Below are 287,620 nucleotides of genomic sequence, written 5' to 3'. Positions count from 1 at the left end.
AGTCCCTAAATCTCCTTAGCTCCAGTATCTTCTCTTCCTTTGTAGAATTGGATAACAGTGGCATCTGATGTGCAGATGAAGTAGGATAACGTAGGAGGAGTACCTAGCTAGCCACAGAGCCTAACACACACATTAGCCACAACAAAGGGCAGTCATGTGATTTCTACAGATGTCGTGGGCTCCCTCTGGGATCTCTGGCTAAGACCCTGAGTGATACCAGATTTCTTAGACCTCATTGAACCTCCACCCATGCTTGAAGGTCAAAGGTTGGGAGAAGTCACAATATGAGTTGTCCAGAGTAGCGCTCATAGTCTGGGAAGGTAGCTGCATGTGTGCAGAGCTGAACTGCAGTCAGAGTCACCAGTGCCAGGAGCACAGGACTGGGTGTGGAGGCCACTGTGGCCACACTACAGGTCCTTCTGGGGCTACAGGTCAGTGCTTGCCTCTTCTTGGTACCTAGCATGGGCCATCCCAGGCTAATTTTTGAAAGAGAGAGCCAGCACAGCCATATGCCTTGGTGTCGGAAGCATATCGCCTTCAGCAAGGATCAGGTTTGGTTGGACTCAGACCATGCTGGCTCCTTACCACTGACTGTGTTGCTGGGTCAGCCTCCCTGGGGTTTTCTTGAGACTCATTGTGCTCCCCTGTAGTCTGAGGACTAAGGACAGTCCCCTAGTAGATGGGGCTGTGAAACCGATCATGTATCAGGTTGTTTACTCAAAATTGAAACTCTGTTAAGACCTCTAGTGTACAGAAACTTACAAGACACAGACCCATGTTGACACTTACAGAGCCACAGGCTTGCCCTGACGGTCATACAAGCAATGACCAATCATTACTGGGGAAAGGAGACTCTCAGACCATCAGCGCTGTCTGCAGGCTGTCTGCAGCTGCCTTTGAGTCACCCACACTCCCCTATGTAACCCCCGTAAACTCACAGCCAGCCTTGATTGGAATCATTTCTTTGGTGCCCTATCTGGGGTGAGTAGACATTTGTTCATGTCTCCCCAGGAAAAGTCACACAACACAGGCACACCGAACAGGAATGGCACCATGAAGGTGACCCAGAAAGTGGTGGTGACTATGGGAGCCTGCTCTTCCCAAGACAGACTGTGAGCTCCCGGAGGCTTGTGTTGGGGTCTCACCCTCTTGCCTACCCCGAATGGGTTCGGATACTCAAGAGGGGCTTTTCTATGTCCAACGGCCAAACAACTGAATCCTCTTCTAAGCCTGAGGGAGGGCAGGAGTTGCCATTTGGTTCTTCCACATGGGTGAACTCATCCGTCATGAGTCACTAGTAACTGGATGCCCAGTCTCTGTGCACTGTCCAACTTGTGATCTCATTTACTCTCCCAACCCCCGCCCCCTTGCCAATTTCACGTCCTGTGAGAAGACATGGAGAAATGGGGATTGGTCTCCCCAGTTTCTAGGTGTGAGAGTTGAGCTTGAGAGAGAGTACATGACTTATCTAAGATAGCCTAAAGTTCACAGTGGTTGGGAGTCCTTCTTTTCAGCTCAGTCCAGTGGTTCTGGAGAAAGCCATACAGGTACCATGGAGACATGGGAGCAGTCAGGGGAGGCAGAGGGACTCCACAGATGGATGCCAGGGCCAGGAGTCAGCTAACAGTGGGACAACTGGTTCCCCCAGGGTATTCTGTCAGAGCACTGGTTGCCCATAACATGTCACAGAGGGGTAGACTTGAGGCAAAGATTGCTTTACAGAGTTCTGGGGAACTGTAGGCAGCACATGGGAGGTATGTATGTACTGATATGCCTCGTGAGCATGGAGAATGGTCAGCAGCTATGCAAGAGGCTATCTGGAATGAACGCCCTGAGGAGAATTTGACTTGATGTGAAAAGAGAGTGAATAGTACCCAAGTCATCACCCTGGTCTTTATCTGAGCCGATGGCTGATGACCCAGAGCTGTTGAGAATGAGTCCCCATAGCTGGAGATCCTTGAGGCAGGTCACATGTCTTTATATCTACTAGCCTACTCAAGGACATTTAACAGGCAGAAAAGATTACAGCCAGTTTTACTGTCCGTGCTAGGGGAGGGCATAAGTGTCTGGTTTGATGGATTGCTGGGGCTAGCTGGACTGCTGCTTACTAATGGAGAGCTATCAGAGAATAGCGGACCTACCTACACACCCAGGGAACAATCCCTACCCAGAGCAAGGATTGTAGCAGGGTCTGACCATTCTGATCACAGGACTCCAGAGACCGTGTAGCTCTAATCCATGAGGGTTAGAAGAGGAAACTCCCAGAAGCAAGTGACTACTTTCCACCAACAAGGATGATGGAGACCTACAGTCTGATGGGGGAGGCTCCAGTTCCAACTTTGCTGGGTGACCTCGGGCAAGTTATTAGCTTCCCAGATCTCTGTCCTCCACTGTTACCTGGAGATGTTTATTGCCTTTCTTGTCTCTTTGGCATCACACTGACAGAACAGTTAAGGAAGAAGGGGGTTAATTTAGTCCACGGTTTGTGGGTCCATCCACTGTGTAAGGAAGTCATAGGGTGAGCAGTATGAAGTGGCCACGTCTGTAGCCAGGAAGCAGACACAGACAAATGCCTGGAGTTCAGCTCACTTTTTTCTCTCCTGTCAGTCAAGGACCCCAGTGCATGGGATGACGTCTACCACACTGAGGGTGGGTCTTCCCACCTACACCTTTCTGGAATGCTCTTACAGACATGCTCAGAGATTCATTTCTTTGATGACCCCCAATCCAAACGAGCTGACAACGAAGCGGCAGTGCCCTGCTGGGAAACCCAGTACTGGGTCTGCTTCTATTAGAGCCCCAGGGCACACGGAGGCTTGCGCTCATCTGAGTCATCCTTGCCACTAGACTGTAATGGAACTTACTGGAAAGCAGGAGCCTGCCTGTCTAGTTCACCTCACCACGTCTGTCACACAGTAGGTGCTCAGAAAATAGATGATGGAGAAAGGACATCTTGAGACTTGTTGCTAATGATGGTCATTGCATCAGGCCAGCAGACCTGGGCTCTACGGCGTCTCTGCCATTGGCTTGAGGGATTTGGCAAGTTACACCAGCAGTTTAGGCCATAACGTTTCTTACTTGTTCAGTTAACGTGTTGGACTAGACAAACTTTCTGGTTCCTTTATGGCTCTGAAGCTAGGGGTGGGGCCCGAGGGACCGTGCCCCCATCCATACCTGGATCCACTTGACAATGGAGTTGCCTCCCAGCCCTGCCCTTGTCCTGGGTATTTTCTACTAGGATTGGACCAGGGTCCTTTGTGAAGCCTGAAGGGACTCTGGCTCTGGCAGCCTCACCCTTCTCCCCATCCCCTCTGCCTTGCTAAAAACCATCAGACTGCATTCCTAGAGCTACCACCAAGGTCTCTTCCCTTGTTTGGCCACTTCCTCCTCCTGACACTGACCAAGGCCCAGCTATCCAAGAATTGAAATCCAGCAATTGAAAGCCCCCTTTGGCTTCCCGAATCCACATGCCCAATTAAAATTAAACACCTCATCCTTACACAAGGTTTTCCCTAATACTTTTATAAACCACCATTTTTCTATGTGACACATCTGTCTCCCCTCTATCCAGAGGCAGTCCTTTGTCCCCCTTCAGGACAAATACCTCTTCCCCCTCTCCCTTTTCCCTTTCTCTTCTCCTTTCTCCTCTGTCTCCCGTCTTTGTCCCTTATCCCTGACTTCTGTCCCTTAGGGGCAAAAAGCTCCTTAGTGCTGAGAACTTGGTCTTGGGGGTCCTTTTCCTGTAAATGCTGTTTTGAGCCTTTCCGGACTCCCCACCCCATCTTCAGCACTCCTTGTAGGCAGCAGATGAGATGGTCACCCCCTCTGTGGGCAAATCCTCCCCCTCCTTCTTAGCAGTTTGGGACAAGTCTCATGTTCCCACCTCCAGAGCTGCAGTGGCCCCTTCACCATGGGTCGGGGAGGGCAGAGTGACATGTTTGCTGACAGACTGGTGGCCAGCGTGCAGAGGGGAGCAGGCCAGCAGCCGCAAAGGTGCAGTCTGTGCCAGGTGGGCCTTGCCAGCCTGAGCTATTTTTAGAAGCTATGTTTGCAAATTTCGTGTTAATAGTGTCTCTGTCCAAGCTCTGGCTCTCTGGGCTGAGGGAGGGAGAAAGCCTTGAGAAGTCCTCCCTCTGGCTGCCTCCTCCTCCTCCTCCTCTTCTTCTTCTTGTCCTCCTCCTCACAGGTGGCTGGGATCAGAGCCCTCTCCAGGCTTCCATCTGCAGACACTGGGCCAGTGGGGGTGGGATGGGGAGGATGGAGGGGAGGGCAAAGGCTCACGGCTCAAGTGAGGGTGAGAGGTGGCAGGAACCAGGCATAGACATCTCTGTTGTTGCCCAACTGCACTGATACAGATTGTCATTTTCTTCATCCCTGGTTTCCTCAGTGAGCCGGGGCCTCCTAGCAGTCTCCTTTATTCTCTGAAGACTCCCAGTGTATCCCAGAGCCTCTTGCCAGGCCTGTGGCAGAGCAGGCTAAGCCCTGGCGCAAGGCAGAGTGAATCTGCCTGCGCCAGCTTTATGAAGGAGGATGGACCGTGGTGGGAGGGTGGGCTGGAAAGCCTTTATAGCCCCACCCGGGGGCTCCTTATCTGCCATGAAGGACAGACATTGAGCCTGTCAATACCCCAGGATAGCTATTCCAAAGGGAAGGTGGGGGGCGGGGGGGACCAGCTGGGAAATCGTAGTCTGCTCGGAGCTGAGGGCTAACCAGTAAATCGAAGCCAGGCCAAAGTGGGAAGTAGAGCTCAACAGGGCAAGATGGAAGGCTGAGGGTAAGAAGAGACCTCAGGCTCTCTCTACGTCAGGGAATGATCCCTGCAGCCAGTGCATCTTTCCAACCACTGAGTTTCCCAACTTTTCCTGGTTTCCACCCATCCACGCAAACCTGCACCACGAAGGCGCACCCATATTTCCCCTCACCCAACCTAACAGTTGAGTGCCTCCCCACCAGAGCAGTTGCCACTGGTGTGCAGCCAGGAGCCCCAAAGACTGGGCTGGAAGGAGCCTGAGGGCTCCGGGGAATTCTGTCTAGTCCTCTGCTGGAACACCCACCCTGGGGAGCTCGTTCTAATGGACAGCTTGTTGGGAGGTGAGCCGGAAACGCCTCCTTGCTGAAACCCACCTTCCTGTTGCCAGCTGGCCCTTCCTAGCTCTCCCTCTTTGGAGAGGCAGCTTCCGGCGGCTTTAAGAGTCTGGGTTCCAGCCCTGGCTCTTTCACTTAGAACTCTGTGACCTTGGGTGAGGTGCTCACCCTCTCTGGACTTCATCGGTAGAGTGAGAAGAGCTTTAGCTTGGGCCTGGAACTCAGTAAACTTCAAAGATAGCACTGCCATGTTTTTATCGTTCCCGGTGAATGGAGGGGGAAACTGAGGCCGGGAGCGCACAGCTCCTGCTCCGGGCTGGGGCTTGCTGGGAGCAGGCAGGGAGGACAGCCATGGCCTCAGGGGCCCTCGCCAGGCTCCTCTGGGCCGCTGAGCTTTACGAGCAAAAACAAACACGTCCCACAAGCCTGGCCTGTGCCGCCAGGTCAAAGCCGGCTTTGTGCCCGCCCCGCCGCCCCCGCGGCCCAGGCGATTTTAATTAGCGTCTGGGTCCACGCCGGAGTCACGAATCAAAGCCCGCGTTCTTCTGCGCCCGCGCCCCGACCCCCCGCCCCCTGTCCCGGGCTCTGTGCACCCTGCTGGCAGCCGCAGGCAGTGGAGGTGTTTCGAGTTCGAGTCTTGCCTCTAGAGCAAGTGGTCCATAGCTGAGCCTCAACTTTTCCCGTTACTCAGTACAACCAGCCAGCCCTGAAGTGTGACTTGTGTAGGAAGATAAGAGAAAGGGCTGACAGGTGAACTGGTGTAAGTGCTGAAGACCCTTAGGGCAGAGGCTGCATCTTGGGAGGATAAGGAGGTGCTGTTGGACACTGCCAGAGCAGCTAGGCAGTGGGAAAAGGGAAATAGTCAGTGCTTGGCCACCAGGTGGGGAAGGTGCATGGGCAGCCATGGCCCCAGAGCAAGAAAGTCCATGGCCCCAAAGCTTTGGGGAGTCCTTCTGCTGTGCCTGGTTATGGGAGTTGGGAGGGTTGCCAGTGAGTTTTGAAGCACTCTGAGAAGGCAGCCACCATAGGAAGAAAACAAACTGTGTGCAGGCTAAAGGACAGAATACCCGGCACGTGGTAACTGCCTTTTTTTTTTTTTTTTTTTTTTGGTTCTTTTTTTTTTTGAGCTGGGGACCGAACCCAGGGCCTTGCGCTTCCCTAGGCAAGCGCTCTACCACTGAGCTAAATCCCCAACCCCGTGGTAACTGCCTTTTGCTGGGATCCCCGGACTCAGAGGTTGAGCTGAAGCCTCGGGTGAAGGTAAAGTCTTAGAAGATGTTTCCAAGATGAAGTAGTAACGTGTGGAGGGGAGGAGAGGTAAGAAGGGGAGGTGAGGGCGGGGATCGTTCAAGCCAAGTCCCACAAAGAGGAGCTGGGCTCAGTCTTGCAGAGAAGCTCTGGAGAAGGGGCTGGTGACTCCTCAGCTGCTGACACCAGTGCGAAGGAGCTGGAATGTTGGTGCCACACACCCTCATCCACTGGCTAAGGGTGGTCGGTGCCAGACGTGTGTGTGTGTGTGTGTGTGTGTGTGTGCGTGTGTGCATTCTCTGGTTTCCTAACTTGGGAGATCACCTGGGAGTAGAAACCAGTGCCTATGACAATGACAAGGGATGGGAGGTGTCTCAGTTGTACCCCATAGTATCAGGAGCTCCCGGAAAGGAGTAGCACCCTCCCCCCATCAAAGATCACAGGAAACTAGGAAGCCTGGATCCTTTTGTCAGAGAATGGAATCTGGTTGCAGACAGTGTGGTTCACATTTATTCTCAGAGGGACCATTTGCTACAGCGGGGGACATCAGCATTTGGGTGGAATGTGGACAGGTCTCATTCGCCTTCACTGCATAACAGATTACACCCCCCACCACTGCTTTTTAATGCTTCCAAATTTTGTTTGCTAGGAGCTGGGGCCAACAAATGTGTCCTCTGTGCCCACCGTGCCTGGGCCTGACAGTCAAATACTTGGGCTATCGCTTCTGGTAGTTAAACTGATTGATGTTCAGCTGGGCTTGGCAACCGGAATGTCTAGAGACGCCTCTCCAAGTGGCTTGGCTTCCTCACAGTGTGACAGCCTGCCACGGAGTCATTGGAACTAAGTGGCTCAGAGCTCCAAAAGCATGCATCTTGGTAACAAGGCAGTGTCTCTGTGGCCTTTTCTGGCCAGAAGTCACCTGCCTAATTTCTGCTTCATTCTGTTGATACAGGTGACGTCTCCCAGGTTTGAAGGGAAGGGTAAGGACTGTGTGACCTGATGTGGTTGTAAGCGTCTATAAATGTCCTAAGCTGTCCCAGGATGCAGGCTGGGGTGGTCCTACCCATGAGCAAGAGCTAAACATGAAGAAAAAGGGATCTAGGCCTGGTGATTCACGGATGTAATCTCAGCACTTGGGACAAGGGAGGAGGATTACGAGTTCAAGGCCAACGTGGGTATCACCCCCTCCAAACAATGAAAATAAAGAAACGAAACAGAAGGGAGGGGGAAGAAAAGCCAGAGAACAAGGGCTGTTTTTTTCCTGTGCTACCAAGGAGTTCACAGAAGCCAGAAAATTTTGTATTTGGAGTTGGTCTTCAGGGTCATTCTAAAGATAGTTGTTAAAGACGGAAGGTAAGACATGTGCGGTCGTTCGTCAGTTTGACTCTCAAGTTTTAAATATTCGAGACGTACAGACTCTGTTTGCATTGCTGCCTGGGCCCCATGAGTGTTAGGTCCTAGGAGTGAATGTGGTAGTGACGGTGAGTGTGGCTGTGGTCCTAACAACAAGGACTCAACAGACATTTACTGAGCACCTATGTGTCCCTTCGAGTCCCTTCCACTGCCACTCATCACGTTGCCCTCTTTGATCACTGTGCATTGAATGCCTCCTGTGGGGCACTGCTGGGTGGTAGATCTTTACTATGAAGAAGAATATGTTTTATTGTGAAGAACATACAATTTCTAGGCAACAAGAAGGGCCAAGGAGGCTGTCTTAGTTAATATTCTATTGCTGTGAAGAGACAATGACCAAGGCGACATTCATAAAAGAAAGCATTTAACTGGGGGCTTTCTTAACGTTTCAGAGGGTTAATCCATGAACATCATGGCAGGTTACATGGTAGCAGGCAAGAATGGGGCAGAGAGGGCATGGGGAGAGAGAGAGAGAGAGAGGGGAGAGAGAGAGAGAGAGAGAGAGAGAGAGAGAAACAACCAGACTTGACATGGGCTTCAAAGCCCATTCCCAGTGACACATTTCTTCAAACAAGGCCACACCTCCCAATCCTTCCCAAAAAGGTTCTACTAACTGGGAACCAAGCACTCAAGCCTATCAATCTATGGGGCCATTCTCATTCAAACCACCACATTCCACTCCCTGGTCCTGCTGCTGGGAGAACAAGCAAGGGGGATGGTGTTGAAGACATAGCAGGAGGCACCAAGAAGGGTCAGAACACAGAGGGCTTTAGTGTTGCCCAAGGGTGGTGGGAAGTCCCGGAGGACAGCTTTAATGGGGAGAGCCTGATAGAATGATGGTTTGGAAAGGCCACCTGGGCTGATAGGTAGAAGTTTCTAGCAGGGCGAAGAGGGAAGGGAAAAGCTGGTGGCAGGAAGCTGTGAGCAGGTTGTAACAACCTGAACCTTCTAGTCACAGCCTCTGAGTGGGTTCATTGCCCTTTGACCTTAGGTATGTTGCATGATTTGCACCAGAGTGGGGTAAAGGGAAAGTAAAAGCAGATACCATGTGGTCATTACATCAGCCCACAGGTCCAGGACCCCAGTTAATTCTAGAAAGCTTCTCTGCACAGTGAAGGGCATATGCATAGAGACCCACACTGGCCCAGTCCCTGCCAGCCTTAGCCACTGGATAGCAGTTCCCACTCTTTTTGCAAACATGACTCTGAGGAGGAAGAAGTCAAGCAGGGGTGCCTTCCAGGGACTAGGGTGAGGAGAGGTGGGTTTCTAAGCCAGTCCTAGAGAGAGATGCCATTGTGCCCAGTGTGGCCCCAGGCCTTCCCTTACGCCTGCGGCAGCTCCAAACCTCAGACCACCTTTCAATTCTCAGAAACACTGCCATTTCCCAGAGCCCTGCATCCCTGGAGGGATGGATAGAGGTGGTGTCACAGCTGCAGGAGGAAGGGAAGAGGAAGTGGCCCCAAGAAACTTGGAGGCATCACAGTAAATGAGCCAGGTCTGGACTAGAAGGCTGCCTGCCGGGATGGGCCAGTGGAATAGGGCTCTAAGCTCAGGTCTGTGGGGGCGGGGTGGGAGGCAGCGCTGTGAGGTCCCTTAGACCCAGGCTGGAATCAGCTCTTCTTTTCATTCCCTGGATTTTCGTTTCCTCATCCATGTGGCATGCGTAGGAATCTCTACCTCACCGGGGTCTTCCGGGAAGCAGATGAGAGGACAAATCTGAACATGCTAGCATGGTGGAGTGGGTGTTGCTGACCTCCAGGCAGCAGGTGATTCCTGAGGCCCCTGCTACTCTCCCGCATCTCTTCTTTATTGCCAGATTTATTAAACCTTTTCCTCACTTCCCAGATGCCACCTCAGGTCCCTTCAACCCAGCTTCTGCCTCTCGACTAACACTAATGGTCCCCACAGAGGGCTCTTTCCGGACCCACTACTCAACTCTTTGGTGGTGAGTGTCTGGCCTTCCGTCTGGCCTCCCCAGCAAGATGCTCCAGCCTTTGTCTAGGTCTCCCTTCTCTTTTCATTCTACAATCTTTCCCAGGCCGTGGTCCCTCCCCTCCTGGCTTTGGTCACCATCTAGAAGCCAACAGCTCCCACCTTCTGTCTCTAACCCAACCTTCTGGTAACCCATGATATACCCAGAGTATGTGGCTATTTCCTCAGGTGCCAGGTGTGTGTGTGTGTGTGTGTGTGTGTGTGTGTGTGTGTGTGTGTTCTTGACGCCATCTAATGACGTTGCTCACGCTCACTCTCCCTCAACTTTACACCTAGTCAGTCTGTCTTGCCTTCCCCATGACCTCCCTAAACAGTTCTTCTCTGACTTCTGCCTAGCTCTGCCAGGCCACTCTTCTCTAGCAGGTAGAGGTGGCTCTTGGAGTCACAGATTGTCTCTTGGGGTAAAGCCAGTGTCTCTCAGCTGAGGGGCGGCTTCACCTCCATCTGCTCACTGCCCAGCCCTGTCCAGCACTGGGGAAGGATGGTGCTTCTCGTCCTTTGCTTCTCTGATCTTCTGGGTTTTCTGTTTCTCCATTCTTACCCACCCCCCTCTCTGGTTCCATTCACTATCTCTGCCCTGTCCTCCGAGCCTGTGTAAGTGTCCTCGGTTGGGATCAGGGGGCTATGCTCCATGAAGTCCCGCCTTCACCTCCTTCATCATTAGATGTCACAATGCCACCACTTTATCCTTATTGATGTCCCCCAACCCCCAGACTTGGGAAGGGCATTGTCGGCCCCTCATTCTCTTTCTGGTCTAGTGTAAAGCTTACCCCAGAGTGGCTGAGAAAATGTGTAACATCATGGAGCAGCTTGGTGCTGTACAAAATGAGTATTTGCTCAAATAGGAAGGCCTGGACTAAAGCCAGGAGGGTTTGATGTACAAAATGTGCCCCTCTCTCCGGGTTGGGGGAGCAGGCTTCAGGCACACATTGTAGGCTTTAGATGTGACTATTAAATAAGCCAGGAAAGCAGCTTGTCCTGCCAGATCAAAAAGAGTACACCAGGGACTGGGGACAAGGGACGAGGGGAGCATTGGGAACACTTTGGTGAAGAGACATTCCATATAGCTGGGAAGCTGGTCAGAGCACACCCTATGAATGGCTGGGCCTGTAGGTTCCTGAGTTTCTTAGAATGCACCTCCAGAGTTGCCAGGTTAAGTCTCTGTGGTAAGGAAGCTAGCCAAAATGATGCCTTTCCACAAGAAGGGGGCAGGTAGGAGCTACGAGGTGACAGGGAGGCCACAGACATGTTTTCTAACTGAGCCTGCCCCCCCACCCCTACAGCTGGCAAAGGGAGCTTCAGGACCATGACTCCTAGTAAAGGTGGCATTGGCTGCTTAGATCTCCAGACTTCAGAAGCAGTATAGTGGAAATCATTAGATCCCCAGCCTTCAGTATAGTGGAAATCATTAGATCCCCAGCCTTCAGTATAGTGGAAACCATTAGATCCCCAGTCTTCAGTATAGTGGAAACCATTAGATCCCCAGCCTTCAGTATAGTGGAAACCATTAGATCCCCAGCCTTCAGTATAGTGGAAACCATTAGATCCCCAGCCTTCAGTATAGTGGAAACCACGGCTGTAGAGACAACAGGGTGGATTCTCTAGGCGGCTGCACACCCCCTGACAGCAGGCCTCTGTCCTCGATCTCTTCACTGCTTCTTCTCTGTCCCCGATTGAAGGAGTGGAGAGCTGGGACTGTGGATGGCTAAGCCTGGCTATCCTGAGAGTTTCACCAGAGTGGCAGAGTCCCCAGATTCAGGTCCTGCCTGGCTATTCATCACTGTAAGGCTCTGAGAAAGACTGTCTTACTCGAGCTTCTGGGGCCTCTCCAGAGTGGGGGTAAATCCTACATTGTTTGACGTAAGTGAAGTCACGGGCCATAAACCATATTGGACATTGCAAGCACTTACACACGTGGGCAGGATAAATGGTGGATTTGTCTTTCACTGTAATGGCTAGGCCTTCTCAGACAACGGGCCAACTTGGCAATCTGACTACAGTCTTGGATCCCTTGGAGGTGAGGCTGTTCGTGTGGCAGCAAGAATGGGGGAAGGAGCGCTAGCTAGCCCGGAGCCAGAGCCTTGGCTTCCAGTCCTAGCCAGTCACTAACCCCCTCTGTGCCTTCGGGCACATTACTGCTCCAGCTCTTCCCTAGGCTCAGATTCCCTAAAGTGGGGATGGCTGGCCTTAGGGAGGCCCTAGGCCCTGGGGAAAGTGCATTGAGATTGCGGTCACTACTATTTGGCAAACTAAGTTACTTCTTCTTCTTCGGCTCAGTGCAAGGAAGCCACTGGAGGGGAGGGGGTTGCTACCCATAAAATCATCCTATTTCAGGGGCTCAGGGCAGATGGCTTAGGGTGCTGGGAGACAGGCCTGGGAGGAGGCTGCAAGAGCTACCCCTCGCTCTAATGAAAAGCAGCTGTGAGGAATCAGACCCCTCTGTACCCCTTCTGAATCCACTTCTACCCATATACATTCAGGACAAAGGTATCTGCCTAGAAGGGTCCCTGAAACAGGATGTGAAGTCGACAGGCAGGGCTGGGCTGAGGGGAGGGGGTAATGCGACGTCTTTATTAATATATAATAATAAAACCAATAGAACTCATATCTGCAACTGTTTAGGTCCTTGCTATAATGTCCTGGTCACTTTGTCTGGGCTGGCTGTAACTTTCAGCTCTGGAGTCTGGGCTAGGAAGACGGTCCAGTAACCTGCATAGAGGGAGGAAGAGACAAGTGGTGTGTATGGCCATGCATTTCACAAGCATGTGTGCAACAGTGGTGGGGCCTGGGCCTTTTAAACGCTTGAGTCAGGGAGACTGTATGGGCCAGGGTTTAGGACCCGCGGGTGGAGAGCTGAGGTCCCTATCTTATAGGTATGAGACTTAGCCTTCAGACACCCTGTATTTAGGGGTTAGGTTTCCTGACTTCTGTGGGTAATGTTTCATCTGTCAACTGACCTGCCATCCCCACAAAAACATCCAGGTCCATCTTCATAGAGTAATAAAGAATGAATGAGAAGGCTATGACAGTGGCTAGAAGGGCCTCATTGGGAATGGGCAGTATAGAGCAGTAGGTTTCACCATTCCTAATGCTGTGACCCTTTAATACAGCTCCTCACGTTCTGGTAACCCCAACTATAAAGTTATTTCATTGCCTCTTCCTAACTGTAATTTTGCCACTGTTATGAATCGTAATGTGAATATCTGATACATGACCCCTTTGGGGTCACAACCCCCAGGTTGAGAACTGCTGGTCTAGAGACATGGAAGCACCAGGGCCTGGGAGCTCAGACCTGAGCCTTCTGGGCCGAGACAAAGCCAGCTGCTCAGTCTCACCTTCTCTTTCTCACTTAGGGATTGAGAAATCTCTGGCCCAGACACCCACTGGATTCCTGTGCTGGGAACTGACGTCTGCAGCGGACACCCCCCACCCCCAGACACCAGCAGCCTGGGAACTCCCCAAGAGCTCCTGCTTTGTCTCTGCCCCTACCCCAGCCCCAGTCCTAGCTCAGGGTCCCACCTTCATGGGTGCCGGTGAGCAGCCGGAAGTGCTGAGCCTCTTTCTGGAAATCTTGCTTCCTGACTCTCTTGATCTGAACCAAGTGGTAGATTCCTGCAGGAAGACACAGCATGAGCTGCCCCCAATCTGAGGAGACTCGAAGCAAATGTGGAATAAACCTCTAGGGCTCCAGTCTGTTCTTCTACCCCGTGGCCCCTCCTCAGTCCGTTCACCAGAACCCTGGCCCCTCTTAACCGTAATCCTAATGGTGACCATTTGAAATGCTCTGGCTTCTCTGACCACCGGTCACCTCCACGGTAAGTAAAACCTGTTCTTTTAGTTTCCTTCCTCTGCTGCTGCTTCTGTCACCAGAGCCATCCTTATATCTGCCCTGAAACAGGGAAGGAGGGGGGGGAGGGAAGGAGGAGGAGGAGGGAGGGAGGGGGAGGGGAAGGAGGAAGGGAAAGAAAGGAGGGTGGGAAGGAGGGAGGGGGAATCAAGGAGGGAAGGGGAGGGAGGGAGAGGAGGAAGGAAGGAGGAAGAAAGGAAGGAGGGTGGGGATGGAAGGAGGGAGGGGGAAGGGGAAGGAGGAGGAAAGGAAGAGGAGGAAGGAGGAAGGAGGATGGATGGAGAAAGGAAGGAGAGGGTGGTGGAAGGGGGAGGAGGAGGAAGGAGGGTGGGAGGAGGAGGAAGGAGGGAGGAGATAAAGGAAAATAAAGAGAGAAAGGCTGACCCATGTAGACCATTCGAGCTTTTCTCTAGCACAAGGCATATGATAAAAATCCAGAGCCATGTTTATTCAGACGTCCGAGAACACGGAGCACCATGTCTTGAGTAGGACCCATCCCTAGCTAATACTTGAGGCCCGGGGAGGAAACCAAACCTTTGCAGATGCCAGTGCTTCTGTCCTTGCTTTCTGTGGACAGCCAGCGAGTGGCCCGCCCACTCGGCCTTAGTGGGAAGGCTGCCCGACCCAGCCTGAAGGTGACCACAGCCTCCTCTCCACAGGGCCGATCACACTAGGTTCTGGTTATTATTTTACCCTTTTTTTAAACCGTGTGTGTGTTCACATATGTGATGTGAATATGGAAGACAGGATAGACAGCCAACCTTGGGCACCATCTTCACTAAGGTTGCCTTTTCCTTTGGGATGGGGTCTTTCATTGGCCTGGGGCCCACCACGCAGGCTAGGCTGGCTGGGATCCTCTTGTCTCCCCTTCCCCAGTGCTGTGGTTTCGAGCATGTGCCACTACACCCAGCCTTTTTACATGCCTTCTGGGGGCCTCAGCTCAGGTTCTCAGGCTCTGAGGCAAGCACTTTGCCAACTGGGCTATCTTTCTAGCCCAGTCACACCCATTCCTATGGTGCCGTCATCACGACTTTGCCTAATTCTCTCTCAGACTTGGAACTCTGGAGATCTTAACTCCCTGAGTTCTGAGAATGAAACATGTACGATAAGTGATTCCCTGGGTAGAAGGATGGGTGAGTGGATATATGCTTTATGTATGTATGTATGTATGTATGAATGTATGTATTTATGAATATATGTATGTATATAATGTATATATTAATGGGAGTATGGATGGTTAGATGGATAAATGGGTGTGGGGTGGATGGGTAGATGGGTAGATGGGTGTAGGAGTAAGTGGATGGGTGGATGGATGGATGGATGGATAGATGGGTGTGTTGATGAATTGACAGGTAGATGGATGGGTGGAAAGATGGGTGTAAGGGTGGATGGATGGATAAGTTTAGTGTTGGCTGGCTGGGTAGGTGGGTGGGTAGCTGAGTAGATAAATACATATATGCACCTAGTCTAGAGGAATGGGGTATTAATTGAATCTTCTGATATTTTTACTGTGTGGGAAGCTGCCCTTGGCACCATCCATGGCACTGGGGCCCTAAGCACATGCTCTGTGAGATGTCACTAGCTGTTATGCACTGCAGCCTCTGGCCAGAGAGAACAGTTGCAGCCAGCAAGGCCTCAGCCAGGCCATCACTCCCTTGAGGAACACCAAGAACCTGACCTGCATCCAGGGATCAGAATGAGGCCCCACGAAGGGGAACAGAGAACATGGATTCGGGGACTGAGTTTCAGGAACCGGGAAATAGCTCTGTTTTGGAGTTTAGGTGCCAAGAACCAGTATACAGCTTCAAAGGCCAGGCGCCACATTGGAGTGCCAAGAAATAATGTCTATGAGATGGGGACAGGCCTTCCTGCACAGGCCTGCCACTGCATGACCCCCAGTACATGGGAAAAGGGGTGACGTTGGGAGGAAGTCACACACACACACACACACACACACACACACACACACACACACACACCCTGGGTCTATGATGCATAATGAAGAAGAAGGATGCTCTTTGGCCTGGGGGTCTTGAGTGTGCCTCTTGCCCTTTTGAAAGGCTGTGTCAAGTGTGAGCACAGCTGGGCCCTGTGACCCCCTAGGCAGAGCTGGCCCTGGTGAGTGAGTTCCAGGCAACAGGCCAGTCCAGCTCAGTAAAGCCAAACTTCTCTGGACCAAGCTGTTCTGGGCTGAGAGGGAGGCACCTGTGTGGGACTTGGGCAGGGGCTAGGACCCATCAGGAGATAGAAACTCCAGAGTCCCACAGGCTCTTAACCCTGAGTCCATTATGCTCAGACGCTGCTGTGCTGATCCCAGATGGAGTGCCCTTGCTAGTACAGGTTCAGTGTTCACCCCTCTGAGGGAAGAGACTGCAAGTGGAAGCCCTGATGATGAGCCCAGGGAGTGACAGTGTGGGGCAGTGAAGGAGTCAGTGATCATTTAGGTGACTCAGGGGCAGCAGATGGGGAGCACTGTTAGGGATAGGGCAGTAGGAACTGTCATGGTGGAGTTGACGGTCCCCCTCATTTCTTTTATGCTGGATCCAGAGACAATGAGATAGAAAATAAGTCTCCTTCTCAGTGTGTCATCCTGGCCCTTCTTGGTCTTTCCCAGATGCCTCCCTAAGCCCTCAGGCAAGTCATGCTATCTCCTAAATGGAGCCGGCACTTCTTCGTAGCCCAAGCTGGTCTCAAATTCTCATGTATCTGAAAATGACCTTGAACGTCTGGCTTCACTTCTGGGATTGCAGGTTTGTGCCACTGTGCCTGGTTTATCCTGTGCTGGGAGTTGAACTCGGGGCCTCCCGTGTACAAGGTGAGCACTCTAGCTACTAAGCCCCTCAAAAATGGGGTCCGAGTACATACCATGAAGTTTCCTGTGAGGATTAAGTGGGAGTACTCTGCACACAGTGCCCTTTGTGTGCAGCTCACAGGGCACAGGGCCGATGCTGCTCTACCCCCTGCAAAGCCCCCGTGGCGTCTCCAAGGCCCTCCAGCTTCCCTCACTTGCAGAGGTCTACTCTTTAGGAAGCCTTCTCGGACCAGCTCAGCTCCCCACAAGCACCTGCTGCATACGGGTCAGCAAGCACGTGTCCTCCAAGATGGCGGCTCACTGCTGCCCCAGCACCTGCTAGGGTGTGGAGTGTGGGTGGTCTGAGAGCTGGAGCCAGCACCAGCCCCGGGAAACAGGATGATCTCAGATTCAGAGCAATGGCGAGAGCTCCTGCTTCTGCCTCTCCTGCTCTGCGGCTCTGCACCTCCCTCCGAGGTAGAGCAATAGAAGCCCACCTCTCCACCATTCTAACCAGCCAGAGTGGTAGGTGGGATTCAGGTATTTTTGCCACATTCCATAGGTCAGGGATTATCCCAGAGCACCTTTGCCCAATTCATAGAAGGGAACACTGAGGTCCAGAGAGGTTAAGTGATTGCCCAGGGTCACACGAATGAAAAGAGCCAAGTAGCAGAGGTGAGTTTGAATCTAGGTCTGCCTGGTTCCATAGCCTCTGCTGTCACTCAGAATAAAACTGTTCCCTTGAACAGGGCATCCCACCAGAGTCAGAGCCATCATTCCCCACACCCTAAATCTTCTTTTCTCCAGGCTTCGGATCATGGCTCAATGCTTTGATCTTATCAGTAGCGTCTATGATTTTAGGGTCGGCTCCTCAAAGGGTGCAGTGACCCTCCATGGCCAGGAGAGGGAGCATTCAGGGGCCTTGGCGAGCTTATCAGAGCTATCACAAGTCACAGAGGAATGGGAATGGAATCAGGGGTTCTTACTCCTGGAAGGAGGCTGAGGCATCTGACCAGCATAACCTCCTTAAGGCCCCTAAGGGTTCTGAGGGCAGGAAGTACCAGAGGCACATGAGGCTGGGAGCGGGAGCTGGCCACTCACCTTTCACCAGCCTCCAGATGTACATCTCTACCTGGTCAGAGGCTTCGTGCTCCAGGACAAAGCGGTGTAGGCTGTCTGGGCTTGGAGATACCAATGTGTACACATGGAACTGGCCTGGTACCTTGGGACACCGGGTGGAAATGACCTCACTGTGCTCGTCATCTGCCTCATCCTCTAAAAGACAGGGGGAAAAATTGTTTGTGATGTGTTCAATGGACATTGGCTAGTCTCAAAAGATCCAGGGTTCTAATGCTTTATGGCTGCATAGAATGCAAATAACCGTTTGATTTTAGGTCTATAAGAGCCTCTGAGGACACCACCATCATGATAGCTGGTTCCATGTACTCTGGCATTTTCTGTGCATGAGCTCCTAGCATAGAAAACGTGTAACCCCCACGTCCTGTGGCTAAGCGTAAGCACTCCAGGCCCCGGAGCACCCCCGCCCCCAGGACAGTGTCTTCCCTGCCCCCCAGCCTCCCTCCTACCTGGGCAGGTCTTGCAGCACTTCCCAGCCACTTTCTTGGGTTGACTGCAGGGATATTGGGTGGGGCAGGTCACACGGTGGCAGTCTTGGTAGCCATCCATACAAGTGCACAGGATGCAGGGCATGGGGCCGAAGGAGAGCACAGTAGGGTGCCACACCTCCCCGTGGGAGTATGTCTTCCCATTGTGTGTGCAAGCTGCAACACGGAGAGCAGAGAGGGAGAGTGGGTCAGTGCCTCGGGTCTGGCCAGCGTCTCTAGCTTCACATGTAGCATAGGCCCGGAGTGAACACCGGCTACGCGGCGAGCAAAGTGCAGGCTAAGGGATAGAAGCTGCACCAACTCTGACATCGCTCCCGGAACCTAAGCTTTGCTGAAGATGGGAAACCCTCCCCTGGCCTAAGAAATTCTTCTGGCGGCGAGGAGAGTGCTGGCCTGGCAACCAAGCCTGGCCTTTCCTGTCAGGAAAACCAAGGACCACTGTTAACACTGGTGGTGTGAACTCTCGTAGGCCCTCTTCCCCCTCCCTGCCTTACTACAGCCCAGGATTTGAGATTCTGTAGCCCTGTGGCTCTTCCTTCTCTGCCAGTCTGGGAGTCCTGCTGTGTGAACCCTGTTCTCCCTTCCACAGTCATCCCCGCTGTCACCTGCAGAGCAGCTCTGCCTGCCTCTCCTTTCATTTGAGTCCTGTCCTCAGTCCTGTCTCATGATAACGTATTCATAGGTCTCCTCAACTGTTCAAGGAGCCCTTTGGGGCAGAGACTGGGGAAGGCTCTATCCTGTCTCCCCCACTTCTCAATAAAGACTTAATAGATGCTCAGGAAAATATTACTCAGGAGACAGAGGCAGGAGGAGACGAATTTCAAGGACAGCCTGAGCTACATAGTGAGACACACCCACCCTCACCCCTACAAAACAGGACTGGTTCTTTCCCTGATTCGGTCTGTGGGCTCCTCATTGTCCTCCTCTGTCACATAGGAGTTAGGGTGCATGACGGTCAGGGGTGCACTCGATTTTGTTTGTTTTCGAGTTTAAAAATTCATGGCCAGATTGAGATTGGTGAACCAGAGTGGGAAGTTTAGGAGGTAGGGGCTCTCGCCCCATCAGCGCATGGGAGGAGGGTCCTGTTCCCACCTTTCTTATGTTTCTCCTTCAAGATAATCTTGATAGTAGTGCCGCCCATCCCTATTGCCTGGAAGTGGCGAGGGATGAAGCCCAGAGGGGAGCTGAGGCTGGTAGGGGCTGGCGTACTGGGGCCTCTCCTCTTTCCATCATCTGAGCATGGATCCTGGGAATGTCTCTGCAAACAGCAAGCGGGATGTGGAGCTGTCTGAGTGGGACAGGCCACAGCTGGAGCCACAGACCAGGCTGCATTGAGAAGCCTGCTAATGGAGACTAAGAAGACTTCTGAGAGAGGGGGGGTGGGGCACAGGCTCCACACAGAACCTTCTGGGTGAGGTCTAAGATATTCTCAGACTAATCAATGAAAACACTGACAAGGACTTGGCAAGCCAGCCTCCGCCAGGGCTTTCTCAGACCTTGGGGCTGCTGTGAGTAGGCAGAGCAAGGTGGGACCAGGAATAGAGAAATCTCGTTGCGTAGGAAAAGTTAGGTGGTGAGACAACAGAATGAGCCTCTGAAGATCCCAGAAAGTTCCCGAATTCTACAGTGTAGGAAAACAAAAAACTCTACAGTCCACTTAGAGACACAGCGTTCTTAAAAGAGGCCCCCTTCCGCAATGGCTGGAATGCAAGATCCTTGTCCCCAGGTACTAGTCTCCACCCTCTGCCCCTCCAGAGCAGCTCTAGGAGGGCTGAGTCAGTGAAGTGTGGGAGGGGATGGCAGCCTATGGTGCAGGAGCTCTGCAGCTCAGTTTGGGGACTGGGCGGCTCCAGGCCACAGAAGGGGAATGACAGGGCTGGGGACAAGGAGAGGAGCCTGCTTGTCCTTTTCCTAGATGTCCACGAGCCACTTACACCATCCCTTCTAAAGTTTCCCACTCCACACAGTCTCTGAGGTAATCCTTTCATGACCAGAGACGAAGCCTGTGGAATAGAAAGTTCCCAGGCCCCAGCACAGACTTGGGCACACAGGAAGTGCCTGTGAAGCACTGGTCAAGTGGAGTTGGGGTTAAGAAGTTCTTGAAGGACTGATGTAACACCCAACTGGTACATGACCAAGTTATTCAGTTAGTCAGGAAGGACCTGTTCCGGGCCTGTCACTAGCCTGTGACCACACACTGCCTTCTAGGGACAGGTAGGAAGGAGAGATCAAACAGCTCAAGTTTATGGGCCTTCTGAGAAATCAGCCTGACAAAGGCAAATGCCCTGACTGAGGAGAAAAGGTCAGGAGCCCAGCTTTGGGTGTCCCAGGCTCCTGGATCCCAGGATGAAAGAACGGAGGAAATTTTCACATTGTAACGCGACCCTGAGGAGCGATAGGGCAGTTGAGTCAGGATATGGTTCGTACTCCTGTCTCCCCCCTCAGGTTACAGAGAGCTAGGAAGGCTAGGTCCTCTGAATTCTAGACAATATTGACAGGAACCAAACAGAAGTCGGGGAGCAGAAAGACAGATTCCTGGCAAAAAACCTGCACCCCAGAACTAAGGCACAGAAGCTGGACCAACCCACAGGCCATTCCCCAGGAACTTAGTCTGATGACACTCACAGGCTCTGGAAAGAACAATGTCAGGGACTCCCAGAAGGGAAACGGGGGAATTTGGGGCCTACACTGCCCATGTGTTCCCTTCTGGCCTATCAGCCATAGCAGAAACCATGATAAAAGGGAAGGAGGGAGGGGGAAGGAGGGAGGGAGGGAGGAGGGAGGCTGCAGTTATGGAGGCACCAGTGCAGCTGACCCAGAGTCAGTTTCTCAGGCCTTGGAGACAGCACGGGCAGAGGGATGGGATCAGGAATAGATAAAGTGCAATGCTTAAGAAAGGTGAGTGCTGGAGTCATGCAGACTTTCCACCTAGGGGAGCAGCCTCTCTCCTGCCATGCCTGCAGGGCTGTGTGCACACTCACCTCTCCGTGCTGCAACTGTGTCAAGTTTTCTTCAGTGGAACTCTCCGTTGTCCTGTCTGAAAACTCAAAAGGAAACCGGGTCAGTCTCAGAGCCATGGTCCCGAAGCCTCTGCCTGTACCTCTGTCCCTTCCACAGGCCTAATGCCACCTCTGTAGCCCCAGCCCACATGCTACCTTAGGAGAGCTTGTGCCTCTCTATACAGCCTGTCTTTGTCTTTATTGGGTTGTCAAAAATCTCCACTACCAGGATGCCTCTTCAGCTCCCCAACACTGACTTTCTGGTCACTCCATGGACTGAACTGTTCAGTTAGATCAGAGCATCTTATTTAGTCTACTTAGGTCACCCCTCTGGGACGCTGGTCATGAGAGAGAGAGAGAGAGAGAGAGAGAGAGAGAGAGAGAGAGAGAGAGAGAGAGAGAGTCAGAGAGAGTCAGAGAGAGAGACAGAGAGACAGACAGAGAGAGACAGAGAACCCTGCAGCTTCTTAAAGCTTAGCCCCATTCTCTTTCCCAAGCCCTTGCTTCACTATACCATCTGCTTGTCTTGAATGCTCCTGTTCCAGAGACCCAGGAGAGTAGATTGGGCACCTGTTAGAGCCTTGAGACCAGCCTCTGCTTACTCCGGTGCAGATGTCAAGAGGAGTAATGAGGACTAAACAGAAGTACACTTTCCCAAACCCCAACATTCGAGGCTCCCCAAGAAGCTCTCATCGGCTTCCCCGGTCCATGCAGACAGTCCAGTTGTATACCTCTGCTCAAGCCCAGCCTGCTCTTCAGCAGCAGGAGGTGTGCTAGCCTCAGTTTACCCAAAAAATCTGTCCTGGAAGTCCAATCCTGTGTCCTATGCTGCCATGAGGAAGACTGGAGACACCAGGTCTCAGCCCATGCTCAGCCCCTTCCGGGTGCTACTTTGTTCCTTTTAGCCTTATTGGATTGTGGGGACAGCACCCGGTCACTAAGGCTCTGCAGCAGTACCCCCTCTGCTCCCAGCACCCTCAGCTTCACCCTAGAAGTACCTCCTATCCATGTTCCCTGACAGGCCCCTCTCCTCAGGCTGCTCCCAGAGCTGCCTGTCACCCACACTACAAGAGTAAGCAGCATTAATGAGAGTTATTGATGTGAGCCTTGGCCAGAGACTACACTTTTCCCTCTTCTTCTCTCACCCCCATCACTTTGCCTCACATGTGCTTCCTGGTATTGCAGTAGCAGATGTGGTCCAGCACAGCATCTGCCATGGGTCCTGCTTTCTGGGACATCCACGCCAAGGTACCACATCCCTGTGGAAGGAAGTGTCTACTACATGCTGGCTGTCCCTAGGCTCTTCCTGGAAGTCCATAAAAGGGGTACTATGCAACCCTGCCAGCCTTTGGGAAGACTCAGAGTTGTAATTACATTCCATTGCTGTGATAAAACACCCTCACTAAAAACAATTTAGGGAAGGAAAGGATTTATTTCAGCTTACAAATATAGTCTATCATTGAGGGAAGTCAATATAGTAACTCGAGTGGGAACTTGAAGTAGAAACCATGAAGAATAGTGCTTGACAGATAGCTTGATTTAGGTAGGTCAGGACCACTGCCTAGGGAATGGTGCTGCCCAAAGTGGGCTGGCCATCCTACATCAATTAATAATCAAGACAATTCCTCATAGACAAGCCCACAAGTCAGTTTGATCTAGGCAATTCCTCAGTTAAGGCTTTCCTCTCAAATGACTCTAGGCTGTGTCAAGTTGACACAGTTCACTATGACACTCACCTTTGCATGTCTGACAGCAGGAATCAGGCAGAGGGAGTGTGCTGGGGCAGCTGGGTTCAGGGCAGGTCATGAGACCGCAGTAAGTGTGGCCCTCCTGAAAGACAGAACACAGCAAATTCGAAATGAGCTCTGTTGAAGATCAGCCTTGGGGGCCCAGCAGAGCCTCTTACCCTGGGGACAAATAGCCTTGAGGCCTCCCCTAATGTAGAGGACGGAGAGAGTGGCATGGGGTTCCTGCACAGGACAAGTCAACCTGGGGTGGTGGTGGGCGTCCCCTTGACCTCCTATTCCCATCCAAGCCCTGAAATGGACTTCACCTCCAATTTCCCCTCAGGCTTCCCATCAACTTGTGAGATGAGCTTCAAGATAAGGGGAGTCCTGGGAGCGTGGGGGGAACTGTGCCATCCAGTCACAGAGACAGTCAGGGTAGATGGGACCAGGGCTCAGGCTTCAGGTTTTCTCTACAGAAATCACTTTCTCCTGGGCCTGCATCAGGGACTTCAAATGAGAAGGGACTACGTGGGTGGCTCCTAGGCTTATACTGAAAACCATTGGCCGCCAACTTCAAGGCCCGCTCTGGTAGTGAGACTGTAGGATGCAGGACTCTCTGGGAGGCAGTAGACTGGCACCTTTAGAGAGGACGTCTCTCCTAAGTTTCATATACTGTGAAAGGCAGGGAGCACAATCACCTCGGAGTGTGAAACTCGGCTGCAAGGCCCCATGCTCCAGCAGGAAAAGAGGCAGCTTGGACTCCTCTCCTTGTTTTTCCCTATGAGTCCGAGATGTAAGGACCCCGTGGGCTTCCAGAGGGGAGGTCAGAACCGAAGCCAGGGCCATAAACAGGGATGAGATGAGAAAAGGAGAGCGGGAAATCCAGGCTAGTGAGCGGCTGCTTGGTCGAGCACATGCCTCTCGTAGTCTACAACGTTGCTCCGCTAGATTCACAGTCATGGGGCCATCTTTGGTCAATGGCCGTAGGGGAAAGACCTCATCCAGTTCAAATGGAGCTCAGAGCGAGTGGTTAAGTAGCTTGGCATAGCTACAGAGCCAAAATCCCAACCCAGACCTCCATGACTCCTGAAGCCTGTGTTCTTTTCCCAGTAGGCTGCCTTCCATGAAGGCGTGTGTGTGTCGGAGATGGGCAGTGGACAGGGGATATTCTAATGGTTCCTTTGCCCGTCCTTTCTGGATTTCAGGCTTTCCTTTTTATCATCTCATTCAGAGAGGTTTGGCAAGAGGGAGTGAGGAGTTAGGAAAGCTAAGCCGGAGGGTAAGAGGAACAGCTGAGAGACTGACGGGAAGAGATCTACAGGAAGACTCTCAAGCAAGACGAGAAGACTCTCTAAATCATGCCTGTTTTGACTTTGCTCTGTCCGTCAATCACACATCTGTCCCTAAGCCTTACTCTGACCTCAGGCACAAGGAGTCTAAGTACTTCAGACTTAGACCCCATGTGCTACTGCCAGGCCCTTCCTGTCTGTGGTCCCAGGACTGATGGCTGCTTCATTCATTCCTTCTGAAGCAACCACTCACCCTCTGCATGCCAGGCCCTGAGCATGAACAGAGAAGGCACAGAAACAACACAGGCACATTCCCTCCCCTCAAAGGAGTACGGCGTCCACTGGGGGGAGTAGAGATGAGCTACTCTTATTATTGGGGGGCCAAGTGTGAAAACCTGGAGAAAGGTCACCTCACCAAGCTAGGGGCAGGACACTGGGTCCTGGGTGTTCGCTTCCCTCCAACCTCTCTTATCCTTAGGTAGTGGCCCACCCCCATCCCTCTTTGTAAGACAGACACTGGCTTGGGCCACAGAGACTGAAGAGGGCCTTACAATACAGCTACACAGGACACACTGGTTGGACAGGCGGGCGGGGAACAGCTCCTGGGCACTGAAGATCTCTCCGTGTTGGTATGTGGTCTCATTGAGCTGGCACGACTTCAGGGGAACCCGGAGGCCGGAGGGGACACGAGGATCTACAGGTGGGAGAGCAGGATGAAGGAAAAAAATGAAATTTCCATGGATATAAGATTTTTGCCAGAAGTAGGAAGGCCACTTTTCACTTTTCTGAAGATTTTGTGCTTTGTTTGTCTCTCTGTCTCTCTCCTTAACACTTAAACTAAAGTCTGACTTTGGCCTTCCCCAACATTTCCTATATAAACTAGCCAAGAGGTCTCACTGATACCAACATCTGAGCACACGCCTTTTCCCACTGCAGCCTGGCCACCCCTCGGTGTCGGAGGCCCATGGGTGTTCATGGGTCTCTGTGTCAGGCTTGGCCTCTCCACCAACAGGAGCAACCGAAGAGGTAGAGAAATGAGGCACAGCAAAGACACCACACACCCATACGGGGGCCGTCCTGAGTCGCTTGCCTTTGCTCTCCCCTCCTTCTGGATAGCGGGAGGGACTGGGGCCCAGATGTGCAGTCAGCAGGCCAAGCCAGTTCCCACCTCCTTCTGCCAGTTTCTCTGTTTCCTTCCTTCCTTCCTTCCTTCCTTCCTTCCTTTCTTCCTTCCTTCCTTTCTTCCTTCCTTCCTTTCTTCCTTCCTTCCTTCCTTCCTTCCTTCCTTCTAAACTTTAAATTTTTTGTATTACACGGGGGAAAGGGGTACTAGCTGTGGTAGTTGGGTGGAGGCCAAAGGACAATCCTCTTGGTCAGTTTTTTCCTCCTACTTGATGGGTCCCAGGGATTGTCATCCTAAAGGTTAAGTCCCCGACCTGCTGAGACATCTTGCCCACCCAGTTTCTACTTCACCTGCCCTTTCCCTCCTGTTTTATCAATTTTTGGAGCCAGAAGTTTGCTGCTACCTTTGCCTGCTCAGGGGTCCAGAAAGTGTCCACTGAATGTCTGTTTGTTCCCACATATCTAATGGGCAGGACTGCTCTTCTTCAGGAGGCTTTTCTCAGCCAGGGGCTTAGAGCAAGAGTAAGCCGGACAGCAGGGAGCTCAGTGCCAGGGTGGGGAAGAAAGCTACTTACCCACACACCTGGGACAGCACTGTTGCGGCTCCATCACAGGCTGTGAGCAGTGGAGGGGTGGGCATCGGAGGCGGTAACAATTCACGTGGCCATTCTGAAAGAAATACAGGGTCAGGCCTCATTCCCTAGAACCACTGCCTCCCATCTGCAGGGGTCTCTTGCCAGCCTCCACCCCAACTGCAGAATCCTCCTTTGTCTTAAGCCTATGTATAATAGCGTTTAAAAAAATACCCAAAACCTCAGGTGAGCCCCATGCCTACCCTGTCTACTAAGCAGATCTCACTTAGCCTACTCATCTGCACCCTTCAGCCATGGGAGGACTGACTTGTTGTGGGTTTGCTCAGATCTTTTGGCCCCTTTGTGGGTATGAGAAATGGAAGTAAAAGCTCTGAGCTATCTTGGCGATGATCTTGGTGCTCTGCCCAGGCTATTTTTAACTCTATGACTCTTTTCTTATAGCACTAACCCAGAGCCTCTGTTCAAAGGAGGGCTATAATACAAGAGAACAGTGACCAGGACATGACTAAAAGTCTGGTGTGGAAAAGACTTGGGGCTTCATCACCCTTCTCCTGCAAGGTTCTGTGGAACCCTGGATGGAGCCTCTGGGGTTGGCACCAGAGAAAAAGGCAGCTCAAGTTCTTTCACATCTTCAAGTCTAGCAGGTGAGAGAGAATCAAAGGAACACGTATAGCAAGAGATGGACAGAGTCGGAAAAAGAGAGGGTCCCCGCTCCTTCCAGAGCATCTCCCAGCCCTTCCTCAACCTCCCCACCCCTTGCTCTTGTCCCTGGGTCACACTTATTGTGCTGTTCCTTTAATCTGTCTCCCCTGTTCAAGCGTGGATTCCAAAGCAATGGTTGTCACAACCCCTGACTCCAAGCAAGCAACCACTAAAATCTAAGGTGCGAGGCTGGTGGGAGAAGAGAGTGCCAGGGTCAGAAATGGAGGCTCTCAAGTGAGCAGAGCCAGCACTGTTTAAACCCTAATGTTAATCAAGCTGGCTCCAGCCCTCTTGCATGTAGAGAAGACTTCTCCCAGAAGCAGCCCTTCACACCGAGGAAGACCCCAGACTGTCCGAATCCCTGCTTCCCAAGGTGGTCCTAGAGAGTGCTAAGGACCGGTCAGTGGGAAGGGGTGTGCTCAGAGCCACAGATGTGGTTTGTGCTTCAACAGTGACCTCCTAGAGATCCCACATCTGTGGAGCTCAATCAATCCTAAGGGAGTGAACAGAGGCCCTTGGAGAAGCAAGGTAGACTTTGAGGGACGTATGGTCTAAAGATCTTCAACCTTTCTCTTGGCTCTTGCTGAAGTGGAGCAGAAGGCAGCTTGGGCATGACAGGCATGGGGCAGGGTTCTTTGTGGCCAGAGGGAACATCATTGTAAGGTCAGACCCATCGTTTTTGGAGTGGCTGTGTAAATATAGATGACCTCACTTCTGTTCCCAACATTAGCATCTATATTGGGAGCAAAGACTGTTCCTGAGGCTGCCTGAGGTCACACAGCAGCTAAACACCATGACCAGGGGCATTGCCTTTGTGGGATGTTGGGACAGTTTTGTGCTCATATTGAGCTCAGACACACAACCAGGAGTGAGTCTTTTGTTTCCAGAAGCCTGAATCCTAGTGGCTGGAGATGAGCCATAGGGCAGTTAGAAGCCAGGTGTCATGGTTACAGTCATGACCAAACCAGAGGATGTGATTAGAAGACACATTTGGAGACTGTAATGGAAGCCCTCCCAAAGGAGGTCACAGTCACATTGTGAACCAGGAAGTTGTCATTCCTGATTTGAGAGAAGACTGTTTTAATGGAGGAATAGATAAGAATGTTTCAAATGTTGGAGGTTCAGACATCAGGCTGGTGTGGCTGCATCGAGGGCATGGAGTTGGAAGATTAAGGGGGGTGGGGGAGGTTGGATTATAAAGAACTACCTGTGGGCTGGGCTACAAGAGTGCTTGCCTAGCACGTGAAGCCCTGGGTTCAATTCCTAGCACTGCAGAAAGTCGGCATTGGGACACATGCCTGGGACCCTAGCAGTGTTGAAGTATGGGCGGAAGGATCAGACATTCAAGATTATCTTCAGATGCATCTGAGGTTAGATAGGTTACATGAGACCCTATCCAAATGGGGGAGGGGGAAGTAATAGATGATTTTAAGAAAAACCATAGGACTGCATTTAGGGAAGATCATTCTAGCTGCTTTGTAGAGAATGGATGTTGAGAGGGACTGCAGCGAGACCTGTTGGCGGGCCACAGGTGAGAGGTGAAGGTGGCTTAGATGGTGAAGATGGGCCATGGTGGGGAGAGGCGAGCGCTCAGGCTGCACTGTGGAGATATGGGCACTAGTCCTTTGGGCCAAGGAAGAGAAGCTACGTGTGTGAACTCTGGGGAAGGAGACGTGGATAGGCTCCACAGAACTTGGCCTTCGTCAACTGGACCATGTGACATGTCTGGAATTTTCTGTTATGGTTTCCTTTCTGTTTTCTGGCTATATTTCATAAAGCTTTTAAAAAGTGACTTATTGGCTTCAGATGTGCTAAGGATAAAAAAAGGGGGGGGGGAAAGGCAGCTGGAGCCTCGGGGAGGGGGTCGCATCCCTGTGTGTCTGAGTTCTACCTAAAGCTAACATTATGGGAACAATGGGGAGAGAGAAGGAAAGACGGGGGTAGGAGCGGACCCAGGGGAGATGAGGGCTGTGTCACTTGCTCCCCACTCAAGTCTCCTCAGGGCTCTTCCCTGCCCTTGGTGGTTCTCTCTTAACCATGGAGGCTCTTACAGCGTCTGCCTCTTGGTCTGTGAGGAAAAGAAGGTGCCGAGGGCCTGAGGGCCAGAAGCCCCTAGCATCTCCCAGAAAATGAGCTCAAGATCTCCTGACAGGGACCTGTTGTCTGGGTGTCCCCTCCGGCTCGCTCCTGTTCTCCCATCCTCGCACTTCCTTGGAGAATTCTGGGTTGCAAGGTCTCCTTTATCCCACCCAACCAATTATGCCAGGCCCAGGGAAGAGCTGGGATGGTGATAGTTTGGATGTTTGGACACCGAAGGTCCCGGGGCGAAGCTGTGGAGACTCTGTGGTCCCTCAGGAGATGGGATTTTTGTGGGGAGTCCATAGGTCACTGGGGTGTGCCCATGAAGAGAATGGTGGGACTTGGGCTTCTTCCTCGTTCTTTGGCTTCTTGGCCATGAGGTGAGCAGTAAGGCCGATTGACCTTAGCTAGAATGTCTAGGACAGTGAGATGGAGCCAGCGGTTCCTGTTTATATAATTATACATTTATGTTTTGCTGTGGTGAAGGGAAGCCGACCGGTACAGTCGGGGCAGGAGGAGGTAGAGGTAAGAACAAAGGCACGGTCTCTGCCCCGTGGTTCAGCCTTTGACTAGATGTGAACCTTGTTCTTAGAGGCCCCATCAGAAGGTGCACATGACTGTGAACAGTGGTTAGGAGAAAGAGGCACGGGTGTCCATGCAGGAAGAGCTACTTCTAGGCGGAGGTCATTCACTGCTTTAGGCAAAAGCCTTGGAGAAGGAATATGTGGACCCGCCGAGTTGGAGGAATGTCTGTTGAGGAAGGGTGAGGAGGAAGGCTGGCAGGAATTCCCTGGAAAGGAAGGAGCGTGAAGTCACAGAACCTAGACTGGGCAGAGACAGACAGCAAGGCTGGCATCGACACAAGCTAGACCGGAGACCAGCTCCTCAACCCTCCCATTCACTGAGCCACAGCTGCCTCTGACAACACCGTTATAGAATGGTAATTCTGGATCCCCCTATCCTCTGTCTTCCAGATATACCTGATAAAGGTGGCCCAGTGGCCAGCAGGACCTACCTCAGAGCAGGTACAGCGCACACAGTATATCGTGCCTTGAGGTTCCAAGTACGGGTGCCAGCTCTGGCCAGGGGTATATATCTTTTCACCGAAAAGGCAGACCTTGCCTGGGCCTGGCAAGCCAATGAGGGGTGTTAGTCTCAGGAGGTTCCAATTCAAAGCCCTGCCTCATCCCTCTTCCCAGAAGACCTGAGTTTGCATCTCAGCTGGAACACATGCTTGCTATGAGCCATGTTGCTGCCCCTCTCTGAGCCTTGGCAGTTTACAGGGCTGTGAGGGGCTTGAACAATGAAATGTTTTCAGATCGATATTCTGTGCTACAAATGGTAGTTCTTATGCATAGGTGGATGACATGAGGTCTAGAAAGGACAAATTGCATGCTAAGGCCACACAGCAGTTAGCATACCAAGCAGGGAGAGAGCCTGGGTCTCCTCCCTCTCAATGCGTTGCTCCTCTGCCTCATACTCACAGTCATTTTCTTTCCTTTGTCCCATTTGTCTTTCTCCTCTCACTCTGCCTCCTACACACACACACACACACACACACACACACACACACACACACACACACACATACACACACACACACACACATACACACATATACACACATACACACATATACACACATACACACACACACATATACACACATACACACATACACACACATACACACACATATACACACATACACACACATAACACACACACACACACGTACACACACATACACACACATATACACACACATACACACACATATACATACACACATACATATACACACACATACACACATACACATACGCACAGACATACACACACATACACACACATACATATACACACACATACAGACATACACACACATACACACACACACACACACATACACACATACACACACACATACACACACACGCACACACACACACACACACCTACACACACACACACACACACACACACACACACACACACACACACACACACACACACACACACACACACACACACACACATACACACACACACACACACACACACACACACACACACACACACACACACATACACACATTCACACACATACACACATATACACACACATACGCACACACACAGCACCCGACTTTCATGTATCATTAAAAGTGACTTTCATGAGCTGAGGAGATTGTTTAGTGGGCAAAAAGCTTGCTACACAAATAACAGGACTGGTGTTCAAATCCTCAGCACCCATGCGGAAGGACCCAAAGGTGTACTCTTCCTGGAATTTTAGTGCTGAGAGGTGAAGGCAGGGGATCCCTGGAGAAACCTGGCTGGCTAGACTAGCTGAAGCCTCACTAGACGAGCCCAATCAGCAATTACTGGATTCAAGTAACAGACCCTGACTCAATATGAGGTGGGGAGCAGTCCAGAAAGACACCTAATGTCAACCTCTGGCCTCCACATCCATGCATACACGTGGGTGAACATTTGTACACATACACATGCACACATGAACATCTCTCTCTCTCTCTCTCTCTCTCTCTCTCTCTCTCTCTCACACACACACACACACACACACACGCACACACACATCACCTTATTTATACTTCTCAGATTGTCATGTTAACGGACTTTTTAGTTGTCTCTGTAACCGTTGTGGTGCAGGTATGTGGGTTATTTCTCAGAATGACTGAGACACTAGCTTGTGTTTGAGGTGGCTTTCCTACTCCCCGGCTCTCCTAAAGCCTCCGCCCCCTTTCATTTCTAACCAATCACTGTCCTCCTTGCTAGTCCAGGATCAGGTTTCCCATTTCAATATGGCTACCTGGGTTCGCTATGCCTCTTGCCCTGTCAATTGCTTGAGCTCTTGTTTTCAGAAGGAATGGGGGTAGAGGACACCCAGCCGGAGCTAAGTGCCTCCATATTGAAACAGGGACAAGGGGACTGGCAGTTATTCTCTCTGCTGAGTGTTTTACATACATTACTAAACGCGAGCTGGTGGAGTAGCTCAGCTGGAAGAGCGCTGGCCTCGTGCACACAAAAGCTTAGGTTTGATCTTCAGCATCACATAAATCAGGGTCATCCTCAACTACATATTGGTTTGGGGCCAACTTGGGGCACACGAGACCCTGTGTGATAAAAGAGTTAATGCTTTCCCAAATATTGTGTGAGAATTAATTGCTGCAATTACAGGCCACTGGCGGAGACAGCTGACGCTATTAGTCGAACGAACGTTCTGTGTTGCTTCTCAGCACCAAGCACAGAGGCCCCGCCCCTTGGACGCGGCTGAATGCCAAGGAGAGGAAAACACTCTGAAACATGGGCTAGGTAATTCATCCCACAGTGCTCTGTGATGTCACGGTTACATGAAACTGTGAGAAAGCAAAGGCTTGCCCACGCTCTAGCCAGTGATTTGAATCCACAACCCCAGGGTTCAAGAAGAGCCCAACACCATGATACCCTCTAACACAAACTCCAGGCCTATGGTCTCCACTTCCTTCTCTCTCTGCTCCAGCAGCCACCATACTCTGTTCTTGGCTTTTCCTTCTAGCTTGCTACTGTTCTACAATGCAGAAGTTGCCTTTGGAACCTCTCACCTAATTTCTGGTAGAGCATCTTAGAAACAGGGGTTCGGAATCATGTTCTCTTAGGCCTTCGGGGCTCACACTAAGGGCTATCCTCCTAGCTAAGGAAAGCTTGTATGGGAACTCTCATACGAAAGCCAGGGTGGGCTGAAGAGGGCCCCCTGACACACACCTCCATGGTGGTGGATTCCTAGGCCATTTCTATTCCTTAGGAAGTTGCTTTGAAAGAGGAACAGTACAGGTCTTCCTCTGACTTCTCACACAGCTCCCGCTCAGCCCTCTTGGCCTCTTGGTACAAAGCTTTGGGATCATTGTTATGGTGCCATCGCCTGGGCTTTAGTAGGCCATGGAGGACTTTAAGAACACACAGGTAGCTTTTTCCCTACCTGCTTCTCACCAACCCTCTGTGGACAGTGGCACCAAACAGCAGGTCCTATCCCCCAGGAGCCAGCAGTGCCTGGCTGGCCCGGCTTACCCGTATCAAATGAGCTGTGTTTATCTCTCAGCCTCCTCTGGCAGAGGGTGGAACACAGGCCCAGCTGGGGTGCTGGCTAGAGCCAGTACAACTCTCCAAGGAGTGAATAATGTCTTTCTTCCTCAGTCCCCTCCCCCCACAAGGGAGGAGTGATTGCAACACCGTGACCACCTTAGGTCTCAGTCAGTTGCTGAAGAAACTGTGTCCTACCTTCCTCGGGGCGGTCCTAAAGTCTTGGGCTTCTGTGCCAGTTGGCATGCCTTCCTTTCTCTGACTGTTCAGAGTATGAGGACAGGAGCCACTCAGTCAGGGCTCCTCCCTGCCACCAACATGTCTGGCAGAAGCTGGGTCTGTGGGGGGCCTGGCAGGAGGCCTTTGGTGGCCACATACTCCACCCTACCATGCCCTCTAAGGTGCCTGGAGCGCTCTCTTCCTTTAGGGAGGTGAGTGCCCAAGGCCATGTGAAACCAGGAGGGGAAGAGACTGCCAAGCACAGCCGTCCTGGTTCCAGTGACCCTGGCAGGAGCACGAGCTCCCATACAAGGCTGTTGGAAGGAGTGCTCACTCCTGAAGCTGCCAACACACAGGGTGATGTCCAGAAACATCTCACCTTCTCTGAGCCTCAGTTTCCCTATTTAGAAGATACTCAGGGGCAGGTTCTGGTCTCCAGAGTTTTTCTGCATAGTCTACAAAATCATGATTTCAAGTTCTAAAGTTCTAGGTTTCTAAGATTCAGTATTGGGAATTGCATGTTTGTAAAAGGCTACATTTCATTACATTATGAAGCTTCTAATCAGCTTGCTTGATGCTGTGGTCATGAAGTGGGTGGATTATTTCACAAGTCTTTGAGATTCTGATGGCTACATCCATCCCAGGCTCTCGGGCACGCCAAGGTATTTTAGGATGAAGGTCTGGGAGCTACTGGGGCCAATCCTGAGTGCCACAGAGAAGGAGGCAGTGTGCTCTTCTCATCTCCCTCCCTTGTCTTCCATGACCTTCTGTTTCCTCTCTCAGCCCTAGCCCAGGCTTCTCTCACCCACCATTCTCTTCCCACCCACCTGTGCCCAGCTCTAGCTGTCTATGCATCTATGTGTCTATCTATGTATCTATGTGTCTATGTATCTATGCATCTATGTGCCTATGTGTCTATGTATCTATGCATCTATGTATCTGTGTATGATGTATGTATTTATGTATCTATGGATATATGTATCTATGTGCCTATGTATCTATATATCTATTTATGTATATATGTATGTATCTATGTATTTATCTATGCATCTATGTATCTATCTACATATGTATACATGTATGTATATATGTATGTATGTATGTATGTATGTATCTATCTATCTATCTATCTATCTATCTATCTATCTATCTATCAATAAGCATTTTTGTCTTATTTTTAGGAACTTCTGTAGTCCCAGTGGCCAGGGCTTAACTCATAGACTTACTTTTACTTGAAGCCTAAGTTGAATAAAGCTGCTTAGGCATCTCATGACCAATTCCACATCTGTTTAGTGGGACTTGTAGTATACAGGGTCGGGGTTAATCTAGAATTAAGTCAGCTTCTATACACACCATGCTTAGTGTCTGACACAGATTACAATATATGTTCATTTAAGTAGTGTCTAAGACCAGACTGACAAAAACCAGAACTGAGTGCTGGCTCTACATTTCCTCAACAGTCTATTTCTCATGGTATTTACTTTGAGAGTTCTCAGGCCTCCTCCAGCATCTCCTAGCTATGGATGTCATAATCCCCAGAGGTCATATCTCCAAAGTGTCCCAAGTTCACAGAGCCCGTAGCTTCTAGCATCATTCACAAGCCAGTCCCATCTCCCTTAATATCACCAGTATCTATCTATCTATCTATCTATCTATCTATCTATCTATCTATCTATCTATCTATCTATCTGTACCTCAGCTTGGGATGGGGAGTGGCAGAGCTGAGAGTGCCTCAGAAGATTGGGCAGAGACTGGGAAGGCAGGAGCAAGTGAAGGAGGCCTGGTTGGGGAAGGAGGGCCAGGAGTCAAGAGGACAAAGGCCAGCTGTAAAAAGCATTAATTGAGTTGCAGGCTTGATCAAGTCTGCATTTTAAAAGTGTCACTGTGGGAGATGAAAGCTGATTGGAGGGTCAGTAGGCAAGGGGTTAGGGAAGCGCTATGGCTCCCACGCTGGAGAGTTAGTACCACAGCAAATCTAGGGCCCGACCTAAAGGGAAGGAATATTAATAAGCAAAGGCCCAGATTGAAGAAGCATGCTTATAGGTTTCATGGGCACACCATATGGCAGTCGGGGTGAGATATGGGTGGAGAGTCGAGAGGAGCAATCAAGGAGAGGATGGCACTGGTTTGGGTGCCTGTGATGTTGGGTGGCTCAAAACCACCTGAGTGCAGGCACAGCAGCCTGTGCTCTTGGCAACACAAAAGTTAGCAGAGTGACAGAAAGTGACCACAGTGGTTGCAGTTCCTGGGCAGGGACCAGAAAATGACATATCAGTGATGATAGGGCACTTGGCACCACATGCTGTGAGCGTCATTATCATTAAGCAACAGGGAAGAAACTCCCTGCCATTCACTGATCTGTGGAGTTTCTGCAGCTCAAGTCTTACACCCAGTCACGGGCCTGGAGCCTGATTCACAAAGAAGACAAACAGATGTGGAACATAGTGTGATACATTCTGTGTGTGCGTGTACGTGTTCATGTGTGTGTGTGTGTGTGTGTGTGTGTGTGTGTGTGTGTGTGTGTGTGTGTGTGTGTGTGACAGAGAGAGAGAGAGGACAGAGACACCAGGTAGGATCTTGGAAGTGTTAACAAGGAGCAGGAAAGGAGTGGGTTGACAGGCATCCAGAGTTACCTGCAAAGGCACAGAGACCACAGAGACTATGGCTAGGACAGAGAGGACCCTGAGAGGGGGTTGGAGGTCACCCACATCCATAGGCCACACCTAGGCTCCTTACTTACTTTGACAGACTGGACACGTTTGGTGTTAGTTTATCTGGTCTCAATTCAGGGTGGCCATATTTGCCAGACAGACCGCAGATAGTCCCTGGTCACCTCCAGGCTGTCCCTGAGCTGGCTTCAAGATACGCTTTCAACCACTACTGTTTGTGGTGACACTGTTTTCAGCCTCTCACTCGTCACACTTCATGGTCTTCTCACTGATGTCTCCTCCACCTGGAGTACACTGCCAGTGTTGGACCGGGCCCTCCCCCGACTCTCCCAAGATGGTTTACATGCCACCGTTTCCACAAAGCCACTCCAGCCCTGTAGGACCCTGGCTTCACCTTCAGGACCGAGTTAAGCTTGGTCACAACGCTGTCAGAATTCATAAGAACTAGAAGCACTTGTCGAGTGGATTTGCCTTCTATATCAGACGATGCGAGAAGGAACAGATGTTGAACCTCTGCCTGGTGCAGAGCCTTCGAGAGTTAGTGCTTTGTGGGTGACCCAGGGGATGGATGGATGGAGTTAACGGAAAGAGAGAGTGCAGGGACAGCAGAAGAGCCAAGTATGGTCTTTAATCCTGGAAACCTCTCTTCTTCATAACAACAAACACAACATTACTGCATGGGAGGAGAACAAGGCCCTTTCAACAGGTATAACTTGCCACATGACACGAATTAACCTTTGACCTCCCCTTCCAGCTCTTGGCCACTGACTCCCAAACCACCTGCCAAACCAAAGAACACAGTGTACACAGAGGTTGGGAGCCTGGGGCTGCTGAGGGCACAGATGATTCCCTGATCTTTATGAGGAGATCTCAAGTGTCCCCTCCTGGTGCATCCCACGGTCTGACCCAGTGGGGCAAGGTCAAAGGTAAGGAGGATGCCTAAGGGCTCTTCCAGTAGCAACCAGGAAAGACAACCAGAAAGCAGCTTTGGGGGAGCTGGAGGAGGCCATGGAAACATAGCAGGAGGTTTAGAGAGAGGAGAGCAAGGTCTGGAATCATCGTAAGAGCTCAGAAAAGCTGAGTGAGCTGGACAGCCCAGGAATGTGGGCATTCAGATCCCACTTTTACCCAGACAACCATACTTTATTTACACAGACAAATTCACTCCCCTCAAAGACATAAGCTTTGCCCTGGGTTCTGGCTTCCCTTGAGGGTCACCTCTTAATGGTACAAGAAATGCCTTAGTGGCTAAATTGTGTAAAAGGGATACACTTTGAATAGATATCTCTTCTGCTGGACAGACAGACACTGAGAAGCATAGAAGGACTTCCAAGGACACTCATTGAGCCAGAAAGGGCATCCCTACTACCTTTCCAAGAGAGCTGTCTGCATTCTATTTTTGCTTGACTATGCACACTTAGATCCATAGAATCCTAGAAAGTTAGGAACTCAGACTATGTCCAGTCCCTTCACTCTAGAGAAAGTGAGCCCCAGTGAGGGAGGAGTCAGGACTTGCCAGAGATCCCTGCCCTGTGTCCGCATAGACTCCACAACCATTCTATAGCTCAGAAGAGGATTCTTACAGAGCTGCCTGTCCAAGTAACAGGGACAGAAGAAATGGCTTTAACCTGCAAGAAAACAGCCTGGGCTGAGACACAATGAACTCCTGAAGACAAGATTGAGCAACAGGTTCGGGTCGTACCCAGAGTTGTGCCTGATCTTTGCGCCGCATCTCCTAGGGACATCTCTCTCCTATCAGTCCTCCTCTTTGGGAGTTCAAGATATTCTAGGTCCTTTCTCTGAGCCGGCGCCATGGCCCGCGGCTCAGGGAACTTGAGAGGCCAGCCCTGAACAGGTGCAACAGCTGGAGCCACTGCGCAGCTGTCTTGGGGCTTGCAGCTTGGAGCCAGTGAGTGAGGCAGAGACCTCTACTGGTGGGAGCAGGGAGGTGCAGAACCTTGTGGCTAGAGACCCAAGGTGAACTTCAAGCCTTGCCTTACCTGCTCTCCACGCAGTTAAGCACAGTTGGGCAGATGGGCAGACATGTGACTAAGCTGGACGGCAGGGCAGGATTCTATATTGGTATAAGCATCTCAGGACACGTGTTTCACTACACACCCGTCCCCCCCCAGGCACTTTTTCATAGGTACTGGTCATCTACTCCCCACGGGGCAGAATACTTACACTCTTCCCAACTCCCACTTCCCAAGTCAGGTGGACTGGGATTGAAGGCAAGGACGTCTTGGTCTTAGAGATGGTCAATGCTACCATGGTCCTCAAACATCACCTGTTTAAGGGCAAGTATCTCGCCTTATAGGTGGCAAATAGAGGCCTGGGGTTACATTTGGAATCAGAGAAAGAGCAAGGGCTGGGTCCCTGACATTCCGATGGCCTGTTTGCCTTTGGAAGCACAACATCCTGTAGGAATTTCTCTCTTGTCCAGGCCTGCTGCTGGGGTCTGAGATTCTATCACTAGAGAACCGAAGCTCCAATTCCCACAAGACACAAACCCTCGAGGGTTGATGTCTTACTTGGCGATTAACCCTCTCCGGGAAGTGGCATTAGATAAAAAGGAGAGAAGAGAACCCTGAAGCATGTTAGGCAGTCTATAAGGACACAGTGCAGAGAGGAACAAGAACTAGAGAAGGCCCTGGAGATAAATAAGGGGATGGGGCCACTCCTGGTCACAGAGGGGTGACCAAGGTTGAACCACACAGATGTGACTCCACCTGGAACTGGGATCAGCACCAGTCGGAAACAAGGCCAGAGCCTCCAGCCTCAGGTGGAGTTGGAGGTCAGTCAGCGGTGAGTGTCAGACAGTTAGGGCTCAGTATGGCTTCAGCGAGACTCAGTATGGATCTGCGGGTGGAAGTAGAGCCAGAGAGAGAATAAATAGCCCTTGCTTAGCAGCCCTGGGCTTCACTAAGGCGTATGCCAAAACCCATACTCACCGGCCCTAGACATACTTCAGGGTGTTGGCTGCCTTGGGCCTGAGAACACCCACTGTTGGCACCATTTGTAAAAGCACTTTGGATGTCACCAGGAAGACGTCTTACACAACACAGGCTTGAGATCTCTCTTACCTTAAGACAAGACTTTTCATACAAGATCTTAAAAATAGGACACCGCAGGACACTTGCAAAATCCTCACACCAATAGCACCAACCGTCATTAGGCTCAGAGATACAGGATGTGTCCCAATTTGCACAGCCAACAAATGACAGATCTGGGGTTAGGATCTAGGTCTCTGTTCCTTTCTTTGTGGCCTTGTAGTAGACCCTCCTTCAGATTAACTGGGAAAGCGGGCAATCCAATGGGTAGACATAGAAGAGAAAGCTTTTCCAGCTTTGACAACACCAGGATCTTAATGCTCCTCCCAGAATGCCAGGTCACCTCACCTTAGTGACAGTCATTTTCTTGAGTGGCTGGAGCTCTGTATTTAAGGGGGAGATAGCCTACTGCAGAACCTGGTGACAGATACAGACTAGAAGGCTCTTGGAGGCACAGAGGAGGGGAGGTCAGAAGGGGATAGGTCACCAGGCAGAATTTTCTGGAAGAGGTGACTGAATTGCTGAAGGTCTAGTGGCCATGGGGGGCTCAGAAGGGGACTTTGAGTACCTCTGAGACATCCTCAGAGTGGCTCACCCAGGGCAGTGATATTGGGAAGGAAGCTGCAGGGCCAGGGCCAAGACCAGGCCAGGCAGGTCAGCCCTCTGAGACTAAGTCTCTTTCAGTGGACTTAGACTAGGAGGAAACCCTCAGGGCTTAAGGAAGGAGAGGGGTATTTACTGAATATTTGCTAGGCATTTGAAAGCATCGATTCCTTTAGTCCTTGCCCACATCCTTAGACCTTGGTTAGTAGCTCTCTTTTGACGATGGAGAAACCGAGGCTCACTGAAGTTTGAAAAGTGACACAGGTGTAAGAGGCAGAGTCAGGACTCGAACCCAACTCTGAACTCCCTCTCCGTGAAGTTGTCTCACACCACCGGCGGGCTAGGGGATTTCAGACAGACATGCAACATTTCCATCCCGAGAAGAAACAGGACAGAGCCTAACCTCACTAGCTCCACAAAGCCACTAGCCAGGCAGAAGCAGAGCTGGCAGGTGGTGCCAAGCTGAGAAAACGGAAGGTTGCCAGCGAGGAGGTGAGTACCTGGGGTCTTCAATTGAGACTAAGCAACTGTGGCCTGGAGCAAACTACTGTCCTCGTTGACCTCTGTTTCTTTATTGGGGGATTCAGAAGAAGTTACCAGCTTAAGGGGGGCAGTTGGGAAATAGGAGCTGTGGTCTTACATAACCTACTGTTTGAAGTGGAAATTCTGGGGGAGGGAAAGGGGGCTTAGACTGCAGACACACTTCGATGAAGCCACCTTGAAACACCCTTATACAAACTGCACTGCCTTCTCCCTGTTACTTAATACTCATAACGGTTTTAAGAGGCTCATATTTTATAGATTAGAAAAGAGACAGTGAGGTGCCCTCCATGTCTGACCCACCAGCTGGTATACAGTGAGGCTGGGAAGGTGAAGAACCTCGTTTATTTCACCATGCCCCGATGCCTTCTAGTCTCACAGCCCCACATCGGGGTGTCTTCAGACTCTGTTAGGCAGGACTTGGAATTAGACTCTGGGCTTTGGATGGCTTACGAGCTTTGGGCAACTTTCTTCTCTTTGCCCTGACGACTTTACTCAGCTGTTGAACGTGATGGTGACACCTCACTGGAGTGTTGTGAGTATCAAAAACAATAATGGACGTTACTTTGTTCATCTTTCTGCCCAGGAGCTCTTCCACACAACAGTCTTTCTGTCTTTCACACTCTTTGCTGTCTTTCTGCCTTTCACACACCAGGCTGCTGGGAACAAGGTCCCTTCCCACAATGCACACTGCCTTGCCCCAGCAGTCCCCCAGAATGGAATTTTGCCAAGCCCTTCTCCCCCAAGACTCACCAGCCCACACTGTTTGTGGAGCAACATCTACCCCTGCTATGCAGGTGCTGCCTGGATAAATGCACACGTTAAGGGGTCCCCAGGTCCTAACATCTTCCAGCAAAGTACATCCCACTGGTTCGCATCCCTCCCCTGCCGGTCCAGACTTTGCCTGGTTTCTACTTACGGGCTCGGGCTTGCGAGTCCAACGGGAGCCAGAACATCACGAGTCCCAGCAAAGAGGGGATGATCCTCACCCTGGGAACCATCCTTCCTTGTCCCAAGGTCAGACACCCCGGGGTGAGCCGGGAGAAAGTGAGGTAAGAAGGACACAAGTAAGTCCCCAAGACCAAGTAGGACCGCTGCCCGAGGAGTCCGATAAGCAAAGATGAAGAAGAGTCAAAGGCAGGAGAGAGCTAAGGTGGGATGAGAGGACGGTAGGAAGGAGGGAGAGAGAGAGAGAGAGAGAGAGAGAGAGAGAGAGAGAGAGAGAGAGAGAGAGAGAGAGAGAGAGAGAGAGAGAGAGAGAGAGAAGAGAACGGCAGAAGAGAAAAGCGATGGCAGAAAGAGAGAAGGTGCTAGCTAGAGGACCAGGGTCTGCGGGACGCCGTCACCCGGGCACAGTGTCCCGGTGGCGCTGGCTGGCGGCGGCGAGGCGGCGCGGGGTCCGGCGCGGGTCTGGAACGCGAAGGAGCGACAGGACCCTCGGTGGTGGCGCGGGGGAGGCTGAGCGCTGCCGCTGTGCACGCCTCGGGCGCCAGACGCCGCGCTCGGGCGCATTTGTACTTTGCCGCGGGAAGCCTGCAGCCCCGGGCCGGCCTAATGCTGGCGCCTCCTCTGAGGCACCGCGAGCTCGTGGATTGGCCACTCGAGAAACAAGCCCATTTCCCCCCCTCCCCTCTAGTGCAGGGCTGGGAACCTTCGCTCCAGGCGAGGCGCCGCCGAGTGGAGACAAGGGGGCTGGGGAGGGGGAAGGGGCCACACGCGCCCCGGGTTTTAACCCCTGGCTCCCCGCGGTACCCAGCCTGCAAAGGAACCGGACCCAGTTAGATTTCAGACGGAAGTGAATGGGGTTAGTGTTGAGTGGGGAAGGTCATAGCAAGGGTCTGGGAATCTCAGGATTTGGTATTTGGTGGGGAGCGCAGAGACGCTTGCCATTTTGAATAGTTTGTGGGTTTGGATATAGCGCCTAGGAGAGAGGTTTTCTCTCCAGCACTAACATGATCTCAGTTACGTTTAAGATCTTCAATATCGTCCTGCAAATTTTGCAAAGGATCAAATAAGATTAGGAACATCAAAGCATTTCAACTTTGGAGGAAAGTCATTTCAGGTACATGGAGTCTCCCATTGGCAGGTGGTGGTCCCAGGCACCATCCAAGCTGAGAGCCAGCTTTGCTATGGATTCACTTCTGCTGCCACTTACCAAGCAGCCCAGGATGAAGTCTGCACAGGTGAGGCCCCACCACTCTGCATGTGCAGTGACAGCCAGTGTCAGGGCCTTGTCTTTTCATCAGAAGGTGAACACGCTGATCCAGGACCCCAGCAGCTCAGACAGGCTTCCTGCTCCAGACCTCATGTTGAATGAGCTTCTTCCCCTGAACTAATAGGACCCCAAGAAAAGAACCAGCTCTGTCCACCCCAGAGCACCCAGGCTCTGCAATGAAAGGGCAGACTCAAGATCCTGGCTCCATCCACAGCTCGTTGGGCCACTGTGGGTAAATACAGCCATCCTGGCTTTGGACATTGATTCCTGCGCATCTCTTGGACATCTACTAGAGTCTCAGACCAGGACAGGGGTCAGAAAGGGGAAGAGATGGCGGGCCACACCCGACTCTGGTAGAGGGTCTGATCTCCAGATTCTGTACTGGCAGGGCTAAGGCTAGGCTCCTCGCCCCAACTGAGCACTAGGAAGAACTAGTGACCAAGAAAGCCCCTACTCAGGGCTCAACTGTCCTCCAGGCCTCCCTCTGGGATACAGTGTTCGTCAAGAAGTGATCTTCCCTTTCTCTGTCTCTGCTAATGGGTGCTCTGTGCCGTTGTGATGTGTTAGGTTGCCAAAGGTGGGCTCCTTGGGTTCTCCTAAGCCCTGCTCACTCTACTTCCCTGAAGGGTCTCTGCCAGCTCAGCTTTCCTCAGAGCTCAGGCATCTTCAGTCCCTTTCCCACAGCCTGTCTTCAGGTCTCCTGTTCCTGGTCAACCGTTCTGATGTATTTTCCTCACATTCTTTACAAGGATTGTGCTGATCATTTCAACGACAAAGCAAATGTCTCCTCTCCCTCCTTGCACCTATTCTGGCCACCTTGTAACTCGAAGGATAAAGATGGGTAATGTTCAGCACTGACTTCAAGACTGCGTGTTTGACTCCTGTCACTGTCACCCACCCTACACCCACCCTACCCCCTATACCCTGCACCCACCCACCCCACACTCACCCTACCCACCCCTACATCTTTACCAACCACTACCCTCCCCCAAAGTGCCCATGCATTTCAAGCCTCTGTATAGTTGTACACATTTTCCTCCTTCTAGAAGATCAGTTTCCTTCTGTTTCTAAATCTTAGGACATGAGCAAAGTAGGACAGCATTTTCTCATCTCCATGCCTGTCTTGCCAAGTTGCACCAAGTGGCTTCAGTAACCCTCCTGCCTCAGCTTCCTCGTGCCTTGAAAAATAAGTTTGTACTCTTGTGCTGGAACTTCTGACCTTGAGCTGCTTGTTCATTTTTTGCTGTGTGTCTTTTGTGTGTACACACCTGTATTTGGTGTACATGCTCCTGTATTTGCTTGTAATGACCAGATGAGGGCAGTCATTGTCTTGCTAGAACACTCTCCACCTTATCTGAGACTATCTCTACCAGAAAGAATCTCGTACTCATCCCAAAGCCAGCTAGCCACCCCCAGGGATTCTCCTCTCACCTCCCACAACAGACAGCACTGGAGTTACAGGTTTGAAGAGACACATGAAATATTTTTATGTGAGTGCAGGGGATTTGAACTCAGGTTCTTATGTTTGTCCAACAAGCGCTCTTACCCATGAAGCCATGCCCCTAGCTCCCCATGATTTTAACTTACAGTCTTCCTACCCCTCCCTCTAAGTGCTGTGGCTGTAGGGACATGCTGCCACACTCAGCTGCAGAGTGGGCAGGCCTACTGCGTGCCAGAGAAGCACATGGCTTAGCTACACCCCCTCTGGGACGTCACCGAGTCTCCCAGGCAAAGATTATTTTGTTAAGGGTTGGGGATCAAACTTAGGGCTTGCCACATGCTAGGCCAGGGCTCTGGTGAGCTCTCTATCTTCATGTGGAGTGTGAATGTTTATTTGTGTCTTCACCCCGCACTGTGAGAAAGATGCCCTTTTTACTTCTATATCTAATTTTGAGTATTGTGTGAATGTTTGATACACAATGACACCGAATAAACATGGCTGGTGTTTGGGCAAGCACACAAATGAGTTCAAAAGGCTTCACTCTCTCATCTGAAGGCACGAGGCACCCGTTGCCCTCAGCCTTAATCGCTGAGAAGCACAAGTGTCCAGTGCTAGAGTTCTTGCCAAGCCCATGCAAGGCCATGGGTTTGACCTCAGCACGCCTTACTATAGTCTACTTGAAGAGGTCTCTCCAATCCCTAAAAATGCTGATGCTTTCACAGTCTCCAGTATCTTAACTGTGAGCTCCTGTGAATATCAAAGCCATAGCAAATAATCCAAGCCAACACAGAAAACAGCAAATCTTGAAGCTCCGAAGATCACCATCTGGACTCTTCTGAGCTCTGTGGAGCAAAGTAATTGTTTGAGGAATACTTTTGTTTTTTTTAGTGTCCTATGACTTTAATATGATAATATAAACTTACAACATGTAATCAGGAATATTATATCAACTGGTGCTGTGTTACAAGATAAAGGAGCAGGAGAAAGAAAACCACAAATATCGACTTCACATGTTTACCAATTCTTAATAGCAGGCAGGACACAAACATCGCTGTCACTTACAATTCCATTCCTGTAACTGGTCACGTGGCCTTAGCAGATAAATGGTGTGGTGTCTGGTTGGTCCACCCAGAGAATGATGCTACATCAGGAGCTCGGCGTTGGTCTCTGATGCTGGCAGATTTGACACTCAGAAGCAGCCATGGTCACATATGCCTCAGTAAATGGAACTCCATGTTGTTAAGCCCATGCATAACTCCCTTTCTGCCACCATGGCTGTTTGTTCCTGGGCCCATTGGGCAGTGGCAGGAGTGGCTAGAAAAGGAAACAGAATGGGCCAGCCCATCCATTTGACTCTTAAACTCTTCCTCTTCTGAAGTCATCTTTTGAAAAACATTTCCATGGAACACAATTATCTTCATATCCTTCTATCATTTGAAGAGATCTATTCTCACTCTTTCCCCAAATGTCTTTCTCATCAATTTTTCAAACATGTTCCTTCTACGTCCCTGGTCATATTACCAATCCAGTGGTTACAGCCCACAGATGAGTGAAAACTCATATATATGTCCACACTGCCAAATCTGTCTACTGTGAAGACTTTTCTCCAGTGTCCTTCATGGTTGTTCTGGGAAGGGTCAGTAATGTGCAGCTACCACTTCTGGGTGATATTTACGTGGTGTACTGAACTGCCAGTAACTGGGTATAGTGGTACTCATGTTTAATCCCAGCTCTTGGGAGACAGAGGCAAGTGGATCTCTGTGAGTTCAAGGTCAACTTGATCTACAGAGTGAGTTCCAGCCATGGTTACATAGTGAGATCCTGTCTGGGAAAGACAGAAAATAAATAAATAAGCTAGGTTCTTGTCTTTTCTTCTTCAGTCACCTGATCATAGGGCATACTTTACAGGATCATAGGTGGATGCTTGGGAACAAAAAATGTAACAGGAGTAGGAACCATAGGCATTTGGGAAACGTTGGGTGACATTTTTGTGCCCTCTGAACCCTCACCCGTCAGGCCTCCATTTGCCTGTGTTGCACTCAGCATTATCTTCCAAGCGTCCACCATAACTCATTAAGCTGTGAGCATTAATTATTTTTCAGCCCAAAGTTCCAAGATCCTTCCACGATCCTCCCCAAAGCAAAATGGCCAATTCCAGCACAGCAATACCTCGCTTACGTGTTACTAAAATTACTCCTTTCCCAAGGGTAGAGACTGTCTCATTCCCCTCCCCAAGGTCTGGATGACAAACCAAGGTATGATTCACCGAAGGTCACCCAGGGAAACTGGTGGGTTAATTAGGCCTACTTACAGAACAGTGGGGAGGGGTTGTGGGCAGGAACACAGATGACCTTAAAGTAGTCACTCAAATCAGTATGCAGCCAGGATGATGGCTTCCTCTTGGTTGCACAGATGAAAACCCTCTCCTTCTCCTTCCCCATCCACAGCCTCTAGCTCTTTCCAGAAGACCACACACAATTAGGGCAGAATCGCATAACACTGGTTGGCAGAGGGGACCGGATACTCAGGAGAAGTTCCTATGACCCTCCCTGACCATGCCTATGATGCTCAGATGTGATGATCTTCGGCAGAAGCCTTGATGGTGACAGTTCGGCTCAGAGGATAGTCAGCCCTGTACAGTGCCTTGAACCTGCTCCCCTCCTCTGACTTTTACCTTTTTCCCCTGACATCTTCTTCCACATAGGTTCCTGGGCCTGGGAGGGAGGGACATAAATTTCTGACCAGTTTCTAACTCTGGTAAAGAACCAAACCCTTGGGTCCTCTGTGGTAGTTTGAATGAAAATAGCCCCCGTAGGCTCATATGTTTGACTACTGAGTCCCTAGTTAGTGGAACTCTTTGGAAAAGACTAGGAGGTATGGCCTTGTGGGAGGAGGTATCTCCCTGGGGCATGCTTCGAGGTTACAAAAGATCTGTACCATTCCCAGTGTCCCTTCTTTGCCTTCCACTATGGGTCAGGATGTGAGCTCTCAGCTACTGTTCCAGCCGCCTACCCACCATACCTTTTCTCCACCATCACAGACTCTAACTTTTGAAACCATAAGCCCAATGAAATGCTTTTTAAATAAGTTACTTTGGTCATAGTGCTTTGTCATAATAATAGAAAAGTAATTAAGACACTATTGTCATGCCTCCCTCTCTGGAACATGGGTGGGGACATCTCTTAATACAAAACGCAAGTGAGAAAAGGGACAAAAAGGCGGCAGGGAACAGGAAAATGTCCAAACAGACAGCTGGCAGTAATAACTTTGCAAGCACCAATGTGGGGAAGCACCTTGGCTCTTACAGCCTTTAGCCAAGCACTAGCAGCTGCTTCCCCACGGGAGCTGATGACTTCCCTGGGCACAGGTTTTGCTCTCCCCCGCTGTGCCTGTGACTTAGTGAGCTCCTGGGTCAGAGAGGCTCTGGGTTGGGGCTGTGGCTGTATCTCCAGCTATTGTCTCTCCACCCACCATACCTGGCTGCTTGGGCGAGGCCGTGGCTGGACAAACTATCTTCATCTGTAGTCTGTCTTTCTGCAGGAATGAAAGGTACCCAGCTTAGTCAATGGGATAACAGCCCGCCAAGGGACACGCTCCATTCACCTGTAACGTTTTATCATAGGTGCCTTCTGCGAGCTGATCCTCAGGCCGTGGTGCCTTGCAGAAGCTCATTAGCACAGAGTTTGGCTTCGGTCAATTGTTTTTCCTTAGGAACTCAGACTCAATGCAAATCTTGCCACATTTACCTTCAAGTAACCCAGACAGACCCTTCCCTCAGTCTTGGCCGCCTCTCTTCAGCATGGGAGTTGCTCCGTCACCTTGTAGACACAGTTTACATGTCCGTCAAGGTCCTGCAGATCCATCGAAGATTTTTCTATTTTGTAAAGACCCTGCCTCACCAAAGAGCTCCACAAACCATCGTAGCGCCATCTTGTCTTGAGGCCCTTACTGCATCCATCTCTTCCTTCAACCGTTGGCAAACGGAAGCGAGGCATCACACATTGATTCTCCTCATCCCTAGCTGCCCGTCGTGCCTGTCTCTCCTCTATGGTCCTCTATGGTCCTCCACTCCCTGATATCCACAGTGACTTCCTCTGATGATGACCAAATATCCCCAGTGGTTTGAGTGGGCCACTCCATCAGGGGCGGACTCCCTGTGCACCGCCTCTGACTGCTTAACCTTTGTCTCAAGTCAAGACGCATGTACACCGCTTCGTTTCTCTGTTTCCACGCTCCACATTCCACAGCTTCACAAGCCAGACTGTGAGCATCTTTCATTGTTTATTTAAAAGGCTTCCCTGTCTCCAGAAACCCCAGTACTGAATATTTCTTTATTACCATGGTCTTGTCCACTGGACCATTGTTATGGCCTCAGATTGGGTTCTGGACCATGGATTTTCTGTATCAAAGGTCAGACTTACTGGGTATCACTCTCTCCCTTTTTTTGCTACTTGACTCCACCCATGGGTCCCAGGTTTTGGAGTTCCGGAAGGGCTTTTGAATAAGACTATATTTGGGTTTTTCTTTACTCTTTGACCTCCCAGCTGTGAGAAGCATGCTACTGCCCCTCATACCCATAAGCCCTACGGGGACAGATGACAGTGTCCCTCTGTAACCGCTCTCAGACTTCAACTGCCTGGTCTGTCATGCTTAGCAGAAGCAACCATTGCTCTTCACAGACTCATCCTTGGTTTGTTATATCCTGACAGCTAACCCAAGTATTCCTGAAATCCCCTCTCAAGGGTAGACATTGTTTAGAGCTCACAGCCCCCACAAGGTCCCAGGGACCAACCAATGTACAATCCCATCACAGTTCACCCAGGGGAAGTGATGAATGCACTTACTTACAGAGCAACAGTGTGTGGTTATCAACAAGAGCGTAGGAGACATAAAGTAGCCATGCTAGAAGGTCTGTACCCAGCAGCGTTAATGGCCTCCCATAGCTACCTAGAGGGTGCCTCTCCCTCATCCTTCCCCACCTAAGTCTCTAGACTGTCTGCTAAGACCACATGCACTCAGGGTAGAATGGTATACAAGGAATTGGGAGGGATGACTAGATACTAAGGAGCAGGCCCCTTGGCTTTTTAATTAAATTTTCTTTTTCGTTTTGAGACAAGTTCTTTCTGTACAGCCCCGGTTATCCCGGAACTCACTCTGTAGAACAGGCTGGACTTGAACTCACAGAGATCTGCCTGCCCGTACCTCCTGAGTGCTGGGAATAAAGGTGTCTATCACTATGCTCAGCTCTGTCCCCTCTTTCTATGAGGCTCCTGAAGGTAGCGATGGTTTGGCTCAGAGGATAATGTACAAACAGATGCCTTTCCAACACGGCACTGTTTTGTGTTCTGCCTGCTTCCTGTTGCTATGGTAAGCATCAGGACCAAAAGCAACTTGGGGAAGAAAAAAAAAGTTTCACCTTCAGTTTACAATCTATCGTCAAGGTAAGCCAGGGGAAACCCTGGAGGTAGGAACGGAAGCAGAAGCATGGAGAAGTGCTGGCCACGGGCTCCTTCCCCTTAGCCTGCTCACTTCCTGAACAACCTGTCTGGGGGTGCACTGCCCACAGTGTGGTGTTCTCTCCCATAGCAATCATTAGTCCAGGGAATGTCCCCACAGACTTGCCCAAGGCCAATGTAGAGGAGGCTACCCCTCCATTGAGGCTCCCTCTTCCCAGGTGTCTCCAGTTCACGAAAGATTGAGAAAACCCAACCAGCACTCACTGCTTCTTCTGAGATGACATTCACGGACCCACCTTGTTTGACTCGTAAGGTCACAGATTTAGCCAGGCATGGCAACTCACACCCTTAACCCCAGCACTTGGGAGGTAGAGGCAGGTGGATCTCAGAGTTTGGAGACAGGCTGGTCTTCAGAGTGAGTTCTAGGACAGCCAGGGCTAAATAGTAGAGAGCTGTGTCTCAAACGAACCACAAACAAACACAAGATTATGTATTTACCAGAGTCAAAGTCACCAATGCCCTTTCCGTCATACACCATTTACTGACTGCCCTACTGGGTGCCAGCTCTGTGCAGGCAATGCGTGAGGCGCTGGGGACACCATGGAGAGCGAGAGAGACACCGCTGCTTCAGGTCTGACTTCTCGCTGGAGTGTGTTGATGGTCTCTGAGTTAGTGTCTTTCTCTCACACGTGCTTCTGTCTCCTGCATTACATTGCCTACCACACTCGGTCACGGAATTGTGCCACCTTCTTTACAGCAAGTTCCTTCGGGACACAAATCAGTGTTTAACTCATTTCTTCCCTGGTCCTCAGCACATAGTTTTACCCACATTTGCAACCGAATGTAGGTTTGCTGGCTAGATTGCTTCAAACAGTCTGTTAGGATCCAGTTGCCTGATTTTGAGTCTCACTAACTGCAGCCCAGGCTGGCCTGGAAATCACTGTGCAGCCCAGGCTGGCCTTGAACTTGTACTCTTCCTTAGCTTCTCATGGACCTTAGATCCAGGAGGAGCTCACTATGTAGACTGGAAGTCAGACACCTGTTTGCTTTTGTCTCCTCTATTTTGGGTATAATAATGTTTGATTTTGAAATTATTGTCTTTAAACTAACTTACTAACTTGAGTGTCATCCTAGAGAGTTGTTGGATGAGTTTAGGATTAGGACAGAGCTTCCGACAATTGCCGAGAAGACCCTGGACTTACCGCTATGTTTATACTTACTTTTGCAATGTAGTATTTCCAGCACTGGTCATTAGGAAATCAAAAGATTGGCCAATTCCTAATGACTTGGAAGAGACTTCACAGTTTATAGTGTCAAATATTCAGACAAGATCTAATGGTTTCTCTAAAAGCAACTAAGCACATTCATTGACTAGCACGCCAACGTTTAAGAGGTCTTCCTTGTTCTGGTCATGTGTTACTTGTGGCCAAAAGGTCTCTTCCTGGCCTAGAGATTGCTGAACAGGATAGAACTAGCAACTAGATCTCAGGGATTAGAGCACCTCGCCCACTCAGTTCTGAGGGCAGCGTGCTTCTAAGAGAACTCACCCCAAGGGAGTTGGCAAGAGAGAGCTACGTGACAGACACTGCACCATTCTGGCCAACGTGTAAGTTCCAGTTTTTGGGATAGAGGCATGGATAGGGGCATGGTTCTGGCCTTTTTCTCCTTTTTAAATCTATTTCCATTGTCTTTTGCTCAAGGTGTGTCCTCAAACTAAGTTGAGAACTGTGGTGTTTAGAAGAAAGAGACCTCAAAAAACCATGTGGCTGAGCTCAGGGGTAATGGGGGAGGAGAGACTAATAGGAACTGGCTCTCAGGGGCTGGAGAAAATCAAAACAGAAAAAGAAAAGAAGGTTGGAATCCACTGGTGTGGTTCACCCTCCTCTCCTTCCTTCCCTTCATCATCATCTTCATCTTCTTTGCCTTTATCAATGTTTTCCAATCCTCCTCCTCTATTTTTATATTACAGTCATCACCATCACCACCACCATCATCACCACCATCATCATCACCATCACACACACACACACACACACACACACACACACACACACACACACACACACACACTTTAATCATCCATATCAGGAACCAAGGGGTCTGCTGGCCAATAATTACCTTTGATGACCTCTCTTAATTTGTCTGCACGCACATAGCAAGGCCAGTCACGCAGGTAAAGAAGCCCCACGGTTCCTCATCTGCCTCCTCCTGCTGGCCTTATTCTCTGTGGTACTTGAGTGTTTTGTCAAATCCTTTCCAGAGTTCCATTTGATTTCAGTGGCCTTTGAAGATAGCTCATAGCTCTCACCTAGATGAAATTCTTCAGAGAGAACCTTATTTTCCAAAGTAAAGATTTTCATCAAAAAAAAAAAAAAAAAATCCACTCTGTAACCCGATTACATGCCTTCAAATTCTGTCACTTCAAGTCTGGTCAGATAATGTGGCACCTCTCATATTCCTCCCTAAGCAGTGCAGACACTTGTGGTTGACAAAGGTTACCCTGGAATTTGGGACTTTGGTGATAATTCTGACCTATTCTGAGGGGAAAATGGTTGGTGGAGGGCGTCTCCTGTAGTCCAGATTGGCCTTGAACTTCCTCCATAGCTGAGGCTGTCCTTGAACTTCTAACCCTGACTTCTCCTCCTCCTGCTTCCATCCTGCCTCGTTTGTGTGGCAATGAAGAAGGAGCTCAGGGCACCACGAAGGACAGGCACGCACTCTATTAACCAAGTCACACTCCAGCCCAGGCTACCTCCGTTTTAAACATACTTATGTAATTATAAGTTCATGTAATTTAATTTTGTTAGTAACTGTTTAATAACAAGCTTGCCAAATGTCTATTTTACTGTGGGCTTTCTTCGTCTGCCTCTAAGTATAGTCTGCCCTCTGTGTCTATGGGATTAACAGTCACAGACCGAACCAGCTGAGGTTCTGTTATTAAAGGTGACTTTACTGAATGCAGGCAGGCCTCTTGTCCTTATTTCTAAGGGGGACGGCACAACAATTATTTATAAAGTACTTTTACTGTAGTGGGCGTGAGTAGTCTCGAGGTGATTTAAGTGTGGAAACAGAAGGACACGCGTTGGTTGTTTGCAGATCCTATGTCGGTTTATATAAGGGACCCAAACAGATGCTGCAGGGACCTGGAATCAGTGGCGCTGGATAGTGAGAGACAACCACTGATTACTGCCTTTTCTTGATTATTTCTCTAAGAGGGCAGGGAAGGAATTGACACTTTAAAGTCAGAACCAATTCACAAACTATGGAAGGCAAAAGCCTCCTTACTGGGGTCGTCAGCATTAACGGGTAAAGTGCACAATGCCTGCCTACAAACACCCCTTAGTTACTTAGTCGTTACTCATCGATGCGACAAATATTTATTTAAACCCAATGAAGATCACTACTTAAAAAAAGATTTATTTATTGTTATTTTAAGTGCATGAGTGCTTTGCCTGCATATGTCACTACATCTGTGCCTGGTGGCTGAGGCCAGGGGAGGCTGCTGGAGCTACCAGAATGGAACTGGAGTCCCCGACAGTTGTGAGTGACAGTGGGTGCTGGGAACTGAACCTGGGTCCTCTTCAAGAGCAGCTGGTGCTCTTAACTGCTAAGCCTCAAATCGCCATCTTAATAAAGTTTGTGGTCTGCCGTACACAACCTCAGAGTCTTTCCCCCCAGGATTAAAATGATGATTTTGAGTCTCTTAATATGTTTATTGTCTTGCCACAACTGTTAAAGGATCAAAGGAGGTCTCAATGGTCAAAGCACATGTAAGAGACAGGTCGCCTACATGCCAGAGGCATGTCACCTACATACCAGAGGCATGTTAACTACATGCCAGTTGCCTTTCTTGCCTGACTCTCAGTCAGTGCCTCCAAGGTCTCCTGGTGCCTTCCACTGATTGACGGCTTGCCTATGGAGTCACTCCGGTTTACCAAGCAGCCCAGGATGAAGGCCCCACCACTCTGCATGTGCCAGTGACAGCCAGTGTCAGGGCCTTGTCTTTTCATCAGAAGGTGAACACGCTGATCCAGGACCCCAGCAGCTCAGACAGGCTTCCTGCTCCAGACCTCATGTTGAATGAGCTTCTTCCCCTGAACTAATAGGACCCTAAGAAAAGAACCAGCTCTGTCCACCCCAGAGCACCCAGGCTCTGCAATGAAAGGGCAGACTCAAGATCCTGGCTCCATCCACAGCTCGTTGGGCCACTGTGGGTAAATACAGCCATCCTGGCTTTGGACATTGATTCCTGCGCATCTCTTGGACATCTACTAGAGTCTCAGACCAGGACAGGGGTCAGAAAGGGGAAGAGATGGTGGGCCACACCCGACTCTGGTAGAGGGTCTGATCTCCATGTTTAGATAGTGACCCGCAAAGTTTAAGGCTGCTCTAAGATTCCCCTGTGCTGTCAACTCTACCGCAGTGAGCGGTGGGTGGAACCAGTGACCAAGAAGCAGAACGTCTCAGGGGCTCTCAGGAACAGGACAGCCACCATCTGCCTACCCCTCGGGCTTAACATCTCTCCTCCAGTTCTAAGGTATTGTTCCTTTGCTCCAAGCATACAGTGTCTTAATAATGGTAGATTTTTTTTCCTTTATTTGCTCTTTCAAAAAATGTGCTATGCCTGTAGATGGATGTCTCCAGTGTAAGCTCACGACATTCTGCTTCCCGGAAAGGTCTTTGCCATCTCAGCTTTCCTCTCCGTCCTTATCCTCAGAGCTCAGGCATCTTCCATTTCTACTCAGACTCTCCCACAGCCTGTCCTCTGGTCCCCTGGCCCTAGTCTGGGCCCCTCAGATGTATTTTCCTCACATTTTCTGAAAGAGCTGTGATCATTTTGAAGACAAACCAGATGTCATCACCTCCCTCCTCAGACCCATCATGTCCATCCTGTCACCCACAGGATGTCATGACGCACATTTACCTCCTGCCATTAGCACCCACCACACATTCTTACAAGGTGGCCATGCATTTTCATAATTCTGTATCTGTGTATACACATTTTCTATCTGCTTGTAAATCTTGGCCCTCGAACATAGTAGGCCAGAACTTTCTGAGTGAGGTTCAGACTTACTCTTGTTTTGCCAAATTGTCCTAGCTGGCTTCAGTGAGCCTCCTGCCTCAAACTCCTAGGACTATAGGTATGTACCTCCATGCTGGAATTTGCTATGGCCTAAGCTTCTGTCGTCTTTTTAGGGGACTGTGTGTGTGTGTGTGTGTGTGTGTGTGTGTGTGTGTGTGTGTGTGTGTGTGTGTGTGTGTGTGTGTGTGTGTGGATGGTGTGTTTGCATGCATGAGTGCTGTTTATAACTTTTATACTGGTGCACATGGTCCTAGACATGGTTGTTGAGTCAGGGGAGGTCGCTAGGTGTACTGCTTTATCATTCTCCACTATTTTATCGTCGTCATCATCACCACAGTCATCGTCGTCGTCGTTGTCATCATCATCATCATCATCATCATCATCATTTATTCAACCTGGGAGCCAGGTTTGCAGCTGGAGTCACAGACAGCCATGAGCCTACCATGTGGGTGCTGGGAACCAAACCTGTGTCTGTCCTCAACAAGAACTTCAAGTGCTCTTAACAGTTGAGCCATCTCTCTCGACTCCAACTTATAAGGTAGGTGGCTGGGGATTTGAACTCATGTCTTCATGCTTGCACAGCAAGGGTTCTCACCCACAAAGCCATCTCTCTGGTTCATTATGATCTTAAACTTTTACCCCTCAGTTGCAAGGGTTGCAGTGATTCAAGCCTTTTGGGAAATGGACATAGGGCCTCCTGCATGCTAGGTAGTTCTAAGCCCCATCCCTCTTCTTTTTTATTTAGGCCTTCCCCCATTCTCCCAGGGAAAGTGTTGGGGTTTTTGTTTTCCTATTTATAATTGGTGGTGCTGTGGACCAAACCTCAGTCCTGGCACATGCTAAGTTAGGACATAGTGGACTTCCCATCTTTGCGAGGGGTGTAAAAATATCCCTGTACTGTGAGGAAAACTCCTTTTTTTTTTTTTTTTTTTTTTTTTTTTTTTTGGAGCTGGGGACCAACAGAGCCTTGTGCTTCCTAGGTAGCGCTCTACCACTGAGCTAAATCCCCAACCCCGGAAAACTCCTTTTTCTACTTCTATTTTGTAGCACTTACCCAAACCTCTGATACACAAAGGAATCAAATATGGCGGCAGGAGCAAGGATAGGAGTGATCGATTCACAAGACATTTCCCTTCATACAATGCTTGCAGCACTCACTGGCCTCAGCCCTAACCTCTCAGGAGCAGAAGTGTTCAATGCAAGGGTGTTCTCCAAGAATGTGCAAGGCCTGGGTTGGACCTCTGCGCTCACTACAAAATCTGCAACAGAAAGAAACAAGAGAAATAGACACAGGGAAAAAACTCAGGTGCTCCTTCAGGGAGACTGCTGAAGATGGCTGTCCCTGTATCATTTCACTTCCTCTTCTACAAGGAAGTGTGAAAGGCCGCGGAGACAGTACAGTCAGCGATGGACTTGTGCAAACATAAAAAGCAGCCATGGCTCGAAAAACAAAACAAAACCCATAAAACAGCCTAGGCACGGCAGTCGGCATGAGTGCCTCAGCTCTGAGACGCAGATAGAGGTGGACCCCTGGAGCTCACTGGCCTCTCTGCGCAGTCCATAGTGAGTCCAGTCTCAGTAAGCAAGGTGGAGAGCAGCCTCCAGCACACTCAAACACCATCTGAATGTTCCTTCTCCATGGTTACAGTAGGTATTGGTAACTTTGAGTGGATTCATGCAAAATTAGAAAGTGATGTGTTTAAGTATTTATCATCCCTGTCCTACTTTTTAAAATTTTAACTTCTGACTATTTGTTTGTTCTTTTGAGACATGGTCCCCAGTAGCTCAGGCTGGCTTTGAACTCCTATGGAGCTGAGGATGGTCTTCAACTCCTAATCTTCCTGAGTCTATGCCTTGAGTGCTGGGATTACAGGGGTGTACCTCCAAGGCTTTGCAGTCATCTGATGCTGGTGACAAAGCCCAAGGCTCCATGTGCCGTAAGCAAGCATTCCACTAACCGAGTCACATCCCTTGCCCTGCGATCTCTATTTTAAATACGGCCTATCTCATATTTTATCAAGCTTCTGCAACCATTCTGGGAATGACTATTTGGTGACCAGTTGAGAACTATCTAGAAGTGTAACCCTTGCTCCAGTATGTACCATCATTTCTTCATGTCCACGGGCTTAGCGTCTGCAGCTAGAACTGACTCAGGTGTGCGCTATTCAGGAAGAGGCTCATCTGGTGTGCAGACTTCCTGCTGTCTTATCGTCGTTCCTAGACACTACTGTGTAGCAACTATTGTCATGGTGAGAGCAGCCTAGAGGTGAGGTAGAGCACATGTGTTGGCTCTGTGCAGATACATTTTTCCCAAGGGGCTTGTGTGCTCACAGATTTTGGTATCCACCAGGGTCCTGGACCTATTGTCTCCTTAAAAGGGGCGAACTCCTCATTTTGACTCAGAAGTCAGAACCATTTAGGAACAAAGGGAGGACAATCTTACGTTAGGGTGCTCAGAGTTAGTGTGTGAAGAGAACATTGCCCACCTATTGCTACTCTGGGTCCAGTCACTTGTGTATGTAACAAATGTTTATTTTAAAGACAATATTAAGACAGACATAGTGGTGCATGCTAGTAATACCAGTGGCTGGGGAAGTTGAGGTAGGCAGATCATAAGTTTGAGACTAGCTTGGCTACACAGTGAGACGATGCCACTGGTATTTTAGGATGTGCTCATCTGGATCTCCAGATAGCATGTTCACACTATCTGGAACCTTTGCAGAGTGGATGAATGAACCCTTAACATATCAAGTTGTTACTTATGCATTGTGAACACTCAATATCTCTTTTCTTTTGTTTACTTATATTTATTATTTATTTTGAGACAGGGTTTCTCTGTATAACAAAATCCTGGCTGTCCTGGAACTCACTCTATAGACCAGACTGGCCTTAAATTCACAGAGATCTGCACACCTCTTTAATGCCGAGTGCTGGGATTAAAGATGTGCACCACCAAACCTGGCTATTACACTGAATTTCTTAAAGCAGAATACACTGTATTTTATGTGTCCATATAGATCTCGCTTAGCCTCTCATGCCCGTTATGAGCCTTCTCTTATCAGGGCAGTCTGTATACAGTGAGACTGGGGGACTGGAGAGGTGACCAAGCTGCCAACAGTGCATATGGCTCCTGCACAGGACCTGACTTCAGTTGCCAGCATTCAAATTAGATTGTTCACAACTGCCTGTAACTCCAGCTCCAAACAACTAGATAACACACATATACATAGACACATAGACACAAACACAGACACACACAGACATACACATGCACACAGACACAGACACAAACACAGAAAGACACACAGATACACACACAGATACACACACACTTATACATAGACACACAGACACAGACATACACACACAGATACAGACACACACACCCATACATACACACACACACAGAGATACACACACAGACACACACACAGACACACACAGATACACACACACAGACACACACAGATACACACACACAGACACAGACACACACACACAGACAGACACAGATACATACACACAGACACAGACACACACACACAGACAGACACACACACAGGTACACCCACACAGACACACACACACACACACACACATACACAGACAGACAGACACACACACATGCACACACACACATACACACACAGACAGACACATACACACATACACAGACATACACAGACATACACACAGACACACAGACACACACACACATAGACACACACAGATACACACAGACACACAGACAGACACATACACAGACATACACAGACACACACACACACACAGACAGACACATACACAGACAGACACATACACAGACATACACAGACACACACACACACACAGACAGACACATACACAGACAGACACATACACACACAGACACATACACACACAGACAGACTCATACACATAGACACACAGACACAGACATACACACACACACACACACACACACACACACACACACGCATGCACAATGGACTGGAGATGCCGAGTACTTGCCTAGTATGCACAAAACCCTGAGTTTGATCCCCAGTGTATCATAAATCAAGTGTTGTGACACATGTATGAAATGCCATCATTGAAAGAAGTAGAGGATCAGACATTCAGGTTTATCCCTGGCTACACTGAGAGCTCAAAGCCAGCATGGGCTCTATTAATCATAAAACACAACACAACAAAAAAGAACCCTCACAGGGGAAGCTGAATAGGAACAATATTTACAGTGGATTTCATGGAATGAAATCACCCTTCATCTGGGTCCTAAGCTCTGCCACCCCAGAGGCCTCCTGTGCTACTGGCAGCCCTGCTCATCCTGCAGTCTGATTAAACAAGGGGCACGGGGAGTGGGCCTTCGGTTCTGGCCTCCTCCACACTCAGGGATGTTAGGAAAGCAGGGTGTTCACAGACTCCTGTTGGTGGTTACTTGAAGAAGTAGGTAGGGGACTAAAGGTGGTGCCGGGTGCTGCTGTGTAACGTGAGTCCGATGGTAGCCTGCACTATGTCCATCTGACTGTGGGAGTCCTTACAGTCATCGTCTAGAGGGGTAACTCAAAAAGTCCTAGTGTTCCTGGTGCATCCAGTCCAGTCCAGCCTCGTCATGACTTTGAGAGTGGCCCCTGCCTATCCTTGGACTTCCTTTCTCCTCTGTGCTCAGGCGCCTGGCCTTTTTCTGTCCCTGGGACACATCCCACTCCCAGCCTTCATCTTTGCCTGGTGATTTTCCTGCTTGGAATGATTCCCCTCAGCCTTTCCCCAGGGCAGACTTTACATGTGTCAGGCGTCACCTCTTCAATGGCCTTCCAGGTCCACCTATCCACAGGGTCTGCTACGACTGCCTTCTTTGATTTTCTGCTTCCTTTTTTTGAGTCAGGTTCTCACTTGCTAGGTGGTAGAGGATGATTTTGAGCTCTGCTCCCCCCTTTCCACCTCCAGAATGCTGGGATTATAGGCCACCAACCTGGAATACAGTGCTGGGATTGAGTCCCTGGCTTCTTCAGGCATAGTGAAAAAAGACTACCATCTAAGCTACATGCTGAGCTCTCTGAGTCACTTCTGAGAGTGTGTGTGTGTGTGTGTGTGTGTGTGTGTGTGTGTGTGTGCCTGAGTGTGTGTGTGCCTGAGAGTGTGTGCCTGTGTGTGTGCATGAGTGTGTGTGTGTGTGTGTGTGTGTATGTACCTGTGTGGTTATGTGAGTGTATATATGTGTATGATAGAGTGCATGTGCCTGTGTGTACATGAATGTATGTATGTAAGAGAGTGTGTGTTTCTCTGTGTGTGAATGTGTGTGTGTGTATGTATGTATGTGTGTGTGTGTGTGTGTGTGTGTGTGTGTGTGCCTGAATGCTGGGATGTACATGTTTGTGTGTGTTAACCTGTGTGGGCATATGAGTGTGTGTGCCTTTGTGCACATGAATGTGTGTGCCTGTGTGTATGTGTGCATGTGTGTGTGTGTATGTGTGTGTGTGCCTGAGAGTGTGTGTGCCTGTGTGGGTGCATGAGTGTGTGTGTGTGTGTGTGTGTGTGTGTACCTGTGTGGTTATGTGAGTGTATATATGTGTATGATAGAGTGCATGTGCCTGTGTGTACATGAATGTATGTATGTAAGAGAGTGTGTGTTTCTCTGAGTGTGAATGTGTGTATGTGTATGTATGTACGTGTGTGTGTGTGTGTGTGTGTGTGCCTGAATGCTGGGATGTACATGTTTGTGTGTGTTAACCTGTGTGGGCATATGAGTGTGTGTGCCTTTGTGCACATGAATGTGTGTGCCTGTGTGTATATGTGCATGTGTGTAAGTGCATGTGCCTGTGTGTACATGAGTGTGTGTGTGTGTGAGAGAGAGAGTGTGTGTGTGCCTCTGTGTGTGTATATTAACCTGTTTGGGCATATGAGTGTGTGTGCCTGTGCGTGTATGAGTGTGTGTGGTGAGTGTGTGTGGTGAGTGTGTGTGAGTGTGTGTGTGGGTGATAGCATGAGTGTGAAAGTATGAGTGAGTGCATATGCCTGTGTGTGCACATGAGTGCATGTGTGAATGTGGAGGATGGATGTTTGTGTCTGTTGTCTTCCATCATTTTCCACCATGTGTATTGAGACAGGGTTTCTTACTGAACCTAGAACTCACTATTTGGTGTAACCTGGCCAGCCAGCTTGCTCTGGGAGTTACTGTCTTTGTGTGATGTGGTGGTGTTATGGGGGGCTGTCACACTGACTTTTACATGGGTGAACTTTCCCCACATGGCCACCACCCCAGCCTGGCATCTTTTATTCACCATAATTCTTTTTGAAGAAATATTTTTTTATAATTCTATACAATATATTTTAATCATATTTACCCCAACTCCTAACTTCTCCCAGATCCACCCCTACCTCCCACCCCTCCCAGCTTTATGTTCTCTTCTATAATTTAATAATTCTACTCCAGCTTGTGCTGCCCACCATTTGAGTATGGCGCCATCCACTGCAATATGGCCTCCTACCAGAAGCTACACCCTTTAAAAAACTGACTTCCGACCTTTGATGCCACCAAGTGTTTTTAGCTCCTCAGTTGGGCTCATGAACCCTTTCCCACTCCGTGCTAAGCTGCTGGCTGTGCTGACATTGGGGGACAGCCACAGCGGCTGAGTTCATGAGTGCCCTGGTCTTGTGTTCAGAAGACACTGTTTCTCTCTGGTCCTCCCTTTCCTCTTCTGCCCACCCCCATTCCGTGATAGTCCTTGAGCATCGGGGAGAGGGCATGATGCAGATGTCCCCATTATAGCTGAACATTCCACAGCTATTTATCTGCATAACAAACACTAAACACAGGCACACACACACACACACACACACACACACACACACACACAAGTGAATCAGATGTAGGATGTAGCTTAGGTGCTAGTCTTCTTTGTGTTTCTGTGATCAACACCGTCCACCACACAAAAGAAACTTCTCTAATGATGTCTGAGAGTCTTGCTAGTCTATGGATCGAGAGCTATGATTTTAAAGGGAGGGCAGTTTGATACCAAGTCCAAAATAATAGTAGCAGCTGACCTAAGTCTTCTACACGGTCTGTTTCCATCATGTAGTGAGAATTGTGGTTTCTTCAAAAATCCTGTTCTGTTATGCGGCTGCCATTGTTTTAATCTCAGGTGTGGGGTATGGGGCTGCTTCAGTTTGTCACAGCCTTTAACCTAGATTGTCTCGTGCTCTGGGGAGGGGTGAGCCCCGAGAGGGTCTGTGATGGCTGCTGCTCCCCCTGCTGCTCCCCATGGCAGTGTGTGTGTTTGCTGTTGCTGGATTGCGGGACTGCTGGACATCCTGATAGTGAAGACCGGACTCACAGTAGCTTATAGAGGTCTACGCCCCCTTTCCCCTCTAACCTTCTTTCTCTCCTACCTAGTGTTGGGGGTTGGAAGGGATTAGGGTGGAATAAAGGTTAGAAGGGAGTTAGAGAACCCAATATAAGAACCCAATAAAGAAATAAAACAAATACACCAATACTCCCATGATCTTGGACACTCTAGGATGAGCTGGACCTTAGGGGTATGTGGGGGTGGGGGTTGAATGAAATGGGGGGGGACCGTATAATCTTGGGTTTTATTGTTTTCTTAATAAAACAAAGGATAAATCCAAGGCCCCTTTCCGGCTGCCCATACTCTGATCAATGGCCTCACATTCTTCCGTGTTCTTCCGTGTTCTTCCGTGTTCTTCCGTGTTCTTCCGTGTTCTTCCGTGTTCTTCTGTGTACATGTAGACAGCACTGACCAGACCTGTAAGCCAGTGGTTTTCAAAGTTTCTGGCTGTGCAACCCTTTACATAGGTCTCTGTGCTGTGGTGACCCTCAACTATGAAAATATTTTGTTGCTGTGTCATAACCGTAATTATGAATCGTAATGCAAATATCTGATATGCGGTATATCTGTTACAGGTTAAGAACCGCTGTGTTAGGTGGACGAAGGAAGATATGAAGTTGGTATGGGGTTGGGGCTAAGGGAGTCTGGGAGGAGTTGGAGGGAGAGTGGGGGGTTGGCAGGATCAAAATAAATTGTACACATGTATGAAATTCTCAAAGAATGGATTTTTTTTTTAAAGATAAAGCGTTCGTCTGACCATCCAGCTGCCTCTCTCGTATCTTCTCCCAGGCTTCGTAACAGCCAGGCCTCCTTAGGTTGGTGGGTGTTCTCCCTCACCTCATCCTCAGGACAATCTTTTTTGTAGTTTTAGTGTAGAAAGTTGGCTTGGCCTGCCCACCCCTACGCCACTGCTTCCAGTCATGAAACCATGTTCCCTGCCTGCAGGCTGTCCAGGCCCTTCCCAAACCGTGTCGCTTGCACTGGGTGGGGTCGCTACTTGTCAATCGTGCCGAGAGAACAGCTCAGTGAGTTCAGGAATCTCCAATTACTCCTCATGTTTGAGGAGGCACTAGGACGAGAAAAGTGGGTTACAGGAGAAAGAGTGGGGGCTAGGATACGCATCGGCAGGATCTGATTCACACGGGCCCCGAAGCTTAGACTCGAGGCTCCAAATTCTAGAAATCTGGTTGTGCAATATAGCCACTGGTACCTGTGCCACTGCTTACTTTATTTGAGACAGGGTTTCTGTGTAGCCTTGGTTATCCTAGGGCTGGCTGGGTAGGCCAGGCTGACCTCCAACTCGTAGGGAGCTGCGTGCCTCAGCCTCCTGCGTGCTCCGACCGAGGGCGAGTGCCATCCTGCCCCGCTACTTTTATTTTTTCAGGTTTTAGTTTTGCTTATGTGTATGTGTGTGTGCCAGCATATGTGTGTCCTGTTTGTGTGTGCAGTGACCTCAGAGACCAGGAGAGGGGATTGGATCCCAGAAGCTAGAGTTAAGGTGTCTGTGAGCTGCCTGATGTAGGTGCCAGAAATAGAACCCCAGTCCTCTGGAAGAGCAGCAAGTGCCCTTAGCCACTGAGCCATCTCTCCAGTCCCCTCCCCACTTCTGCTAACCTTTATTGTTATCAACAGCAGCCCGGAACCTGTTGTGCTTAAAATTCCTTGAATAAATGAGTGAACAGCAGCAACTTTACAGCTGAGGGAAGAGTCCTCTCTCCTCCTTCCTTTTCCCCTCCTTCCCTCCTCCTTCCTTTTCCCCTCCTCTCCCTCCCCCTCCTTTCTTTTCTCCTCCCTCCCCTTTTCTCTTCTCCTCCCTCCTTCCTTTTCCCTCCCTCCTCCTTCCCCTTTCCCTCTTTTCCTCCTTCCCCCTCCCCCCCTCCTCCTCCTCTCTTCTCCTCTTTCCCCCTCCCTCCTTTTCTCCCTTTCTCCCTCCCTCCTTCCCTCTTCCTTCCTTTACCTTTCATCCTTCTGTCTTCTCTATCCTCTCCTCCTCCTCCTCCTCCTCCCTTCAGGATCTCATTGGCATTGACCTCACTCTGTGCCTAGGCTGTCCCTGAATTTGCAATCCTCCTTCCTCTACCTCCTGAGTCCTGAGATTACAGGACTGTGTCTCCCGCTGACCCCAGCTCCATTTTTACTCCTTCTCCACCCTAATCCAGCTTCTGATCCACGTGTGGCAGCTCCTCAGAATCTGTCTTTTTCACCCTGCACAGGGAATTTTGTCCCTCCAAGTGTTGGCTTCCTCTACGGTCCCTTCCTCTTGGAGTTCCTTTTTTCTTTGATGAGTTCAGACCCTTCCTTTGGATCCAGTTCCGTGCCCACCTAGTGGAGGCTTCCTTCTCGGGCGCGGTTAAGCGCTCTCCTGGATTAGTTGCATGTCTGTCTTTCTTCGCTGACACCGAGCCCCATGAGGGCGCGGGGGGGGGGCGGGATGGTGCATTTTCATCTCTGTGCACCCAGCAAGAATGGCTGGACCTACTGCACCCCACTGCAGTTTCCTGCTTGGTGAAAGCCTCCAAATTGCATACAGCACAGGCGATCAGGAAGACAGCAGTGTAGGTGTTGGTCAAAACACGCTCCCCGGCCTCTTGTTTTTTAACTTAATTCGGAAACCAGTCTTTGTGTAGAAAACATGAAAGAAGTGTTAGCTAGGAATGACGGTACTGTGAGTTAGAGACCAGGTGGTCCACATAGTGAGTTCCATGCTGGCAAGGGCTGTGTGGTGAGACGCTGCCTCAACTGAGAAAGAACATGGGTAGAACTGGAGTTGTCAGAAACATTGGTTTCTAGTTCAAACGATTCACTAAAAAGCGTTGACCAAGTTGGTCCCCTCTTTGAACCTTAGTTTTCTTCTTTATTAACAAAGGGGTTTAGTTAGAAACCTCTGTTGATTTCAAAGGCTGAGTGACTTTGGCTCCCGGAGAAATTGTTTGGAAGTGCAGGCTCTGTTTGCCCCCTGGTGGTCACTTAGTGACATCACAGTCCTGGGAGATCGGAAAACTAGCTGGCTGGTCCCACACATGGGAGAGTGGAGCTGAGACTAGGAACCAAATTGTGAACAAAGAACCGTCGTCCAGTGACCATTCTGGAATAGATAAAGTAATTTTATCACTGGTCGCTCTGCTCTTTGCTCTAGGCCCTTAGCTGCACCCATCATGCATCAGTTTCTTCCCAAACTAGAGACATTTTCTTCGGAGGCAAATTCTTCATTCTGTTCAGTATTACTCTCTTACCCACTCATTTAGGACAAAGTATGGCTTCACTGCGTCTTACACTTGTCCTTGTGGTTGCTAGGAGGCAGGCGCAGTGAGGATTAAGCAGATTGGAGCTATAGTATGGCTAGTCCTAGCAGAGAGAAGTCTGTCTGTAAATGGCTTACTGTGGAATGGGGTTGGGTAAAGCCATTTGCTCATTTTTCTCTTACATTTTCTATCATAAACACGGTATAGATTTAAAGCCACCTCTGCCCCCTTAAAACTACATATAATATAAAAATTTTCACTCATCGAAGAAATTCTGTAATAAATCAAGCTTTTGTGGTATATAGCCCCAGCACTCTGAGACTGGAGAGAGGAGGATTGGTGTAGCTCCACGCCAGTCTGGACTACAGTGTGAGAATTTATTTTTACAAATGAGGGTTGCAGAGGGGAGCAGGGGAGGGAAATTATTGCTTGGAATTTCTAGCCAGAGTCTAGGGGACGGAAGAGCAGAGAAGACTCAGTCAGGGAGGAAAACTGTGGGGGTGGGCAATGCGAAGGAGGTAGAGTGAGTGGGCCCCGAGGCATATGTGAGTAAGTGGATTTATAGTATATAAGTAGGGAATCCAGAGAGAACTTTTTTGGGACAGGACTTCTCTGTGGAACAGCTTTGGCTGTCCTAGAACTCAAACTGCAGGTCAGGCTGGCCTCAAACTCAAAGATCCAACTGCCTCTGCCTCCCTAGTGCTGGGACTAAAGGCACATGTCACCATGCCTGACCAGAGATAACGTCTCACCACCAACATGCTTGTTTCTTAATAGATTTTTTCCTTATGCATTGTACTTTGAAACTCACTGAATGGTAATGGTGTTAACTATTGGATGTTATTCCATGAAATTGATTTCATAACATCTAGGATGCGTCAAACCTTGTACCCGAAGCTGTTCTGTGTCATGGATCCCCGGCTTTCCATCTTGTGGCTGAATTCTCCACATGTATCAGTGCTTTCTCTAGCGACCTCTCAGCTCCATATGGGTAGGGAGAAGACACTGTTTTTACTTCACATTCATAACTATAGGTTTGAGAATTATTCCTATATAATTCATGTGCAATGCTCCTTTAGTTCAAATATTAGGTCCTTTGATTGTTCCCAAAGATCTTGAGTGTCTGTCTCTGTAAAACAGACACAAACATGCCCATTGTGCAGGCTGACAGGATGAAATGAGATCGGCCTTCACTGCTTAATGCGGTGCCTGCCACGTAGCGGCTGCTCTGTGAATTCTAGTTTTATTTTTTAAACCTCTTTTTCTTTTTAATTTTCATTTAAAAATTTTTATGGTTGTGTGTGTGTTTTGTCTGCGTGTTTATCTGTGTACTACAAGTGAGCCTGGTGGTCAGAAGAGGAACTTGCTGTCAGAAACTGGAATTGCAGGCATTTTGTGAGCTGCCCATGTCGGTGCTGGGAATTGAACCTAGGTCTGGAAGAACAGCCAGTGCTCTTAACCACTAAGCCATCTCTCCTGCTCCATTAAGACAACCTTTTAGTTTTACATTTTTGGGGTAGGGAGAGGTAGAGAGGTAAAGGGGGAGGGAGGAAGTGGAGGTCCCTGGGCATACCAGGCTTGCCTGTGAGGATCACACAACTTGGAGTCAGCTTTCTTCTACTACTTGAGGCTCGAGGGTTGATCTCAGTGCCTCAGCCTTGCTGGACCTATTTCATTTCCCCCAATTTTCCAGGATCATTTCTGGCCCTATATTCTTTCTTCCCACATTGAATTGCTTAGCCTGAACACCACCCTTAACCTTCCATCTCTCTCTCTCTCTCTCTCTCTCTCTCTCTCTCTCTCTCTCTCTCTCTCTCACACACACACACACACACACACACACACACACACAGCTGAGCTTTGCCACATTCACTTTTGCACCTCAGCTCTTTCCTTCGTCCCTCCTGTCGACTGGGTGAACTCACTTTCAGAGCAGAATTCAAAGGGGTCTCCTGTGAGACCTTCCCTAGGACTCCACCTATGCTTTCTGCTTCCATGGGACTGTGAGTGTGTGTGTCTGTGTGTGTGTGTGTGTGTGTGTGTGTGTGTGTGTGTGCGTGCGCTCACCATACTGCCTCTGCCACAATTCATTTGTTATAATTACGGGTGAATAATTTTGCCTACTAGATTGTAACCTTGAAGGAGCAGAAATACGGGGCTGGGGATTTAGCTCAGTGGTAGAGCGCTTACCTTGAAGCGCAAGGCCCTGGGTTCGGTCCCCAGCTCCAAAAAAAAAAAAAAAAGAACCGAAGGAGCAGAAATTGAGAGAGGTTTGCTCTGGAGTGGGTGAAGAATTTTTAAGATTGGTTTAGGGCAATTTGGAGCTGTACCAGTTGAGGCACCATGGCGCCCAGGCAGTCCTCAGCCTGGATAAGCATGCATGGCTGAAGCACGCACGGGACTCCATTCTTGCTGTAGCTAGCATCCTGTCTTAAGGTGAGTCTATGGGTCCCACTTTCCTGGTAGTCAGTGTAGCCAGTGGAGGATGAGACCAAAGAGCATGGCCTACTCTCAGTATCCTGCTGGGGGCAGAGCCTTGGCCCTGGGTCCTGCACCGAACCCCAGCCTCTTAGGTTCAGCCGGCCAACAGATGAATGAAAGAGATAATAGAGTAAGGGTGAAGAGCAGAAAAAGATTTACCCAACGTGGCCCCAGTGGGAAGGAGGAACACGGGGTCAGATGGACCACACCCCCCTCCTCTAGCCAAATCCATCTTCTGGGTCTTGACTTGGTGCCTAGCTTTAAATACAGTGTGAGAGGCATAGAGCTGAGCAGTCCTGGCCTCAGCCTGGTCCTGTCCTTCCTCAATGCCTCGGCTGTATTTCCTTCAAGGTGGTCAGACAAGTCGTCAGTATTGCATGAAGTCTCTTTCTGAGAGGCAAGTTTCTCCTCTGCCTAGTACCCTTTCTAGTCTTTTCCTTCTCCCAGTATAAGATTTGCAGGGAGATCCCAGTCCCGTGGGTCTATTATTCCAATAGTTCGATATCTAAAGGGAGGGGCACGATCGTCTCTTTGGAGAATCTGTAATCCTGCCAGGGTAGTTACACCATTTGGGCTTTTTCTGTTCTAGACCATTGGCCTAATCTCGTATCATTTCATAATCTGTGAAGCATCCTTAACGACCAGTCTCAGACAACGCCTCAAAACAACAAGAACTGCAGCACAGTTGACAGGAACTGAGAATGGTTTAAAGAAAACTTGAGTCAACTGAAGGCCAGCCAGCTGGTACCACAGGAGCAATCCAGTGTGGCCGCCCCTCCCCCAGTCCTCACGCAACAGCCCTTGCTATTGGATACCCGCTGTTTTTGTTGCTATGAATAATTCTAGATCTGTCACTCACAGAAGATGTAGAGTTCTGGGAGAAGTGGGAAGGGAGTGTGCAGCCCACGACCTATGACCTGGCTTCTCCAGGCAGGGAGGAGGTAGACACTTCCCTATGTCAGCTTCCCTCCTCTCACCAGAGGTCCATAGAATGAGGGGTTTCTTAGCAGGAAGGAGGTTCAGACGGTGATGGCAAATGAGATATAACAAAATGTCTGCTAGGCTTCGGTCCTCCTCTCCCCTCAGACCAATGTTCCTTCCTGGTTGCTCTGTTTTGCCGGCTTGTCAACCATGATCACAGTCTCTGGTTTTACACTTGAAACTTCAGAACCATCTTCTTCTCTTCACAGATCTGCCGCCCCCCCCCCTCCTCCGCCCCTCACCCCCGTCACCATTACTGGGTTGGAAAGATTACCTTGGCAACAGCATAGAGGAGAGAAAAAACTGGAAACGGGGAATTCGGTCTTCTGAACTCGAGAGATAGAAGAGACCATTGAAGGTGTGCATTGTAACAGTCTCCCTTGCAATCTAGGGTTAGATTCTTATAGCATTAAAAGCGAGCATCACATAGATCCTGGTATCCTTTATCCCAGCTTTTGGCATCAGTACATCTGGGGCAAGTCCTTGGCTGTCATGTGTCCATGTGCATATACTTGCGTGGTGTGTCCCAGGTTGGGAACTGCTGAATCCTAGTCCATTTATTTTAAAGCCAAGGAGACTGGGGGCAGGAAGAAGGAATCGAGCCAATGTCAAGGACCAGGAACAAGATCAGATCTGGCATCTGGTCAAGTGATACTCAGATCACTTACTTTTTCTTTGTGGAAAAGAAAATTTTCTGTTTCTCTTTGTGTCCAAGAAAGCAAGCTACATTCTTCAAGGCTTGCAGTGAACAGGCCCATCGGACTGAAGTCCTACTGAGTGAACAGCGCACAAGAAGCAACTGTTTCTAGTGGTGGCTGCTCTCTAAGCTTTACCATGCTGTGACGAGACACCATGACTAAAAGCAGTTTTGAGAGGAAAGGGTTTATGTGGTTTATATACCCTGAATTACTATCCATTGAGGAAGCTAAGTCAGGAACTCAAACTGGGCGGGAACCCAGAAGCAGGAGCTTATGCAGATGCCATGAGGAGGGCTGCTTGCTGGCTTGCTCTTCATGGCCTGCTCAGCCTGCTGTCTTATAGAACCCAGGACCACCATGTCAGGGTCATACTAATAGTGGGCCAGGCTCTCCCCTTCAAGCATGGATTGAGAAAATACTTTACAGACTTGCCTAGAGCTTTATCTTACGGAAGCGTTTTCTCAACGGAGGCTCGCTCCTCTCAGATGACTCTAGCTTGTGTCAGGCTGGCATAAAACTAGCTAGCACGCTCTTTGGACCACAAGTCTTCCTTGTCAGAATCAGGTCAAATGTCCCTGGGTAGGAAATGGGGAAGTACCACGGATAAAGGACAGCCTAGCCAAGACCACACATCTGTGTCAGGCAGTATTCTGGCTGTCTGGGCCTTAGTCCGGGCCTCTGACTCTCTGGACATGATATTTACTCACTGACCCTTTGTCAGTTGCTGACTGTCCTTTAACTACCAGGTTCTCATCCTGAGACTCCATTGCTCCCCCACCCCACCCCATCCACCCAAGTCCCTGGCTTCTGATTTGGATTAATCACTCTGCTTTGAATAGTTTACCACAGACTGTGGACACTCTCATGGTAACCTGGAGCTTCTAGGTCCTTTCTATATCAAGTGGCTTAAAAATAATGTCTTTACAAAGCCTCTACTTTTCCATCTTGGTCCAAATGTACCTTGAAGTAAAAGAAGAGAGAGAGAGAGAGAGAGAGAGAGAGAGAGAGAGAGAGAGAGAGAGAGAGAGAGAGAAAGGCAAGTCTGATATCTATTGTAGTAGAGCCATCTTTCCATCAGGGGGAGCCATTCTTTTTCCTAAATCTTCTGTATCCAGAAAGGGAAATCACAACAAAGTCTGAACACCTCTCCCTGGCTTAAACAGGAATGATGTGGTCAGAGCTGGCCGGTAGGAATGAACTCTAAGAACCACGAAACAAAGCTTATAGGAAGTGGGGCTGTGCGATGGTTGGTCAGTTTGCAGAAGTCACTGCTGCCAGCTAGGGGAGCGATGATGAGAAATAAATCATGCAGTGGGCCTATAGAAAGAGATGGGTGGGAACAAGCTGGAAATAGAGCCTTTTTTTGGCCAGAAAATGACAAGACTATAAGTTAAAGATGCCTGGGCTGGGAGCTTGTGGACCTGTGGAGATGGTTCTGTGAATAGAATGTGGGAAGTGAGAAGGGCTGTTTTGAAAGGAAGGAGGCATTAGGTTTGTGAACGGAGGATGCAGATATCCAAGGATGTTTCTGTAATGATAAATTTAGTAACTCTGAACGGTAAATATTAGTGTGGGCTTTCATGAGGAAGAAAGAGGAGACCAGGGAATCATATAGACTGAGAAGAAAAAAGGCACGAGTTTACAAGAGTATCTACATTTCAGTAATAAACACGGAAGTAATCTGAGGAGCAGGGTGTGTGTGTGTGTAAGTGGGAAATAAAATATGTTTTTGCCCCAGTCAAGGAAAGAGACTTTGTAAAGGGATGTGGAGAGAGAGAGGATGAGATGAGGGCTGGGTTATTTCAACAATCACTCAAGACTTTTGGTCATGGTAGGCCTCATTTTAATCACAACAAGCTGTCCCAAGGAGTAAGCCCTTACCAAATGAAGTACTTCGACAAGTTTCTGGATAGCTCACATTTATAGCTCACATTTGTAGCTCACTTTACAAAGCTCAGGGTCGCTCAGAATTTCCAAATAAATTCTTTCAGTTTGCAGTCTCTCTGGATTCAGGGCTAGAAACTGCGAAGACTGGAGGGCGGGCTGAAGACCGGATATATAAAGAATAGTCATTAAATATTAATGAGCAGTCTCCTCCTGCTAAGCTAGAGGCTCTAGGAGAAATATCCCCAGGCCTACTAGTTCCCCGCCCCCTCATGAATATGCAGATAGCTGTCCGCCGCGCACTGCCCCGCCCTCTACTCCTCTCCCAGCGCAACGGACTCTCCCTTCAAACGGGAAACAAGATGGCGGCGGCAGGTCCGAGCACTCGGGCTTCTTCCGCGGCGGCCGCGGCAGCTCTGAGTCGGCGGGGCCGGCGGGGCCGCTGTGACGAGATGGCGGCAGCGAAAGCCGGGGCTCCGGGCCCGGCCTCTAGCCCCGCGTTGTTAGTGTTGCGGCCAGCGCCACGGCCGGAGGAGTCGGGCTGCACTGGGTGCCTGGAGACCCCGGGGGAAGTGGCGGCCCTGCCGTGCAGCCACTCGCGGTGCCGAGGCTGCGCCTCTCGCGCGGCCGGCCCGGGCTGCCGTCGCTGCGGTCCCCGCGGCTCTCGGGCTGGGCCCGCCGTCGGGCCCGCGACGACGGCCAGGCCGCCGCGGAGCTGATGGGCGAGCGCGCCCGTCGCGGACAGCCGGAGCGCTGCCGCCCGCGCCGGGACGGGGGGCGCGTCTGCCTCGGGGCCCAGGCCGGAGCCGGAGCCGCGGAGCCAGGTGGAGCCTCCCCTCGCCCCTGTGGGGTCCAGCCAGGCCCAGCCACCGGGTCTGGCCTGGTGAGCGGGGTGGAGGGTCCCGGGCCCTACTGGAGCGGGTGTGGAGAGTTCTCCTGGGGTCGCGACCGGGTTCTGCCCTGGCACAGAATGTGTTAGTGGATGTTGAACTTTGGAGCGAACTGCGGGCGTGTTGAATTTGGAGGGGCAGTGAGGGGACCCCACGCCTTGCGTAAGTCAGAAGTTTGGAAGGAAACAATTCTTGGAACAAGTTAGGGGCATGTTGAAGTTGGTGCGTGGAGGGGGAGGGGCCCTAGAGGATCCCAGAAGCGCTTGTTTGAGTGTTGGGCGAAGAGCTTGGGGTCGCATTCTAGGAAGGATGTGTCTTCCAGAGCTGGAGAGGATGAGGTGTGGGGTATCCCAGGCTCAGGGGGAGTTTTGCAGACTTGAGAGGAGAGTGGGTTTTGAGGATGAGCTCGCGTGTGTAGTTCTGCTCATGCAATCATGAAAAAAAAATGCATGCTTAGCGCATAGCTTTGCACATAGTGAGGATGAGATAAATGCCGTCTACATTGGTGATAATACTAATACGTCATCAGTAGTGCTTGATGGAAAAGCTGGGTGGGATTTAAGTTTTGGAGACGAAGATTGGTTGTCTGGGAGCTGTTTTCTGTCTTTCTATGTAAGTTTCGTCTATGATGCTGGCAATTTAAAGGTCTGTTGTGGGATTCTTGGCCTGAACTCTTTTTTCTTTCTCACCATTGGCAGCCCATCACTTGTTGGTGCTGAAGTCTAAGATGAATTCCGTTTGTAACACGAACCAAAACCTTGGCTTCTTTAGTGCACACCTAGGCAATGTACCTACAGCTGAGATTTTCAAGAACCGTAAATCAGGAAAAGCCATTATTTGCTAGCTCTTTTATGTTAGGAATTCTGCCTTACGTTGTTTTTAGCAGAAGGAAGGCATTGCTTTGTGTGTATGAAAGTGGAGTTCCTAGAAACTACAGGGTTCAGAATGCATCTGTTTTTGGTTCAGGCAGAGACACCTGCCAAAGACACCTTGCCTTTCAGTCTAAGGGCTGAGATGGTCTGCATTTTACTTTTTGTGTTTCTTGTTATTCCTTCTGAAAACATTGGTTGTACCTTTTTTAAAAAAATTTTTTTTTTTCTTTTGAGTACACTGTTGCTGTTTTCAGACTCACCAGAAGAGGGCATCAGATCTCATTACTGATAGTTGTAAGCCACCATGTGGTTGCTGGGAATTGAACTCAGGACCTCTGGAAGAGCAGGTAGTAGTACTCTTAACCCCTGAGCCATTTCTCCAACCGTTGGGTGTACCTTTATTTCTCTTTTATAGATGAGACTGAGGCCCAAAGAGGTTAAATAACTTGTCTAATGATGAAAGTATAATTCCATCTAGTTTTCTCAATTTAGCTTGCTTTAATTTCTGAGATTATAAATATAAGCAATTTCTTTGTTCTCCCTACTAACTACATTGACTATGTGGTCAAATAGAATAGCAGTTTCTCTTTCTATATTGAAGCTGTTGCAAAACATCCATTTTAAAATTTGAAGTATGAAAGAATGTATTGCTTATTGATTTGTGTAAACTCTTTCCCATTAAAGAACTTTGTTTTCATAAAGGATAGGCTATCAGTGATTAAGGACATTTACCCAAAATGAGAGTCCATAGGATTTGTTAAGATCTATAGTATCTTTCAGTTATTTGTGGGTCATAATGAAAAGGGTTTTTCCTAAATTTTCTTTTTGGATCATTGATATATGCAATCATATGTTTATCCAGATAAATAATTTTAGAAGAATAGAAAATAACACTGAATCAGTCATTATGAAGCAAACTTGGAATCTCAGTATTTGGGAAGTAGACTCAGGAGGGTCAGAAGTTCAAGGTCATTGGCTAGGTGCGAAGCCATTTAGTGTGGGCAGTGGCAGACGTACCACCATTTCACCCCCAAATCTGACAGTTCTTTCAGAGTTCACTGATCCTGAATACTGTTTGGATATATAGGGAAATAAGAAGAAAACTGAAGCTGGGCCTGGTCCCGCACACTCTTAGTCCCGGCAGTCAGGAGGCAGGGGCAGTTGGAGCTCTGAGTTTTAGGCCAACCTGGACTACAGAGTGAGTTCCAGGACAGCCAGGACCACACAGAGAACCATGTCTCAGAAATAAATAAATAAATAAATAAATAAATAAATAAATAAATAAATAAATAAAAGAAAGAAAGAAAGAAAAAGAAAGAAATTGCTGAATAGGGCTGAGAAACTATCTTTTAGCTTTGGTGGGTATTTACTGAAGTTTACACTATATTTTAATTAAAACTTTAACAACTAGGGTGGGACAGCAAGATGTCTCCAGCAGTGCCAAGCTTGAAAGCTTGAGTTCAATTCCAGGACTCACATAATGAAGGGGAGAACTGACTCTGAAAAGTTGTCCTATGACCTTCACATGTGTGTAGTGGCATGTGCACATACCTCCCAAAATAAAAAGTAAGAATGTAGTAAATTTTGTCAAGTGTGTTAGGGCAAGCCTATAATCCCACTGTTTGGGAGGTAGAGACTAGAGAATAAATTCAAGATCCTTGAGTACATAATAAAATCCAGGCCAGTCTGGGCTACAGGAGGCTCTGCCCCAACAGAACAAAACCAAACTCAAAACCTTGTATCACTCATGAGTTGAGGAAACTGGGAGAAATATTGGTGAACGTGCTTTCTTCTCATTTCCAGGGTCACCAGTGTTTTGTTTTCACTTTCACTATTTGTGCAGCTGCATGAAATCCATATCAAAATTAAAATACATATTCCGCCATGCTATACACACTGTATGGGGTGTGTGTGTGTGTGTGTGTGTGTGTGTGTGTGTGTGTGCGCACGTGTGTTACACGGACACCCAGAGGACAGAGCAATGTCAGATACCTTCCTCTCAGTGGTTCCCAGGCTTCCTAGTATTTCTACTCTTTAATAAATTTCCTTGTGGAGTGGTGCTTCCCAACCATAAAACTATTTCTGTTGCTACTTCATAATTGTATTTTGCTACTGTTATGAATTGTAAATATTTGTGTTTTCTGATGGTCTTAGGTGAAAATGTTGTTCACACTCACAGGTTGAGAACTACTGCTTTATGCCTCACTGCCTTGAGACGAGGTCTCTGACAGAACTGGAAGCTCTTCATTTTGTTAGGTTGGCCAGCAAGTTGTCACAATCCCCCAGTCTGTTCCTCACTGCTGAAGTGACAGACACTTCAGTGTAACTGTGTCTGGCTTCTTATTTAGGGATTTGAACTCAGGTCATCCTTGCACATCTCTCTTACCCACTGAACCATCATCTCCCTAGCCTTTACATTTTTCTTTTTCTGTTTAATAATACATGCATAAGAGTACAGAAAATGTCTTTAGCATTTTTATAATTGTATGGAATTTTGTTAAATGGATATAACATTTAGCCATCTATTTGTGAAAGTTTAAGTGGAATCTTTTGTTATTATATTTTTTCAAGCTTAAAAAAATATGTGTGCGTGCATGTGTGACAGAGGAGGGTGTCAGATTTCCTGAAATTGGTGTCATAGATTTTTGGGAACTGCACTTGATCTTAGCCAAAAGGCCGAGCAGCGATGATTTTTGGGAACTGATAGGTGAGTACAAAAACTGAACCTGGGTCCTCTGGAAGAGTAGCCAGTGCTCTTAAGCACTGAGCCATCTCTCCGGACCCATACTTTTTAAAAAGTTGTGTTGTAACTGTGCCTTTCCATGGAGAAACATGGAAACATGTTCACGGAAACATGAAGAACAGCTTGAACAGATTTCAAAGGGTTGCTAAAGAGAAGAGGTTAAGGACCATTTCATTCTGGGTATGAAGTGGAGGCAAGAACTGGTAGTTACAGGCTGCAGTGAGGTAGTAGATGAACAAAAGCTAAAAGAGGGATTGTGTAAAAAGAGAAAGCGCAGACTCTGGACAGGGAAAGGTCCATGTTGTCGTTTTTGGTTTTTGCTAAGATCTGACATTAGAGTCCAGCCAGCCTGAGCTGGTCTGCTTGTTCCTGAGTGCTGAGTTTGCAGGTGTGAGCTACTGTCCTGGTCAGAACGGTTATTAATGGAGGAGGCTGAAATATTTGCATTGTGATTTCATGATAGAAACTACAGCAGCAGGAGGTCATTTGTAGGAACCCTAGCAAGTGTATCCCTAGCAAGTGGTGGGTTCTTACAGTCCAGTTAGGCCAGCTACTGAAGGAAGGGCTGGCCTGCTTTGTGAGACTGGAAATGTGATTGTCTCAGGCGCATTGCTGTTGAAGTGAGAGTCTTTCTTTTGCTTGCTTGCTTATTTATTTGAGGCTAGGCTATGTTCTGTTGCAGAGGCTGCTTTTGAACTCCTGCAGTCAAGTGGTCCTCCCACTTCCTCCTCCTGCATATACTCTGCAGCTGCTTATTTTGTTTTTCTGGTTTGAGACAGGACCTTGCTGTGGAGCCCTGGCAGGCAGTAAACGGTAGGGTCTTCCAACTGTGGGATTGAAGCATGTGCCACAGTGCACAATTTATTTTTTAAAAAAAATTTCAAAATACAATGTTTCTTTTAGGATTGTCTATGAAAAAAAGTATAGTTTGTGCTTGTTGAAAATGTTGGTTGTGTTTTTGACATTTCTGTTGCTTGAAATCTATTTAATTTGAGATAGGGTATCACTGTATATCCCAGGCTGGTCTCAAACTTACAGCAACCCCCTCAGCCTTCTTAGTGCTTAGGCATGGACCACTCCACCTGGTTTATTAGTTTTGTTGATCTGTGAAGCCCTGTGTGTGAAGGCTACAGCAGTAATCATGCCAAGACTGGCTCCAAGCTGAACTTCACATGTTTTGAGGCTGTGCGTGTTCTTGTCTGTGTGAATGTACTAAGTTTTGGTATTGTCTTGAACAGTGTGGCAGGGTTTATAATGAACAACTACATTTTGTTAAGCATTTCACATACCAGCGAACAAAATATAAAGCTTTTTCTCATGCGATTTATATTCTAAATATAAAGGCATTCTAATATATTGATTTTAAAAATATTTACTACACAGGTATGAATAGTTTTAGAACTATACATAGTAATTATATTTAAGACATATTGAAAATTATTAAAGAATTTTGATTTAAAGCCAAAAGAGCTTCTAAATTATACTGCCTTTGATCTTGAAAATGGAACGTTTTAGCTTTTAGGATAATTCTTTTTTCTTCTACTATAGGTAATGATTAAAGTAATAAGCTAGACAAAGGCTGATAACAATTTTAAGTTGGCAGACTTGTGCTTTCTTTTTTTTGTCTTAAAATCGAGTTTCAAAATGTAGTAGATACAAAGGTTTGTACTATCTCATTTATCCTTCCTTTTTATCCGAGTCTCCCCACACAAACATCCCTGTTCATATTTCCTGTTCATTTATGATTAACACATATTTTAAACATTTATTTTCTGTGAAAGCAAATAGTTCTGGTCTATTGCTCAGTTGTCAGACAACATCTGCTAAGTGTGTTGCCTAAATTACTTTTAGGACTGGTGCGTAATGAAATTATGTGATTGTATAAAAGGACTTCTCTGTTCTGTAAGGACTTGTTTCAGGATAATGAAGTGACTCATCCCTTTCTCCTTAATGACAAAATGAGCGTGTCCTTTTGTGTTGCACTAAGGCAGATAACATGTGTTTCGTGCTTGCTTATATGTTTTACAAAACTCATGTTGAAGTTACCTCACCATCTATTTACCATGGAAATGAATTACCACTGAAGGAATTTCCCAGCTCTTGGAATTCAAACTGAACAGCGGGAATGCAGGTGGTATCTGCTTCCTTCCTCTCTTACTTCTGCTCCCTGACATCCAGTTAATTTAGAAGAGTTGTCCACCTTGAGTTCATTTATGTGTGACTTTACTTGAGAATATGATAATCCATTTAGTCACATTTTATTTGATTAATGAATATTTGGTTCCTATTAGTTAGGACACAGTGTCCAGAAGAAGGTGGAAGGTCAGGGACAGACTTGTTGGGCAGTGGTGGACTTTGGATGCCCTGTCAAAGGGTGAGGATGCACCAATGAGTCCAAAGAGGAGCCCATGTTTGACTTCACTTTCTGATGGGGTTCTGTTGTGCATGTGTTGGAAACCCCAGTTGTCTTTGAAATATGGCGGTTCCCATACCTGTACATAACCAGACAAATGGCGAATACAGAACAGACTTCATACATTCCCGAGGTTGCTGGGAGACAGTAGTCAACAGACATGGAGCTATAAACTGTTAAGCCCTTGTGCCCATGCTGCTTACCTTGTAGTAGGCTCAAGGGACCCAGTGAAGCCTGAGTGAGTGAGGAGGTTCTGGGTTGAGCTTAGCCATGTGCATGAGGCAAAGACGGCGGCATAGCTCAGGTTCTTCAGGGGCTATAGTCCCTGTGAAAGGATCGGCAAACAAACAAACAAACTACCCTATGTCACATAGATCAAAAAAATCTTGTCTTGATTTGCCTGGGCTTTTTGCAAAGTGGAAATTAAAAAAAAAAAAAGTTTCCAAACAAAACAAAACAAAACAAAACAAAAAAACCCAAAACAACAAAGCACAGGCTATGTAGCCCACATCACGTTTAAGATGTAAACGGTTTTGGTTCAGATAACCTTATGGTAAGAAGTTAATATTAAAAAGATATCTTCAAGCTAGCGAACTATGCACATCAGATGGAGACGCTAAAGCAAGACTTTCAGGAACACTCCTACCCCAGATGGCTGAGGGTTCTTCCTGAAGGAAGAAACCCAGCTGTGGGTAAGCTCAGTGGAAAATGACAGTATGAGCCAGCAGGGTTCTGCTAAAAGAGTCCACACACAGGAAATGAGGACTGAAGTGTAGAGTGTCAGTTCATAGGATAATTAAAATAGAGTAGCTCAAAATCGACACCTCAATGAATGGTTATGGTTCAGGACTAAACTATTCCAGAAAGGAACATCTTTTATATAAAATAAAGGTCTCCAGAATTAAACACCTCAAATGAGTGAACAAGGCAGGAGATAATTTGTAGAACTAACTGTCATGGAACCATCTAGTCAGTGAGGTTGGGGCTCGGTAAGGCAAACCGTGGTTTAAAGTAGCCCAGTATGTGAGGAAACTCCTCAGATGTGCCAGAATGAAGAAAACAGGAAGGAAAGGGAACTGATGAGATTGATCAGGAGGCTCCAAGTGTTAACCCAGGGGAAAAGCAAAGAGAATGACGACGTGTAGAGTATGAAGATGAGATGACTTGAGATGATTTGAGGATTGGTTAAAAACCCAGAATCTTTTAAGATTCATGAAGTCCAGCAAGAGTTGAAAACACGGGGATTAGGGGGGTAAAAAAAGAATTGAAAGCACGCAGGATTTAGCTCAGTGGTAGAGCGCTTGCGTTCTGGGTTCAGTCCCCAGCTCCGGGAAAAAAAAAAAGCACGCAGGGACCCCCATAATTTAACACATTGTGGTGAAACTGCAGAACACAGAAGACACTCCCTCTATCCCACCCCCTTGCTGAGGCTTGAACCCAGTTTCTAAATAACAAAACCAAGTGGCCCAGGAAAGTTAGAAAAATAAAAGCAGGTCAAATCCAAAGGAGGTACAAGATAGGAAAGAGTGGAGACGTTCGCATCAGAGGTACTGGTCTTACCTGCAAGACTGAAGGAGCAACTTTTCCAGTAGTGCATATCTATCTGCCTTAGGGGAACTCACAGGCAAGCATGCTCACATGGTTCATCTCCAACTGCAGAACTGAAAAAAGTGAACAGTTCCCTAGAGAGAAATATAAATTATGGGTCATTTCTGTAACCATTACTACAATGGATGAACAGTCCTTATGTATCATGTGAATACATCTTGTAAACATCTTGTAGTGGGAAGTTACAAGGCTCTAGCCAATGCCGTTTATACAAATAAAAGGTGCACAAAGATGGGCTTATTTGAATGGGCAAAGAACTGCGGGGTGAGAGGGAAAGTCAGCGATACCAAATACTCTTTCTGGCAGTTGGGTAGTGAGAGTCAACAGAGGGCTTAGGAACACAGGCGAGTTCACCTCTGTAGAAGAGGAGCAAAGCAGGTTTTAATCAGGACTCACACTGCCTTTGGAGAGTCCCCATTGGGATTTTTGGTAGAACTTGAGAGCCTAATTGACAGACCATGTTCCCCTGTTGCTGCATACTGCAGGGATGACAAGCTGTGCACTGGTTTCTGGTGGCTGGTAGAAAGGAGTTAATGGTTAAGGAAGGCCGGGGCCAGACCTACCTAGTGAATTAACACTGAGTGCTCATGTGCCAAGAATTGTTCTGAATGTTCCCATAGACATAATTCCTACTTAAACCTCCCTCCCTCCCTGTCTTTCTTCCCCACCCCCCATTCGTGTGTGCTCATGCACGTGTGTGCACTTGTGTTCATAGAGGCTAGAGGACGCCTCAGGTGTCATGCCTTGGAATCTACACAGCTGGGGTCTCTTGTTTTATTGATTACCATAGGTTGACTGGCCAGAAATCTCCAGGAATTATCCTGTCTCCACCTCCCCAGCGCTGGTATTACAATGCATGCCAACTTTCAACATGGGTTCTGGGGCTCACAAACACAGGCCCTCATGCTTGCATGACCAGCGCCCACTTTTGTTCATTTTAGTGCTAGATATGGAAGATGATCCCGAAATTGTTAAGCTGTTGTACTAGGTGATTATTGGCATCTTAACATGAATAGTTATTTCTTTTCTCCCTCAGAATAACATCTTGTAGTTTGTGAGTAATATATATATATATAAATATGTTTATTTCCTGTACTAGATTTTTGTGTTTCAGTTTTCTGGTTCATAAAGAGTAAATGTCACAAGCTGTACTGGGTTGCTTTAAGATTTAGGTAGGAATTATGTATAAAAGCATTTAGTATAGTGCTCAACGTGTAAGCACTCATCAACGTCAGTTTACTAGGTTCCTGACTCTGGATCGAACTGCCTTGGGCCCATGTGGTATAGCTTAATCCTCTGAGTGCTGTAGCCTGCTTTAAATTCTGCCCTGGCTCTCCCTTTATTGCTTCTTTGACGTTGGTAGAGGTGCTAGCTTTTTGGAGTATTCGCTTCCCTCTGTGTAAATGGATACAGTACTGGCAGCAGCCCCTGGGGAGTACTGCAAGGGTTAAATGAGATACTCAATATAATGTTTAGCAGTGATATTTAAACAGTAAAGCCACTTTGAAAGAGGAATAGAATACTTCATGTTTTATGGGATTCCTGGTGTGAATGAGTGGGTCTCTATATCTTTATCTGTTTCTTGTGCCTTTTCTTGGGCTCTTTTTATTCTCTTTGTGTATTTTGTCCTAGTCTAGTGTGTTAGGTGTTAGTTTTTGTTTTATCTTTTTATATTTTATGTTCTTATTATACCTTAGAAGCCTGTTTATTTTCTAGTGAGAGATGTGGGGGGGGGGTAATAGAGGGAGGAGAAACCATAATCAGGATATATAAGGGAAAAAAATCTATTTTCAAGGCGGAAGAGGAACAGAATAGATATTAGCATAGTGAGTGACTTATTTCTGATGTACAAATGAATTTGTCATGATTTGAGGAATGAGGTAAAATGTTTCTTACAGTGGATTGTGCTTTTAAAAGTTTGAAAGTTACTGGCTAGCAGTCCAGTAACAGAAGTCAGTAATGTAAGCTACTTCTTAGAATCTTTTTATTTCTAATAGATACCTACCATAAAACTCTGTGGGCGTGCGTGCGTGCGTGCGTGCGTGCGTGCGTGCGTGTGTGTGTGTGTGTGTGTGAGTCTGGTGCACAGAGTTCTTCACATTTGCTAGGGGAAATGATTAGGTTTTGCAGTTTATATGAAGATTTGGGTGACTAGATCTGACCTAACATGCTGAGATGGGAATGAGGTGTGGGCGTGGCCTGATGTCTTGTGGTGCTGCACTACCTGGCACTAGTAGATTCTTAAGCATTTCCTGGATGAATGGGATAACTGTCTTTATTAGAGCCTAAATTTGGAATTTCTCTACGTTAATACCAACCTGATAGAGTCATAGACTGAGATTTTTATGCTTTGTTGAATTCCTTTTTCTTAAGCAATCATAAGACTTTTTTTTGTTTATCCACATTAATAACTTGGTTATAATGTTTAGGTTGATGTAAGATGCTAATTGAGTCCTTAAAGCTACCGGTGAAAGGAGAGCGAAAGAAATTCTGCAAACGTACCCTCAGGCCACAGTTCTCTATTTCAGCTTAGTGGGCATGCAGTATCTTATGTGTTTATACTTTTACTGAGATCAGAAGGATGGTAAAATACATATATGATTAGTTATATCTTCTACTCACTACCAAAGTGTAACTTTTTTTTGCCACTGAAAAGTATTCGGGAAGAAAGCTAGTATTGAAAAGTAGTGGGTCTGGGTTGGGGATTTAGCTCAGTGGTAGAGCGCTTGCCTAGGAAGCGCAAGGCCCTGGGTTCGGTCCCCAGCTCCGGAAAAAAAAAAAAAAGAAAAGAAAAAAAAAAGAAAAGTAGTGGGTCTGAGTGAATTCTGGCTCAAAGCCCTGTTGTAGCTGAGGCTCCGGGCAGGCTTCTTATTTCTGCACTTACATTTCATTTGTAAATTTGAATAGTGGTTACACTGGAATGTGTGTGGATCAGATGACATGGCACATGTTAGGTGCATAGAGCAAGCAAGCGCCTAATGTTAGCTTCTATTCATTGTTTGTTAATATAGTCATTGATTATTGTGTCAAGCACACAGCTAGTTACTAGGAACACACAATTAGTAAATCACGAGCTCCTGTGGAGGAAGTTGGGAAACTTGTTATGACAGTCAGTGTGCAGAGTGGATCTGTAGAGCAAATCCTAGCTATGGAGACACTTAGGAGTCATTTGCATTCAGTACAGGGGAACCGAACACTGAAGGGCGGGTGAAGAAAGTGCTGGCTGTGTGCTGCCGCCCTTGCATTTCAGAGATAAGCAAGCGTAGTTAATGAGGATGCATGTTTGTCAGACTTTTCTACTTGCTGTTCTAGTCAGCACTAACTGTCCAGTTGACACAGACTAGAATTATCTGAGGGGAAAACATTGATTGTGGAATTGCCCAGATCAGATTGGTGTGTGGGCATTTTGTGGGGGCTCAGCTCACTGTGGATGGCACGGTCCCTGGCAGCTGCTTCTGGGCTGTGTTAGAAAGATAGCCCAGCCTGAGCCTGGGACTGAGCCCGGGAGTGAGCTTGCAGAGGTCCTCATGACTTCTGTTCCAAGTTCTGACCCTGACTTCCCTCAGATACAGACTGTGACCTGGAAACATCAGCCAAACAACTGCTTCCCCTGAGTTGATTTGGCCAGGTGTTTTGTCACAGCAGCAGCAGCAGGGAAACTGGAGCTTGTGTCAGTATGGTATGGCGTGGGTGTGCATTTGATCACGGGTGTGTGGAATCTCAGAGTCTGGATGGAGTACATTACAATTTTACTTGCATTTACCCTGTAGTGTGTGAAATTTAGTAACTCTGCACCTCTTGTCCTTGTGATTCTCTCACAGTGCCGATGTTCTGACAGAAGTAAGTTGGCTTGTTGAGAGAGATGAGGGAAGAATTAGCATGTCTGGAATTCACTTTGCCTATGCTAAGGCTTTGTGCTGCGCTTAGTGGGGACTTCCCACCATGTGTAAGGCATCAGACTGTGTGAGGATGTGCTTGAGAGCACAGCGTATTAAAAAGAGGAATGCTGAGGGAGCACTGGTCTTTCGCACTTAATAAGTGTGTTTCATTCTGCTTTGAAAGAATAAATTCTAAGAAGCTTTAGGGATGGTGAAGAGACGTGAAGGCCAAGGACAGCATTTGCTGGTTGTTCATTCCAGTCTTTCCCGTGGAAGCAGATCCTGTAAAGACACAGTGAGCTACTCTACCCAGATTTGTGTTTCAGTGAAGCTCTATTTTGATTTTAGAGATCCTCAGTTCTTAGACAAGTGTAGATTTCTTTTTGCATGGTGGATTATGTCCATGTTTTGAACTGTTCTGTATTTGTACTGTTTCACCGTCCTTGGGTAATGTAGAGGCCTGTTGGGGACTTTTTAAAGCATTTGCTACAGTAGTTGAATGAAAACAGCCACAGAAACAAAATCAACCACAGCAACAAAAGATCCCATAGAATGGCCTGAACTGAGAACTAAAAGCAAGATTGCAGAAATCAGTACCTGTGGGGATAAGAACTTAAGAAGCTTTCCTCGTAAGAGATGTGAGTCAAGTCACTAATAATGTGCTATGTTTGCATGTTATGGTGGAGGGGAGACATTGATGGTCCAGAGACTTTGAGTAGAGAAAACTGATGTGGAAGTATATATTCTCATTAGATAATTCAACAAATGCTTTCGAAGGCACTGAATGACAATTGGTGTATTAGTTAAGGTTTCTATCACTATGAAGAGACACCATGACCACAGCAATTCTTATAAAGGACAACACTTAATTGGAGCTGGCTTAAAATTTCAGAGGTGTAGTCCATTATTAACATGGTGGGAAGATGGCAGTGCACAGGCAGACATAGTGCTGGAGAAGGACCTGAGAGGTCTAGATCTTGATCAAGGGCATCAGGAGACTGTGTCACATTGGGCGTACCTTGAGCAGATAAGACCTCAGAGCCTGCCCCCACAGTGACACACTTCCTCCAGCAGTGTCTCACATATTTCAACAGGGCTATGCCTCCCTCCCAGGTGTGCCACTCCCTTTTGGTCTGTGGGAGCCAATTACAGTTAAACTGCCACATTTGGATACATGCAGGAGACCATCCTTCTCTATCACATCCCTAGTGGTGAGGCAGACTCAAGCCTTTGTAGCAAGTATGACACATGCTAGTGTGTTAAAGAGTGCCCTGAGCCAGGTTAGTAACGGACTTCTCTCTGGTTAGTAGAAAAGCTTTGGAAAAGAGAAAGCAGAGAAAGGGTTTGAGGTGTGGATAAGGAATCATCACACTGTGAAGGAGAGGAAATGTACTTTAGGAAGAAGCATGTGTGAAGTCATGGCGTAGTTCAAGTATGGCCTCATGAGGAGTGGCGTGTGGGAGCTGGGGACAGGGACTTTACAGGAAGGAGAGAGGGTGTAGCTGGCGTGGTAGGTTTGGGGTCCTGTCGTATATATGTTAGAGGAAGTTAAGAGCTACCAGAAGTTACTCAGTAGGAGGACGGTAGTGTCGTATCTCTCTATAAAGAACTAGAGATGAGGTTACAGAAGCAATGTTGAGAATACATGGAAAGATAGAGTTTAAGACACAGGGAGGCTGCCATCAAATACACACATAAGCTGTCTTCAGTAATGCTGGGAGATTGCATGAGATGAACTGTTCAGATAGAACCGTTTTGTGGTTAAAGAATCAAACTAGCATGGTTGGATACTGGAGGTACAATCCAGGAGAGGGTGCAATTGAATGCAAGTCCGTTTGGTTCCGAATCCTGGACTGTTTCTAACTTAGGAATCATTTTGCTATTATAAAGAAAAACATTCAATTGGGGCTGGCTTACAGGTTCAGAGGTTAGTCCATTATCACCATGGCAGGGAGCATGGCAGCACACAGGCAGACATGGTGCTGGAGAAGCTGAGAGTTCTCCATCCTGATTAGCGTGCAGTGTGTGTGTTGTGGGGGAGAGGGGGCAGACAGGCCCTGGCTTGAGTGTTTGAAACCTCAAAGTCCACCCCAGTGACACACTTCCTCCCACAAGGTCACACCTCTAATAGTGCTACTCCCTATGAGCCTATGGGGGCCAACTACATTTAGACCACCACAGTAGTGAATGATGTCTTGCCTCACATAGCAGCAGAAATCAAAGGCTATTGTTTCATGGCGGTGGTGGATGTGATGTTGTGGACACGAGGATAAGTGCTCTGAGGTCCAGGCCCTTCATCGTGGCTGCTCCTGAGCTCTGTGTCTACATTCGATTCTGTGGCTTTTTAGTCGTAGACTTTACTGGTGGTCCATCACAGGCTGCCTAACAAGAAGATGACACTTTTGGGGTCGATTTTAGACTTAGCATGGAAGTTTTATTTGCTTGACTGTTTTTATGTCTGCTTCTGCAAGTCTGTCAGCCTCTGCTGTCAGCCTTCTCTGACTCTTCACCCTGCCTTCCAAGCTGCTCCCTGCCTTCCCAGGCCTGTCCTCTTCTGTGACTCTTAACTGTAACACTTGGCTGTAAGGTTGGCTTGTTTATCCCATGTGACTTTGTTATGTCCACAGTTGTTCAGGTCCATCTTTAGGACCTTTTATTGATTTGTCTAAGCTAATATTAAAATTCTTTGTGGAGAGTCCCATGCCTGCTCTCTGTGAGGGTCCTGTGACTGTTCGCTGTGGAGGGCCCCATGTCTGCTCTCTGTAGTTTCTCTTCCCACATCACTTCCCCTGTTCACTGCTCATTTCCTCTTTAACCTGCTAATGGTTTGTTACAGTTTCCATTGTGCTCTCTCTCTCTCTCTCTCTCTCTCTCTCTCTCTCTCTCTCTCTCTCTCTCCTGTGTTAGCACTTTGGTTTTCATTTTCTCCTTTTGTGTATTTTATTAAGTACCCCCAACCCTGCATGTCAATTTTCTAGCATACTCTAACAACAGTTTTTGTTTTATTACAGCAACATTTTACATTATTGGATATTCTAGTTACTCTCCAGCCCATTGCCCTCTTGTAGTGTACTCAATAAATGAATTTTCAAAAATGCTGTTGTCTTAGTGTGCTGTGATGAAACACATGGCCAAAGTAACTTTGGGAAGATCATCAAAGGAAGTCAGGACAGGGACTCAAATAGGGAAGGAACCTGGAGGCAGGAGCTTACACAGATGCCATGGAGGGATGCTGCTTACTGGCTTGCTCTTCATGGCTTGCTCTGCCTGCTTTCTTATAGAACCCAGACCACCAGCCCAGGGATGGCATCATCCACCCCTCCCCGGTGATCACTAATTAAGAAACAGCCTTACAGCTGGATCTTCTAGATGCATCTTCTCTATTGAGGTTCCAACTTTCAGATGTCTGTACCTTGTGTCAAGTTGTCGTAAACCTAGCCAGCATAGCCATCTGTATAGTTTTAATAGCTAAATAATAGTACATTGTCCGGATATACGTAATTAGCCTAACTATTTGCTCAGTGTTTAGCCTCAAGGTAATTTTTGGTTTTCATTTTGTAGTGAATATCTTTTTTTATTGTGTGTGTATGTGTGTGTGTGTGTGAGAGAGGGGGGGGGAGAGAGAGAGAGAGAAAGAGGGAGGAGGGGGAAAGAGAGAGAGAGAGAGAGAGAGAGACTTGAGGACTTGGCCTTTTTCTTCTTTCATGTGCTCACTGGAGGTCAAACTCAGGCCATACATTTCTAGAAATTAAATTACTATACCTGAAGTTATAAACATTGTGTAAGTTCTTAGTATGTGAGCTAAGAAATTTTGATTTGATTGATGATTTACTGGGGGGCGGTTTAAAAATATAAACAGTGAAATTGAGTATAATGGTAGTTAGAGGAATTCAGACATGCATTGCTAGGAAGTCTGTGCACTTGATTCTAAATTTTACTAGCTTTTAAGAACATTTTAAAAGATTTAATGCATGAGTGTTTTACCCAGATGTATGTGTGCATTATGCATACCTACTGCCTGTAGAGGTCAGAAGAGGATATTAGATCATCTGGAATTTGAGTTCTAGGCAGTGCGAGCTGCCCTGTGAGTGCTGGGAATCAAGCCCATATCCTCTGCAAGAGCCACAAGTGCTGTCACTCTTCTTAGTTCTTAGCTTTCTCACCACTCTTTTCCCAGGTGAGCACTCTTGTACTGCCTACTGTAATTGCTGCTTGTGTGAGTGGGCGAGCGAGTGCGTGAGCAGGTGTGCTAGGTTAATATGGTTGACACTTCACTGCTGTTCACACTCTTAAATGCTAATCCAGAATAGTAAATAATTAGCTTGTTTATGTTCTTCGTGGTGCTGGGGATTGAACCCACTGCCTCACATGTATTATGTAAGTGCTCTAACTGAGCCATATCACCCCCAAGAGTAGGGGATCATATTAGTTTGAGTTTAGTGCACATTGATGGTTTACTCTTATTTTTCTTCATGCTGCACAGGGTGTGCTTACTTTAACATTAGATTTTCTCCTTTGGAGGGCTGGCCATGGTGGCCAGTACCTGCGATCTCAGCACTCAGACTGATGCAGGAGGGTCACGTGTCTGGGGTACATGGTGAGATTCCATTTGACAGTTTTCTTTTGAGGTTTGGTGGACAGACACATGCGTACATGGGTAACTTGAGACTGTTGACAGTGACTCCTGGGTCCTGTGTAAACACTTACTGTATGTTTCTGATAGGTACAGCGTTTCCCCTTTGTCTGCCAGGGATATGCTCTGAGATCCCCAGTGCATGCAGGCCGCTGTGGATAGGACCAAACCCTGTATTACTTTTCTAAGTGTACCTAGTCCCAGTGCTGTGTTCAGCTGCCACAGACAGCTGTGATGTCTTTTCTCATCTGAACCTCAGCACACATAAGATCCAAGCTTCATTTCCTCCTGTCTTTGCTATCAGGGTTTTAATCCTTTAGAACACTTTTTATATTTATTGATTTTGTGCATGCCTGGGTGAGTAAGTACATGCATGTACCTTTGTGTGTACCTCAGTCTGTATGTAAAATCAGAGAACAACTTTGGGAGTCACTTCTCTCCTTCCACCATGTAGGTTTCTGGGATCAAATTGATGTTATCAGGCGTGGCTACAAGTACCTTTATCCCCTGAGCCATCTCGGTGGTGTCATTTTAGTTTCTTTAAAGAGTATTTTCTTTCTGTTTTCCCAGGTGTGTGTGTGTGTGTGTACACATACATACTAGGCTTGTGTATTCCTGCTTATTCCTCTTTTATACGTAGGGCCTATGGCTCTGTTGTTACAGTCACTCAATAACCATTGCTCCGACTTCGTCCCTCCCATCCCTATCACCACTCTCAGAAGAGTGTATATCACTTTGCGCCTTAGATGCAGAAATACAGTGCTCTGTGTCTAGAACTCACACCTGGGTTCTGGCGCTGCCTTTGGGCCTCCTCAGCAGCCGTTTCCGGCCATCGCTCACTCAGCATTGTCTTCGTTGCTGTGCAGTGCATCCTGGGTCCCACTGTCTCACAGAGCGCTCTAGTTTACAAGTGGCTTTTCTTGGCTTTGCCAGTATGTTTTCTTGACCCCTGCCATAACTCACCCCTTTCAGGGGACCTGGCCATTTTCATTATGTCGGCTCCTGTTGGCCCTTTCTTCTCCCTTCAGGTTTATTTGCGTATCTGCATTTGCCATATAATTTCTTCATCTCATAATCTGAAAAAAATAGTCTGGTCTCTTTTGTGCTTTTATCGTGTTTTTCTTGCAACGCTTACGAGGCATGTGGATTTTAAATTCTTCTGGGTACAGTGGAACAGATTGTAGCAGACAAAGACTCCTGCTGAGAATAACTAGAAGAGCCTTATTTAAAAAAAGTCCACATGAGAGCTCTGTAAGGTTGCCAAGGCAGCCAGAGCTTCAGGCTTGGATTCTTGGTGAGGGGAGGAAGCAGCTAGAGAAGCAGGGAGTCAGATGTGCTGTCCTCGTGGGCCTGAGGAGATTAAAAGTGTAGCCTAGGTACAGGCAGCCAGACCTGAGAGGCCAGGATTCTAAGGAGAAGGAGCATTCTCCCACCTGCTATCCCTTGGAGCATCTGCTGGCTAAAGTGGGTAGGCTACAGGCTGGGGAGCCTCACAGAAAAGCAGCCTTTGAGAAACAGGCCATCTTGTAGCTTTCCTTAGTGTAGAGGAAGAAAACGCCCAGGAGCTGCTGAGGAAGACAGGCATGGTGAATGCCTGGGATCCTCACTGGACCCTGTGGGGTGTGACAGGGGCAGAGTCAAGTTTACAGCCTCGAAGCTGGAGCAGTTTTGAGTCTGTTGATGTCCTCTTTAGGTTGTAGGGTGATTTACTCTCATTCTGACTGGTGGTAGGGAGCATGGTGAGCCTCAGCAGGGAGATGATGTCATCCAGAGCTGTTGCTTTGAAGCTAGGATGAAAACAGATGTTACAGGAGCAACTGTAGAGACGTGTGCCCCACTTACACAGCAGTTGGTTTAGTCTTGGTTTGAAAGGCATTCACATTACAGTCCTCAGTGTTGTGAGAGGTCTGCAGTGAACATCCTTGTATGTAGGTCTTTGAACATATAAATATCTTTAAGATACAGTATCCTATGCATGCTGCCTCAGTCTCTGTGAGGTTATGTGTGCATTAGTCATTGGTTTAGAGGGCAGTGTTTTCTTGGTGTCCTCCATCTGACTTTTACATTCACCTCTCTCCTCTTCTTAGGGGTTCCCTGAGCCCTGAGGGAGGGATTTGATGGAGACATCCTGTTAAGAGCTGAGCGTTCCATTATTCTCTGTATAATGTCTGGCTATGGTCTCTGTATTTGTTCCCATTTGCTGCAGGAGGAAGCCTCTTTGCTGATGGCTGAGCATGGCAGTAGTGTCTTGTTTTACCCTAGGTCCTGGGCTACCTACTCTCAGGTTCTTGGCCATCCAGGCAGTGTCGGGTGTGGACTCCATCTCGTGGTGAGCCACTATCAGATCAGCTATGGGCTGCTCACTTCCACGAGCTTTGTGCCACCGTTGCCCTCCCATATCCCGTAGGCAGGACACCACTGTAGATCTAAGGGTTTGTGGCTGATTGGGAGTTTAAGTTTCTCTTTTAGTAGCATGTAGATTATCTTCTTGTACCAAAGATGCTAGAATATAGGGGCAAATGTTCTATGTAGGCACGAGCTCAGCTTCTCCATGTTTAATTGTGTGTGGGTGTTATCTTTAACATTGGAATCTTGCTATCAGTTTATGGAGAGCAACCTGTAATCTTAGCAACAACCTGGGTTATTTGGGGGTTCGTATGGGACCCCCCTTTGGCCAAAAACTCAATTAGATGTAATCCAGTCTGGCATTAGAAGCTTCGTTTGCTGACAAGAGATAGCCAGCGAGGGGTCCGTCTCCTTCACTATTTGGCAATTTTATTTAGGTTATCTTCATATATGTGTATATTACTATGTTTGCTTTTTATACCACCCCAGGGTCTGATGCACCAGTCAGGGTCCTAGAGCCAAAAGGGAAAGTAGACAAGCGTCCCCTTCCTCACTCAGAGGAATCACTTGCAAGTGTACATTTAGTTTTCTCAAGGGGAGTCTCACAGGGGAAACAAACTCTTCTTAAAGACGGCATGTCCAGCCATAGCTCGCCCACAGACAGTGAGCTCAGCAGCAGCTTTGCAGGGTCCTTGTCTTACAGTGCCTTGTCAGGGATCTTTTTATTTTAATTTTTTTTGAAAATATATTTTATTGTTTTTTTTTTTTTGTGCTCTACCCCACCCCCACAGAATTTCTCTGTGTAGTCTTAGATGTCCTGGAACTTACTCTGTAGACCAGGCTGGCCTCAAACTCAGAGATCCTCCTGCCTCTGCCTTCTAAGTCCTCAGATTCAATGAGATTAAAGGCATGGGACACCACTGCTTTTATATATGTGTGTGTGTGTGTGTGTGTGTGTGTGTGTGTGTGTGTGTGTGTGTGTGTGTGTATTTTAGTATGTGAGAGCACAGAATCTGATTTCCAGGGTTTCAGTTATAGTTTTCATACAGTGTTGGGCATTAGCAAATTAAACTCTGTACCTCAGTTTCCTTGTCTGGAAAATGGTGTAAAGACATACCACAGAGACATTATGATGAGTGAGTTAGGCATGGACCTGGCACATCCTATACTTGACTACTGTTAAAGGATGGTACTATTTCAACCTGGTACAAGGTGAGAGTAAGGGTAGAAGGTTGAGAGCACTGCAGGCGTAGACGTGGGGCAGGGCGTGGTTTAGCCAGGAGCCATAACCTGTCAGGAAGGAATGAGGTGATATAGAACTGCAGAGGTGCACACACTGTGTCCCAGGACTGACTCTTGTACTGTATTGAAATACAGTGGTGTGGAGCCCGCTCTGGTAGTTAGAGACAGTTATCCCTTTATGTTTGAAGAGAGCACAACACTCCCTAGTTAAACATCCTGTGGCAGATTTTAATTTAGCCATGTATTTGCATGGTGGTAAATAACTCACCAAACACTTTTACAGCTCACAACCTTTGAATTCATTGTTTAATGTCATGTCTGTAGTTTTAAGATGTGGTTGAAATATTAGAAAGTTAAAAATGAAGAAATTCATGCCTAGAGAATTTTCTTTTAAAAGTGTCTCAAGGACAAATGGCTAGCCAGACATTCAAATCTAAGACATAATAGGTCTCAAGACTCAACAAATCCAAAATTCTCTTTTATTCTGCCACATTCATAAGAAATCAAACTTTGTGTATGGGGACACTCAGGCATGTCCGGGGACTAGAGGACAGTTGACTTTGGCCTTAGGATTGGTAAGCCAGCATCTTCCAGCATAGTAGAGTAGGGTTTTTTCTAATACTACACTGAAGGACTAGGGACACGGTTTAGTGGTTAAGAGCACTGGCCTTTCTTACAGAGGATCCAGGTTCAATTCTGAACACTCACATGGTGGCTCAGGATTGTCTGTGATTCCCATTCCAGAGGATCCAGCGGCCTCTCTGGCCTCCAAGGCCGATGCTTGGTGCACAGATACACACGCAGACCAAACACCCATGCACAGTAAATAAAAAATTAAAAAGCTACATTCAGTGTGGGAGTTTTGGTAGCCCTGGGCTTGGGGCGAGTAGCAGAATGTCTGTCTGGTAGTTCATTTGTTTTCATTAACAAATCACCAGTCACCCTGCCCCAGAGAATCCATTTAAAGAAGGATCTTTAAGGACATTTTTCTGGTCTTAGAATGTACATTAGACTGAAGTCTTGTGCTTAGGTTACTGACCACAGGTGTGTATCATCCTTAAGACATCTTGTCCCTTGGGAGTTTCTCTTCCTGGTTTGTAGAGTCAGAGTCAGAGGGCAGGCATCAGGAAATTCTGTCAGCCCTGGATTCCTTTATGAATGGGGATATTCTGTGCTCTCATGCATCCAAAGCCACGTCTAGCACTTTCTGTTCTACTAAAACCTTTGGGAATCTTCGAACAGTTGCTAAATGTTTTCCTTGATAGGGCACTTTTAACCAACAAAGCAACAAGGCCCCTTGGGCTTAGTAGATTTTTTTTCTTTAACTTCTCTGAACAAGAAAGGGTTGTGTTGCTTTTCCTGTTGGCCTGGACATCTTGTTCCTCTGCTTATGATAGTGTTGCTGGCATCCCAACCTCAAGTTCCTCTTTTGGGGTGGAGGAAGCTGACATAAAATCCTAAGAAGGTTGGGGAAGTGAGGAAAAATTTAAGTAAAATCCTACATCAGCAGATGCAAACCATCGTACAAGTCATAGAACCAAAGTCTCCATTCAACTGTAGAAGAATGATTTGAGGAGCTTTGGGGCCAACAAGGTGGCTCAGCAGGCAAGATGCCCACTGTCGCCCTGGCCACCTGAGTTCAATCCTGTGGTCCTCCTGGAGGGAAGAGTGCGGACTGCTCAGGTTGTTCTTTAACCTCTGATGTACACAGTAGCAAACGCCCACCTCCTGTAAGTAAGCGTACAATAAAACGTTTAAAAGGGGAGCTTTCATTTCCTGGCCTTTGCTTGGTCCATTGTTTTCTTCATATTCATCCAGGCAAATTGAAATGCCACACTAAATAGAGTTTCAGCTTTGATGTTGTAACTACTCTTAGCCAAATAGTATTCTACCTGTGTGGTTGAACAGTAGTGGAATTTTACAGACTTCAGAAGAATGTTGACTAGGAGATAAGAGTGGATTCAAGTTGATGCCGAATCAACAGCTGTAGATGTCATTGCTGTCATTTCTCAAATCCAAACTGACACCAAAACATTTTCTTTTATTGGATATTTTCTTTATTTACATTTCAAATGTTATCCCCTTTCACGGTTTTCCCTCCTGAAACCCTCATCCCATTCCCCTACCTCCTGCCCCCATGAGGGTGCTCCCCTACCCACCCAGTCCCTCCCTCCCACCTCCCCGCCCTGACATTCCCCTACACTGGGGCATCAAGCCTTTACAGGACCAAGGGCCTTTCCTCCCATTGATTCCCAACAATGCCATCCTCTCTTACATATGTGGCTGGAGCCATGGGTCCCTCCAGTGGACTCTTTGGTAGGTGGTTAGTCCCTGGGAGCTCTGGGGTATCTGGTTGGTTGATATTGTTGTTCTTTCTATGAGGTTGCAAACCCCTTTAGCTATGTCAGTCCTTTCTCTAACTCCGCCATTGGGGATCCTGTTGTCAGTCCAGTGGTTGGCTGCGAGCGGATGCCTCTGTATTTGTCAGACTCTGGCAGAGCCTCTCAGGAGACAGCTATAAGGCTCTTGTCAGCATGCACCTCTCGGTATCCCCAATAGTGACTGGGTTTGGTGACTGCATGTGGGATGGATCCCCATGTATGACAGTCTCTGGATGGCCATTCCTTCAGTCTCTGCTCCATACTTTGTCTCCATATTTCCTCCTGTGAATATTTTGTCCCCCCTTAGAACTACTGAAGCATTCATACTTTTATCTTCCTTCTTCTTGAGCTTCATGTGGTCTGTAAATTATATCTTGGGTATTCTGAGCTTTTGGGCTAATATCCACTTATTAATGAGTACATACCATGTGTGTTCTTTTGTTACCTCATTCAGGATGATATTTTCTAGTTCAATCCATTTGCCTAAGAATTTCATGAAGTCATTTTTTTTTTCTTTTCGGAGCTGGGGACTGAACCCAGGGCCTTGTGCTTGCTAGGCAAGCACTCTACCACTGAGCCAAATCCCCAACCCCGAAGTCATTGTTTTTGATAGCTGTGTAGTACTCCATTGTGTAAATGTACCGCATTTTCTGTATCCACTCCTCTGTTGAAGGACATCTGGGTTCTTTCCAGCTTTTGGCTATTATAAATAAGGCTGCTATGAAGATAGTAGAGCATGTGTCTTTGTTATATGTTGAAGCATCTTTTGGGTATATGCCCAGGAGTGATTTTCAGAGTGGTTGTAACAGCTTGCAATCCCACCAACAATGAAGGAGTCTTCCTCTTTTTCTAAATCCTCACCAGCATCTGCTGTCCCCTGAGTTTTTGATCTCAGCCATTCTGACTGGTGTGAAGTGGAATTTCAGGGTTGTTTAGATTTGCATTTCCCTGATGACTAAAGATGTTGAATATTCCCTTAGGTACTTCTCAGCCATTCGATATTCCTCAGTTGAGAATTCTGTTTAGTTCTGTACCCCATTTTTTAATAGGCTTATTTGATTCCCTGGAGTCTAACTTCTTGAGTTCTTTGTATATATTAGATATTAGCCCTCTATCAAATGTAGGATTGGTAAAGATCTTTTCCTAATCTGTTGGTTGCCATTTTGTCCTAATGACTGTGTCTTTTGTCTTACAGAAGCTTTGCAATTTTATGAGGTCCCATTTGTCTATTCTTGATCTTAGAGTATAAACCCTTGGTGTTCAGGAAATTTTTCCCTGTGCCCATGTTTTTGAGACTCTTCCCCACTTTCTCTTCTATTTCAGTGTATTTAGTTTTTATGTGGAGGTCCTTGATCCACTTGGACTTAAACTTTGTACAGGGTGATAAGAATGGATCAATTTGGGGGATTGGGGATTTGGCTCAGTGGTAGAGCGCTTGCCTAGCAAGCCAAGGCCCTGGGTTGGGTCCCCAGCTCGGAAAAAAAAAAAAAAAAAAAAAAAAAAAAAATGGATCAATTTGAATTCTTCTACATGCTGACCGCTAGTTGAACCAGCACCATTTGTTGAAAATGCTGTCTTTTTTCCACTGGATAATTTTAGCTCCTTTGTCAAAGATCAAGTAACCATAGGTGTGTGGGTTCATTTCTGGGTCTTCAGTTCTATTCCACTGATCTATCTGCCTGTCTCTGTACCAATACCATAGTTTTTATCACTATTGCTCTGTAAAACAGCTTGAGGGCAGGGATTTTTAAAGCTAGGCATTTAGTAGTGCACATTTGTAATACCAACATTTAGGGTCTTCAGTTCTATTCCACTGATCTATCTGCCTGTCTCTGTACCAATACCATAGTTTTTATCACTATTGCTCTGTAAAACAGCTTGAGGGCAGGGATTTTTAAAGCTAGGCATTTAGTAGTGCACATTTGTAATACCAACATTTAGATGTCTGAGGCAGGAAGATCTTGAGGTTAGCCTGCGCTGCACAGTGTGTGCACTCTGTGTGTGTGTGTGTGTGTGTGTGTGTGTGTGTGTACTCTGTGTGTGTGTGTGTGTGTGTGTGTGTGTGTGTACTCTCTGTGTGTGTGTCCATTGTCTGTGTGTGTCTGTCTGTGCCCAAGCATCACCCACTTACTAGGGACGCTTGTAGGACTCAGCATATAGTTGAACTCATAGCTGTGATCTAGGGCAGTGAAATAATACTGAGCAAAACATTCTGTGGAACAAAGTCTGGAGGAAATTAGGTACAGGCTTCCAGAGTCTTCTCTGAGTAGAGGCATGCAAGATGTGTATTACTCCCCCAGCAAAGAAAGTAGAACACTGGGTGCATGTTGTCAACCAGGGAAACTTGCTGGAGACTTAGTGCCTGGAGTTCTTAGAGTGAATGGATGGCGTACACTTTGTGCTGAGCATGTACCAAGATTTCATACTCATAGTAGGTAAGCAGGTATTTCTAGAATCAGTTAGGTGCAACAAATCGTTCTCTTTTTTTTTTTTTTAACAGTGTCTAGACTATTTGTCTACAAGAGACAAAAACACACTTCATCTCCACGTACAATGGCCCAATATTGTTTTATCCCATGCGTATAACTGCTCCTATCACTGACAGACTAGAGCAGCAAATTAATGGGAAAGCAAATCGTTCTTACTGGTAAAGAACCCTACCTGAAGTCTGAGTGGAAGGCATCAGCCAAAGGCTAAGTTGGCAGGCAATCCTTCATAATGACAGATTTACCATATCTCTTTTTGGCAATGTATGGTTTGTATATATATGTGATATTTTGCATATAGAGTGTGCTCATTAACTGTTAGGTTTTATGTTTTTGAGACAGCATCCTACTGCATAGCCCAGGCTGAGTTTAGACTATGTATCTGGAGTGGCCTGGAGTTTACAAAGATCAGTTTCCCCAGTACTAGGGATACAGGTAGCCACACATGAGACCTATTTTGAGGACTGTTCATTGAGTGCTAACACTAATAGTACTTATAATTATGGTGTGCTTGCCTTGTGAGATAGATTAGTTTTTTAGAAAGCATTATACTTTGTGAGGTTCCCGACAGGGTTTTATAGCTGGCAGGGAAATGCTCCAGGTGAGAGAAGAATGAAACTCATTCAGCCTCACTTAGGTAAATTGCGCTAAGCCAAACTTGGAGAGTTTGAGACCATTTGGTTCATTTTAGCCATATTTAAGCACAGCATGATTTTGGAAACAGTTTTCTGATAACAGCTCAGTCCCATGAGTATAACAGAGCTTAAGACATGCTTACATTGAAATTCTTCGTCTCTCACGCAGATAGGTACTGTTCACTCAGGTAGTGCCCACGACTTAGGATCTGGGAAGAATGATGGAGGTGAACATAAGACCTGTGGGAGTCAGGATTGGCCTGGCCCTAAGATAGCATAGACGTCACTTAGGCTGTTGTAAAGCACACATGACCTCACTCAGATGAGGATGGGCTTTCTGGCCTGGTAGCAGGAAAGGCTTAGAGGGAAAGGGTCTAGGACAATTAAAAACAATCCTGGGAGGTGTGGGCAGTGTCTCAGCAGACAGTCAACTGCACCTTTGCCAGCATCCAGGAGGGCAGGCGAACCTTTCGTAGAAGAAATAAGCCTGCATGTCCTCCTGGTGTCTGCAGGGCTTATCCTTGTGCACGAGATCTCTTGACCTTTACAGTACCTTAAAAATAGAGAGATGGTGGTGGTGATGATGACGATTATGTAAGGTCTTCTGTAGCTCAGGCTGGCCTCAGAGCCAAATTCCTCCTGTCTCACTCTTTCAAATGTGAAGATTACAGGCATGGGCCATCATGATTGGTTTAGCATTTTACATTTTTAAAGCCAAACCCCCATTATTCTAACCCAATATTAAGATAAGTTACGTCAGTCCTAATGTTAGTGACTACACGATAGCACCCTGCTCTTGTCTTTTGAATTCAGACAAGTCAGAGGCACAGTAAGACTAAGACACAGGAGCAATCATAATGATTGTGGTCTAATGGACTCTGAGGTAGGTTGGCCAGTGTCTTGACTTGTATTTGGTAGAGGAGGAGACTGGAGAAAAGCAAAGCGTGGCCATTTCTAAATAATTTCATTTCATTGTCAGAACAAGTGTCTGAACCCATATGTCTTTCACACATCTGCAGGGGTGTGATGCCAGATGCGGAGTTCTGTTTAGCCTTGTGTGATTTCTTAATGAATGTTCCAAAGCTAATTTGGCTTTCTGTGTAAATGTACATTTAAAAAAAGATCTGTGTTTCTTTTAACTTGTAAGTAAAAACAAGTTATAATTTAAAGAACATTACACCACTAATATAATATGATACAATACAATCTTATGTTTAGTAAATTGTGCTATATGGTACTCGGTTTGAAATTACTTACAAACTGTTTTCACTCTCCTTAATCCTCATTTGCGTCTTACGCCTATAGTGAATGATTTCATTAATTAGAATTATATTTGCTATTATTCTGATCTTATAGAAGAGGGAATTGAACCTTTCTTATCAGAGGCTCTTATGCTAGTCTAGGATCGAGTATTAAATTTTAGACTATTTACAAGATGAAGATATTATGCTCTTGAGACTTGAAAATTTTGTTTTTGAAATTAGTGTGTATTAGTTATATAAATTAACTCAGTGTGTACTAAATAACCAGCAAGAACTGGTTTAGACAGAGAAAACTCCCTAATGGTAAACTGAGCTGCTGTTTGTACTCAGCTATCCCTGAGTATTTTTATTCTCTGGTGTTGGGCGGCAGTCTTATTTATAAGCCTGCATAAGATTATGTCCCTTATGCTGCTCCTCAAAATACTTGGAATTCTTAAAAGTGAATCTGAGGAGATTGCTATAGTTTGTACCAGAAGGAACTGTGATAACATTGATTATGTCTTGGTCCTAAGGTCTTCCCATTATGAATCGAATGCAGAAGCCATGAAAGACCAGTTGGAGGCCAGGCGTGGCAGTACCCGCCTTTAACCCTAATCCCAGCAAGTGGGAGGCTGAGCTGGTGCATCTTGGAGTTCCAGGAAAAGAGCCTGTCTTAAAGAACAGTTTGAGAAATCTTTCTAAAAGAATATCCACACACGTGACAGAGAGGAAGAGTAGTAGTGATGTTCACTTACACAGAGGCTTCAACAAGTCAGGAAGCTGGGCTGTGTAATCAGTACAGCGCCACAGCCCCTCTAGGGAGATCGGAACTACTCGTAGCCGTGTGGGACGCCCTGGTGGTCCTCATGACACGACTCTGGGAATGCCACTGTCGCCACTGTCGCCAGCACTGTGATGAGCAGGTGGCCGCTGTGCTGAGCCGGCGGGCCCATCGCTCAGTGTAGTCTTAGGAAGGTGGGTTTATTATCTGTTAAAACACGCTCATCCTCAGCTCAACACGCAGTCGCCAGCAGTGTGACCTGTGGTTAGACAAGCAGCCCTGAAAGGAACGGTATCTCATGTTGTTGTTGTAGTGTTAACAGTCACTGGAGATGAAACCCAGGTGGAACCGCTTTTGGATTTTTTTTTCATCTTTCTCTTTTTCTTCCTCTTGGTTTTACCAGCTCCTGGTTTACTGTTTATTTCAGAGTAGTTTATGAAAAAAATAGAAACAGCTAAAGTAATAAAAAGCAGAAATCTACACTTCTGATTTTAATTTAAAAAGGAATTTAATGAGAAAGAATATTGGGTAACAGTTGGCAGTGGCATAGCTAGAAAGCCCAACTTGGAAATGGCAGCCAGTACTAAAGACTTTACAGTATGGAGTCCTTGAAATTGTGCGAAATGTCTTTGTAATGTAGTATCTTATAAATATTTGGGTTTTTTGTTTAATACACTATTCATTGGGTAGGTACACATAAATGTAAATATGATCAAATATAATATTTTATTTTATTTTCACTAACTTTTTGGTTTGCTCGCTGTGTATTTTTAATTGTGGTATATTAATTTTCTTACCATAATTATAATTTCTCCTTAAATTTTTGTTTGTTCATTGTGTTGTAGGTTCATACAGGTTCATGACTGTTATCTTTTTAATAAGTATTTTGTGTTTTTAGATAAGTAAGGAAGTATATTCCTTTCTGTCCTTGTGATAAAGTACTGGCCAACATCAAGTCAAGGTAGAAAGGAATTGTTTTGAAACCTTCAGGTTCTGGGCCATCTTGAGAGAAGATGAGCACTCAGGCAGGTACTGAAGCAGAAGCCATGGCCGAATGCTGCCTGCCGGCCGCAGCACAGTTCACACTTAGCGTCTTTGCACAGCCTTAGGCCACCGGAAGCCGAATGGTGCTTCCCATTCGGACAACCTGACGTGGGCAGTCCCTCAGTTGAATTTCTGGCTCAGGTGACTCTAGACTTTGTCAGGAGGGCCCCGCTGCCATGTTTTTTGTAGTTGTGGAGAGAGATTGGCCTTAATTGCTGGAAGCAGTGTTCTTTCAATCGTTATACAATTCCCCCTTTATCCCCATTAAAGTTTTCTTCCAGCTCTGCCAGGCCCTCATGGTGCTCCGTCACAAGCAGACCACTCTGACCCGTAGCTGCCTACCTCAGCTGTAGAGTGGGTGTGATGCCTACCATAGTGTTTCTGTGAAAGCCTCCTGAAAATGCTTACCTGTGAGAAAGTACTTAAAAACAAGATCCACTTTCTGTGATGTTTGGTCTGCAGGTATTTCTCTACATGACATGCGTGACTGCTGCCTGTGGAGGCCAGAACAGGGCTGGATCTCCTGTGAGCCACTGTGTGGGCACTGGGAATTGAACCCAGGTCCTGTGGAAGAGAAGCCAGTGTCCTAACTGCTGAGCCATCTCTAGCCCATAAAGTACTTTTTAAAAGGGAGTTTTGCTTTTTTTTTTCTTCTTCCTTTTGTCTTTAAAAAGCATCATCTTCGAATATACTGGCTTGTAAGTGGAATGTGCTTTGGGCCGTGACAGAGAGGGTCATCAGGACTTGAAGTGGTGAGGGATGGGTTGTTTGTCTTCCAGACTGAGGGCGGGGCGGGTGTCTGTGTAGTGCATGGGAGAGCTTTGAGTCCCTGTCTGTATCTGAGTCAGGCCCACTGCTTTTGTTTCTTCATTATTCTTCAGTATCTTTCTTTTGAAAATAAATAAAATTGAGTCAACTGAAAAAGGGCAAAAGGCTTTTGAGGAACTTAGTTTTTGTAGAGCCAACACTGGGAGGTTAAAGTTATCAATAAATTGTAAAATTATTACTATAGTTAGAACACTATCGTGAGGATATAAACTATTGTCATATTTACAGAAATAAAGTGTGTATCCCTCCACCTTTTTAAAGAGTGGGCTCTGGAGTGCAGGCTTCAGTGAATTTGTGGTGATCCTGCTTTTGGCTCCTGAGTGCAGGGGTTGAAGGAGTGTATCAGCATGCTTGGCTTCTTGGGTTTTAGAAGACTTACCTTTATTCCTGTTCTCAATTCTTATTTTTGTTGTCCATTTGCATAACAATCATGTACTTTATGCGCCTTATGATCTCATCCTTTGATTTACAAATAGAGGATAGAAAGAGAAAAGATAGAATTTTAGATGGGAAATCAAATTTTAATGTATATGATTTGTTTTGCGGTTAGTTGGGTTGAGCAGTGTATGATTTTGAAGATGATCAATTAATGGAGTACCCTAAAGAGCGTGTTGGGTTCCTCAGTGGGCTCATGAGAGCCACTGGAGGCTTGGATGGCTAAAGAAAGTAGGCTACATACTGAAAAATAGAAAACATGTATGCAGATATCTCTGTGTGTGTGTGTATTTGTGTGTGTGTGCGCGCGCGTGCGTGTGTGTGTGCGCATGCGTGCACATATGGTGTGTAACATAGGGCTTGAATACAGTTTTCTCTGTGGTCTTTTGGCATGTTTGTCATTGAGCCCTTTCCGACCACTCTGGCTAAAGCAAACTTTTCTTTCCACCCTACACTCATTTCCTGATAGCATTACTACCACTATCCCAAATGTATTCTCACTTGTTTCTTTGTCTGCTCTCCCACAAGATTATAGTCCATGGCACAAGGGCTGCGTTTGTTCATACGTTAGTGCTTAGTACAGTCCTGATTTGTAACCTTTAGTGAGTATTGATTAAGTGAATGAGAGAATATTCAAATTAAGATAACCATAAGCAGGCGTGTAATTCTAGCTCTTGGGGGGCAGAGGCAGGCAGGTCTGTGTTCAAAGCCACCCTGGTCTACAACAGTGAGTTCCAGTACAGCCAGGACTACATGATGAGGCAGTGTTAAAAAAAAAATAGAAGATAACCATAATTTTTTATGTAGTTTGTAATATGGCTGTCAGCAGTTGGATACTGTAAAGATTCCTTCTTACAAAACTCCATTAAAAAGTATTTTCCCTTTCTTCCAGAGTTTATATTCCGAACGCCAATCAAGTTAAGCAAGTCAGGAGAACTTGGTGAGGAATATGGACGCCTGAGAAAGGTACGTACATGTTAGCTTGTCATTTACGTTAGTACAGTTAATTGAGATATTGCCATTCAAGAATGCTTACTTTTAATTTTTTGGGCCTTTAAAAATTTACAACCGTCTTTCTTCATCCTATTTTCTAACAGTCTGGGTAGATTTGAAGCTACACTAGAAGTAATCATAGCTAAGAACCTTGAGTGGTCTTTTCACGGGTGAAAGTGTAGCTTTAGGGGCTATCACACGCTCTCAGGAGAGCTGTTCCACACTCATCACAGCCCTTGATAACAATTGCTTGTGTGACTTTTCTTCCAAACACTTTTAGTTACTTGTAGCTGCTGTTATTTTTTGCCTTTTACTTTATTACATACTCCAGGAGCATGTTATGGAGGCCATAGGACATTTTGAATAATATCTTAATTATAAAATATTTAGTACTGAGAAAGATTTTAATTGTGTTATCATTTTTTTTTCAATATTGGAGATGGAACCTTGGGCACGGTGGACATACTCTGCCAGTGAGGTCCAGCTCCACTCCATAACTGTTACTTTAATTTCAAACCAGTTGTCTGAGACTGGCCTGTAGAAGTTTGATGTCAAACAGGCATGCTTGGTCCCACTCCTGCACCACCACTGCTCTCTTGGGCTTACGAGCGCTTAGGTGATAATTCGGCATGTGGGCATCACTTTACAAGGTAACATCCACTTAGTCAGCATCAGACTGGTCTAGATAGAGGCATGGAGATAAATGCCTGGAAGAAGCAGCCAGGGTGGGGCTGGGGGGTTGGGATGAAGGCTTTATTTGGGCTGACAGTGTGGAGGGATGGCCACTCCTGGTGGGAAGGGCATGGCCTCAGGTGGCCCTCTGGTAACCAGACCTGTGGAGACAGAAGGGAGACGGGTAGTGAGGCTGGGTAGACATCAGCAGCTCCCTTCTTCCATCTAGGTACGCGTGCGCAGGATCTTCCGTGTAAAAGAGATGACATGTTTTTATTATTCAGGTGGTTGTGGAGCACCTGGTGTGAGTCTGGGGACACTCATCAGAACCTTAAATGCTAATGTCACAGACCCCTGCTGTTGCTAGAGAGCCTGGGAAATGCAGTGTTTTAGCAGGTGCACTAATTTCCTGTGTAAAATCCAGATTTCCTTAGCAAGGAAGAGAGCATGGTTACTGGCTGAGAGCTTGCAGTATCTGCCTCATAAAATGGAAAAAAGACCAATTAGAATACTTTTTTGGGGTAAGCAATGTTAAATTAAACCACAGTTAAACTTTTGCTAAAAGTCTGGTAGAAAGGGTATAGTCAATTCAAACGTGTCCAAGGAAGTCATTAGAGTTTGCATATTGTCGTTGTTTTGTTTTTGAAATACAAGCCTTACTATTTAGTTCAGGTTGGTCTTGAACTCAGTCCTTCAGCCTCCCAAGAAGGTGAAATTATAGATATGTGGCACTAGGGTTGTGGCTTTGGGTCACGGATCTAGGTTTATTTCAAGGGCAGTGAAATAGATAATGAGCTGTCAGTTTTGATATCAAGAAAGGATTGCAGAAGTTCGGTTACTAGCATAGGAGTAAAGTTGAAGAGCTAGGACGAGGTGGCTAAATGTGAGAGAGGCTTCGAGAAAAGTGACTTCAGAACCCAATTTGAAGCTTGCTCTCTCTCTTTCCTCTCCTCTCCCTACTCTGCCCTCCCCTCTCCTTCCGTCCCTTCCCTCACTCCCTCTCCTCCTCTTTCTGTGTATGTGTGTTACATAAAAAATTATGTATTTGTGTGTGAGTGTGTGCATGTGAATGTGGGTGTCAGTGTGTGGGTGTGTGCATGTGAATGTGGGTGTCTGTGTGTGGGTGTGTGCGTGTGAATGTGGGTGTCTGTGTGTGGGTGTGTGCGTGTGAATGTGGGTGTCTGTGTGTGGGTGTGTGCGTGCGAATGTGGGTGTCTGTGTGTGGGTGTGTGCATGTGAATGTGGGTGTCTGTGTGTGGGTGTGTGCATGTGAATGTGGGTGTCTGTGTGTGGGTGTGTGCGTGTGAATGTGGCTGCTTGCAGAGACCAGACTTCCGAGGCATCCCAGCTCCTGGAACAAAATTACAGGCAGCTGAGAGCCTTTTGACTTGCATGGGTTCTGGGGACTGAGCTTGGGTCTGTATTACTGAAACGTGAAAATTTCACCTTATCTACTTGGCTGTATACATTGAACCATGACTTAGATTTCTACTAGTCTTTCCCTTATTTGTTTTCTGTCTGCTTACTTGTGCTAGAAAACACTTGCAGCAACCTAGAGGTTTAACATGTTCTCTCACATCACAGAAGAAGCAGGTTGTTGACCTATTTTAAAATGATTTTCCTATAGTATTTATAAGTACGACTGCTCACCAAATGTGTATTCAGTTGTTGGTTATCTAATCCTAAAGCCTCTTCTTCGTGAACAATGATTTATGTAACGGTGTCCTTGGTTCATTATAGGACTGGATGCACTGTAAGATTTCCTGGTGTTCTGATGTCTGTCTGTCTGCTATTTTCCCCATGTCTGACATGTGCTAGTGTTCTTCTTTCTAGACAGGAATAGGTGCAGGGCCTTATGTGTTTAAGAACAGGCAAATGCATGGTAGATGCCTAAACTTGAAGAGTGCAGATGAGGCTGTGGTCTCCTTTTGGAAGTAATGTACTAGGGTTGGGGATTTAGCTCAGTAGTAGAGCGCTTGCCTAGCAAGCACAAGGCCCTGGGTTCGGTCCCCAGCCCCGGAAAAAAAAAAAAAAAAAGGAAGTAATGTACTTTTTAGAGAAAATAACACATATAAATTCAGAGTGTCATCAAATTTAGAGTAACAAGTTATTAAGGGTATTTGTGAAATGTGGTATTTTGCCTTGATACTTTCATATTTATGAGATAGGGTCAATAGTCATAAAGCTACTATAATTGTTTTTATAGGCTTAGAGAATAATTTAAATGAAATCTCTTCAAGGTTACTTGCAAAGCAAATAAAGAAGTCATCTAGCTGTAACTATTAAGCCCCCAATACAAACAAAACACTTTGTTAAACTGTCTGACTAATTATGCTTTTAATAAGTTAGGATAGCTTTATTTTTTTCTATTCGTGAAAGGCAGCAGAGTTGTATAAGTCTTTGAGTTGTAAAAAAACATTAAAAATGTTTTAAAAATTATTTTTACGTGTATGGATATGTGTGTTTACCAATTGCATGTCAGTGCCACAGGAGGCCAGAAGAGGCTGTCAGGTCACCCGGGGACTGAAGTAACAGGGGTGCTGGCTATCATATGGGTGCTGGGAGCGGAACCTGGGCCCTCTGAAAGAGCAGCTAGTGCTCCTGACTGCTGAACCGTCTCTTGGGCATAGTGAAAACATTTCAAAAAATCAGGTTATGAGAAAGGACTAAAGAAGACAGGAAATCAGCAGTATTATGACACCTAGTAATCATGTTTAAATGTTGTGTACACAGCGGGACGCAATTGTGCTTGTCTCTTGTCCCAGGATTTGAGTGACAGAGAGATCACACGTTGGAGGCCAGTTCATGCTACACACTGAAAAAATGCTGACCAAGGCTGAGTAGTAAAACCCAAACCCAAGCCATGTCCACCATAGATAGCACAGATACAGCAGATAGATGTTCTTACAGAGGACCCGGGTTCCATTCCCAGCCCCCATTCGGCAGCTCACAACCTTTTGTCACTTCTTTCCAGGCGATGCAGTGCCCCTTCTGGCCTCTGTAGGCACCACACACAGGTGGCACACACACACACACACACACACACACACACACACACAGAGGCAAAACACGCACACATGAAAATAAAGGTTTTAAAAAATTATGTTGACTTTTTTTTTGCCATTTTGAAGGTCACAAGTGATCTACCACTGAACCGTATTTCCCTTTCAGTATTTTCAGTATAGAATTTCAGAAAATGTTAGTGCCAATGTTGTCCCGAATGTCAAGACCAAGAGTCAGAAATAACTTTTAACAATGAATTTGAAAATATTCTACAAAGAAATTTATTTTTATCTCTTATTACTTTTTTAAAGATTTATTTTTATTTATGTGTATTTATGTACATTTGTGTATGTGTGTGTGTGTGTGTGTGTGTGTGTGCGCGCGCACACATATCTGCCATATCTGTATGTGGGTGCCCATAGAAGCCAGAAGTGGGAGTTGGATCCTTAGAGCTGGCATTATGTGCAGTTATGAGCCACCGGATGCGGGAACTGAACCAGGGACAGGGGCAGGGCTGGGGGATGTTTTAGAACAGGGTTTCTCCGTGTAGTCCCAGTTAACCTGGAACTCACTTTGTAAACCAGGCTGGCCTCAAACTCAGAGGTCCGCCTGCCTCTGCTTCCCTGCTTCCCAAGTGCTGGCACTAAAGGTATATACTACCATTGCCCAGTTTATGGCCCCTCTCCAGCCTTGTCTACAGAGAGAGTTACAGGACAGCCAAGGGTACACACAGAGAAACCGTGTCGCAAAAAACCAACCAACCAACCAACCAAACAGACAAAAAACCCAAAACAAAACTATTTTTAAAATGAATTCAAAATTTTCACTTTTTTTTTAAAAAAAAAAACAAAAAAACCAGGGTCTCTCAGTTTATCTGTGGTTGCCCTGGAACTTAATATGTAGACCTGTCAGACCTCAGACTCATGGAGTTCTGCCTGCCTCTGGGTTAAAAGTGTGCACTGCCATGCCTGGCTCACTTACTCTTTTTATAAAAATCTACTTGTTTATCTTAGGTTTTTTAAAACTGCAGATATTTATCAAATGATATATATTATACAATTAGTAGTAATTAAACCGAGAGGCAATATTACAGAGCCAGTTGCCCAACTTGAAATCCTACTTGGCAACTTACTAATGTATGAATTTAGGCAAACTACATAATCTTTGTATGTCTTGGTTTCCTGGTCATTAAAATGGATACCATACTCCCTAGCTTGCCCTTATTGTGAAATACTGTTGGCACCTGTAAATTCATATATGACTATCAATTATTTTTACTAGTATTAAAAGAATGAGCACATAGTGACCCTCTTGGTTGCTGTAGTGGTTTTTGTTTCGGTAAGAAATAGAAGACTGGAAAGTTGTAGTTGTAAGTGGAGAGCGAGCGCTGTGTGGCCCCGGTAGCTGGAGAGCGAGCGCTGTGTGGCCTGGGTGAACATATTCTCCCTCAGGACTATGACGCTGAGAATCTATCCCTGTTTCTTATCTTCTGGATGTTACATTAGATGTTATATCTGTTCAAATGGTTTTCGCCAGGTTTCAAATTTTTGTTTTTTGTTTTGTTTTTTTATTTTTTTTCTGGGGAGCATGGTTTCTCTGTGTAGTTCTGGCTGTCCTGGAACTCACTCTGTAGACCAGGCTGGCCTTGAACTGGGAGATTCTTCTGCTTCTGCCTCCCAAGTGCTGAGATTAAAGGTGAGCACCATCACCACCCAGTTACCTGTTAGAATGCTGATTAGGACTGCATTAATCTGTGGATCAGTTTGGGGAGAGCTGGCATGTTCATAATATTGACCATCAATTTCTGTTGACTTCTCAATTTCTCCAAGTAGTCTTCTCAGCTTACATCTTAGATGGGGCTTGGGGTTTGGGGTTGGGGGAAGGAGAAAAGAGAGGGAAGGAGGGGCTGGGAAGAAGGCAAAGCTGACCCTCCTTATAAGGGCATCAGTGCCATCACGAGCTCCACTCATGATCTCCTGTTACTCTAGAGGCTAAAGCCTCAAATACAAATCTGGGGATGAGAAGGCTCAAACATATAGTCCCTAGCAAGAGTCAGCTGCTGTCACTGAAGTCATTTAATGGTCAAAGATAGTATTGAACAGCTGTAGTGGAGCAGACTCAACTATTCATGAATAAGTACGAGTGAATGCTATAAAGCATTATATATATATAATATATATATATTATATATATTATATATTATATATTATATAAAGCATGCCTTAAAAGTCAGTGTAAAGCTGGGCAGTGTGGCGCACGTCATCAGACCCAGCACTCAAGAGGCAGAGGCAGGCAGATCTCTGTGAATTTGAAGCCAGCCTGGTCTACACAGTGAGTTCCAGGACAGCCAGATATACATAGGAGACTCTGTCTCAAAACAAAACAAACAAAAAGTTAGTGTAAAAACTAAAACTGCAGGGGTTGCAGATTTAGCTCAGTGGTAGAGCACTTGCCTAGCAACCACAAGGCCCTGGGTTCGGTCCCCAGCTCCAAAAAAAAAAAAAAAAAAAAACTAAAACTGCATGAAGGAAACAGTAAAAAGTCTTGATCTTGGGATTGGCAGAGGTTTTCTAGAGAGGTCAACAATGATGTTTCAGACTTTTTAATAGAAGAAAAGATACCGACATGTAGTAACAAACTCAGGTGTATGGATAAAATCATCAGAGAGGATGCAGCTGAGAATATACCTCCAAAGATTGTCTGTAGGCAAGCCATGGGGATTTTCTTAACTAGTGATCGATGGGGAAGGGTTCAGCCTGGGCTGCGGTCCTGGGCTCTGTAAGGAATCAGGCTGAGCAAGCCATGATGGGCAAGCCAGTAAGCAGCATCCGTCCATGGCTTCTGCACCAGCTCCTGCCTCCAGGTTCCTGACCTGCTTGAGTTCTTGCTCTCACAACTTTTCATGACGAGCTGTTATATGGAACTGTGAGTGAAACGAACCCTTTCCCCTCCACAAGTTGCTTTTCCTCATGCTGCTTCATCACATCAATAGTAACCCTAAGACAACCAATATATTGATTTTTGTCAAGATGTAAAAACAAATAAAACCCACAAACTTTGCTCTTTAAATCTGTCATTAAAGACATAAAAAGGCAAAGCAAAGATTTGGAGAAAATATTCTCAAAATGTGTATCTGACAATGAACTTGTATCCAGAATATATATAAAAAATGTACTTGCTAATAAGGTAATAAATAAATAAATAAAATTATAAAAGAGCAAAAGGTTTGAACAGACATTTCACAGACAAACATAGCCTATTAAGGACATATAGGCAGTGTAATTAGCCATCAGAGAAATGCTAATTAAATCCACAGAGACAACACCTTACATCCTCTCCCATGGCTGGAAAGACAACAGCTTCCAGATGTTAGAAAGAGTATGAACATAGAATTCTAATCTCTCAGAGCCCTGCCTCCAAATACCATTAACATGCAAATATGAGGGTTACATTTTGAACACATAGACTTTTGATGAACATATTTAAGCAATAACACAGAAACATATATGTAGATACATGTATGTATGTATTTTATTCTGACAGTCCTCATCGCCAAAGAATATAAGCAGCTCTTACTAGAAGGGCAGATATGTGAGTAGCCATGCCAAGTAGAGGACGTGCAAGTAACGGGCTTAGGAAGGCTGCTCTGCAGGCCCGGCTCTCAGTCTTAATGCAGTGCCAACCCACTGGATGGCAAAAATAGAGCACTGAATGGTGGAGAATCTGGGAGCCAGTGCCGTCCTCCTGCTGGGAGGGGCTGCAGGTGGGAGTATAGTCTGTAAAATGAACTGAGAAGCTGGCAGCATGCCCACATCGTGTGACTCACAGGTTCTTCGAGACGATTCTGTGGTATGCATATCCCTAGGTAAATAGTCAAGAATACCAGCTTATCTTTAAATAGCCACAGGCTAGAACGTCTCCAGGTATCCATGGATAGTCGATGTTCAGATTGTTTTCAGATCAAGCCATAGAATACAAAGGGCAGAAGAGAGGGTGCACACGGGTAGGTCTGGTGACCTGGAACGGTGAGTGAAGGATGGCAGTCCAACCCAGAGTGCTCCACACTGGTAAAAGTCACAGCTAGGCTGGATACAGTGCGCATGCCTACACTCTAGCATCTGAGAGTTCAAGGCCAGCTCAGGCTCTAAAGGGAGACGCCCCCTGAGCCCCAAGAAGATGCAGTGATTTTGTTATTTTCAAGTGTTAGAAACCAAGACTGTGGTTACTTTTGAGTAAGAAATTGGTCCAGGGCACAGAGGTTGGCGTTCTCATAGCCCACTTCTTAAGTACAACTGGTTTACTAGAGTGCTTCCTCGAACTCACGGAACCTCTTGTGCTCGCCTCTTAACACCAGATTTACAGCCACACATACAAATGAAGATCTGAGCAGGTTAAGTCCTGTGGGGACAGCCTGTAGCTTTGCTCTCCAGGCACACCCTGCCCTGGGCTCCATGTGCTACCCAAAGCCCTTAGATCCTCTCCTGCAGCCTCCAGTGTGAGCGACTCGTGGGCAGGTGCGGAGATGTAATGGGCACAGAGGCCGAGTTCCTTCGCTCCATGCCCGGCACACAGTTAGCACGTGTAATTACTTTGATGCTAAAGCCTGATCTCTTTTACACGTTTCCTCTGTATCCTGTGAACAATAAGATGCCCATCTGTGTGTCGTCCATGGTTAATCTAAACAAGAGCCTCAGATGGACTGAGCACTGACTTCAGTTTCTTTCCTATCTGTGGATTTGCTCCTCTTCCTGTACGGTCTCGTTTGAATTGGGCGGAGCTGGGAGTCCTTTTACTACATTGTAAGTGGTATTTTCTGCTGATAGATAACGACTTGAAGTAAGTTCAGTGTCTTAGAGACTAGTTCAGGCTTACAGGAGTCAGACCTATAGAAATTGGAAGAGTAAAACTGGGCTTCATTGTTTTGTTTTTGTTGCTATGGGTTACTACTACTACTACTACTACTATTATTATTATTATTATTATTATTATTATTATTATTATTATTATATTTAAACCTAGAGACAACAGCCTGCCAAAAGTATGATTTTTAACTTGTGCTGGCACAAGGCTGTAATACCAGCACTTGGGAAGCCAAGGGAGGAGCACCCTGAGCTCAAGGCTAGCCTGTGCTACGTAGTGAGACCTTTGTTATAACCAGAGGTTAGTGAGATGAGTCAGTTTGTTAAGGCACCTGCTGCCAAGCCTGACCATCTGAGAACCACCCCTGGCACCCATACAGGAGAAGGAAAGAACAAACTCCTGCAAGTTGTCCTCAAGCACACATGCACCATGGCTTGCTGGCTTGCACCCAATCATCTGTGCAAATGTACACACAAATAAATTCACTAACTAACTAATTAAAAACAGACACCTTCCCCTGAAATATTCTTGCTTCTATAATGTTATTTCTTTTAAAACTTAAGTCTTTGTGAATTTTACATCATGTACTCCAATCCCACTCATCTCCCCATCCCTCCATACCTGCCCTCTGCCCTTGCAACCTCCCAACAAAAGAAAACAACAACAACAACCACCCTCACTGTGGAAGCTGCAGCTTACCATAGTGTGTCACGTTGTACACCTTTTTGCCCAGACAACTTTACTTGCCAGTGTTCATTGCAATGAGTCATTAGTATGATTCAAGGACTCTGGCTTCTGTTCCACTGTCAAGACTGGATCCTCACCCGGCCTCCTCTCAGATGTCCCAATGTTGGTCTGTGTGGTGGAGATCCTGTAGCTTTTGTTCTGCAGGACTGGCCCTGTCACACACCCTAGCAGCTCAGAGATGTGGTGAGCCGGCTCAGAGCCCTGGATCTAGGCCTGGGGGGTAGCTGAGTTGGTCAGCTTGTCAGCTCTCCTTTGTCCGAGCCTCCAGGGCCAGCTCTCCTGTGTGCCACAGAGGTGGGGTCAGCTCAGCTCACCCCTTGGACATCAACATGGCCTGAGGCAGCAGCTTCCACATCACCTTTGGTGGCAACATGGGCCACAGACATTGACAGACCACTGCTGAAGCAGGGCCTCCGACAAGACCCTCAGCAACAGCACAGGCTAACGTCAGGCTGTTCCTCAATGCTGTGGCATCTCCAGTTCCACCTTTCTTCATGGTACACAAGTCACTCCGTCTCCCCATCACATACTTGGTCATCATAGTGGCAGCCACCCGCCTTTGCTGTCTTCTGTCTGCTCCGGGCATAGGACTCTTAGCTTTCTCTTTTTACAAGAAATGAAAACTACAAATAGCTTATCAGTATTGGCGGTGTATATTATCTCGTTTAAATTTATTAAAATTTTGAGCAGTAAAAAAATGAAATGAAACTAGGAACTGCTTGATACTGTAAGAGCACAGAGGATCCTCTGTCAACAGTTTGGAATGCTTATAATCGTGATTTCTCCAGAGTAGGATACAGAGGCCCCTATTTTGAGCTACATAAGTAATTAATCACTTGACTATAATCATCCAGGTTTTTACTAAAAGTCCTCTGCTAGTTGTGTAATGAAACCCCTCCTTTCCGAAGTGAGATGCTTATGTCTATGCCTCAGATTTCTTTGTTGGCCACAGGATTTGAACATGAAGTGCAGGGTGCAGGATGCTGGGCTGGGAGAAGTCAGTGTGGTTGCTAATAGACCGGGCCAGCCCTCACAGGCTTTGTGGCTGCTTCTGCTCCTGGCCCAATACAATATATGTAACTTCAGTGGTAAGAATTTTTAGGTTTAAATTTTATTTTTTTCCTATGTGAATAAATCTAGCTATATAGCTAGCTTTTATGGTTTTGTGTTGCTTAAGAATACAGAGCAATTCAATCCTATTCTGTGAAGTAAATGTTTGCCTAGAACAGTGGTTCTCAACCTGTGGGTCCCTACATATTTTGGGGGTTGAATGACTTTCACAGGGTCACACATCAGATATCCTGCATATCAGATAATTTACAATTCATAACAGCAACAAAATTACAGTTATAAAGTAGCAATGGAATAACTTTATGGTTGGGGGTCACCACAATATGAGGAACTGTATTAAAGGGTCACGCAACATTGAGAAAGTTGAGAGCCACTGAGCTCGGGCAGATTTACTTATCCGTCAGGGCGGCTGTGTCTAGTCGGAGAGTCACCCTGGAGGCTGCCACTTGATCTGGCCGTAGAGTAAAGATATTTTTAAGTCTAAAGTTTCCTAAAACTCCGCACTCTCCGTGTGGTTTATATTTTTCAGCTGAGAGGAGAGAAGTTACAAGAAGAAAAAACTTGTGAAGATCAGGTGCACAAGATACTGCAGGAGGATTCGGAAGTGGGGAAGAGGAAAGCTGATGAACAGAAAAGGAGAGAGGAGCCAGCGGTGCTGAGAACTGGTCTGGAGCAGGTCAGTGGGTCACTCTGGGCGGGCGTCTGCTTCAGAGAGCCCTGCGCAGCCGGCCACGGAGACGCGTGAGAACAGTGGGATGCTGTGCTGTGTGCGATGGAACTTGTATGTGTACCGTGAGGTTGACATATGTGCTGGGTTTTGATGTTAAACTGTATACTACACCTTAGCATCCTCCATTGGATTTTTAAAAAGCATGTATTTTACTTTATCCTCTCCAGTCCCTTAAGCAGAGCAATGCTTGGGTGTAAGCATGTCCCCCATAGTAGATGAACAGTCTAAACTTAACTAATTAGGCGTGTGATTGGTCACATCATGCTTGAACATTATTCATCACTTACATTTTATTGTGTCTTCGAATGTGTGCGAGCACGTGTATACGCTGACACACACGTGGCAGTCAAAAGCCAAACTGTGAGAGTTGACTTTGTCTTTCCCTCTGTGGGTCCTGGGGACTGAACTCAGATGGTCAGGTACCTCACTCACCGACTCATCTCACTGGACCAAGAAAAGACTTTCTAAAAATGTAACTATATTCAAATGGAAAATAACAGTTTAATACTAATCAAAATTTGGACATCTAATGCTTGCTATATATATTTTGAGTCGTGTATTTTAAGCATTTTTATGTAGCTTTGTTAACATTTCAAGTTATTTTTCAATGGGTTAAAATTAATGAAACCTTAACATTTATGAAGCTAGGCAGCATAAGAGAGCAGGAGGAGGGGCTGGAGACACGGCTGCTTTGCAGAAGACCTGGGTTTGACTCCCAGTACCACAGGGGCTTTACAGCCTCCAGTTCCAGGGGATCTGATGCCCTTTTCTGACCTCCCTGGGGACTAGGCACACATGTGGTGAACATGCGGGCCAAATATTCATACAATAAAAATAAATAACACATATATGTTTACAGCATATAAATATATTTTTATGTTCTAAACATATATATTTATAGATAGATAGATAGATAGATAGATAGATAGATAGATAGATAGATAGAAGAAGAAGAAAGGTTAAAAAAAAGAAACAAAAAACCAAACCAAACCAAAAATCTCTGCAGGACCAGCATTGCAGCTAACTACAGCAGGCCAGGATTCTTCCTGTCCATCCTTTTGACTTAGTTTATATAAAAGACATGCTTCCTGTGCTGCAAAACCAGAAAATTTTAAAGCTGTCTCGGGTCAGTGTATTTGCCATATGCAAGTAACATATGAGTCTGGTTATAGTATTAGTCATCATTATCAAAAGTAGCCATTTGGAAACAGCATGGTGGCACACATCTGTAATATCAGCACTTGGGAGGCTGAGCTAACTAGACTCTGTGGTGAGTTCTAGGCCTGCTTGGGCTGTGTATATAGTAAGTCTCTTCCTCCAAAAAATAAAAATAGGCTGGAGAGATGGCTCAGTGGTTAAGAGCATTGACTGCTCTTCCAGAGGTCCTGAGTTCAATTCCTAGCAACCACAAAGTCACTCACAACCATCTGTAATGGGATCCAATGCCCTCTTCTGGTGTGTCCCAAGACAGCTACAGTGTACTCATATACATAAAATAAATAAATCTTATAAAAATAAAACAAAGGCACTTGAATTTTATAAATTTTCAGTCCTATAAAAGATCCCATTTAACAAGCACAAAATGCTGTGTGCTCTCCGTGCTATGCACCCCGGAACCTTTAAAGGCAAAAAGCCGCTCCTAGGAGGGATACACATTAGCTTAGGTGGCAGCAGCACATAGGATGGTTGGACTGCAGCCCCAGCTCTGGGCTGTATGGTCTTTGAGAGAGCTTTGCCTCTCCCCAGCTGTAATGTGCTCAGGCAAACTGTCTAGACGCCTCCAGGGGTTGATTGTGGGAGAAGCCATTCCCTCCAGGAACTGTATTAGAAATTACTGCTTCCATGCCAAGGCCGGCAGTCATTGTGATTGTTTTGTCTGGCACTGCTAACTTTGAAATAGAAAGCAGTTGCATCAGTGCAGTTTACCTGCTGAGGGAGTTAGAATGTGCAGATTCTCAGACTCGCTTTCTGGCAGGAGCCAAGCTCACAGCATTGTCGATGCAGAGCATAGTGAGTCAAATCTAACCTGTCTGGGTTTTTGTGACCCTGCCCTTTTCTACCCTCCCTATTTCCTTTTACGGTTTTGAGGACTTTTAAATGACTGATAATTTTTAGACAGGCTAGGTATGGTGGCATACACCTTTAATGCCAGCACTAAGGAGGCAGAGGCAGGTGGATCTCTGTGAGTTGGAGGACTGCCTGGTCTACAGAGTGGGTTCCTGGACAGCCAGGGCTACACAGAGAAATCCTGCCTTAAAAAGAAACAAAAAATAGTTTTTAGACTGATAAAGACTTGTGCTCTCAACTAGAAGAGATTGAAGTCAGAAGACTGCAACTTCACAGTCTCATTGGACCTCAGAGTGAATTCAAGGCTAGTTTGGGCAATACAGTGGGACTCAAGAAAAGAAAAGGTCAGGAGAGTGGAGGAGAGGAGCCGTTGACTAGCGTGTGCAAAGACCCAGTACTAGGGAAAAGCAAGTGTTCAGTCTTGAGCAAATGATTTCATTATATTAAAATTGGGTCCTGAAATGGTCTCAGTGGACAGAAAGCCATTGCATTAAGGTTGTGTCATGAGACTGTCATTACACTTTCCTGCCACCAAACCTCAGCGGCTCTCCACTTGCTTGAGAACTTGATGAGAACTCTTCCCTGAGGACCCAGGTCCCTCCTTGCACATGATTCTAGCTAGTCTTTCTGTCCTCGAGGATGCTCCATAGCTCTTGGGCAGAAGCATCTGCTGCCAACATAGGCCCTCTGCTTTTTTACAACAGACATTTTTCAGCAGCTTGCTGGTGGGAAGCTTGCTGTCTGTCTGTCTGTCTGTCTGTCTGTCTGTCTCCGTGTCAGTTTAAAAGCTGTCACCTTCAGACTATCAGAGACTCCTCACTTCTCCCATTCTCCTCTCCTGGGTCCCCCTCAATAGTCTGTGACTTTTATGGAGCTTTTATGTCTGACCCAATTATAAACCTCCCGTAATGTCTTCTTGCCCATCACAAGTGTTTGATGCATGCTCATGAAATTATTAAACTCAGAAAGAATTCTAGAAAGAGAGATTATGGTATGTTATTTTTTATAATAGAAATAAAATGGTCATAATGTTTAATTTGTTGTTTTATTATGATACCATTACACCAAAAATGATGTGAATTGTTGGAAAACAGAATTGTATAGCCAACAGTTATATTAAGGATTGTAAATCGGAGGTGAATGTTTGATTATCCTGTGACCTAGAAATAACCACTACAGACATTTTGGTGATTATCCTGATCAGATCTATTTTTTAAGTGCAGTGTACACAAACACACACACACACACACACACACACACACAGAGAGAGAGAGAGAGAGAGAGAGAGAGAGAGAGAGAGAGAGAGAGACAGAGATTTGACAGAGACAGAGACAGACAGACTGACTCATTACACACTTGTGCTACATGTCCCTTTCATCCAGAGTGTTGCCTTGCATACATAATGCTTTATAATGCTTCCATTTTTACTTAATTATAAATTGTCTTTACTTGTAAATAAAAAGTTTGTATCTTTTTTTATTTCTTCCCAGTGCAATTTCTTTGACTGTTTTAATTTCCTGTAGATACCCTATTGTCTTTTTTTTTTTTTTAAATGTGTTTATTTATTTATTTAATGCCACAGATGTTTCAGATAAATGTGGTCCAAGTATTGAACTCAGGACCTCGGTGAAGGCAATTGTGCTTTCCAGGGATGTTTTATCCTCCTGCCTCTGTTTTCAGCATTGCCCAACCGTTTGTCTCCACTGTGAGAAGATGCTTTGGAGGATGTTTTAAGCGATTGCCCAGGCTGTCCTGGTGTAGGGAGCTCCTTCCTGTGTTGCAGGAATGCCCTGCCCTCTAGCAGCCCTAGCCCTGGTAGGATCGTGTTTTGTCAAGTGCCACTGTAAGCATTTCATTTACCCATGCTCTGTACCACTCTAGGGACACATAGTACCTTAGGTTTATTTATATCCAAGGTGAAAGGTGAGAGGTCAAATGTCTCACCTAAAGTTCCTAGGCGTTAGGCATGGAAGCCTGGAGAAGAGGGTAGATATTTACTTGCAACAGTGCAGCTTAGTTTCCATCAGGTCAGAGGAATTTGGTGCATAGTATAAGCTTTTCCTTAAATCCGTCTGTTAGCTTATTCAGGGCTTTGTCAGCGTGCGGGATCTGTGCAATAGCACAGTCTGCACAGAGAAGTGCAGTCACACCAGTGACACTGATAGACGTGCGGTCTGAATGGTCTCTTATTTACTTGCTACCAAACTAGTTATGAAAAGAGACCAAAATGCATACTGATTGCCATTATTTACCTTGTGTTGAGTCTGCTGTCTCTCTCCCAAAGTTGGAAGAAAATACCATATGCAGTTTGATAATGGGTTAATTCGATTTTGGATATTTTCATGTAAAGACACATTTACAATTAGCATTTTTAGAAAAAAATTGGAACCAAACTGGAACTCAGAACAGTGACTTGGTCAGACTTTAAAACTGTACTAGGATAGCTCAATGGACAGTTCTGTCTCCCTTGTCTCCTTGCCAGTGTCCTGCACGTCTCTCGGATTCAGAGAATGAAGAACCTTCTCGGGGCCAGATGATGCAGACCCATCGCTCAGCCTTTGTTTCCAAGAACAGCTCCTACTCCTTAGCTTTCCTGGCAGGGTAAGACTGATGGCTCAGTCTGAGCTCTTTCATTTGTGGTGACGAAGGATTTTTGGATGAGTAGAAGGGGTGAAAAGAGGTGGGAAGTGAATTTTCAAATGTGGAGTACTGAGAAGGGGCTCACCTGAGTGTGGTGGAAGTGTGCGTGTGTGCATGTGTGTCTGCGAGTCTGTGTGTCTGTGTGTCTGTCTGTGTGTCTGCGTGTGTACCATCCACTTTGTTCTTTGAGACAGGCCCCTGATTGGCCTGAAGTATGTCAGGTGAGCCTGAGACCCACGAGTTTCCACCTTCTAGCCTTGCAAGTGGCTTCTGAGGTCAAACTCACTCTTTTCAGCCCTTTTCCTGAATTTTTACAGGGAAGTCCAGTTGCCCATTTCTGGCATCTGGGTAGGGTTTTGCTAATTTCTGAGCTGCACAGTGTGGCCCTTTCTCCTACAGGGAAAGATGAAGCCTCTTCAGTTGGACAGTGTACGTAGCTTTTCCTCTGGACTTTGAACTCTTTGGGGGGTGGGGGTGGGGCTGGGTTTCTTTTCCTTGCCTAGACCTAACATAGATCTCAGGAAGTTTTTAAACCTGATCAAGGAATTTCTGGATCCTTCAGACTTTGCAGGTCCTGGAGAGGAAAAGAGAGTGGGGTTGGATGGTTGCTTGACTCTGGAGGAATAAGGGAGGGAGGGAAGGTGAGAAAGGGGGAGGGGAGGGAGGGGAAGAGAATGGAGGGAAGGGAGCGGGGTAGCGGAGGGGAGGAAGAATCATTGGTTTATTCAGCAGACACTGTGGACGTGGCTCCTCCAGGCTGTGCTCCATTTATAATAGGGATGTAGAGCCCAGTCTCGACCTCATGTTGTCTTGTTTGACTTATCCTTCCTGCCAGTGCTCATTCCCTTGTTCTCGCCCACACTGTGGAGCAGCCGTCTCTCTCGCTGCCTCTAGACACATATGGACTCTGGAGATGTCACCGGTCTCTGTGTGTAGCCACGGCAGACCACCAAGTCTAGCACCTTTGTCGGGGTCTGCGCTGGAAGGTCCCTGATGTAACAGCTGCTCTGGGAACCTTGTATGTGTTCTTCCGGAACAGTTTGGTGTCCTTCGTTGAAGATTTCTAAGTGTAAAAGTCACCAGATCTCTAGTCTTCTTTGGAATAACTTCTCTAGAACCCTTCCCTGGATGTTTCCTCTGGTAGAATTTGTCCTAGACCAGTGTTTCTCAACTTGTGAGTTGTGATCCCTTTGGGGTTTCACAGGGGTCACATATCAGATATCCTGCATATCAGATATTTATATTACAACTCCTAACCATAGCAAAATTACAGTTATGACGTAGTAATGAAATAATTTTATGGTTGGGGATCACCACAACATTCGGAACTGTGTCAAAGGGTCACAGCATTAGGAAGGATGAGATCCACTATGCTAGACAGTTAGCTTGGTCAGTAGAATTAGGACCTGGTTCTGGGTGAGCCTGTGATGAAGATAGGCTCTGTGTGCGAGCCGGAAGTCAGATGTCCTTCAAATCAGATGCTCCACAAATTCAGAATAATTGTCACTTCCTGATTTCATGTGTGGATTGTGTATACCCGATCGTAGTTATATCTTAATGGTTATAAAGCAGGAAGAAAACAAAATAATTTTTTCAAATAAAGCCAGAAATCACAATAAGTATATACTAAAATTAATGCTTATGACATCTGTGATTAATATTACTATGTGAACAACTTAGAAAAGTAAATTAATATTCCTGTACCAAAGAAACATTGCTCCAGTTGGGGTTCATGATTAGGGGGTGAGTTCCTTATGACTGATTCCAGCTCTGCCTTTGTACTGGTAAAATTCATTCTTCTGAAAGAGGGAGGGCCTGCAGCTTAATATGCCATTACATAAAAGCCTTAAAAATTATTCTGTCTTGAACAGAATTGCACAAGCACAGAGGAGTGTGCTTGTAGAACATCTCCGCCATATCTTCTTTTCTGTCTCCTAGCCTATCCTTGCCATGGTGGGCCAACTAATATGCAAACACTGGCTTTAGACCTTGTCTGTTAGCTCGCACTAAGGTTAATATAATACAACTTGGTTCTCAGGGCTCATGTTAACAAATATTCGAGTCAGGTGAAGTTCAATTGTTAGGTTAGTTATTGAGACAGTTAATTGGATCATATATGCTCATGACCACCCCACAAAGAAGCATCATTGGACTCTGTCTCCCATAGCTGTCATGTCTAAATCAGAGTCTCCAGTAAAACCCAGGTAGCTACATGAAGGTCTGGGGAGCCACTGTGGGCGACAGGGACATTCATGGACATGGAGTAATGAGATAGCCAAATGCTAAATTCTTCAAGTGCTGTGGGGTGGTCACTTATCCCATTGTTAGAGAGGTGTATGCAGACACACCTGTGAGGCCTACAAGGTAGATGAAAGAGTGGCTGTACAGAGGGTGACCTCAGGAGACTCTCCAAAATGAAGCACCTACTTCACTGTGGGAGATTTTTATCAGGAGCATTAAAGAACATACTTGAGAAACATTATCTTAGTGTTCTGTTGTTGTGAAGAGACACCATGACCAAGGCAATTCTTATAAAATGAAGCATTTAATTGGGGCCTTGTTTACAGCTTCAGAGGCTTAGTCCATTGTCCTCATGGTGAGGAGCATGATGGCATGATGGCATGCAAGCGGACATGGTGCTGGAGCAGAGCTACATCTAATTCATAGGCAGAGACAGAGAGAGACAGAGACAGAGACACAGAGACAGACAGAGACAGAGAGACAGAAACTGGACTAGTGGTGGTTTTTGAAACCTCAAAGCTCACCCCCCACTTCTCCCAACAAGGCCATACCTCCTAATCCTTTAAAAATAATGCCACTTCCTGATGACTAAGCCCCACCATAAATGTGATTTAAGAGATTGTTTGGAAAGCACGGGAAACTTGAAGTGATTGAAATGACAACTTACTGTGGAGGACCCAGAAGAGGAGCTTTCCTTATGTAACCTTGATGGCCAGGACAATGTACACATGACTGTCCTATTAATGGTCACAGCTGTAAAGTGTCAGGGATGGCTTCAGTGGATTTGGTAATGGTAGAGACAGTCTTAGAGGTAATGGATTTGTCATTTTCGGTGACCAGCCTTCAGCTTTTGGAGCCATGGAGGGATACACCCTACCTCCTGTCTGTGGTGGGAGAGGCTGGTCCTTTGCCAAACCTGAGACCAAGGTGGATATGGCACTTTAGCAGTAGCAGCAGCTGTGGCACTAGTAGGACATTTTCCTTTTGTTTCGGGTTTTGTTTCTTGGCTCTGTCCCCCAGGCTATCCTCACTCTCTCAGTCCTCCCTTCCCAACCTCCCCCAGTTCTAGGATCGCAGGCTAGGTAAGAAGGTGTTGGTTACTAGCCAAAAGGGGAGTTGGAGAAGTGCTGGGGAAGGCACAGGTTACAAGAGTTTGTGCTCAGCCCAGCACAGTGGTGGCAAGGCCTAGCTGCTCTGGAAAGGGCTGGCTTTAGAAGTGTTCGTATGGACAGGAAGCTCAAGGACTGCCATGACTGTAGAGCTTTAAAGTCATTGACTGTTTCCCCTCCATGCTGTTGACTGTTAATTACTTAAACATAATTTTTATTTAAATGATGCCTTAATTAGGGGTGTGGCTTGGTGGAAGAGTACTCCCCTAGCAAGAGGCGGTAGGATTGCTCTCCAGCACTGCCAAAACAAATCCAAACCAAAATAAATGGCCAAAACCAAAACCAGTATAATTAATGGGGTTATCTTTTCAGGAATGATCTTCGGCACAGTGGGGACCTTCAGTGGAAAATTTGGTTACAGGAATGCTGAGCGAGTCTCCTTTAGAGCGTGCCTTCTCTGTAACTCAGAAACTGTAATGTTCACTTCAAACAATTTACAGATTATAATGCTGATGTATAGTTGTGGACAGTGGAAAAATTAACTAGATGATAGTTGTACAATCATCGAACTACATTTAAAAATAGTTGAAATGATAACATTTGTGTTGTTTATATTTTACTATACAAAGATACTAGCATTGTTTATACTTTGGGGAGATTTCAAATATAGTTTTTCTACTAAGTAACAAAAAATGAACAGGCTTTCTCTGAAAATTTGTTTCTTAAAGAGACTTGCCAGGTAGCAATCTTAGACTTTTTTATAATTATATTTTCATCTAACGATGCTGCCCTTTGTCCTTCTTACCTGCTTTGTAAGCTTGTATTTCTTACACACAAACACTGTGCTTCTGCAATAGGCGAATGGTGCCTGCTGAGGGGCGGCCATTGAGGAAGCACATGGATAGATTCTGCCTGTGGATATTGTAAACAGATCGACTAATTTTCATAAAAGAAACAAAGTAAGAGGGTTCTGTGGTCATCTGATGAGATTGTGATTCTTCGAGATGACTAGAATAGTAAATTAAAGATCATTTATAGATATATATTAATTAAAAAAATTAATTTAAACCTAAGTAGGCTAATTAACAAAATTAAAATAAAAATTAAATACATGAAAAGTTTAATTAACTCATTCATTCATTCTAAAACCATATTTTACTTTACTCCTCATCTCCGTTTCTTCACTGAATTTAAACTGAAACTGATTCTAGAGGTTCATATGGGGAAACTGATGGTTGATGCGTTTTTCCTCTTGGTAAGAGCTCCACCTTGAGCTGTATTTTCCTTGCTATCTGGGCTGTGAGGAGGTTGGGCTTTGAACAGAGTTCAGATTGGTTACCTTGGCTTACCAACATGACATAATTTAAAAAATAATTGTTGCTATATGCTCTTATACTTAATGTCATCTCTAGTCTTCATTAAGAGTTTTATTTATTTATCTTTTACATCTATTATGTATGTGCATTTGTGTGTGTGTGTGTGTGTGTGTGTGTGTGTGTGTGTGTGTGCGCGCGCGTGCGAGCTTCGGTGGAGGTTAGAGGGCAACTTGAAGGAGTCGGTTTTCTCTTCAGTTATTTTCTATACCAAAATCCGTTGCATTTCTACATATTAGCAGTGAACAATTTAAAGTGCAGTGAAAAAAACCAATCCCATTTTGATCTATTACTAGGATCAAAAAAAATAGAATAATTAGAAATAAAGTTGACCACAGGAGCATAAAATTTTACAGAAAATTTAGTATTAAATGTTTGATGTTAGAAGAATCTAAATAAATGGAATGACACCTTGTTCATGAATTAGCAGACTTAATGTTGTTACAATGGCAGTTGAAATGTCTTTGTCAGTTAGTTTCCATTAGTTTTTAAAAGTCCAGTATAACACATGCTAAAGTTGTAGTGGATTCCCTCGCAGAAATAGAGACTGATGTTAAAGTTCTCTGGTGGGATTTCAGGAGAGCCCACATATCCAAAGCTGCCCTGAGAAAGGACAGAGGTTGATGTAGTGATCAGAATAGTGTGATACCTGAGTAGGAGACGGCTAGAGAGCAGCAGATCCAGAGTGAGAGTCCGGAAGTATCTGTACATTTGTGGGCAGTTGATTCTCAGCAAGGGTGGCAAGATCATTCATTGGGAAGAAAACCTGCCTCTCTACATGGTGCTGGCCCAGCTGGGAATCAGTGTGCAAGAGTGTGACAGACAGCTCTCAGGACAGACTGAGGCTAACTGTGCCATAACTACGTCCTCGACAGTCTCTAATGCGGTGGCCTTCAGGAACTAGATGTGTCTTTGAATTATCAACTGGTGTCAAGTGCTTTATGTAGAGGCTGCTTGAAATGTGCTTTCCTCACTAACTGACAAAGACATTTCAATGGCGCTGCAGTTCATCGACAACATTATCCCTGTCGGGAACTTCTGTGGGTGTCTTCACTGTATGCTCCACCACAAATGTGAGTTCGCCCCTAGGGTTTTTCTATCACCAATTTGGAGTTGAAGGAACAGAAGTGAAGTCGTTTTCCCAGCTGCCCACAATTGTCATTTGTATGTCTGTAATTTGGACCTGAAAGTAGACTAGTAAGCTGTCAGCTTGGCGATTTCCCCTGACAAAGCGGGTTCATAGCCTGGTATCAAGGCTGTATTGTTAACTCCTCTGGAGCTCAGGGCTTAGGTGTGGCTTCATCTCCACCACTTCCAGTGGCGTCAAACTCAGTGTTCCAGAGAGCTGCTCTACTGAACGTTGCAAAGCTCTTTCTTGCACTGGTCAAACAATCTTTTCCTCCCAGTGTCTGTTTGCCTCACCCAAAGTCGTTTATTTGCAATAATAAGCCACCTTTCAGCTCTAAATCCCTGGTCAAAGTGATCATTATTTACAAAGCATTTTGGGATGGCTTATGTGACTGGTAATATGTGTGACTTCTAGCAATGTAAATGAACTTTAATATTTTTCTAAGTATCAATCCAGCTTGCTTCTAAGGATCTGTCTTCTTAGAGTGACAGTTTCTTGCTCCAAAATTGTGAGACTTTGATTAAGTGCTGAATTTTCTTTTTAAAGTGCAAATATGTGTTACACAGCCATCATTTCCTCCCGCTAACACCATGAGGCCATGAGACACAGGATGGGAGAAACCACGCAGGTGCTGGAGTAGGAGAATTCTGAGTGGTCGACAGCCTTTCTCTGGAGATGCAAGAGAATTCTGGGGGGTGATCCCCGCCTGCCCGCCTCCTCTGACATGAAAATCTTGTCTACAAAGGAGTTTATATGATGCTCTGTTAAAGAGCTAAGGGGTAGCAATTGAGGAAATACTTTCTATTGGAGTCATTTACATAGTTCTGTGTCTGTTTTTATTTATTTCAAATACTTATTCATCCAGCAAATGGATATGTTATAGAAAGGCCTTTCAAGTTTTCTATTCTGTTATTAATAATTCCCTTTTAATGCCATGTCTGTCTGTTAAGCCACACCTGTGTTATGGTGCCTATGTAATACTGGATTACTTGTCTGCCCCACTGCTCTGATTGCCTAAAGAGCCTGACTGTCTTCTGTGTGCTGAGTTGTGATAATTGCTTGGCGCAACATGTACCCCAAGAGAATAAAACGTTAGTTGTAGTGTGGTATAGGTGACAGCCTGCTGTATACATGCGGTTCTCCAGTGGATTCTGCCTGGCACAGCTACAGCTGATGGAGTTAGACCTCCCTTCCCACATGCAGAGGTTCGTTCAGAATGAGTCAAATGCCCAACTGTAACGACCTAAGCACTGAGAAATGTAGCTATGTAAGGCTATTGTGTTGCTTCATTTAGCTAACACAGTGGCCTGCAGCGCTCTGTACAGGTTCTTTGGAGTGTGGTTTGCAACACGAGGGCACAAGGGTTGCTCAGTGGTTGTGGTCACAGGCTGCCCTCCAGAGGACACAGGTTTGATCCTAGCATGCACATAGCAGCTCACAGACATTTGTAACTCAGCCCTAGGACATCCAGTGCCCTCTGCTGGCCTCCATGGCACCAGGTTTACTGTACTGCACAGACATACATGCTGGCAAACACCCACATACAGAAAATAAATAAAACACAATTGTAAAATTATGATACATAAGATAAAATCATGTGTCTGGAAGACTTTGGAAATCTTTTTCTCTTTGGCATTTGGTTGATAAACTAACCCATTTTTCTATTACAGCTACCTAAGGGAATTTAATTGCCTTTTGTGGGGAGTGGCTTAGAATGGTAAAAGATTGTTGTCTTTTCCTAAACTCATGTATGACTAATCGTAACTATTATTCCTTTTCAGGAAGCTAAACACCAAGGTGCAGAGAAGTCAGAGCTGCAGTGACACAATTCAGGACAGAGTGAGGAGCAGGCTCAGGACAGCACCACCCAGCAGAGCCAAGGTACGCCCATGTCTCACCTCAGCACGCTCAGCCTCCCTGCACAGGGCAGAGTGCATCCCAGGCGAATTGAGAATCTACAAAAAGATGTGAAGGAAGAAGATTCCAATCAGTAGACAGATGGGATGGTAAACCAGTATAGAGACCTTTTTAGAAGGTCCAGGCAGGATCCATCTTCAGACTTTGATGTTGCTAACTCTTTCATGTATGTGTGTGAGTTTTAGGCTAAGAACCTTCCCCACTTTCTAGGCACGCATTACCCTTCCTTTACCTTCTTTCTCTACCCTTCCACCATCTAAATGACTTATGTAGAAAAAAATGCATGTGTGAGAGGGCTGGAGATGGCTCAGCAATTAAGAGCACTTGTTCTTGCAGACAGGCAGTTGCTTCCCAAAATTCTAACCCCAGGGGATCCAACACCATCTTCTGGCCTCTTTGGACAACTGCATATACATCTACATACATACAGAGCCACATGTACACGTTTTAAAAGATAAAAAATAAAAAAGTAAATAAAACCACACACACACATGATCTTTTCTCTTTCTTTCAGATCACAACTATAACTCCAGGCTCCACCCCCATCATTGGCGTTCTCTTGTCTACTCAGAACAGCCGCTGCCTCTCAGCCCCTGACTTAACCATAGAAAAGCGCCTGCCCTTCAGCTCCCTTTCATCCTTGGCTTCCTTGCATAAGCCAGAGCGCTCTATCAGCCCTGAAAGCAATGACAGCATCTCTGAAGAGCTAAACCACTTCAAGCCCATCGTCTGCTCACCATGCACCCCTCCCAAGAGACTCCCCGATGGCCGGGTGCTCAGCCCTCTCATCATCAAGTCTACGCCTCGCAACCTGAGCAGAAGCCTGCAGAAGCAGACTTCCTATGAGGCCAGTCCTCGCATCCTCAAGAAGTGGGAGCAGATCTTCCAGGAGCGGCAGATCAAGAAGACACTTTCAAAAGCCACTCTCACCTCCCTGGCCCCTGAGGCAGGGGAAGAGTTACCTGGTTCTGAAGCAATCCATTCCAGCAAGGAGAGGCCGTCTCTGGCTTTAAGCACAAGGCTGTCAAGGGTCCAGGTGCTCTCAGAGTGTGCTGGGCCCACCTCCACTGCCCTGGAGTACTTCCCCTCTGTTAACCAGACAAAAGTAGAACAGGACTGTGTTAGAAAAAGGAGCCATGAGGCCCCACTGGAAACCTGCCATTCCTCAGAGCACAGAGGAGTAGCCAGTGGGCCTTCTTTGGAAGGGGAGCAGTTTGAGGAGTCAAGGTCCACCGTGGATGCCACATTAGTCAAAACTTGCATAAGCACAGTCATGAAGACCACAGCAGTTAATTCACTGCTACCTAAAAATGATGTTTTGGATGGGGTCCTCAAAACAAAGAAGCAACTGAGGACACTCAGCCATTTTGATCTGGGTAATGGCATTCTGGTCAACAGCCTAGGAGAGGAGCCAACCCCTTCCCTGCGTAGAGGCCGGAAAAGGCGCTGTAAGACCAAGCACTTGGAACAAAACGGGGTTAAAAAACTGCGGCCACCCAGCAGTGACATGGGCCTGGCCCTCAAAGACCCAGGGCTGCTTGAGGTGGGGCAGAAATTGCAGCAGGAGGAAGAGGGCCAGCAGCTGGCTCTGCAGTCACAGCGCATGTTTGACAGCGAGAGGCGGACTATGAGCCGGCGAAAAGGCAGCGTGGATCAATATCTCTTGAGGTCCAGCAGCTTGGCTGGGGCCAAGTAGCACTTAATGTACAAAGTAATGTTACCAGCTTTTCAGAGGTCCTTGGCCACAGTCATTTATCCAAAAGAGCTAGCTGAATGTTCTCACTTTGAATTTCTTTCAATGGCAAAATACTGTCTTCTATTATTCTGAGAGGATGCAGGGCCTTGGTATTCAAAAGCCAAGTGTCTGCATCTTTGGCTTTCTAGGACCAGGGCCAGTCCTCCTCACCCTCTGAGTGAGCCAACTCCGAAGGCTTCCGGGCCCATAGGGGCTGCACCCACTTGGAGTGAGCTTGGGAATGGCCAGTGTTAGAGATGGTAGGGAGATGGGATAATTTCTCATACTCAGAGCCCCTGGCTTCTTACCACAGAGGGGTGTTTTAAGTTAGCCTTGCAGATAAACATGGCTTCTTTTCAGAGACAAGCAGTGCCTGTCTCTGAAAGAGAAGAGCTAAGGTAAATAGATCTGACACTCATCTTTCTCTCCCCTTTGCCACAGTAATTTCTACATACCCAAGTCAGTTGAGCTTAGAACTTTTGCCTCTACAGAAATTAATTTGTAATCTCTGTTTAAATTATGACATTTGATTGAAGCAGTGTGGTTGACACCTGGTCTTCCTGAGACCTAGTTTGTAAGTGCAGTCAGCTGGATGATGAAGCCTCAGTGTAGACGTCCAGGTTCTCTTAGCTGCCAAGTGGCCTAGCCCAGACTGACCATCGGCTCTCATGGCCACAAGTCCCAATGATTCTCCACAATCACAGGGTGCCCAAAGGAAATACAACCTAAGGGCATGCCAGGGCCACCCAGACTGGCTGGGCACCGAGTGTGACAGTGCAAAGCCCACCTAGAAGCACTTGGCCTTGATGGGATGTAAAACAGAACTGCAGTGATCTCACCTAGCCCGTTTACAGGCCCCTGTCCTAGGAGTGCCCGGGACGAACTGTGAGGTTTCCTTACTACTTTCCACGTGGCAATGGCTATCTGCAATCTAAAAATCTTGAAAAACTTGCCCTAAAGTCAGGCAAAGGACAAAGCTGAAACTCCATACAGTGGAAACGAGCTATCTGGCTGGATGCAGCTGGTAAATTGAGTCCCATGGACCTTTGGGGCTAATTTTCTTAGCAGCTGACACCATGTGTCTTTTGCATCCCTGGTGGTGCTTGGTGCTTCTGCCCTTCTGGGCTCATTGAGAATATGGATTATGATATGGTTTTAGGGACTCAGGTGGGCTGGCCTTTCCTGTGTTTGTATGAGCTGTTACCATAGTCATGTGGCTGACGTTTTAACAGACCTTCCAGAGCTTTTATACCAATCCTGTGTCCCCCTTAAAAGGTCCCAGCAAGATAATGCAGAGTTGTCTGGTGACGTTGCCTTTGATCAGAATGTTTCTGAAGCATTCGAAGTCTAGAGGGAGCTGGGCCTTAGACTCGCTGTTCTGTGCCAAGGGAGATGTCCGTCCCTGGGACTTCTAGAAGAGAGAGCTTCAGATTTGGAGTTAACCAGAAACTGGTTGAAGCTTCTGAAGGTGGGAAGAAGGGTGTGGAGTCCCAAGCATGGTATCCTTGAAGCAGACAGCAAATTTCTCTGCCACTCATAGTTGACTGTGCCCAGGGATGCTAGATGTGTGTGGCCATTAGCAAGGTAGCTTCAGAGGCTGCTGTGGCAGGGAACCTGTGTGAGCCTGAAGTTGGGTACATGTCTTCAAAACATGCAACAGTCCCATGACTTTATACTTGTACTACTTTACTTCCCATCCTAGGCAGCGTAAGGCTTTAAGGGCTGCTGGAAGGCATGCTAGTGCCCTAGGTAGGAGAGCTGGCCCTGGCTGCAGACACCAGGGAATTCCAGTAGGGAAAACTTAGTAATGTCTACCATTTCATGTATTTCCCTTATGATCTTAGTAATTATTATTGGAAGGTTAGTCTTACTGGGTAGTATTAAAGACACTTATTTTTCCACTTGCCACCCTTTTTATATGTCACTAATGCTTAGAAAAACACTTTCAGTTGGAATTAATTTTTGGTTTTGGTAAGAAGATAAAATATTTTAATAGATGAAAGATATATATTTTAAATATCCCCCTTCCCCTAGCAACTACCTTGAATAAGAGTGCATAGCAGTGGTGACAAGTGTGGGCTCAGGTGCAGTGTTGCTGCTGAGTGACAGACACTGGGCTGTCCCTGTGTCCCCCAGGGAGACCTCGAGTGTAGACAATGTTCTTTCCCATACTTCCTGCTGAGCAGTGGCCCTGAAATAGAGGCAAAGCAGTTTATGTTGAGAAGGAATGGCTTACTCTTTAATTTGCTTACCCTTGAAAATGGAAAAAATTACTGACGTATCTGCATGCAAGATGCTCTCAAACTTAATGAAACCTGAACACTTCATTTCTGACAATTTCCGTCTTGGTGTTTGACTGAAGCCCATTGCAACTACAGTTGTTGACATGGATCCCCTAAAGAGTAAATAGACAAGAGAAATAGAGTGTTGGGGAGGGTTGGTGAGCTAGGGTGGAAGATAGCATTTCACAAATAGTTCTCCTAAGTCACTGCAGTCCTAGCCACTGCACATCGCCCACATTCTGCTGTGCTCCTTGGTGTGTGTGCATTCTCCTTATCTTTTCTTATTAAAGAGGAAACCATGAGGGACAGGAGGGTGAGTCTTTCTGATGGGAAATCTAAGAGAAGTGCTATCCCTCCAAAGGGCTTAGTAGCCCTTCTCCAGAGAAGGTAACCTGGTTATATTCAAGAGCAGCTGCTCATATCTGTTTGAAGAAGTCATCTGAAGTCATCTGGGCCTTGTGGGCTGGTATCAAGTCAGGGAGCACTCTGCCAGCACCTGGCCTCTGACCTTAGTTGCCTCTTTAAAAAAAAGTCTGGCTGAGGATTGTCTAGGAATCTTTCCTAATTGACTTAATTTATTTAAAAAAAATCATTCTTTGATTATGGAAGAAGTACTGGTCATAAATGCGCTCTCTCTCTCTCTCTCTCTCTCTCTCTCTCTCTCAGAAATTAAAGCTATTTGATAGTTATTGTCTGATTACAAACTAGCCACTGACTAAAATGGGAGGCTAATGAGGGAGGCTGTGCTCATTCAGAAGGCACTTTGAGCTCTTAGACCTCCCACCCTGTGCTGGACCATAGGCTAGCCCCTCATGCTGAGGGCCTTGTGCAGGGCAATGTGTGAGGATGTGTTTGACCCACGAATGCATTCATGAACTTTAAATGACTGTTCCATCTCTGGCAACGCTCTTCAGTGGTCCTGCTCAGGAGATCTGGCTTAGCAGATCACCCACATTTTCCATACCTTATCAGTATTTCTGAGTTTGATTAACTCTGCTTTTTTCATTTCCTAAGTAATTTTGCCAAGGAAGAATGGATTTCCCTGCAGTGGTTACAGAACAGTAGCCCCTGTTTAGAGGTTGCATTTAGCTCAAATCCCAAGAAATGAGGCAGGTCTGGATTGCCCTGAAGAACATCTTTCACTTGTGTGACCTCCTAATGTATCCCAAGCTGACTCCTCACCAGACCTAGCAGTGACTTGGGGTTTCTTTCTAGCTTATAACTGAAGCAGAGAGCCAGTAGGAAAGGGTAGCTAGTTCATCATCATGAGGTTAAATCTAGACCAGCTCCAGCCGCTTCCCACTGTAGTGCTCTAGAGCCCAAATAACTGTAAAAGTTACATGGTTTGTAAAAGGGACATCCTGATGACTGTTTTTTTCTTCTGTTTTCTTCAGTTAAGATATACCTATATCCCCTGAATACACCCACAATATATAGAGTACTTAATGGGGAAAACCCCAGAGTGTGATTTAAGTAATTGGTGGGATTTTGGTTGGAATAGCTGTCATTTTAATTACAGCCTTTGCTGTTTCTTTGAAAATCAAACTTCATAGGGTCCTAAACCTTTCCTAGTGAGCTCTTTGCTCACCAGCCCTATAATACTCCTTACATTGAGCCTTTAGGAGGAATGGAGCTGGTTTAAGTTCTGATAACTCAGTAGGATTTGAGGATGAGGCTGCTGCGCTTTTTTTTTTTTTTGAAAGATGACCCAGAAATGCAAATTTCCCAGTTTTGTTATCCGCTGTAGCTTTCTGAGGATTGTTCTGTATGAGAGACTTGGAGATACAGAGGTCACCAGGTTCTAGTCAAACTGGATGGAGGAAAAAGTGCCATGCCCCACCCTCACACCTGCTGTGAGCAGGCAGCTGTGGGCATGGCAGCATTTCTCCTGGGGAAGTGCAACTGTGTTGCCGGGAGTATGGGAACTTAAGTGATATGGGAGCTGACCCTAGACTCTTGAGTTAGACAAGGCCATGCTGAGGCCAGACTTGCCCATGCTCCCATGCTCTTCACTGCTGCTGTGGGTGAGGCACAGACAGTTCAGCCTTCAGCTGTCAAGCTGGGCCAGGAGCAGTTTCCACATGGTTCCAGGTCCCCACAGCAGCAGCAGCAGCAGCAGCAGCAGCAACAGCAGCCAGGCTCTCCCTAGCTGCTGCTTGCCCTCCAGGCTGAGCCACAGTTCAGTCCAGCAGATTCCAGTTTGCTCAGGCATAACCACCAGCAAAGCAAGCAAGCAGACTATGCAAGACAGGAAGTAACTAGCTGAAATGCCAACGAATGTTTCTTTTTTCACCTGATACACTGTTTACTCTTAACTGTACAAATATAGTTTGTCCTAAGAGCCAAGAGAGGAACCTTTCCACCTAGAAATAGAAAATGGTTGTATGTTGGCTTTAGGCTACCTGTTACAGCTCCTCGTAGCCTGGTGTTGTATTTATTCAACCTGTTTACATTAGAATTGGAGAAGGGGCCCTGGATCTTGGTGGGCTGCCACTGTACCCCCAAGAGCCTTTTGATAGAGGGACTTGGGACAAATTATGGGCTGTCAGGGATGCTTTTACCACAAAGAAATGGTATGGAATCAAGTGGGATGATTGATGTATGATTGACACAGTACCAAAGTGCACTCTTCAATGTATATGTGCCTGTTTCAGGCAAGGTCCGAGTTGAAAATGCAGTAAAGCAGAGTCATGAAAGCAAACAGAGTATTTCTGATCAGTCTCTGGAGAGCTGCGCCTCGGTGTGGACTAAGCTGAAGGCAGCGTTTGGGCGCTATCCTGGGCCTGGGAGGTACCGGGGTAGAATGCCTGCCTCACTTTGGCATTCACAATGAGCAGGAAGCACTGGGGGTTGTGTGGGGAGTCTCCACAGGGAACAGTGTACCTTTTGATGTGCTCCAATGGACATTACTTACTGCTTCCTGATCTCCTGTGACCCCCATTTCTCTGAAGACACCAACGAGTTTGAGTTAAGAGTGACTTAGGGACGCCATTGTCCTTGCATCTTATGGCCACCTTAGCAATCTGGTTTTTAAAATTATCTTCTTCGGAACCATTAGGTATAAAAAATACCTTTAACTTAAGTTTTTCATTAAAAGAGAACAAAATTAGCCTGCCTTTTAAACTCAGAAAATGAACCTGGAAGACCATTTTGAGTTGATGCCATGCATGGTAAGGCAAAATGTGGGAGCTTTGAACTCACCTGACCCAAGACCTTCAAGGGAGAGTGCTTAAGTGAACATGCTGTCAGATGGAGACTTGAAAACGGTACTGGGCACTCGATCCTTAGAATTGCAAAATATTCTGCACACTATTAATTCCCTTCTAACTGGGTCTGGTGGGTTGTGTCCTTTTCCAGATGGGAACTCCAGCCCTGACAGTTCAGAGCCTAGGTGTGGGGCCCCCTGATTCCAAAGCTGCTGGTTGCCTCTTCTGCCACTGTGGCCTTGGCTAACCTTGCAGTGAGAACCTCTACCACTGGCCTTAGCAAACTGTGGTTCCAGTTGCTATCCAGACTGGAATTGGTTGGGCCAGGAACCAGGTTGTATTCCCACTTTACCCACTGCACCGTGGGATTCTGAGCTAATTCAGGATGTGAGCACAGTCTGCTTCTCCATCTGCCGGTTCTCTCTCTTAGCCCAACTTCCAAATTGCTCACCAGCATCTTGGGTAACTGGAGACAGTTGGGAAGGTTGGAGGACACAAACTGAAGCTAAAAGGGTGAGCCCAGCATTGAGTGTGTGGAGGCAGGAGGATCAGGAGTCTAGTATCATCCATTGGCTACAGGTGGAGGCCATCTTGGGCTACATGAGACCTTGTCTGAGAAAAACAAAACCAAATAAAACATGAGCTGCCATGTCCTTTGACCAAAGCGTCACTAGAGCAGCAGCAGAGTTGGGGTAGAGCATAGTGGCTTCCCTCTTGGGGTTCTGTTGCAACATTTTATTATATATGGGAAAGGAGGCTCATGCTTGAACTCTGCTCTCCAGGAAAGCTGCTTCGAAGGTGGGAAGACAAAGGAAGGAGTTCAGAATGATCGGAACTTAGCAGAGGCACCAGCCACAAGTGAGTGGTGGTGGTGCTTGGCCCAGATAAGCATGCCCTCTTTGGGATGCCTCACACTGATTAAGAGTTGTCGTGGGGTACAAAGAGCAGAGCAGGAACTGAGGAACTTAAGCAGACAAGCTACACAGTCCATTGTAGCAGCACCATTAATGCTGCCAGAGGGAGGTGAGAAGCTAGGTTGGAACAGGTTATTGTTTTGGGGCAGGTAGGTCCATTCTTGAGAATATGTGGCATGAACACATCTGGCTGAAAGGAGCAGCTTTCTAGTAGGTTCTCCAGAAATAGAACCTGGTGGGTTGACAATGTCAGTGTTGGAATGGATTCTCCCAGCAGTAAAGATGGGTGCTTTGGAACTCCAGAAAGTTCAATCAAGTCATCAACAAACACCCTGAATGTGTCTACTGCTGTGGGTCACTGTTCAGACATCTGTGAATGGGCTAACTGTACCTTTGTCACCTGGTGTGTGACCTGTGTAGTGATGGTACATCACATGTATGTCTGGGTATGATCACAGCTTAGTATAAGCTCTTAACTGGCTACTTAAGTCTGTGAAGTTGGGTTCCATAATATGCAAATGGTTGGGATTTGGGAAGTCTGTCTTGCTGAGGATCAAGAAGCCTTGTGCTTCCTGGGCCCTGGGGACTACAGGTCAGCTGCCTCCAGGGGAAAAGTCTTAGGTCCCACCCATCATAGTATTGGTGGATTTCTCCAGACCCTCCTGGGCAGATGCTGTCTACTGGGCACACACCAAGAGTGCAGCAGCCCCAGTCTGCTTTGGCCAGAGCGGCTCTTTACTGAAATCTAGGTTCCCAGACGGCCTTTCTTGTCTTCAGCCTGTGTCTTGGATTATAGGACACTGGGGAATTAAATTCTCCCTTCCACCAGCAATTATCTCAAAAGGAACCATTCTGTCTTCCTTCACCCTCACAACGGAAAAAGCTTCCTCGGAGGAAAAGGGTCTCCTGTGCCTCTGCAACACCCCCCATCTCACCCTGCGTTTTGCTCTCCTGCCTCCCGCTGGCTACTTGCCGCCACTTCTGAGCTTTCTAGGCTTAATTCTGTCTCGGCACTTAAGGAGCTGCCCTGAATGACTCCGGTGGAGTTCTCATGGTTCTCTTGGGATGCAGGAATCATTAGAGATTTTTCTTTAGTGACACTGTCACTGCGGCCCTGGCCTGACCTCCAAGAAGGATACTTGGCACCCGTTATATGCTCTACACCACTCTTTATTGCTGCTGGGCCAGCCACCAGGTGCGGCCTGGCCGGGCTGAGAGGCAAGGTCCTGCTGTGTTCCCCAGGCTGACCACGGAGCGAAATGGAGCCGAAGCCCCTTCTGTTCAGGGCTGGGCACGGTCCAGGGCGCAGAGCCCTTGGGGAGGGCGGTGCCCAGCTCTACTCTTTCGAGTCGCCGGCCGTGGGCTCCTGGCAGAACTCGTCCATGAACTCGAGGAAGCGGCCCAACTTGGGCTGGCCGGCGCTCAGCGCACGGCGGGTGGGCGGCCTGGGCGGCGGGCTGGAGGTGAACACAGTCCGCAGCGAGCTGCGCACCAGCTGCCGGTAGCGTGCGCGGAACTCCTTGAGCAACCGCTTGGCCTCCCGGTATTGCTTCTGGTTCACTAGTCGCTGCTGTCCACGCCGCTGCAACACAGCGCCTACAGGGATGAGAAAGGACAGCGCCAGGCTCGCCCAGTTTCCCTGGCCCAGAGATGCAGAACGTAACTTGGTGTGTAGAAGCAGTCCAGCTCTGACAGTAGGAAGTCATGCCTTAGTTCAAGACCCGAAAGTGTCGATGACATGGAAACCTCTTCAGCACAGGTTGAAGACAAGAAAGGCCATCTGGGAACCTAGGTTCCCAGTAAAGAAACACTCTAGCTAATGCAGACCCGGGCTGCTGCATTCTTAGTGTGTGCTCCAGCACACTGCAGGTAGACGCTCAGGAATCCCCACTTTCCACAGCCCTCCCTGCTTTCCATGTGCCCTTCTAGCTTCGCACCGGCCCTCCCTGCTAGACATCAGCCCGGTGGGACAGCTGGCAGCATACCCAGTGGAGCCTCAGTAACGTTCCGAGGGTCTCGCATGCGAATGAGGATATCATCCAGCAGCTGCGCTCGGGTCTTCCGAGGGGGTGGAATCGGTATCCTCGCAGCCTGGCACAAAGCAAGGAAGAGGTCTGTCACTTCATACAGCCATAGTGACAGGCAGAGGGCGGTAGTGAGCGCCGGGAAACAGGCCTCAGGGTCCCAAGGTAACGGCTGGGTCTGTACCTTTAGAGTCCTCAGAGCTCAGAAACAGCCAGTGGCTGAAGTGCTTACCCTCTTCTCTTTGGGAATGTAGGGTTTCTGGAAAGTGTCCAGCCTGGGCTTGGAGGAGCGGCAGATGAGCGGCTGCTTCAACATGCGATGCAGGGCCTGTGCATTTTTCTGGATGCCTGGAGGATGCAGCAACAGGTGTCAAAGGACTTCAACGCCCAAGAAAGCCGTTCCCAAGGCTCCCTCATCTGCTCCCTTGCCTAGACCTCCACCATTCGTTGAGTGAAATGTCCCCTTGAGCTCAGAGTCCAATGTGGAGAGACTTTTGGCCCCCAATGATCCCTTAATCTCGGGGGTCACATGGCAGGGGCTGACTCCCAGGAGACCCACTCCCTGGCAGGCTCATTTGCAGGCACAGACACTGGGGCACATCAGAGGTAATGGAATCAGAGCTGAGACGACACTGTCTCTGCTGCCCCAAACCAGCTGGGATGGGTTTGGGATGGTCATTGGTCCTTAACGGGCTGGTGAGAGGTCAGGAACCTGGTTTGGTTTGGTTATTAGCCCTTTTCTGCAAGTAAATTTTCACCCAGGGTGACTGGGCTAATTTAGCCAGTCTGAAAAAGCCTGTAGCCCAAAGTAATGACAGTTCAGCAAAGGACAGCCATGCTGCTGTGCCCTAAGAAGTCCCTGACAGAGAGCAGGGCCCAGTGGCACGCCTTTAATCCCAGCACGTTAATCCCGTTAATCCCGTACCCTTTGGCTCCACAAAGGCTGGGTCAGGCTTGACTGTGAGCAGCTCCTCATAGCCGTCATACTTGTTGTGCAAAGAGGTAGCCATCTGCTTCCTCCGAGTCCTCTTTGTCTCTCTGGGTGCTGTTGATGGCCTCCTTTGGTGACTCTCCTCTGCCTCCAAGCTGTCCCTGTGGACGGTGGAGGATGGCAGCTCATTCACCTGTGCCAGGAAGAAAATACACTCTTGTTCCCTGCCACATCCCAATATGGCTCTGCACAGCCAGCAGTGCCGAGCCCAGACACAGATTAAGCTGAGGCATGGAGGACGCAGGCAGGAGACTAGATAATGAGTGGAACAGGAAAAGGCATGGCTAATCTGCGCATTCTCAGAGGAGGCCCAGAACTGGCCAGAAAACTCCATAGGAGGTGGTGACAGTCTGGACCAAGTTCCAGGGACACAGGAGAGCTGTCCCCAGACAAAGCGGAGAGAGGGATGGACTGCAAGCCACAACGGATTGCAGCTGCAGCAGTCAGGGAGTGTGACATCGTGTGTGGCACACTTAAGAGACAGGTGGGTGGCTAATGCTGAGCAGGCCTAGGAAGGGCCTTCCAGTGCCATACTGAGGGTATTTGTTTTGTATTCTTTACTCTTGCTCTGAGGTACACCAGAGACATTTTAGCCTACACAAATGGCTTTATTCAATACAGGAAACCCTATTTCATGCAGGGACATTCTGGGAGGGGGGCGACTACCAACTCTTCCAGTCTTCCAGTCCTAATGTGAAATGCTGGGGTTAGAGGTGCTTGCTTTTTAGAATAGTTACATGACAAGGTAAGATACTTTGGCACTGGACCCAAGTCTATGCATCAAATTCACTTATGCTCCATGTATATTTTATATACATAGCCCTAAGGTAATTTCATACATCTTTACTGATTTTATGTATGATACAAAATAACATCAAAATTTCCTCTTGTGGATATGTTGACACATAAAAAAATTCGGAATTCAGAACACTTGGGATTTGAGTTGTTCAGGTTGGGGGCATTCTTGATTTCCTCTCTACACACTGCTGCACTGACACGGAATAGTCATAGTTCTAGACATTCCACTTGAATCTCTCCCCATCCCATGTTCCCTGCTCTCTCCGCCCATATGTCCACCGTGCCCCTCTCCTGGCCTGAGAAGTGCAGCTCATTTGACCCTCCCACACCCTCCTGGAAGGAGGAGGCATCCTTCCTCAGGTTCTTGCCCCTGGGTTCTTCCATTCTCAGCCCCGATGCCAAGCTCTGTCCCTATCAGCTTCCCCATAGACCATAAGCACCTCCGAGGTGGCACCTGTACTTGAGTCACCTTTGTTCCCAGGACCCAGGGAAGCATGACAAGTGGGGCACCTTTTAGTAGAGAGGGACAAGTCGTGACAAGCCTCTGCAGACTGGCCAGCATCAGTCCCAGTGAGATCTGAGGTGCCGTCTATGCCACAGGACCACTAGTGTCATCAGAGGGTGCCTGAGAGCTGCACCTCCTTCAGGGTTTTCCTGCCAGCCCTGGGCAGCCCTCAGCAATGCAGGTTGCTCAGGGGCTGCAGGAACCTGTGCGTGCTCAGCTGGGGTGGAGGAGGCAGCTGGGGTGGAGGCAGCTGGGGTGGAGGCAGCTGGGGTGGAGGCAGCTGGGGTGGAGGCAGCTGGGGGTGGAGGCAGCTGGGGGTGGAGGCAGCTGGGGTGAAGGCAGCTGGGGTGGAGGCAGCTGGGGTGGAGGCAGCTGGGGGCTGTCACCTGGGTCAGGAAGATAGACTCTGTGCTCTTGGCGTCGTCATCTGATGGGTGCTCTGGGCTCATGAGGCCGGCTGTCCGGCTCTGGTGGGACACTATATCACTGTGAACGGTGGAGTCGGAGCAGATGGGAGGCATCGGCACAAAGGCCCGGTGAGTTACAGGAGGGCCTTCTGGGCCCTCGTTGGTGAACAGTGCCTCTCGAGAGGTGTTTTCAGTGGAGAGCTCCGGCTCCGGCAGGAGACTTGATGGACGATTGTCTGTGATCGTGCTGAGGTGATGGGGGACCAGAGAATGCTTCGACACCTTAGGGATGTAGGTTTTCACCTGTATGAGAGAAAGCCTGGGTTGGATTTGCTCTCTAGCCCTACCAGTCTTCAATGGGTTGCACCACGGGAGCAGTTTGGGGAGGCAGGAAGGCAATCACACAGCCTCACTCCACGCCACCATGGAGGCTCAGCGTAGAAGGGCTCTTGCTGCCGTCCGACAACCAGAGTTTGATCCCTGGGTTTCACACAGTGGAAGGAGAGAACTGGCTCCCACAGGTTATCTCCTGACCTCCACATGGGCTCTGTCATGCAGTGTAAATTTTGTAAATTACTCAAGGAACATGGAGCCTGTCTCCAGGCATGGAGGGGTAAAATGACTTGTCCAAGTCGGTGACACAGTCTGCCCCTCCTGCCTGGGGGCCTGGGCTCTCGGTCTCACTCTGTTCTTGGCAGTTCCCCAGAATGCCTCTTGCTTTCCTCAGGGAGTCCTAGAGTGGGTGGGAGTGGCCCTTCTTTTCCTGAGCCAAGTTTCTCAGGAGCTGTGGAACTACTTCCTCAACTGACAAAGGTCTGTCACCACCTCTCCTGTGCTGACTGCCTCGGGGGAGAGGGGGTGGGCTCTGTGTGTGTGTGTGTGTGTGTGTGTGTGTGTGTGCGCAGACACACACACAGACACGCACACATGCGTGCACCTTCTTGTCTACTTTTACAGACTAACAGATAGAAAGCCCTGGGCACTGTACTTAGGAACATGCAGGCTGAGACTCAGTTGGATCCCTGGAAGCCGTTTCTGCCTGTGGGCAGACGCTCCCCTCTCCCCCACACCTATAACCAGATCCAACACCTGCGGAACAGGAAGGACCACACGTTTCTAAAATAGATTTCATTTTAAGACAATGTTTTCCTTTTATACATGTAGTGTCCATGTTTTGGATGGAAGCCCGAGGGGCGTGGACTCTTCTTCAAATCCCTGTCACGGGGACAGCAGCATCTGGCGGAGGTTCTGCACACTAGGAGCCCTTGCCAGGAAGGAGATGGAGGGCTGCAGCTTAGTCCTACCCTACTTCCCCAGCCCTTCCTACAGGGTGAATTGACACTTTCCAGCCCTGGCTCACTGCTGGCCTTCAGGACTGGTCTGGTCTATCTGCCTCTTGTGTCCTCACAGGGAAAAGCCCACCAAGTATGTTCTCCATTTTCTCCCCCTGCCCATGACTGCGTTCAAGGGCACGCACGGCCTGGAGCCTCTGTCTCTAGTGCACTAAGACTCTCCCAGCTAGCGTCAGGCCTAAACCATGTTCTGGGGTCCAGTGATGGGTGTGTGCCTAGATGTGCACACTACTGTTCTGTTTCTGCAAACAGGTGCTTGTGTTTATTAATATTAGCATCTCAGTTACTCAGGACCCTGAACAGATGATGGGGTCGGAGAGGGCCACCCTAAACCCAACACACATATCTGGTGAGCTGATGCACCATTCTGAGTCTGTTTTCTCCAGAGGTGAGCAAAGGCAGAGTCGTGCGTGCTCCATCACATCCTGGCCACAGAGTACCTTGAGAGGCACCCAGCTCACTGCCATTCCACTCCAGAGGCACTGCAGACAGGCAGGGCTGTGGCAGATCCTCAGAGCAGGCAAGAGAACCCCTAGGAATTCCTATTTCTGGCTTTAAACCCTTGCTGTGCTCCTCTGAGGACTTAAGAGCTTGCTTGGGTGGATAAAGCCACAGCAGAGCGGATGGGGCAAGGGACAGATGTATCTACCTTTGCGGACCAGCAATGTCTGAGCTTGGAGACGGGAACTTCACACAGATGCTTTTAAATTCCTTCAGATCAAGAGGATGATGCGTTCTAATTCATGGTCCCCAGGGGCAAGCAGGAGAGCTGCTGGAGTGAGCGAAGCGGCCGCCTGCAGCAGGGGCTGTGCATCTGCTCCTGCTGACTCAGAGCGGTGACCTGCACCAGGAACTCGGGTGGCCGAGGGCTCGGGCTCTGCAATCGAGCTTCATGTCCCCTTCCATCCATCCCTTTCAGCGGCTCTGCGAGGCTCCAGAGCTCAAATATCAGCAGCTCAAAAATCAAAACTCTTGCCAAGTTCAGACAGCTGTGGACAGTGGTGGGCCTTCCAAAAGGTTGGTTTCTCCCTACTTGGTCTCCCTTAGTGACAAAGGGAGCTGGTTTAGCACCTCCACTGTTGTCACAACAGGCCTAGAACTTCAGTGCATCTCCAGTTTCCCTGTGAATTAGGCCACTGACTTAGTGACTGCCACGGCTCTCCATCTACCTTCCTCTTGCTGGGGCTCTTTCTCTTGTCACCCCTGCTCCAACTGTGTTTAACAAGGAAAGGAGAAGGCACTAGAGCCCATGGAGAGGTTCCAGGTTTGGCTGGGGCGCAGGGTTCTTGTGCTCAAGTTGTGTGCATGTTAAAGTAGGCCCCGTCTCTCTGAGGCCAGGGTCCCGTTGGAAGGCTTACCTTCCGAGATTCCTTCCGAGGCATCAACATGTGGTGTTTAGGCTTTACCAGTTTCTTTCGAACTAAGCGGATGCCCAAGCGGTCCTGGAGGAAACTCTTCAGCAGTGGTGGGATCCCTGGTGTGAGGGAGGTGAGATGGCGATTAGCTAGTGTTTCCTGGGCTTGCTGTGTGCCTGGCACTGCTCAGACTGCTTCGCCTCTGTTAATGCAACTGTGTTCTCTTTTCAACCCTCAGAAGTAAGCACCATGCTGTTCCTATTCTATAAGCAAGGACAGTGATGGGCAGTCAGGCTAAGGTGACAAAGTGAGCTGGCTTAGCACCTCCACTGTTGTCATAACAAGCCTAGAACTTCAGTGCACCTCCAGCTGTTGGGTCTTGGCCAGGAGACGGTGGGCACCACAACAGAACTGCATTCAGGCTGCTGGCAGAGCTGGCCTAGCAGCTGGACCAACCCCAGATGAGAAATGGAAATGAGACCACACAGGCCTCCTCTACAACCAGGGCGAAGCTTTAAAGAGCTGAAGTAAGGGCCAGAGGATTCAAAACCCACAGCTTTTTTTCTGGAGTGGCCTTGGGCAGATCACAACTGCTGAGAGCTTTGGTTCCCACTAAAGTTCTTGAGGTTAACGCCTGCTCGCCACAGTTGCTGTGGGGACAGGCAGGTGCAAAGCAGGCGCTCAGCACTGACAGCTCCATTCTCCAGGGTAACTGAGCCTTCTCCTCCCCCCACCCCACCCCTCACTCCCCACCAGCAATGTCTGGCCTAGCACCTAAGAGGTGAGAATCAAAGTCCTAGGGCTAACACTGAGCACTGGGTTGGGGGACAGATATGTGGCCACCATACCTCGTGTGTGTGCTACCAAAGGGTTGTTATGGAAGATGAGCTCACAGAGGGAGGGAAAGAGAGCTGCTGGCAGGACGGCATCCTCCTTTGCAATCTGGAAAAGTGCAGGAGGCATGTTAGTGGTTGCTCCCCACCCAGGTGGGGGATGCTGGCTAGTAATGAATGACAGGCTACAAAATAGACATGGGGGCCAGTGACAGACAGTAGGTAACGCCTGATCCTTGCAGAGGGCCAGAACACTTAGTCTTCCTGTCCACAAATTCTGCCACAACTACTTCACCTTTTAAAAATAATTATTATTTTATGTGTTTTGCCTGCACATGTCTACAGTGCATATGTGTATGTGTGCCGTGACCTCAGAGGCCAGAAGAGGACGATGGATCTCTCTGGGACTGGTATTACATTACACTTGGTTGTGAGTTACCACATGGGTGCTAGGAACTGAACCTGGGTCCTCAGGAAGAGTAGCCAGTGCTCTTAACAGCTGAGCCATTTCTCCAGCCTCCATTGCTGCATTTTTAAGAGTTAAAAATCTCTTATCTACACTGGATATGAAAGTATCAAGGATACTGGTGGCCAAATAATCAGAAGCATTTGTCTCAAAGAGCCTCGGGGGCTGGAACAGCTCTGACTTTACATGCAACTGGTTTCCCTTCCAGCAAGCCTACACATGCTAGTATTCCTTCAACAGCAGCCCTGGCCATTCCTTCCCATAGGTCCTAGACACCAATACATCAAGTGAAGAGGGCCGAAGAACAGAGACTCACTTGCCCATGGAATAAAGCTGAACCATGACAAAGGACGCATCATGGCTGGCTGGGGCCAGGAGCTACTATGTGACCCTATGTACTTGGCCTGTAGGTTGTCAAGCCAGACTCTGCAGGACAAAAATCACACCAGCATTGTTAAGGAGAGTAGCCAGAACATGGGGACAGCTGTAGAGGAGATTCAGGGCTATTGGTACCGGAGGAGCCCAGAGTGGGGTTGGATTCAGGGACAGTGAGAGGGTGTGGTGGTTTGAACATGCTTGACCAATGGGAAGTGGCACTATTAGGAGGTGCGGCCTTGTTGGAATAGGTGTGGCCTTGTTGGAGGAAGTGTGACACCATGTAGGCAGGCTTTGAGGCTCCTATGCTCAGGCTCTGCCCAGTGTGAAAGAGACCCTCCTCCTGGCTGTCTGCAGAAGGGAGTCTCCTTGTGGGCGCTTCAGATCAAAATGTAGAACCTCAGCTCCTTCTAGAGCACTGTCTAGAAGTCTGCCCGGATGCTGCCATGCTTCCTGCCATGACAATAATGGACTAAACCTCTAAAAGTGTAAGCCAGTCCCAATTAGATGTTGTCCTTTATAAGAGTTCTTGGTCATGGTGTCTCTTCACAGCAATGGAAACCCTAAGACAGAAGGGAAGGCAGACACTTCAGTTTGGCTACTGAAGCAAATGGCATCTCTCATGGTTGCTCCCTCAGCCAGCCCACACTTGACCCTCCAGAGCCCAGAGTGTAGGTCATAGGCGGCTAAGTCTTCTTGTCAAGAGCCAGGTGGTAAGTGTTGGCACACAGAGACTCTGTCCCTGACTCAGGCCTGCTCTTATAATCTCAAAGCGGCCCTGGACAGTTCATAAGCAAATAGCTGGACTGCTTCTTTTCCATGAAAATTTTATTTATGGACTCTGAAATTTGACTCCTTATAATGTAATTACTTCATGAAATACTATCGTTGTTGAATGCACATGAAAGTGTAAAGGCCACTCAGCCCAGAGGCTGTGCCAAGCCCAGCTCACCTGACTCAATCGGCCACCATCTGCCCCTGTGTTCACACTGCCTTCGCATAGCTGTGAAGGACAGCAGACTGATGTGGTTTGGTTGGCCCTTAAAACAAAATGGCTGGACTTGGGGATATGACTTGGTGGTAGCCACTTGCCTAGGAGAGGCTCAAGGTTTAATCACCAAGGCTGAAAACACATTTCAAAAAGCTTGTGGTCCAGAGGAGGAGACTTGATCTACCTGTAGTGTGTGTCATGGTGGCCCAGGGTGGCGCGAAGCCTCTGTGGGCAAACCAGGCAGTGAGAGACAAGCTCTACAGATGAGAAGAAACACAAATGAATTCAGTCAAGACCCAAGATCCTGCTTATAACTAAAATAGAAGCGGCATCTCGAGTGATTCCCAGGGTGTGTCCTGTGTTCTCTTCTGTGACACCAAGCCCTAGCTCAAAGGCATGGGCTCAGGGTTCTGGCTGTCTGGCAAGCAGAACCTGGCCCAGGCTAGCCTGCTCCCTGTGGGGAGAGTCAAAGATACCAGGGACACAGTGAGGTTCTAGAGGTAACCGCCGGTTTCTGCTCAACCTCTCTGGGTTAAATTGATTTCCACCCAACCTCACTCAATTAAAGACACTATAACTGCCAAACCTATGAGCTAAGTAAATATTGGTTAAAAGTAAAATTTGAGTTTTGCATTTGACACAACATTTCTCAGTGAACATCTTAGGGGGAGAAGTTCTGTTTGGAGATATAATTGGCTTTGAAAACTTGTACCTCTGATAAACCAAACCCTAATTTCAGTGCGCACAGCGGTGTCTGAGGTGTGACACAAGCAGCACCACAAACACTTGCCGAGTGCCCGCTGTGCATCACGTTATTCTGAGAGCTAAAGATTCACAGGTAAAGCGAAGCGTAGCACGCAAGCAAAGTGTGCCCTGGTGGTCTACGCAGATCACTGGAACAGAGAGCCACGATGGTGGGAGCCAGCTGTCACACAGACGGTTGGCAGCCCCGGAGAGGGCACAGAGGGTGGGAGGACACCAGCAAGGACAAGCAGGCCTCCCACAGTCCTGGCTGTTCTGAAGCAGGCAGAGAACTCTGGTCTCGCAGCAGTGCTGAGCAGCTCTCAGGAAGGCAGAGCATCTCCAGGAGAGTGGGACGTTAACTCACCTGCGCTCCATGCCAGGGCCACCCATGCTTTAAAGACTCATCAGCTAAAGTCCAAAGGGACAGAACTGAAGGCAGGAAGGAACAAATCCACAGCCATGAGTGGGTCTTTTTCCCTTTTCGTATGTGGTGTGCACTTGTATGGGTATGTTTGCCTGCGCATGTGTGTGTCCAGGCCGGATGTTGGCTTCTGACCTTTCTCATCTCTACTTTATTTTTGAGATTGGGTCTCTCCGTGAACCTGAATCAGTTCCTGATGGTCTGGGTGGCCAGCAAGGCCCTAGGAGTCTTTTGTAGCTGTTCTTCTCCAGCACCCGAGGGTTACAAGTGTGCATGGCCTTAGCTGGCTTTTATGTGGGTGCTGGGGATACGAACTCAGGTTCTCATGCTCGTGTGGCCAGCAACTTACTAAGTCAGCTTCCCACAGTGCCTCCAGCCCAGGCTAACCTCGGTATGATAAGCAGCCAGGAGTTCATGGAATAGTAGTGACACTGCCAATATCTTATCTAGACTGACATTCCTCACACCGTCTCCATGGCTGCAGGTACACGTTGTGGGAAGAGCTTACGGGACAATCATCAATTTTATGGGGAACCTCAAAGCAAGTTTAAATAGATTTAAAAAGAAAGAAATCTCACAAATCATGATTACCTGGCAAGAGATATAATTAGAAATCAGCACATCTAGGATGCCCAGAAGAGCCCTATATATTTGGAAATTAACCAACTGACTCCCAAGGGACCCACAGGTCAAAAATAAAAGCCACAGGAAAAATTAAAAATACTTAAGTTGAATGAAAAACACAGGTGTTGGGGGTGTAGCTCAGTAGGTGAACACAGGCTTAGCAGGCACCAGAGTTTGGGTTTGCTCTCCAGCACCAAAAAATAAACAACCGAGAGGCTATAGAAAGCCAAACAAGACATGATAGAGGGAAACATCTGAAGTCAGACACATGGGACTTTTCAGTCTGTTGTGTCTCCCAACCCCCTTCACCTTCCTAAAGTCAATGATTGAGATCTAAGCTTAGACACTACATTTCCTTGGCCAAATATTAGGTCAGACCAGGCATCTTCCCAGTATTGTGGATCTCTTTCATAGCACCGAACATGTGTATAGTGTGGTTGCCCATCTCCATGGCTGACAAGATCTGAAAGACTAAATCATTTCCTTTCTTTTACACAGTGCCTCAGCCCAGGCTAACCTCGAACTCAGCAGGCAGCTGGCCTTGATCCTCCTGTCACTACCTCACCAGAGGTGGGATCACAGGGAATGCCACCAACCCTGGGTTTTAGTAGCTAAGCAAGCACGATACAGTCCCAGTCCCGAGATCTTTCTTTGCATGGCTATACACCTGTGCCTGTCAAAGCGGCTAGTGCATGGCAAGTGACAACCTTGGTCACCTTGAGAACCGGAGCCACACGCTTGCATTTGGGGGAGGAAGGGTCAGCCTGGCATGGTCAGTCCCTTCCTCCCATCTGTGCCCCACAGAAACAGCAAAGCAGTTTACCTTGTTGTAGGCCAGGCTAAGGTATCTCAGCTCTGGGAAAGGCGGGGCCAGCGTCTGGTTCCTTGCTTTTAGTGACTTCACAGGAAGAATCTCAAATATGGGAGGAAGTGAACATACCTTGGTTGTCTTAGGAGGGAAAAAAAAGAGTCAGAGTCACAGTGTCACAATGATTAAAGAAAAAGTTGGGGCTGGCAGCAGCCAGCACCCTTTCTATTGGTGAAAGACTTCTGTAGATAATGTGGCCAAAGAGACACCTAGGGTCATAAAGGCCAGAATTCTGACTCTATGTTCTATGAGGTCACAAGAGCTAATTCTCCAGCATAGCTGAAAGTTCCAATGTCAAGTTCTCTGGGGACACAGAATACTAGAGTGCTGCAGACACGGAGCTCTGCCCTTCCTCCAGCCCCAGCCTGTGCACCTTAGCTCTGGCTGCCCCTTCTGTGCATCAGCTGGAATTCCCCAGGAGGTAGAGGAGGTTTTGCACAGGGGAAGGCCGTCAATCACCGGAACTGGGAGGGCAGGATCGTGCTGAGAGGGGAACCCAAGTTCTCATTCAGGGTGGAGCAACAGCTAAGTCCTGACCAACTTGAGGCAGGCTCGACCTGATGAAGGGACAGCTCATCGGGATCCCTTGTAGTAGCTGGCAGTAGCTACAGTCTGGAGTGCCTCAGGGCCAACATGGGATCAAGCAGGAAAAGGGAACTGCTGGATTAACTGTGCCAAACTCAAATCACTATGTTCAGTGAATTACAAGGAGCCAAAGGAAATGATGAGGGTAGATAAGAGACTAAGGTGAACCAAATGTCCCTAGAGGCACTAACTGCTGTATGCGCTTGATCCCACAATCCTACTATCTCTTGTGCCATAGGTGAGCATGTGACGAGCGACTACTTGGAGCCAAACATTTTATGTCCTCCTGAGTCAACTTGTGAAGCTACACACATGAGACAGGTCAGTGTCAGGTAAATGGTAGTGTTTGGAAACTTAGATGGCTCCTCAGTATGGGTCACCTACCGCAACCTGACAGAGCTGGGTAGGACAACAGCAGACAGGAGTCTCCCCTACTTTTCAACTCCCCGTGACAGATGGCCTACAGCCATGTCCTGTGCAACTTTGAACTTAGGGTCATATCCCTGCTCAACTCCACACTTACACAAGCGAATCATCTAAAAACTATCCAAGAAGATTAATTATCCCTAAGTTCATTTCATATCTCCCATCATCCTTCCAGGCAGAAGACATAACAGTAATTAAGGAGTTTCCATGATTCTAGAAACAGATCTGAGCTCAGATTACCCCCACCATGGGACTAGAGGTAGGAACAATAATTGTTCCATAGTGGTAGTGGGAGCAATCCTGTCAGGACTGAACCAGATTTCCTCATCAAGAGTCCACAGGACCTCTACAACCAGACCTGAGACAAGGAGATGCTCTGAGACAGACAAGACGGATCGACTATATACTCAAGGCCCTGTCACACAGTCAGTCCTTCCCCTACATAGCCATGGGCTCTTACGTGCACCCCAAGGACAAGGCTAGCTACCAGTCCCTGTTTCTTTTCAGTGTGGCTATGCTGCATCATCAGGTTCTTCCTTGAAGACCACTCATCTCGCTGGTTGATTCTTGATGAGGCAGGTGGCAGGAGCTTGGCCTGTTTGAACCCTTCAGGGTCAGAAGTGGAGCAAGAAGACTAGGTAAGTGGAAAGAGGCAAGCCAGAGTAGAGCGCAGGCCAGAAAAGCCAGAGTACACCAAGCTGAGGGCATGACTGGTCCTCTCTTAGAGGGACATGCACCTGACTATTACAGAGAAAGACCCCTGAACATCTCTTCCACCCAATTCACCTTCCAGGTTCTCAGATACTGAGCGATAATCACCAACGTTCCTGCCACCTGCTATTGATTTCCAAGGTACATCACTGGCCACAGGCCCCTCCACACAATATGAATGTCCTTTAGCAATGTGACCCTTGGCACACTGGCCAACTCAAAGGAGCAGCTGCCATTTCTGCACTTCTAAAACAAGCCTGGCTGCGTTATGGTGAAGGCATATGAGGCCTTATCTGCCCCAGATCTCAGTGTTGAACTTCTAAAGTCCTGGGACTAAGTGATGGGCTATCTCCTAGCCAGGGTTCCTTGGGCTGCCTGTTAGCCAGGGTTCCTTTAACCACATTTCCATTCTGCTAATGGGATTGGGATGGGGCCTGGTGAGACCTGGTTGGAAGGTGTGGGCTCTGAGCTCAAACCAAGAAGACTAGCAAAAGTTGTGCTCCCTGGTTGGTGAGTATGTGTCAGGAGGGTGGATGCCAGCTTCCATGGGGGCAATAGGGACAATGGGGACGTGGGGAAAAGGTGCACACAAGCTTCACAGGTGGGGCCTCCCAGACCTTGCCTTATGAGCCTCACTTTTTGTCCTTTATAATACGACTGCAGTTGTCTAAACAGGACCCTTCTTGAGATCTTCTGAGTTCTAGTAAGTTATCAAACAGGATGGGGGGTTTGTGGGGACTCTCAAATTTATAGCTAGTATAAATAGCTTACTGTCTTCTCCTCCTTCGTGACTACCACCTAGAGTGTGGCCAGTGTTCTTAGGAAATGTGTGTGTGTGTGTGTGTGTGTGTGTGTGTGTGTGTGTGTGTGTGTGTACCTAAACTCAGTCTTACACTGGGTGGTTAGTGTCAGCACAGTGCTGAAATGTCATCCTGCCCTTCTGACTTCCTTTGACAAGAGAACATGGCTGAGGTACTACATTTGGATTTCTCTCTTCCACTTCTTTCTTGCTCTCTTGAGATCTGATTCTGTCCCATGGTTAGACCAGGGTGAAGATGACAAGGGAGAGGCCAGGGCCACCCGTATGCTTTGAAGCTCAGCTCCCAGCTGGTTGCCATGGTGGCAAACCCAGCAGACCCATCTTGCTAGCTCAAAAAATTCTGGGAAGTAACCAGAGAAATTAGTGAGTGCTTGTCGGTTTTGTTCTGCAGAAGAGGTTAACTGGCACGGTTTCTCACCTAGTCATGTCTGTGAGGAGGTGGCTTTCTGTGCTATGCCTCGAGGATAGTTTGGCTAGGTGTAGAAATGCAAATGGATGCATCTATGTTTTGTTTACATGTATCTGTCTCCATGAGCTTGGCTAGTGAGCTCTGCCTGGAGACAAAAACCAGTACTCTATACTGACAAAATCAAATGGTACAACTTTGACAGCAAGGTTCTGAGGCACTACACCCTGCATGAACTTGTCCACCTTTTGAGACCTTTGTCAGAGGGCCCTGTGAGTTCCATCCTGGTGGCAGTCCCAGTTATATCACCTGAGGTAGCTGCTGTCATTACACTAAGCTCAACAGTGTCTGGAAATTGGGGGCAAGGCTGTGAACCGATGAGGTCAGAGCCCGTTCAGTTCTCCTACCACATCAGCATAGGACTGACTCACAGTAGGTGCTCAGCAAAAACTTGTTTATTTAGTGTGACCTAAAGAAATGTCTCTGGTGGCTCTCTTAGCTTTTTCAGTTTTGTTAGTTCCTATGTAACACTCTTGTCATTATTCTCTAAGTAGCATAGTACAACTCTTTACAAGAATTAATGCTCTATCCAGTATTCATAATCCAGACGAAGCCGGGAATGGAGCTCAGGGGGTACAGCACTTGCCCTGATTGTGCAAGGCCTTGGGTTCTTTCCTAGTAGGACAACAAACACACACAGATGTGAAGTAGCAGTTCCTCCTACCTCTGAGGTTGAAAATCCAGGGTAAGAAGAGAACACAACCTCTGAAACATAAAAAGAGATGGGAGGAAGGTGGTGAGGATCCCTAGGACCCACAGGGTTGGGTCTGCATCTCCCCCACTGTGTCTTCTCGGTGCCTCCCCAACAGGTTCCAGCGCTAACCCGGAAAAGGGTCAGACGGGAGAAAACCCAACTCCTTAGCCAGGCTGCTGGGCCCCAGCATGGTTGGTTGCCTCCCTCTTTCTCTCCCCTCTTCCCCCCTTCTCCCTCCTTCTCCCACCTCAGCTCACTCTGCCCTTCTGCTCACTCTGTGCTTTAGTCACAATATAACTTGCAATATGTGAGCTCTTTAGTCACAATATAACTTGCAATATGTGAGCTCTTTCTAGCCCCAGTGCTGCTGGGGAGGCTACTCAGGGTAGAAGCTAACCAGCTGTCTCATAAGAGAGACATGAACAGGAAAGACACCCAGCTGAGGAGGAGGAGAAGACATGTTGAATGCCTTGAACCAAAATGTGTTGGTTGGTGCAGTCAGTGAGAACAGCTGGCATTGGGGAGAGACTACAGAAGCCATCCTGGGGTGGTCGGACTCAGATGAGCCAACCAACTGCTGAATTCACTTAAGGACCAAGGCAGGGCATCTATGGGACTGCATCCTGTGCAGGCGGCACTCTCCTTTACCTGGGGTCTGGGCCCTCCTCATATTTCTGACAGGATGAGAAAGGTCACATGAGAATAAACAGTAGAGTACAGGAGCCGGGACAGCATTCGCCCTGAACAGTTCTCCTAGCTGGCAATCTAGCAGGGACAGGGAAAGGTTCATGTCGCACGTAGCCAGTCTGCCAGGGAATGAGCCATCTTAGACTCTGACAAGGAGGTGCCTGGTGGGAGGAGGTCTGGGACAGCAGGAAGGAAGGGGCTCCCTTGCTCTCTGTGTCCCATAGTGTCTCAGCTGCTGTGATTCCTAGGACTAGCGGAACGGAAGCTTTACCACGTGAATATACCAACTGGCCTATTTTCAACATCCATAAAGCAGCCTAACTCTGACCCACTTGGTGGGTCCTCTCTTCAAAGATCTGGGTCAACTCCACAAGGTCAGCTGAGGTCAGATAGCAGCAACTCGTCCTCATGTCTAAGACTTAGGTCTAGAGTCTAAGAGGCCCTTCCTGCAAGACTCTAAATTTCCTGGGTTCCAACTCTTCAGAGAGAGAGAGAGAGAGAGAGAGAGAGAGAGAGAGAGAGAGAGAGAGAGAGTGTGTGTGTGTGTGTGTGTGTGTGTGTGTGTGTGTCCAGGCTCCAGCAGCTTCACAACATTGTCTTCCAACACTTAAAAAATGAAACCGTATCCAGCTTTCCTAGGAAACGTCCTAGAAGTGCATACTGGAGGCTCTGAACTCATTGTATGAGGCAAGCACAGCCTTTATCACCAGTCCTCACAGGAGCGTCTTAACAGAGGAAGACATTACACCAGTCACCTGCTGGACATGGCTGCAAAATCCCTTCACAAAATGTCAGCACATCCATTGGATGGCTGAGGGGTGTGGTCTTGTCCTGGGAATGCAAGACTGAGTGAACATTGAGGCGGCTGTCCAAGGCTCTCTCACTTTCACCAACCCCTTCAAATAAAGAATGTGAGGGTTGGTGGGGCATGTCTTTAATCCCAGGGCTGGAGAGACAGAGGCAGAGGTAGGCAAATCTTTGTAAGTTATAGGCCAGCCTTACATGGTAAAGACCCTGTCGCAAAAAAAAAAAAAAAAAAACAAAAAAAAAAAAAAAAAAAGCAAAGAAAAAAGGTGAAAAAAAAAAACAAAAAAAAAAAAAAAACAAAAGAAAAAAAAAAAAACAAAAACACTTCGCCACCACCAAAAAAAAAAAAAATTATCACTCCAATTTTTAAAAAACGTTCAATAAAATTCAACACCAATTCACAGAAGGAAAAAATACTCCAGAAAACTAGGAATACCTATGAACTTCTTTAAATTTAAGGCATCTACAAGAATATGTACAGCTAATATACTTTTGAAATACTGAACACTTTTCTCAAGATTGCAAAGAAAATTTCCCACCATCACTGTTTTCAACACCACACTGTTTTGGTCAGCCAACAAGGAAATAAAAAGGTGCCAAGAGCTATCACAACAGGAAAACAGGAGCTGAAATGGGCATCTATAGAGGCTGCCGCCATGGACGCAGATGAGTTCAAAAGAACCTGGAAGTGACGAGAGGCAAGGAATGAACGTTGGACCACTGCTGGACATGAGCTCAGTATGTGTACTGGCGACAAAAGAATGGGGCTGGAGTATAAAGCGGCACCACCGATGATCACATAAAGGGATCAAAGTCCCAGAACGCATCTGACCACAGATGTGCATGGGTGCGGCCTTGGAAGCAACAGAGCCTCCAGGAGAAAAGGGAGGACCTGACAATCAGGTTGGAGAGGTGGATCAGGGGAGAAGAGGACCAGCTGCTCTACCAGAGGTCCTGGTTCCAATTTCCAGCACACAATCTTTTGTAACTCTACTCCCAGGGGAGCCTATCCCCTCTTCTGGCCTCTTCAGGCACTGCATACAAGTAGTGCACAAACATACATGTAGACAGAACACACACATAAAATAAGTGTTAAAATTAAATAGGGTGATAGGGTGTGTTCTTTGACTACTCTGGAAAACACATAAAGACATTGTTTCCACCTTGACCTAATCGGTGCACTTCCAATCAAATCCCAGTGGGATGCTGTTGGAAACTGACGGTTCTCACGTTTAGGCAGAAGTGCAGGCCTTTAGTGGTGCCAGCAATCGTTGGGCCAGCAGCTCCCCTGAAGGTAAAGCTCCAGCGGTGCTCACTCCTGCTGCCGCCTCGGCTTGGGAGGGCAGCGGGGTATGGGGTACTATGCTAAAACTACATGTGCATGCAAACAGCCTTATGTAACGGTATAATTAAATAAGTGAAAAGAGAATTTCTATAACTCTTTATAGAGAACCAAGTGGGCAGGCCAATGGCAGACCAAGCTCACATCTGGCCAGAAACAGACATCCCTGTTACAGAAACAAGTCAGGAAAGAAGAAAACTACCCAGTAGATTTTTTGGTAACATATTTATAAAGGATTTGTGTCCAGAGTTATAAAAAAAAAAAAAACAAAACCAACAAATCAAATCAAGAAAAGAGTACACATTCCAAATTAAAAGTAGGTAAAAGACTTTAGTATTTCCCAAAGGAACATAAAACTGACCAACAAACACACAAAAGGATGCCTGACATCGCTCATCATTTGAGAGACGGAAGTTGAAACCACGATGCTCTGCCACTACATAGCCAGCGGAACAGCGAAGTCCAATTCAAGCATTTGTGAGGCTATGGGGTAACCAGAGCTTGCACACATCAGAGTGGGAGTGAATTGGACCAGCCATGCTGGGAAACGTTTACAGTGTCACGGATGCTCAACATACTTGGAGATGTGTGACAAGCATGTCTTCTCCTGGACCCAGTCCCCATGGAAAGAAGGGCAAGTGACCACTGAATGGTAAGAGGAAGCTCACAGCAGCTCACAGCCCCAAACTAGATATAACCAGGTCTCTCAACAACAAAAAGGAAATACAATGTGGTATACACAGCATAGATAAGACAGGGGAAAAGATATATGGAGAAATATTAGTGGATATACTGATATAACACCGGGGGGACAGTCTTGTGCATGTGCATCAAGTTGGGCAAAGGTGGTTATTCCTGGAGGAGGTACTTACTGGGAGGGTCCCACTGAATGTTCTGGATTGAAATGTGAGTACAGCATGTATGTAAAGAGTGTAGAGAACACTTCAAGCTCTGCACAAGATGTCTCTACTTCACCCGTCATATGCTATTTTTCCCAATTTGAACTGTAAATAAATGGTTGGCAGATACGCAGTAACATAACTACCTTAGTGGGACCAGGACACAATATGTCCAACCCAGAGATGTGCTCCTCTGTTACCAGCTTGGGTTTAAGATGTGTTCCTGTGTCTTTCCTTCCTGCCTCTGGGGGCTGCCATGTGGCTGTGGAGCCATCTGAGAACCTAACAGGAATCACACTCACAGGACAGGCAGGTAAGGTGGTGCCCCAGGAGGATGGAGAGACCCAACGCCCTTGAGGACACAGATGTATCACAGACCTTCCTGACTTCTTTCTTAGTATATTAGGTTTTTTTTTTTTAATCACTTTTTCTTGGAGTTTGAAAGCATCGTACCTGACAGAACTGTTTTGGAAGTCACTAAGCGGTTCATTGAGAATGCAGGAGCGCCCAGAATCGGACTCTCAGATCAATTCCCAGAAGCTCACCCCTCGGTGGAGCAGCGTCAGGAGTGAAGGGCGGGCTCACCTGTGCGGTCCACATCCTTTTTCATGGGCAGAACGGTATAATTTGGCTGCTCGTCAGGTGTCTCAAATATCCACATCTGGGGCTGCAGCTCTTTCTGGGAATTTGGCCCCTCTGTAACCCAGTCCCCTGTCCCATCACGGAGCTGAACCTGTTGTAGGTATGGGATCCGGAAAATCTTGTTTTGGTCCAGGCTCAACTTCTTCAGTCTTCAATTAAGAAAAGTAAATTCAGAATCCCAGCAGTGATACCACCTCTGGGGTATTGCTGAGCAAGCTGGGGGACACACATGGATTCCGGCGTGGACAGGGACATCTGTTGTGTGACCTTGAGTTGGGGGAGAGACTTGCTTTCTCTGGGGCTCAATGCTCCTATCTCATAATGGGAATAATGTTTATTAATCTTTAAGGCTCTGGTGAAGACGAAATGAGACAATATGCAAACACTAGGCACAGAGTAGCATCCAATAAGTAGTAACTGAATGCAAAGGAAATATTCTAGGGATCTTTGCCACATATGCAGAACTTGGAAGTTGAAGTTCTCTGTGGGATTGTGAGTGGGGGGAGTTATATGGGGGTTGTATGGGAGGGTTATGGGGAGTTGTGGGGGGTTGTGAGTGTATGGGTTGTGGGGGGGCTTGGTTTCAGGGTCAGGGATCTATCCTGGGCAACGGCTAACCCTACACATGACGGGATATAACCTTACTGATGTTGCCCTTGTCTGTCAAGCTAAGGTCAGACACAGAACTGACTTGCCCAAGGCTACAAAGCAGAGTTAAGTGGTGGATCTGGGACTCCGCCCCATGCTGTGTAGCCTGAATGCAGCCCTCAGGTGTGAGCCTCTCTGGGATTAGGGACAGTGATGAGGAAGGCTGTGACAATACCTCCTGAGCCCAGCCAGACTGGCAAAGCAACTGGGATTGGACAGTTTGTTGTCATCCAGCATCAGGGTCTCCAGCGCCGGGAACCTCAGGATGTACTTCTTGCTTGTCAGTGATGTCACGGACGCCTCCCTGTGGGCACAGAGATCTTGGGTACTGAGCGGGGGTAGAGAATGAGAACCACTATCCCCAGGGAAAAGGGGAGACAGAAAGCTGACCAGGAGGATTAACCAGATTTGAAACTTCCCTAGTGCCCACAAGAGGTCCATGTAGAGATGAGCAGCAGGCCTACTTCCCACCCACTGACCCCTTCCCCAAGTCCTGCTTGTCCACACAGGCCTTGCCTGGAGAATGTTTGACTGACACTGGGCATGGGCTGTGCTGACAGTCACCTCCATGGTGAATGAAGCAAGACCTAATTGTAGAGACTGTGCAACAAATGGTACACTGTACAACTCTGGCTGAAGGCAGATTGCTGGGTACCTGTTGTTACCTAGCCCGAGGATTTTGGTAACCATGGGGACGATATACTCTTGGCTTGGATCATGGCTGTGCTATTGAGGTTTTCTTGGGGAATTCCCAAAACACCTGAGAGAGGAATTTCAAGAGGCTGAGGCCCTGGTGATCACAGGTGGGCCGGGAGTGGTATGGTTTGGATATAATGGTTAATCTGATCTGTTTTCAGGGGGTTGAGGCCAGGTTGCCCTAAAGATCCATGGGTATATATGCCTCAGATCACAGTCTCACCCCTCCCTGCACAGTGTCACTCTATCCACACAAAACAGAAACACCTGAGACACACACGAACACAGAGCTCATTCGTGAGCTACACGTACACAGGCAAGAGGTAAGGCGACTAACATTTCTCCAAAGCCTAGTCATTCCTTCTGCGATAAGGGGCAGCACATGTCCTTGGAGGATGTCAGCAGGAGACATTTGGCCTACCTGGTTTCCAATCAGGAAGCTCAGCAACTTGCTCAAAGTCTCATAGCTACCAGGAGGCAGAGAATAAACTGTCTGATCTGTAAGCCCAGACCCTCCCCACCACCGGCCGCCTCTTCCCACCACCAGCTTCCTCTTCTGGCCATTCTAACTGGATTACAGGGTGAGAAGATAAATACATCTAGATAGGGCTTGGCAAAGGTTCCATAGCAAGTGCAGAATTGGGGTGGATCTGAAGGAGTAGGAGGAGGGGGTGAATAAGGTCAAATGTAGTGTATAAAATTCTTAGAACTAATGGAAAATGAAGGCCCTGGGATGTACGTCTATTCCTTAAATCATGAACTTTTTACCATGATCTTGGGAGGGGTTCGGCCATTCCTTCCCCTCAGGGATTCCTTAGCAGGTGTTTATATTGCCAGGCACTGGGAGAAAGGGGCCCTGCCCTCCTCTCCAGGCATTTCCAGGCTCATAGAAGAGGCAACTGCTATTCCTGAAGCAGGTGGGGGTGGCGGGGTCAGGAAAGGCAATGCTTCAGTGAACTCATAAGGAAGGATAGGGGGATTTTGCCATGCTCTTAACACTGAAAAGGGAAAGCAATAGGAGAAATAACCCTGGCTCTGTAGCTCTGGGCAGCCATGCTTCCTACAGTGAGGCCCAGACACACACACACACACACACACACACGCAGACAGACACACACGCAGACAGACACACATAGACACACACACTCACAGACAGACACAGACATGGACACACAGACACACAGAGATAGACACACACAGACATCAGACACACACACACTCACACACAGACACACACACAGACACATTCTCTCACACACACACAGACACACAGAGATACACACACACTCTACACACACATCACATGCATACACACACAGACATGCAGACCTCACACACAGACACACACAGACACACTCTCTCTCACACACACACACACAGACACAGACACACACACACACACACACACACACACACACACATACACACACACAGCCCAACTGTGAGGATACTCTGCTAAAGTCACAGAGACAGGTGGATATAAAGAGAGAGAACTCTGGGCTGCTCTCCAGTCTTTGCACCTATGATCTTAACCTAGATCCTGTTTATCTTTAGGATACAGTTGTGAGATTCCCGGGCTTACTGTAAAACTGACAGACTCCTACAGATACATGTTCTGACTGAACAAGGGCAGGCAGGGCAGATGTGGTTTTAGAAAGGGCACTGTCAGCCCAGAGGACAGGGGCCTTTAGTAACAGGGACCTTTCCTTTTCCTAGAAGGAAAACTTCTGCCCAGTGGATGTTGAATCTCTGACAGATTAAGTGGGAAGGCACACAGCAGTTCTTTGTTCTATGCCAGGGAGGCCCGATGCAACTCAAGCGAGTCAAGCCTTCAGAGACCTCCTCTTAAGCATCGCCATGGTGAAGGGGCTCCATTTGTTTCTGTGACAGTAATCCTACCTCACGAGTGTTCTTAAAGTCTGCTCTAGTCAAAACTTAGGAAAAAAGGTTTTATTTTCTGTCTATGAAATAGGTGTCATAAAAGAGGGACGGGGACTAGCAAGATGGCTCGGCAGGCAAAGGCTCCTCCTGCCAACCCTGCCAACCTATGCTTCATTCCTGGCACCCACAAAGTAGGAGGAGAGAACCAACTTCCTCAAGCTGTTCTGACTGCCACACATGTTAGGGTAGGTACACTCCCATAATAAATCAGTCTAAAGAGCACACAATTATGAAGGATGCAGGGTGCGCGGGCACGTGCGTGAGTGTACGTGCGCATGCACTCGGGGCATGGGACCTAGCAGGAGGAGCCAACTGCAGCTGTAGCTCTCCTGTGCTTTCCCCACAGTCTGGCGGATGGAATCCCTGAAGTGGCAGTTTACCAGAGATGGAGACGCAGAAGTTTCCAGCTCTCCATGCTAGAAACAGCGTTTGCATTGCTCTTGCCTGGGAAATGGATTACTGTTTAAAAAATAGGGTAGGCGAATGTCTTTTTAGAAGCTGAATGCACACATACACCTAGTGGTTGGGTTCAGCCATAGGAATGCACGCTGCTTATAAGGAGCCTGGAGCTCTAGCTCAAGAAGCCCGACACCTGCTGTACTTGACTTCTGGTGCAGTAAGAAGTAATTTCTTATACTTTATGCCAAGAGCCCCACAGCTCTCTCAAAGCACAATGATTTCAACTGATGCCCTGATGCAGACAGGAGCACATGTACTCTGCAGTTCTTATATACGGGGCAACGAGTTTCTATTCGGATCTGAAATACCCACCATGCATCATGTGCTAAATGATTGGTGCCAGCTGATGGCTTTATGGAGCAGTCATAGAACCTCCAAGACATGAAACCTTGTTGCAAAGCCTTTAGGTCACTGCTGAAAACAGGGTCCTCCTTCCCTCGTTCCCGTCCCGAGTTCTGTCTGTGCGTCCTAACTGCCACATGTGCTCTAAGGCACCCTATATCAAGACAGTCTGCCTGGTCACAGCCAGAAGCTGGGGAGATGGTGACCATGGTCAAGCCTTGGAGAGTGTGAGCTAAAATTAGCTCTTCTTTTTTGCACTTGTTTCTTTGGGGGTTTTCTGTCACAGCGACACAGAGCTGACTGACACGGGAGGCAGCAATGGTAGGGACCAGCTTTCCTTTATGCAGCAAGGCTTCCCACCAAAAAAACCTAACTGCTGAATAATGAGCAAAAAGGAACAAGATGCCTCATTTTAAAACCACGAGGAAGCAGTGTGCAGACTGTAAATCCCAAAGAGGGGTTTGAATGGTGGAATCTGGGCAGCCCCAAGGGCATTTGCTGATCCTGCTGGAATTGAGTTATGGCTGAGCTGTCTGGAGAATCAAAGCCTAGAACACACCGACAGTAGGCCATCCATCGAGAAGCAGAGAGGCTAAAGGCATGGCCGCACTCAGGAGAGCCTGAGCCAGACAGAGCCCCCATCTCATCTCACAACCAGGAAAGCTGTCTCGGAGTGACGGGGCAGTCTCAGAGCTGTACCTCGATTCCATGTCATTAGAACAATCAGGAAATAGCCACAGTGAGTGCCCTGGGAGCCACAGTGAGGGCCCCTGGGAGCCACGGTGAGTGCCCCTGGGAGCCACAGTGAGTGCCCCTGGGAGCCACACTGAGTGCCCCTGGGCACCTGTCCAAATAAATGCAAAGGTTTATTGTGTCACAGACGAGTAACGTGGGCCAACTGCCTTCAGCGTAAAAGAGAGAAGTCACACAAATTACACATTTTAAAACAATGTACTGTGCTTGCTTCGGCAGCACATATACTAAAACAATGTACTTTAAGGTGCCTGAAAATTGATGAGGAATTATGGGGACTGAGTTCTATGAGGTGACCCAAAGGCTGCTCTCCCTAGGGCTGTCTGCCCACTAAAGAAGTGACAGGCAGGCTGGGAAGTTGACCAGACAGTTTGTTGGTAGTGCCAGTGGAGGGGCCCAAACCCTAGGTCCATAGCGTGCCACAGAATGGAAGCCCAAGGACATGCCCCTGGTTATAGGTTACGACATTGAAGGACTAAATCGTAAAAGGCAGTGTGCACTAGAAATAATTTCAAATAATTTTAGTTACTATAATTGTATTAGGAAGGTTTAGAATTATTCATGTAGATGATCAGGGACTCTCAATCTGACAAGAAAAAAGTGATTAAGTTGTTCAAAGGGAGAGTTGGGACATCTCACTGGGTTCTGTATTTGCATTTAGACTACATACAATTGGTCTTAAGTGCAATAGAAAAGCAAGTTCTTGCCTCATATTAGCTAATTTTGAGTACTCGTTATGACCATAGCTACCACGCAGAGCAACACCCACACAAAACATTCCCCACACAAGCAAGCAGCACCACACAGTGTTAAACTAGACTTATACAAGCCATCAGACAATACCTGCAGACTTGTGCAAGCCTCTGAGGGTGCGCTGAAGATACAGGGGCCACCATTCAGTGTGGGGATCATGGAGGTCAGGGGAAGACTAGAAATTCAGCTCACTTGTAGTCCCCCCCACTCCACAGTGTGCATTAGACACAATGGCCAATTAACAGAACACCCACAGTGTTTACTCAGTAACAACCTGGTGGACTGTTACTATGGAAAATGCCACCTCAGAGCTCTGAGACCTTTCCTTCCCTAACAGTAAACTGAAAATACCATTGGCACCCCAAGGTCACTGCAGAGAGAGCACTGCCAGCGGGGAAGAGTAGGGCCACAGAGGCTTCTGAAGCACACGACAGGCCTGCAAAGTGTCACTTGTGCAAATGCCAGGTCTTGAAGAATGTCTGCACTTAAATCTTCAACACCGTGGTGACTCCAACAAGGACTTCCAGAAATAGTTTGTCTTAACCTGACAGGGACAACAGTGTACCCGTGTGTCCTCTTCCTTCAGGGTCATGTTAACTTCAAGCCTTATCACCATCAATTCATAAGGATGGATTATTTTGATGTCCCACAGAAAACAACATGCTGACTGGAGTTGGTGACAAGAAAAGTTACTACTCCCATCCCCCGAGTTCTCCCACTCCCACCGCTGCCATGGTTTAGTAAGGTACAAATGGGTCACAGGCAAGAGGTAAAACACACAAGAATTCTGGGGACTGTCAGCTTGCTTAATGTCCTTGGCGTTCGGGTACCTGGAGCATGTTGAGCTGTATCTCTAGTACCACCTGTTGCTAAGAAAAAGGCACAAAGCTCCATTGGTCTCTCTGGGATCCAGAGGCTACAAGTAAAGCATTTGTGCTTTTCAAAGCATTGACTAATTATTCCCCGAGGTCGGCGGTGGCCAGACGAAGCTCTGCAGCAGGCTGAGAGTGTGGTGAGAACTGCCCTTCTGTGTGACCCACTCCGCAAGCCCACTGGGAGCAAAAGGTCCATAGCAACAGATGTGTCACACAGCCAGGATTACCACACATCCTGTTTTTCAAGGGAAGCCTGAGTTCCTCCATTTTCTCAAACAACTGTTCTTTTGTTCTCCCTTAAATATGTTCTGGTTTGGATGATGAATGACTGACAAGGTTATGCTATAAATAGAGCCCTTTGTAGACAGAAATAGTGGAGATCATTAAGAGCAAAGTAATACCCTTATTCTGATCAGTGTTTTCTTTCTGAAGTTCGGTTTTTGGCTCACTGCTGTGTGCTGGCAGAGACTGGCACATGAGACACAAAATGGCCATGTGATGTGAGTCACTTATGAACCATATGTCTGACAGAATGGTCTCATCAAGTGCAGAAATACACTTTTGAAATAATGGACATATTTCTTTTCCTCTTTCTTTCTTTCTTTTTTTGGAGACAGGGCTTCTCTGTGTAGCCTTAGCTGTGCTGGAACTTGTAGACCAGGCTAACCTCAAACTCACAGAGATCTGCCTGCCTCTGTCTCCCTGAGTGCTGGGATTAAAGGCGAGCACCACCACACATTTAAGATGTATATATCATGGCGTGCTCTGCGATGCTTTGATAAGATGCACATTACGTCGCGTTCAAACCAGCACAAGCGCATCGATTTTCCCAAACATACCATTCATGATAAAACATTCCAAATATTTCCTTCTAATTCTTTTTATTCTTTGAAATACATAGCACATACTGGTTATCTGTATAATATAACTTATCCTAGTGGATAACAGAATATAAGAACTCAGTTCTATACACCCACAGCTTAATGTTGGTCATTCACCTTTCCTCATGCTCCACTCCCAACTTTCCCCAGTTCTATTTTCTTCAACTCTCAGCATTTATGAGATAAACTTTAAAAAATTCTGCATATGGGAGGTATCATTTAAGGTCAGACTCCAGAAAGTCTGGATCATGGCTCAGATTCCTGAGGTGTCTATCCCAGCTGTGCCACTGTCTCTCCATCAGCCCGCAGCTAAAAGCTCAGGACCAGCAGCCCAGGGAGGCCTCCACTGTACTTGCGAATTACTTTGTATGCTATGATCTGGCTCTACACAGCAGAAAAGCTCGGAGCAAAGCATCTGACTATCCATTTGCTTGCTTGGAGAGTCAGAAGCACAGATCTTCCATGGCCAATGGGTGAATAACAAAAGCTTGTAAAAAAAAAGGGGGGGGGGTCGGGGGAGGGAAAACTGCTAGCAGTGAGGTTTGGAGTGATCTTTGAATGAATGAACTTCCAGAATAGGTAGGGGTATGAAGGCGATCCTGGTCTCTGTCGGTATGTCCTCTGTGGATATATACACTGCAGCGACCTCAGTGACCAGATGGACAAGGTGACCTAATTCCGTGAATGTCAGGTAGCCAACTGTCCTCACAGCAGGGAGGAAGACTATGCAGGTCCCCCTCATCAGAGCCCAGCTGCGCATCGTCTGCCAACAGCAGAGGTCACTGCTGTGCCGCAAAGGGCACCGTTTCCTGGATGGAGAGACTGGCTGAGATGCATCCATTCCTTCAAAAGGGAGCACTAGTGTCTATTAAAAGTTTTCCCGCACAGTTTGGGAGACAGATCCACCTTCTCCGCCCACAGTGCTCTACAGCCGGAGCTGCCATATTAGTACAATGGTTCTGCGTTGACTGTGCATTGACCTAAATACACAGTCAAAGATTGAGTAATCTTTGTTTCTGCGCACAGCGTTGGTTTCTGTCTAGGGTTCTTTTACAGCAGTCTCTGGCCACATCCTGCACCAACACTTCCTGCAGAGCTGGTTTAAAGATCATGAGTTCATTTAGCTTTTGCTTTTCTCAAAATCTCTTAATTTCTCCCTTAGCACAGAAAGACAGTTTTATTTTTTAATTGTGTGTGTGTGTATGTGTGTGTGTGAGTGTCTGTACATGTGAATGCAGGTACCCTCTGGGTCCTGATGCTGGCGTCTCAGGCTGTTGTAAGCGTCTGGGTGTGTGTGCTAGGAATCCAAGTTGAGTTCTCAGACATGTCTCCAGCCCCAGAAACAGCCTGATGGACATATGACTCCTGGTTCTTTTTTTTTCTTTAGCACTCTGAATATGTCAGACTTCTCCCTTCTGGCTGCCATCTTACTGAAGGCTGATAATCTTACATTATGCCATATGTGGCATAATTTCTCTTGTATTACTTTCAAACCCCTCTCTATCTTTGACACTGATGTGTCTGCGTGTGTACATGACGCCCACTGAGCTTCATGGATATTTCTATTCACACAAACTTGAGAAGGGTCACTATTTCTTCAAAGAATCTCTCCTTCCCCCCCCTTCCCTCCCGTCCCCTTTCCCCCTCCTCTTGCTCCCCCCTTCCTTCCTCTCTTCCTCCTCCTCCAGGGCTTCCACAGTGTACTGTGGACACTGTTTGCTGGCAGTATTTCTTCAGATCCCTCTGGCTGTATAGATGTCAATCCTTTTATTCCTCAGACTTTGTAAATGTAACTGCCCCACCTTTAAGGCCACCACTTCTTCCTTCAGCTCTACTCTGCCTTAGCATTTCTCCAATGACCCTCACCTCCAGAACTTTCAGTTGTACAATTTCTGATTTCTTTTCAGGGTCCCTCTCGTTGCTATTAATATTTTGCTTGTGTGTAATTTTCCAGACTCACCCCTTGTCTTCTGTTAGCTCTCTTGGCATCTTTACCACTGGTGAGGTTTTTTTCTCTAGAAGATCTTCCTTCAGATTTTTCTGAGAAATATTTCTGTTTAGTTTTTCTTTACAGCTTGGGATTTTTAGTAGAGAACTGAATGTTGGAGTCTGCTAACGTGACGTGATAGTTCTTTATCACGTTAGCACACTCTTTTCCCATCAAGGTTTCCTGAGATTGGCTTATTTTTGTAATTTTTATAGGCTACCCTCGTGGCAAGGATCATTCTGAGGCATCAATAGCAGGTCTTCTCAGATCATTTTGGACCAGGTGCCTTTCTCTGGACATTTATAGTGAGTTTCTGATTTCTTCCACATACACACTTGCTTTTGAATGTCCTAGACTTCACCTGGCTCCCAAAAAGGGGGAACGAAGAAACACTATCAGTCTTGAGGTTTCTCCGACTGAAGTGGGAGGGGCTTGAGCAGTGTGGGGACAACAATGGATGACTGACTACCTCTCACAGTTAGTGGTCACAGGACAGATCCCTATCAGTTGGAGAGGAGGGACATTTCTGCCCACTCTGGGGACTGCAAGCTGTTCAGTTATGCTACAGAGGCATATGTGTGATTGTTACCACGAGATTTGGGAGGGCAGGATGGGTCTAGCTACTGAGAAAGACCTGAAATTATCAGCAGTTTGACGACTCAGCCTTCTTCCTCTGGAAGACATGTCTTCAGCGGGTTCCAGAGTCCCCAGTGGTCTCCTAAGAGATCTGCCAATGCACTTGCTGCTAGGTGAGGACATGAACCGGGGTGCTTCCTATCCTACCCTCTGCCCTCTGGTGAAATAGCCTTTATGATGCACACCAGACATGGAGAGCTGGGGAAATGGGGACCTGACTCACAGTGGAGACGGCACATAAATCGGCAGTCAATGTGACGCTGGCTTTCCATTAGCATTCTCATTAGGGACCTAGGAATCAAAAGGGAGGCAGAAGCTCCCTCTCACAGTGATGCCTGATAGTGTGCTTCTCATTTCCTGACTCTCACTCTCTCCTCCCCCCCCCCCCCCCCCTCTCTCTCTCTCTCTCTCTCTCTCTCTCTCTCTCTCTCTCTCTCTCTCTCTCTCTCTCTTGCTGTGTGTGTGTGTGTGTGTGTGTGTATACACACACATGGGAGGTGGGGCAGGCTCTGAAGCCAACTTTGTGGAGTCAGTTCTCTCATCTTTGCATGGCTCTCAGGGACTAACTCAGGCCATCGGGCTGGTGGGGAAGTCCTTTAAACACTGAGCCATCTTGCTGGGCCCACACTAGGTGCTTCTGATTTAGAGTCTGTCTTCTTAAGAGAGGCGCTTCTTGGGGGTCACCAGAATAATCTCAGAAAACTAGAAGCTAATATTGTCACTAGCCACTTGGGTTTCTTGTTTCATTGAACCAAGAGGCAGGCAGAAAGGGGGCTTGCTTTTGACAATATAAGTAATTATCCAGAGTAAATACGCTGCTATTATTCCTCGAAGATCCAAAAGAATGTGAGTCTGTGGTATTATTGGTTTCCTCTCAGAGAGCCTAAGACATTTAGCAAAAGTTTCTAGAAATTATAGTACCTCCTAAAAGCAGTGTGCTAGTGCGCAGACTCTTCAGGAGTGAAGACTGAGGAACTCTAACTAGCTAAGGGGGCTGGATGACAGTAACAGGACTATAGATGGGTGACAGGAAAATGTGTGAATATCCACCATGGCCTCCCGACCAAGTAAGAAAGGTGATATGACGATTATGGATGCTCTCATCCCACTTTCCTTCTTGTCTTATGTACACGTATGAGTGTGTGCACGTCCCTATATATGTTTTATGTACACATATGAGTGTGTGCCCGTCCCTATATACCACGCGTATAAGATGCTCGGTGATGGCCACAGCTCAGCTCATGGAGGAGGAGGGCGTGTCTCCAGTGCAGTTTCCTGAGGCCTGTGGTGGTTACTGCTGTGGGCCCGTGTGTGCACCAGCCATTTGTCTCCTTGTTGTCAGCCTTCAGTCTTTCCCTCTGTACTCAGAACTATCTGGTAGAGGGTTGGGGACAACTGCTTAACTGTACTTGCTAGACCAATATTTTAATCTGGCTTCTAGCCGGGTGCTCTCGGTGGAAGGGATCGGTAAGAGCCTGCCCAGCACAGCATGGTGGGAAGCCTGGCCCCTGACAGCAACAGCACAGGAACAATGGCAGTGGCTGCTGTGCCGACAAAGGCCGAGGCAGCTGGGCTGGAGTTAGAGCCATGGCCTCTCAGAAAGTCCAGTGGCAGATGCAGATTCGTGCTCCAGCAGTGTTCTAGGACTGACATACCCAGTGTCTCTATTGTCATTGGTGATGCTGGAGGTGGAATGAAAGTTTGTTGGCTACGTGTTTTAAAGGAGCCCTTGTCTTTAGAGGCACATACTGAATATATATTACAATTGAATTTGCTTATTAATTTGTGAGCAGATTAATTTAAAACTCAGTACATTTTTCTTAAGAATAATCTATAGTGGGTATGATATGGGGTATAGTTTTAACACGCTGGCCACAATCTCACAACTGTCAGGTGCTAACTACTGGGCAGAAGAAACATGAGAACTTATTTTACCTTCTATCCTCCTGTGTTAATCATTTTGTCCACTGCTGTGATGAACACCCACGAAAAGCGATTTGGCTACTGACCTCGACTTAGTTCTTGACCTCCTCGATTCTGGGCTGCCATGAGGTGGAAGGCTATGCTGATGGGAGCCACGGTAGATATTACCACGCTCATGGAGGGCAGGAATCAGAGAAAAACAAGCCTTGGAGAAGCACAAGATACCCCAAGGGCCTTCCCCAGGAAAGGGCTTCTTGTAGCCAGGCCTCACTCGTTCAAGTTTTGGCACCTCCCAGAACAGTGCCATCAGTTGGGACCTCTCCTTTAGTATGTGAACCATCCGAAAGGACACTGAATACTAGCACCATGCTTTACTTTTATGCATTTCTGAAATTGTCCATAATAAAAATACCAGTGATGATATCTCTCTACTCGGAGCAAGTGAATCACGATTTTTTTTTGTGTGTGAGTCTGACTGAGACAAGTCTTATCACAGAGAATGCTTACCTCCCAACAAAGTCAGCACAAGGGCAAACAAAGCAGTGTGCAGGGGTCTAAGAGCACATAGCAGACACAATGACAGAAGTTTGCATATGGGACCAGAACCCTGGTACATCCTGTCCCCTGTGCCTAGTGTCCCCCTGCACAAATCCATCCAATTAATTTTTAGGACTTCTTAGATTTAGAAGCATCCTTTCTCTCCTTTATAAAAAATATTTTTAAAGTTGATTTTTAAAGATTTATTTATTATATATAAGTACACTGTAGCTGTCTTCAGACACACCCAAAGAGGGCATCAGATCTCACATGGTGGTTGTGAGCCACCATGTGGTTGCTGGGATTTGAACTCAGGACCTCTGGAAGAGCAGCCAGTGCTCTTATAACCGCTGAGCCATCTCTCCAGCACCCCCTCTCCACCATTTTAAAAGTGTATAGTTTCTGTCCACTACATGTATGCGGGACTAATGGAGATCAGTAGAAAGCATTGGAACCTGTGGAACTGGAGTTACAGATGGTTGTTAGCTGCCATATGGGTGCAGAGAACTGAACCTGGGTCCTTTTTACAAGAGCAGCAAGGGTTCTAACTGCGGAACCAGCTCTCCAATCCTCTTTTGCTTTGATGGGAGATAAGGTCTCACTATGTAACCCTTGACCTTAAACTCCCATGATCCTCCAGCCTCAGCCTCTCATACTGGTATTATAAGCACATGCCACCACTAGTGGTTCATAAATACCCTTTTGCCTACTTAAGTTTGAGCTAGGTTTGTGACATCCAGCTTGGAAACAAGATAATCCTAACTAAAGGAACCCTAAATGCAATGACCACTATTACTCCCACCACCTGGAACAACTAAATGTTATTACCATTGTCTTCGTTACCAACCTTACTTATATCATCACCAGGTCCGTCACCATCAACATCTCATGGGTCAGTATCAACTGACTACACAGTATATGAAAAGCATCAGATCTTTGTCTATTGCTGCCGATCAGAGATGCATGAGACAGAGCTCTAGCTCTGAGCGTACTCCTGACCCACATGGAGGGGCCAGATGTACTGGCCATCTATCCACCATCTATAGAGATACTTGTTTAGGTGGCCAAGGGAGGTCCCAACACGCTAGCCAAGTACTAGACTAAGCAGGGACACATCCAGTTCACCTGACAGAGATGAGAGGAAGTGGTATAGGAGCCGGGCCTTGGAATATGATCAACCTATGCGAGAAGCCACCACAATGACTGTAAGTTCTCCCTCTAGAGTCAAAAACACTTGATTCAATCTTGGCTCTGTAATAAACTAGTTTTGTAAATTTGAGGATGTTATTTAACTTGTCTCTACCTCAATTTCCTCACCTGAAAAATGGGATGATAATCTCCTAGCTCATAAAACTGAGGGTTAGAGTGTGAAGAACAATGCCTGGCACCCAGTAAACACTAATTGTGTGTTATTATTCAGAAAAGTCAGTATGTTCTGGAGAAAAAACAGCCTCCACAAAGGTGCAGAATGGAAATGTACAAAGGTTATTTAGAGACCAGCGAGTAGACTTAAGAAACTGGCACAGAGGGAGCAGCTAGCAAGAGCAATACCCATAGCCTACAAAAGATCAGAGGCAAGGAAATGGCTTTGCAAATGTGTGTGTGTGTGTGTGTGTGTGTGTGTGTGTGTGTGTACATGTGTAGATGCATGCACATGTATGTACATGTGTGATTGTGTTCATGCATGTTTGAGACAGGGTCTTACTATGTAGCATGGCTAGCTAGAAGTTGCTATGTAGACATTCTGGCTACAACTCACAGAGACCGACTTGCTTCAACCTACTGAGGGCTGGAATGAAAAGCTTCCCCCATCATGCCCAGCTCCATTCTCTCTTAAGCCAAGATTTGAATCAAGTGCTTTTGACTCTAGAGGCAGAACTTGCAGTCATCATCATGGTGGCTTCTCATGTAGGGTGATCACATTCCAAGGCCCAGCTCCTATTCCCCTTCCTCTCATCTCTAACATCAGATGAGCACACAGGAAAGCATCCATATAAGGAATTTCCTGGAGGATAAGCAGGCAGCATCCTCATGTTGGACACTCAAAGCCTGTCTTTACAGAACTCCCAAGAAGAGCTGCTCTGAGCTATTCCTTTGATGTCAGGACCCAGGCAAGGCTCCTGGAGGGACACATGGGACAAACTCAAGGATGTAGAACTTACTGCTCTTTGACAGCCATGTTGGGTGGTAGAGAGGTGAGCCCGTTGCCTGTGAGCAGCAGCACACGGAGATGTGGCAGAATCCCCAGATCGCAGATGGCCTCCTCAGTCAGGCTGTTGAAGGAAAGGTCCAAGAACTGCCATGCAAAACAAGAGATGGGATAATAGAAGCAATGTATGACAACGATGCCCAAGTGTGAGCGGGGAGCCGGCTCTGCTCCTTTCCCTCCTCACTTCCAGGAACCCATCACTCACAGGAGAAAGTGTCTCGGGTTTGACATCCACAGCCTGTTGGAGCTGACTCAGTCCTCTTTGTCTTAGCTGCCACTGCAGTCTTTTCAGCAGACTCCTCCCTCCTCCCTGTTTGTCCTGCCAGTCACCCTTAGAATGTTTCTACTAGAAAAATGGCCCTGTCTTAGCACTGGAATCCCAGCCCCAGAAGGCCATCTCAAAGCTGCCTCCTTAGAAAATATTCCTCAAATCTTGGCTGGGTGGGCTACCTCCCTCCCCTGACTTTATCTGCTTTATCTAAACTATCCTAGGATATTTGTCCCAGTCTGCAGGGTCTTGAGACAGCTGGAGGTGTGTAAGAAAGAGGTGTGCCATGTATTTTGTCCGGCACACAGTGGAGGATTGGCCCTTTGAGGTCAGGAACCGTGTCACTGCAGCATGGTAGCCGTATAACTGAGCACAGGCCCTGGCACCAAGCAGATACACATGAAAGTGAGCTTAAATGAACTTGCTTAAAAAAGCAATGAGTCCAAATGCTCACTGCCCTCCTCTGCTGCTTTTGCTTCTGCTCTTCTGCTTCTGCTTCTTCTTCCCCCTCCTCTTCCTCCTCCTTTCTTCACCACCACTATCATCATCACCACCACCATCTCTTCATCCATTACCCCCATACTGAAGGCTTATTTTGTTCTTGTCCTCTGGGAAGTCCCAGTTTTCTTTGGCTGCAAACTGTCTATGTCTGTCTGCTAAGAAGGGATGCTGCTGGACTCTCAGCCTTCATCAGAGAAACTTCTTTTACAGTGGAGGTGGTTAGTTAACACAGAGACTCACAACTGGTCCAAGTGCAGAGAATAAGTGACAGTGTAGTGCTTGGTTCTAAATGGAACACCCATGTTCCCACCTCCAAGGCTAGGGCCATCACAGAAAAGGGGGTAGAAAGATTTTAAGAAACAAAGGCTGGGGAGGAATGTGGTGAAGCTGTCTTCTGGAGATGCCATGGATGGTGCACTCATGACATCACTGTAGTCATGGCTACCCGAACAGGACTGGACTCATCAACATCTCATCAGAGAAGAAGGAAAGGCATGTGGGGCCCCACCTGTCTCTGAAGGATCACTGGTAGCTATAGCAGCAGAGGCAGGGTGTCGGTGTGTTTTCAGTGGTGATGTTGTCCATTTCCTGGTAAATAACCTCCCCCCTATGCTCATGCAGGCAGCCCAGAGGCTATTGTGTGCTTCCCACACAAAGCAGGAAGGGATCTTGGGAAGAAGGGTTTTGGCAGGAAAGGAAAGGGGTGGAAACAGGGCACTAGGAGTGGAAAGGATTAAAGTTCATTGTATACATGCATGAAACAGTCAAAGGATAAGTAAAATTTAAAACAAAGAAGCAATATTTCTGGGATAGATGTCCAGACACACACAAGCCACAAAGGCAGTAACATCGCGGCAGGTTTCACAGAGAGGCAGCGTGTGTGCCATCCCCAGACCAAACTGTTAAAGGCAAAGAGAACTGAAGTGAGAGGGGCATGAGTCAGGAGGTAGCTGCCATGTTCTGAGAGCCCCAAAGGGTCTGGTTGCTTATCAGGGAAGCTTGTGGCAGAGGAGAGGTTTGATAAGACTGGCCAGGATGTGAAAGGTTCCAAGCACCAGGATGAAAGACGGGGCTTGAGGTGCACAGAACAGAGCCATCTCACTTGGCTGGAGCAAGGAGAGGAGCAAGGCCTGGGAAAGCACAGGCAAACATGGGGAATCCTTGTCTCTCATGGCTGTGTGTGGACTGCCAAGACCTAGATTTTACCTGCCCCCTTTGTGTCGCTCATGTTCCCTCCAACCTATTCCTCAGACAGCAGCCAGAACATGTTTTCTAAATTATGGCCCTGACCACAGCATACTCCAATCTCAAGCTCGGTGATTCCTATCGCATAAGATAGGTTTAGCTCCATAGCAAGGTGTCTAAGGCATCCCAAGGTCTGTTCTAATTCACCTCTCCAGGCTCATACACCTCTACAAATGCTCAGCTCTCACTCTCCACCCAACCACACTGAACAGATTCAGCGGTATTCAAGCTCAGGAGTTGGTGAACCAAGGTCAACAAGCCAAATCCAGCCTGATGCTCCTTTGTGGCTAGTGAGAAAAGAATGATCCTTATACTTCAAAAAATAAAAATATGAGGCCGGGATATGTAGTGTGTGTCTTTAATCTCAGCACTCAGGAGGCAGAGGCAGCTGGATCTCAGTGAGTTTGAGGCCAGCCTGATCTACAGAGTGAGTTTCAGGACAGCCAGGGATGCACACACAGAGAAACCCTGTTTCAGAAAATAAATAAAAAAGGAATAATGTGTCCAGGTTGGCAATGAGGAGTTCACATTTCAACATCTTGTTTGCCTCCTGTCAGGAGCCATCTAGGAGAGCCTAAGGCGAGTAGGTGACTTTCCTGGGAGTGCCCATCTTTTTTTTTTTTTTTTTCCCTCATGGCTTACAGTGGGCGAGGTCTGAGAGGCAAGGTCCCAAAAGACTTCATCTCAAGATTGCGTCTTGCAGCTGATATGCCTTTCCTGTAACTTTACATAGCCTATTGAGCAGGTTTCCTGCAGATCTACATAAAGATGAATTTCGTGAATTAATGTTGTTTAGATGAGTTAATGGTTTTATAGAATTCCTCACTTGATTCAAATAATTTTAGGAAGAAACATTTTAGGGATGGATTTAGTTGTTTTGCCAGAAAGATATAATAAAGTTAAAATCAAGAACTGAATGTGCCCAAGAACAAAATACTTATAGGAGGAAATACAGGGACAAAGAGTGGAGTGGGGACTGAAAAGGTCATCCAGAGACTGCCCACCTGGGGATCCATCCCATATGCAGCCACCAAACCCAGTCACTATTGCTAATGCTAAGTGCTTGCTGACAGGAGCCTAATATGGATGTCTCCTGAGAGGCTCTGCCAGAGCCTTTCTGATACAGATGAGGATGCTTGCAGCTAACCATTGGACTGAGCAGGGGGCCCCAATGGAGGAGTTAGAGAAAGGACTGAAGGAGTTGAAGGGGTTTGCAACCTCATAGAAAGAACAACAATATCAGCCAACCAGACACCCCACCCACCCACCCAGAGCTCTAAAGAACTAAACCACCAACCAAAGAGTACACAAGAAGGGACCCATGGCTACAGCCACATATGTAGCAGAGGATGGCATTGTCTGGCATCAATAGGAAGAGAAGCCCTTTGTCCTGTGAACTCTTGTTTCCTTGGTGTAGAGGAATGCTAGGGAAGTAAGGTGGGAGTGGGTGGATGGGAGTGGGAGCATCTTCACATAAGCAAGGGGAGGGGGGATGAGAGAGGGGATGGGAGAGGAGAGAAAGGGGAACATTTGAAATGCAAATATATGAAATATCCAAGAAAAAATAAACAAAAAATGAAAAAAGCATCAGTAGAATGTGCCCATTCTTCATAGAATAGTTACATAATAAAGAATACAATGAACCTTCCTAAGTACATTATAAAGAGAAATAGGCTTGGAGCAAATTTGTGATTAAGGAAAAACATTCATTCTAGGTCAGGTCCAAGGATGATGCTACAGGTATGGACCACGATAAAGCAAGGCCATGTGAAACTGTTGCTTTGAACTTATAATGAGCTTAAAGAATGAAACACTATTTTGAATTTATATTAACATCATTCTGTAACTCCCCTTTGTGTAACATTTTATCTATAAGGTACTTTTCTAAGAACTTTTGTCTATAAAAAGGTCAGAGAAAAGAAAGAAAGTGTGGCTTGGGGGAGCTCAGCCCCATCCATCCCACCAGATATATATGCCTGTTTGTTTATACATACATGTGTAGGTATATGTGTATGTACGTAAGCATGAATAAACATTGTAGACTTGATTGACACAGGTGGTTAGGCTTCTAGTGTGTGTGTGTGTGTGTGTGTGTGTGTGTGTGTGTATGTGTGTGTGTGCATATTTGCCCATGTAAAGGACTTTAATTCTTTTCCTCTCTGGTTCACGAAGAGTTCTAAACCTCTTGCCTGGCCACTGAGAGGTCCTTAGCCAGAGAGGAAAGAACCAGCACTTATCAGCACAAATAGGAAGAAAGTTAGAGTACGAGACCTATTGTGCTTATTAAAGCACAAATAATAAAATTATAAGGCCAGGGATTATCCGTCTTTAGCCTTTTTCGGACACTGCGTCCTACCTAGTACCATTCCCCTAAAGGTCGGGGCAGGCCCACAGCAGACTCCATACTGTCTGCAGTTCTTTCCTCTCACAGAAGGATGACTACTTATGACAGCCCCAACTACTAGTGAGCATATGGACTCAAAGAGTAACATACTTAGTTTCATGTTTCTTACACACACACACACACACACACACACACACACACACACACACACACACACATCTGTGAATCCTTATTCTAGCTACTTTGGCTAGGTCCAAATTAATGCTGGATCCAAATTTGCTTTCCATGAGGGGTAGCTCAAAGAAATAAAAATTGTAGAAGCATAGGTTGCAGAATGTTACAGCCAGCCCAGATTTTACAAAGGGAGAAACTTTATCCTCAAGGGCACGTTATTTGGACAAGGTAAAGGGTCAGCAGGACCAGGGTGAGAAAGAATGCCTTCTGGCTGCTGGGGCTGGGGTCCTGCTGGATGGTTTTCAGATTTGTAAACCCAAAATCAAGTCCCAGCAAAGTCAAGTATTCCAAAACTGACTCTGGAGGAATTCCACTCTGGGCCTCTCCCCTTGGGGCAGGCTCTCTGACAGACGAGGACAGAAGATTACTAGCCTGGCTGCTGTATCTGGCTGAGTCACATTGAGTTTTATTACACATCAAAGTACTCATTACTGTGAGATGCAAATTCAGGATGTTTGACATGTTTATCTTTTACCCTAGGGAGACCCTGCAAATCACAGAGAGACAAGAACAAACGACCAGTCCAGAGATTTCCTTTCCTCATTTATATTCTGCATCCTAAAACAAGTCTGTTTTCTTTATAGACAAATTCCTTTGGATAAGGCTGGGTCTGCAGGAGAATCTTCATCAGATGCCATCAAAGTATAAAGTGGGTCACATAAAAAAAATCAACCATGACTAACATTTGAACCCAAGCTAGTTACTTGTAGGGTCAAAGTGTGTGATCATAGCCCTCTGGTACCTGTGTTGTGTTTTGAGGAAAGAGGAAGGAGGAAGGAGGAAGGAGGAAGGAGGAAGGAGGAAGGAGGAAGAAGAAGGAGGGAAGAGGGAGGAGGGAGGAGGAAGGAGGGAGGAGGAGGGAGGAAGGAGGAAGGAGGAAGGAGGAAGGAGGAAGGAGGAAGGAGGAAGGAGGAAGGAAGGAGGAAGGAGGAAGGAGGAAGGAGGAAGGGGGAAGAAGAAGGAGGGAGGAGGAAGGAGGGAGGAGGGAGGAGGAAGGAGGAAGGAGGAAGGAGGAAGGGGGAAGAGGAAGGAAGGAAGGGGGAGGAGGGAGGAGGGAGGAGGGAGGAGGAAGGAGGGAGGAGGAAGGAGGAAGGAGGAAGGAAGGGGGAGGAGGAAGGAGGAGGAGGTGGAGGAAGGAGGAAGGGGAAGGAGGAAGGAGGAAGGAGGAAGGAGGAAGGAGGAAGGAGGAAGGGGGAAGAAGAAGGAGGGAGGAGGGAGGAGGAAGGAGGAAGGAGGGAGGAGGGAGGAGGGAGGAGGGAGGAGGAAGGAGGAAGGAGAATGACAAGGTTCAAGGCAAAATATACAACTCTTGGTTCAGACTGTTCTCTGAAAAAGTCAAAGAACAATGGAAGTCTATAGGAGAGCCCTGGGCCCAGAGGTTGGGGAAATGCTCTCTGGATCTCTCATGTCTAGGATCTACTTCCCACTGTCAACACCAAATTATAGTACAGAAAGATGCTTTAACACAGCTCCAAGCTGCATCAGTCACTTCCATTGGGTTTTATTGGTCTTTGAGAGTTTGCCTACTGAATAATAAGTCTGAGGACCAACTCATGTCCCAAGTCAGAGCAAACTGCTGTCATCTTCGATGTGACTTGAAAAGTCACATGGAGAGAAGTCAGTTTTGCATTCAGCACAGGATGTTTTCAGAGTGTGAGGACATACCCACCATCTTGGGATGATATTCATTTCAGTATGTTAAAAGTGTTTGCAAACATAAAATATATAAAGGCATAAAACAAATGGCATATACAGGCCATCAACTCTTTGAAAAGGTCAGTTTCCCTAAAACAAGTTAAGGGAGGCGCATATGAAGCATGGCTGGCCTTTGATGCTTGCAGATTTAAGCTAACAGCACGTAAACATGTTGCTAAGGCGTGAATGGAGACGCTTTACTATATGGTCAGCACACAGGGAAGGGCACACTACTCGGGGAGACAGGGAGCCTGGCCAGGGGGCTGGGTCCCACTTCTGGCACTATTCTCCAACTCATGTGTGCAGTGATTCTCAGGTAGTGGCAAAACCTTCACTCCCTTGTAAAAAAAAATGTGGCCCTTGAGCCCTTATCAAAGTCAGAAGAGGAAACAAGTATGCGGCTGTGCAAAGCAGACTTTCTGTACTTTCTATCCCACAGTTCTGAGAACAGCTAGGGATGTGCATGGGATGAGCCCATGCCTCGAGTGTGCTGCTGAATCAGGAGCCCTGTTTGCCCATCCTCATCTCTGGGTCAAGGGACCAGATGTACAGCCTTACTCCCCCAGTCCACTGGGACCAACCTCACTTACTGAGGTCACAGTATATCTTTGGTATCGGTCCACAAAGTCTCTAGCTCACTGTACCTAGCTCTTAACCTGGGTCCACAGCTCTTCAAACACCTAAGGAGATGTATCTCCTATGAAACTCTTCCTTCTATGATAATCCATTTAAACTCACTTTTCTATTCTTCTGTACTTGAATGGCCCTTGGCACTTATATTCCAGGGTCAGACAGCTTGGCCATAGTTATCTGTCTGCCATCAGTACTACTAACACTATTACCACCATCACCACTATCACCACCATCACCACCATCACCACCACCACCACCATCATCCCCATAATCATCATCCCCATCACCATCATCATCATCACCACCACCACCACCACCACCACCACCACCACCATCATCATCATCACATCACATCACCACCACCCTCTCCAGAGGCCAGTGCCATGAAGCATGAACCTAGCAGTGAAAGCCCAAAGAAGCTTTCCTCAAAGTCACAATGTGTCATTATCCCTATACTCATTCCTGACAAGGGAACAGGTAGGATCAAAAACTTCCTACCTCCAACTTACTTCCAATGTCTTGAAGTCTCCATATTTCACATAGACCATCTTGATGCCATTGAACGCAAGCTCCAACTCCTTTAGGGTTGGAAATGTGTGAAAGACATCTACATGGGAACAGAAAGAGAATCTTGAGCTTGAAAATGCTTAAAGAGAAGGATACTAATAATGACCATTCACTGCACTTCCAGCCGTGGAAGATGCTTTATATCTCAGACCTCAGATCTCTAACCATAAGGCTGGAGACATGGCTTGGGGTTAAGAGAATTTACTGCTCTTGTAGAAGACCAGAGTTTAGTTCCCAGCACCCATATTGGGTGGCTTCCCACTGCCATTACTCCAGCTCTAGGGGTTCCAATGACCTCTCCTGGCCCCAAGGGATCCTGCATTCATGCATACAGGCACACGCACATGCACATGCACACACTGCATATACACACATAACAGAAAATGATCTTTTAGAAAGATTTAAATCTCTGCCACTCTCACTGATAGGAATTGTGGCGTCCATTCTATGGCTGAGGAAATGGCAGCTCAGGCAGGGTAAGTGACTGGTTAGAAATAAGGTTGCTTAGCAGTGGGAAAACTAAGGATTGAATGTAAGTCTGTTCAGATGCAAGGCCTGCCCATTGAAAAATGACCTCTGTTCTTTTTTTTTTCTTTCCAGTCCAGGACCAACCTGAGGGTCTTGAGCATGCTAGGCAAACTCTATCCCACTGAGCCACACTCCTAGATAACCTCTATTATTTATGATTAGAGATGCTAACACGGCCACCCCAAATAGTCAAACATCACTGGGAAAAATGTTCCTTTAATTCCAACATTTAGTGTCAACTGTTTAAAATTTCATATATATATATATATATATAATATTTTTCTCATGTATGTATTGAAATACAGTCTTTCTCTTATAAAAACGGAACACATGCTGTACTGTGGCTTTTCTCCTTTAATGGTATGACTTGAAAATTATTCCATGTCAAATTTGTCCAAAGTCCTAGTTACCTTTCTAGTATACACATGCACTAGCTTTTCCTGTTGGTAGTATTTAACCTATGTAGGAAGGAGGTAATCAAACACTCCCTCTTGCATGAAAACTGGATCTTAGATTCACTTTCTAAGCCTGTTTCCCTGGTAACCTGAAGCATATGCTATGGTAACTGTGTTACTAGGCAACTATTGCTTGTGGTAAAAATGATTGCAGAGGTAAATTGTGTCTGGACCAGGAGAAAGTATAAATTATAAATACCGGAAGAAGGGGACACTTCTCTTTAAGTGGTGACTCCTATCATCAGACATGTCCTTCATGGGAATGCTGTAATACAGACCTACAGAATGGCACCTTGGTTCCTGTGTTGAGATTTCCTGGCAAGGGTGATTCTTACATTTACTCAATGAGAGTTTCTGTCCACCACCCAGGGTGACTTCTTAGCCAGCGGGCAGCCCTGCAAGACAGCCACCCATGGGGGCTCCACAGTAGGACTCCTGAAGCTGTACAATGGAGGTATAGTGTACAATCACTTAGAACCTTCTAAGTGAACCTGGTGTACTATGTAGCCTACAAAAGCTTGTGGGTCAGGATGCTCAGTGAAGGCTAACAAGAGATTGACTGGGGAAATTCCCCGTGTAAGACTCTCTCTGTAGAATATATTCCTAGAAATGGAATTACTAAAGGCAGTGACTACCTAAACTTTTAAAGGCCGGCTGGTCGGTCGGTCGGTCGGTCGGTCGGTCGGACTACCTACCTACCTACCTACCTACCTACCTACCTACCTACCTACCTACCTACCTACCTACCTATCTATCTATCTATCTATCTATCTATCTATCTATCTATCTATCTACCCACCTACCTACCTACCTACCTACCTACCTACCTACCTACCTACCTACCTACCTACCTATCCTATCTATCTATCTATCTATCTATCTATCTATCTATCTATCTATCTATCTATCTGTATGTGTTCCTGTGTGGTGTTGTGTGCGGTGAGTACATGCAGAAGCCCATGAGGCTAGAAGACATTACTGGATCCCCTGGAACTGGAGTTGTAGGTGGCTGTGAGTGGCCCCCATGGGTACTAGAAATTGAACCTGGGTCCTTTGCAAAGGCAGCAAATGTTCTTAGCAGCTGATCCAGATCTCCAGCCCTGTCTTAAATTTTAAGAGACTACCAAATTTCCTCCAAGGAGTCATACTGCTTTCTGATATTTGACTTTCACTGGGAGTCTACACTGCCTCCCCAGGGCTGGTTGTGGTTAGTGTTTTTCATACTTGCCAATATTTGAAGGACATAAAACTGTGTCCTGGTGCTATTTTCTTCCTCAGTGAGGCTGGTCATCTATTCACAGGCCTTTTGGCCTGCTTATACCAAGGCATCTCCTAGCAGACTACACTTTCTTCTAAGGCAGGGACCTCATTAGATGCTTTGATAGAAGCTCCCCTCTCACTGAGACAAACTAGAACTGTCTCTGAGTATCCCCTTGATTCCTCCCTTTCCTTATATCCTTACAGGTTGCCAAGCCCCAGGATGCCCACCTCTTCCAGATCATCTCTCAATCCCCTTCACTCCTCCATCTCAAGCTTCATCTCCCTCCATGGAAAACCCCTCCTCACTGAGCTTCCCTGGTTAAAAGCCTTCCATGCCTCTTCTGTCTGGAGGACAACGTTCAAAGCTCTGGATGATCAAGTCCCTGCCAATGTGTCTAGCCTCAGTTTTTTCTCCTCCTGTATGCCTTGTACACAATCTTCCTGACCAGGCAGTACCATTCCACAGATGCCCCTCAACCCAAAGCACTTTTCCCAACTCCTGAGTGTGTGTGTGTGTGTGTGTGTGTGTGTGTGTGTGTGTGTGTGTGTGTGTGTGTGTGTGTGTGGTGAGTACATGCAGGTGTCAGAGGACAGTTTGTCAGGAGATGGTTCCTTCCCTCCTGGGAGTCTCGGGGATCAAATGCAGGCCACCAAACTTGGCAGTAGGTGCTTGAACCTATTTGATTGGCCATCTTGCTGGCCCAGTGTATTTATTTTTTGATCATGTCTTAAGTGCTCTTTCCTAGAGTTCCTGACTCACTGGACTGGGTTAAAGTCGCTCTGATATGCTTGCCTGGTGTCTCCTGATCTCCCTGCTTCTATGTACCCTGGTTTTAGTCTGAATCCGAGCCCATTCTAATCCAGTGTGCTTCCACACAGTCCTGCACCAGCAGGGGTCACTGTAGGTCTGCTGAATTACTAAGGCCTTTTTTCTCACTGGAGAGTGCAAGGTGGCCTGCCCAAGCTGAAGAGGATTGTCTGTGTATGTGGAGAGGAGCTTCGGCTGAGGGAAACCCTTGCTGAGTGACAGCACCGCTCCAGAGTTGAGATCTGTGATCTCTCCAGAGCCATTTCCTGGCCATGAGAGGCCAATCCTAGGTGGATAGACAGACAAATCCTAACATAAGTGCTTTGCAGGCTGGGAGGACAGTTTCTGAGAAGAGAAAGCTTACCTAGGGGCAGCAGGTTTTCAGAGGCATTGATATAAATCACAGACGTAAAGTGTTTGAAGTCCTTTTCCTTTGCCTGTCAGAAAGCATTCCAGAGAAACACAGGATTAGTTCCCTGCCTGGGAGCCTCGCAGAAACACCAGAGCAGCTGTCCAGAGGACAAATGCCTAAAAGGGACTAAGAAACATTCTTAGTGCAAGAGCAGACACGTGGGGAGGGTTGTGGGGACTTTTCTGTTTTCTTCTACCCTGAAATACTTCAAATGTATCAAAAAGCAGAGAGAGTGATACTTTGAAGATGTGCACCTTGACCCAGTTTTAACAGACCTGAGTCTAAACTGTCTAAACTTGAAAGAAACTATTAGAAGACTTATGACCTCTATTACCACACCCTCAATGTTGTCTCCTCAAACCCCAGGCCTCATCTCTGTTCTGGGTTTTTATGTATGTAACACACACACCAACGTTTATACCCATCAATTATACATAGGGTTATTTACATGTTTTAAAACTTTATACTCATACTATGGTGTGAATGTGTCTTTTTATTTGAGAGTATGGCTTTGAGATTTATCTGAGATGTGTATAGCTCTTTGGAGATTAATATGTGTTGCTACACATAGGTCCAATTCGTCCATTTGAATTCCTTGCTTGAGTATATGACAAGTTATCCTCTTCTGCTGTGTACACATCAAAACTTCCATCGTTATGAACAAGAAGCTACAACCAATCTTGTAACATTCTTTCCCATCATAAGAGTTTCTGTACCCCTACCATACAACTGGTTAGCTTATGTGGTGGGAATTCCACACAAGGAATTAGACTCTACCAAACTCCCTGGCCAATTCTCACCATGTTCTATGGCCTAGTCTCAAAACAGATTCTTTTTTTTTTTTTTTTTTTTTCTCGGAGCTGGGGACCGAACCCAGGGCCTCAAGTGCTCTACCACTGAGCTAAATCCCCAACCCCATCAAGAACAGATTCTTTTTTTTTTCTCTCTCTTTTTTTCGGAGCTGGGGACCGAACCCAGGGCCTTGCGCTTACTAGGCAAGCACTTTACCACTGAGCTAAATCCCCAACCCCAAGAACAGATTCTTAAGGTGAATTTTTCTAGTTCACAGAATACCAAATTTATAGCAAAGTTTGTGTATGAATATTTTTCCGCCCTGTCTGCCCACCTCTTCTCCCTTTTTCTACATAATTAATTTCTAGTTCCCGGTACCGTGGAAGTGCCACACACAAACCAAAGCATCCGGGTCCCCTGACATCAGGTTCCATCACGCCTTTGATGCTGGCCTCACCTTGGAGAACTTCATGCCACTCACGTTGATAGTGCAAAGTTCTGATGGCTTTCTGGCAGAGTGGTGCTTGAGCTGGAACAGAGGACACAGAGTTGGTCCCCAAGGTCCTAACAGAATTTAATGAGTTGAGTTCAGCAGAATGACTTCTGCTGAGCGTTCTCTCCCGGGTACTCTCATAGATTTGCCATTTGTTTGCCTGCACACTCGTTCACTCATTCATTCGTTCGCCAAGTATAAACTGAGCACAACCTAGGGCATGGACTGTACTGACTATATTAACAAACTTCTGTTTAGCCCTAATTGAATGCCCCTTTAATGTAAGTAGCGCTTCTTAATACCTATTATTGTGTTAAAGGGGTTAGCTCTCTCTTCCAGTATTACTTTAAAGAGTTTAGTTCCCCCTTTTAATGAGATTAAGAGATGAAAGGCCATATAGCTAGAACATGACGGATCTATGATTTGGATTCAATCTGTACTCATTAAACTATGCCTTTTTTTGCCTGCCATATGTCACTGTACATAATGAAAAAGTTAGGATCAGATATCAGCTTCAGAATATCTCCTAGTTTAGTGCTGCAGAATTCCTTGTCCCACCCATCCTGGTCTATCCCATAAGATGCCTATTATGAAGAGACTTTAAACAGGCTCAGGGAAGACAGTGGGGAAGCAGCAGATGCCTTCCAAACTTTCTCAGAGTGACCACTGAGTGGGAAGGCAAATAACAAGTACTTAGAAATGTAATGATTGTTTTAAAGGAAAAATGCAAGATTCGTGGGCTATGGAAACAGGAGGCCCCAACCTCAGTCTTAAAGGGAGGAAACATTTCCTTGAGGATGTGATTTTCCAGCTGAGAGAGAAGCTATAGGAGATGATCCTATGAAGTGGGCAGGAAGTGTGAAGGTGTTTTTAGAGCGGGAGTTATGAGACCATGTGGATCCACACTTGCTCTGGACAAGGGAGTGGATTAAGTAGGGACTGACACCAGTTTCATGAAGATCAGCATGTCTGACCTACTTAGAAGGGATAAGAAGACAGAAGAGAATACTGTGCCAGGTGTTGTTAATGACCTTTTCAATAATCGCTCATCTACATCGCCTCTGTTAGAGGCCACTACGGTCATTGACCATCTGTAAAGTGGAGCCTCAGTGCAGCCCCCAGGACAAGTCTTAAGCCATCCCACCATCGCAGCCAACTGTTAAGGCCTCACCCCTCCACCCAACAATTGGTCAGGCCAATGCAATGCTGGCTGCTGAGAGTCAGGGTGGGTGACCAGCTTAAAGATGCCTTCTATTCTAAAGACAGGCATGGTCCAATGGCGGCCTCTTCTCTACCTCTGGATGTTGTCTTCTTTCTCTGTGTATGTGATGACCAGAGCTGCTGCCATTTTGGAATGATGAAGGGAGTCAGCCCAAGAAAACAAGAGCATGCTGAGAATGATGGAGCAGAAAGATGGAAGGCAGCTGAGCTTGGGGGAATGGCCTTTACAGAATAGATCCCAAGCAATGCCTCAGACTTCCGGGTGACAGAGAAGCAGTCTAGATTTATTGTGTTGTTGTTGTTGTTGTTGTTGTTGTTGTCAGCAGCAGCAGCTGTACGTGAGGATGTGTGCACGCATGCACATACCATGCCATACATGTGAAGGTTAGGGCACAGTTTTTGGGAGTTGGTTCTCTCCTTTCACCTTTCCTCCTGGGGATCAAACTCAGTTGTTAGGCCTTGAAGAGCAGGAGCTTTTACCCACTGAGCCATCTCCGTGATCCTAAAGAAAAGCATTCTAATTGGTTTGAACAGTTGAGAGCTACGTGGTTAGCCCAGTAAGAGACAAAGGAGGCCTGGTTCAGAGTTGAAGCAGAAGACCTGAAGGGAAGTAGGCTCCATGACTGTTTAATAGAAGTTCCAGGACTTGGTAGAGTGGGAACGTGGAGAGAGGGGAAGAGGCAAGTATTTTTTTTTTTTTTTGGAGCTGGGGACCGAACCCAGGGCCTTAGCAAGCGCTCTACCACTGAGCTAAATCCCCAACCCTGGAAGAGGCAAGTATTAACTAAAACTCCTGGTTACTAGCTTGGTGACTGGCTAGTTAGTGCCTACCCAGAGGTAACGTTACCCAAAATGATGTATTTGGTGATGTGGGGTTAATGGGATATGTGCGGTAGTATAATCTGAGGTGCCAGTGAATTGAGAGGCAGCACAGAGATCCCGTTGCTCTGAAAAGCATTCTCATTGTTCCCTCCATCCAAAGCAGCAATGCAGGTAACAAACCATGCCGGTTAATATGGGAACTCACATGGACAGTCCCCCATCCCACACTCAAGTGCTAGACATACTAGGATGCAAAAACAGGGACCTCCAAACACTTCATTTATAATTTTAAAAATTAACTTTTTATATACATCTGGGCATTTGCCTGTATATACATCTCTGTATCACTTGTGTGGTGGTTTGAATATGCTTGGCCCATAGGGAGTGGCACTATTAGGTGTGGCTTTGTTGGAGGAAGTGTGGCCTTGTTGGAGGAAGTGTGTCACTGTTGTGGTGGGCTTTGAGACCCTCCTCCTAGCTGCCTTGAAGTCAGTCTTCTGTTTGCCTTCGGAACAAGATGTAGAACTCAGCTCCTCCAGTACCATGCCGGTCTGGATGCTACCATGCTTCCATCTGCCAGCTTTCCGCCATGATGATAACGGAAGCAGTAAGCCAGTCCCAATTAAATGTTGTCTTTATAAGACCTGACTTTCTCTTGGTGTCTCTTTAAGGCGATGGAAACCCTAACTAAGGCATCTGCAGATGTTAGAAGAGGGTTTCAGATCCCCTGGAGCTGGAGTTACAGATGTCCTGAACGGTGGGTGCTGGGAAGTGAAACTGAGTACTCTGGAAGAACAACTATTGTTCTCAAGCCCTGAGACATCTCTCCAGCCCTCAAGTCCCTCGTCTAAAATGGTGCAGTGTTTGTTTGTTTTTAACCTTATGCATATCCTCCTATATACTTCCAATCATCTCTGGGTTATTGATAATACCCAATACATGTAATATATGTATAGTGCAATAATATGTAAACAGTTGTCATGCCATATGGCTTAGGGACTAGGAAGACAAGAGTGTGCACATGTGTATTGCATACTTTTGCTTTGTTTTTCAAACATTTCAGTATGTGGTTGTTAGACTCTGTGGATGAGGAACAGTGGATATGCAGGGTTAGTTGTATTTGGGAATGAGGGGACAAAAGAACACTGTGGAGTGACGTGGTCTGCCCCACCTCAGTACTGCTGTTTTTGTCCTCTGAACTCCCAATGAGGAGAGGTCCTAACAGAGAGACAAATCCCACAGGCTCTGCAGGAAGCTTGTGCTGCTCAGTGAGGGAGGTGGGGCCAGGCTCAGTGAGGGGGTGGAGCCAGGCTCAGCGAGGTGGGTGGGGCCAGGCTCAGTGAGGTGGGTGGGGCCAGGCACATTCTCTTGCAGCCTCTGATAGACAAGTCTTGGGACTTACCAGCAGAATGTGGGAAGAGCCAGGCTGCCAGAGCTCTTCTCAGGGAACAACGGGAGCCCATGCTGCCCATTTGTATTAATTTACAAAATCCATCTTTCTTTGCAAAGCTACTGAAGCGTTGCATAGAACAGATGTGAAACTGCCTGGCTGGTCTCCAAACTACCATTCCAGGTCTCTTCAGAGAGACTGCCTCAGGCCTGGAGTCCTCCTACTTCCAGACAGATGCTAACACCAAAGGACAAAGGCTGTGGGAAAGCAGGACCTCCCTGGTCTCACCAGCTCCTGGGGAAGTCACCATAGAGCAGAGCACAGCATGGCACACAGGAGTCTCTCACTTCTCCTCAGCACTGGCATAGGTTCCTCAGTTTACCTGTTATTTCTGAAACACTCTTGCCTTTCCAACTGATATTGGATTTTTCACTTTGTAAAATGTTTTTTGCCTCTTAGAGCCAGGGTCTCACTAAGTAGGTTCACAGAGATCCATCATCTCTGCCTCCCAAGTAGAGAAATTAAAGGTATGTGCCACCCTGTCTGGCCATGTTACATCATATAAAGGTACAGGTTTTGGAGTCCGTAGATCAGGGTCCTGGTCTGGCTATTTACTGGCTGTATGGGGGGCCTCTTTTCCTTGTCTACCAGCGGGAACAATATAGTAAGGGTAGCAGTGCTGGGCCTGTCTCGCAGGGTGGACACAAAGGCTTCACATGTCAAAGGAACTCCCAGGGTTATTTCCTCAGCAGCCACAGTGCACAGCCAGAGTGCCACGTCACTCTCAGAGCTCCAAGTTGGGTAGGAGTAGTGGTCCCCGGCAAGACAAGTCCTTGCCCCTAGTCAGATGAATCAGGAGAATCTTCATATTCCTCCCTTCCCCTTCCCTTAGATAACACTCTTGCCCATTCAGAAAGGCCTTTGCTCTCACCAGAAAGGACCGGTCCAAGATATGTCCACCAATTTCTGCCTGGCTATCCCGCCGAGATATTTTCTTCAACCCAGTATCGAAAGAAACTTTCTTCTGGTTTTCCTGACCTTCGGTGGATGCCTTAGCCACACCTTTCTTCATGCTGCCTTTCCGAGCCACTAGCCAGTGTCCTCGGCCTGTGGGGAAGATTGGGACAGTGAGTAGGGCCGAACTCCTCCAAAGCCAAGGGTGTGAATACAGGATATTTATCTCTAAGGCCAAAACCCCAATAGCTCCTGAGTACTAACAACACCAAGCACTCACTACCACTGAAGTGTGTCTGTGCACATGACTCATTTAAGCAGCCGCTGATTCAGTGAGGGATGTGCTATGAGTGAAAGGGTTTAGGATGAAGAAAGTGGGACCGCTGCCCAGCTCCTTCCTTATCTCGCAAGGCTACTGTGCATTTAAGAAACGGAATCAGGTTCTTCCTATTGTTTTATGTCCTCCTTCAATCCTGTCAGCACTGAGGACTATTCTCTCAGTACTAGCCACCTACCCACTCTACTGCTCTCCTGGGTAAGAACTCTGGAACCTCAATTCCATACGGCAGCAAAAAATAGCATGACGCCCAGGGCTGTAACTCAGTTGGCCAAGTGTTCGCCTGGCACACAGGCAAACCTCAGTTCACACCCCTACCCCCCCCCACACTATATAAAACTGGTTATAGTGGAGCATTTCAAGATTCAGAAAAAATGGAAATAGGATGACCCCGGGGTCATCCTTGGCTACTCAGCAAGTTAGAGGCCAGCCTGGGTTACATGGAACTCCATCTTTAAAAAAGAGAGAGAGAGAGAGAGAGAGAGAGAGAGAGAGAGAGAGAGAGAGAGAGATCATCATGACCTTCACAGTAAGTCCATTTAAAAATCATGACATTTGGGGTTGGGAATTTAGCTCAGTGGTAGAGCGCTTGCCTAGCAAGCACAAGGCCCTGGGTTCGGTCTCCAGCTCTGAAAAAAAGAAAAGAAAAAAAAATCATGATATTCTATAATCTATTATCTTTCACATTAGCAATTAGTCTACCCTTGGCATCAACTGTAATCTTTATATTATTTATATTTTATTATTTATTTCCTCATTTGTTGTCCTCTGGGATAGAAACTCTTTAACAGCAAAGGCCTTGTCTAACTAACTCATCTTCCTGTCCTAATGGCCTGCACAGAGCTGTGACTGCTGCTAAACAAATGATTTCGTGAACCCACGTTGTCATCTGCTTAGATGTTTGTGGACATCTACTTTGTACTGAGAGCTGGGGTCACAGCAATGAACATGACAGAAGCCCTGACCCCTAACAGTTCAATCATATCTGAGGTAGTGTGGAAGCCCAGAGAACCTACCAGCATGAGAGAGCTCTACTAAGTTGAAGGAATCCCATAGATAGAGATTGAAACCAAGGTGGTCTAGGCAGAAGGCAGAACAACAAATGCCCAGGCATATGAAGGCCAGGACGACACACAACAGAAGAACTGTGGGACCTAGGATGGGGCCATGGACTCTGGTGGGCAGCAACTCCTAACCCTGCCTCCAGGGCTTGGCCCCACACTCAACCACTGTTGCCAGTCTTGCCTGCTCTGGTCTCGTGAGGCATTTCCCACAACTGCTCTGGTACCCCACTAGCAAAGGCTGCCCCACCTGAGCATAGGTTTTGGTACTCTTTGACTCACTGCATCTCCTGAAGGTAACAGTCTGAGTTGATGTGAAAACACAAAGTGGTCAAGAGGAAAAGCCCAGATGTGCCAGGAGATCAATGAGAGGAAGCTGGAAAGGTCAGAAGAGGCAGCCCATGGAAAGTGCTCAAGACAGACAGAATACAGGAATGGTATAGCTCTTAGCAGATAGGAGGATCGAGGGGCATTGTTTGTTTTGTGTTTATAAGGGGTTTTTTTTTTTTGAGATAATTTTACCCTTCCAGAAAAATTTCAAAAACAGTACAAATTGCCACATAGCCTTCCCCCAGCTCCCCTAATATTCTTGCCTTTATAACAGCCATAGAATTACTGAACTGAGCAATTAGCATTGATGCAACATCAGTTACTGATGATACAGCAACTTCAAGATGTCAGCCCTTCTCTGAAATCTGCCGGTTCCTGAGCAATGTCCTCCCCTTGTTCCAGAATCTAGGCTAGGATCTCACACCACATTCACACGGCATGACTCCTTAGTCTTCTCCAAATGCAGATACTGTTCTCCATTCTGCTCTTTCCTTCTTCGGGCTTGACAGTTGTGAAGATACCCACCTGTGTGAACTTGTCTAATGCTTTCCCGTGGTGAGACTGAGGCGCTGAACATGACAAGCACCACAAAAGCAAGCTGTGCCTTTCCCTGTGCGTTGTATCAGAGGGCTTGCTATGTGTTACTTTTGGGGGTGGTATCTTGTTCTTGAGACAGGCTCTCACTATACTGTCTAGGATGGCCTCAAAAGTCTCTTGCCCCAGCCTCCTGAGTGCTGGGGTTATAGGAGTGTACTATTATACAACACCCTGATGCTACAATGTTTGTTCTATGTGTGATGTGTGTGTGTGTGTGTGTGTGTGTGTGTGTGTGTGTGTGTATGGGTGCACACAGTGCACAAATGTGTGCAGCTGTGCATGTGGAAACCAGAGGAACATGGGAAGTGCCTCTGTCAATCTCTACCTTGTTCCCTTGAAACAGTTTCTTGTTGAACCAGAAGCTCATCACTTTAGCTATGCTGGCCAGTCAGCAAAACCCCAGAAATCTTTCTGTCTTTGTCCCAGTTCTGAGGTGACAGGCATATATGGCCATGCTCAGCTTTCACATGGTGACAGGGATGGGTCCTCTTGCTTGCTGCTGCAGGCTCTCTTCCCTACCAAGCCACCTCCACAGCCCTTCAGTGCTAATTTTGAACACTCATTCATTCAGAGTTGGGTCTTCCTGATTTCACTACTGAGAAGTTCCTGGTTTTTAACCTTTGTTATTAATAACTATAACTAGAAAGTTGTTTAAATGTCCCTTTCTCATACTTCTACCGGATTTTTTTCTGCATCCCAAATTGCTGTTATGTTAGCCTCACTGGGTTATGATATGCAATTGGTGCTTTGACGGCATTTTGTACTTTTAATAGTATCTATGACGAGGTGATGTTAGTGAGTGAGGCACTTGATAACATAGGAGACTCTACCTCAGTCCGTCAGCTGAAAATTAAGGGGCAAAACATGAGATTTCCTAGAGGAAAAAGAAGTCCTGCTTCAAGACTGCCACGGAGGAGGGGAGGCATGGGATGCACGTATTTAATCCCAGCACTCCAGAGTCAGAGGCAGGTGGATCTCGGTGAGTTCAAGGTCAGCTTATCTACATAGCAAGTTCTAGGACAGTCAGGGCTACCTACAGATGCTCAGTAAAAAGAAAAACAAAAAAGGCAATGGGCTGGGATGTAGCTCAGTGGTAGAACATTTACCCAAATTGTGCAAAGCATGGATTTCATCCTCACCATCAGGAAACAAAACACACAAATATCTACTTCAGATTAACTTTCCCCAAGGGTCACCAAGGGAGCCCCCCCTCTTCCCCCCTCATTTATCTATCATCTATCCATCTGTCCATCCATCCATCTATCTTCTGCTCTCCTTATTTCTTTAAAGAATCCTGACATATTACCCAAAAGTGAGTTTTACTGTAAAATATTACTGTGATATTTGAATAGTGGTTTTATATTCCCTCATGTCTTCCGTATTCATTGATGAGAGTACTGAAAAAAAAAAAGATGTTTCTTCTCTCCCACTTATTTACTGACTTGAATAAATGTTTATTTATATCATTATGGGCTCATGAATATTTATCCTACCATTATTTATTTCCCTTTCTAGACTATTTGTTTCCCAGACTTGTCTCTGTGGTCTGACTCCTGTGTCCTTTCAACCTGCCCTCGATGGTTTCCTGAGCACTTCTTTGCTTTCTGGTACCACAAGAGGTTTAGAGCACAATCTGAATTCTTTTCTCCTTGCCTCGGAGAACATCTATTTTTTAGGGGGCTCTTACTCCTTTCATTGGAAAATTGTATTTAGAAACCAAGATCCGGGCAGCAAGTATATTCTTCGCTATGTCCATTTCTCCCTGCTCTCAGTGAGCACGCACACCAGCACATGCAGATAGCACCTCCCTCCCCTCTGTCTGTCTCTGTCTCTTTCTTTTATGTTTGGAGAGATTGGGGGGGGGAGGGAGGAAGGAGGAGAGAGAAAGCATAAAACCACACTGATTGTTTCCTCCCAGATTCAAACAAGTAGGTGGCCAAGATTGACACAAACTGAGTCCCGTTGTGGAAGCAGGGAGAACAGGGCTGGGATGCAGCTCGGTGGTAAAACCCTGGTCTGTCACATGTGAGGCCCCACAGTTGATCCCTAGTTACTAAACCCCAAACAAACTGGAGAATAGGCTAGAGCAGAGTCAACCAATAGCCTATGCATTCCATGGTCCCCCTTTCCAAGATTTTCTCTGTTTTCAGTTGCAAATACTCAACTACGACCAAAAAAAATATTAAAAATGAGAAATCCCAGAAATAAAGAAGAATTTAAAACAAGATAATCTCTTGTGCACTGTGTGAAAGCATTCACCTGTCAATAAAGGCCTGGTTGGCCAATGAGCTGAGGCAGGATTAGAGAGTGGGACATCTGGCAGAGACAGAGAAATTCTGGGATTGAGTGAGGTGTGGGAAGATTGCCCCCACCCCCAACCCTGAGGAAGCTGGTTGCACGATACTGAAGGAGAGGTAACTAGCCACGTGGCATGACTAAGACTAGTTCAAACAGGATAAGTGAGTTATAAGGTAGTGGAAGTGAGTCAAAGTCCATGAGCCGAGCACTTATTCATATATATTAGATCTCAGAGTCAGTATTTTGGGGAACTTAAGTGCAAGTGGAAAGCATGCAGTTATATAACTTATCATTTTGGATACTGATATAATTATTCTACTTACTATCAGCTAACTAGAACAGTTTTAACTCTTTAAGTTAATCCTCTACTATTCCTAGTTTGTGAATTAAACCTTATCAGGTGTATATGTATGGAATGATGAATGATGGTGTGTGTGTGTGTGTGTGTGTGTGTGTGTGTACACATGTATAATTTACACACATATGTGGTTTGTATTACTCATTGACTAGTCAATCCCCCTACTGAAGGTAAGGGAATACTTAACAAGTTACAAAAACAAAGGTTAAAGAAGGTGGCCCTTTCTCTTGACTTACTCATCCAAAGCAGCAGAGAACTGACTTCTAGACAGTGTTCCATCTCTAAAGCTGTGCTCACTTTAAAAGTCCCTGCTGGGGGAAGGGGGTTAACTAGATGGAGATTGGAAACCTACAGAAGCATTAGCAACTTCATTCAGGAGTGGAACAGAGAGGAAGAACAGTGCACAGCAGACTCGGGGGTCATAAGACGGTCCTCTGAAAACTGTGGGAGAAGGGTAGGGCTTCATGGGTGGAAGACTCTGCCTAACTGGAAGGAAGGCTGGAACACTCGGGGCGAATCCAGGAGCTTTGTGAAAACAGCATCCTGGGAAAGAAGCATAAATAAAGGAATGGGGTTGTGGCAGAGAGTAAGGGTCCATTAGGCTGCAATTGACATGGCGGGCCTCTGTGGTGTCAGCAACGAGAGGCCACTGAACAGAAGCCATGGTGGTTAAACACACACTGCAGAAGGCCTACTGAGGCTGTTGCAAAAAGAGGGATGGGAGGGGATGGGCCTGAGTGGCAAGGAGAAAATGAGGAAAAATGGCGCAAGGCAGGGTGTAGGCAGCAACAGAGAAGTCACCTCACCTTCTTCCGGCAACCGAAGGAGACTTTTGGCTGGAAAGCAGTTGTTGAGGCAAGGTTTCCCATTATCCATTTTGTATATTCCTGAAGACACCATCTCCCTGAGGGATACAGGGCAGTGGGGAGTCAGAAGAGTAAAAAGGTGCAGGGGAACCCTTCACCCAGTGCCAATTATGAGCCTGACAAGACCACTGTGTCCTGAGCATCCTACATCTAAGGACCAAGAGGCTCTGCTTCAGAAATGGGGCTGCTATGAATAGAACAGGGAGGCGGGGCCTGGGGTTTCCAATTCCAACCAGCCCTAACTCAGCAGAACACTAGATCAGGCTCAGACAGACCTGTTTGAATCCTGGTTCTGTCTTGCCTTGCTATGTGCTAAGCAAGTCCCTCTACTCCACTGAGTATCGAAGTCCTCATCTGTAAAGTGGGGGGTGGGGGAGACGCAATAATCCTACCTTCACAGAGGAGTGAGCAGATCACATGTGAAGGGTAGTTGTCCTTGTTTTAACAGAGTTCAGAGAAATGGGTTTTACATTTTAGGAAAAGTGATGCACAAACCAAGTTTGGACTGGATAAATCCGGTTTGAGGGGTAAACTGAATTTACTGATGGAGAGAAGAATAAATGGTCCAGAAAGAAAGAGCCCCAGAAGTGAGGGCATTGTAGTGCTCAAGACGAAGCTGCCAGTCTCAGGAAGGGGAAGGGACTCTTGGCCAGCAAGGCAGAACAGGACAGACAGTGCCTGCTCCTGAAGGGTATTTGCTATGAGGGGTGGGCTGGGAGTGTGTGTGGCTGTGGTTTCAAACTCTAGGTGACTGGAAGACGAAGTCAACATCTGGGTTTTGCACAAGTCATGACCAGGGCTGTAGTTGAGAAGGGAGGCCTGACAGAATTGGTCCCAATGAATGAGATTGGCAATGGGTACCACAAACAGGGAGCACTGTATAAAGCCAGCGCGAGCTATGAGGGCCCACAGAACATAGGAACTAAACTAGCATAAAGAGAAAACAGCTGAGAGGAGGAGCCTGGGAAACCAGGTAAGGTAAGAACATTCACACAGGCCATGAGGAAAGAACAGTCAGCTTCCAGGGAAGGGGAGAACTGATGTTCAGAGGAGCGGGGAGAGGGAGGTAGAGTAAGGTAAGCAAGGTAACTGCAAACAAGTTTTCCAAAGGCCTGTGCTGTGAAAGAGAGGAGAGAGGCAAGCAGTAAGGCACAGTCAAGAGAAAGCAGGCAACAGGGCAGGGTTTCAGGGTGTGGGATGTGGGGAATGTCTGTGGATGCACTCCCTGGCTCCCAAAGGGAGCAAAAGCAACTAATGTGTTCTCACTAGTTCCAGCCTTGGAGGGCAGTCACTACAGAGCATGGGCTAAATGCTGGTAAGATACTTATTGTGTGGCCCTTGGACACAAATTATTTAACATTTCACCACACTGCCTCAGTTTCTCCCTCTATGAAGTGAAGACAGTAAGTGGGCCCCTTCTGTGGAACTGTTTTGATGACCTAATGAGACAGTGCTTGGGAAGGGGTTTAGGAGAGTAAACAGCACCTGGCTAGCACACATTGATAGTCTTCTATGATGACTATCATTGACAGGATGGGAAAGGCTCGGCTATATACCTGTCACCAAGAGGACGGAGCAGATTTGAGGAGGAGAGGATGAGAAAGATGGGCAGCCTTAACCCCATCTGGAAGCAATCGGGGGAAAGGTGGTTGGGGTCTAGGGGAGGGCTTCCTCCATTGAGGAGAAAGAGGGACAGGGAAGGAAGGTTCCCTCTGGGACAGCTACAGTAGGGAAGACATTTTGCATATCCTGACTGGGCCATTTCTCTACCACCTAAGGAATAAAAGAACACAAAGGAAATAACCTCTCACTTTCTGTTGGTTGTACATGTATGTACATACATGTATACAAACAGAAATGTGTGCCCATGTAGACAGACAGAAATTGGGAAGTAAGATGTGTTTCTGCCTCCAGGATTTGACTTGGGCTTTTCTTTTTTTAATCAAATTGTTACTGTCTTCAGAATAATTCCTCCAAGGAGCTGCTACCCCTAAACACAGTTGAATGTATCACCTGTCAGGAAACAGGAAGTTAAAGAGTCTTGCAGAGTTCAGGAACAATGGCAAAGAGCCGAGGACGGTAGAGGCCTTGCCTGGCACGTGCAAAAGCTTGAGTTTAGTCCCAGGACCACAAAAAACCAAAGCCAAACCAAACCAAACCAAAGCCAAAGCCAAGCCAAACCAAAAAGCCCCTCATATTTATCATCTGTATCTATCAGTCCTTGTTTGTCTGGTGTCAGACCTTTCATAAACCAACATAAGTAGCTAAGTGTGGCAAATACAGGCCTTCACAGGCGTTGGGACAGCCATGGAAGAGAGTAGAGAAAGCTGGGCCAGAGAGAGGAGGAAGCAGAGGGTAGGCGTGTGAGTCTTGCGCCTGCAGGAGCAACTCCTACTCAGTCCTCCCCCAGTTGCATGAGATGCCCACACACACCCGCCTCTCCATTTTGTTTTTGTTTTTTGTTTTTTGTATGGAATCTGATTATTTAAGCATGAGCACTTCATCTATCATTTTGGAACAATGTGCAGGCCAAACCAAGCAGCTCTGGGAAGACAACTAGTTAACTCTGAGGCTGCTGACAGTTTCCTGTGATGAAAATCCTTTGACTTTCACAGGTCACAAAATTCAGTTCAAAAGCAAACAGACAAAAAACTCGCCAACAAGCATTGGCTGTTGCCTGGAGATGCACAGCAGGGAGGGGACTACTCTATGCGGCCTGGACACTGCCCTGGACCCCGAGCCTTTCTTCTTACCCTGTGCGTCTATTGGTCATTTGCGGTGGCGACATCTCTACTCACATTGGTCTGGCAGTCTACTCTTCTCCACTGCCTTTGTTCATCCTCAGCCTGTATTCAACCTAGACTGCCACCACACCCTTCTGACTGGATTTTCTCCGGAAAGCCAGAGGCCCTAGTTGATTTTTGTTTGTTTAGCTAAACAAACATTTTGCTTTTGCTTTGCTGGAGTGGGAACCCAGGGCCTCAGACAACACTGGGCAGGTGCTCTCCCCACTGAACCCAAGGCCACCATCCTGGTCTTGAAACCTCTTCCCCGAGGTCCTTGGTATCTCTACCCTGCCTTCCCAGCCTAGCCACTCCTGTCCATTCAGCCTATGAGGGTATATAGAAAACAGGGTTTCCAGCTTCGTCCTTTGTGCTTAGTGTTGCTTCCACATGACATATCCTTTCTCACTCTGTCCACCTGGTTTGTCTCATCCATTACAATTCACTTGCGGGCAGGCCTCTCAGAGATCTCAGTCTCCTAAACTGTGAAACCTACAGACTTTTCCTTAACAGACTTTAGTTATCAAAAAAAAAAAAAAAATCTGCTTTGGGGCAGCTTCAGATAACGTGAGACTCTCCGAGCCCCTCTGGCTGAGGGAATGGAGTTCCGTGAAGACTGTGAGACTGTGATACGGAGAGTGTAGGAAGAATTCATAAATGACAGGGACGGTGAGGGAAGCAGGATGGAGGTGTCCTGGGGAGAGGTTTCCTTGGAGAGACAAACCTGAGGTGAGGCGGAAGGTAGTGGGCAGCTCCTGAACAAGTTTGGCTCTAGTTTCTGCTACAAAGCCGCATGGCCTTGAACCAGTCACTTTACCTCTCTGAGCCTGTTTTCCCACAAAGAAAAAGAACCTAAAAATGCGGTGCCTCGGGGAGCTTCGGTGAGAACGAACTGAAACCACGGATAAAGTGCGTGGAGAAAAGCTATCTTTCTACGCCCCGAGCACATGCCGCCCCTCCCAAAGCCTTCACTGGACTCGATAGTGAGAAACAGTTGTGCTTTGGCTGGACTCTGCTTATTCATTCACTACATAGTCTTCTCCTTTATGACTCAAGCACTTTCGACCTCATCAGACAGACGCCAACCATGCGATGCTCCCCCGAGGGACTAGGAGCTAACTCACTGCTTCTCTTCTCCCTGTGGGATCCAGCGCATAAGGAGCACTGAACGGAGTGAGCCTGACACGGTGGTCCTCCTGGGACCAAAGGATGTGTATAAATCTGATCTCTCTAATGTCCCTCAAGGGAAAGGACAGTGTTAGGTACTTAATTATCTGTTTATGCTAACAGCATCTGGCACGTAACAGATTCCAGAATAATCTGCTGGACGAGTAAGTAAAGACTGGGCTCTCCTCTGGTCCAGTGAGCAGTCTGTGTATTCTGATCCCTGAGCTCCTCCCGCTAGGGGGTGGGAGGCTTTTCTCACGTGGTCCTCTGACACCCTGTACCTCTGGAGTCATATGTCTTACTGTCATATGACTGTCTTGCTGTCTTGCTCCCCTCACCAGCTTCCGACCTGTTTCAGGGCCTATGATCACCTCATCTACATAAGCCCACTTCCTGATTAGTTTGTTTGTTTTTGTCAATGGACGAGAACTGGGGTTAGTGTCATCTAGGAAGTATGAATATCAACCGAGAAAAACGTCTCTATCAGTCTGGCTTGTGGGCAGCCTCCGCATATAGTTTTGATTAATGGCTGGTGTGGGGAGCGCCCAGGTCTCAGTCGCAAGGCATCCTAGGTTGTTGGAGAAGCAAGCTAAGTAAGCAGGCATTCCTCTGTGGTCTCTGCTTCAGTTCCTGCCCTGCTCAGTTCTGCTGTGGTTCCCCTGGTTGATAACTGTGATCAGGATTTGTGAGACAAGTAAACCCCTTTCTCCCTCAGTTGGTTTTTGTCAGTGTTTTTATCACAGCAGTAGAGCGCCAAACTAGAACAGCCTGATGCCTAACACAGAGCCTAGCATTCTCTAAAACAGGGCAGGTGACCAGCTTCAAAACCAGACGGCTTGTTTTTCAGGAAACCTCTCTGGAGATCAACCAATCTATCAGCTAGCCGGGGGATAGACAGCTAGCCAGGGGGTGCCTGTATAAATCACTAGAGATGGATGCTAGAGATGGCAGCTGCTAGAGAAGGCTCTGGCAATTCACCGGTATACTGGGGCCTAGTTGCCTATTTGGTACTTACCTGATCTTTGACTTCGGGAGTGATTCTTTGCCTTCCTTTTGCTTTTGCTTCTTTACCTGTCTCTTTACCTGTAAGAGAGATAGCGTGGATTTTTTTAGCCTGTTGTTAAGAATGCTTGAACCTTAGCGATTATACCATACGTTTTGGATAGATGGAGCCTTATGCTCCAAACTGTGTCTTGTATGAAGGTCAGGAGTGGGGATAAGAGACTGAAAACAATTCCAAGAAAATGCTGGGATAGCTATGAAGAGAAAGGGGGCCGGGAATGTATGTAGTATGCTCAGGGCCCTGGTTTTCATTCCTGGGGATCACACATGCACACACACCAAAGACACTGAAACAGACGTGGGTGGAGACTTATAAGACCCACATTGTCGAAGAGTGGAGAGCAGCTGCACTGTCTAAGCATTCTACCAGAGGGACCAAGGGTAAAGGAAGGGGCCATCTACAGCATCTGTTTAATGAAATCCATTTCTGTGGAACAGAAGCAGAAGAAACAAGGTTGAACGACAAGGCCCAGCCTGGGAAAGATAAATGCTATGCACGGAACACAAAGAATACATCCAACTCAGGTATTACCCAGGACATAAATAACTACAGAAACCCCAACTCAGCATGAGGAACTGTAGATGGGAAGGTGTGGGGAACAACTAAAGGGCCCAGAAGGGGGCATAGCTCCTAGTTACACTTTTCTTGAATGTAGCCCCAATAGAAGCATGAACTTATCTTTATGGCAGAAAATGAAAGTCCAAGGTCCAGATTTGAGTGTTACCTTCAGCTACCTCTGGACTCCATCTCAAACTTGAAAACCAACCTCAAGCTGACTTTAGTACCTCCCAGCTCCAACACACATGTACCTTTTGTCTATTTGCCCCTTTCCTACAACCATGTGCCTGCATCGCCCCACATCGGACTCCCACACGGGCACTGATGCTCCTGATTTGCAACCATTTGCATATTCTGCTGTTTTGTCTTTATCTTGGTTCATGCAATTAATTTTCTTGGACTTCTCTGTTCCCAGATTGACCTTGTGCTACTACCTCAGGCCCACTTTATTCTTTTATAAAATTTAATTTTATCTGATGTGTTTTGCCTACATGTATGCATGTGTACCCAATGTCCACAGGAGACAAAATAGGGCACTGGATCCCTTGGAACTGGAATTATAGACGGTTGTGAGCCTTCGTGTGGGTGCTGGGAACTGAGCTGGAATGCTCTGCAAAAATGCCAAGTGCTCTTTCTTAACTGCTGAGCCATCTCTCTAGACCCCGGGCCTAGAGTAATGGAGGTTACAATTCCATTACAATGTAGTAGAATGACCCGCTTTTCTGACCTCCACCTCAGGCTGAGGCCTTCCAAAGCCAAGCCTGGGTTCTAGTAACCTCTTCATCTCCAGCATCTCAAACAGGACATGGCCTACAGAAGGATGACTCTTAATAAATGCTACCTCAACTAAACAGAGGCATAAACGAACTGCTGCATGGGTACTTCGTTTTGCCTGCAAGGAAGGCAAAAGCAAGGGCCAAGGGAGGTTTGACAGAGCTGGGTGCTAAGAAAAGGAGAAGTGACAAGAGGGATGAGTGGCAACAACCAAAATTTATGAGACATCCGATTGTGAAAGGACAATATAAACCCCATTTGTCCCCATTATCCTCATTTAAGGTCCCCCATTTGTCTCCATTTTGAGGACCAGGTCCGATTTAAAAAAAAAAAGACTGTAAGACACCAGTTTCAGGAATAGACCTTAAGTCCCAGAAACTAGGTCATAAGGCACCAGCTCTAGGAACAGACCATACAGTCCAGAACAAGATCATAGAACCCTTTCCTAAGAGCAGCCTGGAGATAACCACAAGAATGGGGAAATATCATATCTTAGAATGGGACATCTGCACTGGACAGCCCTATTTCATCACATGATTGAATGCTCATGAAACCACTGATCACCTATGACCCCCTAGCACCCACCAATGAAATTTTAGAGTACCTAATCCTTCTAGAGAGTTCTCCCAGTTCCCTTTAAGAAGGCCTGTGTGCCTTTATCTGGGGTCACCACTTCAAAGAATGGATGGCCTCCCAATGCTGGTTGTTTCTTCAGAATAAACGCTCTTTGTTTCTGTATACTGAGTCTGGGGTCTTCCTTCAGCAATTTTTGGACCCTTACAACTGGAGTGGCCAGGAATTGCTTAATAGAGGATGAAATCTAATCTATTTTTTAGCGATCATGTTTTCATGGAGACATAGCTTTGCCAAGAACATTTTGTCTCTTTCATTCAGAGGTATATTCTAAGTATCTAGAAGAGGACTGAGGACCTGCTAAGCAATTCAAAGGCTGGGCGTGGTAGTTCCAGCACTAAGGAGGAAGAGGCAGGTGGATCTCTGAGTTTGAAGCCAGTCTGTCTACACAGTGAGTTTCAGGATAGCTGGACCTTACAGTGAGACCCAAAACAAAAGGAGCTCAGAAAAGAGACCTAAAACAAAAGCTCAGAAAAAGAAAACAAAATGTCTAGTGAATTCAGTATCTGGCTGATCACCTGTATACATATGGAAAATATGTAGGTATAAAATAATAAATAATAAATAATGCAATGTAATACGACATAAAGTGATATTACTATGTGATAATTTCAGGCCTCTAGATTAGCAACCAGATTTGTTTTCCTTATATGCCTTAGTTTTAGTGTCAAGTTTTATTGGTGCTCAATATTTTTCTCAATATTAATAAAATCACACTGCCAAACTGGAAACATGTTTTTAAGTTAAAAACTAACAGGTTGGCTTCAAGTGTGTTCTGACCCATGCTCTCTGGCTTCTGGTAAATTCCTTTTCTTGTCTAAACAGCATTATCCTGAGACTGACACAGAATGGGTGGGTGTAAGTGCATGTAGGGCACTGCCTGGCACACAGTAGGCATTAAATAAATGATAGTTCTACAGGAAACATCACTAACAGCTAAGATGATCGTCACTTCGGGGAGAATAATCGAGCTAATGTTCTACAACCAGGGATAGAAAAGGGTAAAGTCAGGCTCTACCTCTCTTCTTAGGACACAACATTTGGGGCTGGGAAGCCTCATAACTCAAGCAAACTTAAATTTCCAGCCACACCTGTCTTCGGCGTCGTTTCCGCCTCCGAAGAACCCGCGGAGGCGAGGTCTCTGTCAGGCGGAGTGCACGCCTGCGAGCCTCACGGGAATCTCGGAGTCGCTCCACGGTGGCGCTTGCCACAACCTTCCCCACCCACTCCTTAGTAACCGCGACGGTGTGGCTAGCAACGGAGGCGGCAACTGGCGACGGCAGATTCTAACTACAAGTCCCGTCAAGCCCCGCGGCCACTTTCAGCCCTCGTCAGCACACTGAACTACGGGTCCCGATGGGCTCTGCGTTGCGCATCACATGAATAGCTTCAGCCAATCGGCTTCGGACAAGTCGTATGGGAGGGAGACTGGGAGGGAGACAAGATGGCGGCGGCGGCGTCGCAAGGCGGGAGAGGCGGCGGCGGCGGAGGCAGTAGTGGGGCTGGCGGCGGCCCCAGCTGCGGGACAAGCAGTAGCCGCAGTGGTTTGTTGGATAAGGTGAGGAGCTCAGTCCTGGGAATAGTCTAGAGCCCGGGGGATGCCCAGGGGGTGGTGAGCACACCTTCCCATCCCCGCCCCCCTTATGTTCTGCGGCTTCTTGATCGCTTCTCTATAGCACACCAACGCACGCTTGTAGCCTGCCTTCTCTACACATTGAAAAACAATCTTAAGCCTTAGTCATTTTTTTTCGCAAGTGTTGCTGGTCCCTAACCGCCACCGCAGCTTCTCGTAATTATGGCAATATTTCACCATAATGATCACGTTTCTCTTGTGCTAGGAGGGCCATTCTTGAAAATGCCCATTTCACCAACGTGGAAAACTGAACTCCTAAAGAAATTGAAAGAATATCGAAATCGGTATTCTCCAAACTCTTCCACTATCATCCTCGCCTGTTGCTACAGAGTCCAAAGAGTTCCTTGGCATTTTACTAAAGTTTTTGGGTGTTTTTTTTTTTTTTTTTTCTTGATACGTTAAATAATGAAATATTCCTATGTTGACTTCTCTTGCTGGACTGATAGGAAGCCTTATGATTCTTTTTCCCTCTTGGGTTCCCTGCCTTTCTCTCTTCTTCCCATGTGTCCTTCGCTGTCTGCACCAGCTGGCCACCCTACCTATACAATTATTAAAAAATTTTCATATCCTTATTCCAAAGGGCTTAAAGGAAAGAGGCGGGGAGGAAGGATGCTCCTGGATTGATCTTCTTGCCCCTTGCACAGCAACTTGGAAGAAACAGTTGCCTGAAAAACAGGCCTAGTATTAGTTCCGCCTCTAAAAAGTCCCTGTTCTCATCTCCGTTACTCATCTGCAGAATGAAGGGTTTAGCCCTATATACCATCTGGCCCCTTTCCAGTGTTGTCATTCTCTGCTGATGTGGTGAGGGTGAAGCATGGTGCTTTAATATAGTAAATCATTTCTCTTGAAACATTTCAATTGAAATGCTTTCTTACTCACTCCTCTGTGCCAAACAAATGGCTAGAGCTTAAGAAATGAATACCTGATCATGTTGAGGGGGTTCAAACCCAGGATTTGCATAGCTTCCTCCATGGTAGGCAGTACTCCTCCACTGACCTGTATCCCCAGTTCTCCTTGTCTTTTTGAGAGTCCTTAGATTCAAATTTGAGACAGGGTCTTGCTGTGTAGCTAAGCTGCCCTGGGGCTTCCTTTGTGCAGGATCCAGGGACCAAATGTGGGTTGAAAGCCTTGATAGTAAGTCTCTATCCCTTGAGCCATCTCTCTGGTCCTTGAGGAAAGATACACAGAATGTGATAATGCTTGAGATTTCTTTTTTTTTTTTTTTTTTTTTCCCCCGGAGCTGGGGACCAAACCCAGGGCCTTGCGCTTGCGCTCTACCACTGAGCTAAATCCCCCAACCCCATGCTTGAGATTTCTTAATAGGTGTACTAGAAGGGTCTCTATGTAAACTTAGTGAAAGGTGGGGTTAGACTGGAGAAGGGTTACTAAAGAGTGCATGTAAAGGCTTTTGAGACTATATAAAGTGACTTGAGGAAGGTTATTTACATAGTTCTAGTTCATGGAACTAGACACAATAAGGCTTTCTTAGAAGGGTAAGTTTGAGTTCTAGTGTAGCATACTAAAAGCCCTGGATGATTGTTCATCACTAACTTGTATTTCTTTACCACAATAAACATTGTGAGTATCCTCATTACAGGCTTGCTGTAAAGATTAAATTATATAATACTGGTAATATTTGTTTTAAAGACCTGCATAAAAACAGAATAGCTAGATGATGAGATCCCCAACTGGGATATCAGAAGGGTACAACATTCTGGCAGAGGAACATTTGGAAGATGATTCATTTTGTTTTGTTGAGACAGGATTACTGTGTAATCCAGGTTGGTCTTGAAACTAAGGGTCTTTCTACCTCTGCCTACCTAATAGTGTCATTGCAGGCCTGTTCCACCATACCTCTCCACCCTCAGATTCAACCAAGAAATGAAAGACAGAAGAAGAGAGAAAATAGTCAAGAGCTCTGTAAAGTCCTTTTTCCTGGAAAACTTCCTTTCTGCTAACGTTGAATTGTTCCCCCTCTGAGTTTCTCTCGTACTAGTGTGCCTGGGCAGTGCCTGTGTCCTGCCCATTTGTATGTTTCCAGTTTCCTGTGAGGGTTTCTCTACACCGATCTTCGTAGAGTGAATGCTTACAGCCCTGAATTTAGCTGAGAAAAATGGCAGCCCTGTCTTAGGAGGAGCTGTAGAGGTTGTTGCTTTGAAGTGTTTCAAGCTAACTGACTGCTGAAGTGGAGAGTATGGGGACTTGTCCTGAGTGACAGAGCGGTTCCGGAATGAGCACACTGCTTGTTCACATGAGGATGCTGGCTTTAGTAGAACCTCTTGAATTTTATTTCTGTCCTTTTTCCTTCCTGCCTTTGGTCCTGAAGGAGGGTGTTACTTCTGCACCTGTGGTTTCACTTGCTGTGAAGAAGTGCAGTTGGTGTACGAGTGTGCTTCTTGCTCTCTACACCAGTGTGAGTGTCTGCTCCTCTGAAACCAACCTTAAGAACAAAGTAACACTTGCTTCCTGATTTTTAAAAATAAGTTTGCAGATCTAATCTTTCATCTTGACTTAGTGACTTAGTTCACTGCACTAAGTTGTTTTTGCCCCAAATCTTTCAGAGCGTTTTGTTCTGTGTGGCAGCTATAAACTATAGCCGTTTCCCAGTTTGTTTGGGCTATTAAAATTTGGTTTTGTATTTATTTTGTTTTATCTTGTTTTTTTCTTTTGGTAAATTATTATCCAACCCTTTTTAGCCTCATTACCTGGGTTCTGTCTCATGGTTGGATTCTCAACCTGACCTTAGAGCACGGCTTCTGTATCTTAGTTGAGAACATAGATCTGGGGCCAGCCTTGCTTTAAATTCTGGCTGTCTCCTTGCCAGCTGTGTATTCTTGGACCAGTTACCAAGTCTCTCTGTAACTCAGTGTTTGCCCCTGTGAAGTGGGGCTGATAACTGTGGGTGCTCCCATCTTTCCTCCTCTCTGGGTTTTGACTGCCTTATATAAATATTTTTAGTGCCTGTGTAAAAACTGTCCATATCAGATTTCCTCGGTTTTTAGTTTAAAACAGTAGATTTCCGTACCTTCTAGATCAGAATAAGATTTTGTAGTATTGAGGCCTGACTATTCATACTTTCATATATTCTTTGTTACCCATGCATTTTAATAGTATATTTTTTTAAAATTGAAAATAATGTACAAGTCTTACTGTCCGATGGTTTTTTTGTCATTGGTACACAGTTTCAGAAAGTTTTTGTAAGTTCCTCCCATTCTACCCCCCCATACCCATTAGCAGTGTACCCCAATCCTTTTTCTTAGGTCCAGGCCACCATAAAGAGCTTTCTTTCAGTGAGGAGGCTCAAATGGAGACTCTCATGCTTGTAGGCTAGCAGGAAGTCTAGTGTCTGTCTGAATGTGCCTGCTATGGACATTTTATATAAATGGAATATACATACATGCGCTGTTGTGACTTGCTTCTTTCATTTAATATGTTTTCAGAGTTCACATGTGTTCTGTGGGTTTGGTTTTGTTTTGAGCTAGGGTTTCTCTGTGTAGCCCTGGCTTTCCTGGAACTCCCTCTGTAGACCAGGCTGTTCCCAAACTCAGAGATTCTCCCGCCCCTGCCTCCTAAGTGCTGGGATTAAAGGTGTGCATCACTATAACCTGATTAGTTCACATGTTTTATAGCATGTATCAGACTTTATTTTATATGACCTAAATATATTCATCAGCACTGATAAACCATTTTAAAATTTCTGTTTAACTGAGTGTGATGTGTTTGCTATGGCACTTGTGTGGCTATCACACAACCTCTGCTTTGTGAGAGGTCATCCTGTTCCCACCTCCCTCCCTACCACAGGAGCGTGGGCATCAAACATCACATCAGTGGTCACAACTAAGTCCAGTTTCACGTGTGCCTTCCGGGACTCCAAACTTGGTCTTCACACTTGTGACCAGTGGTATACCTACTGAACCCCTTCCTCTGATGGATACTGATACGTCATATTTTATTTTTCCATTTATCAATTAATATTTGTATCATGCACCTTTTGGCTATGTGATGCCTCTTATAAACACAGTTTTCCCCTGGGTGGACATTTTCACTTCTTTTGGCTATGTACCTAGGAGTGGAATTGATGTGTCATATCATAACTGTTGATATTTTAATTGATTAATTTTTGAAATGTGGTCTCTGTAGCCCAGACTGGCCTGGAACTAGTCCTGTCTTGCCTCAGTCTTCTGAGTACTGGGATTACAGGCTCCCTTGGTGTTTACTGCTGTAGTTGGCAGTGGGACCCTGGATGAATGGGACCTAAAAGTCTCATGCAGTAGTCAACTTTATTCAGAGATCAGACAGTTTATTCTCTGGGGTTTACGAAGAGTCACCTGAGTATGTATACAATCACAAGAGCAAGCCTCGTGGTTAAAAACAGCTGAGGTGAACTCATCCCTTCCCACTATACTTTAGAGGACCACAAAATACAGTCTAGGAACAATTCTGTGTTCTGAAGAAACTCAGGTCACAAGACAGGTCTTGTCTTCTTATAAGCCCTCAGAAATCTCACACTGGATTGTGTTCAGACACCTTGGCCCTGTGTTCGACTTTCTGAGGAACTGTCAAACCTTTTGCACATTGTGAGTGCCACTTTCGTTCCCACAGAGAACCCAGGAAGTAATTTATATTGTAATCGCAATTTCTAAGCTGGTTACATGCAGTGTTTAAATGCCTGGTTTGCCACATCCATAGGATAAGGACTCACACCTCACATCTTTTTTCTCAAGGGTTTGTGGTTTGTGTTTTTTGAGAGTCTCACTATGTAATGCTAGTTGGCCTAGAATTCTAGAACTCATTATGTGACCAAACTGGCCTTGAACTCAAGTTGATTTGTGTGCCTATGCCTTCTAGAGTACTAAGACTAAAGACAAGTGCCTGACTGTTGTTTTCGGGCAGGGTCTCCCGTGTTCGAGGTTGGCCTCCCAAGTGCTGGGCTTACAGACGTGCACTGGTCTATGCCATGCTGAGGATTGAACCCAGGGTTTCATGCGTGCTGGGCACGCCCTCTCTACCAGCTGAACTTAGTCCTGCCTCCTCACTTTCTTAATCATGGAAGTCTCACCTTAAGCTGTTTCCAGCCTTAGATCTCAGATGTGTTGACACTGTTTGTGGGATATTTAAGCTACAATGTCTGTCCATGAACTGAAGCTGTCTCCACAGAACTGCAGTAATGTAGGCTTCCTGAGTGTTGCCGCTGTAGTTTGAGACCTCAGAGAAAGCATGGGGGAAGTTTTTTTTTTTTTTTTTTTTATCAGTTTCTCTGGAATTGCCACTAATGTGCATGCTCATAATTTAATTGACACATGGTAATTTCTAACCTCCAACTAACTCATAAATGCAACCACTAATAAGTACTCATATACCAGTGATTTCCATTACAGTATTTGTGGCCCTTAAAAAAAACTTGAAATTGAAGGCTCAGTGTGCTAACAGCTGGAATCTTGTCTTGGTAATACCATGGGTTTTCAAATTGTATCTAAATTAAGCAACTGCATTTCAAGATACACATCATTTTCTTCCTGAATTAACATTTTTCCTTTTATTTTTGCACTTGTTAATTCTGATCTTGCTAAATGTGTATTTATGGAAGGTAAGGGTGGATATATAGTTAAGCCCAAGCAGTCATCATAGCTTCCAAGTATCAGTTTCTCTTATCTCCTTATTACTGGTTAGAAAATTCTAGAGTCAAAGGTAAAATACAGCTATAGAGCTTAAACGTCTGAAACCTAGTATACAAAGGAGGATTTATTCTTTTTCCTCCTGTGTTCCTTCTCTTGGGAAATGACGTGGTTCAGACATGTCATCATCTAAGAACCCTAACTGTGGTAGGTGGCCATCTCTTTGTTCTGTCCTGTTACTTCTAACTAGTTAGTTACTAAGTCCGTCCAGTTGCACACCATCAGTGTTCACTTCTCATCCCCTTGTTGAACGACATTGAACATTGAACATTCAGGTTCTGAACTTAAAAAAGGCCCTGTCTAACTTATTACTAGTAGTACTATGTATAATCACATATTATACATGTCCTGGTATTACCTTTGAGATCATCTGCAGATTCGTCTGAGGTGATTTTCAAAATAAAACCAGCAAGTGCCCTTCAAACCATAAAGGTGGTTGTTAATCACCCATGTAAACTCTTACCCATTTCCTGCTCATAGCCAAGTTTATTTACCTTTAACTTGTAAGCAGCCCTAGGCTATGTATGGTTCCTTAGCCTGTGCCTTGTTCCTACTACTAACTCTCCTGCTTTTGCAGCTTATGTCCACTTTCTGAACTGGAGTAGACAAGCGAAGAGAGAAACTTTGTTATTTTTTTCTAAGTCAGAATGGGCTCCTTGTGTTGATACAGCACTGTCACCCCAAGTGTCCATCTCAGAGTGAGTTGAGGAGTCCTTTGAGTCAGGCTAAGGAACTCTGAAGCAGTCCACTGTGGTCCTCATGTCACCACATGACATCTGCTTCCACTGTTACTAAAGTAACAAAGTGTTGCTGCTGCTGTGCTGTTCTTAAGGCTTTGCATACCAAGAATGGTTTCTGTTGTTGACCCGTCCCCGCCCTTGATGCCAGAAGATGCATGGGGAACAGAGACTGTAATCCCCAAATAAGTTAATTCTAAAAATGATCTCCTATATTTAAATATTCTTCTAAGTGGAGGTGAATTTAAAAACTTCACTGAGCATTTGAGAAGTGAGATTCCCAATGGCCTGCAGTGAAATGCCTTTGTAGAACTTTTCGCAGTGAGAATCAAAGTGAAATGAATCTTCAGTGGTTTGTGAAAGTCATCAAGTACCCTTTTTCTGTGAACCGGCCATTTCTGTCCTCCAAGATGTGGCCAGGGACAAGCATGTCTTGTTCCTCTGTTGATAGAAAAGTGGTTTCTAGTAGCTGTAACAACTCCTTCATGAATAGGAATAGCTATACCAATGAATGGTATAATGTAAACTCAGAGTTAGGATCTGATCCAATTAAGTTATTAAATAATACCAAGTCCCTACGATGACTGTATTAAAAAAGATGGCAGGAGGAGCAGGAAAAGTAAATGATCGTGACAGGAGAGCTCCCCAGGATTGGTGACCTGTTAGATAAACCAGGAGACTCAGCATATAATGCTGCTTATGAGATGGAGTGCAGAAGAAACTAAGATATTCCAGAGTTCCCTGCCCTAGAACCCCACAAGACATCCCTTGAGTAGGGAGAATTGTGACAGCACATAGACAGTGGTATGTGTCTACCAGGGAGCCTCATTAGATACATAATGAGTGGTTTTCCCTAGGGCTGCTTAAATGGGTACCTTACGCCTGGTCTATGTCAGACTCCTAGAAGGAAAGGTGTTTGCCATGGGTCACAGCTTAGACACAGGAGTTACTTTTAGCATGTAGGGGATGTTTTATATCAGTGTAGGGGATAGTGTAACAACCAAGTTGCTGGATAGCAGGCAAAGATCAACCTAGAAAATGTGCCTTCCTAATTAAGGATGGCAGTCCTTAGGAAGACCTACCTTAATTCCTTTCCACGTGTTACCCTTCACTGTAATTTATCCTGTGAGGTCCCCTGTAAGCAGTCTTCTTTGTAACCTTGGCTGGCCTGGAACTATGGAAACCAGACTGGTTTCCTCAAACTAAGAGCCATCTACCTCTGCCTCCTGAGCAGATTAAAGGCATGGCTACCATTGCTAGCTCTGCCTTCCATCTGAGAGAGGATCTCTTACTGAGTTCCGAGCTCACTGATCTCCTCAGCCCCTGCTTTGTTTTTTTATTCCTCATTACCCTTTGTTGTTTAGTTTAGGAGACCAGGGGGAGAGGAAAAAAGATGCCTGCATAACAGCGGAGGGGATGGGATTTACATGTTTTAGATGAGCAGTTTTTGAGAATGATGGGAAGTATTGACCACAAAAATAGACACCTAATGTCTAATCCCTACTTGTCCAGATATTTTTCTGCTGTAGCAGAGAGAGCTAACATGCTTACCAAGCAGAATGATGTTCCCTCTTCAGAAACCAAATTAAAACCTTCCTTATGATATTTGTAACTCACCGGAAGAGTTCTTGTTCTCTCTGCTGAAGATTCTGGGCCCCAGGCAGTAGAGTTAGGACTGAGGCTTATCCAACATGTTCAAGGCTGATTCTGCATTTACCCCTGAAAATTGCTAGGAGATTATAGAGGCAAGTTTCATTCTGAATTGTGCTATGCTCAGTGATGTTTTCTGGGGTGGGAATCTATGAGAATATATGGTGTTTTCTTCCTCTTTTGGAATGACGTTTTCAAAATGACTTAATCATTTCACAGGTAATCCAAACATTGTAGACTTAGCTCTACAAATTAATTGGGGTTATTTAAGTAGAATATATTTGACTGAATGTATACGATCCAGCTGTTGGATTAAAAAACAAAGCTGTTCTTAGTTCAATGCATAATTTTTAAAATTATGTGTCAGGTTTAATAAGTAGGTTAGCATGTTGCGAAAATCAGTATTACAAAATGCTTCCATGAATAATTAAAGATTTTGTTTTTCTCAGACACTAATGGGGAAAGACTTGATTTATAGTAGCTTTAAATATAACTAATTTAGGGGCTAGAGGATGGCTCAGTGGTTAAGAATATTTGTTGTTCTTGCAGAGGATCCAAGTTCTGTTCCAGGACTATATCAAATAACTCCCAACTAACTGTCTGTAAATCCAGTTCTAGTGGACCTGGGTGTAGGGTTGCAAACGTACACATACACACATGCTCGAATACATACATGCATGCAAGCACATAAATACACCCATTTTTATACATACATACATACATACCATTTCATTTATATTTTTTTATCTGAACAGATTTCAGGTTTTCTTATTTGTATATTAATGTATAGAATCACAGCTTTTTAAAAAGGTTGATAAGATAGGAATGTTTTCTGTCTTTCAATAGAAGAATCTATTCTTCAAGACAAATGAATTTGAATTGAATTACCTGTTAGTGATCCAACCCAGGGCCTCATGCATATTAGGCAAGCACTGCCTCCTAATCCCTATCATCCTATCCCTGGTTTCCAGCCCGAGTTGTTATTGTGTGTTCTGTCATAGCAACAGAAAGCAAACCAGGACACTTGGTCTGTAATAGAAAATTTGATATTTTTAATAGATTATACCGTTTGCTGTCTTAAAGTTACAATATGCTAAAAAAGTATACAAATTATTCACAGACAATGATGTTTTAAAGACGACTTTTCCTCTTAGTATTTGTAAATTCCTTTATCTGTATTTTATGAACTTTGTGCTTGTAAAATATTAGAAGAACAAAGGCAGTTTTTTCTGTATTCATCTGTGGGTAAAAAAGGGTAGGATATATGAGTTTACATAGTACACACACGTGTTGTGGTTCTAGGCTTGTAGGATTTGAGGTGTCTGCATGGAGACTTGCACCATCCATGTGAGAGAGAGCCCACACACCCATCTGGGTGTGGTGCTTAACCGTCCTATGAGAAGACCAGATCAGCCTTCACCTACTCCACGTCTGAGGAAAGCAGCTCATTCTACTTTGGCACCATGGCTTTCATTGTACAACTTTTCTGTCTGTTTTGCAGTGGAAGATTGATGATAAGCCCGTGAAAATTGATAAGTGGGATGGATCAGCTGTGAAAAACTCTCTGGATGATTCTGCCAAAAAGGTACTTCTGGTGAAAACACGAGAGTGTGCTTTCAGCCTGTGGACATGTCTCCTCTTTCTTCTCTTACGTAGAGTGACCCTAGTTTCCAAAGGTAGAAAATGAGCCAAAGGGGGCTTCTAAAATTACCAGAGTGGAAGGAAATGTGTTAAAACACGAATGTTGGGATATCAAGAAAATTGGTAACTCATTGTTCTGAGTGAGATTAGAGCACAGAGACTTGGGAGGACAGAACATTCATCTAAGGCAAACCCATTTGCAAAGAGAAAAAATGTTAGAGCTGTGTCCTATGGGAAAAGTTGAGAATTTTAAGACGGAGGCCTTGATAAGGTTTTTTGCAGGGGAGTATTCTTGGGTCGTCTTTGTGTAGCTTGGTGAGTAAGATGCTAATTGAAGAGGACAGTATCCATTCCTCCAGTTCTGACATGACTTTAAACGGGACCCAGGAAGAGCAAGCCACGGGAAGGAAGCATGGCTCTCACCTTGCGTCCTCTCCTCACTAGGTTCTCCTGGAGAAGTACAAGTATGTGGAGAACTTCGGTCTCATCGACGGTCGCCTCACCATCTGCACCATCTCCTGCTTCTTCGCCATAGTGGCTTTGATTTGGGATTACATGCATCCCTTTCCAGAGTCCAAGCCGGTTTTGGCCTTGTGCGTCGTATCATATCCTTTTTAAATGCTATAGTTTGCTTTTTAGTAACAATTCAAAAGAATCTGCCATTATGCCATCTTTGCTTTCGAAATATAAAAGCTTTGATTTTAGAGCTTGCTAGCATTAGAATTAACATTAAAAGTTGTGCCTGTAAATTCATGTCACATCATTGATAGTTTGTTTTTAATAAGGTTATTTTATCTGTAATATACTTAGTTATTAATTAATAGGAACACCAAAGCTCCTGTCACACAATGATAGTGAGATTCAGCTCTTTTAACCTGTTAGAGTTTCCCATTAGCCTGGGTTGCTTTAATCCATTTATTCTAGACTGTTAGTGGAAAGGCTTTGGATTATAGAAGTCCGAATCTGTTTCCTGTTTTTCTTTGATGTTGAGGAGCTGGCTGTCTGAGGAGGACCCAAGCATGGGCTATGGCTTTGGCCCTGTGTTCAGTGGAATTGAGGACCCCTTCTGGGGTTACACAACAGAGTTTGAAATCCAAGGTGTTTTATGATCTTGTGCTAGAGGAAGAAATACAAATAATGCTCATTCAGAATTGCAAAACTGAGTGGGACTCTGGGCATGGTAGCAGGCACTTGTAATTCCAGCTCTCAGAAGGCTGAATCAGGGTGGTTTATGAGTTTCAGGCCAGCTCGGGCTACCTGGCAAAACCTTGTGCCATTTAAAAACTGGAAGAAAAAAAGGACAGCAAGATGATCCAGATGTTAAAATGTTTGCCACACAGCACAGAGACCTGAGTTTGGAACCCCAGCACCCACATAAAAGGTTGGACATAGTAGCACAGGTTTGTAAACCCATGCTGAGGAGATGAAGGCAAGGATCCCAGGGCATCTAGCTAGCCAGTCTTGGAGTCAGGGAGCGACCCTGTCTCAGAAAAAAAACTAGGTAGAGAGGGTATAGACAAACACCTAGTGCCAACCCTTGGCTTCTATGTCTTCATACATGTCTCTGTGTACCCATACATACATCTAAATACAGGTGAACATATATACATGCATATACCCCACAGAAATGAAAAAGGAAAAAAATTAGATGGGAGATTATAACATAATTGATAAATAATATAGCCAGTCCCCAAATTCAAGAGTTTAGCTTAAGATTTCTGTACTTTATAATGGTATGAAAGAATATTCACACAACCATTGTGTTTTTCATTTTCAATATAAAACTCAATAAATTAAATCAGATACCATGCTATTATACAGTAGGCTTTTATTAGGTGAATTTGTCCAATTGCTAGGAGATACAAATGTTCTGAGCACATTCAAGGCAGGCTAGGCTAGTTAATCCATAGTGTTTGGAAGTTGAGTGTGTTACATGCATTTTTAATTCACAGTTACAAGATCCTATTGTAAGTTGAATTTTGCCTCTCCTTTTTATGATAAACATATTATTTTTTTAGATATGTGATGCAAAGAACTTTCATTATAATTTTAATTACCAAATTTATATGCATTTCTAGTAATGATTTTTTGGAGTCCCCCACTCCCATCTCCTGTCTTGGTTTATCTGCACATAACTGTTTTATATTACAACTTAAAAACAATGCATTTGGGGGGGTCCGTCAGGAAGGCCCTGAAGGTGCAGGTATTTGCTGGACTCCAGAGTGGAAGGAGAGGACGGCCTCCTGTGCTTACCTTGACCTACTTCTGTGCATGTGTTGCCCCAAATAAATAAATGTAAAAATCACTAAATTCACATTGTTCTGTGGAACTCTACCACTACCTAATTATATATGCGCACTTTCCTTTCCTGAGGTTGGAGAGAGTGCAGTAGATAAGAGTACTTGTGTGCTTGGAGTAGACTGTAGTTTCATTCCCAGAACCCATGTTGGGTGGCTTTCATCCATCTGTAATTCCAGCTCCAGGGGATCTGACACACTGTGGGCTTCCACAGGTACTCACACTAGTGTACACATACCTTACATGGATAGCCACACATCTACACATAATTTTAAAATACACTTTCAGAGGCGAGTAGCAAGCCATCTTAATAAAGCACCCGATTAAAACTAGTTTTATACAAATAGATGGTTCTGGACTTGGCAACAAGTCCTCTTTGACTCTGCAGTTAGATGAATTATCCTAGTTTGAAGTCTTCACTGTTGACACAATCTAAGAGAATATACCACAAGTTTGAGAGACCATTCTCTATAAACAATGACAGTAGCCTTATTATACACAATCTCCAAAAGAACTACTTTAATAGCATTTCAGTTATACTTGTGTGAGGCAAATCGTGGTCCTAAGTTCATGTTCTATATATAGTGCTAGTGACACTGGTATAAATAACTACTGTGTGCCACATAGTTATATATAGAAATCCCATGACACTTCTTGTTTGTTTGAGACAGAGTCCCAGTACACTAGCCTTAAACTTGCAGTAGTCCTGACTTAGCCTCCCAAGTGTTGAAGTATAGCTGTGTACCACAGCACCCATCTTCATGACAATTGTGAAAGTTCAGTATTCTCCTCGTTGTAGACATGAGGAGAGCTGGGGAAGAAATTTATTAAATCCAAGACTGTCTGAGCTCCAAAGTCCTTTGCACTGTACTTCCTGCCTCTTTAGTTCATAAAATTTAAATAACATTCCATAACGTGTTAGCAGCTGACAGAGTTAAACCAGTGCAATGCTGTGTCTGCATGTAAACATGCTCATCAAGCAGTAGACTCGTCTCAAGTCACTTGGACGTTGGTTGAATATATCAAATCCACTGCGATATATTTGTGGGGGGAGGGTTGTTGTTTGTTTTGTTTTTCTTTTGTTTTTTTGAGACAGATTTTCTCTGTGTAGCCCTGGCTATCCTGGATCTTACTTTGTAGACCAGGCTGGCCTCAAAATTAGAGCTCCACTTGCCTCTGCCTTCCAAGTGCTGGGATTAAAGGCATGTGACACCGTGGTTAGCTTTTCTTTCTTGCTTTCTCTCCTTTTTTATTTTTACTTTTTATTTTTTTAAATTTACATGTGTGGGTGTTTTGCCTGCACATATGTCTATGTGCCACATTCAAGCCTTGGTGCCTGAGGAGACCAGAAGAAGGTATCAGATCTCTTGGGACTGGAGCTGTAGAACGTAGTTAGCTGCTGTATGGGTGGTGGGATTCAGATCCAGGCTCCCTGCAAGAGTAGCCAGTGCTCTGAATTGCTGAGTCATCTCTCTAGCCTCTGGTCCTTTTTTTTTTTTTTTTTAAAATGGAGAAATAGCACAAGTTATAGTTTAAAAGATATTTAACCCATTTGTCCTGTACCATTTGTCTCTTTTTTGAGGTATCCAGAGAACTAACACCAGAGAGAGCCTTGCTTCCTTTAGGCATATAAATATAAGGGTAAGAGTAAATAACTAAATTTTCAGTGCTTTAGTGGTAAGATAAAAATTATTTAGGACTGTCAAGAAAATTTTGTGGCTCTTGTGTGTCAACTCCTATTGTGCTGCGTATTTGTATATTTTTCCCTTAACATTATTCGAACCTATTTTGTGATGATGGGGATTCTGACCATTTATACCTCATATAAAGAGAAGAGCATCTTCCTCGTGGCCCACAGAAAAGACCCTACAGGAATGGATCCTGATGATATTTGGCAGCTGTCCTCCAGCCTCAAAAGGTAATGCCCATCCTTAGTTCTCAGAGATGCTCAAGGATGCCTCGTGTTTGCTCTGGGCTCTGCCATGATTCTCGGGGCACTATTCTGTGTTTGTTCTACACAGAGCGTAGTGCCCGTCATGTACAATGAAAGGTGAAGGTGAGCTGTAGGCTTTCCTAGCATAGCAGTTCTGGATTTCTTTATCACAGAAGATGCTTGAAGTTTATTCTTTGGAAGACTGGGGAATGATTCTTTTTCCTTGTGGCTAATTAGCAAAGGTCAAAGATTGGGGTGGAGAAATGGCTCAGAGGTTAAGAGTGCTTACCGTTCTTATAGAGGACCTGGTTTTGGTTCCTAGCATCCATAGTGGCTCACAACTAACTGAGTTCCAGGGGATCCAACATCCTCTTCTGGTTGGTTTTCTGTTTTGTTTTATTGTTTTTAAGGGGGTGAAGGGGGGGTCTTTTGTCTTTTGTATGTACATTATGCACAAACTCATGCAGGTGAACACCTGCGCATATCAAACATCTTTTTAAAAGAGATCCAAGTCGTGAGGTTAATTATCTTTAAGGCTCCTCTTTAGCCTCCGTGTCTTCTGACTTCATTCTGAATGTGCTCAAGCATCTCTGGAGTGGTGCTCTGTACAACTCAGCCACAATCCAGTCTTTCCGAACTGTGGGAGTACACTTGTGTCCATTGGTACCCAGACCTGGGCCCATGTTCCAGTGTGTTTGTTTCTAATTCATGGCTTTTGGTAAATTATGTAAAGTGAAGCTTATTGAGGTTAAAAAATAACTCCTTAGCATTGTTAGGAAGATAAAAAGTCAAATGTCAGTTACCATAGCAAATACACATGCAGCTTTTCTTGTATCTTAGGCACTTTTTCTTGTATTAGTCACTTTTCTACTGCTCTGATAAAGACCAAGACCAAGGCAACCGACAGACGGAAGGGCTGGTTTGTGCTTATGTTTCCACTGCCATCAGAGCAGGGAGGCAGCAGGCATAGAGTGGCTGGAGGAGCAAGCTGAGAGAGAGTTCATGTCTTGAGCCACAAACACAAAACAACAAAACTAGAAATGCTCCAAGTCTTTAAATCCTAAGAGCCCATCCTTGGTGGCAGACTTTTTCCAGCACGACCTCCTGAACCTCCTCAAATAGTGCCAGCAGCGGAGACCTGAGCGTTCATATATATACGCCTGTGAGGGACATTCTCATCAAGCCTCCATAGGTGTTAGGCTAAACTCATTACCTCACTTAAACCTTAGACACGTGTACAGGTAGGAACACGCTCCTAAAGGTTAAATTGGTTGAGCTCAGGAGTAGTAGAGTAAGACTTCTGGGCTAAATTGGCCTTAGAGAAGTCTGTGTCTCACCAGGCCACTAAAACAGAGTTCATAATTCTAGAATCCAACAACATCAATTTCATTGTCTTCATCCAGCTTGTTGTTGTTGTGGTGGGGGGTGAAGTAGGGGGGAGGGGGAGAGATTGGCTTGTATGCACATGTTCCACAGTCTATACAAGTGTGGAGGTGAGAGGCTGCTTCTTGGGAGTCAGTCTGTTCTCCAGGCTATCCAAGAAGAGTTAAGAGAATTGGCTCTTCTTCCAGAGGCCTGGGTTTGCTCCTCAGCATTCACAGACAGCTCACCATCCAGCCCCATGGCTGTCCTCTGGCAGCTTCATTCCTAACAACTCTACATTGTTTAACTCCAGCCTTCCTCTAGTCTGCCAGCTCTAATGTTACCAACTCTCACTTCTGGTGGGCCCTGGGAATCTCTTTCCCTGCTTGAAGTCATTGCCAGCAGAGCAGGAAAAGCAAGTGATCTGTAAAATCATAAGTCACATCTGCTTTGCCCTCTATTAAGACCTCCTGTTTTGGGGAGAAAAGGCTAAGGTCTGAGGACAGCTTAGCAGTCCTTATGTTTGTGGTATGTGCTCCACGTGCATGTGCAAATACACCCTCGTCTGCTGTTCCTTTATGTTCCTCAGACATCCTAGGCATGTTCTCACCTCAGGGCCTCTGCTTTCTGGTCCATCCACATGGAATACTTTTCTTGGACAGCCTGGTATTCTCATCTTCATTAGGGTCAGCAATTAAACCAGGGAAGGGAAGGTAAATCAGTATTTGCCAGGAGAATTAGTGTCTTCAGGGCAGTTAGGAGATCAGTGAGTGGGGTCTGTCGGTCGGTGTCTCTGTCGCTGTCTGTCTGTCCATCCATCCATCTGCGTACCCGCCCCCCCCGCCCCCCCCCCCCCCCGCTCCCAGCTCACTAGCGTGCTGAGAGTATGTGATGGGGTAGCCCCTGTGTCAGCACTGCATTGCCAAGCTTATCCTACCTTTCAGAAACACTTGCTTAGGAATTGTTACTGCTTGAATCCACTGTTGTTAAAGTTAGCATTCAAGGTGGGCATTTTCCTCTGTGCTCTCATTGGTCCTCCACCCTCAGCTCCCTGCTTCCCTTCAGCTACTTCCCTCCCTCCCCCAATACCCCTGTTTTACTGTCATTGTCCATTCTCGTCTTTCCACCCTAAGAGCTCCTCAGTTTCCCAGTCTGTTTGGCTTCTGATTTGTTCTCTTTGTCCTGGTTTTAGGTTTGATGACAAATACACCCTGAAGTTGACCTTCATCAGTGGGAGGACAAAGCAGCAGCGGGAAGCCGAATTCACCAAGTCCATTGCTAAGTTCTTTGACCACAGCGGGACGTTGGTCATGGATGCGTACGAACCTGAAATATCCAAGCTCCATGACAGTCTCGCCACAGAAAGAAAAATAAAATAGCCAATTCTAAAAGTTCTCCTTCTGCTGGATCATACGAATTACTGGTGGGTAGGGGAAAAGACAGGAAGCTTAAGCTTGGTCAAGTAAGAAATGTTAAAGATGCCCCTGTTTAGTCCACCCTGGATAAATAGAATTTCCTAGTACAGATATGCAAAGTTATATCTTTGATGGCTAGCTGTAGCCTCCTTGGTCTGCTGAATGGTTTTCTGTTGTTTTCCTTAAGAAGCCTTTTTGTAAAAGCTAAGCATACCTTTTTCTTTGTGCTTAATAGTACTTTATACAGTATAGCTTTGTGCCATGCAATGTTTGAATGCTCAGTTCTCAAGAACGAGCCTTGCTGGGGTGAGGTAGTGTTCACCTGTAATCCCAGCACTCGGAGGGCTGAGGAAGGGCATTCAGTTGGAGGCCGTCCTGGGCTGTAGAGCTAGGCCCATCTTGAAGAGTGGGTATTGTTAACTTGTTGCTGACTTTGTGTTGACCCCTGCATCAGCAACTATTTCCTTAAATCCAGGATACAACTTCTTAAGTATGACAGCTTTCCTTTACACACCATTTTTGTGGGTGTATATATATATTTGACTTGGGGAGAATTATTTTTTAAAAAAATACAAAATAGCTTTTTAATTTGTTTAAAATAGATCTGCCTGTTACATTTTGTGCTCTTAACCAATTAAAGAAGCCAGTGGCATTTTTAGTTTTATATTCTCTGTTTCCCACTCGTACGTTCCTGTTGATTTGTGTGTGCCCTTTATTAACTGCCATTTTCTAAAGTTTTTTTCAATAAATGAAAGAAGATATGAAAATATGGAGTACTAGTCTTGAGAAGATGTGAAAATATGGAGTACTAGTCTTGAGAAGATGTGAAAATATGGAGTAGTCTTGGAAGGAGGAACAGCACCGCAAATGCTTTCCTCGGATGGAGTCCCTTCTGGGCTGACTCACTGTCGGCAGGCCGGTGAGAACCCGGAGCCAGGGACTCCTAGTTCTAGTGATAGCAGTGGTGACACTTTACTCTGGGCACGTCACTGGCTCACTGAAGCTCACTCACAGCTGTCCTAAGGGCAGGCACTGTTGTGTGCACGCACGCGCGCGCACACACACACACACACACGCATGCACGAAGAGCCTAAGACATGAAAGTAAACAGTTCACAGATGGTTCTAGAATAGGAACTTAAGTTTGAGGAATCTGGCTCCAGATGTTATGTTCCTGCACAGCCAAAAATAAAAAATAATGAGTTAATATCTTTTCCAGTATTTTCTCAATTTGGCCAGAGAACTGGACACTTTGAGGATCTAATTCTAAGTCTTGTACGCCAAATTACATTCCCAATAAGAAGCATCCAAAGAACATTGGGAATGTTGTCCTGTCTAGCACTACCCTGTGAGACCACACTGGCCAGATGCTGAAGCCGTGGGTTCCCTAAGCCTTCCTGTAATCCTTCGGTAAGTCAGAGTTCCTTGAACTTCTAATGCTGCCCCCACCCATTCTTATAAAAGTACCTGTGCAGGGCTCGTTTAATAAAGTGCTCACCATGCAAGCATAGGAGCCTGAGTTTGGCCTTGAGGGTGCATGTAAAAAGAGGCCAGGCAGCACGGTTGTTATCCCAGTGCTGATGAAGCAGATACAAGATGATTTCTAGCATGCCGCCTGGCCAGCCTAAACACCAGGGCTGGGGAGATGACCAGATGAGTAAAATGCTTGCTGTGTAAAAATCCCCAGAACCCACATAGGAGACATGAATGGTAAAGAACATCCAACCCTTGTGTCGCAGGAACACAAGGCAGAGGCTAGGGTCTTGCTGGCCAGCCAGACTGGCTGAAATAGCAAGCTGCAGGGGCAGCGAAAGGCCTGGCTCAAAAGTCAGGGTGCATAGAAATGGAGGAAGACTTGTGCTGTCAACCACGGGCCTCCACAGGTACATAGACCAACACTCTAGGTCAGCTCCTACCTCTCTGCCTGGGCACACAGGGTGACGATTCGAATTCGGTGACCCACTTAGAGGTTTTTGAAAGTGTTTAATCAGATAACGATACTTGCAGAGAGACCGAGTCACTGCTGTCGGACGGGAGGTTCCAGTGCTGTGGTTACTTCACACCCGCTGTACCCTTTGCTTTATATCTATACAAATATAACCTTGGGTTTGGGTTTTTGTTTTTTCCTGTGTTGGGGCTCAAACTCAGGGCGTTGTACATGTTAGGCAAATGTTCTAACACTGAGCTACATCCCAGCTGTCCAAGCACAGATTTTTATATGCCCCCCTTTTAATAAACATTCCAACTATGTGGACACATTCTTTTCCTGTGTTTCAAGATGGAATTCTCATTATGTTGTCAAGACTCGCCTGAAACTCATGCACTCAAGTGATTCTCCTGCCTCAGCACTGAAGCAGCTGGTACTATATTATGCACATGCCATTGTCTGTGGCTTTTAAACTTTTTACAGTGTAGTTTTCTATAGTTTCTCCCCGTAGGCAAACTAATTTTTAATAACTATAATATCACCTAATGGTTTTAATTTAACTTCCCTTATCAATAGATAATAGATTGGTAGGTGATGTTTCTCTAGTTTTTCACTATCTCAAGAGGAATGCTGTTAAGAGGAGAAAAAAATAGATCCTTTGGTTGTTAGAGTCAAGGGACTTGATTGTTCATAGCTTTGTTCTAATGTGTGAGCTTGAGCAAACCCCACTCCTCTAGGGTAAGTCACCATTAAGAGGTTAGAAAGTATCCCCTTGGGCTGGAGAGATGGCTCAGTGGTTAAGATCACTGACTGCTCTTCCAGAGGTCCTGAGTTCAAATCCCAGCAACCACATGGTGGCTCACAACCATCTGCAATGAGATCTGATGCCCTCTTCTGGTGTGTCTGAAGACAGCTACAATGTACTCATATATAATAAAAAAGTAAATCTTTAAAAATAAAAGTATCCCCTTGAGTTTATGGTCAACATGAAGCATCTCTCATTGTAAAGTGTGTGCATACCATAAGTTTTAAAAAAATAGGTTCCAGTAAATCCACTTAAAGGCTTGGACTGCAGCCAGTTTAAGCAGTTTAGATGTGTTGAAGAAACAGTTAACCAGTAGTAGACAATTGTCAGTCACATAAACCATAAATACTCTTCAGGCCCAGGCTTCTCTGGCACTCTGAGGCTGCAGAGCACCTCTTGAGAACTGGCTGTTGGCCCACTCGTGTGGAATGCTTGCTCACTGCACCTGTTGTGGGTGCTGCTTAGCCGTTTCTGACCTAAGTCTGCAGTGCCCTTTCCTCCTGGAAACTGGTGCCCATCACATCCTCCTGTTTCTCAGCTCTTCACACTTTCCTCAGGTGGACGTAAGTCTTCTCAAGCAGAAAGAATTGCTAAAGAAGGAAAGGTCATTATTTGAAAATTTCTATTGCTAATCTTGCCAGAGTCCTTGTCTGGTGAGTTCAGTAACCTGGAGCAGAGGTGTGGAGTCAGCGAAAGAAAGGACTCTGACCACTTGTCATTCAAGCAAGTGGCCTCGAATATCTCGAGCCACTTTTATTACACAGAATTTCAGAGCATTCAGTTTCAGACTTCCCTTAATCATTATCCAAGAATCTCAACCAGTACTTATGAAAGTTCATTTTAAGTTCCCTTACGTCCTTGTCGTCAGTGATTCCCTTTCCTGTGTGTACGCAGTAAAATATTACAATCCAAATGACTATGTCATAGTAAGCACACCTGAATATTGCCAGCCAAAATGATTTAAGTTGTATTACAGGCCAAGTGATTGTATCTAGCCAGCCACAACTAGTTTGTGCACAGGCCAGCAGCAGACGTACAGTTTCAAAGTAAAAGACAATTAGAACCCAAACAAACTTTTAACAGGAATATAACCTTTGTCTTTTATTACTTTTTAACTCAGTATGCTTACAATGCATTGTAAGTTGTCCTTATGCTCTAATCTGTCTTAGATTTGCAGTATGGTCCTGCTCTATACAACTTTCCTATAAAGAGCTGAGGCTGACAATTAACACTTCTCCCTCAGCTCCTACTGTTCTTTTATTTTTGTACAAGTCCTTACCTAAGGACAAAGATGGCCACTATCCAACATCCATTTCTTTTAAGAGCTCACTAACTAACTTACTAACTTATCCTAGAGTGAACTAACTTGTCCTGAGAATGAACTCTTTAGGCCCTATCTTCTCTGAGTTTCAAACATTCCCTCTCTTCAATGTCTTGGTGAGCTTAGGTCCTCAAAAGAAGTAGTTGACATTGCCAATTCCCCTCCTTTTTCCTCATACATTCCTATCAATTTTGGGACCATCCAATAAGGGATCTTTACAAGTCTTAGTCATGTCTTTACATAAACTTTTGACATCATGGCTCCAAAGGACTGACTCAGCCCTTTTGGTTATCATTCCCACTGGTCCTTGCCAAATGGGAGAGCTCCAAGGGGCCTTGCCTCAAGGAGGTCATTCGCAGAACCTTCATGCTCCTTTCTCAGGAAAGACAACATGGCTACTGCCAAATGTAAGTGGCAGTATTAATGTTTATAATACTCTCACATATATTTCAAAAGCTTTTTTTGCTTTAGAACATCAGGGGATAGAAGAACAAGCAAAGTCTCTCTTTGAGTCAATGAGCCTGTGAAGACCTCTTTATCTGCATTTTGTCTCCTCTATCACTAACCTGACTGTCCCTAAGCCTTGTCCACACAACAGAGTCTGCAGGGAAAACCCCTGTCTTACAGTAATACTGATTTTTTTGTAAGAGTATACCTGTCCTCAATGACCAAGTACTCTGTTATTAAATAGAATAATCTTAGCCTGGCTAAAGATATACATGCTTAGGTCTCCTCTGATGTCTGTACCACTTTAAGAATCAGCAAAATTTATAAACCTGATAATAAAACCGGATGTGGTGGTGCACATCTGAAATCCCAGCACTAGGGAGACAGGAAGATGGCTATGGTTGAGGCCAGCATCGTCTACGTAGCATGTTACAGGTCAGCCAGGGCTACATGATGAGACTCTGTCTCAAAACTCCATGACCTGGTATTCTGGTGGTGTTTGTGACCTCTTTCTCTGAATGTTTTGAATTCCTATGTAATTGCCAGGTGGTAAGGGAGTGTCTGAGTTGTGAGAAATAAGTTAAAGGTGAGGTCTTGGAGAAACAAGAACAACCCAAGCCATAAATCAGTAGTTGAAAAGAAATAAGAACAGGCTAGAAAAAAATAACATAGAAATGAAAAAAAGAAAATCAGTGAAAAGTTAGACAGCACCAAAGTTAGCAATGGAATTGAGAATCCTTAGCATATGCCTTAAAAGTGTATGCGACCTATGTAGACAGACGACCTATCAAAATTAAACCAAGACGAGATGAGCGTTTAAAGAGATCGATAACCAGCAATGAGATGGAAGCAGTAACAAAATTATCTCCCATCTAAAACAGTCCAGTCTCACAATGGGTTCACTACCGAAAGCTTCCAGATACTTAACAATCTAACACCAGCGCTTCTCAGACTGGTCCATAAACTAGGAGAAGAACGCATGCTACCAGACTCCTCCGATGAAGCCAGCATTACTCTGGTCACCCAGGTAAAGACAGCAAAAATTATAACCAATCTCACTGATGGACGTATGCAAAAGTTATTAAAACATTTGCAAAACAGGTTCAAGAACACATCAAAAGGTCATTTACCATCTGAAGTGCTTTAATCCAAAGAGGCTGGAATGGTTCAACATGCAAACCAGTATAAGGATCCAAAGGCAGAAATCACAGCATCATCTAAGTAGATGAACAAAAGGCTTTTGGTAAAATCCAGCATTTTTTCATGATAGAAATCCCAAAGAGACAAGGAGTAGAAGGAATATATCTAAATATAATAATGTCTATATGTAACAAAGCTATATTCACAATTACACTCAATGGGAAACACTGCATTTCCAGTAAAATGAGCAGTAGACACATATGGTCTCTTTCTCTACTCTTAAGCTAGAACAACATGATGAAACAAGGGATACAAATAGGAAAGGAAAAGGTAGATGATAAGATTTCATATACAGAAGAGCTAAAAGAAAACTTAGCCTTCCTATAAACACTTTCTGAAAAGTGGTGGCATACAAAATTACCATATAAAAATTAAAAGCATTATGTGCCTATCAACAACCATGCTAAGAAAGAAAAGAGGAAAGCAATCCCATTCACAGCTGTCCTATCTGACCCTGCCCACACACTCACCTAGCAAAGCCCTTGGGATAAACCTAGCCAAAGAAGTGAAAGACCTTAACAATGAAAACACCAAAACGCTGAAGAAGGAAATTGAAGATCTATGCTTGCAGATTATAACTGAATATTGTCAAATCGTTAGATTAAGAAATCCAAGGATTTGATGTAATCCCCATCAAAATTTAATGCCATTTTCATAGAAAAAGTTACTAAAATTTATGCAGAAACATAGAACACTTTGATCAAAGCAGTCAGTGCTGAACAAAAAAGAAAAAAATGCTGATTCCAAGTTGTACTATGGAGTCATAGTGACCACCCATTACCACACAGATCAGTGGACATGAGAGCCATGTGTTAACTCATGCTACCACAGCTACCTTATTTATAAAAAAAAAAAATGGAGGAAAGTGCATTTTTAACAAATGGTGCTGGTAATATTGCATACCCACATGTAAAAAAAAAAAAAAAGAAGAAGAAGAAGAAAAGAAAAAAGAAACCAGACCCCTTCTCTAGCCCTGTACAAGACCAACTCCAGGTGGACCAAAGACCTCAATGTAAGATCTCAGACTGAGACCTAGAGGGGGAAGTAGAGAAACCAGTCAAGTTGTAGGCACAGGAAAGGCCGTTCTGAATTGAAGCCAGCTACGAAGTAATGCCAACTATTCACAAATGAGAGAGAACTCACCAAACTGTCATTGAAAAGCTGAATAATGAGATCATTACGTGAAGAGACAGCCCAAAGAGTGGAGCAGAATCTTCGCTAGCTATAGTTCCAACAAATTAATATCTACTGAGAACTTTTAAAAACTAAGGAAATGTTCTGGTTTCCTTACTGTTGCTGTGGAAAAAACAACAAACAAACAAAAAAAATGCCCTGACCAAAGGCAACTGAAGGAAGAAAGTTTGTTTCACTGTTTAGGGTATAGTACATCGCAGGGAATCTGGGCAGGGACTTGAAGCCAAACTCACAGGAGTTCTTGAAGGAGGAGTGCTGCTTGCTGGCTGACTCACAGGCTTCGGCTCAGCCAGCTTTCTTGTATAGCCCAGGATCCCCTGTCTAGTGATGTTACTGCCCTGCCCGCAGTAGGCAGGGTCTGCCTACACCAAGTAACAATCCAAACAGTCCTCCGCAGACAAGACCAGACGCTAATTTGATGTATGCAATTCTTCAAACGAAGCTTTCTTTAGACGACTGTAGGCTGTGTGATCTTGACAAAGCTAAGCAGGACAAGAAATCAACCAGCTAATCAATAGAGGAATTATGGATAGCTCTCAGGAGATGAAATACGAAATGACCAATAGACATACAAAAAGACATGTTCACCCTCAGTAGAGATCAGAGAAACTGAAATTGAAAATACCTTGCAACTCCATCTTCTTCTGGTGTCTGTGAGCATGGTCACACAAGGCAAACATATACACACCTGTCCACGTTGTGTACGTGTGTATGTGTGGAATTTCATACCTATACACGCATCATATAATGGTTGCAAAAGGAACCATTATTTATTGTTGGTGTGACTACGCAACTCACTGCGGAGGCTGCTTAAACTAAAACATCTATATGACCTAGCTGTGTCTGGTCTAGATATTTATCAATGGGACTCCTAATTAATATGTCATGGTCATACAGCGTTTCTATTAACCTAGTTACAAAACTAGCCCAAATGTCCAACGGCAGAGGAGCAGATAAGAAAATTGTGGTATATACACTTAAAGCACCCCCCTCAGCTATACAGAATGAAATTACATCATTTGCAGAAAGGTGCATAGCTCATGGTGATCACATTTAGCCAGTTTTAGACAAATGTGAGAGGAAGTTCCCTCTCGTTTGTGAACAAAACCTTGTATGTGTTTATGACATGAAGGTAGAAGTGACATCGTCTGGAGGAACAAAGGGGACTAAAGGGGGGGCAGTAAAGTTTAGGAGGGGGGAGCATGTCCTCCAATGGTACACACTTGCATGAAAATGTCCTTATGCAACACCATAGCACGTATAATGAATGCTGTGATGAAGAAATGCTTATTACGTAGAAAAAAAATGCAATCAGCCAAGAACAACTCAACCATTCTGGTATTTTAGATTAGGTGCTTCCCGAGAAGCAGGCTGTGGGCAGAGTCTGGCCAGGTGCTCCTTATTCCAGGCCCTTAACATTATCACTTTAGAGCACCAGGGCAGCCGAACGAAAGGTGCAGAGGGAGATTAGATGTGGTGCAAGCCTGCTTGGGTGACCTCTCCTGATTGCTGACTTCTGGATGTAAGTTGATGTTGAGTCTGAACGGCCAGAAGATTGTGCCCTCGTATCGGTTACTTATTTGCTGTTGGATGTGGGCCAACCTGAGTGAAGGGCTCAACTTCAAGAGTAGGGCCTCCTCCTGATGGGGAAAACCCAGAAGCACCTGATCGAGCACTGATAGCAGTTCCTGCTGCCGTGGCCGTGGGCCTTCCAGGAAGGAGGACCTCCTAAGTGTGTCCCAGCATCTATGACAGGAGAAATCCAGGTGATTCACCCTTCTGCAGAGTTCTCAACTGATAAACAAAAGCCTTGGAAACGGTTCTGAATTGTTTTCGTAATAAAATTGTATTTTCTAGAACATCTTGTTAAGATAAATGGAGCCCTTTTGCCAACCTTTAAAGGGAGGACAGTGGTATTTTTTATTTCTTCCTCCAATGTTTATTAGCTGGAATTCTACTGTCAGGAAGAGCTCCCCTGCCGCAGACCACCCAGGGGAGTGTGTCAGCAGAGGGACCAAGGCTTGGATTCCAGGTAGAGAATGGATTTGGCGTGACAGACAGACACAAACTCGAGGTGTGTGCTGCTTCGAAAAGCTTTACCTCTTGGCATAGATTTAAGCAATTAGAACAGGTAAATCATAATTGGCGATCATCCAGCTCTTATTCATCACCCCACCAACGTCCCTTGCAAGGAGGAAAGCTGAACGTACAGTCTAGGAAACAATTCTCAGCCGCAGACAATAGTTTAGAAAACTGCAGTTATACTGCCAGACTTGTGGGCACCAGATATGCATTCAACATTTACCTTTGTTCTAATAAAGTTTAAACCCTATATTTATGGCCCCCCAGAATAATATAGAAACTTTGTAACCATTCTGTAATTTCTTTCATTTCTTGCTCAATGTTAATTTCTCTTTTCCTTCTAGTTAACTCTTGATAAGTTTGTTCAACTTGTTGGAACATATCCATGTTCTTTCTAAAAGAGTCACTACTGTCCTGAATCATGCTAAACAAAACTTTCCCAAAAGGGGGAAAAGCCTTTTCTGGAACAGTCATGTTCTTAATAGCTGCAATTAATTTCTCTCCTATTTGCTGGGAGCTAATGGGGGCAGCAGTTGAATTCATCGCAGCCATTGAGTTCATCAGGGTCATGATGGTGTGAGACGTTTCCGTCTCTGAACTTTCAGTTCCTGAGACATCTAAAGGTACATGACCATCTTCCCACACTGCTATATTCTTAAAATCAGAGATTGTTGACAGGCTTAAAGCTGCCAAGATCACCAAGGCTAGAACACAGAAGGCACCTCCCCCGCAAGCATAGACCCTGGTCATCATCGTTTTGTAGGGAGACTGCCAGGGACCTGCAGGAGGCCAAGCCATTTCAGGCACATGCCTCTGTTGTGGATAGAAATGAAGCACAAGGGCTTCATGTCACACAGACTCCACTGGAGTGGGTGTGGCAGTTCCTGGTTTTTTGTTTTTAAGACGAAGCTCCAGGATATCTCTCCTGACGGTATGGAGGGACTTCAGGATCAGCCTAAAAAGAATAGGGAAGATCAATAATACAACAATCACGAGCCCTAACCCTATGGCTGTGCAGATGCAATACTGAATCCAATCCATAGGATTCAAAGCTTTCAAACTTTTAGTAAACGATGCTGCAAGTTTATCCACGTTCCAGGCATCTAAATTTCTCTGACTTATGGCTGAAATCTGTTCCTGTAATTGTTGCAAGTCATAAGAAATATTTGTATCCTTCCAAACTCCTAGCAAATGAGCTTTAGTTCTACTCCAATTCTCTGATTCATTATAAGGTAAAGGAGTCACACAGATATAATGAAAACTAGAATGACATCTGGTGGCAAGCCTGGTCTTAATAGAATCAACATCTTGTCCTAATTCTAAAATCACCTCTTCTAAGACATTAATTCTTGCTTCCAATTTTCTATCAATAAGATGTTGCGCTGAGAGAGCCACAGAAATATTTCTATGCATTTCATTAACAAAAGTAGCTGTCTGCATCTCTTTAACTAAAGCTGGAGTGGATATGGCAAAGGATGTTAGGATAGCAATCAATGTCGAAATTCCTAAAATTAAGGCGGCCACAAATCTCTTAGGTCTAATTAAGTCATTAATGGTTTCTAAAGCTTGTAATCCAGAATTATCAAACCAAGGATCAGAGCCTATGTCTACTGGCAGCATAACATAAGCAGGTCGTTTTACAAGTCATGTGATAAGACAAGATAAATATTAGTAGCAGTCATTTCAGAATGAGCAGATGTTACGATATCCTTTGCTTCTTTAGTTAATTTTTTTTTAGCTGTGTCAGAGTTGGGAACTTCTTCTCTGAGATCTCCTCTAGGGAAAGTCCCTGAAAGGCTGCTTGGGTTTTTCGCAGAGTCTGTTTCTGTCTGCGCCTTCCTCTTCTCGACAGCTGAACTCGGGGGCGGTCTGATGAGTCTGTCAGGCACCCAGATTGGGGAGTCTGCATCCTGTGGAAGCACAGAACCATAGCCTCGTCCTGAGGCCACTAAAATATCGGGGCCCTCCCAGGCTCCCGAAAGTAAGTCCTTCCACAGAACTAGATGTTTGGGAATTGTTCTTCCCGTTTCAGCATGTCTTGTCACAGAAGTTACTCCTTCCTCGCCTGTGTTCAAATAATTTAGAACAAACAAAGCATGAGTTAATAAGTGGTGAGGAGAGAGATATGAGTTAGCATTTTTCAATCTCTGTACTTGAGCTTTTAATGTCTGATGTGCTCTTTCCACAATTGCTTGTCCTTGAGGATTATATGGAATTTCAGTGCTGTGTTCTATGCCCCATGTGGCCAAAAATTTCTTTAAAGATTTTGACACATAGGCTGGAGCATTGTCTGTCTTCAGCTTTCTGTGTCTTCCCATATTAGCAAAGCTAGCACATAAGTGTTGAATAATCTTTTACTGCTTCCTCTGTTCTTGCTGATGTGAATGTGAATGTGTCTACAGTGACATGCACATAGTAAAGCCTTCCAAACTCAGGCATGTGAGTAACATCCATTTGCCGTAACACATGAGGCTTTAAGCCTCTGGGATTAACACCCATTTTCTGTACTGCCCCCGCAGGGAGGGGGGCAGGTAGTACATTGTTTAACAATCTGCCTGACCTGTGCTCGAGCTATGCCAAAGACTCTTTGCAAAGCCAGAGCATTCTGATGATGTAAATCGTGGCTTTCCTTAGCCTGTTCCAAGGCCGTAAAGATTCTGGTATATGAATCTGCCAGCTCATTACCCTGAGCTAGGGGTCCAGATAGTTTAGTATGTCCCTTTATGTGTCCCACATAGAACTTATAAGTTCTACTCTGTATCAACTTTTGTAACTTCATTAACAGGGGTAAAATAACTGAGTTTCCAGCTAGCAAGGCTGTCTCTATAGCTGGGAAAAGTCCAACTATATATTTAGAATCTGTATAAAGATTAAAAGCTTCATTAAACTCTTCAAAGGCCATTATTACAGCAATTATTTCTACTTGCTGTGCTGATAGTCCCTGTAGGGAGGAAGAGGTTTGTTCTACAGGCCAAGACTGTGGCCAGTCTTTTTCTGCTAAGTGGGTTCTGTATCTAGGAGACCATTAAAAAGTTCTCCACTAATCCTTATTTTCTTAAAAGGTCTTTGTTTTCCTATGTCAGCTACCCAGGCCACCAAGTCTGAGGAACCAAATTGTCCCTGACCTCTCTCTGTCTTTATTTCAGGGTTAGGTAATCTAATGTAAGGTAGCAATAACAGTTGGGCTATGTGTTGTCCTTTTCTTATTATACAGGTCTCCTTTCCAGCTTTAACCATGACCTTAATTTTCCCTGTGAAGTCAGCATCTATAATTCCAGGCAAGACCTCAAGCCATACTTTGTAATTAGAGCTCCTTCCAATAAGAAGACCTGTACACCCTTCAGGCAACGTCCCTAGAACTGAAGTAGGGACCAGTGTGACACCATCTGTGTTGGACAGTATCACATCTTGACCAGCTGTCAAATCTAACCCTGCACTTCCTGGAGTTGCCCTTGCAAATCATGAATAGTAAACTCTGGTGCTTCTGGATTTAATCCAGCTTTTGCTTCCGTAAAGCAGCCCTCTCTTTGTGTGGGGCTGAGAGGATGCCCCCACCTAGTTTTTTGATTGTTCTGGGGCATCTTCTATTTTTATACCACCCTTGTTAAACTTAGACTTGCATTCATTCTTCCAGTGCCTTCCTTTTTGACACCTAGGACAGAGTCCTGGTGCTTGCTTTCTATTACTATTCTGTCTTCCTTGTTTTCCCTTCTTGCACTCTTTCCTTATATGTCCTGTTTCCCCACAGTTGAAGCATGTGGGTGGAGGTCTATATTTTCCACCTCCATATGTCTGTTTTACAAAGGCTCCGAACTGTTGACCTTTCATCGCTGCAGCATAGGCCATTCCCTGTACCACTGCTGGTGAGGCGTCCTTACGGGCCTTTATATAGTCCTGAAGACTCCCTGATTTTCTTATAGGTCTGATCAAGTCCTGACACAATGACTTGGCATTTTCCCATGTTAATTGTTTCAATAAAATGTCTGTCCCCTCACTGGGGGGCAGCATCCTACTTATTGCCTCCTCTAATCGTGAGACAAATGTCTGATAAGGTTCCTCATTAGATTACCTTATCCCTGATAAGGTAATTCCCTTGGTTCCAGGAGGAGGAATGGCCCACCATGCCAAGACGGCATTAGCAGTAATTTCCTTCAATGTTTGTTTTGGTATCGCCACGTGAGCATTAGGTGCTAGGAAGGACCCAGTCTCAAGTAGCATATCCATGGTAACCTTAGGACCCTTCTTAGCATTAGCATACTTCTTCACTGTGGTCTTTTGATCTTTCCTCATAATCCGTTCTCCAGAGGACATAGTCCCCTGGGGCCAATGTAGCTTTAGCCGTCTGATGTCAATCATGCAGAGTCAACCATTGACTAGCCACCATGTCCACAATCTGTACTGTATAAGGGGCAGAAGCTCCCAGCAGCTTAACAGCTGATTGCAATTCTTTTAGGGTCTTAAGAGGAGAGGTTCCCATTCAGGCTCTTCGTCCTCACCGTCCAAATGATGTATCACAGGGAAGGCAAAGGTAGCATCCCCTTCTTGCCTAGCCTGAGCAATGGCTCCCTGGAACCCAATAGGAGTAAGCAAACCTTTCTTCCTAGGAGCAGGCTTGGGCTTTGGCCTCCTCATGGACAGAGCTGTCCTGTCATGACGATGATCCCTATCCTCACGGGGCTCATCCCTAGCAGCTTCCTCCTCCAAGTCTGCCTCATCTTCTGTATCTAAGATGTCATCCTCCTTATCCTTTTTTTATTGCTGCCATATGACTTGGAGGTGACAGGAGCCGAGGGTATGGCTTCACGGCTCAGTGAAGCTGTCTCCTCTACTAAAAATTCCAAATCTGTTTTGTGAGTTAAAATATCTCTGATTTGTAGCCAGAGTGGATATGCTTGCCACGGGATGGAGCCCTCCCCATTTTCTAAGGTGTACTTCTTCATCTCTTTTCCCACTCTCTTCCAATCAGGGAGAGTGAGACTTCCATCCTCAGGGAACCAAGGTGAAGCCTTCATAAGAAAGTCATAAAACTCCGAGGCTGTGTCACCTGAGACTTTCAGCCCCCGTTCCGCCAACATGTGTTTTAGGACTGATAAAAATAATCTTTTACCTTTTGAGCCGGACTGCCCCATGATTTCACTTTGATTTCTCATCCTTAACCAGCCTACCTCAGCTAGTCGGGACTGCAGTTCCCTCGGTGAGAGCCTATCCGTCCTCGGGGAAAAAAGAAGAGTAGCCGGGAAGAAAGAATTACCTGTCCAAGGGTCCCTGTTCGGATGCCACTTGCCGCAGACCACCCAGGGGAGTGTGTCAGCAGAGGGACCAAGGCTTGGATTTCAGGTAGAGAACGGATTCAGCATGATAGACAGACACAAACTCCAGGTGTGCGCTGCTGCAAAAAGTTTACTTCTTGGCATAGACTTAAGCAGTTAGAACAGGTGCATCATAATTGGCGATCATCCAGCTCTTATTCATCACCCCACCAATGTCCCTTGCAAGGAGGAAAGCAGAACGTACAGTCTAGGAAACAATTCTCAGCTGCAAACAATAGTTTAGAAAACTGCAGTTATACTGCCAGACTTGTGGGCACCAGATATGCATTCAACATTTACCTGTGTTTTAATAAAGTTTAAACTCTATGTTTAAACTCAGAATAATATGGAAACTTTTGTAACCATTCTATAATTTCTTTCATTTCAATGTTAATTTCTCTTTTCCTTCTAGTTAACTCTTGATAAGTTTGTTCAACTTGTTGGAACTTATCCATGATCTTTCTAATCATGCTAAACAAAACTTTCCCAAAAGGGGGAAAAGACTTTTCTGGAGCAGTCATGTTCTTAATAGCTGCAATTAATTTCTCTCCTATTTGCTGGGAACTAATGGGTGCAGCAGTTGAATTCATCGCAGCTGTTAAGTTCATCAGGATCATGATGGTGTGAGACGTTTCCGTCTCTGAACTTTCAGTTCCTGAGACATCTAAAGGTACATAACTATCTTCCCACACTGCTATATTCTTAAAATCAGATGTTGTTGACAGGCTTAAAGTTGCTAAGATCACCAAGGCTAGAACACCGCAAGCATAGACCCTGGTCATCATCTGTTTGTAGGGAGACAGCCAGGGACCTCCAGGAGGCCAAGCCATTCCAGGCACATGCCTCTGTTCTGGATAGAAACGAAGCACAAGGGCTTCATGTCATACAGACTCCACTGGAGTGGGTGTGGCAGTCCCCCTTTCCCCTAGTGAGTACAACTATCCCTATCAGTATGGACTCAGTTTTATTTTAGTCTATGAATTATAGTCTCACTACCAATATCTTCTAACCCTGTGGATTTCAGCTTTGGCCATTAAGGAGCTCCCGTGAAAGCAATCCAGGTCACTTTGTGACCTTTTTGTACTTTATGTACCACAAGGTGTTCCACCCTCAGCCTGTGTTTTTCCCAGCTCCATCTCTGGAATCAGCTATCAGAAACCAGATCTGGGACTGGTGCTCATTGTTGGGAAGATTGAGAACAACTACAATGCTGTTAGTATTACTAAACAAAACCAAAACGTCACCTAACGTCTGGTCACTGGCAAAATCGCCTCGATGTCTTTTTAGAATTCATTTATTCAATCTGGGATCCAAATGAAATTTAGAGATACACAGTTTTGTTTTGTTTTGTAATTGTTTGAAAAAAAATTTAATGTTTTGTCTGCCCTGTCCCTTTCCCCTGCACTTTGACATTTGTGAATTTGGCCAGTTGTATCTTAATGATGTCATTTAACAAATTTTTTACTCCCCTCATGTGTGTGCCTGTGCTGCTGCTGCTGGTGGTGGTGGTGGTGGTGGTGGTGGTGGTGGTGGTGGTGGTGGTGGTGGTGGCTGGGGACTGAACCAGGGCTAGGCAAACACTCTACTAATGAACTACACCTTCAACTCTCAGATTGGCTTTTTAGAAGTAAGATGTTTTATAGGGACACTCACAATAACCTGTTTGCCTCTATTCCTCAAGCCATGCATAGCGGGCTCAAATGATTTCAGCTTGATTCATGCAATACAGTGGTGTTCTCAACCTTACTAATGCCCTTTAATACAGTTCCACATGCTGTAGTGACTCCCAACCATAAAATTATTTCATTGCTACTTCATAACTAATTTTGCTACTGGCATGAATCGTAATGTAAATATCTGATGTGCAGGATATCTGTCTGATATGCAACCTCTGAAAGGGTTGAGAGGAATATGCTGAGAACCACTGATCTAACACGAAAATGTACATTGGACCATTATAAGGTTCTAGCAGCCACTGAGCTATTGCTAAGAACACTGTTATTAATCCTTTGTTTATTATTATTACAAAGGAGAGCATTGAGTCACCTTGGAATACAGTTTGTATAGCAAAGGTTTTGTTCTACCTTCTACTTTTATTCTAGCTTTATTTTCTCTATAGCACCCTCTTGAAATGACCAAGAGACTTTTTTTCCACATGTCTATAAGATGTCATGATATTTTAAATTTTTCTATTATCTTTTTGTGCATTAGTGTTTTGCCTGAATGTTTGTATGTGCACTGTGGTGATTTGAATATGCTTGGCCCAGAGACTGGCACTATTAGGGGGTGTGATCTTGTTGGAGTAGGTGTGGCCTTGTGGGAGGAAGTATGTGACTGTAGGCAGTGGGCTTTGGGCAGTGGGCTTCGAATCCCTCTCCCTAGCTGTCTAGGAGACAGACAGTCTTCTTCTGGATGCAGTCGGATCAACATGTAGAACTCTCAGCTCCTCCAGCACCATGTCTGCCTGAGGCTGCCATGCTTTCCAACATGATGACAATGGACTGAACCTCTGAACCTGTAAGCCGACACCAATTAAATATTGTCCTTTGTAAGAGTTGCCTTGATCAAAGTGTCTCTTCACAGCAATGGAAACCTTAAGACTTCACCTGATGCAGGCCTGGTGCTTTCAAACCTTAGAAGTGGGTATTGGGTCCTGTGGCAGTGGAGTTAAGAACGTTTGTGAATCATCATGTGGGTACAGGTGCTGGGACCTAAACCTAGGTCCTCTCAACCTCTGGGGCATCTGTCTCCCGCACCATGTTCTCATAACATTAAACATTCAATCCAGTCCTTTGTAAGTGGTTGTTCCCCCACCCCTATTTTACACAGGTTCTTGATATGTAGCCTTAAGTACTCTGGAACTTACTGTTGAAACCCAGCAGATTTAGAGCATGTGGTGGTCCTCCTGCCTCTGCTTCTACAATGCTGTTATTTTGCCCCATATCTGGTAGAAGGATCCTGTTAGGTCAGCTCTTCTGCTGTGACCTCATCTCTTTCTTCTGGCTACCTTGTTTTCAGGTAAGGCCAGGTACTCAAAGCCTATGCTACACCTCTTTCCCCAGCTCTGAAATCAGCTGTTTTTCTTTGGAGTCCTGGTTCCTTTCAGAAGAAAACCATTTGATTTTAGCCCAGTGTTGTTAGGTTAATCTCTCACCAGTTTTAAATGTTCAACTATGGCCCCTTCCACAATTCTACGCTCTTTGCATTTGCTCAGGCTCATGGACTCAAATCCAATAGAAGCCAATTTTTTTCCAGCCTTTAAGTTAATATGGCATCTTTCCCTTTATTTCTTTTGCCAAATTCCTTTATGTTTTACTTGGTTCCAACAAAAAGTGAGTTCACATTGCTTCTCTCCATGTGAGAAGTATCAAGTTCACTTCAAGGAAGAAGACCCCATATTGATGCACTGGAGCAAGAGGCGGCAGCCATTTGGGAGAGAAAATCCTAAGATGACCGAAATGAAAGGGAGGCACTCTTTGTTCCTTGGCAGACAGGACTCTGCCCCCTGGCATCACCACAGGCAGAGGAGGAGTGCAAGTCTGGCCAAGTCCACCCCGTTGTGCTGTGTCCTATCTTTGTGTTGTCAGACCCACACTGGGGGTGTGATTTTTAATATTATAAGGTCAGGGTTACCATCGTACACCTTACTGAGTATTATAAGCCAAACGCCAAGTCCCTCCCCACTGGTCAATGCCACTACGCTAAATGTCCTGGTTCATATGTTAACCTGGTACATAAGGGAAATCCACTGTGTGGATTTTGATGCCAATGCACTCCATGTCTCCGTTTGGTTGGTTGGCTGTGTTTTTTGTTTTTTGTTTTTTGTTTTTTTTCATTTTCCTTTTAGTCTCCTCTGGTATCCTGGTTGACCTGAGGGTTTGTTTTGTTTGTTTGTTTCTGTTCCTGTTTTTTTTTTTTAAAGACAGTCATTTTTAGCTCTCTTTGTCCCCATCCCTGGCTGACCTCTTAGATGATGCAGTGTCTCAAGAGGGGCCTTTTCCTCTTTTGATGTTGGTAGGTGGGGAAGAATGGCGTGATCCCTGCACATGACTGTGAGACGAGAATGGATTCATTACTTGGGGACAGATACACGCTCGTAAATGTGTGTACACAATATATCGTAATTTATCTACGGTACAGGAGAGTGAACCTAGGATGTTACACCTGCTAGGCAAGTGCTCTGCCACCTAACTAGTTTTTCAGCTCTGTTTATACTTTTTTATTTTTATCTTGCAAGAGAGGCAATTGTTCCAGTTGGCCTTAAACTCATTCTATAGTCCAGACAGAGGAAACTTAACAGTCCCTTTAGTCTCTTACCAGACTAGCAGAGTTCACAGCCCTGTGCATGAGCCCTGATAAATAAATACATTTTGGAACTTTTGTAAGAAGAGTGTCCAGTGCTTTGTGTGAAAATACCCTCTTCCTCTTCTATCCTTTTTTTTTTAATAGTCCTCTCTGAGTCCCGGAACCTTTGCTCAGACAATTAGGTGTCTGGGGAAGTTTTAGGCGGTGATACCTTCCACAGACCAACCAATGCTTAAGGGCGTGGAGAAGCAAGCAGGGCGGGCACTGCGCGATGAGGGGGCGTGGCTTGGCCGGGGAGATTGACTCCCGGATGCTGTCCTAATCAGGCCTCTGGCGCCAGCTCTCCTGTATGTCCCTTCTGCCCCGAGCTGTCTCATTACTGCCAGCTCTTGCGCAGCTTTGTCTGGGTTTGTTTCCACATCTGTGGTTTCTGTCGCCGCTTCCCTGTCTCCATCGCCCAGCTCAGCTTCTGGCCTTCCTCCGATACTCCACGGGAGAGCCCAGAGAGCCTCCGGAGCTGGTGAGCTGAGGTGGGAGAGACCCCGAATTCGGCTGGGGACTGTGGGGACCTGTGTCAGGAAGGATTACTGAGTCAGCCAGAATCAGCTAGTACCTCACAGCCAGAATGTGTTCTGGGCCATTCTACTTTTGCTTTCTTCCATCTAAAGCCAAACTTAAGCTGTAGTTTAGAACTGTGGGAACGAAGCAGGAACCGAGACTAAGAAGTCTACTTACTACAGAGTTGTGGGCGGCCATAGAGGTCCCCAGGTGGAATTTTTTTGAGACTCAGTTTGCAACTGAGTGGTCTCCCCTAAGTTTCCCTCCTCAAGCAAGGATGACTTCAGAAGTCATGCTAAACTGTACTCTCTCTCCGAGAAAGAGAGCAGAGAGGACTTGGTTGGAAGGTGAGAAAGTATGGTACAGCAATTAATAATTAGAGTTATCTGCTAAAGCAAACAACTCCAAAGGAGACCTGTACTTGATTCTTCTCAGTCCCCAGTTCTCAGCACATAGTTTGGGTGAATCCTTTAGGTGTCAATGTCAGGCCACTGTGTTACCGCTGCCATCAATATTATTAGCATAATAATAGTTAATGATAATTAATGACAACTTAATTGTTGAGGTGATGGCGGAACCAAAATTGAATTGTAAAAACAGGTCAACACTCATAATAATTAAAGACATGGATTTGTATAGTGCCTTCAAGTTTATAAAGCACTCTGGAATGGTCCTCATAAGTACACATTATTCACCTTTAACTAGTCAGAGCTAGTCATGGTGCCTTGCTCCTGTGCATTCAGGAGGCTGGGGCATGAGAATCACAAGTTCAAGACCAGCCCAGGTGCTAAGAGAAGGAGCTGTAATTGATACAATAAGGCTTTGTACTGAGAACAGCACCGTGATGTGGTTTCACTGTGAGAAACCACTGTGGTTTCACATCATCAATGTATATGCACATCTGTATGGCACAGGTTGGGTGGAATGTATATATAAAAACCTATTGCTGCTGGCGCCATGATGCGTAAGACTCGAAGTGAAGTCAAACATGTGTCAGGAGACAGAAAACATGAAATGAGGGAAGCCGCTGCCAGCTAATGGTAACATGCTGTTTCACTGTAGACGTTTAGTAAGTTTGTATTCCAAGATAATGATACAAAGTGTAGTCTAATGGATGTATGCAAGCCAGTAATGTAGCTTTTTTTTTTTTTTTGTCATTTCAAGTTGTGTGAGCCGTACATAAATATTTGTATAGGACTGACATCTTACGTGAGTGAGGTGTCAGGGCTGCGGCACTCATGACTGAGATGTCTGTAGGCAACAGGAGCTTCAGCACTGTTAGAATCCTGTGGGACCACCACACACATGCAGTCTAGTATTAGATTTTATGTAGTACATGACTACTGTTAAACGTCAGATTCAGAAATAATGTGCCCTGTTTGGCATGGTGGTGCACACCTGGAATCCTAACACTCGGGAGACTAAGGTTCAAGGATAACAAGTCCAAGGCCAGTCTGGGATACAAAGTGAGACATTGTTTAGGAAAAATAAATATGTAACGATTTATAATTGAAAAATAGTGATCTAGTGACTGCCATGTATTGTGAAATAGGCTTTGTAACAGCTATTTAAGGCCCCTGTGTTCTTTTTATGTAGAATTTAATTCATTTTATAGATGAGGATCTTGAGTAGAGCCTGTAGTACTCTAAGCCAAGTCCTTCATTGAGCATTGCCAGCGGTGGGACTCAGAGACAGAGGCGTCCTTAGGATAGAGCCCAGTGGTCCATGGAAGGAGAGAGCCGGAGGGTGGAGAGCAGCATGCTCTAACATGCTGAGAAGACAGTCCACCCAGTCTTTCAATTATGTGGTGAGAGCCCAAGCCTGGAAGGAAGGGCAGCTTTTCTTCTGACTCGGAGGCCACTTTTGCTCTTCTCACAAGCGAACCACCATTCTCTCAATTTAGTGATCGATTGAGTCATTCATATGTGTTCCGATTTTCTCTTGCTTGACTCAGGGTGTAGACAGACAGGAGTGCAATATTCCTTCCTATCTCATTACCTAGAAAGCTTCCTGAGAGACTGGTCTAAACTGATCATTTCATTCCCATCAGAAACTCTGCAGGGACTCCCTGTCTGTAGGATCGATACCACAATAAGGTGACAAAACCCATCAGGATCTAGCTCTGCGGGTCCACTTAGTCCCATCTTTGCTCACAGGTTTTGTGCTCCACTTCCCCAACAATTACACCAGCCTCCTGGAAGCCTCCCCAGCTCACCATTGTTGGTTACCTAAACCAGCAACCTCGCTGCTTCTCACCACTTGGCTGACCTGATCTTCACTCTTTCTTTGCCGGTTTGTCTATTCATGCACTCAGTTAGCCAGCAGATATGTGCCAGAGCCTATCACAGACCATGCCTGGTTCTAGGTGAGAAGATAAAGCCCTATGTGTAATTGAGGGGTGCAGTGAAGAAACACCATAGAGGCTGTAGGAGAAGATAAGAAAGTAATGGCTTTTACTGACAAATGGAAACCCACTCTACAAGGTTACTGAGGAGTGCTGAGTGCTCCCCGTGTCAGAGTTCAGCCTGAGCTGAGTGCAGACTGCCATCTTGGGGACCTGACACTGGAGCTTTGTTTTTATAAGCATGCACTTATAGCCACTGCTTGGGTAGGCGGAAGACTTTTATTGTAGCTAAGAGAGAGGCATCTGGAAGGAGCCATGGCTACCTCTCAGGGACAGAGAGAGGAGCAGACTGGTGATTGCCAGGACTATGGGAGCAGAGAAGATAGCAAAGATTGTGGGAGAGCCCTGCCAGTGGCTATGCTGTAGCTGTAGCTGGAGGAGGGCAGGCTAGTTGGAAATAGCCTGGGAACTATTGTGGGGCCTCTGATCTGCTGTGTTGGTTTAGTAGAGAACTAGAGGCCCTCTCTAGACACTAGGCGTCTGTAGGAGAAGATAAGAAGGTAGTGGCTTTTACCGGCAAACAGAAACCCACTTTACACGGTTTCTAGGGAACACTGAGTGTTCGCCGGGTCAGAGTCCAGCCTGGGGTGAGCACAGACTACCACCTCGGGGTGTTGGGACCTGATCCTGTGGATCTTTTATTATGTAGCATGCATTGAGTATGTGTACTATTTGAGAACTCTGACAGCGAGAAATCCTGTGAAGAAACAAGCAGGGAACAAGGCACAGAGGTGGCAAGGGCATTGTTGGGTAACAGCCCAGCAACTGGATGATATTTGAATACAGCTTCAGGAGGTGAGACAGTAGATGATGTTTGACCAGAACCGAGGGAAGTGAGGTAGGGAATTGTGCAACTATCTGGAAAAGAATGTACCAGGCAGAGGAGCTCAGTTTACCCTCTCAGAAAGTCCTTTGCTGGAGCCTTGATCTGCACGGTTGTGCCTTTTCTGTTTTCCTAGTTGCTCTGTGTTTATCTCTAAGACAACACTACCGCTTCATACTTACCTGTGTGTATGTCTGCTTCACTCCTTCTAACCATGAGAACAGGTGTCTCCTGAACACCCGTGTAAGGGCCTCATACATGTAGGCACAGAAATGTTTATTGAATAAATAAAGGGGGGGACTCATTGGCTTAGCTCTTATGGGCTTTCCTCCCTCCTCCTCCTCCCTCCCTCCTCTCCCCCTCCCTCCTCCTCTCCCTCCCTCCTCCCTCCCCTCCCTCCCTCTCCCTCCCTCTCTCCCCTTCCCTTCTCTCCCTCCCTTTTCCCTTTTTTTTTATTTGTATAAATTATTTGTAGATGGGCCTTGGATGACAGATCATTTGAAAGATTAAGTCTTTTTTTTTTTTTCTTTTTTTCTCTTTTTCGGAGCTGAGGACCGAACCCAGGGCTTTGCGCTAGCTAGGCAAGCGCTCTACCACTGAGCTAAATCCCCAACCCCTTGAAAGATTAAGTCTTAAAGTTTATTTATTTTTTTCCTGTTTGGCCTGAGTCCCTTCTGTGGCGTCTGGGAAGTGAGGCTTCTGGGCTCTTCCTTGCTCTTTTGGTTTCTGGAGGCTTCTACTGTCAGTGTCACAGACCGGCTAGCCTAGCAAATGGCACCTAAACTATCGAGACGGCCCATGTAGCTGAGTGTGCACAAATGTCATCTCCAGGGGGCTGGGAGTAGGAGCAAACCCAAAGCCAGCTATCCCTTGAGCTGCACACAGAGGGTCACACCAGCCAAAGCTGCAGGTCTACCCCGCCTCTGCAACTGAGACCACACCAAGATGCACCCTTTGAGAATCTACGCCCTCTGTTGTGTGTACCCCTCACACAGTGAGCTACAGGGCAGAGCATGGATTTGGCATGGATGAGAAAGCAGATTTGTCTTTTATCCTGGGCTTCAGGATGGGGAGGAAGCTTGCCTAATGCATTGTTAATCTCGACTGTTACTCGAATGGGTTTGGGTAACCTAGGAACCCTAGGCCAAGGAATGGACGTATCCAGAGAACAGAGTTGTTGAATGAGGGTGCATAATATTTGCTTTGGGATGTTGATACCATGATGCTCTCTGTATATGAAAAAGTAGATATTCAAGTATATCCACAGCTCCCAGGTGCCTTCAGCAATGAAATGACCAAGAACTTGTATGCAGACCCACACTGAACTGTTTACTGTCCTTACAGAAGTCATGGAAGAAGTTTCACCCTGCTCCCTCCGCAGCACTCTGTTCCAGCAGGAAGAACAGAACGGGATTACCTACCGGATCCCAGCACTGCTGTACATTCCTCCCACCCACACCTTCCTGGCCTTCGCAGAGATGCGTACCTCAAGAAGAGATGAGGATGCTGTCTACCTGGTGTTCAGACGAGGGGTGATGAAGGGGTGCTCTGTTGAGGTGACTCATCCCAGATGTAGGCATGGGCCTCTCTTGGGAATTGGTTCTAATGCTCTGTCTTGTTTTGGCTTGCTGGGAGCCAACGTGGTTTAACTAATTCACTGCTACAGGCCTCATCTTCTCTCCTCAGAGCTGAATGCACTTCCGGGTCTCTTCTTTTCTCCCCACCTTTGACAAGCAAAACTTTGTGTGGGTGGCTAAGAAAGGGAAGGCCTTTACTATGTGGTCAGGGACACACAGCATCTCACAGCCTTTCTGCCTCCTAGGTTTCGATGTCAGTCTGGCACATGGGGCAACAAGGCTCAAAGACTTTGTCACTTACCCTAAGCCATGCATCTATAATCCAGCAGCAGAAACATACCTCAGACTCAGGCTCAAGCTCCCAAGGCCTCTGTGGTTCATTCAGACCAGATGTGGCCTGCTTTTTGTTCCTATGCCCTGGTAAGGCCACCCAAGGAAGGAAGCACCATTTATTTGCTCAGCTTTGCCATGTACTTCATCCCTGAATCTGCCTGCTTCTCTGCCTCTTACAGTCTGAGCTTCATATCCGAGGTGAGGGCTCTGCTATGTCGCCGTGACGACGCGACTGCCAAGCCCTTGTCCTTGCTTTAAATCCTTCTGAGGATTTTGTACTTTGGGGACTTTCCAGCTCCTGTTCTTCATTGTGTCTCCTTAGGTCTCCTCAGGAGCTTGGCAGATGAGACTCCACAGAGGCCCAGCCCCGTGGCCTGACAGAGCCTGGAGTTCTGTTTCATTTGCTCTGCACAGGTTATCACCTGTGTTCCTGTTGCTTCTCTTTCTGGCGGGGCCAGTGAGCTACCAAGCAAGGGCGTTGCTGGTTTTGTCTTCCTGTTTGCTCTTGAAGAACGCGCTGCAGGGCCTCACTGTCCAGCAATCCCACGGTTCCCACATTGTCTCGTCACTGCACTGACTTTCATTCTTTCCTTAATGGTAGAGTTTTGAAATTAGGAAAAACATTTCTCAACATAGCACACTGATTTCATTAGCAGCTTCTAGCTTAGCAGTTAGGGACATAGTCAGTGTCCTAGTTAGGATTACTGTGATGAAACACCATGACCAAAGCAACCTCGGGGAGATGAGGGTTTATTTCATCCTACATTTCCAGGTAACAGTCCAGCTCTGAGGAAAGTCGGGACAGGAACTCAAACAGGGTAGGAACCTGGAAGCAGGAGCTGATGCAGAGGCCACGGAGGGCGCTGCTGACTGGCCCATTCAGCCTGCTTTCCCATGGCCTGGCCGGCACCTCTCAATCACTAATTAAGAACACGCTCTATAGCTGATCTTATTTCTCAGTTTCAGTTCCCTCCCCTCAGATAACTCTAGCTTGTGTCAAGTTGACTTAAAAGTAGCCAGGGCAGTCAGTGTACCCTGTTGGATTTCTGAACTTGGGTCCTTGTGTGTTCTCTGCTTTATCCCTTAACAGAATGTAGTTGAGAATGTGAACTACCTAGTAAGAACACAACACTAGACATCCTTCTCGGTGGTCTGCTTCCCTAATACTTTATACAAAGATCTTAATCATTGACGGTAAATTGCATGTTTTAAATGAGATAGTCTCTACTTCTAACCACACAGTGGTCTTATCCCTGCCTTCTTGAGCAGTCATACCATAAAGCCCTTTGGCAGAGAGGCACTTCCATGCCCCCTACGGCTTCCTTCCTCAGGGCCGAGAAGGCTCTTTTAGTGGCAGGCTTGATTTGGCATCTGGTCTCCTGAAAGCTGCAGCCTGGAGACCTGTCTGGGCTGTCAGCATTCTTCTCAGTATACCAGACATGTCTAGCATGGGCTTGGCTCCTAGAGTGGAATTTCCTGCGGAGCATAGGCAGGCCTAGTACAGGAGGTACCCTAACCTGGCACCTGTGTAGATGAACATTTCATAAATCCGTCCCATATCACCATATATGAACAAAGGGTCATCTCCCCATTAAACACAACCTCATGAGTTGGGATGCTTACTCTTTTTTTTTTTTTCTGGGCAAAGTGGCTTTATTAGTGTGGCAGGATCACAGCAGGACTTAGGAATCAGGACTTAGGGGCCCTTCCTCTTGCCAAAGGTGGGCACAACATTGACAAAGCGTCGGTTGTACTGCATTCGCCTCTTGGCCCGACCAGTCTTCTTCTTCTTTTCCTGTTTGGCCATCTTGGGAGTCTGACCTCTCACTTTCCCAGCACGAGCCAGAGAACCATGAACTTTACCTCCCAGCATGCGGCCGGCTACCTCCAGAGTGGTCCTCTACACCACACTGGCCTAGGGTGGCCTCATCCTCCAGCGGCGAGCCTGTCAGAAGCACGACTTGATCTTCGGGGGCAATGCCTTCCAGTGAGGCCACATGAGCTTTGATCTGGGCGACCATCTCCTGGTCGGTCACCTCGAGGGTGTGTAGTTCCTGGGCATGGACAAAGAGCTGCATGTTGGCTACTTACGGGATGTTTACTCTTTTTCTTTTCTTTTCTTTTTTTTTTTTTTTTTTTCCGAGCTGGGGACTGAACCCAGGGCCTTTGCGCTTATAGGCAAGTGCTCTACCACTGAGCTAAATCCCTAACCCCGGGATGTTTACTCTTATAAGCAAAACTACCATGAAATACGTTTGTAAAATTTTTATGAAGAGGTTTATTTAGCTTGCTGGTGAATTGCCTTGTGCCTTTTCTCTCAGTGTGTGGTGCTAGGATCCAACCCAGGGTTCTACATAAGCGAGGCTCACACTCCATCCTGTTCTACACCTCCAGCCTTTTGTTTAATGAACACATATATCTTGGCATGATTTTCTAGAATTGAGCATCCTGGCAAAGGATAAATGTATCTATACCCAAGAACTCAACTATTATACTCCAATCCATATATTAAGGAGCCTATTTGTCCACATTTTTTTTTTTACCAACGATTACCAAGGTTTATAATGTAAAATATTGTTAGTTTAATTCCAATTTATGTTTTGTTTTATGTGTGAGGTTGAACATATTTTCTTCCTCCTTCTGTAACATGTCTGCTCTTCGGGGAGCTCCGCCTTTCTTGTGGTGTGTGTAACTAGTCATTATCTCTTTTGCTCCTTTTGTAGCTCCTCTGTTCCTCTCCATTTGGCCAGTGAGGAAATGCCAATCAAGTCTGCCCAGATTCTCGCAGTAGTGATAAGAGCAGGCTAGGGCAGGGCTCTCTGACTCTGCTTTAGTCTTAGCGTGCTGCTCTGCATTGCTCTCCCACCCAAGCCCAGGACAAGAAAAGCCCTTCAGTCTTGAACTTTGCTGGGAACGTCCCTATCTGATTCATTGTTTATGTTTCATCGTTCTCTCCCCCAGTCATGCCCCCTCGTCTCTGGGCCCTCTGTTTGTCTCTCTGTGTACATGCGCCACAATACATGTCTGGCGATCAAAGGACAAGTTGAAAGTCCTCGGTTCTCTCCTTCTACCATTGAGTCCCAGAGGTCAGACTCAGGTCACCAGGCTTGGTGGCAAGCATCTTCACTCTGAGCCATCTCACTGGCCCCGCCTTTCTTGTTTTTTAAAAGATTTGTTTATTTATTTAATGTATGTGCGTGCACTGTTGCTGTCTTCAGACACGCCAGAAGACATTACAGATGGTTGTGAGCCACCACGTGGTTGCTGGGATTTGAACTCAGGACCTCTGGAAGAGCAGTCAGTTAAAAGCACTTTTTAACCACTGAGCCATCTCTCCAGCCTGCCCCCCTTTTTTGTTTGTTTGCTTTTGTAAACTTTTATTGGCTGTGCTCACATGCCAGGTATTAGAGATACAAAATGTACACAATTTAGGTTTTTGTTCAAAAAGCTCATGGTCTGAAAGAGGAGACAGTTAAAACATATGGATAGTGTCATATAGATGCCCTAAGCTCTTAGAGGAGTGAGTTTCCAGGAAGACTTTCCAGAGGAGGTGGCACTGGAGTTGGATATTGGAGAATGATTTGGAAGTCCGGATGAAGCAAAGAACATTCTTGAGAGAGCACAGCGTTTGCAATAGCTAGCATTTTCATTTTTCAGATTTAAAGCCACCTTGTAATAGCTGCCAAGTTAGTGATCATTTGGGCCTTCAAGATTCTGTCCAATTCAATGTCACATATTGTTTGAAAAAAAGAACTGATGCTTTTAATGAGCCTCTTGTCTTCATTTAGTAACTCATGTCCACTGTCTCCTTCTCTTTCCCTTGACTAGTGGGGCCCCCAACAGTCACTGATGGAGGCCACATTACCTGGGCATCGCACCATGAACCCCTGCCCTGTGTGGGAGAAGAATACTGGCCGTGTATACCTGTTTTTCATCTGTGTGCAGGGCCATGTTAGTGAGCACTGGCAGCTTCTGTGGGGCAGGAATGCTGCCCGTCTCTGCTTCCTTTACAGTGAGGATTCTGGGTGCTCGTGGGGTGAAGTGAAAGATTTGACTGAGGAAGTCATTGGCTCAGAGATGAAGCACTGGGCCACGTTTGCTGTGGGCCCAGGTCATGGCATCCAGCTGCAGTCGGGGAGGCTGGTCATCCCCGCCTATGCCTACTTGATATCATGCTGGTTTCTCTGCTTTCCATGTTCAGTCAAGCCCCATTCCCTGATGTTCTACAGTGATGACTTAGGAGTCACATGGCACTGTGGCAAGTTCATTAAGCCCCAGGTGACAGGGGAGTGCCAAGTGGCAGAAGTGCCTGGGAAGGCTGGTAACCTTGTGCTCTACTGCAATGCCCGAACACCAAACAAATTCCGAGCAGAGGCTTTTAGCACTGATAGTGGTGACTGCTTTCAGAAACCAACCCTGAACCAACAACTCTGCGAGCCTCGTGGTGGCTGCCAAGGTAGTGTAGTGAGCATCCGGCCTTCGAAGATGCCATACTCATGTCAAGACTCGAGTGGTAAAGATGTTCCCTCTACTCAGAAATGCCCTCTGATGGACAGATCTCTGGAGGTGGAGGAAGGAGCTAGAGCACCATCAGGGACATGGCTCTTGTACTCACATCCAACTCACAAGAAGAAGAGAATGAACCTAGGCATCTACCACAACCAAAACCCCCTGGAGGTGAACTACTGGTCCCGCCCGTGGATCCTGAACCGTGGGCCCAGCGGCTACTCTGACCTGGCTGTGGTAGAGGAACAGGGCTTGTTCGCGTGCTTATTCGAGTGTGGGAAGTTGCGTGAGGAGGAGCGGATTGACTTTTGTCTGTTTTCACACCAAGAGGTCCTGAGCTGTGATGACTGTACCAGCCCTACTAGCAACTAAGGCCAAATAAAGACTGATGGGTGAGGCCAGCTGTCCACAGAAGGGAGTGGCAATGACAGCTGGGATAGCAGAGGTCTCTGATGTCCACAGAAAATCTAAGCACTAATGATCTGCTCCTTGCATTTTTTTCCACTTTTCCCTCAAATGAGCATAGTGAAAATTGTGCCATATCTTACACAACAAGGCTCTTGAGCTGGGAGTTTGGAGACTGCTGTAGTTGTGGCTCTGCTGTTGGCTTGCTTCAGGACTCTGGCTGTATCCCTGAACTCTTTGGACATCGAGTCTCCATTTGTATAATGAGAAGATTGGTGCAGGATCTCTTCTCTTCTCTTCTCTTCTCTTCTCTTCTCTTCTCTCTTTCTCTTTTCTCTTCTCTTCTCTTCTCTTCTCTTCTCTTCTCTTCTCTTCTCTCCTTCTCTCCCCTCTCCCTCTTTCCCCCCCCCCCCCCCCCCCCCCCCCCCCCCCCCCCCCCCCTCTCCCCCCCTCCCCCCCCTCCCCCCCCCCCTCCCCCCCCCCCCCCCCCCCCCCCCCCCCCCTTCCCCCCCCCCCCCCCCCCCCCCCCTCCCTCCCCCCCCCCCTCCCCTCTCCTCTCCTCTCCTCTCCTCTTCTCTTCTCATTAAAAGGAGAGGCTGTGTGCTCACTTCCTGCTCCACAAACCCTGGATTTTGATCTGAATGGGAGCCACAGACTTGTCTTTTCAAATGATTCACTGCTCACCTGAGTATTAGGTGCTGAGTAGGTGCTTTGGCCAGAAGAAAGATCTGTGTTGTTGTATTTTTAATAAGAAAAAAATCCCGTTATCCTTCCAATCATACCAGAGCTGTGCAAATTCTCTATCTTAGGAGACTTGAGGGCTGGAGAGATGGCTCAGAGGTTAAGAGCATAGACTGCTCTTCCAGAGGTCCTGAGTTCAATTCCCAGCAACCACATGGTGGCTCACAACCATCTGTAATGAGATCTGATGCCCTCTTCTGGTGTGCATGAAGACAACAACAGTGTACTTAAATGTGATAATAAATAAATAAATCTTCAGAAAAAAAAAAAAGACTTGAGAAAGCAGCATTGTAAGGTCAGATGGTTTCTCCAGCCTTGATGCTATGTTTCACCTCTCCTTCCTCACACAGAAAACAGTTACTAGGGAGAAAACGAGAAGCCTGTGCCAGCGGCCCTTGATAACGGTTGATAATGGTGCTTATTGCTTTTGATGCCATTACCTCTATTAAAGATGAATCTGAGTCAGAGGTTCTTGGCTTACTTCAGCTACATCCACCCATCTCCAGGTGGACATTCAAATACTGCGGAAGAGTCGACCAAGATGAGAGCTGTGTGTGCTAGCCTGGTTCCAGGTTAGTCACAATGCTTCCTGGAGCTGGGCTTTTATCTGATGCCAGGAGCATTTAGGAGAGGCTAAAAGCTAGCTTGTGATCTACCTGAGATGGTTTCACCATGGACTGTGAACAAACATATATATATATATAAATATATATATATATGGTGTGTGTGTGTGTGTGTGTGTGTGTGTGTGTGTGTGTGTGTACTGTGCTGTAGTAATACTATATAGAGAAATACATGACTTCTTAATTCTTAGTGATGACCCTATAAGAATTCCTAAAATTACACTGGTAACTATTAAGCCCTTTATAAGAGGATTGCTCTTTTGCCCTCTCTGATAGGAAAACTGCAATGAGAGCTCTGCCAGTCTTCGTGTGTCATGAATTAATTACTTCTGAAATACAAAGCAGGCATTTACAACTTGCAACACATTTCTTGGGGCTGTAAAACAATTAACCAAAGGTCATAAAAGGAAACAAAAAGATTTATTGTAGGTGCTAGGACAGAAGATAAAATATTGACTGGGTTTATCTGTACCAAAGTTCATTGTTAACTTAGACACAAGAATTATGGTTTTTAACTTTCAGTGAGCCTCTGGAGCAGTGACAGAAAAGAAGTGTCTAGTTAGACAACCACTCTTAATGGAAATACAAGTAAACACCTCTTTTGCAAACTTCTTCTTGGATTTATGTTTAAACTTGCGAATGTTTGAGTTAGACGCCATGCGAGCATACATTCTGAGAAGATAAAGAGCTGAGAACGACAACTCAGAACTCAAGAGAACTTAGAGCAGAGTGATTTAGATCGTTTTAACAGGTTTTCTTCCATTTTCCCTTGCTCTTAAAAATAAGGATTAGAATTTTAAATTTTTTCTTTCCTTCCTGAAAGTGACTTTCCCTAGCTGACAAGGAATTAAATAAACTGTAAGCTTTAGATGCTCGACCTGTGGAGAAACAAAGGACCTCTTTTAAGTGACAGGTGTTAACTTGCCAAGAGGCCTGTAACTTCTGGCCTCAAGACTAACTTAGTCAAGATAGGTAAATGTTGTTATAGAAGGCACACAGTCTCTCACCATGTCTCCACCCCCCTCAAGCCACAGTGTTCTTCACTCTTTACCCTCGGATACTTTTAGCTCCAGAGTTGATCCCAGCAATCTAGGTTGGGCCTGGTCCTGCATTGTGAGATGTCCCAAGCCTAAAGCCAAGCTGTGATGTGTAGGATTCTCATTTATCAGTATTTCTCTTTTATCCCTGATTGAATTTTCCATGACTGCCACTCCTCCAGGACTCCAAGGGAGATGCAGGGCTTATAATGTTCTGAGTGTGTCTTACCTGCTCTGTGATGCCACGGGCATATTACTGTATCATAAGCACTGTCATCACTTAGAACAACAGTTGTCAACCTGTGGGTCATGACTGCTTTCACAGAGGTCACCCAAGACCACCAGAGAATAAAACTCATAACAGTAGCAAAATTGCAGTTATAATGTAGCAACAAAAATTATTTTATGGCTGGGGGGTCACCACAGCATGAACTGTATTAAAGGGTCACAGCATTAGGAAGGTTGAGAATTGCTGACCTAGAACAAATAAATATGTTTGAAGGTCTTCATTCCACTGATTTTTTTTTTTTTTGAGACAGGGTTTCTTCGGCTGTCCTGGGACTTGCTCTGTAAGCCAAGCTGGCCTCAAACTCACAGAGATCCACCTGGCTCTGCCTCCTGAATGCTGGAATTAAAGGCATGTGCCACCACCACCCAGCAATTAATGGTCTTGATTGCTAAGGAAACTGAAATGACCATCGTCTTTTTTTTTTTTTCTTTCTTTTTTTTTTTTTTCGGAGCTGGGGACCGAACCCAGGGCCTTGCTAGGCAAGAGCTCTACCACTGAGCTAAATCCCCAACCCCGACCATCGTCTTAATATCTATTAATAGTTCACATTCAACGTTTTCCAAAAAGCAAATTTGAGCCAATTTATTATTTTCAGAGAACTCTTTAGAAAACGTTAACACATGGAGAAATGGCTTTCCAGTTTATTCAGTATGTATTGTGTGGAAGTCTGTGTGAGGAGGGTGTCTGATTAGAGACAGTTGTGAGATGACATGCCGGTACTTGGAATTGAACCTGGGTCCTCTCAAAGATCAGCCAGTGCTCTTAACCTCATAGTCATCTCTTCAGCCCCAGAACCCACTTTCCAAGACACCCAGAGTCATCCTAAAGATAGGCTTTGTTATCAACAACTGGGAAGAGAATCAGACATGAGAACATGAAGCCCCTTAAGGGAGAAGCTAGGTGTGGATTGCAGGCAAGGCTGAGGCAATGCCAGCCAAGCAGCCCGGAAGCTTTGGAAGCCACAAACTGGAAGAAAATCTTGTTTTATGCAACACTGCCTCTGCCATTCTCCATTGCTGGGTCATTCTCTGGAGCTGTATGTAGTAGCCAAGTCTGAGCTTCCATATACAATTTGGATGGTTCTCCTCTCATTCCAAACATAGACACACACACACACACACACACACACACACACACCACATTATCCCAACCTACAAACGAGGAAGCAGCACTGAGAATTCAGCTATGTGAGAATACAGAAAATAAGCCTCACCAGCCTCATAAAGCCTTCACCAGATGCCTAAGCTACTGGTACTTTGATCTTGAACTTCCCCATCTCAAGAACAGAACAGTAACCCACTAACAGTGACCCATTGTTGTTGCATATGAACTTTTCAGTCCAAGGCACTGTAATAAAATCACAGCAGGCTGAGCTAAGATGTAAATTAAATGATGATTATGTTCTGTATATATTAATTAGTGCTGGAGATTAATACTGCATCAGTTAGTCCTTAACTAGCCATTTCCCAAATAACCACACAAAGTCCTTTTAGTATTTCAAAGCTTAGACCGAGCTGGGTAAACTCAACTAGCTCATATAAGCTAACCAACCACTTAACCCCACCCAGGCCCATAGTCACATCTGTTCCCTCCCTTGTCTCCTAGTGAAAAGGCCATCCTCCTCCTTCCCAGAGTTCCTTTCTCCCAGGAAGTCCCACCTTCCACTTCCTGCTCAGCTAATTGACCATCAGATTTTAAAGTCAATCAAAGAATATTTTAGGTAGGTGAGGAAGGACAGAGATACAGTTTGACACAGTATACCCCAATATCTCCTCCTTTTAGTCCAATAAAGGTCTTTTCTCCTATAACAAAAAACTATATGCAATAAGAAAAGTTATAAGAACTATCAGGTAACAATCCATTTTTATTTGGCAATCTTTGAGGAAAGAACTCTACTATTTATCCTATCTTGATGAGTCCAGTTCTAACTCAATTTCTATCTTAATTTGCATTATTATTAACCTAAAAACACATGTTTATATTTTCTACAACCTTCATAAGGCATCTTCTGGGCCTTTTAACTCTCACTCACTTAACCATCATTAAAACATCTCCTCAGACCCTAAAATCTTCTTAGATTTATGAGCATCTAGTTTTTATCCCCATCAGAGACTTCTAAGGAAAAAATATCTGAGTATGCAGGAAGTGTGGGCAAGCATTTCCAAAATTATAGAAATGAGAGACACTTGGCTGGCTGGACAGCTACCCAGTATTCTAAAACATTGGAGCATCAACTTCAGCCTTCTGAACCAGTACATCTGACAGATATTTTGTGAAGCAGGAATTATGAAGGACTTCCTTACCCTGCCTTGGCAGAGCTTGGCAGTTGACTTTCCTACATCTGTTTGTCCTTTCTCTGTAGCATTCTGTCTTCAGATAAAGTTAGGACATCATCTTTGCCTGTGGCTAGCTTGCCACAAATGAAGCCATCTCCAAATGGAGGTCCTTTGATGCTCACCTTCTTCCAAGTTGAATGGTGTCAGGAACTGACATGTTTCAATGTCAAAAAAAGCCTCAAATTAATTTAAAAAATCTTTAAATGACATATTTGTTAGGGTTTAAATCTTGGCCCGCAGCTGGACAAAGAACATCAAGCCAACATGGTTCCACATGCAGAGGTTTAATGAGAGAAGAAGAGTAGATGGGGGGATAAGTAAAGGAGGCTGGCCATGGGCATACAGAGAGAAGGGGGGAGATGGGGAGAGAAGGGACAGGGACAGAGGGGGGAGAGCAGAGACATGAAGAACAAAGAGCAAGAGCGAGCAAGAGAGAGAGGAGGGGGCAAGCAGACCTGCTTTTCATGGGGCACAAACCAAGAGCTGCAGCAACGAGGAAGGGAGGAGGGGGAGGCCTGGGGATGGGGCCAGACAGAGATATTTGTTTTCTGTTTAGTGTAAATTAGGCCAAGACATCCCAGGAAATGGGGACAGATATGAAGACTAATAGACCCGCGGGTGAGAATAGGGATTATTAATTGCCCCTACCAGTGTTGGGGCTACATTTAGAGCCAGTACTCCTGAACCAGAGAGCAGTTTATCCAGGCCCAGCCTGGCATTAAACTGTCTCACAAAAAAAGAGAGAGGAAAAGTCTCACAAGGGAAAAGGTCCTAGAACGAGGGTCAGTGAAAGGATCCATCCGTAGAAGCAGCACAGGTAGCTCCAAGTTCAGGAATTCTCCCCTGAGACCATGTGTACACCATGGGAAGTCAAACTCTGAGGTAAAGAAAGTGCACAGAGGTTGAGGAGGTGCCACTTACCAGCATGTGCTTGAAGAGGGCGCTCTCCTTGGCGGGCAGTTACAGGCAGGGCATCACAGTGATAGGGAGGCCTGCTGGAGTGGTGGAAGTCCTGAGTCCCACAGCAGCCAGCAGGTGGTGGTGGCGTTTGGATGGCATAAACATTGCTTGTTTCTATTTACTATCTGTTTAACATAGAACGTATATTTTGTGATAATCTAGACTAGTATCTGACATAACCATAAGTTGGATTGTCTGACCATTAACTTTTATTTCTTAACCATACCTAATAGTTTGCAATAGCAGCTATAAAAGGACTGAAATTAAACCTTGCATTTTCAAATGAGCTGCAAGACACAGCTATATAAGAGTTGAAACATACATGTTATATTGTAACAAAAATTAACCTTAAATTTTGTATCAATATACAAAGACTCCTACCAATGAAAACCTTAAATCTGTGTCAATATACATTTTTGTATCAATGTAACAAAAATAACCTTATTTGAGAATATCAATAGCTCTTAATTGAAGAGTAGATTCAAAACTCTACCCTTTTATTCTATTATTTCTATATGATAATTCTATATCCCCCTTCCCTTTATCTAAGAAAGATAAAAGAAGGGGGTAGAAAAAAGAAAGGAAAGCTGTAACTCCATGAGTCTAAGCTCCCTATTTTGTTTCCTCTTTGCCCAAGACCATACTTATTTGTAATCATCCCCCCAAATGACAGCATACCTACAACTCATAAAATGACCCAAACTATCCATCCCCAAATAAGGGACTGGGATGACAATCTTCTGATAATTGCTGTCTGCTGAATCGGGGCAAAGACTTTCTTCTGGGGGGGGGGATTGGGAAAATAGCTAGCTCAAAAGAAAGCTAGCTAGCATCATTTGTTGTTCAGTCTCTGTATACTTAGAAAGTTCTGGCGTAAGTGAAGTTCTAACTTGATCTGGATACGACTGGAGGAATTAAAGTCATCTGGGGGTCAGCAACCTTTCTTGAAGCTGTTCTAGAAGCAAATCTCTTGAGGAAACAGCATCAGAGCAGTCTGAGGCAGGATCAGGAGTCCTAGGACTCCTGATGGATGGATCTTGTTAGGACTGATTCCTTGTTCTTTTCTGTGAAAATACAAGCTTTTACAAGTGATATGCAGTTCTGTGTTAATATATGTAAGAAACATGCAAGGTACACAAGTCTGTTAATGATTCTTTGTTCTTTGAGCAGGTGAAAAAGATCTGTGTCTTAAGTTAGTCTGATTACATAAGCAAACTGCAATATAAGTCTCCATTCATGTCATCTGAAAGCATGGTGTGTAATAATTCATGAGCATTCTGTAGCCAACAAGATTTAGTGGCCATGTGAGCTGAAGTTCTATCTGGAAACGTATATGTCCCAGGCAGTTTCAGAGTTGTTCCAATAGAGGGTTTAGCATTATACACGAAGGTTCATTTTCTCCCAGTGATTTTCTCCTTTCTTTCTGCAGCTAAGATCTTCTTATTTCCCTCTATAAAATCTGATTCTTATTATTTTGCATGGAATCCAAAGCCCACTTTCCTTTTCTGTTGACACAAACAAAAGTCTCTCCCCCTCATGACATATGTTTTGTCCCACAGTTTGAAGTCATTGTAAGTATGTACTGATCCAATTAGTCTACTCCATTTTGACCCCTCTCAAAGAGGAAATACAATGTCACTATTGCCATTGACATTATAACCATTTTCATATCCGTAAATCAGAACAAGACTGTATGGAGTCCGAATATCCTCCTCCACAATGACATATGCTTTTTATTATTTATCAAGACAGGGTTTCTCTGTGTAGCCCGGGCTGTATTGGTTTGTTCTGTAGACGAGGCTGGACTTGAATTCACAAGGAACCTACCTGTTTCTTTTTCTCCCAAGTACTGGGATCAAAGGTATGAGTTTATTTAGGATCTGTGTACCCTTAAAAACATTTACATCAAATTTTATCTCCTTTTCCTTTCTCTGGAGATTACTTTTTATGTGGGTAATTCTATGTATTTTTCGTTTCATTTAACATACTTCCCCGTGTTTATATGCCTTTCCATCTTAATGCCCAAGCATACCCTCAAGCATATTGTACTTGCTCAGAGAGCTTGACCTGGGTTATGTATTTCATGCTAGGCTGAGTTGCTATTAGTTCTCCTGTGGGAACCTGATATTCCAAGGAGACAGGCTGGCTGCTCAGAGTGGCATGGTATTTTACCTCATATTAGCTCTCATAAGCATGACTTTTCTTTGGCTGTTGTATAATAGCAAAACAACTCTGCTTCAGCCCCAATTCTAGGTCCTTACATTGGCAAGTAGAACATTATCTTTCCTAGAGCAAAATGCATTATCTTTCCAGTTGAAATTATAAACATACCTTATGTGGATAAATATGCCTATATTCCCCTTTCTCTTTCTATAAAATTAAGGTATCTTGTTAAAGACATATTACTTAGTACTAAGCAAAAACTTACATGGTACCTTTAAGGAAAAAATGTGACATTTTGGATTTTAGACTAACCCTAACCCCAATCTTTTCAGCAGGGGTCCTGCCCAGACTTCGCAGTGTAGAACCTCAATGATCTAGTGTTTGCAGAGATCTCCGTCTCCTGTATGGCAGGATTACCAGCATGTGCCATCACTGACCTGGTCCAATATTCCACCTCAATTTGAAATCATTTTAACTCTTTAACTTAGAAAACAGTTTTTGAGCTGTAGTGACATTCCGAATCTACTTAAAATTTTTACCAATCTCCTATGTTTTAGTAATGCCAAACCAAAAAAAAAAAAAAAAAATCCTTTCTCTTTCCCACTATTAGGGAAAACCAAAAACATTCCACATTAGAAAATGGAAACCACCACAGCAGAAGGTGCTTGGATCTCGTACAGTTTCGTCTTAGTTGTTGTCGTCATGGAGCTAGTTACAACACGTTCACCAGTGATCACAGTTTTCTGTGCCCTCTCTAAGAAAGTTCAGAGTAAAGCAGACGTAGGTAAGGGGGGAACTGAGAGATGGGATGCTAAATTACTTCTCTCCAGCCCCACCTCCCACTTCCTTTTCAGCTAATTGACCATCAGATTTTTATTGAAGTCAATCAGAGATACCTTAGGCAGGTGAGGAAGGACAGAGACACAGTTTCACACAGTGTACCCCAACACCGAGATGGAGTTTGAGCCGTGCTGTGTGGACCACGTGGAGTTGCGACCTTGTGTGTGCACACGAATCACCTGGAGAGTTGTTAAAACAATTTCCACTCCCCCATTCTCCACCACACCTCCTTCTGGAGAATGGAGTTTAGTAGGTCTAGGGTAAATCTCTTCCCTTGAGGGCCCCAGACTTAAGTTTTATTTTTTTTATTTTTGGTTAAATCACTGGGAAATTGTTCTCCCAGCTATACCATGTGCTGGTTTGAAAACATCTATGTTGAAAATGAAGCGGAGTTTGCTTAGGACGGGTATCTTTGAAGGAAGAGCATCAAGTCTCTTAGTTTTCCTTTTGCTCCTCCTGTACAGTATGGAATTGATGAATATTTCTTGAAAGACTGGATGAATAGCCATTGCCGTTTGAATCATTTGAGAAAGCAGCATGCCCACAAACCCTGAATCCAAAGGTGGGTCTTAGGAAAGATGGAGACCCCTGCTCTTCTTGACCTCTCTTGACTTCAGGCTTTCAAGCAATCCCAAGGATGGTCTCTGGTAGCAGGAAGTTAAGTGAAGCCTGGGTTCAGAAAGGTCCCACTAACAGGGCCCCTAGCTGAGCTGAGGGACTACTTTGTCATTCTAGGTACACAACAACCCTGTTATTCCTTGGAAGCTGTGATGCTTTTGAGTGAGAATGTCCCCATAGGGTCATATATTTGAATTCATTGTCCCCAGTTGATGGAACTGTTTGGGAAGGATGAGAAGGCGTGGCTTTGTTGGAGGAGGTGTGTCACTGGAGGTGTTTTCTCAGGGGGTGATGGGGTTGAGGTTTCAAAAGCCCATGCCATTCTCAACCATCTCTATGTACCTCACGTTTATGGATCAAGATGTAAGTTTTCAGCTACTGTTTGGTGCCACACCTGCCTGCCTGCTGCCATGATCCCAACCATGATGGTGTTGGACTTACCATCTAAAACTGTATGCCCCAAATAAACTTTCTTCTAAAGTTTTCTGTACCATGAACAGACACCATGCATCTCATTGCAGAAATAGAAAATTAACCAAGACAGAAGCTCTTCCAGAAGTCCGGCTCGTGCTCCAGTTTGCTTCTGCTATGTTCTTAGTATTAAGGAATGCTAGGCATGAGCATATTTAACCTGGGACTTGTGATTGGACACTGAGGCTTCCAAAGACCATTATGGTGGTGGTAATAGGAATGGGAGATCGTAAGGGAAAGATAGATCTGAAAGTCAGAGCCTGGTGCCTTACATAGAGCATCCTTCTCTATACCATATGAAGATGCTTCTCTGGTTGCAGTTTCTTCACATCTCTGGAGAAGAGCATTGTGGGTAAGTGTCCATCAATACTTTTGAGGCTAAGGAGCATCCAGTGCCCTAGGAATTTCAATGGGTGGGCACAGGCCTTGAACTAACCCAGAACCAGCTCTAGGGCAAGCCTCAAGACACCAATGGGTTCTGACAAAGATCCTGGTTTGCAGGCATGTGTGTACCTGTTGGGAGAGCTAAGGCCAATCCTGCTAACTGGGACAGAGGACTCAAGATTCAGCTCAGGTGGGTGGCTGTGCTTGGAAGAACTACTGCTATTTTCAGGTTTCTATTGCTGTGATGAAACACGATAATCAAAGATCAAAGCAGCTTAGGGAAGAAAGGGTTTATTTGGCTTATGTTTCCCGTCATGGTTCATCACTGAAGAAGTGAGGACAGGAACTCAAGCAGGACTGGAACCCGGACGCAGGAGCTGATGCAGAGGCCATGGAGGGGTGCTGCTTACTGGCTTGCTCCTCATGGCTTTCTTAGCCTGCTTTTTTATAGAACCCAGGACACCAGTCCAGGGGTGGCCTCACCCACAATGAGCTGCCCCGCCCCTCAGCAATCATTATGGAAATGCCCTACAGCCTGATCTTACAGAGGCATTTTCTTAGTTGAGGTTACCCTCCTCTCAGGTGACTTTAGGTTGTGTTGAGTTGACAGAAAGCTATCCAGCTGCTTCTGTGTCTGGCTGAAAGGTACCGGGGCTTAAATTCAGCTCTGTGATACTTCTCAAACTATGTAATATGCCCAGAGGGGCACCTTTTGGGGAATCCCGATTTTGTGTATTTTGAGATAATGTCAGTCACAGTTGCCTAAAAGGTCAAGGCTGGAAGGGCTGTGCCTGGTTTCTTTGTGGAAGTCTGGGAGCCCAGATTGATCTAGGCCTGTGTGTCAGGCTAAGCCCACCCGGCTCGGGCCTGGGACACATCTGCCTAAACACGAAGAAGTCTAGACCACAGGGTAGAGAGACCTCCCTCTGGGCTTGGCTGTGAGCTCTGTGGCCTGAGGGCAGGGATCTTTAAAATATGTTTTCTGTGACGAAGTTTCAAGGGAGGGAGGGAGGGAAATACTTAAATACTTAGGAGAATGTTGCACAGAACTTTACCAAATAGAACAATGTGGGGTTGATGCTGGGAATCAGGAGGAAGTTGGGAGTAGAGTAAAGGTACATGCATTCGTACGTACATGTGCGTGCATGTGTGTGTAGGCCAGACACTGCTATTGGCTGTCATCTCCAATAGCTCTCCACCTTATTTTTTTGAGGCAGAATCTCTCACTGAACCCCAAGTTTACTGATTGACTAGGTTGACTTGCCAGTGAGACCCAGGGATCCTCCCATGTGTCTGCCCAGCACTGGGATCACAGGTGCACACTGTCCTGCCCCGGTTCTGGTTTTTGTTGGTGGTGTTTTTAAAAAACATTCTGTGGAATTGTACCTTGGTCTTCAGGTCTTTGTGATTGTCTGGTAAGCACTTTACCAACTAAGCTATCTCTCCATCTCAAGAAGGAAAGGCTCTTAAATCTTTTGGTGGTTTTTTAAATGGTTTTGTTTTGTTCTTGCTTTTTGTTTTTCAAGACAGAGGTTCTCTGTGTGGCCCTGCTGTCCTCACGCTCACTGTGTAGACAAGGCTGGCCTCGAACTCAAAGAGATCTTCTTGCTGAGAGCTGGGATTAAAGGTGTGCGCCACCACTGCCCAGCTTAAGTCTTAATTACAGTTCCAGCTCCTTCATTTTCTCTCTCCCCTCTGTCTCCATCCTCCAATTTTCAGAACTCGGGCAATATGTTGAACTCAGACCTGCCTTTCCTCCTCTGAAAAGTGGGCAAGCAGTGTTAACCTCTTGGCTGTTGAGAGGGCCTCACATGGTCTTTGTGAAGCATTCAGGGTAGAGCCACGGGGAGCTTATTCTCCAGTCCCTGTCTGGGTCCTGCTCTTGTCTCTGGTAGGGGTAGGGACCCTTGCATTGTCCATGGGCATCAGGCCATGAGTGGGCTCTCTTTTGTGTTTGAGAGAACTACGGTGACCCACTAAGGACACCAGACTTTAGTACAAGGAGAAGGCAGGAGGTGGAGGCAGTAGACTTTGTGTCTCTCATCAGGAGTGCTCCACAGTCTCTAGACTCCCCTGCCCCTGCCAGGCTGATCCTGCCCATTCTGTATACTAGCTAGCTTCTCCACCAATGGGACATTCCTCTCTCCTTCCTTTTTTATACATTTTTATCATGCCATACATGTGTGTGGGCGTACAAGTCACAGATGTACAGGTCAGAGGAAATCTGTGGAGTCAGCTCTCTCCTTCCACTCTTACAAAGTCTCCAGAAGTCAAACTCAGACGATCCGGCTTCCATTACTGTGACAAGCACCTTTGCTTGATGAGGCCTCACAGACCCAGGATAAAGCCTTTGTTCTGGTAGTCATGGACCAATCTCTACGGCACCTCCCTCAGCTGTTCTGTACACGTATGCAGATGTCCCCAAACAGGCTTCATTTCGGTCTCTCTGTGGCTCTTCTTGTCTGAACTGCTCCTTCCCCCTCTTCTTTGCTAAGAGAACCCCTTCCTCCCAGGATCTAGTTTAGTAGATGTCCTAGCTATGGGGGCACCTGCCTTGCTTCTGGGTCAGGATCCCTTCTTGTCTTCGTCCCCCCCCCCCGGGGTCCCCAGTCATGTGGCGTGACCTTGGCCTGAAGTGCACTAGCACTGTATTTGCATGATATATTTTCTAGAATGAGCTCCCCAGAGCAGGGGCCAGAGGCCACATTACATCCTGGCACTAAGTATGAGCACCGTGGCGCTTGTTGGAGGCACTTGCATAAGTGGGAAAATGTGGGGAGGCAGGCAGTTGCAGGTAAGTGGTAGGTAGCCCTATCCCCAAGTCTCCGATAGTCAGCTGGACTGGATTGGAGCAGAAAATTTATGATGTTGGTCTATTTTTAAAGATACTAGATATGAATTTCTTTCCAGAAATTAGAACACGTTATTGGAAAGACTGTTTTTTGGACCAGCAAGTCAAAAATCTGAAATCTGTAGCATCTCTAAGGCCCTGCATAGGTTTAAGGCACTATCAACATTAACCACAAGGTGGCACTCTTCCCCCAATTCTCTGCAAGCTGCAGTTAACCCCAATTTTAAAATCTGCTGTCTATCCTTGGTGGCAGAACAGCAGTGCCACTTCCTTCCTTCCTTCCTTCCTTCCTTCCTTCCTTCCTTCCTTCCTTCCTTCCTTCCTTCCTTTTTTAACTGAGTAATTAGTTAGTTTATATTTACATCCCAAATTCTGTTCCCCCTCCCGATTCCCCCTCGTAGAGTTCCTCCTCCCATTTCCCCTTCACTAGCCTTTGAGAGGACAGCCAGGCCCCCATCCCCTCACCCTGGTACATCAAGTCTCTGCAGGATTAGATGCATTCTCTCTCATTGAGACCAGACATGGCAGCCTCTGCTGCATATGTGCTGGGTGCCTTGGGCCAGCCCATGTATGTTCTTTGGTTGGTGGCTCAGTCTTTGGTCCAGGTTAGTTGACACTGCTGATCTTCCTACATGGTTGCCCTCTCCTTGAGTGCCTTCAGTGCTCTCCCTAACTCTTCCATAAGGGTCCTCGACCCCTGTCCAATGTTTGGCTATGGGTATCTGTATCCGTCTCAGTCAGCTGCTGGGTAGAGCCTCACAGAGGGCTGCTATGTTAGGCTCCTGTCTGCAAGCACAACATAGCATCATTAATAGTGTGAGAGATTGGTGCCTGTCCGTGGAATGGGATCTCAAAACAGGCTGGTCATTGGTCAACCATTCCTTCATCTCTGCTCCATCTTTGTTCCTGCATTTCTTTTAGACAGGACCAATTTTGGGCGAAAAGTTTTATAGGTGAGTTGGTGTCCCCATCCCCCCACTGGGGGTTCTGTCTGGCTATTGGAGATGGTCTCTTCAGGTTCCATATCCCCACTGTTGAGCATTTAGGCTAAGGTCACCTGCATAGGCTCCCGGGAGGGGATTCCCTAGGAAACCTGTTCTTTCAAAGTGCCTGAACTTTCAAAATTGCCCTGAGGCATCATTTGGTCTCCATGGTGCAAAAGGTGCATACACACACACACACACACACACACACACACACACACACACACACACTCTCAGAGGAATGTGGGATCTGCCTCTGGTTTCACATAAGATAGTTGGATCAGTTAACTGAAAACTCCCAGGTTCAGTCAGCTTTCTTCATGATGAGAAGTGAGGTCCTCCCTTTTGGCAGGAATGGCCAGCACCCAAAAGGGTCTTGGGAGTACTTGTCTACTCCCCACACACTCCTCCCTTCATACCACGACACCACTAAATCCCTTTCCATCATATCCTCTGTGTGTACCTGCTCCTCCGTGCCTCTTCTTGCAGATGTGATCTCAGGGCCTTCTGTCTCTTGGCTTTGGGCCCCCCTGCAAGTCCAGAAGTCTGAGACGTCAAGGGAAGTCCTGCGGGGTAAGTGCCATGACAACCATCTTGCCTGACTATGACAGGGTTTACTTCAAAGAGAAGTGGACACGGGGCTTCCCAAGGGAGAGAGACACTGCCATTGGAGGCCCTATCCCCACTACCAAACAGGGGTTCTGCCTGGTAAATTCTGCCTGTCCATTTCTCATGAGAACAAAGGCCCCGAGGTCCCCCCAACACCCTGTTGCCGATCAGCCCGTGTCTCTCAGCAGGATAGGCCGTCTCCCTTCAAAGGCCCGGGTTCCTGTCGGCAGGAACTGGGGCAGGGTGGGGAACAGAACAGATGTTTATGGATGCAACATCGTGTGGCTGTTATTTCAGGCTCTCACCCTTCTCTCAGCCCCTCACGCCTTCCATAGTAGCTAAATCTGTGGCTTACTTTTAATACTTTCCTTTAGCATACTTTATTTGGATCTCTAATTTCATGGTCTCCTAGCAGTGATACAGGCTCGATATTATATTTTTCCCTAACACGCATTATGATAAATACACAACTGTTTTAAAAATAACAAAGAATGCTGACAAGCACCCCTGTTACTGCCAGCGAGGCGTGCGCCATGCCTGGATGAGCTAATCTTCAAAAACCTTGTAAAGTCACTGACATCATTTATATTTTACAAGAAACTGAAGCCCAGAAAGGTGAAATGACTTGGCCAAGGTCACACCGAGTCTTCTGATCTTGGCCCACAACCCAGCGAAGGGAGGTAGAGGCGCTTGAGGAATGCAGAGGGGAGGGGTGTAGCTGACAATGAGAAATGCAAGAAGGCAGAAAAGATGGAGGGGTGTGGGGATAGGAAATCCATGTCAGAAAAGCAAATGACCTGAGTTCCAATGTCCTATGCACAGTAATGGCTATGAAAATGGCTGCAGACTTTCCTGCGTTTGTGTGAGCAGATTTATCGCGCCAGCAGCTCCGGTAATTGGGTGACGAAAGCATTGCAGCTGGGCCCGCAGGCGCACAATTCATTATCCCGGAGACGGGTGGGTGGGGCGTGGCCTGGAGTTCACCCAGCTGTGGAAAGACTGCCGCTCTGGAAAGAGCCACTCGGCAGGCCTCGGAAATGTAGGGGACCTTCCTCTTTTCAATGAGGATCCCTGTCCTGAGAAAGGGTGACAGACTCAATGGGGTGGCCACTGCCCAGCAGAACAGGAGGGGAGCTCATCTTCAGAGTGGGGGCAATGGGGAACCTCCTGAAGCAGGGCGTGTCCAGAGGCGGGGCCTGTGGCCAGAGGGGAAATCCCCTATTTGAACATTCTTGCCTTTGAGACCCCGAGCAGATGACTTCATTGCTTCAAGCCTCAGCTTCCCCTGGATGTATGCTGCAGATCATGGTGCTGACCTAACTAGCGAGTCCTAAGGCGCCAAGGAGATGACATGACCTTGTTTAGACCCAGAACCTCCTCCCAGGGAAACCTTCATCCCTTTCTGCTCACTGTGGTCTGCCCTTCCCGGCCATGTGAGCCCTGAGCCCTTCTCAGATCTCCAAACCGATGCTCAGCTACTGTGAGTGCTGTCTACACGGACGCCAAGTCTCCCTGTAGGATGCAGAAATCAAAGGAGGCAACAAGCCCTAAAGGAGGAGCAACAGAATCAACCTTGAGTTTACTTCCGTCTCTAGAGGCTAGGGGTTCTGCCTGGCACCTGACTCTACTCCCACCTGGCAGGGGCAACGGGGGCTGAGGGAACTGAGGGCACAGAGAAAGAGGCAGAGCTAAGGGAAGAGAAGAGGGGACTTTTGGATTCCAGGCCTGCCTCTGCTGCTTTTACCAGTAGTTTTCCCTCTAAGCTTCTCTTTTCCCATCTGAAAAATAAGCACAGGCTTTATTTGGATTTCTTTAACTGTGAAGAATGGAAAAATCACTCAAGGCCCCTAGATAAAGTGGAGTTGGGTATGGACCAGCTGCTGTGGGGTAGAAGAGGGGCTAAAGGCTGGAAGAGTGTAAGCACCAGGCCCTGTCCTGTGCCATGTACAGCGCGAACTATTCACAGCCCCCTCGTGCTATTATTTTATTTTATTTTATTGAGACAGAGTTACATGTAGCCTAAGATGGCCTTGAACTCACTATGTAGCTCAGGATGATGTTGAATTTCTGAACTATCTGCTTCTACCTCCTGAGTGCTGGAGTTACACACACACACACACACACACACACACACACACACACACACACACACACACGTGCCTGGTTATATGTTGGCTATGGGGATCAAGTCCAAGGCTTTATACAAGCTAGGAAAGCACTCTGCTGATTAAGCTATATCCCCAGTCCTCATACCCCTCCCCCTTGACAGGGAGCTTTTCTCAGACAGACAAACGGAAATTTAACATGAAGTGGTGTGAACTCAGGTCTGACTCCAGGCCAAAGCTGTGAGTGGGAGTGACAGGGAGCGACAGGGAGTGACAGGCTGCACCACGTCTCCCCTTCCCTCCAGCTGTGTCAGATGAATTAGCTAATAGCTAGCTGACTGACCACAGACACTAACTTCATCAAGTGCTCTGTGCGCCAGGCACTGTTCTGAGTGCTTTCCAATGTCAGCCAGCTTTCTCTTCTTAACAACTCCACAGGGCAGGCCTTTCTATTTGGCAAATCCTTGTCTTACATGAAGTGACTTGACCAAAGTCATGTGAAGTGGACCCCCTGGCGGCAGATCTTGATTCCTTAATCTCTGTTCTGTAGTACAATAATCAGAAAAGAAAACCTCCCAGGCGTAAGGCCTGCTTTCTCCAGGGACGTTTCTCTACCTGCTGCTTAGCATTGGTTGTGATTACAAATTTCTCATCTCAAGTCACCGCAATCCCATGATACTCTCTAGCCACTAACATCTCTCTCTTCCCTCATCATGGCAGCTCAATTTCTTCAGATTCATTCTGTCTATACTTGATTCTGGCTCTCTAAACTGACCTTCGTTTTCCACACCCCTACTACCTAAAATTTTCCTTGCTTGTGGAGTTTAGGTCCCTGTATTTTGAAGAGGAAAATTATTCTTTTCAGTAGTCTAAAAATGTTATCAATCAAACATGGAGTCAGCTTTATGATTGTAAAGTGGCATGGCCTCAGTAGTTTTATAGGCTTTTTCATCAGGAGTAATATCAGCAAAGCAAAGCTCTGATCATGATTTAACCCAGTTGACAATGACAATGACCCTTCATCAACTCTCTCTTTCCAGCTGGAGCTTTACTTCTCTGCTTGCATGCACTTGACTATTATACCCAGCTATGGTATTATTCATGGGTAAAGGCAGTAGCTAAGCATGTACTTACTATGATACCCAGCCATGGTATCATTCATAGGTAAAGGCAGTAGCCGAAATGTCTTCCAGGACAATAGACAGTTCACCATTTGGTTTCACTTGGTACACACCGTTCTCACTCTTTTCTGCTAGGATAGTATTTCAGCAATAATGGGTTGTGACTTGTTCTTGATAAGTATAGTCATTTTAAAATAGCAACAAAATAAAACTCCCTTTCCCTTTGGTCTACCTGTTATACCTTTCTAGCAATCTTGATGCATTTCTCATTCTTCTTCTTCCTGCAATCATTCTTTTTACCACCCTCCCCCCCCTTTTTTTTCAGACAAGGTCTAACTATGTACTTCTGGCTGACCTGAAATTCACTATGCAGACCAAAGGGGCTCTAAATTTAGAGATCCTCCTTCCTCCTGTATATTGGGATTAAAGGTGTGTATCATTGTGCCTGGCTTTGCTCTTGGCCTTCTTAATCTGGCCATTCAGTTTCTGGAAAGGATAGGATAGGAATCACCCTTTTGTCAGGACCAAAAGGCTTCCCCCATGTCTAGTATACACGATAATTCAAGTCTACGGGTACATTAGACCTTTTCAACTGTTTGGATGACACAATGCCCATAAAGGTCACTTGGACAAGGTCCATGGATGCTGGAGTGTGTCTGCTTCACTCTTGCTTGCTGGTCCTGACAATTTAGTTTCCACCTTACTGACCATGTTCTCCGTTGGCTACCCTTCATCTGTATACTCTGAGAGTTGGAGTCCTCAGGCTTGGTCTTCCATCTGCTGTAAGCACTTCCTCTAACAACCTCACTGTCACCGAACAACAAACCCCAACTGTCGTGTGTTTCTATTGGCCACGACTGTACTCAGTGTCTCCTTCCTTACCTTCTGACTTCCCTGTGTTTCTATACTCCCACCACCCACAGTCCCACTGTCAGCAGTCTCATGCATTCCTCTTTCCTCTCTCCTTTTGCTTTCCATATCCAAACAATTAAAAACTCAGGTGGGATCTGTACATTCTTAGGCCCTGGAAAATGGCTTTCCTTTCCTGGAAGCAGAACCCAGTGGAGAGACCTGACCTGGATAGGTGTGGGCATGGGGATTGGATGGTTCTGTTGCCATCTTTCCTCTACCGCTTATCAGCCGTGTATCTTTGGGAAAGTCTTGATCTTTCTTTACAAAATGGGGGTGATGATCTGCTTGAAGAATTGTTGGGTTAGAAACAGATATTAATGTGTAGCACTATCCCCATTCCAATGAAAGTTGATGACAACATTCATTAGGCTGATGATAGCAACAGTATCTCTTTTTAAAAAGACTTATCTTTATTAGTTCCCTCTGTGTGTGTGTGTGTGTGTGTGTGTGTGTGTGTGCAGATGTCCACAGAGACCAGACGAGGGCATCAGTTCCTCTGAAGGTAGAGTTACAGGCAGTTGAGACTTGGGTACTGGGAACAGAGCTCTAGTTTCTGTAAGAACAGTACACACTCCTAACAGGCAAGCCATCTCTTCAGCCGCAATAATAGCATTTCTTGATCCACTGTCTTTTTGGCTCTACTCTAGGACAAAGTCCTCTCTTTTGGGCCATCACATCGGTTTCCTCATTGGAGTTTCCACCGTCCCTCTCTGGTTCTACTGCCAAACCAGCTTTCTAGACAGTCAGGGAGTCTATTCTAAAATTCAAGCCTGGTGGGACACCATCTGCTTAAACCTGTGCCCCCTTTCTGTGTGCCCCATGCCTCAGCGGTACTTCCAGGTCTCTAAGAACATCTAGGCGGCTTTCCTCCCTCTGGCTGTGTTAGTCGAATAACTTTGTTTGCATCTGCCATGCTCTCTGCTCTCTCTTTCTCATTCCTCCTGGCAACTCTGTATCCTTCACACTCAATACATGTCTGTGCCCAGCCATGGTGCTGTCTGTTTACTTGATGTAAACCACAGCTCCAAGAGGGCTGGAGCTGGTCATGTTCTTTTATGCCCTCCCCCGACCCTGTCCGCTGGCTCAGGCCGTTGGTCCAACATCTCGAAGTGGGCCAGCAGCAGCATCAAAGCTGGAACTCGGGTCGACGTCTCTCTGGGCTGGCCCCTTGCGCCGCAGCTACACGCTCACAGGGCTGGTCCACGGAGATGGAGGTGCTCTAGATGGAGGTGCTCGTCAGCGCCTGAGGACGCCGCCGCACTTCCCATCTCCCCATTCTGCTCTGGTAAAGTGGAGAAAGGATCAAATTATCCACTCCCCATGGTCTGTGTCTCCCCATCCGACATAGACTAGAGATAAAAAATGAACGAATCAAAATCCAATCTCCCCGGTGCAGAGGCTGGTGAGGGTGGAGGCGGGGCTGGCGGCCCAAGCAGCTGCTCAGCAAGCAGCACATCTCATATTTATTGCCTCATAATTGAAGGCAGCCCGAGATGTCCCGGCACTGGTCCCTGACAAGACAGATGGGGACACAGTGATGCTGAAGGAGGGAGTCAGGACACAGCCGTTTTCTCTCTCAGGAGTGCAGCTACGGAGGACAGGCAGCTAACCGGCTGCTGCCTAGGCCTCTGGGAGCTCACCTAGGTTCAAGGTCTTGTTTTACGGTCTCTTGTGCTCACTTTGGACCAGATGTTCTCTTCTAGGCCATGACATCAGCCTTCTATATTTCTTAGTCGGGTTATAGCAGAATAGTTCTAAGATTAAGGGAAATCTGAGGTACTAATTTTCTGTGTGGCTTTAGAAGAGTCTCTTTACCTGTCTGGGCTGTGTGCTTTTTGCTTGGTAGGGAGGAGAGAATGGCTCCTTCTCCATGAAGACCAAGAGGGTTGGGTTGGCCTAGAAGCAGATAGATTGTGCATTTTAGCAACAGACTGGGAAAACTCTGTCATGGCTCTCAGTTGCTGTGGAAATTGTCCAAATTTCCACATTTGGTATCCAATGCTCTGACAGCCTCCAGTCTTATATCTACCTCTTGTGTCAGAAGGGAAGGGTTATGGGTCTGGGAGTCAAGTTTGTGAGACCAAGGTCAGGCCCCTGAATGCCACCAGGTCTCAGTTTCTTCATCTGTAAGGTTCACATGTATGATCCATGAGCAATTAGTGTCCCCAAGCCCACACTAGGTGCCAGATTCTATCCGTTGAGTATGTTCCACACCACCACTTTCACTCCAGTTAAGGCTGCTGGCCACCTCAGTATTATTTCTCTCTTGTAGACTACCATAGTGACCCCTTTCTCTGCTCATTGCTGTCCATATTCTAGTCAGAGTATCAGAAAGCATGCATCGTGGGCTGGAGATGCTGCTCATGCATATGCTGTGGGAGACAGGAAGTTCAAAGTCATCCTTGGTATATATTTCGTGTGTTTCAGGCCATCCTGGGCTAAATGAGGCTATCTCAAAAAAAAAAAAAAAAACAAAACCACAAAACACAAAACACAAAAAACGATCAACCAACCAGCCCATGAAAGCTGCACCCCTGTACCTTTGCTTTGTCCCTCCTCAGCCCTCAGCCAAGCTCCTTGTCACTTTTTATTTTTGAGACAGGGTCTCACTATGAGCCCTGGCTGTCTACAGAGACCAGGCTGGCCTTGAACTCATAGAGACCCACATGTCTCTGCCTCCTGAGTGCTCTTGGCATGGTTTTTAAAGTCTTGTATATCCTGATCCTGTACTGTCTTTCCTTCTACTCCTGTCCCTCTGTTGGCCTCAGGGATTGACCTCCATGAAGTGGTCCAGAGAGGGAGCCCATACCGCTGTGGAGTTATCAGTTGCCTTGTTAGCTTCCTGTGTGGGATAAGGTCAACATGGAGGCCAGCACAGACAGCCCATTCAGAAAGCAGACTTGAATGCCACCTCTGTAGCATGTATGTTTAACGTCAGAAGTCCTCAGTTTGTTTCACCAATTTTTACAAATCACCGTGGGGCAGGCTCCATTCTAGGTGTGGAGGTCCAAAGACACTGCTGACATCTTCCTTTTACTCCATTCTCTGAGGTGTTTGTAGTTTCATTTAAGTGTTTAAATACTTTGCTGGTCTTGAGTTCAGCTTGGTCGATAGGAAGAGGTGGTTTCCCTGGCCCATTCTTCTCCAGGTCAGAATTTTCCAGTGATTGCATGTTACACTGGTCCCATAAGATTTTAGACTATAACTAATAGTTAAGGACCTTCCTCTTTTAAAGCTTTATATTAGGTGTGTGTGTGTGTGTGTGTGTGTGTGTGTGTGTGTGTGTGTGCATGCGCGTGCGGTGCGCACTTGAGCTCAGATGTCTGCAGACCAGGGGCATGGGATTCCCTGGAGCTAGAGTTACAGGTTGTTGTGAGTCGCCTCACGTGGGTGCTGGGAGTCAAACAGAGGTCATTTGGAAGAGGAGCACATGCTCTTAACTGCTGATCCATCCCTCTAGCCTCTTAAGGATCCCCCCCAAACCCCTAACAGATGGGCAGCATCAGTTAACACAGTGAAGGCCCTGAGGAGTCCTGGAGTCAGGAAAACCAGATGTTTGGCTTTGTAGTTACATTAGTGTTTGACTTTCAGCACCATTTTTAAAGGAACAGCTACTGGCAGTCATGACTCTGAGGAGGGAGGATAACAAGGACCAATGGAGCCTGCAGTGGCCTCTCCTCAAGTCCAGCTTCTGTGCTTCTGTGGCCTGCTTGGAAGCACGAAGCATGTGTGGCCAGCTCTATTCCAGGCTTGCAGTGCAAAGACCTGGGCCAGGAGCCTCAGGCAGGGGTGCTCCGGCAGGGCAGGGTGGCATAGAGAAGTGTCTGCCCTAGACCTTGAAGGGTGAGCAGAGGTGTGTTTGAGTTGGTCCTTGTGAGCACAGGATCTCCAGGAGTGGGCAGTGACCCTGTCGGTGCCTTGGCACCATATGCCAAAAAAACAGGCAATGAACAGAGATGACTCTGGGAAGCCAGGCGAAAAGGAAGGTGTGGGCCAGAACTCTCCCACAGGAGCCAAGGAAGTGTATCCATCATGCACTAAGCACAGAGGCTGCCATCATGAGGCAGGGTCTCTTGGATCTAATTACTAGTCAGCTCAGACCACATCCACGGCTGTCTCTCACTTCCTCTGGGAGTCTGCAAAATTCTTTGCTTGTCTGGAACTAGCAACTAGGGAGAAGAGAATGTAGGGACCCAGATTCCTAGGGATTCATTAGGACCTGTCAATGAGATCTGTTTCCCTTTCAGGGGCCAATTAAAGCAGCGGGGAGCTTAGGAGTTGGACAGCCTGGAGGTAAACATTGGTGCCTGCCCTGGAGGTAGGTCCTTCTGTCCTCAGGGGGCCCGGGTCTCTGGAGATCAGAGACTATCCCTAGCAAACATGTGGTTGCCAAGAGCACCTGGGATTGTCTCCTTTAGGAGACACCCGGTGTGAAGCACATGTCATCATCTTAGAATCATCCTCATCTCCATGGTAACTGGATTGTACCAAGCACTAGCTAGGGACCAAGCCCTAGGCAGGGCTTTTCCATGACTTTGCCTTAACAAGCAGTTACATATGCATACAGTTATTCATATAAAGTCACCACTGGGAGTATGAGCTTAGTTTTCAATATATCCATGGGATTGTATGCCATTGTCAAAAGTGCTTTTATATTTTAATATATACTTATTGATATAAATATAATTAAATATTCATATTAATGTATTTAATATATATTTTAACTACTTGCCTATGTGTTTTCTGGGGTGAGAGATGTGTGCACATGCAAATGGAGTTGCCTGTTGAGTCCCAAAGAGGGCATCGGGTCGATCCCCTGGAATTGTTTCAGGAGGTTGTGAGTCTCCATGTGAGTGCTGCGAACCCAGCTAGGATCTTCTGCAAGAGCCCAGTGTGCCTTTAACAGCTAAGCCATCTCTCCAGGCCCAGAATCACTTTTAGAACCTTTTAATGTTCCCCACCAGAGACATCCTACATCTATTAACAGTCACCTCCCTCCCCCTCAACTCCTGTCAGCTCCAGGCAACGGCAACTAGCCTGTCTCTTTACTGTATCGACCCTGGGTATCTCACGTGAATGACACCGTGTGACGTGCCTTTTGTGTCCTGCTTGAATCACTTACCAGAATGCATCTGGGTTCTTTCATGCTGTTCATTTATCTGAATTAATGTAATGTTCCGCTTCCGTTTGTTTTTTAAAGCAGTTATACTGACATATAATCACCCACCACGCAAACTCACTCATCTAAAGTATGTAATTCAGGACAGGCTTTTGTATATTACATTGTTAAAGTCTGTGTTTGAAATAGCATCTCATACAGCCCACGCTGGCCTCCAATTCAATAGGTGGCTGAGGAAGAATGGGGTTGAACCCTCTCGCCTCCTTCCCCGGCCCTCCCAAGCACCAGGCTTATAGGCGTGCACCACCATCACAGCTTACATGGTTCATTGTTAAACCTAGATACAACATTACCCACTTTAATGATTCTTAAAAGATGCTTTACTATTATTTATGTGTATGTGTGTGTCTCTATGTGGGTATGTCTGAATACATGTGGGGGCTCTCAGAGGCCAGCGTTGGATCCCATAGAGGGGCACTCGCAGGTGGTCATGAGCTGCCTAACATGGGTGTTGGGATTGAACTGCAGACTTCTGGGAGAGCAGGAAGTACTTTTGACCATTGAGCCTGCTCTCCAGCTGCGGATTGAATCATTCTTAAGTATTCGATTCTACAGCATTAACTACATCTGCTGTGTGGTGCAACCGTCACCGCTATTTCCAGAAGTCTCCTCGTTACTCCAAACAGAAACTCTATCAGCCAGTAAATAACAAGTCCCCATCATCTCTCCTCCTCCCATGCCTGTGATAATTCTAATCTATATTCTGTCTCATGAATGCTTGTTTTAGAAACCACCTATGCACATTTATGCGATGCCAATCCTTTTATATCTGGATTATTTCACAAATCCATTCAAGGTTTCTCCATGTTACGTCACGTGTAAGAATTCCTTTTCATAGCGGAGGAATGCTCCACGGTGTACAGATTTCACATTTTATCTTTATATCATTTAGTGCATATTTTGGTGGTTTCTTTTGGCTGTTTTGAATGGTATTTTCATAAACATTTGGTGCACACATTTTTATTCCAGTGTGTGTGTGTGTGTGAGTGTGTGTGTGTGTGTGTGTGTGTGTGTGTGTGTTCATGTGGAAGCATGTACACATGTATGAGAGGAGGCAGAGGACAGCCTCTGGTGTCATGCTCAATAATGCCATCCACCTCCTATGAGACTAGCTTTCTCATTGGCCTGGAGCTATACTGGCTAAACGATGAGCCTGAGGGTCCCTCCTGCTTGGGTCTCCCCAGCACCGGAATATGAGGATAAACTGCTGTACCTGGTGTATTTCTATGGGTTCTCAGAATAAAATTCAGACCCTTGTATTGTGAGACAAGCAGTTTGTAAACTTCGCTGTCTCCCTAGCCCTGGTGTACAGTGAGCACCTGTGGTCATTATTTTGTGTATTTACCCAGGGTGCATGGCTGGGTTTATCTTACTAAGAACTATTATGTAGTTTCTGGTTATGATTGTGTCTTCTCCATACCCATCAGTGATGTGGGAGGGTTTCATTTCTTTGCATCCTCACCATAATAGGATGTAGCTCAGGCTTCCCTGAGCTCATCACGTAGCCTACACTGGTCTTGAACTTGTATCGGCCTCCCTTGCTTGGTCTCCCAGCACTTTCTGTCATTAACTACAGAGGTTAAGGTGAGTGTGAAGTGGTGTCTCATATTCTTGCTGTGCATTTTCCTAATGGTAACTGATATCAAACATCTTTTCAAGCGCGTATTGGCGGTTGTGTATTTTCTCTGGAGAAACATATGTTCACATCCCTTGTCTATTTAGACTCTGAGTTGTCAGTGTTACTTAATCATGGGAATTGTTCTCAGGATCCTAGTACTTCTCTCAGTTTGTGTATTGTCATTTTAATTAACTAATTATATTTAATGCTGTGTGTGCGTGTGTGCGTGCACGCACATGTGTGCAGATGCCCATGTAGGTCAGCAGAGTGTGTTAAATCATCGAGGCTGGGGTTACTTGTGCGCTGCCTGGTCCCAGGCCAGTCCTCCGGCAGGGCAGTACGTGCTCTTAGCTGCTGAGCGGTTTCTGTCACTCCACCTTTCACTCTCTACGTAGTGGCTTTTGAAGCACATTTTAAAATCCTGATGGGAGCATTGCCATCTTAACAATATTACCCTTTCCTAAACTTGCTATTTTTTGTTTCATATCCAAGTGATGATGGCCGAATCCTAGTTTACCAGAATGTACTTGTTCCCCCTCCTTGAGATTGGAATGGTTTTACTTCACAAATTGGATCTTTAATCTATTTGAGTTGTACTTTTTGTAAGCGATGAATATCTTATGTTTTAAATATTACCATACCTATTTACATTATACTTTTATGCATACTGTATACATTTTGTATGTATTGTACAAGGATCCAAGTTTATTCTTTATGTTGGTGGCTGTACGTGGAGGTCAGAGGTCAACCTCGGTATTTTTTCCTCAATCACTCTCCACCTTATTTTTTGAGACAGACAGAGTCTCTCTAAACCAGGAGCTTGGCAGCAGAGTTGGACTTGTTGTCCAGCAAGCCCCAGAGGTTCTCCCATCTCTGCCGGGTAGGGGTTACAGACATATGTCATCGTGCCAAGATAGTTTTCTGTGGATTCTGGGGATCCAATTCAGGTTCCCATCAAAAGCTGCAGGCACTTTACCAACTGAACCATTTCCCCAGCCCTCCAAACTCATTTTTCTGCATAAGATTATCCAGTTGTCTCAGCACATTTTTTTTTGATTCACTGACTGGTCTTGGTGCCCCTGTGAAGAATCAGCTGACGATAAATGTGGTGTGGCTCAACTCTAGAGCTTTAGGGCTAGCCCAGTGACCTATGTGCCTGTCTCCATGGCCCACCACACCACTGTTCTCTCACGATACATGCTAAAATTGGGAAGTGGGAATTCTCAGGCTTGTTCTTTTTCAAGATCCCGTGTGTCAGGAGCCTGAAGGCAGGAGCTGATGCAAACGCCATGGTGGGATGTTGCTTACTGGCTTCCTCCCGATGGCTCTCTCAGCCTGGAGCCTCCCACATCAAGCAGGAAAATGTCCATAGAGTTTCCCACAGGCCAATCTGATGGAGCCATTTTTCTCAACTGAGGTTCCCCTGACCAGATAATTAGTTTGTGTCAAGCTGGCAACAAACCAAGCCAAGTCAAACCAAACCAAACCAAACCAAACCAAACAACGACAACCAACCAACTGAGACTTTGAGGACAATGTTGAAAAGAGACAAAGAGGGAGGCCTTGTCTTTCTCTTGTTCTTGTTCTCACTCTAGGAGGAAAGAAAGGCTTTCGACCTTTACCAGTGGGATCACTCACTGTGGGTTCCTCATGAATGCATATTTCCATTCTAAGGAAGTTTCCATTTCTTCCTAGCTTCCTGAGTGTCTTGCCTTGAACTTTGTCAAATGTTTTCACTGCATCAGTTAAGGTGATCACCTGATCCTCCCACGCCTGCCGTTCTGTTAGCGGGCTGCCTTATATAGACTCTAATGTATTCGGACACTCTTCTGGTCTGTGGTAAATTTCATGTGGTCACAGTGTATTACGATTTGAAAATGGATTCAATTGGATGGCGTTCACTGAGAATATTTGCATCTATATCACAGAGAGCACTGGTAAATTGGTGTTAGTTTTCTTTTGGTGTCTTCGTCTGGCTCTGATATGAGGCTGATGCTGAATTCATCTAGTGTTCCTACCTCTTTTTCCCTTAATTCCTTGAGAGTAATGTTAATTATTCTTTCTGTCATAGGATATACCAAGCATGGACTTTTACCTGTTGGAAGTTTTTTCCGTTCATCCTCTTCACTCACACATTTATATTTTCCTTTTCTCTTGACCCTCTATAAACGAGGGTGTTTATAGAAAATTTTCATTTTAGCTTGTTAGTCTAGTTCTCTGATGTGCCATAATTCAGTGTTGTCTTATAATTCTTTTGTACTTTGGTTAGTTTGAAACAACTTACAGAATGGGGGAGATATTTTTTACCAACTATAAATCAGGCAGTGGGTTAATATCCAGGAGATATAAAGAACTGCAAAAATTAAGTACCAAAAAGCTGAACCACTCAGTCAGTGGATTGACTATGAATTGAATAAATCTCAAAAGAAGAAATATAAACAGGTAGGAAATACTTCAAAAAGTGTTCAACAGCCTTAGCCATCAGAGAAATGCAAAGTAAAACTGAGTTAAGAAAATCATCTCGGGGTTGGGGATTTAGCTCAGTGGTAGAGCGCTTGCCTAGCAAGCACAAGGCCCTGTTCTGGTCCCCAGCTCCGAAAAAAAAAAAAAAAAGAAAAAAAAAAAAAAAAAATCATCTCGGTTGAATGGCGTTGGAGAGCTGGCTCAGCAGCCAAGGACACTGGAGAGGTGGCCCAGTGGCCAAGGGCACTGTTCCCAGCACCCATGTCAGATGGCTCTGTAACTCCAGTTCCACAGAACCTGATGTCTCTGGCCACTGGGGGTACCTGCACATACATGTACATACCCATAGACAGATACATGCACCTACCATAATTAAAAACAATACAAATAAATCTTAAAAATATTAACAACAAATGCTGGTAAGGATATGGGGAAAGAGAACCCCTTAATCAATGATAGTTGTGATGTAAATTCATATAGCAACCATGTACATCAGTATGGAAGTTCCTAGAAAAGCAGCAACTACAATGACTGATGAGGTTATGGTACTCTGGGGTATGTACTCACAGAACTCATAAGTCAACATTCCACAGAGATGCTTGTAATAGTTGCAGTATTTACAATAGCCAGGAAACGGAACTAGGTGAAAGTCCACCAACAGATGAACGGAGAGAGAAGAGGAGGTGCATATACACGATGGAATTTTATGCAGCTGTATAAAGAAACAACATCATGGCATGTTTCAGGAAGGAACATGTCTGCAATTGAAGGACACTGTGCTAAGTGAAACAAGTCAGACTCAGAAAGACACATACTGCACATGGTGTATGTTCTCTCTCTCTCTCTCTCTCTCTCTGTGTGTGTGTGTGTGTGTGTTGTTTGTGCACACACACAAATGTGTGCATGAGCATGAGTGCACACATGTTTATATGTGCATTCTTTAGGTTGTGAAACTGCAAAAGAGAACAGGGGAAGGCAGGAAGAGGTCCTAAGGTTCCATGTGATCAGAAAGCAGAAGTTGGCGGGCACTAACTAGGACAACAGGAACCAGCTGAAGAGGGGAGGCAGGATGGTAGCTGTGGGGGAGGGGAACACATGAGCACAAAGGTTACAGTTTCATCCTTCCTTTGTCTGCTAACTTAAAAAGCAATAGAGATAAATGTGTCTTTTGCTGGAGAGACTTTAACTACTAAATGAAGCACAAGGGTTAATAAAGGCAAAAGGACTGGAAAACATTAATAGACCGAAGCCGTTACTTTCTAATTTCTCGTTTTCATTTTAAAGGATATTAACTTTGTATACTTGTTCTTTGATCCTGAACAATGTTAGTTGTATCATTAATTTTACTTTGTCAAGGTTTAGAACATTAATTTTTATTCTGTAGCTGTAATTCCCAGAATGCTTCACTCTAGGTAATGTATTTAAATGCTACTCATCATTGTAATTCCCAGAATGCCTCACTCTAGGTTCTATATTTAAATGCTACTCATCATTGTCACTTTTATCACCAATTCTTAATTCTGGCCATTCTTTATTTTGAGTCGTCTGCTGGCTGGCCGTATTACCTTATGTAACGAGCTTTCAGAATAGAGCCCACAGGTGCTGTGCTCCCACTTCCTGTATGTCTGAAACGTCTGCCTGTTGCCTTTAGCCTTGAGTGAACACTGGTCATTGTGTGGCCCTGATGTGAAGAAGTGCTTTTTGCTTTCTCTTTAAAAGCGAATGATTTGTTCATGACTTTGTGCAGTATGACATGGCACTGTGCACAGGTAACCCATTTCCTACTCTCATTTGTTTTTCTTGACATCTTCTACATCCTTTAATGCTGTGGAATTAGTTCTTTATTTCATGGAACTTTCTTACTATTTATTTCAAGATACTCTATTGCATTCATTGACACCTTTGCTTCAAGGACATCACCTAGCCTCACGAGAAATGCTCTATCGCTCATCTTCCTCCATTTAGGCTCTGAGAAGAAGGATAGTGTCTCTCTCATGTGCTGTCTGCCTGTCTCTCCTCTCTTTCTATTCCTCTTTACAACATCCACTGATGACTTCCTGTCTACCACACTGCCTATCAACTCACAGGATTTGGCCCTTGGCTAGGGAGTGGTGTTGTGTGGTGGTGTACATCTGAGATCCCAGCACTCAGGAGGCTGAGGTGGGAGTATTTTAAGTTTGAGGCCAGTCTTGCTTCATGATACGATCCTATCTCAAAAACAAAACAACAAATAAGAACCCATACCAAAAAAAAAAATGGGAAAAGGAAAGTACTTCAGATTTTTTTCTGACTTTGTGCTGAACTCTAGGAACTGAGGTGACTCTCCATCTTCCTCCAGGCATCGCTGGATGACAAACGGACACAGACAACCAGATGGACTGGAGTGGAAGGCAGGCAGTCCACGAGGAGGCTAGGGCCCATCCTCAAAGAAGGAAGCTGCTAAGGATGTGTAGTGTCATCTGTACGGGAGACACAAAAGCATCAGAAGGAGACAGAAGGAGGAATTTGTGTCAAGATACTCAGATAAGATGTGAAGAGATAGGACTGAGATGGTGGCTGTGGATGAGGTGATGATGGCTGTGACCAGGGACCAGATAGGCTATTAGGACAACATAGATGGAATTGTAGCCCCTCCACCTTGTTCTCTGTCCATACCCCTCAGGCTACATTTCCTATTTCCCAAGCCTTTCTTTTTTCTTTTTTTCTTTTTTTTTTCTTTTTTTTTCGGAGCTGGGGACCGAACCCAGGGCCTTGTGCTTGCTAGGCAAGCGCTCTACCACTGAGCTAAATCCCCAACCCCTTCCCAAGCCTTTCTTTTCCATCGTCTGCCCAGCCGGAAGTCCTTTCTCATCCTTGTGTTCATCAGTTCAGGTAGCCCCAGGGGCAGTTCTCTTGTTCTTCACTGCGTGGGCTGCTTAGAGATACCTGTGCTGCATGGGTGGGAAATAGGAACAAACTGAATCATTTTCCTTGCATCCCAACTCCTAAAGATGGTGTCAGAAGGGGAGGATTCTGGGTAAAGGAGAGGAAAACATCATGAAGAAGTCTTGAAACCATATTGACTGCTGAGTGTGTGCTGCAGGTGCCACTCCTCCTGACCTTCCTCTCCCCAGAGACTGACTCGGGAGTGATAGAAAGATATCCCAGTGATTGACTCTGCGTGTGAAGGGAGAGTAGGGACAGAAGAGGGTCCCGCTATAAACTAACCAAAACGTTTTTGGTTGCAAGTGACCGAAAACTAACCATCAGTAGCTCTCAGGGTCTTGTTTGAAAACAACAGAGAATGCCTTCTGTTGATTTAGCCAAACAGAACATTTTCAAAAGTAACAAGTTCTCTGAATATTGGCCCACGGGCAACTAAAATGGAGGGGATCCCAGCCTGGGAGGAGGCCCTTAGTAAGACAGAAAAATGCCAGGGTACCTCACTGGGCTCCTGCCACATACAATAGCACCAACTCTCAGCTTCTCCTAGAACCTGGTACCTGTGGTTCCCTTGTCCCACCTTTATTACTGTTGCTGTATATATCTGACAAAAACAAAATTAAGGGAGGAATTGTAACTTACAATTCTAAGTTACAATCAACTATTGAGGGAAGTCAAGACAAGAATCCAAGAAGCACCCTCTGTCAAGAGCAGAGAGAAATGAACTGCACGGGCTTACTTCTCTGCTTGCTCCCTACTTGCTCTCTCCTTTTTTACACTGATCAAGGGCCCCCAGCATAGGGAATGGTACTGCCTACAGTGGACTGGCTCTTCCAAGATCAGTTAACTATCAGGAAAACCCCATATAGACATGGCTATAAGCCAATCTGATCTAGATAATTCTTTATCCAGGCAATCTTTGAGAGTGGCTCTAATTTGTGTCAAGTTAACACTTAAAACTAACCAGCACATAAACCCTGATACTTCCCTTCCTGCTTCTCAGGCCTGATAGCCGCATCTCCAGAAAGAACATTAATTAAACAGTTCATGGATGGGAAAATTCCCCCAAACTGGAAATTACCCAAGACAGCCTACTGAAAAGAAAAAGTAACATAAAACAATAACTGTATGTTTTTCTACTATCCATTATTTTGTTTGAAGTAGATATCTTCATAATCACACCGATGCATATTATAATTTATTTGTATTCCATGGGTAAGAAATATTTGAGACTTCTGTGGGAAGCAGTGTAAAATAGGGCAAAACATAACAAAAATAATTTAGAAGGAAGGAGAGGAACAGTGGCTATTTTTAGGCAACGGTAAGGAAAGGTGCAGACATGGAGAAACAGGCTCGAGTTCCTGTCAGCCAGGGCAAACAGAATCTGGCGGGGTATGAAGTATGTCACACTCTGGCAAAAGAAAGGTCGATACATTCACTTTCAGATAAAAAAAAACCCTTTTTTTTCCACCAGGAGAAAGTTCTGGGACAATTCTGGGTGATATTATGGGTACTATATCAAAGGCATCATTCTGTACAATGCTATCCAAAGCCATCATGCTCAGAACTTACTATTTGCTTATTTGTGTTAGAATGCTGTGGTGCTTTGACTAGGTATGGCCCCCATAGACTCGTGTTTAAATGCTTGGCCCACAGGGAGTGGCACTATTAGGTATGGCCATCTTGGAGTAGGTGTAGCCTTCTTGAAGGAAGTGTGTTAATGTGGGGGGGGGGGAGTTGAGGCCTCCTATACTCAAACTATGCCCAGTATGGCACACAGTCTCCTACTGACTGCCTTTGGATCAAGATGTAGTATCTTGGCTCCCTCTACGGCTCCATGCCTGCCTGCCTACACAATGCCATGCTCCCGCCTTGATGATAATGGACTGAACCGCCGAACCTGTAAGCCGGCCCCAATGAACTGTTAGTCTTTATAAGAGTTGCCTTGGTCATGTCGTCTTTTCACAGCAATGGAAACCTTCATTCAGACAAATGCCAATCCCTGGGCCTCACTCAGTGTTCATTGGATCAAAGAAGGCAGGTAGGAGCCTGGCATCGTGCGTTTTAATAAGCCATCAGCATGGTTTCCCTGGAGTTTGAACACTGCGGGTGGTGAGGCCTGGAGAATGGACGGAGATTTGATATTCAGTGTCACCACCAACCACCCTTGGGTCCTTGAGCCTTGGGAAGAGCACTGACCCTTGACTTAGTTCTTGGGTACAAACCTGGCGTTCGTTCTTCCTGAGATGATAAGGAAGGAACGCAATGGGCAAGGACAGCTGTAGCTGTGGGTTTTCTTCCATTTACTACAAGTCCTTCAGAAGTGTGTACTCTCTGTCCTTGGACCTGTGCAGTGTAGAGCCTGATGAAATGAGTGTGTGTGTGTGTGTGTGTGTGTGTGTGTGTGTGTGTGTGTGTGTGTGTGGTGTGTGTGTGCATGTGTGGTGTGTGTGTGCATGTGTGCTGTATTGCTGTGTGCTGTGTGTGTTGTGTGCTGTGTGTGTGTGGGGTGTGTGTGTGTGTGTGTGTGTGTGTGTGGTGTGGTGTGTGCATGTGTGTGTGTGTGTGTGTGTGTGTGTGTGTGTGTGTGTATGTGTGTGTGTGTGTGTGTGTGTGTGTGATATGTGTGTGTTCGTGCTCTGTGTGTGGTGTAGACATGGACACAAATGCTGAATGACACATGTCTTATTTATTTATTTATTTATTTATTTATTTGTGTATTTATGTATTTATTATTACCAGTATATGTGTAGGTACTTGCATGCTGAAGCATGCAGAAGTCAGAGGACTTTTAGAAACTCATTATTTGTTTCCACTGTGGGTCCTTGGGGTGGCACTTAGGCCCTCAGTCTCATTAGCTCTTGAGTGACACCTTTGAGAGGTAGGGGGACAGAGATTCCCAACTCCGTATGACCTTTCTTATCCGTGGAAGCATTACCAAGGTGACCGTCGTTCGTTACAGCAGGCCTTGGTCGGAGGCTGGCTACTAGCTAGAAGTGTTCGTTTTCCTTTACAGCACAACTGAAAAAGAGACTCTTAAGTGCTCGAAGCCGAAGGAGACATAGATACACAAACAGCTAAGTCAGCTCTGAAATGCATGGTAAGGTCAAAGGGTCATCCTTCTACCTAGTAGGAAAGTCCACACACTCGAAGGCCATAATAAAACAGTTTGGTCCTTGCACAGCAACAGACAATTGACAATAGAAGAGCTGATCCAGAAGCTGGCATGGTATATGAGAATTTTACAGAGCAGAAGTTTTATTTTCCTTTTAATGAACATCTGTTTATTTCTGAGTGCATGGCATGTGTATCCGTTATCCATGAAGGACAGAGAGGACACCAGGTTCCCTGAAGCTGAGGTAAAAGGCGGGTGTGAGCTGCCTGAGGTAGGTGCTGGCAACTGAGCTCAGGTCTTCTCGAGGTAGCAAATGCTCATAACAAGCACAGCATTTCCCCAGCTCCCAGGCACACCGACCATTTCCCCAGCTCCCAGGCACACTGACCATGTCTCCAGCTCCCAGGCACACTGACCATGTCTCCAGCTCCCAAGACACGCTGTCTTGTTTTGTTTTTGAGACAGTGTCTTACAACGTAATCCTGGCTATCCTGGAACTCACAGAGATCACCCATCTCTGCTTCCCAAGTGCTGAGATTAAAGGCTTGTACCACCCCACCTGGCTCTGGGACAGACTTCTTAAAAAGATGGATTTGAGGCAAAAGAGAAATGGCTTTTAATATGGATAGAAAGATTCCTTTCTTATGCCTTAAACAGAAACTCCACATGTACTCAAGATATAAAGGTAAGAACACAGATGGCTGGACATACTGAAAGGAGGGGGGTCATAAAGTGACAAATTTAAGTGCACCACATCAAGGATTTCTCCTTAACAAAGAGCAAATCGGAAAGCGGGCTAGCAGGTGTGATATTTAACGTCTGTGATGAGCAAACCGACAAGAGTCCCCCAGGAAGGTAAAGTAAGAGGAATATAAATCAAAGAACTAGATTTCCCAATATGCAATGCACAGAGAGCAATATGCTGGTTGCTGAGAGTAAATATAGACAGCCCACATGCATTAGTAAGCAGAGAGATGTAAATCCAACAGACCCAGCCAGTTCTTTAGCTTGGTAAGAGTGCAAAGCTTCACCCTAGGGAGATGGCTTAGTAAAGTGCTTGTTCTGAGTTTGGATCTCCACGCTCACCTAAAAAGCTGGAAGTGGTGTTGAAGGTCAGCTCTGACAGGTAAACTGAAGTGGGGCATGGTGTTTGTGATTGATCACTCAGCAGACTTTTCTCTGAGGGAACAAAACTTGATTCTCTGGCACTGGTGGAAAACTCTATGGGGCCGGAGAAAGGGGGGGTTAAAATAAAACACACACACACACTCACACACACACACACACACACACACACACACTAGCAGAAAAAGAGACACTAATACATACACAGGAAGAGATACTCAGAAAGAGAGAGAAAGAGAGAGCCACAGAGAGAGACACTCACAGAGAGGGAGACACACAGAGAGAGACTGGACAGAGAGACAGACAGAGACACTCGAAGAAAAAGAGTTCACACACATACACATGCACAGAGACACTCACAGAGAGAGACACTCACAGAGAGACAGAGACACTAGCAGAAAGAGAGACACTAATACATACACAGGAAGAGACACTCAGAGAGAGAGACACACACACACAAAGAGACATTCACAGAGAGGGACACACACACAGAGAGAGAGACATTCTCTCTCTCTCTCTTCCTCTCTCTCTCTCTTACGCACACACACACACACACACACACACACAGACTCACACACATGAACATACACAGAGACACTCACAGAGAGACACACAGAGAGAGATAGAGACAGGGAGACAAAGACACTAGCAGAGAGAGAGACACACAGACACAGAGAGAGACAGAGAGAGACAGAGACACTAGCAGAGAGACACACAGACACTCAGAGAGGGACACACACACACACACACACTTGGTGGGCGGGGCAAAGATCCAACAAGTTTATGTTTCCCCCCAGAGCTTCTATATCCCAGCAAAATTTTTTAAGCAGTACACAGATCACAATGTGGCTCAATTCTGTTTTTCTTGGAGTGAACCATTACAATGACTATACATAAGAACGTGTTACCCAATACACTCACATGATCAAATGTTTTACATGTTATGGATTAAAAAAAAACAAATATTCCAAAGAACCCACAAACATTTTTGACTAAGCCACTTGTTATAGATTACCAAAGTATAAACAAGCAAGGCAGACGGTCAGTTTCTCTTCCTGGCAGGCTGCATTTGTGGTTAAAAAGTATCAATTATTTTATTGTTTACCTTAAAAAGTAAACTTACAAAAATCCTAAAAGAATCACAAATCTAAACTTTTAACATAAAAAAAATCAGTCAGTTTTTGTTTAAATCCTCAGGGTGCGCATCTACTTACTAGCAATTTTTTTAATTAAATTATATCAGAAAGCTGAGGGCAGAAATGGATACAAGAAGTTAATCGTCAACTTGACCAGCCCAGCTTCAGCAAGAGAGACACGTCAGCTAGTGCTAGTCGGGCTGCTGACCTCAACAACATCCCTCAGTCATCAAACACGTGCCTTTATAAACTGTTTCCCAAGATTTCCTACACCAGAGCCCTTAACGAAAACTTCTTAGCCTTTCAAGAATCGACATCTCTACGTTCTTTCTGAGGGTGGCGGTTGAATCATTAATTTGCTTCAGCAGAAGTGCTTGGGAAAGATCAATCACTAACAGTGTAAGTGCCAATGACACAGGGAGGGGCCGGAAACTCCCTTAGAGTTTTCATACAACTCATAGATGATGAAGGACGTAAGACCACGAGGGCAACAAGAGCAAAACTCCACAACAGCATGAAGTCCTTGGGACACAAGGTTCATGGTGCTCTGCCTCTCCGAGGCACACCCCTTGTGACTGTGCTAACTGGAGGGCTGCATTCCATGAGTCCTAAAGCTGTTCTGTTTAGTGGAAACTTAAGGTTCTTTGGAGACTCAGTTGTGTTGGATGGTGTTTGGCTGGAGCAAACACATAAAGGAGTGTTTTCCTGAAGTGGACACAGGTGAAAAGCTAAGGCAGACTCGTGAAGGGAGACTGAAGCAGACACAGGAGAGAGGAGGTTCTGCTCAAACAAACATGCGGAAGGACACATGATGAAGGATTCTTTGCTAACAACACACATGTACTAGTTTGCCTTACATTGCGTAGTTGAGCTGCGTTTGTCCGGACTCCGAGGACTGGGGCTGTTTGGATGCACATGCTGAGGCAAGATGCATGGGGGACTCGTGATGTTTGGAGGGTATAAATAGGGCTCGAAGGAGAGCTTGACTTGCTGGTACAGCCAGTTGTGCAATGCTTGTGGGTCTCGTGTCTTCACTGATCTTCACTTCCCCGAGAAAGGCACAGCCAAGAACTGCTGGTCCCTCCTGCTGACTGGAGTAGAGACCTGGCTGTCTCTGTTAGGTCAAGTAATCGCTGTTGCTAACCTGATTCTACCGAACTGGACTGCTGGTGTTTTTGAGAAGTGTTTGCAAGTGGATCATGCTGCTGCTGCCTGCTAACCTGTGAGCTGAACTGCCAATTTCCAGACCACACAGATGGGAGTTGCTCCAAAGAATCATTTCTAAACAGGTGCACTGCCACCCGTATCCTTTCTTTTCCACTGCCTCTGGTGGGTGGTGGGGTACAAGAGAGGCTGAAGTGTTTAAGAAACATCATTAAAAATAAGGTTTGAAAAAAATCCAAGTTGCAGTTTTGCTGTTCCTCTTTCACAGCCCCCAACAGAATAGTGTGGTACATCCCTGTTACCCAAGCAAAGAACGTGGAGATAGGTGGCTCCCCAGAGCTTGCTGTCCCATCCAGGGTCAGTGAGCACCAGATTCCGTGACAGACACTGTCTTGGGAAATAAGGTGAATGAAATGAAGAAAACAACCATCATAACATCCTCCACACGCATCCATACACACGTATGCACACACATGAAGACATACACATTTCCTTACATACAAACATACACAAAGGCAAAGGCTTCACGTTGAATGATATCGGATTTTGGCAAACACGTGAAAAGATAGGAACCAAATAGTTAGTTCCCGGAGTCTAGGTGGCACAGCCACTCTGTGAGAAAATGACCTCAAAGCACTTGATTTTGTCATTTGCAAGAATTATTTTCTACAAAGCTACACTGAAGTAGGGCACATGAATCGTGGTGTAGGGAGGTAAAGGGTTAAATTCCACAAAGCCTATATCGTTTCTGTCAGCCAATAATGCATAACCTGATTCACAACTATGTGTGTTTAGAGACGCTTTACTTAATGCATGCTGTCCGTTCATCGGGCTGATGGCCAATAGCACCGTGACTCAAGCCTACAGTGTGTTACATAAGCCTCGTGCAGGCTTGAGTCACAGTGCTAACGCACTTGGATATTCTCAACCAGACAGCTGCACTTGACTTGGGGGGACATTTTAAGTAAAAAACAAGAAAAACAAAAATTAGCATAGGAATATGAAGAAAAATGAATGGCTAAGTACACCCCACGTGACTATGTCGTCTTAGTCATCTGTCAGTGGACAGTTATGTACCTGAGGATAAATGCCAGTGCTATGAATTCAGATAAAGAAATACCTCTACAGGCCTCTGATTTCAGTTCCTTTTGTGGTTTACCTAGCAATGCTAGATCCTGCAGTAAGTCTGTTTAAATCTAATAGCCCTGGCTGGTCTGGAACTCACTGTGTAAGCCAGTTTGGTCTCAGACTCGGAGATCAACCTCTCTCCTACCCCACCAGAGTGCCTGGAATAAAGGTGTGTACTGCTATAACCCAGCTTGGTTTAACATGACAGTTAAGAAACTGTCATGCCATCTTCCAGAAAAGCTCTGCCAAGTTACATCCCCTCCAACAGCACTCAAACTTTCTAATTTCTCCACATCCTGTCACAGCGCACATGTGGTAGTCAGAGGACATCCATAGTCTTAAGGATGGAAAGGGGGCAAGTGTGTGTATGCAGAGTCATTTTGCTAGCCTCCAAGATGTATTTTTCTTTGAGACAGGGTCTCTCTACATAGACTAACTATGTAGACCAGGCTGGCCCCAAACTCACAGAGATCTACTGTCTCCCTCGCGAGTGCTGGGATTAAAGGCACACACTCTCGCTTTTGTTTTATAAAGCAGTCACCTTGATGTCTGTTTGGTAATGGCTCACTATAGATTCTTGTTTTGTTTATTTTTAAATATTTATTTATTCTATGTAAATGACACTGTAACTGTCTTCAGACACACCAGAAGAGGAGATCAGATCCCATTACTGATGGTAAAAATGTATTATTGTTGCTTATGTGGCTACTGTTTCCTCTTTACTTACGATAAATATTTAAAAGAAGCCCCAAGTAGATAGATAGGGAGTGGCGGTAAAACTCCCCCGCACCACAGCAATCAATCCACTCTCTCTGTGACTGATCCCTTTGGGTGGTCTAGAAGAAGGCTTGACAATGAAAAGATGTCTAGGGACAGTGGAGGCGAAAGCTTTCACTGAAAACTGACCTTGATGCCCAAAGAGACATTCGGAGCCCAGAATTGCACCAGGATGCAAGTTAACATGCCCGGGATAGTGTTAGAATTGTTCATTGGTTGAAAATGAGGCAGAGAGCATGAAATTTCTTCTCCCCATCCTTAGGCTAAATCTAATATAGTTTTTGGAACTCTGGGTCTAGATTACTGAGTCATCTGTCTCTTTTGAACTTGACGATTGTGGTCCCACTGGAATCTAGACATCACTGTCAAAGAGTGAAGACTAGGCATGCTGGGGAGTGGGTAAGGTTTGGATGGAAGGATGCGTGTTCCAATCCCTGTTTGCCAGAGTCGATAAACAAAACTTTTTGCCAGAGTCAGTAAACAAAGCTTGACTTGGCTTCAAGGCTTTTGTTGTGAACTCTAGGGCTGTGACTCTGAACCCTCTTAATGCTCTCACCCTTTGATACAGTTTCTCATCTGTGGCGTCCCCAGTCATATGATATTTTTTTTTTCTGCTACTTAATAACCGTTGTTAGCTTTTCCTCTAGGCTCCGCCTAACAGTTGCCTAGCAACAGTCAGGCATGAGCCTGGCTCAAGTATAAAGACTGTTCCAGTCTTCTCTCTCTCTCTCTCTCTCTCTCTCTCTCTCTCTCTCTCTCTCTCTCTCTCTCTCCTTCCCTCCCTCCTTTCCTTCTCCCTCCCTCCCTTCCCACATATTCCTCACTGCCCTCTTCCTTTCTTTCCTTCCAAATAAACTTCATTTTATACTAGACCCATTGTATGGCTGATCCCTTGGGTGGAGGTGGGGGTGGGGTATGCCTCAGCGTGGCCCACTAAGGCACCCCTCCTTCCACATCACACTGTCATATTACAAAACATACCACCTGTAATTTTGCTATTGTTATGAATCGTAATGTAAACATTTTTGGAGATAGAAGTTTCCCAAAGGGGGCATGACCCACAGGTTGAGAACTACGGTGGTCTAGTGGTCCCAGACTGCTGAAACGAGCATCCCAGGGCTAACCAAGTCCTGAATTGCCTCATCCTTGAGCTTTGTCCTAGTTAGTTTTTTGTTGTTGTAACAATACACAGGACCAAAAGCAACCTGCGGAGGAAAGTGTTTATTTGGCTTAGGGTTTACACCAAGGGAATTCAAAGTAGAGACACAAGGAAGGAACCTGAACGGGGAGCAGGAACTGACACAAAGGAATCATGAATCACGGAGGGCAAGGGTCACTGGCTCTCTTCTGCCTTGCAGAGCCACCTTATAGCCTAGGCCCACCTGCTCCGGAATGGAATTACTCTCTGACGGCTAGACTCTCTCAAATCAATCAGCAATCAAGAACATGTCCTGCAGGCATGCCCAAGGACAACCCTAATGCAGGGAAGTCTTCGATGGAGACTTGGAGGGATCTGACGCCTTCGTAGACATACGTGGGTAAGGAAACTAGTTTAGTGAGAATTAAAAGAAGCGCAGTGTTTCTTGCCCAAGTGGGTATACTGAGACTCCCTCACTGAGGGTTAGTGGACTGGGGGATGTGTCCCGCTCCTGTGACTCCAGGAGGGTCAAATGACTGCCATGAGAACACTGGAGGTGCTGCAATACCGGGCAGCTAAGAGAGTTAGCGTTTCCCATTGTTCCCTTGAGAGGTGTTTTTAAGTGGTGGCTTCTGCAAAGAGGGCAAGAGTGAGTCACAGCTACATGTCAGAAACACCGGGGATTTTCAGAAAAATTGAGAGTAGATCCAAGAG

At 46.2% G+C, this 287,620-nt stretch overlaps 5 protein-coding genes, 1 non-coding gene and 1 pseudogene across 10 annotated transcripts; 3 read left to right on the top strand and 4 right to left on the bottom strand.

Moving 5' to 3' along the window:
* Positions 1–12,288: 12,288 nt before the first annotated feature.
* On the bottom strand, positions 12,289–40,833 carry Chrdl2 (chordin like 2). Of its 2 annotated transcripts, none has more exons than XM_032895683.1 (11): positions 40,590–40,833; positions 29,528–29,640; positions 25,714–25,807; positions 24,568–24,710; positions 22,737–22,830; positions 20,983–21,038; positions 19,094–19,259; positions 17,963–18,157; positions 17,478–17,651; positions 13,258–13,350; positions 12,289–12,447 (listed from the first exon to the last, which is right to left on the bottom strand). In XM_032895683.1, exons 1-11 carry the CDS (start codon positions 40,669–40,671, stop codon positions 12,368–12,370), a joined length of 1,290 nt encoding a protein of 429 aa, XP_032751574.1. In that variant the 5' UTR covers positions 40,672–40,833; the 3' UTR covers positions 12,289–12,367. The 2 variants fall into 2 exon arrangements, with proteins under 2 accessions (XP_032751574.1, XP_032751575.1); XM_032895684.1 differs by lacking the exon at positions 40,590–40,833 and adding an exon at positions 37,110–37,209 and having other exon boundaries at positions 12,360–12,447.
* Positions 40,834–70,841: 30,008 nt separating this feature from the next.
* On the top strand, positions 70,842–129,574 carry Rnf169 (ring finger protein 169). The gene is given in 8 exon segments (XM_032893031.1): positions 70,842–71,156; positions 71,159–71,266; positions 71,268–71,318; positions 101,824–101,916; positions 112,826–112,972; positions 117,576–117,694; positions 125,367–125,466; positions 126,017–129,574. Coding segments are annotated over 8 exon segments (2,100 nt in total). The 5' UTR covers positions 70,842–70,856; the 3' UTR covers positions 127,199–129,574.
* On the bottom strand, positions 95,998–96,130 carry LOC116894978. The gene has a single exon (XR_004387169.1). It is a non-coding gene; the product is annotated as a small nucleolar RNA SNORA20 (small nucleolar RNA).
* A 5,226-nt stretch (positions 129,575–134,800) lies between the features above and the next one.
* On the bottom strand, positions 134,801–199,729 carry Xrra1 (X-ray radiation resistance associated 1). 3 transcript variants are annotated; one of them, XM_032893028.1, is made up of 19 exons: positions 199,651–199,729; positions 196,547–196,614; positions 191,522–191,619; positions 185,712–185,887; positions 181,312–181,383; positions 180,015–180,087; positions 176,542–176,639; positions 169,066–169,199; positions 155,296–155,424; positions 154,416–154,621; positions 150,066–150,106; positions 146,349–146,474; positions 141,920–142,013; positions 141,075–141,190; positions 138,344–138,667; positions 136,589–136,787; positions 135,896–136,011; positions 135,625–135,730; positions 134,801–135,235 (listed from the first exon to the last, which is right to left on the bottom strand). In XM_032893028.1, exons 3-19 carry the CDS (start codon positions 191,613–191,615, stop codon positions 134,976–134,978), a joined length of 2,364 nt encoding a protein of 787 aa, XP_032748919.1. In that variant the 5' UTR covers positions 191,616–191,619; positions 196,547–196,614; positions 199,651–199,729; the 3' UTR covers positions 134,801–134,975. The 3 variants fall into 3 exon arrangements, with proteins under 3 accessions (XP_032748919.1, XP_032748920.1, XP_032748921.1); XM_032893029.1 differs by lacking the exons at positions 146,349–146,474; positions 169,066–169,199; positions 176,542–176,639; ... (4 more) ...; positions 196,547–196,614; positions 199,651–199,729 and having other exon boundaries at positions 155,296–155,377; XM_032893030.1 differs by lacking the exons at positions 146,349–146,474; positions 169,066–169,199; positions 176,542–176,639; ... (4 more) ...; positions 196,547–196,614; positions 199,651–199,729 and having other exon boundaries at positions 141,965–142,013; positions 155,296–155,377.
* A 271-nt stretch (positions 199,730–200,000) lies between these two features.
* On the top strand, positions 200,001–217,670 carry Spcs2 (signal peptidase complex subunit 2). Its single transcript, XM_032893027.1, has 5 exons — positions 200,001–200,117; positions 209,756–209,839; positions 210,340–210,500; positions 213,977–214,111; positions 216,681–217,670. The coding sequence occupies exons 1-5, from the start codon at positions 200,004–200,006 to the stop codon at positions 216,865–216,867; spliced, it is 681 nt and encodes a 226-aa protein (XP_032748918.1). The 5' UTR covers positions 200,001–200,003; the 3' UTR covers positions 216,868–217,670.
* Positions 217,671–235,808: 18,138 nt separating this feature from the next.
* On the top strand, positions 235,809–246,407 carry Neu3 (neuraminidase 3). 2 transcript variants are annotated; one of them, XM_032893024.1, is made up of 3 exons: positions 235,809–236,012; positions 240,622–240,833; positions 245,016–246,407. In XM_032893024.1, the coding sequence occupies exons 2-3, from the start codon at positions 240,627–240,629 to the stop codon at positions 246,063–246,065; spliced, it is 1,257 nt and encodes a 418-aa protein (XP_032748915.1). In that variant the 5' UTR covers positions 235,809–236,012; positions 240,622–240,626; the 3' UTR covers positions 246,066–246,407. The 2 variants fall into 2 exon arrangements, with proteins under 2 accessions (XP_032748915.1, XP_032748916.1); XM_032893025.1 differs by having other exon boundaries at positions 235,847–236,022.
* LOC116891729 lies at positions 242,884–243,265 on the bottom strand (annotated as a pseudogene).
* Positions 246,408–287,620: the final 41,213 nt, after the last annotated feature.

The sequence above is a fragment of the Rattus rattus genome, chromosome 2 (genome assembly GCF_011064425.1).
Source record: "Rattus rattus isolate New Zealand chromosome 2, Rrattus_CSIRO_v1, whole genome shotgun sequence".
Taxonomy (NCBI): Eukaryota; Metazoa; Chordata; class Mammalia; order Rodentia; family Muridae; genus Rattus; species Rattus rattus.
This window is presented reverse-complemented; position numbering and strand designations above follow the sequence as displayed.

Coding starts and splice junctions, on each gene's coding strand:
- Chrdl2 (XM_032895684.1), bottom strand. CDS start 37,209: ATGCGGCGCAAAGATCAGGCACAACTCTGGGTACGACCCGAACCTGTT. Junction 29,641..37,109: donor TCAGCCCAGGCTGTTTTCTT/GCAGGTTAAAGC, acceptor TTGGCTTGCCAG/GCCCAGGCAAGGTCTGCCTT. Junction 19,260..20,982: donor CACAGTTGCAGCACGGAGAG/GTGAGTGTGCAC, acceptor TGCTGTTTGCAG/AGACATTCCCAGGATCCATG.
- Xrra1 (XM_032893028.1), bottom strand. CDS start 191,615: ATGGTGTCTTCAGGAATATACAAAATGGATAATGGGAAACCTTGCCTC. Junction 154,622..155,295: donor AGTCTGGCTGGGCTCAGGAG/GTATTGTCACAG, acceptor TCTTAATTGAAG/ACTGAAGAAGTTGAGCCTGG. Junction 146,475..150,065: donor CTGGATTTTCAACCTCAGAG/GTAGGAGGAACT, acceptor TTCCCTCCTAAG/ACAACCAAGGTATGTTCACT.
- Spcs2 (XM_032893027.1), top strand. CDS start 200,004: ATGGCGGCGGCGGCGTCGCAAGGCGGGAGAGGCGGCGGCGGCGGAGGC. Junction 209,840..210,339: donor TGGATGATTCTGCCAAAAAG/GTACTTCTGGTG, acceptor TCTCCTCACTAG/GTTCTCCTGGAGAAGTACAA. Junction 210,501..213,976: donor TTGGCCTTGTGCGTCGTATC/ATATCCTTTTTA, acceptor CATTATTCGAAC/CTATTTTGTGATGATGGGGA.
- Neu3 (XM_032893024.1), top strand. CDS start 240,627: ATGGAAGAAGTTTCACCCTGCTCCCTCCGCAGCACTCTGTTCCAGCAG. Junction 240,834..245,015: donor TGAAGGGGTGCTCTGTTGAG/GTGACTCATCCC, acceptor TCCCTTGACTAG/TGGGGCCCCCAACAGTCACT.